The 288,358-nt window shown below is 39.9% G+C and overlaps 17 protein-coding genes, 1 long non-coding RNA gene and 1 other non-coding gene across 41 annotated transcripts in view; 11 read left to right on the plus strand and 8 right to left on the minus strand.

Moving 5' to 3' along the window:
* The window catches only part of LOC139821694 (uncharacterized), a 22,899-nt gene extending 11,792 nt beyond the window's left edge, over positions 1 to 11,107 (plus strand). Inside the window, exons 2-6 of the mRNA XM_071792937.1 lie at positions 1,026 to 1,155; positions 4,056 to 4,198; positions 5,410 to 5,542; positions 7,376 to 7,490; positions 8,145 to 11,107. Coding sequence (XP_071649038.1) covers positions 1,026 to 1,155; positions 4,056 to 4,198; positions 5,410 to 5,542; positions 7,376 to 7,490; positions 8,145 to 8,249 — 626 coding nt within the window. The 3' untranslated portion in view covers positions 8,250 to 11,107. The remainder of the gene's footprint in view (positions 1 to 1,025; positions 1,156 to 4,055; positions 4,199 to 5,409; positions 5,543 to 7,375; positions 7,491 to 8,144) is intronic.
* Positions 11,108 to 54,177: 43,070 nt separating this feature from the next.
* Positions 54,178 to 106,688, minus strand: Wge (winged eye). 5 transcript variants are annotated; one of them, XM_071794356.1, is made up of 21 exons: positions 105,660 to 106,688; positions 83,537 to 83,761; positions 81,694 to 81,816; positions 78,882 to 79,166; positions 77,256 to 77,678; positions 76,410 to 76,640; positions 74,337 to 74,504; positions 72,783 to 73,037; positions 71,576 to 71,686; positions 71,265 to 71,486; positions 70,763 to 70,926; positions 69,546 to 70,196; positions 67,413 to 69,439; positions 66,869 to 67,178; positions 66,485 to 66,694; positions 66,065 to 66,394; positions 65,334 to 65,720; positions 64,393 to 64,621; positions 63,845 to 64,286; positions 62,576 to 63,560; positions 54,178 to 62,057 (listed from the first exon to the last, which is right to left on the minus strand). In XM_071794356.1, the coding sequence occupies exons 2-21, from the start codon at positions 83,739 to 83,741 to the stop codon at positions 61,836 to 61,838; spliced, it is 7,980 nt and encodes a 2,659-aa protein (XP_071650457.1). In that variant the 5' UTR covers positions 83,742 to 83,761; positions 105,660 to 106,688; the 3' UTR covers positions 54,178 to 61,835. The 5 variants fall into 5 exon arrangements, with proteins under 5 accessions (XP_071650457.1, XP_071650456.1, XP_071650458.1 ...); XM_071794355.1 differs by having other exon boundaries at positions 62,576 to 63,581; XM_071794357.1 differs by lacking the exon at positions 105,660 to 106,688 and having other exon boundaries at positions 62,576 to 63,581; positions 81,694 to 81,736; positions 81,783 to 81,816; positions 83,537 to 83,759.
* A 3,138-nt stretch (positions 106,689 to 109,826) lies between these two features.
* On the minus strand, positions 109,827 to 109,899 carry Trnaf-gaa (transfer RNA phenylalanine (anticodon GAA)). The gene has a single exon. It is a non-coding gene; the product is annotated as a tRNA-Phe (tRNA).
* A 39-nt stretch (positions 109,900 to 109,938) lies between these two features.
* On the plus strand, positions 109,939 to 111,886 carry Sturkopf (lipid droplet associated hydrolase sturkopf). Its single transcript, XM_071792978.1, has 3 exons — positions 109,939 to 110,418; positions 110,499 to 110,690; positions 110,923 to 111,886. Exons 1-3 carry the CDS (start codon positions 110,110 to 110,112, stop codon positions 111,358 to 111,360), a joined length of 939 nt encoding a protein of 312 aa, XP_071649079.1. The 5' UTR covers positions 109,939 to 110,109; the 3' UTR covers positions 111,361 to 111,886.
* A 551-nt stretch (positions 111,887 to 112,437) lies between these two features.
* On the plus strand, positions 112,438 to 118,880 carry LOC139821716 (uncharacterized). Of its 2 annotated transcripts, none has more exons than XM_071792982.1 (5): positions 112,438 to 112,701; positions 115,947 to 116,106; positions 116,344 to 116,471; positions 117,953 to 118,054; positions 118,285 to 118,880. In XM_071792982.1, the coding sequence occupies exons 1-5, from the start codon at positions 112,644 to 112,646 to the stop codon at positions 118,362 to 118,364; spliced, it is 528 nt and encodes a 175-aa protein (XP_071649083.1). In that variant the 5' UTR covers positions 112,438 to 112,643; the 3' UTR covers positions 118,365 to 118,880. The 2 variants fall into 2 exon arrangements, with proteins under 2 accessions (XP_071649083.1, XP_071649082.1); XM_071792981.1 differs by having other exon boundaries at positions 112,439 to 112,701; positions 117,950 to 118,054.
* An 810-nt stretch (positions 118,881 to 119,690) lies between these two features.
* Positions 119,691 to 149,384, minus strand: Axn (protein axin). 6 transcript variants are annotated; one of them, XM_071792960.1, is made up of 9 exons: positions 148,966 to 149,378; positions 148,632 to 148,824; positions 124,991 to 125,146; positions 123,869 to 124,685; positions 123,316 to 123,480; positions 122,498 to 123,153; positions 122,098 to 122,411; positions 121,736 to 122,025; positions 119,691 to 121,653 (listed from the first exon to the last, which is right to left on the minus strand). In XM_071792960.1, exons 3-9 carry the CDS (start codon positions 125,076 to 125,078, stop codon positions 121,527 to 121,529), a joined length of 2,457 nt encoding a protein of 818 aa, XP_071649061.1. In that variant the 5' UTR covers positions 125,079 to 125,146; positions 148,632 to 148,824; positions 148,966 to 149,378; the 3' UTR covers positions 119,691 to 121,526. The 6 variants fall into 6 exon arrangements, with proteins under 6 accessions (XP_071649061.1, XP_071649058.1, XP_071649062.1 ...); XM_071792957.1 differs by having other exon boundaries at positions 121,736 to 122,411; positions 148,966 to 149,384; XM_071792961.1 differs by lacking the exon at positions 123,316 to 123,480.
* A 519-nt stretch (positions 149,385 to 149,903) lies between these two features.
* On the plus strand, positions 149,904 to 160,402 carry LOC139821707 (fatty-acid amide hydrolase 2-like). 5 transcript variants are annotated; one of them, XM_071792967.1, is made up of 10 exons: positions 149,904 to 149,999; positions 155,760 to 155,930; positions 156,349 to 156,568; positions 157,009 to 157,226; positions 157,931 to 158,042; positions 158,350 to 158,648; positions 158,724 to 158,822; positions 159,538 to 159,705; positions 159,809 to 159,988; positions 160,117 to 160,402. In XM_071792967.1, the coding sequence occupies exons 2-10, from the start codon at positions 155,763 to 155,765 to the stop codon at positions 160,219 to 160,221; spliced, it is 1,569 nt and encodes a 522-aa protein (XP_071649068.1). In that variant the 5' UTR covers positions 149,904 to 149,999; positions 155,760 to 155,762; the 3' UTR covers positions 160,222 to 160,402. The 5 variants fall into 5 exon arrangements, with proteins under 5 accessions (XP_071649068.1, XP_071649066.1, XP_071649067.1 ...); XM_071792965.1 differs by lacking the exon at positions 149,904 to 149,999 and adding an exon at positions 152,314 to 152,456; XM_071792966.1 differs by lacking the exon at positions 149,904 to 149,999 and adding an exon at positions 152,358 to 152,667.
* On the minus strand, positions 160,391 to 178,363 carry Jar (Myosin heavy chain 95F jaguar). Of its 3 annotated transcripts, none has more exons than XM_071792953.1 (18): positions 178,203 to 178,363; positions 169,013 to 169,206; positions 168,565 to 168,638; positions 168,345 to 168,474; positions 168,090 to 168,254; positions 167,495 to 167,907; positions 166,872 to 167,131; positions 166,580 to 166,737; positions 166,323 to 166,487; positions 165,817 to 166,040; positions 164,993 to 165,184; positions 163,921 to 164,904; positions 163,538 to 163,677; positions 163,164 to 163,208; positions 162,531 to 162,651; positions 162,335 to 162,452; positions 161,853 to 162,068; positions 160,391 to 161,464 (listed from the first exon to the last, which is right to left on the minus strand). In XM_071792953.1, the coding sequence occupies exons 2-18, from the start codon at positions 169,191 to 169,193 to the stop codon at positions 161,313 to 161,315; spliced, it is 3,738 nt and encodes a 1,245-aa protein (XP_071649054.1). In that variant the 5' UTR covers positions 169,194 to 169,206; positions 178,203 to 178,363; the 3' UTR covers positions 160,391 to 161,312. The 3 variants fall into 3 exon arrangements, with proteins under 3 accessions (XP_071649054.1, XP_071649055.1, XP_071649053.1); XM_071792954.1 differs by lacking the exon at positions 178,203 to 178,363 and adding an exon at positions 176,951 to 177,031; XM_071792952.1 differs by lacking the exon at positions 178,203 to 178,363 and adding an exon at positions 169,789 to 169,886.
* Positions 178,364 to 179,548: 1,185 nt separating this feature from the next.
* LOC139821798 (uncharacterized) lies at positions 179,549 to 184,624 on the plus strand. Its single transcript, XM_071793132.1, has 6 exons — positions 179,549 to 180,017; positions 180,340 to 180,511; positions 180,750 to 182,304; positions 182,607 to 182,782; positions 182,860 to 183,252; positions 184,303 to 184,624. The coding sequence occupies exons 3-6, from the start codon at positions 182,195 to 182,197 to the stop codon at positions 184,335 to 184,337; spliced, it is 714 nt and encodes a 237-aa protein (XP_071649233.1). The 5' UTR covers positions 179,549 to 180,017; positions 180,340 to 180,511; positions 180,750 to 182,194; the 3' UTR covers positions 184,338 to 184,624.
* On the plus strand, positions 184,386 to 186,539 carry LOC139821799 (uncharacterized). Its single transcript, XM_071793133.1, has 4 exons — positions 184,386 to 184,526; positions 184,738 to 185,326; positions 185,494 to 185,850; positions 186,137 to 186,539. The coding sequence occupies exons 2-4, from the start codon at positions 185,253 to 185,255 to the stop codon at positions 186,408 to 186,410; spliced, it is 705 nt and encodes a 234-aa protein (XP_071649234.1). The 5' UTR covers positions 184,386 to 184,526; positions 184,738 to 185,252; the 3' UTR covers positions 186,411 to 186,539.
* Positions 186,540 to 196,886: 10,347 nt separating this feature from the next.
* On the plus strand, positions 196,887 to 204,000 carry LOC139821706 (uncharacterized). Its single transcript, XM_071792963.1, has 7 exons — positions 196,887 to 197,018; positions 199,180 to 199,280; positions 199,437 to 199,588; positions 199,682 to 199,930; positions 200,542 to 201,028; positions 201,700 to 202,221; positions 202,737 to 204,000. Exons 1-7 carry the CDS (start codon positions 196,934 to 196,936, stop codon positions 203,169 to 203,171), a joined length of 2,031 nt encoding a protein of 676 aa, XP_071649064.1. The 5' UTR covers positions 196,887 to 196,933; the 3' UTR covers positions 203,172 to 204,000.
* A 642-nt stretch (positions 204,001 to 204,642) lies between these two features.
* Positions 204,643 to 206,667, plus strand: LOC139821717 (uncharacterized). Its single transcript, XM_071792984.1, has 3 exons — positions 204,643 to 204,989; positions 205,966 to 206,088; positions 206,184 to 206,667. The coding sequence occupies exons 1-3, from the start codon at positions 204,793 to 204,795 to the stop codon at positions 206,359 to 206,361; spliced, it is 498 nt and encodes a 165-aa protein (XP_071649085.1). The 5' UTR covers positions 204,643 to 204,792; the 3' UTR covers positions 206,362 to 206,667.
* A 1,862-nt stretch (positions 206,668 to 208,529) lies between these two features.
* LOC139821709 (zinc transporter ZIP1) lies at positions 208,530 to 228,118 on the minus strand. Of its 3 annotated transcripts, none has more exons than XM_071792970.1 (8): positions 227,257 to 228,118; positions 221,166 to 221,413; positions 220,597 to 220,764; positions 220,056 to 220,223; positions 219,790 to 219,933; positions 218,887 to 219,094; positions 218,405 to 218,531; positions 208,530 to 209,607 (listed from the first exon to the last, which is right to left on the minus strand). In XM_071792970.1, exons 2-8 carry the CDS (start codon positions 221,384 to 221,386, stop codon positions 209,339 to 209,341), a joined length of 1,305 nt encoding a protein of 434 aa, XP_071649071.1. In that variant the 5' UTR covers positions 221,387 to 221,413; positions 227,257 to 228,118; the 3' UTR covers positions 208,530 to 209,338. The 3 variants fall into 3 exon arrangements, with proteins under 3 accessions (XP_071649071.1, XP_071649073.1, XP_071649070.1); XM_071792972.1 differs by lacking the exon at positions 227,257 to 228,118 and adding an exon at positions 223,412 to 223,430; XM_071792969.1 differs by lacking the exons at positions 218,405 to 218,531; positions 218,887 to 219,094; positions 219,790 to 219,933; ... (2 more) ...; positions 221,166 to 221,413; positions 227,257 to 228,118 and adding exons at positions 213,386 to 214,469; positions 215,268 to 216,150.
* Positions 228,119 to 231,601: 3,483 nt separating this feature from the next.
* Positions 231,602 to 236,345, plus strand: LOC139821710 (arf-GAP with dual PH domain-containing protein 1). Of its 3 annotated transcripts, XM_071792975.1 has the most exons (7): positions 231,602 to 231,652; positions 231,962 to 232,066; positions 234,232 to 234,457; positions 234,633 to 234,831; positions 234,907 to 235,266; positions 235,341 to 235,563; positions 235,638 to 236,345. In XM_071792975.1, the coding sequence occupies exons 3-7, from the start codon at positions 234,300 to 234,302 to the stop codon at positions 235,703 to 235,705; spliced, it is 1,008 nt and encodes a 335-aa protein (XP_071649076.1). In that variant the 5' UTR covers positions 231,602 to 231,652; positions 231,962 to 232,066; positions 234,232 to 234,299; the 3' UTR covers positions 235,706 to 236,345. The 3 variants fall into 3 exon arrangements, with proteins under 3 accessions (XP_071649076.1, XP_071649075.1, XP_071649074.1); XM_071792974.1 differs by lacking the exons at positions 231,602 to 231,652; positions 231,962 to 232,066 and adding an exon at positions 233,654 to 233,831 and having other exon boundaries at positions 235,641 to 236,345; XM_071792973.1 differs by lacking the exons at positions 231,602 to 231,652; positions 231,962 to 232,066 and adding an exon at positions 233,656 to 233,831.
* A 149-nt stretch (positions 236,346 to 236,494) lies between these two features.
* On the minus strand, positions 236,495 to 237,770 carry LOC139821713 (mpv17-like protein). Its single transcript, XM_071792979.1, has 5 exons — positions 237,456 to 237,770; positions 237,177 to 237,370; positions 236,977 to 237,089; positions 236,825 to 236,895; positions 236,495 to 236,762 (listed from the first exon to the last, which is right to left on the minus strand). Exons 1-5 carry the CDS (start codon positions 237,588 to 237,590, stop codon positions 236,598 to 236,600), a joined length of 678 nt encoding a protein of 225 aa, XP_071649080.1. The 5' UTR covers positions 237,591 to 237,770; the 3' UTR covers positions 236,495 to 236,597.
* Positions 237,771 to 237,953: 183 nt separating this feature from the next.
* Positions 237,954 to 240,201, minus strand: LOC139821715 (alpha/beta-tubulin-N-acetyltransferase 9-like). Its single transcript, XM_071792980.1, has 6 exons — positions 239,823 to 240,201; positions 239,623 to 239,732; positions 239,029 to 239,085; positions 238,555 to 238,695; positions 238,393 to 238,487; positions 237,954 to 238,158 (listed from the first exon to the last, which is right to left on the minus strand). Exons 1-6 carry the CDS (start codon positions 239,897 to 239,899, stop codon positions 238,054 to 238,056), a joined length of 585 nt encoding a protein of 194 aa, XP_071649081.1. The 5' UTR covers positions 239,900 to 240,201; the 3' UTR covers positions 237,954 to 238,053.
* A 173-nt stretch (positions 240,202 to 240,374) lies between these two features.
* LOC139821711 (uncharacterized) lies at positions 240,375 to 280,649 on the plus strand. 2 transcript variants are annotated; one of them, XM_071792977.1, is made up of 6 exons: positions 240,375 to 240,860; positions 241,199 to 241,286; positions 272,258 to 272,547; positions 275,109 to 275,335; positions 275,605 to 275,769; positions 276,118 to 280,649. In XM_071792977.1, exons 2-6 carry the CDS (start codon positions 241,268 to 241,270, stop codon positions 276,362 to 276,364), a joined length of 948 nt encoding a protein of 315 aa, XP_071649078.1. In that variant the 5' UTR covers positions 240,375 to 240,860; positions 241,199 to 241,267; the 3' UTR covers positions 276,365 to 280,649. The 2 variants fall into 2 exon arrangements, with proteins under 2 accessions (XP_071649078.1, XP_071649077.1); XM_071792976.1 differs by lacking the exons at positions 240,375 to 240,860; positions 241,199 to 241,286 and adding an exon at positions 260,701 to 261,495.
* Positions 254,253 to 269,649, minus strand: LOC139821718 (uncharacterized). Of its 2 annotated transcripts, XR_011734319.1 has the most exons (4): positions 269,249 to 269,634; positions 267,178 to 268,560; positions 255,264 to 255,599; positions 254,253 to 255,094 (listed from the first exon to the last, which is right to left on the minus strand). It is a non-coding gene; the product is annotated as an uncharacterized lncRNA (long non-coding RNA). The 2 variants fall into 2 exon arrangements; XR_011734318.1 differs by lacking the exons at positions 254,253 to 255,094; positions 255,264 to 255,599 and having other exon boundaries at positions 264,708 to 268,560; positions 269,249 to 269,649.
* A 2,455-nt stretch (positions 280,650 to 283,104) lies between the features above and the next one.
* LOC139822320 (uncharacterized) overlaps positions 283,105 to 288,358 on the plus strand; it is a 14,242-nt gene continuing 8,988 nt past the window's right edge. The window contains exon 1 of the mRNA XM_071793929.1: positions 283,105 to 284,143. The gene's annotated coding sequence lies outside the window, so the exon portion shown is untranslated. The remainder of the gene's footprint in view (positions 284,144 to 288,358) is intronic.

A 288,358-nucleotide genomic window follows, 5' to 3' on the forward strand; every position in this document is an offset into this window, starting at 1 on the left:
CATCATTAGCCCGGACGGCGAATGCATTTCCTGTGTTTTTTATCCCGCATCCCGAATTCGCGTGTGACCACCGATATACTCACACGCGAGCAACGCGAGCGCGTCTTATATGTATGCCCGCAGCCACCGCTGCCACCGCCGCCACCGCCGCCACCGCCACCGCCGCGCCGCCACCGCCACCGCCACCGCCGTAATTTTATTTTCAAAATTTAGACACAAAGGATTTTAGCAAGCTGGCTCGGAATCATTATAACAGATGATAGACAGGTAAAGGATAAAGAAGACAGGCGCATAGAGATCCAAGTAAACGGTTGAAAAATATGGAAATATGTGGTTTTAGCGAATTAAGCCTTAAGAAAATATGCAATATTTTTCTGCCATTTTTTCTTTTTTTAATCAAATCAAAGCGAAATTTGTTTATTGAGATTTTAATTCCTAAGTAAAGGTTCATCAAATAACAGAGTAATGGGATCGCATTTTTCAATGTGACATAATATTTTTTTTAAATCCAGTCGAAGTGAAATTTGTTGTTTCATTGAGATTTTAATTTCTCGTAATGATTCATCAAACAAGTAACAGAGTAATGGGATTACTTTTCAACGTGATGTAACGGAACTTTAAGAACAACGTCTCTCGCTGGACAGACGCGTACGATATCTCGCGATACGACAATTCCATCGGAATGAGAGAATATTGGGGATCCGTTCGAGTATGAAGTTCTAGGTGCAATCTGCATTGTTTCCACGTCAATTAAACTTGTTTGATATTTCCGCTGCAATCACACCGCAACGGCAACATCGATTCCGCGTGCTCGTCGCGCGCTTAATCGAATTCGAGAAACAGCGCTGCTCTTTGCGATTCCCTTACTAATAACGTTGTTATCGATGGGGCCGATGTATCGGGTCCCTGTTGCCTCTTATGCTTCGCGAATCGACCACGTTCCTCTCTCTCTCCCTCCCTCTCTCTTTCTCTCTCTTTCTTCCTCTCTGTTGTTAGCTAACCCGATTATCGCGTTTCTGTTTCAGTGCTCGCTAGCTGCCGAGGTGAAGAGTGCGGACACGACGAGCTGGCGAGGTGCGCTAGGCCCCTCGAGAGAATCAGCAACAGCGACCTGAGTTTCGTCACGAAAAAGGAGGATATCGACAAACTATGCCCGTGAGTTTTCTAGTTTTCTTCTCTCTACGCCAGTCTACGCCCGCACGGGCGCATGCACGGGCGATCTCTTTAAGCGGAAAACGTCCGTTGTTATTCGCCGTCTTTACATGTTCCATGAGGAGAAGACGTCGGCGCGGGTTACGCTGACGTTCCGTTTCGTGGAGAATTTCGTGACGGTCTTCCTCCACGCTTTTACCTCCTATATACCACTTTCTTCTCGCGCCACGAAGAAATTTTTCGCCACGAGAAAAATGCCCGGTCGTTTCTCTCTCTCGTCGCACTTCGTATCAATTTTAAGAACGTGCCGGAACGTCGCGGAGCTTAATCGCGCTAATTGTGACGTCGGAGAAAAAGGATAAGGAGATATAATAAAGTAATGTTTACCGCATTTGACGATTTCAAAATTTTTTTCATTTTTGTTACATTAAAATTTTCTACCTAAAGACTTTTTAATCGACTCTACTGACTGTCATCGTCATGACAATACGACCATTGGTTTTGGTCAAATTAATCGTCAAGATGGTTCGATCATGGGTTTAGGTCCTTTTAAATTGATGTAATTTTGATGCTTATATATGTATATAAGCATCCTATTTAAATAATTTAATTTATTGCGAAAAATATTACCTCAGCCAGAGTTCGAACCTAGAACCTCTCTCATTCCGTGCATGTCATAAGGTGTCGTACCAATTCGATCACTGAGACATGTGGTGAAGGTCAATCCAGACAAACTTGCATAAATGCATAAGCATATGCATAAGGAAATGGATTGGTCTATTTCCTTATGCACACGTATATGGACCAATCAATTTTCTTATGCTTATGTTTATGCGCTATGCAAGTTTGTCTAAATAGGCCCTAATATTTATCGCAATAACACGTATTAAAATTTCTGCTCCCTACTAATTGATTCCGGCTTCAGGCATACGAAATATTAATTATCGCGACGTAGCTCATCGTTAAAAAGTCGATCGGAGTAAACTCTATATAGGCATACCGAGGGGGACGATTCATCGATCTCTTGCAAAATTGGAAATCGATCCGAGAATAATATCCGACGTTCGTTCGGCCTTAGTCTATTATATCCGTCCGAATTCGCGATCGTATCGGGGGGTCTCTGCTCCGGCTTATCACAGCGGCGATGCTCGATCGCTCGGAATCTCTCTCCGCGCCGTCGAGCACTCGGCGCGGTACGTATGTAATTGAGTGGATGATTGCATGCAAGCTGCCGGATATTTCGCGCGATATTTCCAGTCCTAGTATTCGACGAAGAATCTTATTACGGTTGCAATTTAGTCGTGCCGACGATAGCGCGCCGACCCGAGAGGAAATTCGGCTCATTTCATGGAACTTTAAATTTCATTCAGGCCCAGTTTCCGTGTATGCGCCCCGTGCGCGCGCCCCGACAGGTCGTAGCCGATTGACAAATTATTAATCACGATGCTCCGCACCGTGCACACGCGCGCTTCTTCCGCCAGTCGTATACACGCATGGGAAAAAAAGAATTTGCTATTATAGCAAATCTATTCGTTAAATATGGGATAACTAACATTTTTTTGCAGCAAGAGCTATTAATTTTACAATAATAGCAAAACCTTTTGTCGCAATAGCAAAAAGTTTTGCTGAACCTTTTGCTACTTAGTATCTATAATAATTGCAAAAAGAGTTTGCTACTATTGCTAAATTATAACTTTTGCGGCAAAAAATGTTAATTATACCTATATAGTAGTAAATCTTTTTCCGTGTAAGCTATGGCACTATCAAAATTGCAATGCGCTATCAAGACGATGTTGCGCAATATCGCACTATGATACTTCTACGTTTGTTCTTTGACGCGATTGATACAAATCGCACTTTACACAAAGTGTGCAAATCAGTTTTAGATAAGATGAAGAACGCACATCATGCATGCATATATGCCTCTATTAGTTACCCGCTATATGTCGAAACAGTCGGAAAATTTCTAACACGTTACGCAAATATCGATCTGCTCTCAATGTTTCAATGCGGCTTCATATCCAAGATGTATGATATTGGTTCGTATTTATAGTCGCGTTCGTGCTGAGCAATTCAGTTGGAAACTTCTTGAGAAATGATACGATTCAATAGAATGGATCTTGAAAGTCAATTTCATATTCGTGACATCATATTAATAATCGTGATTCAATTGAAGAGGCTTTGTCTTGAGACACGAGTTCGAGTTCGAGTTCTATTTCTCGCTTGTTCCATTGATTCTTGAGAGAGGATCGTATTGTCTTTGAAACTCGTATCATTTAATTCAATTGAGGAAGACGGTATACATCGTTCAACCCGGAAGTGGTTTGAAAAGAGGTTTAAAATTAGAACATTTTGCATATTAGTCAAAGGTAAAAGAGTAACAGTAACTGTGCTCTTAAATATCTTTATCGATTATTATTTTGTCCGATAAGGAAGTAAATATATCATAAACAAATTTTAAAAACCGAAAAGCTCTGATATAATTAATATATTATCCTATCTTTTGTAAAAACTATAATAAATAAAATATAATCTTAATACATTTTCAAAGTTGACTAAGCATGTTCTTGATTAATCTTTAAATTAATAAAATTTATAAATGGTAATCGTCGAAATTTATAAATAATACAAGATGATTAATTTCTTTGGCTTCTTGGTTAAAATATAGCCGCTTTTTCTGCAATTATTTATCGGATGACAAACATTTCGTTAAGGTAGTCTAATGAGTTATTCTTCTCAGTTCAATAGTGACATTAATTTTTTGCGATTATGCATATCTTTCGGGTATTCGCGATTCTACCTACAATATATTATAGATTCTATTTATACATTGATAAATTTCCATTTTTTTTTCATCAATTTCGAATGCTTAAATAACGAGTGATTTCTTGTTTTTGTTACAGAGATCTCGAGGCAGGTATGAAATGCATCAAAAGGTACACGATTCATTGCATGCAGGAGAAGCAGCGGGAGCACTTCAACTCTCTCTACACCGGTACCAACATGGCTATCATGGAGCTTTGCCAAGACGGCCCGTACCAGGACGGTAAGTGCTCTTGCCTAAATCATCGAACCGATTAGATATGTGCGTCTTCAATATACAATAATAATTGTCAGTTGAGAATATACATATATATAAGAGAGAGAAATTATTTGCAATATTACGAAATTGATTCGCGCGATTGTATGGATAAGAGATTATAGAAAATAGGAATCTGTTTCTTTAGCTAAGCGTGTTTTTTATGCATTTAAAATAGAATATAGCATTTTGTGTGTGTGTGTGAAATTAAAATGGAAAAAGGACGAATATGAAATTAAAGATAAAGTTGAGACATCGATAAGCAGAGACACTCGTTACATCTTAAAAGTTTTATTAAAGGTATTTATTTTACAATTTGATTGTTTCGAGGACAAAGCTTGAAAATATTCCATCCTCCGTAAATCTGTATAGATCTTGCTCTCGAAGAGAGAAATAACGACGTGCAAAGTCATCCGCGCCAGTCGACAAAGCCAGAGTAGTCCGTTTGCCAATTGGGCAAGCAGCAGGCATCAATGCAATTCCAAACTGTCGGTCTCCAGTCGGAGATAGCACTAGACTCAATAATGCATCCGGCACTCTCGAGATTACGGGAATATCGCGTAGATTGTCCGTGGGTCGATCGAGCCGGCATGACTCTTCATAATGTACTCTCCTCCTTTGGAGAGAGGCACTGTAACATAATGAATCGTTCACAAGGAGAGTAATATCGATTCCTCATGCTGTGTACAAGTCGCGTAATGTACGGCTCGCCTATATCGTAAACAAGAGCCGGGAAAGCGGCCTTCATATTCAAAACTATGATCTCAAAACACGACGCGTGACTAGTGCGTCAATCAATGATACATGTATACACTCTTTGTAATTATAGGCTGCGCTCGTAAATAGCTTGAGTTGTTTTTCTAGGAATAGAATCGAGAATGAGAGAGGAGAGCCAGTTAAGTCTTAATCAATTTCAATTTTTATCTGCAAAATAATTTAATTATCTATTTTATTAATTATTATATCGTCGTACAAATTGAAATGACTATGTTTCAGAGAATTAATACGTATATATGTATATTCTTTGTTTTTACTAATATATTGTACTAATATTAAATTACATATTTTCGCAGGCTTGTCAAGTCTGTTTGATCGACCTCGAAATTTCATTATCCGATACCTATGTTCCTACGAATATGCAATTGTCCAATAACAGGAATGCAATTTTCTGTTCGCAGAATTCTTGAAGCACGCGCCGTGCATGCAAAAATCCAGAGCCGAATACGAGTTGTGTTACAAATCGTATCAGAAGACTCAATCGCTAATGGCCAACCGCTCAATGGGACAGCAAGACATCAAGTCCCTTTGCTGGTAAGTCGAAGAAAAGTTTCCTTAAGATATGCATATACGTATAAATGATTCATTTAAATAAATGTACACTGAGAAAAAAGTGTTCCAGATTTTAGTAAATATTAGTTTGCACACAACTATGACTCCATTTACTAAAATGAAGAAAATTTTCCTTTTTATTAGTATATATGTATTCACTGAGAAAAAATACACTAATAAAGAGGAAAATTTTCTTTATTTTAATAAATGGAGTCACAGTTGTATGCAAACTAATATTTAAACTAAAATCCAGAAAAAATATACTAATAAAAAGGAAAACTAATAAAAGGAACGTTTTTTTCTCAGTGTAGAATAAAAATAGTCGTCGTGATATTTACTATTAATTTCAATTATATAATCCGGAAATCATTGAGACGAGCGAAAAAATATTATAGATACGGTGGCATCACTTTTCCTCGGGACAACTGATTTTATTATATTGTAAATAGAATGATTAGTGCTGTGTTGTAAAATTCATATCGTATCAAATCTACTTATATATATACTTGACCGAAATTTCTACATCTTTGCAAATAGGATGCAACTCATGGTCCATTTGCTTATCCGACAAAGTTTGTTAGTTTGGCAACGCGGAGGTAAACTTGGAACTCAAAGCGCGAGTCAATTTGACCTAGCCACTTTTCAAAATGTAGACCCTCGACTGTTTTATCTGAATACGCCTTATTAACTTTTCCGTGTGTGAGAATAAAATGGAGCAGTATAACATTTGTTTTTTTTTTTACAAATCCAACGGATAAATATACTTTGCGTACTTATAAAAAAAATAACTGGATAATAAAATATTTTGCTATATAATTTATTTATGATAATTGTATTAAATCGTAGATTGAATCATGTTCTATTAAAAATTGCTGGATTTTATAACATAATTTTTTATTTAACGAAAATTGAGTTAAAATAAAACATAAGGAATCATCAAGTATAACATTAAATTCTCAATGCGTCGCATCCTCCTGTTTCGAGTGCATCTACCTCGCGGGTATTGATCAGCCTTTTTCCCGAGGTCGATGTTAAATCTGAGGAAAAATCGAATTAAGATTATGACATGAAGGAGACCGTCAGAGCGAAAGCAAAGTACGAAACACGGACAAATAGGTTTAAGCAATACTCGAAATTTCGGCGTTTCGCAAAGACGTAAAATCCCTCGACTGCGATAATTTAACACTTAAGAGCTCGCCGGCGAAACAACTGCATTAATAACGAAGGGCGTTGCTCAAAGGAGTTCGCGCAAAAAGAGTGTAATCAGTCCTTTAGGTCGGAAGTTTCACGCTGATGCCTGTACAGACACACAGGGGTGTAATGTCATTAGCGTATCTCTACCACGGTCTACTGCAGCTTTTGAACTTGCGCATCCCTCGCGAAAGGGGGGGACGTAAGTAGTATGATGCTGACCCGAAACTGGATAACAGGTCCGCAAAAACACATTCCTCGCGTCATCTTGTTTCTCCGCGGTGATCCAATTAAACCACCGCGGGCGCGCTCTCCTGCGAAGGGAGAAAATGTTATTCTACAAAAAAGAGGGGCAAAATCGTGAAAAATTAAATGGAGATTTATTCTGTGTGAAGTTACGAATAGTTTTTTAAAATAATATTTTAGAAAGAGACAACGGAAAAGTGATGCACCTTGAAAAATTTTATGAATTGTAACGTTATTGATTTCCGCGCGGTTGTTCTCCAATTGTAATTTGGATCTGTTGCGTTTGCCCAGTGTTTTACAACAATAAAACTCATTTCATTTCATTTGGGCGTTTTGAAGAGGGACTTTGAACAGAGGTCTGTGATATTGTTTGTGCAGCGCCTTCCAGGAGTACTTGGAATGCTCTCATCATACGGTGCGCCGTCAGTGTGGCGATGATACAGCGCGATTCACGAAGGACTTCCTCGACAGAATGTCAAACTCGCTGATAAGCGTGAGTGTATTTCATTTGACCTCATGTTTCATTGGCATCGAAAGTATGCATGTTGAAGACTCGAATTATTGCTCGTTTATAATTGATTTTAATTGCTGTCGCAACCACCGGCGTGTTCGAAAACATTTTGATTTTACATTTTGATCGTTTGATCATTTATTTTAACCATATTTGACAAATGTGGAATCGATTTTTATATTTTTTAACGAATTTGAAACTTATTTCTTTTTCTGGAATAAAATTTTAAGATAAGTTATTATATATTTCAATTTGTTAATTTTTGATATTTGAAAGAAGCGAGTTATTTCCTCATATTATTTAATAAATACACATATATTGCATATTATCGTAATTCGTAATGTTGATGATTTAATTTAATAAGTTTTACATATCTATATATTTTTCTTTGTTCGTTTCTATTGACATTATTATCGTATTTAATTCAGCTTATTAAAAAAAATTTAAAAAGTTAATTATCTGTTGAATACCTAATATTTATATCATTTCTAATATAATTTCGGAAATAAAATATGGAGCTGAATAAAATAAAAGCGAACTTAGCGAATCTTAGTAAATAATCATATTAGCATGTAATAAGGTCGATAAACCGAGCAAATTAAAAGAAGGGCGAATCGTTTGTCTTGTTTGTTACAGGCGCACTGTAACACCGAATGTAACGTGTTCAGCGGTACTTCAACGCTAAATCTCTCTGCCATTATGCCAATGACGCTTATTCTCCTTATGAGGTACTTTACGTAATTGGTCTCGTTGTCAGCCAAGATTATTTTTTATCTTCGAAAGATAGAGAACGGGGAAACGAGAGAGGGAGGGATATACAGAGAAAAGGAATCGGAGGAAGAAGAACGGAGAGATGAGGAGGAGGGCGCTCCTAGAACACGGAGAACAGGAGGCAGCCCATTGGGCTTTTATCGTGCTTTGCTTCAGAGAGAATATATTCCTTATTTTCGAAGAGTTCTCGGAGAAAGGCTGAAGAAGAGGCTGAAGCGATCAAAGGAGAAGAAAGGAGAGCGTCGAGGCAAAAGAGGATATCGAGAGGGAGAAAAAAGAGAGAGAGACACAGGGGAGGAGAAGCAGCGTTTCTTTTTCCGAAAAGAATATATTTTTCATTTGCAAGATGATGCGAGAGATCGCAATAATCACGATTACGGAAGCAAGCAACAACGAGAGATTGGTATTAAGAGCCAAGGGGGGGGGGAGGCGATGGGAGAAAGGAGGATACTTGAGAAATATGTTATGAAAAAGCGGAAGGAAGAAGAAGTGGGATCGCAGAAGGGGATTTCCAGGACGACTCTCTTCCACACACGTCACGGAGATATCGCGAATCAAACGATAAAGCTGACGCGATATACCGGAGAATCCTTTCAATCGATCGTTCAATGCGATCCGCTAGTCCGTATCGATACCGCTACGCAAGACTGATCCGATTTTTGTGCGGTTTTGTTGCGAGATAAGAATGAAATAAAAATACTCCTTATTAACCGGCGAGAGATCCTTCGCAGGCTCTCCTTTGGAATGGCCGCGCGCGTATGCTGTTCTGGCGAGTACGCGAGGTAGGATCTGATCTTCGGGAATACGTGGCGTTTAAATGAAGTCGGCGAAAAAGACGACAAAGGTAAGACATTTATAGCGAGAGGGAGGAAGGCAAACGCGTCTTCCCGGCACGTTTTCGCCTCGATTTTGAAAAAGGGCGCTCGTGCGGAACGAACGAATGAACTATCGTCGCCCTGAAATCAATTTCACCGAATAATCGCGATCTACCGATTCGCGATAGAAAGAAGGAAGCTCGGCGAGCAATGTCTACGTAGAGTAGAGAATTTCTGCTCGATCAGAGAACAGCGGCGGTGCGTTCCTTCACGCGCGCGCGCGCGCGCGCGCGAGAGTAGCGAGCGTGTTTCGTTAGAAAATGCGATTGCCGCGTCGATTTGACAAGCACGTGTCCCTTTGCTGAAAGTTAAAAAGACATCGAAATTGACACGTTATCACGACTCATCCGAAATGGAAAGTTTTTGAGAGAGGATCGGTGTAACTGTAACTCGCCCTCGGAATATACAGCGAGCCGTAACGAAGCTTCGAAGCTAGGTATGTCAAACTAATTTTCCCTCCACGGATTATACGAGCACTGCCGCGCTATATGTCAGAGGCCACGTACTTTCAATATTTGCGAAATGAGCGAGATCCGAAAGTTTGAAGAGTACTTTTTAATTCCGTCGTCATAATGTGGCTTTTAAAAAAGTTTTAAAATTCTTTCTCATCAGAATGCATAGAGAATCACGGGGGAATTTTGCGCAATTGAAAATAACCGAGAGATAATTAGACGACCGGAGATAGCCGAAAGAATCGTCCATCGATAAAAATCTTCGTTTAATATCCGTAAATGATACTCGTGCGCGTAAATATTTGCGAGATGCTGTTCATACAAATGAAACAAATATAGAACTTGAGGTGTGTTTGTGAGGCCACGTGTTGTGGGCCATTTGCGGTGCATTTGGCACGTTTTGCTCGAGGCACGACCGGTTTGTAAAAATGTCACGCGAAATCCTAGCTAGAACCGGATACGGATGGGTCTATATTTTTCTGAGATCTGATGTAGTGTTGTACGTGTTACCTAATAAGGACACACGCGCACGATCGCGATTGTACTCGCTGCACAAATGATAGTATTAGCACTTGCATTGTCGTGTCTTAATTATTAAGTAGATGGAAAGAATGACTGTGAGAGTGCCGGTGTGTGAAAGTATGTGTGGCCATATTTTCACGTCGAGTCGATTTTCGTCACTGAGGTATCACGCTGTCATTGAATTTGCATGTTGCATTATGGCGTTTAGATAAATTTTATTGAAATAAAGTTTATTTATATATACAATGTTAGAAATACTTTGAGGGGAGGTATGCTCTTTCAAATGTTTCAAACATTTCAAAAATACCGAATCGGCTGGCGAAATGTAGCGCTCTTAGTAGGTTTTAGTTTTTACCAAAGAAAAATTCATTTTTTGTAACGAGAAGATAATTCGATTAACTGAAAACTTTTATGGCATGTTTGTTACATTATTGTCCATGTCGTAAATTAATTAATTGTAACCAATTGTTTGGTTTATGAGTTATAAAATCCATATGAGAAAGTCACGGCATTTAATCAAATGTGTCCCATTCACGCAATTATCGATATTTCTCTATTATCCTGCGCGCCGTGCCATTCGGAATATAATGCAGATTAATAATCTAGAAATTAAATTCCCTTCAACAGGGAGCACGTTTATCGATAGCCTTACCCATATATGTGTGTATAATGCGTACTCGATGTCGACATCATTTGTAATTTATCATTTCCTAGAGAATTCCGCGCTTTTAACGGCGCAATGTTAAAACAAACGGTGAATTTTCCGTGAAAGAGAATACGTTTTTCTTTTTTTTTTATAGATTTTCCGAAAGTCGTGTAGCTTCCCCGTTTAATCGGGGGGGAGAGATCGTGGTATGCGTGGAACACAGAGATATTTATTTGTAATATATAGCTGATTAAGGAAGCATTGTAAATATCATCGAGCTGTCGAGCTTAAGAAAAATGTAAGATAACTTAAATACATTCACAATAAAATTCATTATATTTTTATTTAAGGAAAAAAAAACGGAGGAGAAAGCTCTGCACCTGTCCCGTTAATTCCAACATTGTCGCGACAAGCTCCTCGGAGCGCGACGTACGAGCTATGCACGGGCGCATTGTGCATAGCGTAAGTACACGTGCGCTCGTGTCAGAGTCTCGTAAAGTAATAAACTCCCTTCAACCCTTTCCCGGTGATGATGATACAGCGTTCCTCCAGGGACAATACGTCGCGATAGACGCATAAACACCAAAAGCCGTCGACCCACGCTGTGCAGCTAGTAGCGTAGGTGCATCAATAAATGACGGATTATCAAATTTACCGGATCCTTGATTTGCATAAAAGGATAATTATATTCCTGTAGGACTGATATTAGTTTTTCGGGTTTATATGCAATGTTATAAAAAGTTGCTGCGATCAGTAAATAAGCTTTCAACATATTTTTATCTCTGATTTTCAATATCTTTCGAAATATATATATATATTTTTTTTTAAATAAAATAATCCTTTTGTTTTTCATGTTGGAAAATTATAATCCTATTCGAAGTTCTAAAAGACAAGTGTACGACGAAAAAATATTTTTTTTTGTACTTAAGAAACTTATTTAGGAACAGGAATTAACAAGAAACGGGAAAGAAACAAAGAGAGAGATACACCTCGAAAAAAGGTAAGTTCGCTGCTTATCTGTTAACTTTTTATCTGTACGTAAACCGGCTTTTTTGAAATTACCGACAAATAAGATACACGCGCCATACAATATTTTAGATTAAATTTATATTATTCTACAATACTTAGTAAGAATATTAAAAATTGCGATTTTAATCAGTAAAGAAAATTAAAAATCAAATCGCGAAGAAAATAATGTCTCATTTATTAAAATAGCTGGCTTTTCTCTTTATCTAAAAAATTTGGGAAGTCAATAATAAAAATAAAAAAAAAAAAAAAAATATATATATATATATATATATATATTATTTTGCATATATGCATATCTTTTTTCTTCCCTCCTGTTGAGATGAAGTAAATTGGATGCAGTTATGTAATAAAGAACCAAGCATTATTTTCGTAATTTTGAATTCTGTATTGCAAAGTGATCACGATCACAGGACAGGAGATTTTCTAAAAACGCATGTAACACATGTAACACACATGAAATTGTATTTTAGGAAGATTTATAGTTCGGTCGTTATATTTGAGATAATAGTTGCTTTCTATTTACACTCAAGTGATCTGAGTCACTCAGTTATGTGAGTATTTTATACTCAGGTAAGATATGTAATTTTTTATTTACTTGCTTATTTTGGTGACACAGCTATCGCATAATAATACAGGCTCATAGCTCACTTTTAATGTGAGTTTATTAGATTCATTAAAGCACATATATGGTCTCGATTGTGGATAAAAACTCAGTTGAATCTCACTTGCCAGCATGCAAAAAGAACGTGCATTTAACCGAGTTATGACGTCACTTGTGAGAATTATCTGAGTTTTGATGTAAGTGGAAAGCAACTAATGTTGGTGCAGAGTGTATTTCTAATGTTTCGAACTTAATGAAATTTGCTTTAGCGGAAAAGCAAGGTTTTGGAGTTGGTTCCGCATTGCAGAACAGTATGCGTCCAATTGTATCCTTAATTACGTAACGAGGATCTAGATCTGATGCACGACAAGCGTTCGCTCATCGAAATCGGAAATGGGAAATGTGAGAGACGAAATATTCGGCGCGACGGAATAACATTTTGTAACGTTTTTTTGGGGACTCGTCGTTCGTGCCGCGAGCCGTTTGTTGTTGTTGTTACGACGCGCGACCTTGTTTACGCATTCGGGCGCGTCGCGCGATCGCGGCTCGACTGCGGGACGAGGGACTTACGCTGTGCTGTGTCGCATTGTTTCCTCGGGAGTAATTGCGGTCGGGAATGTCGGGATTAGAGTTCGGAGACCGCGGAACCGTATTATTTCCCACAATTAGCGATTAGCTGCCAGTTCGACTGACTAATCCCGCGATTCGCCATCAGTGTATTCCGAGGCAGATATTTCAGGCATACTCTCCGATATCTGTGGTTTATTCTTTTAAACTCTTCAGTTGGCGCGTGAGGTGTATTCTACATCCCACAATAGCTTGGAAAAAATGAGTGTTCTGATTATTCTGAACTCATTTCAATATAGAACCGATTATCGAAAAAAAAAACACTAAAATTAAAGTTTCAGCCTGTTATACTTTGAGATACACAGCAATATGAAATAACATTAAACAAAAAACCAAGAATATTAATACGTTTAATATTTATAGCATAAATAATGTGGGGTGTAATTTACACTCCGTGCGCCCTTTTACATTTCAAATTTACACGCGTCAACTGGAGGATTAACCCTCCGTGCGGTTGGGTCTGAGAGACCCACTAAAGTGCTTTTGAAGAAATAACTTCGTAATCGGGAACACCGGCGGCCTGAGTATTTTTAGTAGCTGCTGTTTATATGTCGTGCTCGTACCATTTTATAAGTTCACGAAAACATAAAATAAATAATACTTTCGATAAAAATTTAATGTTATTATTTACCAAGATATACTTATTTTCAAACTTTCGGGTCTGTCAGACCTGACCAGGCGTAGCGCGTTAAAAAATTCATCAAGCGCACGGAAGGTTATTCGAGACATTTTTTCGAGCGATTACGCCTCGAAGGACGCTCGGATCATTTGGGACATAGATCTTGCATTATAGACATCTCGATTGCTCAGTATGGCGATACGCGCGTCTCGAAATTCGCGCGTGCACAGCGAGCGAATTTCGATTTATACGTCCTCTCGCGTCTTGATTAGATATTATTGACGTGACTCGCGTCGCGTGCCGCGCGGTATCCAGGTGAAGTTGCCGTCGGCAGGTTTTTGGAAACGGCCGTTTCGGCCACGGGCCATTGCATTGACGAGGCGTCGCGGACAGGAGAAGGATCGATCATCGATGCCGGAGTCGGACGGCGCGGCGTCGCGACTGGTAAATACGGCCGTGATTAACTCTCGTCATTTAATATTTGTCAACGGCGTGGCATAAATTCGCGCGTATCACGGCGGTGATACGATTTTTTTGGCAAAACACACGCTTTGTGCGATTTATTCGATCGAGGAGAGCCGCGTCGCTCCCGAAAACGCTCGGCCAAAACGACGGTCATATTTTCGGGATATCGCACGCCGTGAATATTTATCTTCAATTCCGACCCGGGTATTCGTTCGCACTCGCATATTTGTTCACTTATCTCGCGATAGAACGCGAGCAGGGTATGTTCGTAATTCAAGGCGCAGCGCGCAGGTAAGAGCAACCAGATGCAATCGGCGCGGCCAGCGCGGCGTGAAGTTGGCCGCGCGTATACCGTATACCCTCTGCCTGTCCGCCATTTCGGATGCGCCTGTCGCGTTAATTTGCGAAACGTCGCGTATACGTTTTCGAGCGGATCGCAATTTGGGAAACGATTGAAATGTTTCTCGCGTGTTACTCTCTCCGTCGCAATACGTGCGTGTTGCTCGCGAGCTGGTTTCGGGAGTGCCGCCTAAAATGCCGCGCGATCGTCCCCGGTGATTAACACGCGCGCGCGCGATCGTAATTAACCTTGTTTCGGAAGTGAGCGTCGTGCGAGCGTCGTGCGAGTGCCCTGAAGGAACGACGACGAGGCGGAGGCCGAGGGGAGGAAGAGGCCTGGGAGGCGTCGGGCGACGGCGGAGCACCGTGGGGTGAGTAATTTATCCACATTTAATACTCATTTGTCTGTATTGTCTATATCATTTAATAATATACATCTATATTTGCGCGTCGTTGGAATTAATTGTTGTTCTATATGCGCGCAATAATTATCTTTTGTAATGGCAGTGCGGTAACTTGGATTTAATTGTATTTTACAGATCGACGTGTGGGGTTCGACGTGGTTCGGCTCCGCCGCTGCGCGCCGTATCGGTGAGCAAAAGAATTGATTTTATTTTGATTTGAAGCGATGGATCTATGAGAATTTTATCGGACATAAATAATGTAAAATTTATGTGTTTAAGTATATATTATCTATAAATATCTTACAGATCTGTTTAAATTATTTAAAATGAACAAGCTTAGTAATTATTTAATCCTGGAATATATCAATATGATAGTATACCATTCGACGAAATTTAGATTTTTTTAATACATATTACATATTACACATTCTTTGTATATATAGGCAAGATTTTTAATAATGAAATTGAAGAGAACATTATGAGGATGCAAAATATTAATATTATTTATGGATAAGTTTAACATACATTAAATTAAATTAAAAATTTTTGTCTTTCATGTTAGATTAATAATGAAAGATGAAGAAGGGGAAACAAAATAAAATTACAGCAAATAAAACATTGTTATTTTAAAAATATAAATCTTTCATTTAATTTTCCTCATAATGTTCGTATTTCTACAACAGAGATCAGACTTTTAGATTTAAATATTTTATATGTGTTTATATGTGAAATAAAAGTAAGCTAATAGTGATATAACATATTAAGAATTATTAATAATTAATTACGTAAGAGATTTTATTTTTTGTCATCCATCTATTTCCAGATATCTCTTTTAAAATTGAGGTATCTCTATGTTCTCTTCCAGGATTAAATATAATAGAATAAACTGGTGCAATAAAATATATGACACTCATATAGAAAATATTTTATATATCTCAAATTAATTTATTTAACGAAAATCATAACGATCATTAATTGTGTTTTTCTTATAATGCACTAACTTTATTCTAATCCTTTAAAGCTTAGTCGTTTATGTTTATTAGTCGCCTTATTTGAAATAAAAATAAAATAAATTTAATAACTATTTTATCGCGTTCGTTATAATCGTACAATTATCAACGGCATCATCAGATTTTGCGTGAATAATTATTTTATTTTTCAATTGAATACACAATTTCAGTAAATTTTAATAAAATCAATTGAAATTTGATTATGAAGCGTCTGCTTTCTCTCGAATGATACACTCTTGAAACGGGATTTATTTTGCGATTTCGAGAGAGATTACAAGTACGGTCTGTATTAAATATCGAGACAACTGTAAGAGAGCTTGAATGACCGTCAAACAAGTTTGCATCGTAGAGAGATATATTAGTAGTGATTCTGCATTCGCCAAGTTTCGAACTAGTTACGCGTGCTAGATTATAGGGATTCGCAAAGGGTACAAGTGGAAAGAGGACGACGGACTATAGCAAACTTCCGTCTGTAACGGTTGCAACACACATTAATTGTAAGTTTCAGTGGATATGTCTATAATTCTATAGAGATGTCACGGTACACGGTATCGGCACGTGTTACGAAAAGCCGTATCTATTTACAAAACGTCGGGGGGAAGCGTTACGAAAATCCAAATCCGCACCGAGAGGATTTAAAATGTATGCCGCTATAAAATTTATATATAAATCTTTTATCAAAAATCCACGATTTGAGCAAAATATTACAAAAATTTGCGTTATAATTGCGCATAGCGTTGCGCAACTATATATTCTCGACGTTCGCATATATTTGCCCTAAAAAAATATCGAATTTTTCGCCCCGAACACCTTTTCACCTTTTGTACACGTCAATCAACGGCACGTACGACAATCGCTGCGATAGTTCGGTACCGTGCAATAATTCGCAATATTGAATGGAGCAAATACAAACGAGAAGTCAGCGCGAAAGGGGTGACTGTGTGTGATGCCCCCTTCCTCCGCTACACCCGTACTCATATTCCCCGCCGTTTCCCGTAGGAGCAGTTTTTGCCGGGGAATTATTGGTTTATACGAGCCGGATAAAAATACGCGACAAAGGCAAAAGTCCCACACGAGTCGAGGCTTATGTATGCATTCTCTGACGTGTACGTGTGTATCTCCCCCTGGCCCACACATACACGCGTCATTTAGCTTCTATTTCCCCATTCCCGTGACTTCTCTGGAGTTGTCAGTGCCCGGCGGTATCGATGGGCGAATTTTGTCGATGGTTAATGGAAATTAATGGTTTGCTCTGGTGGGGAGGGGGAGAGACACAGACGCTAGGATGAGTCGCAGCTTTCGCCGCTGTGCTGGGAATCGAATGCAGCAATGGGGCAGTGATAATTCTCTGATAGGGATAATTCTCCTATTCGAATTATTACTTATTATCATTGCGCAAAATATTACGATTTGCGTTATAATTGCGCACAGCGTTGCGCAACTATTGTCGACGTTCGCGTATATTTGCCCTAAAAAAATATTACCGTGTTAAAAAAAGCATTGCACGCGCTAAGGATTAAAGTAATTTAACTTAAATCGCGCCGTTAAATATATCGCTCTCGTTGAAGATAAATCATGTCTCACACGTCTCGAGTACAGTCTTTTTAGACTCTTCCGCGGTAAATCTGAACCCGTGACCCGATCATGGACAATTTGGCACACAGATTGCAAATTTGAGATAAAATAAACAGGAAACGAGTTATTTCATTGCAGGCAAATCGACCATTGACGAGCAAAGCAATAGAACTTATTTCCATTCGTATATTTTTGAAGTATTGATTCCTAGCTTGAAAAATTCAGACATACGTTTAATTATGTGTACTTCTACGTTCTTCACATGTCTCTTTATTCACGGTTAGCGAAAGATAACATCAAAAGAAAACTTCACAATAGAAGATTATTTTTTAAACGATCTTTTTTGAACGTTATATATTACACAGAGAAAAAAGGAGTGTCAAATTAAAACTTATATACTCAAATTTACGCATCATTATTTCGTATATACGCAACAATCTATAATCTTCTTATAAAAATTTCAACTTTTTTTCTTGAACTATATAAATGACTTCATTCGAGCAAGTTTTCTTTGTTTTATTTCGAGATTTCTACATTGAAATTAAAGATATCTTCAAATCAAGAACATTCTTTTTTTCTGTGCATGTTAAACTTGCGCATATTCACACTTGGAGAAAAGGAGGGGGGGGGAATAGCGATTTCGATGAGCTGTTTAGGTGTTTATGATCGCCACCTCTATCACGTTTCCGATCTAGCTTGGAGTAATGGCCGAAAAACCATTCGCACGCCCGCGTAAACTATAAATAATCGTCGATGTCGATGCCGGGCCGATGATTTATGGTTAATTCGACTGAATTTTCCCCCAGCGCGTGAATATGTGCGCGACACGCACGCACGCACCCGCGCGTACGTAGGCATCTCGGGCCGGTTTTTACAGTGATTGTAACTGCCAGTCATACCTGATCGAATGCATTTTGCAAAGATTTATCGCCCGCGAGTTTTCACGCTATTTTTGTTATTGTGCTACGATACGATATGTAGTAAAATCTTCCGAAGAACAATCGAAACAAATTCAACGCTCATCTATATTATTTATCGGAAATTTCATTTAACCGAATTGCAAAAGCGTCGCATTGTTCTCGATAAATTTTGGATTACACACGGATTATAATTCATTTTTATCTGTGTGGAATATTGTTTTTTTTTCTTTTTTTTAAAGCAAGTGCGTGTATAAACGGAGGTCGGTAAAATTTTATCGATCAAAAACAATATCATTTAAAACGTAGTAATTTCATAATAGTAATTTCAATTTACTCTAATTGATATCGAACGAAATATTTACGCGACGTAAATGATCCAACAGTTTCGCGATCGTTCAAAATTAAAAGTCTAAAATTTGCATTCAACGAAATAAATGCAATGAATTGTAAACTTAAGCTTTTAAAATTTAATGAGTGGCGGTGGTTATTAACATTTTGCGGCCGCGCTTCTCCTGAAATTACTTTTGAACGGCCGTGCGCCGTATTGTTGAACGAAGCTTTTTTAATTAGTTTATGATGGAGCACTTATGTTGCGTGGACTCGGGTGATTTAATTAAAACGAAACACACCCGCGGCGATTTCTGTAAGCGACTGTCGATTGATACGCAGTCAGACTTGTGATTCGTCGAACGTGCCCTCCTGAGAGGCGGAATAAAAAAAGAGGCCGCGACAGAATCGTCGAACTGTCACCGGCAGTCTCTTTTCGCGATCGCTTCGTTCGCCTTTTCTCTTATTCCTGTGATCCCTCTACCTCAATTTAGACCCTCGACGCGACAAAATCCGAGCCATCACACTAGGATTGATGACGGATGATCCGTGTTAAAAGAATAATATCTCAACGATTGGTAATTGGGGGGAGGGAAGTTTACTTGTGACAATCACACAGCGAAGATGGCGACTTAGCTTGAAATGATATTTTGAGTAAAACTCCCGTCAAAAGTCTCGTTTTTAAGAAGAATAAAGTAGAGAATACTTTTAGTCGTCTTCTTACCCTTTGGGCGTTCAACTTTTCTCTATCGATTTTCGAAGAGGAAAAAGTTGGTTACGATCTAAATAAAAATGCAGACGTTTAAAAGCGAGTTACGGGCAAACGTACGCGACAGATCTAGTAAAAGAGAAAACAGTTTGCTTTCTCGAATTTTTCTTCTTTTCTTTGTGCCCCCGTATCAAGAAAACTTATGCGTCACTTGTTAAAAAAAAGAGACTGAAATATTTATTTTTGTTATCGTTTTATAACAGCATTGCAGTTTTCTTTTGTGCTAAAAATGTCAGAATCAATTTTTTGTAGAGAAATCCGTTCATTGAATGCAGGTGAAATAAAATTTTGTACGCGTAATGTGCAAAAAGCAAATTGGAATTAAACAAAAAAATTAGTTTATTTTACAAAAAAAAGGTATTGGAGAAACTAATGACCCCGTTTGCCGATTGTGTTGCCGCGATTGTTCACCGTCTCAATTGTTCTAGCGCCGCGCGCGGTGTGCAAAAAGCTCTAGCAGCTAATTACGCGATAACGCCAGTTACCATTTATGCGGTGCGTACCTTCGCCTTCGCGTTTTCGCTCGTCTTTCGGGGTTTTACAAGTTTCCGGAGGAGAGATCCGCTTTTGCCAACAAGTATAATTACTTGTACTCTAATTTTGATTCACGAGCTGTCTACGCTGCATTCTCGCGAGAAGCGCCTGATGCACAAAAATTTCGAAAACTGCTAACTCTCGCACTTCTTAATGAAGGAAAACATCGTGGCGTTAGTTTTTGGGATGCAGAGATGCATATAATCGGAGGGAAGGAAAAATTCTTTCGAAAGCAAAATCGGTCGTATTTATATAGGATGTTCCTGAAATAATGGCTTTACTTGAATCACAATCTTTGATCAATTTTTTTAAGAATAAACTCATTGAAATTATAAGAAAAATTATAAGATATTATATGAAGGTTTTTTTGTGCAAATTAAACTATTCAGGCGGATAGATAAATGACAAAAACTTAAATCGATTTAATATCGGATAGACTTTTAATAGAATTTAAAGCTGAATCTTAGTCACCGAGATAATGGAAGTATGAAATTAAAAAGTTGTGAAGAAAAATGAGATAAAGATAACGTTCGATGAGATTTTTCTTGAGGAACAATTTGATCCAGGAAAACGGTTGTTAACCGCTATTTCGGGAACATCCTGTATAAGCGATACAAACTGATTGCATTTCTGTCTATTACAGCCACCATTATTAATTAAAGTGTTTATTTGGTTTTGATAAATCTCGTTATATTAACTCGAACGTGTTGCATTTCAATAATAAAAACAGCTGAATAAGTATAACGAGATATATGAGTTGATGGCAAAACAAAGAGGGAAAAATAATAATAGAATAAAAAAGATGAAATAGGCAAATAAGATTTCGAAAAAGAGAGATTGGAGAGAGAGGGGGGGGAGGAGAAAGAGAGGGTGAGAATAGTGAGCAGAAAGTCCTATCAACATTTATTATGCATGATCTTTCCGTCTCGTCAATCAATAGATATAAAGGAGAATTCCGGAAATATTATATTGGATGTCGGCTATATTCCGGATTATCGAATATCGGTAGAATGTCCTCGGTTTTCTTTCATGTTTGCAAAGTGGATATATAAAGCGTGTAATATATCGTCAGACAAACAGATTCGCCCGTTCGATTCGATGCGCTTCAATCGCGTTTTATCATTTGTCCGAAGATGTAGTTGTGAATCGCGAGATAGAGGATTATTTTTGCCATATGTCGAAAAATGGTATTACTTATTGCGCTTACTGGAAGTAGGGATCACGAAGAGTATATTCATAAAAATACAAAACTGATATCGACAAACGCATAATATGATCGTAAAATGGTCGTACTATTATTTTGAGAGTGACGTCAACTTTGCAAAAGTGGTTAAAATAAAATTCTACCGTGTCATTACCATCAGTACCAATGTTTCGTGGTGGCAGATGGAAAAACCTAAAATCGCATATCCGACTAGAATAATCTCGTATTATACTTTTTGCAATGTATGTTTGACCATTATTGATTTATACTTTTACTCGAACTACATTTCGTTAAAATTACTATAAGAACAAAGAATATATATAGAAGTACCTGTGTGCCCTGGTAATAATAATAAATTCTCAATGCTGAATTTTCTTTTTTAATCCAGTCCGCGACCGAAAGTTGCTAAAATAAACACGTTTCTGAAATTAGTTTCTAGGACGGCAGAAAAGATTGCCAACGCCCGGGAATTACATCGAAGAACATGTACGTATACGAACGCGAATAGAATCCGGCGAACTTTCGTATATTCTATGCGCATTATCTGGTGCGTCGGTTTTAGATTAATCGATGATCCTGCTTTATCAAACACCGCTATCCGAACATGACACGAACATCCGGAGGCCGCTAGTTGCGTCATCTAACTCTCTGACCCCGTCCAACTTTCTGTATTTCCCTTCCATGGCTCTTCTCACCCAACCCTGAACATACCGCCGCCGCGCTGCACCGCACCGATACATGCACACGCAGATGCCACGTACACACATACGCGCGTTGTACGTTTTCCAGACGGCTTTCCAGCTCGCTCGTTCGCCCGCTCGCTCGTCGGTTTTGGCGATCGTCCAGGAAGTCATCGTTTCAGTCGCCATCGCGCACATGGCATGATTTACCACTCGCCCTTCGTCATTTCGCGGGTGCATCTTGCCCTTCGCCCTCGCTCGTCGTCGATTCATCACTTTAACGATCTTACGGCCACGTTCGCATTATCGCGGATTATCGCTAATGCACTGCCACGCCACTCGTGCGTAACACACGCCTAACGTAGATTTTCGCGCGCCTTGACGAGAAATATTAAGCTTGCGTCACATATATACGCGCGATGGAGATTCAATATGCGCATGTTAAACGCGAATAACGCGTAACGTTATTATGTAACGTTATTTCCGGAATGTAAAGTTTAGCCCGCGGGCTTTACGTAAAATGACATGGTTAAAATTTTGTATTGTACAAATTTATTAAGCTACAAAATATTTATGTGATTAACGAGCGCGCGCTATTGCCCCGGCATATATTTTTAATGGCTGTTAATTGGAATGACAACACTTCGATTCGATGACGTTTCTGATTTTCATTGAATAATCATGATAATTCGTGGCCGTGGGTACGTAGAAGTCAAAAAGTTTCGCGACAAACGGTGCTCGTAGCGCGTATACAACCGTGAAAAAAGATTCCGAATGAAAAATCCGGCGAATGCCAATGGGTTAGTCAGCCATATTGACGTGTCAGAGTGGACAGTCCGACCGTGAAACTTTTTTCGGTGGATTAATTTTTCCATTCCGGCACGGTGGACAACACATAAAGGTGCCGGGAGGCTATCTCTAGGTCCTAACTTTATTTCGAATTTTTTTTCCAAAGTTATATATTTTTTTGTAAGTCTGCGTTTTGTCGGGGACATTTTCTCATGCCATTCGCGACTCTTTATTATACCGTCATTGACGCAGATTGAATAGGTGCGGTATTAAAAAAAAAAAAAAAAATAGACATCGCATCGCGCGAGAGTAGAACACGATTAAGAGCTTCAGTAATTGACGTGTGCTGCCTACGTGTGCCACGTTAGATTTCTATCCTTCCACAGTGGCCGGAAGCCAGACTTGCACTTCTGGCGATTCGTTATGGGCGAACTTTGAGTTTTGCGGTTGGCCGTGGTGGGCGGGATGGTCAGTAATGTCGGTCGAGCGAAACTCTTTCGCTCCGCTTCTCGCGTTAAATTACTGGCATTTGATAAAAATATTTTACGATTTGGACAACGCGGCGCACCAACTTTCTTCAACTTTTCAGACTCGCCCTACAGTTATAGCGATATAATTTTTATATTTTCTATTTGAGGAGAAGGTAGGAATATCAGGTAGACATTTGTAATATCGAGATGTGATATACATTTGGAATATATCTACATAATTTCTGCCAGTGACGATAGCGCGTATGAAATTTTATTTGAATTATTTCGAGATCTGTTTGATGTAAAATTACACAACGGATACTTCATATATACACATATACAATTTTCTCTATTATATATGCGCCGTTTTAATAATAATTACTTTCAATTTTTTCTCCGCAATCTTATTGCTAAAAAGACTCGTATATGTCTTTTTTGGATTTGCTTGATTATTGTCGAATTGATTCCATTTATTTTGTTTGATTATTGTCCCCCGCGGCCAATCCATACCGTATTGTTTCCCCATTCGATTACATTAGAAGTGACTAATTTTCGTGGCTCGTAGTAGGGCAAGCGCCACTCTGCTCGCTGCTCGATAAACGCGCTTACGCGTCAAAACTTTCAAGATAGATAGTCGAGTTGCGGATTCATATTTAATACGACCTAGCTTGTGCACCTACGTCGGAAACAGTTCCATCACGAACCGTGATTTTTGAAAATGCACGCGGGGATATTATCCGGAAAGGCTTTTTCTCTCTTTTATAATCTGTCTAACGTGGGGAAGAACATTTCTCAAGTACGTATGCGAGACCGAGCGAAGTAATAGAACGAAGTAACCGCCGTCGAGCAAGTGGAATAGTGACTTGCCGGTAATAAAATTAACAGCGTTTGTAAAATTGTTACGAAATGACCGTTATTCGTTCAATTGTTCTTAGAAAATAGCGATCACTCCAAAGTAAGGTTGTTGACAAAAATTGGACTGTCTCACTTTCCAAAAAATGATGTCAATTACATCTCATACTTGATTCTTATGCATTTTTAAATTGACAGAAAACATTAGAGCATAAAAAAACGCGTTACAATGGAGAAAGTGTCTTACGAATTCCTATCTCACAAACATATGTCAGCTCATAAAATCCATTCAGAATTAGAAAAGCATATGGATGTTACGACAGACTCTCGGTGATTTTGAAAATATATATCACATTTCTGCTGAAGCAAATTTTTTACAAATGTTTTTTACTCGGAATACGCATGTATTCTTCCCTCTGTTTTTCTCTTCATTCATCGCGCCGCTCGAGGTATCGCTCACTGGTTAATGAGACTTTTGTGTAATTAACGAGAATGGACAATGAGAAGAACGGGAAGGAAATTATATGAAAATATATCGGAACTTGTGTGCGGTCAGAAAAATAATTGATATAGGAAATACGCGAGGAGGGGAGGGGGAGGTGGGACTTAATATGTCTAGAAATCGTAGAAGATTTCATCGAAATCTCGAGAGAGATCACACACACGAGCTTCCGAAGACGCGTATTTTGCGAGATGGTTCAAAAATTTAAAGCTTATCCAACTCGATCGACGGAAAATGACAATTTCCCGTCGTACTATTTAATATACGTAGCACTTGTCGGCGTATAGGCCGAATACGACAGAGTACGGCGATTATTGGATGCAAATCTAATTAAGGTACAACATTAATTCAGCACCTAATGGCAGTAATGAGATTTCATGCACAAAGCGCATGGAACTAATTAAAATGGAATATTGGCTGAACGCGAATGAACGCGCAATGAAACGCGGTCGTACTACTGCGCGCCATGACAATTCCAACACCGGCTTCTCTTAAAACATTCGTAAGAGAGGTGAGCAGCTGCATAGATCGGCGACTGTAGTCTTGTGTACATATATGTACGTGCGAGTGCGAGTGCGCGCGCCCGCCCGTTTGAGTCACTGGGTATATACGGTGAGACGTGACTGGACGAGAAACGCGAAGGTTAGAGCTCGACCACTGTTTGGACTGACAGTGAAGCGAGCGCGAAATATGTCAGACGTTCCAATGCGAGACGTGAGAAACCGAAAGGTTGCCGGATTCGCATTCTGAAGTAAAAGCGGTGAAAATGCTCGTAGTCTTTCTTCTTCTTCACACGCTAGGTCCTCAGTTAGTCAGCAGGTTCGGCCGTCCTGTTGTTTATTTCAGTACAACAGAGAGGAAGCTGCGAATAAAAATGTTTCGCATTAGATCCGTGGAATAATTTATCGCCTGGAGATTGTACACGTCGCGCACGTGTGTGGTCAGGAGAGGATTCCATAAGATATTACGTGTCAGGCTCTCTGGAATAGATAAAACGATTATAGTAAATGTGATAATTAATCTAATAATATGTAATAATTAAAATCGAACAATATCTTGTGTTTTATGTGTAAGAATTAAAATCAAATTACTTAAAATAATAACAGTATATTAATTTCATACATAATATATTATCGTCATTAGAAATACAAGATATATGTAATATTACAGATAGTGTGTCTTTATTTCGGAGAAATATAATTATATTAACTTAAATATAATCGTAAAAAAGAAACGAGTAATTTTTTTTAGACCATTTATTGATGGCTAAGATAAATGAAAAGAGAGAGAATAAATGAGAAGTCACAATCGACATGTTCGAACAATTATTAATGGATTATCGCACACAATAGATGACGGAACGTTTACATTCTCCTCCATTTCTATTTGCCTGAAGCTGGTAGCTCAACCGCACCTGTTTTTTGCCGATTTCAATTGTATTATTGTTTGTACAACGACGTAAATATGGTATTGTTGGTCGAACTGTATCCGCTGTAAAATCTGATTTAACGTTTCATAAAGAGTCTCTCGTTGTTTGTTCTAAACATTTTTGAGAATCTTAATAACTACACGTTTATACTTTCAAATAAATATACTTTTTGTAAAAACATATCTGGGGATGTGAGAGAATTTTTTAAGAAGTTTTACTTTGCGTTTTCACGAAATTATACACCGCGTTAATGTGACGTGAGAATTATCGCATTATTGGTTTCACAACTGTGAAAGATGGCACGAACCGCGTCGTTCACGGTGAGATCCCGGCGAGATCGATTGAAACAGCGCAGGATAGGCATGCATATATACAAGCACTTTTATCGTCCTGCATGAAATCCCTTGTCTATTCTTAGCTGATGCCGCTTTGTCGGCCTTTATATCCTTCATGATGCCTTTATGGGTTATGAATCCAATATCCGCTTTTCTCAGCATACGTCTTCTTCATTTAATCTGTTTATATCTACTGACGTATAAGCATACAATTCGTACAAGTAATATTATCGAGATAAATCGTAATCACACATTATTGTTAATTATGTTGAGAGCCCCGATTTTTTAATTACAAAATTATAATAATATTGTTAGTTAAATAATTCCTTGATGGAATGTGATTGACAGTTGTTTTTCCATATTATGTATTTCAATCAAACAAAGTTAGAAATTTTAATATGTCAAACTGCTAATTTTCAAAGAATTTAACGTAACGTTTGTATTATCTTGCCGATATGCCATTATTATTATTTTCCGTGGAGATATACATTCGATAATAACGGAAAAGAGAAACTGTGCGGAAGGCAGGAAAGAGGGGTACTAACGAGTACACGTAGAACGTACGTTTAGTATGTCGACAGCATCTGTGGTGGAGCGAGGTTTTCTAAGGCTGGCAGCAACAACCCTACAGTGGATAAACAAGTGGTAACAAGCTACGTGCCTGGCCTCGACCCTCGACCCTCTCGCATTACCTGTGACAAATCCACCCTTCGGCAAACGGAGAGCCTTCGCTCCGCGGAGGGTATCCGCTGCATCTCTCGTACAAGATTTAACCGCGATTTGTCATTTCTTCCCTGCGACTGCGGGTTAACGTTAAACGTAACGTCTGTCCGCGAAAATTGTTTGCACGAGACATACGTAGCGATGTATCATTCGTGCATTTATATGGGACGTGACATTTTGCGAAATACACGGTATCAGGAGAATATTGTTGACTCGAAGATCTTAGAGGAGAATAATAGGTATGCGCAGCGTGTCACGGCGAATCATAATTTATGTAAATTCTATTGAGAGATTCTTGGAACGTTATCCAATCGATTATTTCTAAATGCATCGGAAATCCGTCGAGATAAACAGGAGAGCTCGCCATGCAGATTTTTGACTCGGAATTCGTAATTACTTCCAACAAACCAGTTAAGTCTTAAGTACCGATCCTCTCTTCGATTAATAAATGTTAATTAAAAACATTACTGGATTTCTTTCACGCGGCGGGCGGGCGGGCGGGATGAACTGGCAGCGGCTTCTAACGGGTGGTGCTCGCGAAGAAAAACGGCGATAGATCATCGTTAAGCGCGCTCGAGTGGTTCCGCTGCCGCGCGCGCGTAGGTGGACCCCCATATATTTTAAGGCGCCTGCAACGTAGAATGCCTCAAGTTAGTTGCTTAGCGGTTGCCGGCTGGAGAAGGTGCAGCACTTTATAAATACCAATTACGAGCTTTAGCGGACCGAACAATTTAACGCGGATAATTTATATCGCTTAGCTTAAAAAAGGAGACATGGCACACGCCTTAATTGCGCTCATTTGTGCTTTTCACGGGTACTATATGTATTCTCTCCCGCTGTGTTAATAATTTTGACCGAATTATCGTTAAAAGTCGTTATGTACTAACGGACAATTACTTGCGCTGAGTCGAATCCATGCATTCCCTGATACTGAAATACGGATATTAAAAATCAGTACGCGCGATATACTGTTAAAAAAATAAACCGTTTAAAAGTATATCGCGTGGAAACAACACCCTGCTTAAAAATAAACCATTTAGAAATAAAATTCTGTAAAATAACACGAACATTTTTAAATAAAAGGTTTCAAAATAGATTGTTGGACATATTAAAAATTATAAATTACCGCGAGATAGATGAGATAGCGGTTTTTTTGAGAGACTGCAACGAAATCAGATACGAGATAGTGTCAGGTAATTGATTGAATACATAAACTTGGCGGAAGAATAAAAATAAGAAAAAAAAACAGAGAGAGAGAGAGAGAGAGAGAGAGAAAGAGTTAAAACGGGAGAGAAGAAGCGAGCACCTAATACCAGCGTCGCTGCCATTCGACCGTTCTTCGAAGTACCTACTGTTCCGTTCGCGGAAACTTTTGTGCAGCTAGTTTTCTTTAACGAAGCGCGCCGCGAAACTTAAACTTTATATTAAGTACGCATTGCTAAAATGTTTGCCTTCCATTTCTCCGTCTGTCCCACTTCAACTCACGCCCTCGCTGTCTCTCGCCCTGCCGTTCGTCCCCTTTTCGCGCGATCTCGCAGATATCGACTAAAAATATCCGCCGCGAAAAATCCGCCATTTCCATATCGCGGTCTCGTCGATGAGAGATATAATTAGAGTGACCAAGATAATCAAGATAATCCGGCTCGTTTCAAAACACGCGTCGATGAAAAGCGCAAATAATATCCCTTTATTAATTAACGTAATGATCGATTGTAACGATACAACGACGCCGTATCGAGGGTGTGAGTAGGAATCGAACTCCCCTCCCTCCCTCCTGCAAATATGTAATCACTCGCGCTTGGATATGCCTTTTTTAACCGGTAAGATTGGTTAATCCGTACACTCGCAAAGTACTCGGGCGCCGCGAAGCGAAGCGAAGCGAAGCGCAGCGCAGCGCAGCGCGCGGCCGTTACGAAATTGTGTTACTTATTCATGCTTATCCGGGGCCTTTCTGTGCTGAGTTTACCCCGACAAGTGGAAGTAAGAGCTTTTCGGAAAGAACAGTGGAAGGATGAATAATCCACGGTGCGCGGCGAGGAGCTTCTAAGATGCTTAAGGTCGCGGAATCAGTCTCTCCCCCGCTCCGCTTCGGCGGGGGAGATGGCGCAGAGCGGCGGTTTATACTGGATACCTGGAGACGGTATCCAGGTATCAGTGCGTTCAAACATTGCGAGCCGGGATGCGCCGGAAAATAACCGAGCAATTTTATTTGCGTGCTAAGAGAGATATCCTTTATTGTCTTGTAATTAATGGACATAATTATAATGCGTTGAGTTGAATCAGAGCTGAATTGAAACAACTAACGTTAACTTCTCGCTTAGTCTTGTTCGGAAACGCGACATAACTCGCGAGACTTTACCCTCGACTTTACGTACGACTTATTACTTAAGATAGTTAGTTGTTTCACTGCGTCTTATAAATCATAGGTTTTGTCCATTGCTTTTTATTTAACGGATTTGTCGTCGATCAGTAGCGAAATGCATACAGCTCAGCACACATAACGCTCGTAAATAATACGATAACTGCTAGCGGGAAGAAATTGCGTCGCGCACACGTGCTGCTCGAAAGGCACGATCCGGCTGCTGCTGCTGCTGCTGCTGCTTTGCACACGGCGTGTAACGTGCTGCAGTAGTAGCGGAAGCGGATTCTGTGTGTGCCAAGCCCGAGAGTGACATTCTCTCTCTCGCCTTTGAGGCGGAATATCACGATCGATTCGCGGCGTCGAGGAAGAGGCTATATATCGTCTCACCTTCGTCGATTTACACAGTCCTCCCGGTCCCCGTTGTCGGATAGAGAGAAGTGCCGAGAGAGAACAGGGGGCGGAATAATCTTCCGGTTGCACTACCGGGCACACACACTTTCAGTTTTGTTTATCTCTGACGAACAAAAGTTCGCGCGGAGTCCCGAACAACGGTTGCTCTGGATCCTCTGGATATTCTCTCTCCCTCTCTCTCTGCTACTCTCTCTCTCTCTCTCTCCCTTTCGCGCGCGCGCGCTCGCCCCTTGTAAGGTACCTTTATTGAGGCTACGTGGTCGGGATAGGGCATACTGTGTTAGGTCCTTGGGAAGCTAACGGCGTCATTACGCCTTTCGCTCGCGTACGGCTGACGGCGTGTGACTGTGAAAGGTAGGACGAAACTTGGAGAACATGTCCCTCGTACCACGGGGTTGAAAACCCCTATACGCGCAAGCGACTGAGGAAGTACTTCCTCAGATGTGACGAGACGTTAAACCCTTTTGGAACATAGTGTCCAACACTGCAACACGGTCACGTCTTTTTTTTTTTTAGTTTTGACACGAGAATGTTTTAGAATCCGTCGATACGATTTGTAACTTGATATAAACTATAGAACTATACAAATACTTACGAGCGGACAATGTGCATGAAATTGCAGTAGTATGCAAATGTTTCGCTCGAATAATGCGAGGAAAGAAAATACATTGTGCAACGACAAGAAATGCATGTATCGCAATTCTATCTCTAATTCGAAGGGAGAGCAATCAGATTTGGAGAACCCGACACGTTCACGTCGTTTCGCCGGATCCATTCTTCCAGTCTCCAGAAAATCGCTCGCCGTCGCTTCTTCTTCATATATCGTTGTCTGCCTCCCAAGACGCATGCATCGCATCATTACAAAATTGCTGACTATTCCCGCAGCCAGCCGGCGCGGCGTGGAGCCCTTTCTACCCCGTTCGTCTCGATCGCCTGGAGCGAGGAATCGAAAATGGCAGTGAGCGATCGCGGCTCCGCATCAAGACAGAGGAGCGCGGACGAAGACGAAGAAGAAGAAGAGGGCCGCTTATCGGTGGAATAAGAAGACCTCTTTCGGGGTCGGAGATGGAACGTGCGGGAGAAGGAGATCGGGGAGAGACGCGGAGGGGGTGGCGTAAAAATAAAGCGATACTTTCCGGCACGCGAGTCACGTGATGCATATATCATATGCATAAGCGGAATCGCTCGGGTGGAACGAAAGTGGGCTGCGAGATTAATGGCGATTTGAATCATCTCCCTCCTCTCATATCGATCTCGTTTTGGATACTAAAATATCGAGGAGAATTTTTAATCCCGTGATCTACGCGCACGCTTGTTCGCCCGATCGTGAAAAATGGCCGGATCGGTCTCCCGGTGTTTTCCACCGGGGTACGTTTTCCATGTGCCGTATTCCGTACCGACGCCCGCGTCAAAAATCCGTCACTTTAATGCCTCGTAGACACCTGCAATTACAAAATACGTAGCCTTGTGTCTCTATCCTAAATCCGTGTCTCTCTCTTCCGTCCCTATATCCCCGCGTGGACGTCCGTCGTCCATCGCGCACGATCAGACCACGACTAATTACATTTTCAGATCAAAGAATTCAGATAGCGAGTACGAGCGCGCGGCGATCGTTTCTCATCCGCTATCTTTTTAATCCCGCGCCGATCCCTAACTAAAATTGCGGAAAATCCCGCGGAATAGAGATGGATTTTGTCCGACAAGCACAAAGCTCACTGTCACTCAGCCGCGCCTCGCGGGAAATATTCGGATACTTCTGACGCGAAGAAACAATGAAAGAATGATGATGTCGCGCACGTCATTCAGCCTCGGAGCTATAAAGAGACAACAAGAATGCAGGTGCGCGCACTTTATTTTATTTTCCCAATAATACGTAACTATATATACGGCATAAAAGTTCGGAGCTTGCATATGGTGACAGGGGAGAGGGAGATACTTGAAAACTGCAATACAGCTGCTGATCGTTGCATATTCGCGACGTGTGCAGTAAAGGTGAATGCGGCGTTACGTCGATGTGATAGCCAATTCACTGCCTAAGTAGTCGATAGATATTTATTTATACGGAAATTAAATTTTAAATAAACATAGGGTAGAAATCGTATCTCGGCACAACCTAATAAAGTCCCTGCCTTTCTTTGCTAGATTGTTATAGCTAGTGATGAGCTAACCAAATGACAAAGGCACGAGGTGATTCTGTTACAGAAATAACTTGCAGAAATAACCTATAGTAAAACGATCCTGCTCCGTGATAGTGTCCTGAGCTCAGGTCAGGCTTTTTTAATGGAAGTGGAACTATTCTTACCATCTTATTCTGGGATTTTGCAATAATAATCCTTTTTCGTCGGTTTAATATTTTGTATTGATATTTTTTTCAGAGAAGTGGAAGAATATCACTACTCTAATATTTACTACAATAGTATCGTTTGCATTTACCCCGTGTTCGTAGTTACCCCACTTTCTCGTACTGTTTCCCTTGTAATTTTAATTTTAACAACCAAAGGCATGGTACAGTACTATCTCAGCATTATTAGCCTTTTATTTGATTGTTAAAAATCACCTTCTGACTAGAGAGATTAAACTCATATAATCGATTCTTGGGATCGAGCCGGAACAAATACCTAGCAGCAAGGTACTTTAGCGATGTTGTACCGAGCTAGTGAAGGCGGTGTGAGTCATGCTAGGTACAAGCTAGCGAAACATCGCCACCACAAGAGTCGCTCTTGCGAGATAATGCAATACTGGGCACTGGCTCGCCGCAACTCGGTATCTCAATATTAATTTGACGAAGCAAAACCAAGCTAGTGCCAGTCTACTCTTATATCGTATTTTCGGATATTGGCAATACTAGCCAGCAACAATGTTTAATCTCGCATTGCCAAGACTGATTTCTATTGGTACTGGGTACTGCCATATCTTTTTAAAATGGATTTTGAAAGTATTTTTCTTATAATAGGGATCTACTGCTATATGCTATTGCATATTGATGTATTATTTATGATATTAGGATAAATGCATAGGTATATGAATATTAAAGAGATTAAATTAAGATGGCAATTTGCGTTAATTCTGCAAACGCGACACGTTGCAAACGCATAAACATTTCCTAAATCACAAGATGGAATCGTAATTGTCGACACGCTATTACTATAACGATTTTCTACGACGTGTTGTACGGCTTCCTCGAAGGGACATTAATGCAACGTACGCATTATGTTGCGGCTGCACGCATATAACGGGGCACGCATTATATTCAGCTTCTATATTATTTCTATTTATTTTCAGGCAAATGTATATTTTATGTTAGACGAGAGCTTTCCAGCGATTTTGCCGGTTTTAAAATGTCGGACTGATTGAAAGAGGAAAAAAAAAATTAAATAACGCGACATTAAAATATCTCAAAAGCACGGAAATGTCGGGAAATATTTTTTCGCGTGAATTTTGATGTTAATTTAACATCTCTTATCGAAGCGCCGAGCAACAACCGGCCGCAACACACCGGCCGGAATCGCGAGCGCGCAATGCGAGAGCGCGTGTAAAACGTGAAGGAGCTATCAGGCGTGAAGTGTAAAACACGAAGGGGATGTGCATCGGCAATGGTGGCGGACGGCTGGTGGCGGTGGTCGAGGCGGAAGCGAAAAGGAGTACGACGTATAATGGAGGGTGCGTGGTGAGCTGTGAAGCTACACTGATTCCATTGTGATCCTGGATATAATGGGGCACCTACACGGAAGTGTAGCTCTCGCGAAAAATAATGGCACGCTATTGGGGCCGGTGCGGTGCGGTGCGGCGGTGGTCAGGAGCGACGGGCAGAACGGGAAGAGCCTTTTCGCTGACTGGATTTTGAGTGTACGGCTGATGAGGCACGAAAGCTTCGGCGCGAATTTTTACAAGAGCCCGTTTACCGGCGCGCAAACGGTCGTTTAATTGAGATATTTTAATTATATTGTTGCATGCTGCGAATGGCCGTGTATACGTATGTACGTAATAGAATTGCCGCGAACAGCGAAATCGAGACAATCCGAGATCCGTATTTCTCACGGGCGTTCGAATACTTTGAATAAACATTGAATATTGTTCTAATTTATTTACAATATGTGTCAGTATTATGCAAGATAAATTCCATAACAATCGTCGCACAATATTTTAATAGCGTATTCTGGAAATTAATTGGAATCGAAAATATTTTAATATGAAAATGTCAATGTCAATATAACTCCGAGTCTATTATAAATAGGAAATATTGATCGCGTTATATATATATGTTACATTATTTAATTTTTTTGTCAAATGAAAATTTGGATGACTGATTAATTATTTTATTTGGAAAGAATTATTAAATTTAAATATTCACTAGTGTGTCTAGATTTGAAGAATAACGTTTATCTTGATTGTATATAATTGGAAAATGAAAAAATAATTTATTATTTTTGTATGCGACAAAAAAGTTAATTTTATTTTCTTGATTTACTAAAATCAGATAAAACTCGATTTATTAAAATTGCACAATTTTATTTCTTTTAGAATCTAAACAAATAATAATGAGAAATCTATATTAATTAAAGCAAATGGTAAAAGCTTTTTCAATATATTATAATTATTCGATAATAATGACAAATTAATAGGGGCAATGATAAAATACGTAATTAATTAACGCTCGAAAATGCAAATTTTTAATTCCAGATTTTATCTAGTAATTATTCAAATAAATCCTCCATGAGGTGATTAAGACGAACATCTGTGCCTGAAAAACATAGGATGCGGAGTGACTGAATTGAGAAATCAGTCACTCCGCATATTTTTCGCCCCAATATTTTTCTTCGTTATATACTTTACTTGAGGATTTTATGTAGGAAATAATTAGATAAAAATCTCTCGGATTAGAGATCTCGTTTATAGAGAATAAGAAAATTTATTTCTGGTTGTCCCGAAAGTAAATCTGAAATGTCTATGATAAATTCATAATTTCAGATTGGTGTCAGGAAAACGATTTAATTAATTTTATACCTCTATTTGCGTTTAAGTATGGTAGGTATTATTATTAAAATCTATATTAATTTAAATCAATACTTTCGATTAAAATAAAAGTGAATTTTATTCTTCAAATTAAACGACGAGTTTAATTGAAAACCTATTCATCGAAATTGATTTGAAATACAAAAGGCACAACGTATAATAGCGTAAAAGCATTTTGTAAAACTTCAGGTATTTCGGTACAACAAGTAGATCGGCGCGTGGCTTTGTTTTTGGGGGGCATACAGCTCGTTTTAAAACCCAAGACCGTCGCGCGTAAGCGAGACCACAATGTTATTCGCATAGCAATACTCGAGCAGGCAGGTAGTAATACGAGTCGCTTCGTGTCTCCTCGCATTATTACCATTCAAAACGCGATCGTTCCCTATGATTACTACACAATTGTCATTTATATATTATATATAATTAATTTCCGCGAATAATAATACGCGCTCATCGAGACGATAATTATTTAAGCAGGTTATTTCAAGAGATTTATTTATTTCAAATAGAAGCAATAAGAAATAATTATTTGCTATTTCATTGTGATACTTATAAATAATTATTCTTTGATTTGAATATTTAATTTGCATAGCATTTTGAACTTTTCATTGATTTATACCCAGGTAGCAGTAGTGATGTCAAATGATGTATTAATTACGTCTAAAGATGTCTAAATGACATTAAGACGTCTTTAGACGTCATTCTGCTACCTGATGGGTATTATATTAATTTATACCTATGCTTTTCAGATTAAAACCGCAGAGCAATACTCAAGTCCAGTAGTTCAAATAACTGACCGCTTATTAACACACACACAATTTGTGACGTAAACGAAATATTTGGCGCGAATACACCGGGCTAAGTAAGAACCAGCGCGGTAAATGATGCGCGAAAGTTTTATTTAAATTCTTATTTTACATATTTTCCAACCTTTGACTGCGTGCCGACTAGATTTGCCAGACTTGAAACACAGCTCCGGTTGGAGTATTTAGATGCATATAGCATCAAAAATTAAATCGAATCGATTTAATTAGGTGTAGGGGGGGGGGATTTTATTACTCCAACTGGAGCCGTGTGTGTTTCAAGTCTGACAAATCTGGTCGACACGGAGTCAAAAGTTGGAAAATATGTAAAATAAAAATTTAAATAAAACTTTTGCGCATCATTTACCGCGCTGGTTTTTACTTAGCCCGGTGTATTTCGCACAAATTTTCCATTGGAACCTATACTTCAATTTTTAAAAATATTTGGCGTTTATTCTAAAATGCGTCAAACATTTTGTAGTTGATGGCTAACATATATCAATCTCATAAAGAAGGAGCATTTACTTCCTCCCCAAGAATATATATCTATAATCTATCTATCCACTCGGACATAATCAACCGCACAAATCTCCGACGTGGAATCGTTAATGTTTCACCTCGTACGTCTGAAGAAACTTGACGCGACGTGCCATTGTATGCATTGTTCGTCGTGAACACATATACGGTGTATAGTGTGTATACTCACGAGTATAGATACGTCTTATATCAAAAGAATATCGAGTATTATCGACATACGGCCGAATAACGGATCAGTAATGAAGATCCGGACGTCTATTTGAAGAAAAAAGATACGCGTCTGTCATGGCACCGGATAGTCCTGACGTCGGATGTAAAGCCTGTCTTCACTAGCGATATTTGTCCGGATGGCGATACGCCGGGTGGCCTGCGCTTCGGGGCTTATCGGATCACCTGACGTGACCGAGATCGGATAATTGTTCCGAGAACGAGTCGCGATAGGGTGCTGTTCCACCCCGTGCGAGACAATTGCGTGGGTAATGTTATTAATACGCTAAATGTAAGGTATACGAGCGAGATAAAGTGCAGAAGCGGATGCGAAAGAAACTTCCACTTTATCGCTAGTCTTTACTTTAGCAGAGAAGCTGTTTTAGTTTCCGGGATACCGCTATCTGATACGTTATAGGCTCTATATTACTACACATCACGATATGTGTATAATGGTTTATCAGTGATGGCGAATTGGCATACAGCGCTCGTTTCTTAAAGTGTATTGCATCACTTTTCTCTAGCAATAGCCTCTCGAACACTGTAAAAGTGTGCAAAATTGCATGAACAACAAATGTAATTAACATACTTTTTTATAGTGTGGGTACGCCTACAACAAGGTGGGAGGGCTCAGTATCTGGAGGGAGCTTATCCCAAAGGAGAAACTAAGTACTCAAAACCTTGCCACAAGTTGATATTAATATAATTAATTAAATAATTCTTATATATGTTAAGCCCAATCCAGACAAAGCAAGCGAGCGCGAACAAACACGAATGAACAACTTGCTTCAATGATTACGAATGGTAACGTCAATGCTCGTCGCGTTTTTCGCATTCATTGAAACAAGTTGTTCAATCAATGTGTTTTTACGTTCGTTTGGTTAATCTGGATCCGGTTTCAAATATTGCGTCCGATAAATAATCATACGTGTCGCGGAATGTAATATTTTAGTAATTAGTATACGCGCGATTGTAATTAATTTACGATTGAGATCCGCGAATAAATTCCGCGAATGAGTTTTTGCGAATGATTCCGCAAGTGAATTCTGTAAGTGAGTTTTACGCGAATTTCCACTAGCAAATGCAACCTGAGAGGAGGAAAAGTTCTGGAAGGCAAACAGACAATGGTGGAACAACCATGGAGTGATTTATTATTTATGTACAATTAATTGCGTGTATTCTCGTTTATTTTGATTGTTTATTCGAACAGTTAAAATTTAAAAGAAACAAAACATTTATTTCTATAGAATTTTATAAAATGTTATATTAATATCCGTTTCTACCAATGCAGATTAACTTTGATCTTGGTTTAACTTACCTTTTATCTTTCTCTAATTTTAAGAACTAGAAAAAGATGAAAAGTAAGATAAATCGCGATTAAAGTTAATCTACATTGGTGGAAATAGATATAAGAAGAGGGGAAAAAAGAGAGAAACGTCTTGTCTAAAAAGTTATACAACTGTTTTATTAAATATCTGTTCAAAGAGAAGAATAAAAAATTTGACGCGCAATAATTATTTAAATTATTTTAGGCGCTGTAATAACTTGAACATATCTGTGTTTTACAGAAATTCAATGTAGTTTACGATGCAGTCTATAACTCCTCTGTTACGCATCGTATTGATGAGTGACAAATTAATTTTTATTTTAAACTGATTGTGAGATAAATAGATCTATGAAAATTTTATTAGATATATACTGTGTAGATTCAATAAAATAATGATACTGTGTAGATGTATGTACCAAGTTAAAAACATATACAGGGTGTTAAAAAAATTATTCAATATTTATATGGTAGATAGTACACACCATACTGTGTGAGTAAAAAAACCTATAAACATTTTTGTATATATTACTACCATGACTGACTTACAAGAGAACAAGCCGAACTCAAACTCTTCTATTTGGATGAACTTTTGTCGAGTGACTCAATACATGAATAGCCCTTTAAAGGTATGATTTTCAATCTAAAAGTCAAAAGGGCCCTTTTATTTTTTAGCGCACCGATAACTCTTAAATTACAAAAGTTAGGGCCAATTTTATCACGTCGGTTAACTGTAACCTTCGGTTAAACTCACTCTTTGTCTCTTTACTAAGGTGGCAGTTAGAAAGAGATGAAGAGTTTAACCGAAGGTTACAGTTAACCGACATTGATGAAATTGGCCCTTAGAGATAAATGTTTGAAATAAAAGTTCAATGGTAAAGTTAAAGGTCTACAAAGTAATATGAACATTTTTGTTTATACCGCAAAATCTTCTTTTTTTTATTTTCTTTCAAATTATTTTATAAAGGTCTGCATTTGGTCTTTACCTGCATATTTTTTCTTTCTTCCAGAATTAAATATTATATAAATGATGTAAAGAAATAATACTCAGAGAGTTTTTAACATGCTATAAAAAATAAAAGAAAGACAAAATTAGTGATTTGAATTAATTTTTTTAAATAAAAGCAACGACGATTATTTATAATAATTACTCCACATTTAGTTTTCAAATGATCGTTTTTATCAATTTTAATTCTTTCATAGCCCATTGATATATTTATCGCGGATTACTATTATTAATAACTGGCTTTTGCATTTGTTTCTAAGGAAACCAAAGTAATTTTGTCATTTTTCCAAAATATGCTTATGATATAAATATAATTTTATAAGATTGCCAATCACAATATTTAGAGGTAATACAATATATTAAGCTATATATTATCACAAAACTTTATACGCAATGAAGGAAAGATGAAATATAATTGATACAAAATTAAAATAAAAAGGGAAAACCTATTGTATGTGCAAATTAATAAGTTAATAATTAACAACTATTATTGCTCGGTCATTGGTCCTTTTTATTTTAATTTTTTATACATATTAATTTTTTATACGAGCGTGTTTATTTTTCAATTTATAATTGATATATTATACAATACAAGTGAATTGAAGTGACATTATAGAAATAATAACATTACGTTAATACTATTTCTAATTGAAGAAAAACGCGAAAAACGCTATATTAAGTAATCATAAATTCTCAAGTATAATAAGAGTAATACATTTTTATACGTTAATATAAATTTTATAGTTAATGAGTACTAATTTATTTACGGACTATATATAATACTTGTTATATCGATTTATTAAATATTGCAAACATTTCTTATATGATGCAGTAAGAATTATTTTAGTATCGAATACGTAACACATCCGCGATATAAAACACATTTACGAATTGTTTAAGTATAACAAGATTGAATAACCAAATAAAGTTTACCGTTGGGAGGGTGTAAGTGAACATCTAACGTCTAAGATGGGATCTGCGAACTTCGAAAATTTTATTCTCGTCGCGAATATCCGAGTAACGATTTGCGAAGAATGGCGTGAAGAAGATGTACGGTGAAAATTTGATGTCACACAGTAATGCGAAAGAGAGAAACGGAACGCGTACGCCATGGATCTCTTTACTTCGCGTCTTACTTGCGCTAGGGGGAAAAGTCAAAATTTTAGATGCAAGTGCGAAGGAGGAAAAGAAAACGAGAAGACGAACTCATGGAATTTGTAGAACTTCAAAGGCAAAGAATAACGAAGCGAATCGGGAGTACAGGTCGCCGGTCGGCGAGCACAAAGATGTAATTTACAAGGCGGAGGGGCATATCGTTCGACAAAGCAATTATCGTTGCAAAGAGCACAGACGAAAGAGAGAAACGGAACGAGTGTATTATACGAACATAAAAGGAGTTTCGCGTCGCGCTGGTTTCTACTACTTGCGTCGTGCCGCACAAATACTCGGCTTTCTCCACTATTTACTACAAGTGATGGTGGTAGTGGTAGTTCGTAACATACAGATCTTATTCTGCGAAACGACTTCACTTGTCTTCTAATTTATCGCTCCGCGGTTATGGCTTCCCGATAAGCAAAGAACATTTGCATTCCGTCGAATGCTGCAGCCGACGACTTTTTTGGCAGTAACAATGACATGAAAGCTTGCGTCGCCAAAAATTATGCCTTTATTTCTCGAGCTATAAAACCTAGCTATATATAGATATATAATAGATTATATTTTTGAAAAATGCGGATTTATACACGAAGAGAATTTTTTTCTTATAATTTACCCTCTGAAATCATATGGTATAATAGTTGTGGGACAACATATGTTACTCACGAAGAATTTTATGCGAGCTATTCTGATTAATATCTACCACAATGAAAAATATTAATATCTATTACATTAAAATGTAAAATATGTTTGATTAATTTTACTAAAATATATCTAGGAAACAACAACATAAAGGTAAACGGCCAATAACGAGCATGAAAGTTGTTAAATTCAAAGATTTATTGTTACAAACAATTAGTTAATTATAGGAACGCTTCAACAACACAGTGTCGAAATTATGCATTAATTTATTAAAAACCAACGGTTATCCTTTGGATTTGATTTTTAAAAGAATCAACTTAAGATGAAACACATTATTCAATGGTAAACTTAAAACAGAACAGTATTGAGGATATTGTCGAGAATGATTCTCAGATGACAAAAGAAGGAAATTTATCGTTATTCCGTTTATTAGCAATATTTCTGAAAAAACAGCTTACCTATTTGATAAAAAAGGACATATAATAGGTTATAGAGTTTTCAACAAATTGGATAAATTTATTAAAACACAAAAAGACGTTAATTCTTTGTGCTCAAATAATAATGTAATTTATAAGATCACTTGTAATGATTGCGACGCCTCTTATGTCGGGCAAACAACGACAATTGAAAACAAGAATTAATGAGCACAAAAACAATTATAAATTGGATCCATCAAAACATTCAGTTATCACAGAGCATATGTTAAATTTGAATCACACCTTTAATTGGAATAACCCGGAGATTTTGGATTTCGAAACTAATTACCACAAACGACTTATCTCAGAGATGATACGCATCAAAGAACAGAAAAATGGTATTAATTCCAATAATGATACTGAATTATTGGATGGATCTTACTTTAATATTCTTAACAAACTTACAATTAGTAATAATTCCTAGGGAGTTATTTATATGTTTATACGACCTTTATTGTCAATTAACACTTGTAATAAACAGTATCGCTCAGTCACGCACAATTAAGATTTGACACGGTACGGTCCCTCCGCAACGATCCAAAGCTTGATCTCTTATTATGTGCTCAGTATGTATATTCGTATCAAATTTATTTACATTTCCTCGTTCTTACAAGTCTCTTTAATTTACAGTATATACACTTTTAATTTTATTTATCTGACTCTTGCTTGTGACGAGCTTACATCGATGATTGATTCGATTTATTCTCACTTTCGACTGAAGAATCAATCATGAATTTTATTATTCGACTACATTTTCGAATTAATTAAGGACCTCACAAATATACAGTGATTCCGATTTTTTCTGTTTAGTATTTTTTTTATGTTTATACTATTATTACTTGAATGTGGAGACGTGTAACTCATGACAAATGTGATATTGAATTGCGATAGTTATTATAATTTATTAATTTAGGCTGAAGAAGACACTGTGTTGTCGAAACGTTCCTAATTAACTAATTGTTTGTAACTTTGTAACAATAGATCTTTGAATTTAACAACTTTCATGCTCGTTATTGGCCATTATATTGTTACCTTCGGTATATGTTATAACCTTCATTGTTGATACATACGAGCTTGATATAATTTAATTTTATTTTTATATCTAGGAAATTTCAATAATTTTTCAAAAATTACCAATCTGCTTGGTAATTTTTATCATATTGTTTGTAAAATGTCTTTTGTGTATTTCAAAAATATCTTGGCTGCCAAGTTGTTCCAAGCTTGTAGTGTAATTTAACGGTAAAATATAACAAAAAATTCTCTCCGTGTACTATGAATGAATATTACAAACTTTTGATAATTATAAAAGTCATAATAAATTATCGAAATTTAATTTAATCTTGCTTAATTTAATTTAAATATCGTTTCTCACGCGCTATTTTAGGCGATCACTTTTCAAGCAAGGCATCGATATCTCTTGAGAGATGAAACTTTATTGAATATCTGAAGAATAAGTGCACAAACAATGTAGGAGATATTTTTACTCTTAGCGAGGAACTTAAATTATTCAGCCGTATATCTTACGCAATTTGCAAAGTGCACTTATCCTATAATTTGTCATTTTATTTTGGTCCTGTCTTACCCCTTTCCCTACGGAAGTGCAAACGTAGGTGATAAAAACAAGGCGTGGAGGTGTGCGAAGTTTTAAACTCGCCAAGTGAAACTCGGGTCAGGGACTAATCATCAATTAAGAACACGCTTAGTATTTCCATTTATCATGCGCTTTACCGGGCGCGCCGACCGAAATTCGCGTAAGCGAATTGTGTCGTATCACGCACCGGACATTATTTCTTACTAATTGCATTAAAAACTACAAGCACGACCTCGTGGCCTGGTCTCGTGCGCGAACATGGAACATGCCTACGCAGCACGTGCATACACACGTGTGCATTCGTATTACGGCGCGCGGCGTCGCGTTGCAAGAAATTTCTGAATTCCGGGAGTTACACACGCGCGCACCGCGCGCGGGCGTATGCCCGCGCCGCTCTTTATGCACATATCATAATTACGTCGAGTGCACTTGTATGGGTCGCAGGATGTCGTTATATTAATAACGTCTCTTCCGTTTTAAAGCGGATATTAGTTTTTACACGTCTGCAAACGGCCGCGATGAACTTTGCCGGACGACGACGACCGGTACAAACGTCATTTTCAAGCGTTTATCCTGCCGCTCACTGCGTCGTAAATTAAAATCGCAAAATAGGATCTCACCCGGAATAATTTAAGCTATACTGTAAGCGCGGGGATACGTTTTTATATAAATGACATAAAAAAGAGATTGGTTTATTAATAAATGATGATGTCTCTTTGCGAAGATAACTCTTTACGTGATCAAAATTCCGAGCTCTTGCTATAATTCTGAGACCAACGTATTTTGCACTTTGATAGATTAATTTAGAGAGCTAAATTTACCAGTTATTTCCGGAAGCACTTTCTCATGTTTTCTTTTTTTAATGTTTAGTCGTTGAAGAAGAATTTACAAAGGCACTCTATATTAGCAGTTCATTCTATTATTAATCTATCGTAGCAATTATAACGTTGTCAATAATAGTTCTATCTTGAAATTAGGACAGCGTTGTTTATTATACGTCCGGAAAAGAATATTATACATATTTAACATTCTTTCTTCTTTCCTTAAATAGAATAGAAAGAATTGGGTAACATTATTTTCCTTAGTTCGAATGTATTGATTCCATCATTATCTCGTATCCGGCAGCGAGATTATTTTTGATCATATCGTTTTCGGGGAAATGAGGGTACAATCGTCAAAATCGCGTTTTCTCGAGGAAACTATTAATTTCTGCTTGCCTGTGTGAGTGGTTTTGAAACGGCTAAATACGATTTCTGATATACGATGAAGCGTGCAATGTAACGTCGCAATTTTAGATATTATCATGGTGCATCTATGTGCAAAATATATCGGTTAACGCTATACGCTAACGAAAATAGTGGTGCTACTAAGCAAAACGTATGTCGGTATTTTCTTTAAGGTCTCTGTTTCCGACAGAACGGTAAATATCTGTTATTTGCTCATTATTTGCCCGTATGCGTTACGACACACCGCGTTTAATGTTTGCGATCTCTTTCTGCCGCTTCTTCCTCGGTCGTTCGCGCGATGCAAAAAAAGATAAGCGAATTGAAAAGAATCGATAGGAATTTATTTCGCGAAATCTATTCTTATATTCGTTTTATTTCGCAACGAGAAGCAACTGGGATTTCAGAGAAATGAATTCCTCACTCGAAATCAAGGATACGCCAAAGTGAATTTCTCGCGAAGAATTTTCAAATCAATCTGTGAGATTTTGGACTATACCGTTTCATCTCTCTCGTAGAAACGAATTTCTTCCAATTTACTTTAATTTGTTTTGTGCAAGGTGTATGTGTGTACGTATTTTAGCGCCTCTTAGCGCCTCTGGAAACCTTTTAGCCTCTCGTCTTTCTAAGTATTCTTGTACCAATTTCGAATCGATTTTGCCTTAATGAGAATTTCACTTCCCCATCTGGGATGGACTTCTCGCACTAATTTTCAATTCAATATAATTTTAAAGCGCAAATCTCTGTTTGCGATTTACAAAATCCCTCTTTTATTCGCCAACATTTTCGGATCTTTATAATTTAATAATTAGATAATACAATATTAAAATAGCCGTTGAATTTTTCTTGCACAGGGATCTTCTTCAATTGACAATAATTCTGGATTGTTCTGTATAAATTAAAATGTAAATGCAGTCGTAATGCATGCATAGGGATTAATCTTTGAATGGAATATTTAACGAAGAACCGATAGCGCTTGATGTTGACATCGTTGTTTTTTTTTTTAACCTGTCCGTTGATAATTATAGTTGAAAGCAGTGACGATAATTCAAAGATATTCCGTACACCGCCTTTATGTGTTGTAAAAATTTTCCCTTGTTATAATGACATATCTATATATATATTATACGTTTATGCTGTCCAGCAACATCATAGCACACGCGAGATCGCAGAGAGGCGAGAAACAAGTAATAGACAGGAAGTCGAAGGGAAGAGAAGTAACAGAGAACGGGTTTCCTCTTACATTTTCTCAGAATTTTTCCAGACACGTCCGTGCTCTCGACGCTCTTTCGTTCTTTCGCTTTTCCACTCCGAGGAGAGGAGAAACGCGAGAGCGCGTCCGGCTAAGTTTCTCTGGAACTTGTCGCTTGGTCCCGGGCAAGTGCAAATCCGGCTTTTTGCGCGCGAGACGCGCCCGGCACACGACGTCCCGAATTATTATTCTAACGGATCGAGACCCTGCGGTGCCACAATCGTCACACGCTATCGCCGGATATCACTACGTTTAACCGCAAGCACATTTATTTTCGCGTTTTACTTATGCGCAAACCATGTAAGAGCTTGTACATGTATTTATGAGAGCGCTTAAAATGCAAAAATTCTCAGTTGCTTTATTATGATGTTTTATTTCACGTTCGTAAAAAGAAAAATGGATAAAGAGGAACATTTTTAACTTTACGTTGCGCTAAAATTATTCTGGACGTTGCGGAACCTAATAATACGTTTTGTTACTTGCAACTTGTTTCTTATTTATTCAATATAAAGATACATGTACCTTAGAGCTGAAGAATCGTATCTCCAGTTTCTGTCAAAATGGAGTTATTACTATATAATGGAGTTTTTAATATAAAACAGGAGCTTAAATTGGATAATGGTAAATTGTTTTATATATTATTATTATTAGTTCCTAAAATACAATGAAAAAGTCGTATTAAAAATTTGTATAGTGCTTAATTTTTAAACCAGGTATAATACAGCGTATTATTAGCAGTTGTATTATATTAAACATGTCAGTTAAATTACTTCATGAAAAACCTAATAAATCAACTTATTACTTTTACTTTATTTCTAAAAAATATATTATTTCCCTATTTAAAATTTTAAACCGTGTTTGCTCTGAATGTATAAAAATATACGATCCTTTACTTCTATATATAAGGTACAGATATATATACGTTTTCTGTAATTTGTATTATCAAAATTTATATGCACAAATAATAAAAAATAAGACGTTTATCGAAGAGCAGAAGTCCCTTGCTGATCATGCTTTTAGTTGAAAATCACCGCGGGAATGTCCGGAAGATATGACGCGAAGCCAGCCACCTGACATCCAGTCCGCGTTTAGGGATAGCCTTAAAATACAAATGGCAAACTCGATTGTACGCGCCGCACCCGAGTCGTACTCACCGCCAATTAAAACTTTCGAATTCGGCTGTGAGCTACTTAAACAATGTAAAGTTTTTCGTCGGTGCCGTTTAAAGCTCCCCCGGTATTTACTCGTCTTAATTAATTCACGGCCGAAGTTTCGCCCGCGGATCTCCACCCCCCCCCCTCTCTCTCTCTCTCTATCTCTCTACGGGAAGTTGCTTTCAATTCGTAAATACGATCGGGAAGTTCGCCTCGCGGCGGTCGCTAAGCCGACGATGATGTGGCAGATATAGCCGATGACGGCGTCAAATTACGCGAATCCTCGAATCCTCCTCTTGATCCTACGAGTTGCGATGGTTACGAATCGCAATCTCTCCTTTCTTTCTTCTCTTTCTCCCTCCTTTCCTCCCGTTGCCTCTAGGCCTCCAGCTAGTGTCTATCATGGTACAGTGAGATTTATATATATATATATATATATATAGGTAGACATGACCGAAGCGATAAGGGAGAGACTTATGTTAATGTTACCCCGTAGCATGACAGGCATAATGAGCGAATATATCTCCGGACATTATATTCGAGATATCAAAGGAACCTTTGGATCCGCGCGTTCCACGGGAGAATTTTAAAATATTGTACATGCGCCAAAAAGGAAATTAGGAAGATCCTCTACGAGTTCGAGGGAAGTTCGGATATCCGTCTGCACTATTCGAACAATAGCTGGCGAAAGTAAGTCCCAAAGCACTATAACATGCGTACAGAACTGTTATTGCATTAATTCAAGTTCTGCTATAAATGTGACTTAGGTCCTATACCTTTAGTCCTTCGTATAAATGCAAATTTGCCTGAATTGTTCCTCGAGAAATAAATATCTTTCCCAGGCTGCAAATTCCATCGCGCGCCAGACTCTCTTACCGGAATGTAGCAGTTTTTATTTCTGGCAGAATTGCAGTCTGCAGTCGCGTTCATTGTTTACAGGTCTCCAGATCGGAAATTTATATTTTTATATAAATGGCGCAGATATATATATTTTTTCCACTTTTGTGACGCTTGTATTTTTTCGTCGGGAAAAGGGGGACAGGCGGGCAGGGGACACTGACAGTGGTGCGCGGTTGTAATCGTAACGTCGCGTCGAATCGATAAACGGGGCGACACGGTTCGCGCGATCGGCATTGTTAAAACTTAAAATATGAACACTCGCAATTTTTGAAATTGACTAGCATAGGTAGGGTAGTAACGGTAACGGTTCACGCTCGTAGCCATAAACGAGGACTCCCGCGTTCGTTGAGGTATGACCCTCTCGGGAGGGACTCGCGCACGGAGAGAGAGCTAGGAGATATAGAAGGAGGTTCACGTATACTACTACTCGTTAATGGTCGCCGTTCTCTATCCCCGACGAGAAGCAGCATGCACGACGAGCCACCCGTTACGTATGTACGTAACCGTATATTCACTCGGGCGCGAGAGAATGTCGCGGAGGGGTAAAGATCGAAAATACCGCGAAATAGCTCGATGGCGAAATCGGGGAATCGCGCACGTCCAAAACTATGTGTGACGCTCGCCAAATATTCCTGTCTTTCCCTACTTAAATAAAGCGACGTCGAATGAAGCAACGACGCGGCTTAACCGGCCGTGCATGCACTATGCGCCAAAAACTTGCGCGACATGCGCCGTATTACAACGGTGTATCAACCGCATCCCCCGCACACCGTCGTCCCCCGTGTTACCTCCTCGTCTTCAGCTCGTGCGCTAGCACCATGATACATGGCGAGCATTACGAAGGCTTAACACAGACGCGTGTATATTCTGCACACCGTGGAACGTGCTATACGACGAAGGCAGGTTGTCAGGAGAGGGCGAGGGCGAGAGAGAAAGAGAGAGAGAGAGGGAGAGAGGATCCTGGAGTGTATGCCATCACCGCCGATATATACGGACTTTGCGGCACTTATATTACATACCCCGTCTGTGCAAGAGCGCGGCGACTCGTTAATGTATACCGTTAATGTGTCACGTGTGCATACCGATACGCGTTGTTAATTCCATCCCTTTCGATCATTTCTAACCCTTTGAGATTCGCTAACGCCTATTGCCTCTCGTATTCGCGCGGCGTACAAAGTCGGCCCCGAAAATTATCGATCAGCGATATCGCGGTCCTAAAGTGAGGGAAGATGGCACAATCCTTCCGTTAGCGAAAGTATGAATAATTGAGCTTCCGGAGTTTGGAGGAGTCAAACAACTTCCCGTCTCAATTAATTTCAAGTGAATTTTCTTTTGACAAGAAATGTAATTTCGAAAGTAATTACCAGATTCAACTCCAGAACTCGAGTTTAAAAATAACTGCTTGTTGAAAATAATGAACTTCTCACGAATCAAATTTCCAAAGCATCTAATTAACAGTGAAACTTTATTGTTCGTTCTACAAGCGAGTCTTCTTTCTTTAATTTTTAATAATCGTTTCAATATCGGAATATTAGTAAATAACGATCGACAATGATCTCTCGCGTAATTCTTCTTCCGGAGAAAGATTCGCCGGCTGTGCAAGCGCAACTGCGAGCATGGCCAATAAGCGAATGGCGATGTAGCCAGCGAAATGAATCCGACGAGACTGCGAGACGAGTGGCGAGATAAACAGCGGAATGTTCCGTCAAAATTACACCCCGTGGAAATTAGGTGGAGACTAATTCAGTGCCTCCGCGAAGACTCGGCGAAGAGGCCGAAGATAAACGTCGGACGAGAGAGAGAGAGAGAAAGAGAGAGAGAGAGAGAGAGAGAGAGAGAGCAAAGACACGCTTTCTTTAGCGTTAAGTAAATGTTCCACGTGCGGTACAAAACGGACATCGCGCGTTGCACGAATTGCGCGCGAGCGGTCCGACACACACGAGAGATTACACTCGCTTCGAACTTTATCCGCGAGACTAATTGCGTACGTATGTATTGTGCGCGCGACGTGGTCGTTTAAAATAATAATTAAAAAACGGCTGGATAAAACACAGTGGAGCACCTAGGTGGCTCTTTTTTTGCAGTCGACGCGCGGCGGCGGGTTCCGATAAATGAAGCGCAAATGATAAAAGCGACAAAAAGGATCTGATTGTTAATAAACGCGCGCGCGCGAACGCGTCGATAAACTGGCGCATTGTTGCAGAAAGATAACGCCGCTCCCGGTATATAGACGACGCATTTGTAACTCGCGCATTATTCTGTCAGAGTTGCGGTATCGGCCGCGAAAAACGTTCCTTGGGGCGCATTGCGTCATGGGAGCGATGAACCGCCGGCATTTGTCGGAACGATATCCATTGCCTGCTTAATCGAAATAATTTCGCTCTGGCATTCCCCGAGAAAACGCTACTTTAGAATTGAAGATTTCTTCTTTTCTCCCATCACTATCATCCGAACTACGTACTCTTTACATCTTCTTTTTATTAATTCCAGAATAGTAATTCCACGTAATTTTGATATAGTAAATAAGATTATAAGGAGGAATAATTTATTTTATTTTTTTTTTACGATTTTTTATAAGACTCATCAAACGTCAAGAATTATAAGCTAGATTGCAAATTAAGATAGAAAAGTGTCAGAAATGTCAAGTGCTACCAATCCTATACATTATACAGGCAAAATATCTGTTGTTCGAAATGCGAATCGATTAATTGTCCGGATTTATTATTTTTATTGCAGAAGTAATAATTTAAGAGAAGTCACTTGGTCGCAAAAAAAAGAATTTTTTATGACATCATTTTAAAGCAATTATTCATTTAAATTAATATAGCTCCGGATAAAATAAAACTTGAAATTAATGTTTGAAGAATAAAATAAACTGCTGTATATCGTATGAATAAAATTGTAAAATTATTCTGTGCAAATAATTTAGTTCTACTATGTTGACGATGTACACCTTGATATATATTTTTAATATTTAATGAACAGAAAATTAGTTGATTTTATTGGATCAATTTTTTTTTTAACTCTTTTCATTATATATGAAACACACGAATAGATTTTTGCTCGGAATATTTCGAACTCCGGTTTGCTCCGGTCGGATCCTCTTGACATTTCGTTATTTGCGATTGCACTGATATTATACAGCGTCGCATCTGATATTTCTAACACGAAGTAAGTACGAATCTCGTTACCCGTTGTTGCAGTTGCACTTTTAATCGCCAACAACATTATTCATTCACTATACTGCTGTTATCTAATTAGATCTTTCATTGTCATCGTAGAATACACGGAGCTGATCGTTCGCACATTCTTATCAGCATGTCGGCACGGATTTCGTTAGTCAAACTTTCGTAGAATTAATCAATAAGATTAGACCGTAATTGCGAAAATTATTATATCTCATAAATTGTACGTAAACATTTTATTTCAGCATTACATATTTTAAATAAATTTATTTTTATATATTTCCACTTCTGATATCGAAGGGTATCAATGCTTAATCGTGATGAAGGGTGGTATTCGTCGCATGTCCCTCAACGATTTGTCTGCCCGTATAAAATTCCGTTCTGCCCTGCCGCGCTTGTCGTGGCACCGATAATTAGGAATCGTTTACGTGATATCCGATTATTATTGCCAGGTGCATCGACCCGCCAGATTTCGCGATCGTTTGATACCGTTTGATACCGTTCCGTTTTATCGAGCGACCTTAATACTGACCGCCTCGTTCATTCGACGCGACTAATTGTTATCATAACGCAAATAAAATGTTATGAATATTTTATTCGTGATATTTTCGAGATATTATTATGTTCGAGAATAAATTAAAAAATTTAATTCGATTTCTACGAGGAAAAAAGTTCAAGTTTATTATTAATCTGCACAGAGAACATGTGCGATAATCTTTGCGTTTAATCCACTTAACGATCAGTTGGTCCATTGCAAAATTATGCCATTACAGATTATCTCGGTAATTTTGAAGTTGCCTGTATTTATAATTTATATTCGCGTGATATATAACTAATGGTGCTCAATTTTGACTGCTCGTGATTGGGGGTTTGAATGATGAAGGAAGAATTTGTAATTTAAAGCGCGATTTAAAATTATTGATTTTAAAATTGGGCAATTGGCTATAATAATAATCGAATATAGAATTTTCAATGATATAGAATAAGATAGCATATTTTTTATATTTCCGACTCTATTTTGAATGACTGCGATTTTCCAGTCGTGACTATTAAGTGCACTATGCGATATTTTTGTCGCATTTCCAATAATTATGTTTTGTGTCCTCGTTAAATATCTATTTATTTATTTCATTCTTATTTAATTCGGTTCACTTGACTTTATAATGTGTATCTTAATACACATCAGTAAAATAAGTTGCATATTTCTGGAAATCTCAAAATTTATATTATTTATTTATTTACACTATTTCCAATTTTCACGTATTTTCTCGCCATTGTGTCGAATAAGTTATATTTTTGTACGTTGAAAGACATTTACTGAGATCTCCAAGAATATTCGTTTAATACCTATACGACAGAGCGTATAGTATATACGCGGACAGGAAGGAATATTTATCATCCACCATCTATTTAATCACGCTCCGGTTGTAAACAACGCGACGATCCGCTCTCGCGAACGCTGCCGTTCCGATCCGATCGGCGAAACAAATCGGCGCTGATTAGCCGATACATGCGTCGCGTCGCGGCGCGAACGAATGTCGGATGTAAGTGGATGTAGCCGGTGGTCGAGCGGGCAAATTAATCGATTGTCGGCGCTCCATCCGTGTCATCTGTCACGGCTGCCGCACAATATACGCCGCAACAAGAAGCGTCATCCGGTTTAGTAGCCGACTAAATATAGTGGGGTGCATCATTCTTGCGTGTGATAAGCGCGTTTGTCGCGCGATCCGCAATCGAAAAGTTCAATTGAACGAAAAAATTGCGGAGTGACGCGATTACAGCGTTTATCGCGATCGCACGCGAAATATTATAAGGATGAATAAAAACCGAATTTGAATAAAATAAGTCTGAAAGTACGAGAGAATAAATTGATTTTTCATCCTAGCTCAGATCTTATATTTGTTAATTGATATATCGCGCGCTCACGCGTTGTTATGACACTTATTAAATTAAACGAGGGGTTCGTGATCGCGCGCGTTACATCTCGCTCCTCCGGGTCAGAGGACAATTGTCAACGCGCTTTTTAACGTTAAGTACGAAACGAAACAACGGCCGACACGGGGCGGACGTCAAAGCAGTGGGCACCGCGCCGTGGCCTGCAAAGAACAATCGGTTTTCCATTCGAACTCCATTTAAGCTCTCGATTATCTGGCGGCGGTCCAATCCGCGCCACGTGTGCGCGCGAACATGTTTGTAACCGAGTTAAATTAAAATCCAATTTGTTGCAATAGCTTTCTATATCAGTCGCCGCCGGGGAAGGTCGGCGCTGATGAGAAATAGGGGGTCACACGCGCGGCGATCGCTTCATTGGCGGCGAGATATACGCGCGATAGTATCCTCGCATAACGTATTCGTGTTTTCGCATGAAATCGAACTCCATTACCGGGACGAAAAACCGAAGAGTACTTTTAATTTGATCGCGGATGTAATTCCGTGTTTTCACGACGGTATAAAACAAAACTCCGCGAAAACAGGATATCATATTTCTGCGCATGATGACTGCCCGAGTTCAGTGGACTAATCTCGCGGGAGATAATTATCGTGGATTGGCGTACGTGCCGCGTTTTGACAGACTTAATTACACGCAACAATAATACGCAGATGAACAAAAGTGCAGGCGTTTCTGAATTTTTAATTGCCATTCTCCCTCTTGTCCCGGAAGTTGCGGGTCGCTTCGTTTCGTTCGCATGGGAGCGAGTGGTTCAAGGATAGAACGCATCGCGTTACAATGCGACCGGCTTGTTTTACATTTGTACGAAAACTGGGGTAAACCAAATATACAGTTAGCGAGCACCGCACAGTTATTGGTCGTTTGGATTCATGAGCTTCTAATTAGGACAATCTTTGTCTCTACGTTAATTTTCTGTTTCTATATAGATTTTCTATTCTGAAAACGACGACAAATTCGCCAGCTCTTTACAGATAATTAGAGTAATATATTTTCATGATAATAATTGTATTCTTCCACTCATCTCGAGTGCAAATTTCAGTTTCAGTGAGTTATATAAATTTCGTCTGCATGCACTTTATAATTCAAGAAACTCGCGAAACAGAGAATGATTAGAAACCGTTATCCGTATCCATTAATTATATTTAACAAAGTATTCGATTACAATTTCGAGAGCAAATATTTCTTATGTATAACATTATTTTCGGTTAATATAATCGTTACCAATTTGTTTTCAATTAATTTTATTCATTATTTTCATTAATGAGTCAAATAGGATTTTGGTTAAAGTATAAACTTCGCATAAACGCGGTTGTCTTTTTTACCGTGTTTCCGCGGCAGCGTATACGTAACTTTTTATTATGGCAGTAACATTTACAGTACAAAAGGTCCAGAAGGTGCGAGAAAGTAGGACAAGCTCGATTAGAGCGCTATGGTCGTTTCCATCCTGGACATATTGGAAGCACTGCTTGAAAATGGCTCTCGTTATGGGTCGTTCTTTTTCTTTATCACGCAGTAGAGAAAGGAGGGTTGTAATTTCTCTTCCGCTACTTATTCCAATAACTCTCTCGCGCTAACTGCCGTTCGTCTTGCTTATCCATCGCCCGATTAATTAATTTTCAATAGCAACGATTTCAGGATTATTAAGAAAGATTTTTTTGCATTTGCGTGACAAATAATATTCGAATAATTAGAAAAACAATACCAGCTGGGGCAGAAATAAAGTCGCGAAAAATAACTCGCATTTAACCTTAATAAGATTCTTGTCTGTGATAAAAAAAAAAAACGTTTCCGCTGCCGCGCTGGAGATCATTTATTAATACATTTAATAGTTTTTATCACTCTTTTATTACTAATGAAATTATTATTGCTCTATTAAAATTAATCTGACTTCTTCGTGTTCTAATATGCGCATAAGAAAGTTCAAAGCCATCAGTTTACTTAAATCAAAGCGATATGAATAAACGCTCTAGGAACAGGCATATAGGGTTGCGAAATTGACAGATATCAATTACTTATTCACTCGTCTAATATGCACTTTATTATCGACCAGATATCGGTATGACAAAAATAAAGAAGAATGTGTTTGCGCGTGACATTAGCGCGCTCGCTCGTAACCAAGTTCTCCGGTCGAAATTCACTTAATCTCTCTAAAATCTCATAATTAATCATATAGGTGTATGTACAGATCTGTTTATGCATGTGTATGCGTATATTTTTTGTATATCTCATGTGCGTTCGCGTGTGTGTCAGTTCACGACACGGATCATATATAGATTCGGAATAGCGAGTGGATTAATGGAGCGACGAACGAATTGATCGGTCATTAATATTAAAGACAATCGGCACACAATGACTACGTGTCTCTCGTCTCTAAGAAGCACACAAATAGAAGAGAATCTCGCGTCCTAAATTCTTATCTCGCGACACACGTCGTCCTCAGTGAGTATCAAACCGCCCACATACAGGCACGTTTTCTGAAAGTACAAGATAGAAGGAGAAACGATGCGCTCTTCTTCTTTCGCTTTATCTTCCCTCTTTATCTATCGTCGCGTCTCTTCCTACGAAATTTTTGCACGTGCTCGAAATACTTTTCCTCGGATATCAAACGCGAATTGCTTTTAAAAATATAATCAATCTCGATTCTTTTTATACAGATCTAAAATGCCGCTTCTTTTTCTTCTCGCACGCGCGCGCGTGCGCGCGAGAGATAGAGCCACTTCGAATCGATTCGCCGTTTTGCTCCTTTTATGCGCGGCATGTTATTAAAATTCATTCGCCCTTTCCGTTCTACCGTAAAATGCGTGTTTGTACAAGGTGCTGCGCGTCTGCTCTGCTGCTGTTACTGCTACTGCTGCCGCCGCGCCGTTGCCGCCGTATACGTTGCTCGACGACTAGCCACAGTGATGGGAATTCAATTAGTCGCGTATTTATCGGGAGGATATGAAATTGTGAGAAAATAATGTCGGAATACTTACCGCCTATTGCTATCTATTGATTGGTAGAACATGAACGAAAAGACTTAATCTCGAAGTTCGTTTACGGGGCGAGACGTGGGCAAACTTCGGCCCCGCTACGTGCCAGATAAATCAGACTTGCTCGGGAACGGATGCACTGCTTGTTCCTAGCAACCTTGGCCAGAAAGTTTCGAGCGATAATTGAGTCGTATGAATAAAAGGGAGCGAAAATTCTTTTGCTCTTATTTACTGAAGGAAATACTCCGGTGAATGTGAACAAAATGCACGTTCATCAAACGAAAATAAGTACTAAAAAGATATATATATTATAATATATATATAGAAGTATTATATATATGGAGCATTCCATGCCAAATCTCAAGAGGATTTTCCTTGACCATTTTTGATTTGGCTGAAATTTTTTTGTTTTCATACTTTTTCTTCATTTTTTTCGAAAATAATTGTTTTTAAATAAGATAGACTCTACACCAATGGCTATAAAAAAATTTGATAAATTTATAGACAGCAATCCTGAAATTTCGATCTATAGATAAAGAGAAAATTTGAATATTTTCTATTTTTTGATTGCATTTTTACTTATTTTTATTATTGAATTACTTTTTTTTAATGAAATATTATAAATTTTGATTTATTTTGTTTATTTTTAATTTTTATTTTTTTTATTTACTTCATTTTTAAATAAATCTGATTGCTATTTTCACAGATAATATACGTGTTTTTTTTTCATTAACTATGTGATTTAATTGTTACATGCTATCCGTTAAAGTTTCCCAATTTATAATATTACATTAAAAGAAAAGTAATTCAATAATAAAAATAAGTAAAAATGCAATTAAAAAATAAAAAATATTCAAATGTTCTCTTTATCTATAAATCGAAATTTCAGGATTGCTGTCTATAAATTTATCAAATTTTTTGATAGCCATCGGTAGTCTATTTTATTTAAAAACAATTATTTTCGAAAAAAATGAAGAAAAAGTCTTAAAAAATTGAAGTTATTGAAATTCCATCTTTATCAATTAAAAATTTTGAAACTAAGTCTAGAATTTGTAAGATTTTTTTGAAAAAAATCAAAACGGTCGCATTGAGAAAAAAAAACATTTTTTACTTAAATTAAAAAAAAAACAGCCATATGTTTATTCAAAATTTTTTCAATATCTTCTTCAAAAAGTACAGTAAAAAACGAAAAAAAAAAAGATTACCTCATTTTTTACAATATCTTTTTTCTTCTTAAAGTTATAGGCATTTGAAATTTTAAACTGCATTTTTTTGAAAAAATCCATAACTTAAGTATGAGTATAGAGATAAAAATATAAAAAAAATCATAGTAGCTACTTTCATTTAGTATGAAAACACAAAAAAATTTTAGCCAAATAAAAAATGGTCGAGGAAAATCCTCGGTTGATTTAGCATGGAATGTTCCATATATTCAGATATCGTTCAAAAATACAAGAATTTATTGTTTTTAAAAGTAGAAAATTGTAGAAAACTAATTAAGCAAAGTATTAATCGTATACTGTAATTCTCAAATCATACTTTTACATCATACGAATTTTACTATTCAATGACATGGGAGTGTCATCGCGAAATTGAAATATATTAACAATATCATGTATAGGATATAATTCATTGTCATCGCGAAATTGAAATATATTAATAATTCATGTGTAGGGTGATATCATGTGTGGGACATAATTCACGTCCGATTTTTAAATCCTAGATGAAAAATCTACGATAAAGATTCTTAAATCTCCGATTTTTATTAGAACGCGTATTGATTGTATTTCATTGTTGATAAAAGTTCTCGAAAACGTTTGGATTCCCATCACTGCTTGATTCCACGCAAAATCCGAGATAAGTAGACGCGGAATATCAATATTTAGAGATCTATTAATATTAATTGCTTTCCCCGTCTTCTGAAAGATGCAGGGAGAAGCGGAGGGTTTTATAGACGAATTTTAATCACGCGTCGTATAGAAAGAACGATCGAACATCGAAAACATCAATATTTCTAATTTCTCTCACACACTCTCTTTCTCTCTCTTTCGCTCTTTCCCTTTTTCTCTTTTTGTGATCTAATTACATATTTACAAAAACCTCGAAAAGCGAACGCTAATCTCGTAACGTTCGCGGATGCAGCAGCGGTCCAAAAGCGGCACGTCGGAAAGCCAGACCAGCTGATGGACAGAATTTCCATTTTCATGGCAATTTCGAATGGATCGAATGTTGACCCGTTAATTTGTGTAGGTGAATTACGCGTTCAGGATTGAATTAGTAATTGTATAGCAATTTATTATAATTACACAGTAAAAATATATAATATTCAGAATATATAACGGATGTGTGTATATAGCACTGTATAAAATATATACGTGTAAATATATATATATTTCGCACAGTGCTACGTCTCGTCTCGCGGTTAATGGTAATTAATAAAATATTAATAACCGGCGCTATAATATTACTACAAGCGTGTAGAAAGATTGCGACTCGTTGCGCGTTCTTTGCGCATAGAGAAGGTACCGTATAATTCACCACCATCATCCATGCTTAGCCCTCCCCGAGAACACCGAGCTCCTTATCGGTTATACGCTCTTACCCAAGCGGAGAAAGGCGGGCCACTTTGCACAGCTGCTGTTTCAGGATCTTTTTATTTTTATCTGACGACTATAGTTACTGCGAAGGGGTAGTTATTCCGGCGACACGTAGCCATGGTATCGACCATATGCAAATCCGCGACCTATACGCTTCTAAATATGCGTACCGCGAGCATACATTTTTAAGCATTTTTTACGAGAGACAAAAAATAATTGTACGGTTTACTCCGTAACATTTTTTTATTGACACGAAAAGTCGAGATGAAAAGCTGAAAGGTAAAAGCGCTGCTCGGCCGATCTCGGTGTTCTTAGGGCCAATGCTCTAGAGGTTTTTCGATAAGGCCTGATTACGTCCGCCCAATCGCTGTCTAGACATTCAGTAACCACTCACGGAAGCTTACTGGTGCATCGTCAACGGCACGATTAAAATCTTCCCTTTTTATTATATTTAAAAAGCCTGGCCGACTCGTCGTCGTCGTCGTCGTCGTCGTCTCGTTGCGACCCTTCATGAAAAAATACTATATATTATACACACGTATTTATATTTTTTTTACGTACTACATGATTGAATCGTGTGTTCTATACAATGGATCAAATTCGACCGTCAAAAATATCTTTAAAAGCGACACGGCGTGAAACACCGCGCAGTCTCAGCGCGCCATATGTACACAACGGAGCATTCTATTAGGTATAATATTTACACAGAAAACAAATTTACCATATTTTACGCATATAAGTACCTCTTAATCCTTTTTTTTCGGTTTCTCGATTATCCGTATCACTCGCGCGCGTATTTATTGTGTCTTCAGTTTGTACTTCACACTCCTACCAGTTTAATTTTCGAAGGGCTCTCTACGCTAGTATTATAGTATTATAGTACACGCTATAGCGATTTTCGGAAATGTTCTTTCTGTACTGTACAGGTTTTATTCGAGAAAATGCGATAAAACTTCGCCGGACCATTCTCGGAATTTCGACGAAGTCGTGTTATGATTATTCAAAAAAACTGAATCTCTTCTGGAAGTCGATTAATCCACGTCTATTATTCATTTGCCGCGTTTTTGAATCTCCTGTAAATCTTACGCAATTAAAATGTCATGCTGTCGCGATAAGAAAATTTATAATTTCGTTAACACACACACTTTGTGTATAAATTTTTACTTTTTTATTTTTTAGGAAAATTGATCGACTGCCTGAAGGATCGTTTATTATCTCTATAACACTAAACTTTTTTTCTCACATAAAATGCTCTAAAAATTATATCTATAAAAGAGTCTTCAAGAGTTTCGGTCAGCCCGAAAATCTACCTCAGCGAAATCCAAACATCCCGGCAAATGGAGAAGATGAGAAACTACGATCGAAGCGTTTCTATTATTATTATTATTATTAGGGAATTGTACTCTGCTAAAACTCGATTGTATATTCTCATACGAATAATCTCATCCATCCATTGTCAAAAGTAACTGACAAACGCTCCGAGGGCGAGTAAATATAACTGCAAACACATAAAGACCAAATGTTAAATTTTATGTTTTGAGATTTATACACCTCTCTGTTTTAGCAAACGTTATTAGTTTGTTATTTTTAATTTAGCGAATATTTTTCGTTTCGTATCTTTCTCGCAACGGAGCGAGCTTGCCTCACAAATGTTGACCGTAATTCAACTCTTTCAATAGTCTTCAGCGTAAAAAAATCTCACAACATTAGAAGAGTTAATACGTTAACGATACGATAATTATGTATCTCTAATTACTGAAAGTGCAAACGGTGTTTGCCGCATTCATTACCGAACGTAACGCATTGCGCGTGAATATACCTAAAAGTGGACGTCATAAAAGAAACTGTCCTTTAGGATTAACTAATTTTTCCGATTCGTTGTTAAAATTAAAAAACAAAAAGGAACGATATTTTTCGAATTTCTTCGATTAAATATATTCATTTTTATGAAAAAAAATTATCTTTCGACATATAGCACCTTATTTCGTATCACTACGTCTGTATATCAGAATTTCTTTCTATTAGAGGGAAAGGGAAAAACAAATACTATCAAGCTAATTGACATATTGACACTTAAGCGAAAATAGTACAAGAAGCGAGTGTGGTATTTTTATTTAACAAAGAGCACGTGACATGCGACTTCGGGGGTTCAGTTATATAACATTTATACTCTACAGTTATCGGATTATGTTAAATATAGTTGCGCGTCTGCGGGAGCAACTTCGTGGTTTATTTCTTTATAATTCAACAAGCATTCTCACTTACCTATTTAAAGTTTATCTGCTCTCTATTCGTAAACTATAAAATGAGTCAATAAGTCGCGTATCACGAGCTCTCTTTGTAAGTACATTTTTCAATCATTTAGGCCCGAGTCTTGCGAGTCAGATTTACATAAGCTCTAATACGAATCGATATCGTCGAATCACCCTAATCCCCATAAGTAAAGGTTACTTATCCCTTTACGATCGTTTCGACGGAAGCTTATCGCTATGTTATCCGATGCATACCGTAAATTTGCATTTCAATATTTTAACATCTCGTTAAGCTTCATTAAGAAAATTCGTCTGGTTCTCTCTCCTCCAGTTAATTTAGCGTTAACGTTTTTACTTCTCTATCGTTGTAGCGGGTTTCTCTATCCCTCGGGCGCTATCTCAAACTCAGCGTACAGCCTGTTATTTAAATAATTGATTTTCTTGCGAGCTTTGATGGGATTAATTCTTTATTGCTCGTTACATCCGCGATATTTCAGGTCAAAGCATCTGACTGCATCGCAAGGTATGCAAATGTCTATTCTATAAACGCGTTAGAAGATATATCGATTAGCGAAGTAAAAACACGACACATGCTCGTGTTCGTTATCGATCCACTACGACAAATCGAGTGAAATTCTCTAAAAGCTGTATATCCCTATAAAGAATGACTCGAATATCATCTTCATATATCTTCATCTCGTCTTTTAGCCAAGTTACATTATCATTATTTATCGTACGTTGTTTCCATTGATTTTTTCGTTAAAAAAATTTGACTCTCCGAACATGAAAATAGTGTGTACTTTCCCTTTTTTTTTTGTTATTCAAATATCGAAACGTTATTGTTACTCGGGTCATTAACTTACGACTTAAAACTTAAGCTGTATAAACTTGAATCTACCGCTTTTGTAACGCGATTTACATCAACGAGTGTGTGCACGCAAGTGTTAGACACACGTTCTTAAATTCATATTTACAATATGTACAGCAAATAACTTTTTATATCGATCACTTCTGCGTTTAATGCCACTTAGTGTGATTATTGCATCGATCCATCTCTTTTTCGTTCTTTCTCTCTTTCTCTCTTTCTTTCTCTCATTCTCTCATTCTCTCGATCTCTCTCTCTTTCTCTCCTGCTAGCAAAATGTAAGCGTAATTACAATTCGGAAATTCACAGAAACCGAACGGCAGTCGGATCGCATTTCAATGGGAGGAATTTTTGAACAAGGCACAAGTATTGCCTGTTATGGAGTTTTAAAAGTTGTAGGCTACGAAGCCTGCATTCGCCAATCTACACCATTTTAGGTCGCGTGCGCGTTTAAGGACAATATGCTCCTTTTAATTTTTTTAACGATCTTAAGTAGATCGATGAAATATTTAATCGATGTCATGTATACGACGAAAAGACAATTTCATATTGCATAAGAAATGCGACGGAAAAAATAGATGAAATAATGCTATTATTAATCATTGAAGAAATTAAGACCCTTCGAGTCTGGTAAAATAAATTTAACCGTCAGATGGTAAATAAGTTTTGTGTTCTGAAGAACAATCGTTTTGTTAAGTATTTTGCGAATGAAGTAATGCTTGTGCCTTGTAGACTTAATGAGCAACGCTCTCGCAATAATATATAAGGACGTGGAGAAATAATTTCATCTCTTGCGTGTAACGTATCGCCTACGTTTCTATCAGCATATTGGCTATAAGCTTCCAAGAGTTTGTCTTCCTCCGCAATAAAAGAGAGCCGTTCATTTTAAACGGTTGTCGCATCGAAAATTTCGCAGAGTTGTGTTTAGCTGACCGCGATTAAGTAATTCCGGCTAACTTAATCGTCAGCTTAAGCTGTTCTCATTCATTTAGAACAGCCGTAACGCCGGGTGCATAAGTTACCGTTGGATGCGTATAAAAGCCGGCGTAGTAGTAATAAGGATCGTTGTCCTCGTAACCCTTTTGATGTCTGTGCGACGCTTGCAATATCTTATTATAATCTTCAAGTGGTAGCACCATTACTTTGTGGGAAATCGTTTGCACGTCGTTCGAATCGCTGTGCTTCGATTCGAACAGGCCGCCCTGTGAATAAAAAAATTTACCAGTTGCTTTTATTCGAATTTACTGATATCTAAAAATAGAGGAATTATATTTCTTGCGATGCCAGACAACGCGGATGTCTCAAATCGGGACATATGACGTCTTAAAAACATCATTAAGACGTTTTCAAGACGTTTTCTCATAATATGATGTCTTATATCCCGATTTGAGACATATGTTGTGTTCACTGAGATCTTTTTAATACTCAATATATTTTTATAATTGTACACATTGAGTTAAATTTTTAGAAATACTTCTTCCACTTTCAAGGCTCATTTACTCTAACTATATTACATTATGATATCAGAAAATCATATAAATATATTTTTCTTATATGTAAAAAAATTTATTTGATATATAGCGCAAAAATAAATTTATATCTATGATTTTTCGCCTTTAATCCGATATGACAGTACAGAATGATCAAAAACTTTAGAAGAATATTTCTGAAAATTCGAACGCTAAGGGTTTCTTGCTAAAATATATAAAAGAAAAATTACCGGAGGGTTTAGGCTGCAAGGCGGTTGTAGCTCCTCGGGACGGTAGAACCATTGGGATCTGACTCTCATCTCTAATTTTTGGTTCAGCCACAACGACACAATCTTGCCGATGTAAGGCTTCTCGTGAGGTTTTCGATAGGAATAAAACAATACGCTGTCGCCTATGTTTATCGTTTCTCTGCCGCGTCGTATAGCGGTGAAATATTGATTTCCGCCAGATACACGACTACTGCTCGCCCATTTCCAGTGGCGTTTGTTAGGCAACATGCGCGCTATCGGACTGGGTGTCTCGACGGGATTCGACGGGTTGGTGGCCACAATTGTCGGGTTGGCGGCGCGATTCTTCGAGGCGCGACTCGTCGTTGTGCCAGAACTCGTCGAGGTGTTGTTTACCGTCGAAGCGTGTCTCGTCAAGGCGCGATTCGTCGTTGTGCGATTCGTCGAAGCGCGATTCACCGAAGCGCGATTCGTACCGCGAACTGCCGAAACCGTTGAAGCTTGGTTCAAAGTGCCGCGATTAGCCGCGGCACGGTTCGTCGAGGCGCGGCTCGTCGATGCCTTCGGCTGTGTCTTCAACTTCTTCGCGACTGGTTCTGTCGTCGGTTCCTCCGGCTCCTCGTCGTTTGCCTGGACCTCTTCTGAAATTTCTTCAGATTCCATCTGAGTCTCATCGCTAATTTCGGGTTTTAATGGTTCGGACTCTATCTGGGTTTGCTGAACAGGTTCTTCTTTCTCAGGTTCTGGTTGAGTCTGTTGAACGGGCTCCGACGGTTCTGATATCATCTGAACATCGTCATCTTTTTGAACTGGTTCTAATGGTTCTTCAAGCTCCACTTGAGCTTCGTTGTCTTTCTGAGTAGTTATTAATGATTCTTCAGTTTCATCATCTTCTTCGGACAACCTTGTCTCCTCGATAGCGGAGAAACTTGTATTCGGAAAATCTGTTTCTTCCTCATTCCTCTGCTCCCAGCTGTTCTCTCGATTGCTAAGAAACATTTCAACATTTCTGATAAAGATATTAGATAAGCTCAGAGCGAAAATAAGGTTAATCTATAATTTATAAGATTCACTTTAAATACGATTTCATACTCAAAATGAATCTTATAAATTATAATGTTATTATTATATTTAAATTTAAATTTTATATTCTCTTTGTACGCGCAGCACACATTGTTATAAATAAAATTTTCTTCATCTACGATAGTTTGCGATGTATTAAAGTATAAATCACATATAGATATACAACAGATTATGATAATATATATGTACCTTATGCTATTCGCGTCGCCAATGCTACCATGATGTCTGTGTTTATGCTTTCGATGTTTTCTGTGCTTATGCCTTCGATGCTCTTTACAGGACCTATGCTTTCTGTGTTTCTTCTTGCCCTCTTGAGCCTCGAGTAGCTTCCTATTCTTTTTTATTTTCTTCATGTGCTTCTTTTTGTTGTACTCCGTGCCGCTCGTACTGCTCGTGTCGACATTCGTTTCGGTCTCCGCCTCGGCGCATTCGTTGCCGTTTGTCAATTCTACGTTAGAAACGTAGGGACATGTGGCGAAGCTGTTGTTGCTAGCCGTCGCACTCCGAGACGTCGACGGAACGCTTTGACCGTTCAATGGAACGCTCTGATTGCACGTTGAACGCTTGTCTTCCGAAGTTGACGTTTGTCGTCGTCGTTTGCCCAGTGAGAGTAGAGGATTCGGATCGTACACTGCAGATAAAAATTGAAAATAAGTAAGAGATAAATTTTATCATATTTTATCGTATCCGAGTCCTGATTCGAGCGACGTAAAGATACGTATACGTGAGACACATACCTACGACAGGATAATTAGGCTGTAAAAGTCTGATGTCATCCAAGACGATTAAACCGCTGTCCCCATCGTCGAACTCCACGGTGACGAATTTCTCGTCATGTTGCGGATCAGGTATCATAGGTTTCACAGAAGTGCCCGGGTACAAGCATCTGTACTGTTGGCTCCAATACGCGCATAGCCTTGTACCGGGTGGTAGCTCTTTCGTCGAAGTCGGACATACCTCTACAATCTACGCGATAAAATATTATTATATAATCTCGAAATATTTTATTATAAACATTTCATATTTCCCCTCTATAATGAAGAATGAGTTATTTCTTTCAGACACGTATACGAACACGTAAGTAAATACCAGAAAGCTAAAAAAACGAATTATACTGTAATGTAATCAGTGAATAGTAAAATTTTGATGCCTGTCGTAAAAAATTGGTTTGATCACTTCTTAAAGAATCTTGAGCAAGAACAAGAAGAATTTTGAGTCTTCAAGAGCTATCTTAATTTTATAGAATTGTCTGTGACAATATATTTCTCTCTTATGTCATGAAAGAGGAATAAAATTTTGGTAAATATGTAGTATTAACAAATATTGTTAATATTTCGGAAACATCAAAGTGTTAATGACAGCTCATAAAGTATAAATAAGTATAATTCGTCTGTGAATATATAATACCAACCAACCTATTTTTGTGTTAGTAATATCAACATTTTTGTGCGTATTAACTCGTTGCCTTATGATCTTTTTTACGTGTTTATGCCAGAATTGACTGTTTTATGTCGGTCTATTGTAACGATTGCATAATTGGCCAGGACATTGGTGGGACACCACGAGTATCAGACTCGTGTTTGTTAAATTTGGATTCTGATCCGTGCGATTCGTTACAAGGTAACGAGTTAAATGAGTCGATATTGTTGGCAGAATTTAAATGTCAAGTCGACCATACCGCATCTTTCAGGATCTCCTCCCTGGAATGAATATGCGGTCTGTTACCGCGTTCGCCGTCCAGCGTAATAGCGTAAACGTCGGGCGCTTGCACGGCGCTCAGCCTGCCCGCGTAGAAGAGACCGCCTATTGCCATGAGAACTCGCAGCTGATCGATGGCCAGATGTGCGGACGTCAACTTGCACCGATTGACAATGCTCTCGGAAGTCTTCGCGGCGGCTGCCTTGGCGCATTGTTTACACTCCAGGGATTTACGCCGCTTAGACTCCTTCTTATCACGATTCGGCGACTGCGACGAACTAGATTTCCGTTTCTTCTTCTTCGACTTCTCATGCCATGATATTTCCAGTTCCTTCTCCGACTGTTCTGCAGATTCGATCGACGTCTCCTAATACAGTGAAATTTTCTGATTAAAAAATGTTTTGTCCCTTTTACTTGTTTTTTGCTAATTTTGTCAATTCTATCTGAAAAATGACTAGTGTGTGCATTAAGGCGTAACCCATTAAAAATCGTACATGTAACCTATGTTCGTTGAAAGTGCGATTTTATTTAATATTTGCATCAAGAACTTATAGAATAATTATTTAAATTTCTTTTAATTTATATTTTTTGATAAAAGTTTTTAGGTATTTTTAAACTAGAAATTTTATAACTTTATAAAATTCTTGCTAATTCTTTTGAAATGATTTATTTGCGAAATTGTGCGAAAAAGTGTAGGAATGACTTTATTACCTTGACAGGTTGTTGAACTACGGCTTCTTTAGGCGGAACGTTTTCGGGTTGTATCGTGTCGGTTTCGTCATCCTCCCAATTTTTCATCTTTACCTCTGCTTTCAGTTTCGGTTTTATTTTACCGCTATGCTTCTCAAGCTTCACCTCCTGACTTAGCTTTGCTTTTTCGGCGATAATCGAGCTGATCACGTTTTTGTTGTGCAGCGGAGTTTGCTTTGCTGGCTTTGCCTTCATTTTTGTAACTTTTTGCACCTTAGCTTGTGGCTTCGGGGAAGAGATTCTTGATTTGAATGGCAACGGGGTATAGCCGGTTTTATTATTTATGCATTGCTGAAAACAAGGACGGCATTGCACTTATTAAAATCAATAATATATGGCAGATATTTAGGAATTAAAAAAAAATAAATCTTAACAAATTACCTTCGTTTGTAAGTGTCTGTTCTTTGAAGATAATACGTAACCCACTAGAGAACTCTTGCTCTTAGGTTTCTTAGCCACAATTGTCTCCGTCAAGTGTCTGACGCTGCCCGAAGTGCACGTGAGTTTTCGCGGTCGTCCCACTTTCCTCTTCTTGGAAGCAGAAGTCGAGCTTGTGACAGTCGGTGCTGGTGACGACGTGTCGTATCCCAGCTAAAAGATAGAAAATAAAAATAAACGAATAGAAAATCACATTTCTAAAACTTCTATTTTGCCATATTTTTGTCGTATTAATAATAAGATTGAAATAACAATAAATAAATAAATAAACAAGAAAATTTATACGTTAGTAAATAAAAAGATCTAGAATGATGATAATCTACGTACCGTTCCTGTGCTTTTCTCATCATCCTCTGGTGTTGCTTTGCTGGAGCCAGGTAACACTGGGATCGGCGACGTCACCGGCTGTACTGGTATCGGAATACTGGGTATACTGTCTAAAAGTTTTATATGACTTCTGGGCTCGCCAAGTTTCACGAGATTCACGTTGCACCTCGGCATGGTCAGAACAGCTGAAGCTAACGGCGAGGGTGCGTTATCAGGTTCCGGTGATCTTGGTGATCTCGAGGGCGACTTTCGCGACGGAGAGGTCATAAGATCGAACGCGGGTGGCGATGATAATGGCCCGTGATCAGAACTGGAGAAATTGTTAATTTCAAATTATTCAGATTGAAATAAAATTAACATGTAAAATTCACTGTGTTCTAATTTAATCGATTTTTAGAGATGAAGCAGTTTATTTCTGTGTTTATATCTATCAAACTTGTTAAAAAGGTAATTGCTATCTTATATTTCGTGTCTCAAAATAGATTACGTGTATTAAAAATGAGTTCTCTGTATTACACAATTTTTTATTTTGATTTACACTCACCTAGTGGAAGAATGACTCTTTTTCCGCGGTCTGCCAGAGATCTTCTTGTCATCTTTCTTCGGAACCAACTTGGAAAGCTCCTTCTGTTTTTCTCTGTATTGTCTTTGAATGTCGGCCATCCTGACTCTCATGTCAAGTTCCGTGGCGTTCATGCTCGGCCAGTCGTCCTCGTTATCGCAATTTCCTTTCTTGGCTATGAACTTCTTCGCCTCTAACTTTGTTCGAGCGTTTTTGTAGTCGTGAGGGTCTCTCTCGTCGACGGATAGTTTACGCTTGTTATTTCTAATTTCACAGCTCGTTAACTGTTCAGACAGAACCTTCGATTCGAATATTTCGCCCTCCGAATCCGTCAGGTTGTCCTCTCTCGCGATCTTATCGTAAAGCGCGTCATCACTTTGTAAATTATTAGGTGTTGTATCCGAGAGAACTTGGAGATTTTTAGCGGCCTTTGTACTGAAATAATAACCTTCATCGGCTCTATTGAGAGATTGTTCTTCCGAGTCGATAGCTTTTTCATCAGTGATCTTATTAATTTTTTCCTCAGAGAAATTATCGATATTCTTAGTACTTTCTTTCGATTTCAGAGCATTCTCCTGTTTTCGTTCGTTAACTTCCGTTGTCCTTTCTTCGATATCTTTCTCGTAATAATTCAGCGATGCATTCTTAGTTTCCTCTTCGTGATTGTTGATCTTGAATCGCTTGGAACGGTCATCGTCAGTCTCAATATACTTTCTTTTGCTTTCGTCTTTCTCGAGAGAGCCGCTTCTGCCCAGATTCAGCAGTAATCTACCGGCGTGCGAGATCTCTTCCGAACTTTCGAGGTTTAATTTCCGGGGAACCTTGTCGCCCACCTCCATAATCTGTTCGGCCAGGGCGCAGAGCAAGCCGAGAGGGCTGCCGACGTTATTATTATTATTCTCACTCTGCTGACTTATCAGTTTGGTTTTAACAGGCGACTTCTCGACGTCCGTGTCTACTTGTTGATGCTCCGGCTGGCCGACTCGTTGCTCCAACTGTTCGATGCTGTTTGACAGCAATTCGAGACCACTCACATCAATGGCTGGCTTTTGCTTCTGTACCCTGGATATCGTCTCCGAAGACGCGTCTTCGATGTGATCGGATTTACGAGTCACATTGAGTTTCCCGAATGGCTGCACCTCGCACCGCCAGACAGTCTTAGGCTTAACGTAGACGGTAATATCATTCTTCTCATTTTTCGCTAGCAATTTTTTATCCTCGAACGCCTTGATGTTATTGTTGTTGCTCCTGCTGTCGTTATTGTTCTCGTTAAGCGGGCACTTGCCGGACGTGTCGCTAGTGGTCAAATGCCTGTTGTTTTGAAGCGAGTGTCGTCCCGATTGATCTCTAATATGCTGCTCCGACATCGCGGTTTGCGAGGAAGAGATCTCTGTGTCGATTGTGCTACTGTCCAGAGAGTTCTGGCATGATCTTAGAAGATGCAACTTCTTCGGTATCGTTTCGGAGTACCTCCGCGGCTTAACAATCTCTACATTCGATCTTTCCATGGACTCCTCGATTTTTTGATGGGTGTTAGGTAGCGCGGCTTCCTGCAAAGCTGCCGCATTTTTCTTCAGTTTCTCCACCACGTTCTCGATGCCCGGATGGTGAGTCTTCTCCATCGAGTGTCTCTTCGTTGCTTCCTGCGACACTTTCTCGCAACTGGATCTGGATCTCTCGCTGGTGGACGTTGGCTCGCATTGAGACGAATCGTAGCACACCTCGTAGCAGCTGTCGTCGGCCTCTTGCTTGATAGCTACTTGTTGCACTTCCTGATCGTCGCAATCGATATTAGGCATGTCGAAAGACTTAACCGTGATCTGAGGCCGGGTTTCGCCGCTCGAGGTATTTCGGTTCTTGTCGCAACTCTCGCAATTGACTCTCGGCGACTCCGTCGAATCGGCTACGTTTGACTTTGTCTCATTGACGATCGGCGGTTCTGATGTTTTGGAGCATGTTTGACGATGAATTTCAATGTTCTCCGAAGCATCGATGATCTTCGATTCGGCCTGAAAAGTAGAACAATTCTAAATATTACACCAGAAGATGTCCTGAGCGGAACGAGTTATAAAAAAATTACGGTATATAGAAAATGTTAAATAATTGAAAGCTTACCTCCTTTTCATGAGTGTTGGCTTCTTGCGCAAGAGACTTCTCCTCGTCCTTGGAATAATCATCTCGATGATCACGTTGATTTACGTCTTTTCTCCTTGCGAAGAACTCCAGGTTCTCGTGGAAGCTATCACAATTCTCCTCGGTGATCTCGATGATCCTAGTACCAAGCCTGCTGCCCCTACTGCAGACAGACGGCACTTTGTCGCCCTTGCAAGCTTCCTCGTCATCGCGAGTATCGTGCTCAATCGTCTTCGCGTGACCTTTCCCATCTTTCGCCGAGTACTTGGCGCAATCGGCCATGTTGATGATCGTGTTCTCCGCCTTGTCCACTTTGGTTACGATGCCGCATACCGTCGGGTTCACCGTAGTTGTAGTCGTCGTGATTCGAACGACGTTGCAGATCCTCTCCGTCGGCGATGGCACGATCTCGAAATTCGCGGCAGCTAGATTCGTCCCCGTAGATTGAGACACGACCTGGCAGGGACTCAGGTTCTGCTCCTGCTTCACGAGAGCCTCCTGCTTCTCCTCGGTGTCCTCGGGCGCGTCGGTTTGATTCGAGGCGTCCTGAACCCCGAATGACGATGGCTCGATCGCATGAATTGTCGCCGGTATTTCCGGGGGTGGTGTCAGACACGAGACCGGCGACGTGGCCTTTGCGAAAATTTTATTCTTATATTTTCGTAGTCTCAAAGAATCTCTTTTTCTTTTTTTATTATTATTAAAGTCCTCTCTAATTTCTCGTGCATAAAAGTACTATAAAAAAAAATAATAAAAATAAAAATAAAAATAAAAAGACGTCGAAAATTTTTTTTCATACACTCTTGTATAACAGCGTTCTCCAATTTTTTAAAGTCAAGATTTAGTTATTGTTCCGCGCAGATATATCGTTAGATTTGTTTCACACGAGGAAAACCAAAAGAGAAAGACCTTCGAGTGAGAACGGGAGAGGGGGAGTATACGGTGCAGTGCGCAGCGGTAATTACGTCAAACTCCGGGCGCGGTCCAGCCATTCGCATAATGTGGAAACGTTGTGGCACATTGTATTAATCATGGGCAAACCCGATTTGCATCGCTATCTGCATAGATATTGCGCCGGCCGGCCGGCTAGCCGGTCGGTCGCGCAATAATTCGTGTTGCGCGCTGCATACCGCGCGCGCGCGCGCCTCGGTACAGGCGCGCACGGTGTTTAAACCCTGGTGAAAGGTGATGTTACCTACCTGTGACCTACAGTGCGTGGTGGTAGGCTCGGCCTGGCTGATTTGCACCAGCGCCGGCGCTTGAGGGTAATAATGCAGCGTGGTAACCAGGGCTGCGTCCGGTACCAGAGCGCCCGTCATGGACGTCATGCTTTGCAAGGCGGTCTTCGACGATTCGGTGGACGCTGCGGAAGATTGAGGAACGTCTTAACGCGACTGTCTAACGTATGAAATATAATCGAACGATTCGCTGCACCAGTAGTATGTCCAACTACTGATCACTTGGCTCGGTTATTTTTTCCAAAAATTTGGAAGAATTAATCTTAGCTCGTATTAGTTCATTTTAGGTAGCGTGGAATTTTTTAAACTTTTCAGAATTTTAAGTGTTAAAACAAATCGTATCTTATCTTAAGTTACTTTTTTTCTAATCTTATAGCTACCATACTATATTCATGTCTCTTAAAAAAAAAAAGCTCTTTCTTTGTCCCCAACTTTCTCTGTTAAGAAAAGTGGTCTTACGTACTGATTATGGTTGTCGGACTGTTGCTGCATTCCGTCTCGATCTTTACTATCGGCAGCGCGCTTTGTTGTTTCCTTTTGTTCTCAGTCAGCACTAATCGCGCTCCGCCGATATCACCAAGAAGCTGTATCGAGGGTGGAGGCGGCGGCAATAGGAGTGGCGGCGGTGCAACGTTACTGTTGTGGTTCGAGTAATTCGGCCACACCAGAGCCTGCTGCATTTGTTCTGTCGGGGCGGGGGAAAAAAATGCAAAATTGATTTTCGCCGCTCGCGCGTTAAAAGGGATATATTTAGAAACCGTGTTTCCGCATTACCCGCTGCGTGAATAAGGAGAATGTGTCCGGTCGTTGGATCGCGGACTAACTGTAATCCACCTTGCAGCCCGGAACCCATCTGCGGAAAGCCGACCGGCTCCGTTGGCATCGCTGTAAAAGCAATATTAATTTCTCATCCTCCATGAAACCGTACATTAATTTCGATTGTTTCACACGTGTTTTTTAATTATATTCATAATTCACTATAAAAGCCTAAAGAATATCTCTGACTGAGTCATTCTTCTTTCAGACATTTTTTTGTTTAACCTTTTTGTAACCTTTTATATCGTAATTCTCGTTCGTCCAAGCTCACGAAGAGATTACTATTACCACTATTATTATTTAAATATGCAAAGAGCGTAAAATCGGTTGGCTCTGCGACTTCTATGCTTTAACGCGTAAATTTTTGTCTCGATCCGAAGGCTCATCGAGCGACGAATTAAATTAAACGGGTATGAGTGAATGATTTACACGGTGCGAAAATACGCGCGCGAGCTGCAGACCGGGCGATGTAGTTCAGCGTTATTTGGATAAATGTCACTCGGTCAGCGAGGCCGGAGCGGGGAGGTCAGCGTGAGGGGTGAATTCGATCCGAAATTGTGTAGGGTCGCTCGTTAGTGGCCCGGTTAATCCCTCGTGCTGATAGATGCGCATATATGATATATATATACACATCGCGAGATGTTAATTAATTCGGAACCTTTGTTCATTGATGCATGCGACCCGCTTATGTCGTAAAAAATGAACATTATGCGAATTTGCATTCACGTATAGGTAAATACTCCGTGATGCGTTTCTCACTGGTGCGCGCCAGTCTGTCATTAAATTTTACTTCGGTAAATAATCAAGTAAGTACGCGGAGAGTGTTGGTACAGAACAAGTATGATTTTATTAGCATTAATAAAATTTTATACAAAAACAGTTTCATCACGATCGATGAACCGAGAGACTCGTAATTATCTCGCAGTTTCGTATTTCTCGCGTAAAATCTAATTCGCGCGTTAATCCCCAATCATCTCGACTTTCGAATGTCGGCATAACTAGCTATAATCTATCCCGAGCTGAAAAGCTAACTATCCCGAGGTATGAAATTTCGTTCGATCGCAGATTTCGTTCAACTCTCGGGCTTAATTTGACGGGGTTGAGGGTGGTTTCGCATAGATCACTCTATTATTCTTATAATGACGTTCGGCCGCGGATTACCCACCTGCGGCCGCCGTAGCCGGATACTGCCACAGTGTGGGCGGCCAAGCAGCGGCGGCCGTGTCGGCCGCGGCTGCCGGTCCGCCACCGATGCTGCCCAGGGTGGAATTCAGGCTGGAATTCAGACTGGAATTCAGGCTCAGCGAGGGCGCGAGAGCCCCGGAGGGAATGGCAGCGAGGTGGGCCGCACGATCCTCCCCTCCAGGCCCTCCGCAGTGCACCAGGGTAGTGCCGCCTACCGCCATGGCCGTGCTGGAACCTACAACGGACCCAGGCTTGTTCATCGGGATTCATCCACTACTAAAGATCGGCAGAGATCGAGGGGAGTAGTCATCGGTGGCAGGGAAGCTTCTAAGCTACAGAAACGGGGCTCCCTTTCCACCAAATGACAATAAAAGCTAGCAATTAGAGAAATTAGATGTAGATTAGATGCAAATTAGAAATTAGATGAGCGTTAGTCCGAAAAGTTCGGAATTCGAACGTCTGTTGGGTATGGTCGGTCAAAATTTTAAATTTACGTTATAAAGTAGATACAAATATCGAAATCGTGAGATTTCTGCAAATTTTAAGATAATATAGCTAAGCGTAAGAACTCTCGAATAGGGTATCGAAACAAAAAGATCGTATACTGATAATTTTGTTGTATTGATAAAAGTTTCAGAGAGATTTATACCGATTAAAAGTCCATTACGTAGAATCTACGCAAAATCTCTGCATTCTCTTCTATCAATGTCGAAGGCGTCATTTTCGAAGAAGTATCGTCATAAAAATAATAGCCGCAGGCTGCAGTAATAGCGCGGATATTTTTTCGCAATAAATTACGCTCAAGATATGAGGCGATGCAGGTAAAATCGTTCGTTCCGCGACATTGATACTGAAAGCGATAAGTGTATAGAAAAGTTGGAAATTGGGAAAGTATAATGTAATATTAAAGATTTTTCAATCGCGACCAATGAATTTTCGAATATACACCAGCAAATCTAAGCGAGCTCTCTTTAATATTCGCTTTAGGGTTGCAACTTGAACGATCGCGCTACGAGAATATGCTGCGTAATTGGATAACCGTGTATATTGCATGCAACTGGGGAGTATATATGCTCATTCGAAAGGGATATCCTTTTAACTGAAACAAAAATATTGTAAAAGCGTACAAGTTTGTCCAAGTTTAACACTAATATTTGGTCATATATAATATTCCTTTTAGATACTCGACATCATACTCGATATAAAAAACGGCAATCGTACGGTTATTGGAACGTACGACCTTGCAAACAATTTTACATTGCAACGCAATTATTAGCGAAAGAATTCACATTTTTGTAAAGAAATCGTAATATTTCTTCCATTATGTGCTTTTTGCATTGCTCTTTCACGCTCGCGAGAAGCATAATTCTTACATATTCCAGCACGGGCCTTTAAGTACGGTGTATTATATTCGCATTATTAAATGTCGATTTTACGTTACGGGTAAGAATGTTCCAACGCTCGTGATTTCATTCATCGCGTTCAGGAATAGAGTTTCATAACCGCGCGATATATCTTCGTGAGAAAAACTTACCCAGGCTGTCTGGCTGGAAATGATGATAGCTTGTTGCGTGATGCGACGTGTGATGACTTAAGGACACATTGCGCATAGACGTCGAAGTCTCTTGATGCTGCAATCGCTGCCTCGCCACAGCAATGCCAACCGGTATGCCACCGGCTCCCGCGTTAGAGACGGCTATCCCTGAAACGATTAAGGAAATCGCGCGTGAATCGCAATGAGAGAAGCTGCGATGCCGCAGTCGCGTCGACTCGATCGTAGACTCGGTAGGGAACTTGAGATCGTGATGAAGCACGAATAGAAAAGGTTTCAAAGAACATTGATTCAAAATCGATCTATTATTAAATATTGATAGGCTTTTCTTTAATTCTGTGCAGTCTGAATATGATACGTGTCGCGTTTGTAAGTAGAGATTAAGGATTAACATTGAAGATCTAAGAGATCTCCAAGCAAACAAGATTTTTGAAGAAAACGATATTTTGTCGAGTTTAATTTTACGTAGACGTATAAAAACATGTCGATCACTGCGATTAGCAGACCATATTTTTGCGTATCGATATCTTGAAATAAGAATTATTTCGATTTAGACTTTCAATTTATAAGGTATATAGATAAATTGTAGATACAATCATAGATAAGGAAACGCAATTTTCGATACCGGAACTTTCCACGCGAATTTCATATCTGATTTGATATCTCAAATGCATTTGTCCGAATCACCCCCTGGATCTTCTCCGCTTCTGTACTGAAAAAAAATCTGGTTCATTTTCCACCAGATAATACTGGGTTGAACCTACCAGAATCTGATTGAATTAACAGGCATTCTGGTTGCATAACTAAAATTCTGGTTGTATTAATTGGAAGAATCTGGTTTGTTCATTTTCCACCGTCCAATTAATTCAACCAGATTTTTTTTTCAGTGTGAGTTTTTCGTTAAGCCTCGTGAAATTTTTGTCAATGTATTATAATTTTACCGAAACACCGTGGTTTACGTGCGTTTTCGTCAAGATACTCCAAAACGCATTCATTTAAATCACCGCCTCGGTCTATCCGCACTTCTTGATATTATTCTCGCGGTACTCGACCCGACGTATTTTCACCGGAACGCGGCAATTCGCTCGGAAGTGCATTCATTTAAATCACCAACTCGATCTTTCTTTTCCCCGCGCCTACCTCGCGCTCCATCGTCCTTCCTTTCGTTTCTCCTCGCACCGTCCGCCTCTTTTCTCCGCACCTTCGGCGACACGCGTTATGCTCGCATGACGTAACACGTGTGGGCATCACGCACCGGCACGAGGGCCGTGTGGTGTACCAGGGAGTGCGGATGTGTCAGGACCGGAGAGAGGGTCGAGACTCTTTCGAACCACGCCTTGTGTTTGCGTCGCCATGCGTGCCACGCACCTCCTACTTTAACGAGACTGTCTGCCTGCCGCTCTCTTTCTCTCTTTCTCTCTTTTATTTTCTCTCTTTTTCTTTCTTTCTCTCTCTTACCACCTCGCCTCGCCTCCTCTTTGCTCCTTTCCTCTCGCCATCTCGCTTGTGAACCAACCGACCGACAGACCGGTCGGTCTCTCGTCTCGCACGATCTCGTTTCGCATCAGTCTCCTCTCTCTTTCTCTCCCTCTTTTGCTTCTCTCGCTCTTCATGCTCCCATATCGCGCGGTTATGCACGTTTCTTCCCTCCCCCCCGAACTTGCGCGCCTATCAAAAAAGGCGTCCGCACCGCCTTCGTATTTAGACGAACGGCGTGACGATTCTTCATACGGTTGAAAAGTGCGATCATGTTGATTTCCGATGGTTATCTGTTATCTTGCACGAGAGCCTTGATCGCAGTTTTCGCAAACGACAGTTCTTTGTACGCTCATTAAGAGGTCCAAATATCTTAATTTTGAAAACCTTATTTATATCCTCAATAAGATTCCCTCGCATTGCGTACGCCTACGTACCCCGACGAATGGCGATTCTTTGTGTGGCTGGTGATGTAACGTAACCATGTACGTAATTTAAATGTAACTACGACGTATACAGGTCGTAGGCTAGACGTGTATTTTCTTAGAGAGACAAGACTTTTGTCGGGGATCGACTTACCATTCTCGGACTTTGGCGGAACGGGTTCGATCTTGACGGAGGTGGTGGTGGCATGAAGAGACGTGGAAACTTCTGCGACTTGACAGGGCACCGAAGCCAAAGGTTCCCTTTTCACGGTCAGGCCAGCGCCGCTATTGTTAATACCAGCGCCGCTGTCCTGCCCGTTCCAGGACGAGACGACAGGTAGCGTCCTGCTGCATCCCATATCTGAATGCACGACTTTTGTCTTCCCTGTAATCAATCAATTTCCGGTCTCGTTGTTAACGCACACAAGTTCAAAAAGAAAAGATAATCAAGAGTTACTCGATCTGTGATTCCATTACGATGTGTGCGGCAATAATTTCGAGAATTTAACAACTTAATTTTCAGTTTGTCGAATTTTCGAACTTGGAGATTGGCACTCGAACTTTGAAAATATGAATAAAAAAATATAGAAAAATTCAAAGATTATGAAAATTTGCGGAGGGAAATTCGAAGTTTCGCTGATCTGAGAAACCAAAGACGGAGCCCGAGAGACCCAAGGCCCAACACGGCTCGTCTCTGCGGTCGTCCAGAAATTCTAGAATGCAAAAGTTCGAAAATGCAAGGGACTGAAAAAAATATGTGATTCGCAGTCGTCTCGTATTCCGAACGAAGCCAATTATATTCCGGATATATACCCGGATATTACCCGCGCGCGCACTCGAGTATCGAGCAGGTATCTGGGCTATTCGGCTGTAAGCTCATTTTACCCGGTCCAAAAGTATCAGCCCTAATCTCGAAGCGTGACGCGCTCGTTCGCACGGCCCTATTCATTCGGACTTATAACATGGAAAAGTCTCCGGGGGGAGAGAACGGACGCCGTACCGTTGCTGTTCCTGCAGAGGCACGACGCCCTGGTCGATTTGTTCTCCAGCTTCACCGGTTGGCCTTGACTGGAAAGGAAAGCCTCCCGTTTCTTCGTGGCGGTGGCTTGAACGGCGATCTGGTTGCCGATCGTCTGGTTGCCACCGCCGCCGCAGCCGCCGCCGATACCGCCATGCATCATCATGCTGCTGCTCGTGCTGCTGGTGTTGGTCAGGCAGGACGAACCGTTCACGGTGACGGTACATCCTGTCGCCGCCGCAGTTGCGCCTATCGGCGGTTGATATTCCTGCAGGAGGACACCCGTCGTCGGCGCGATGCCGTTGATGGTCGAGTTGGGTGACGAGAAGCTGTTGATGGTCAGCGTGGGTGTGCTGCCGGTTACTAATGACAGCTGAGGCGAGAACGCGTTCTGATGGAGACCACCTTTCGCGAAAAGCACAGAAAATTACGTTAACATATTCTTATCGTACAATTAATTCGGGTAATTATGATACATCCGCATCCGGATGCGCGTCAACAGCCGTCAATATTTTCCATATAAATTAATATACACATCGACACTGTAGAGAAACGAGAGAGCTTTAGATACAAATCGAACGTAACGACCTGTGCTATTTTCGTGATGATTGATATTGTGCCGGTAATGTAAAATAATTTGAAATGGAAATGATTTTCGCAGAAATAATGTCGAAACGCAGCGGCGAACGTGTAATCGAGGAATATAGGAAAAACTCGCATACATGTTTTTTCGAGCTTTTTCCGATGCTTCCTCCGCGCGGGAAGTGCTACAAGTGTTCGTTCGCTGTATAGATAAAATTGCTGTTTGCGTAACGAGAAGTTACGCGAACTCGTTTGCTAGGTATATATATGAAAGAAATCAAAGCTGGTCCATTCTAATTTACCCCTCTATGTTAGTTCATTTTTTCGCTTATCAACGTTGATTAAGTTTGTCAAATTTTGGTTAACACAAGAGACATGATTGATCTAACATGATTTATAATGCTAATTGTTCTACTCTTGACGGCGCTCCTCCAAAATCGAAGATATTTATTCTGTTATTCCTGACTCTTTGACACAAATTCATTTCTTTTGTTCATACTAACTAGGGCTGATGATTCGGATCGGGTAAAGTGAGTTATCTGGGTATCCGGGTTATCATTAACCATAATAACAACGTTAAATAGATATTATCAGGATAAGGATAAGGACGATTCAATATTAGTTAGCACATTGTGTCAATAACATTATCTATAATTCTATTTCTTTTAATTTCTTATCGGTTATAACGATGTCGCGAGCGAAACTAATATAAGTTAGCTGTCAACGATTCGAAAATGTTCACGTTATTTGTTTCGAAAGTCTCGTTTCAAAGTTAAAATGATAAGTTTTACATCGCCGCAATTTGTAGTATTTATGTATGTCTATTTCTACCAATGTAAATTAACTTTAATCTTGATTTAATTAATTTTTTTCTAATTCTTAGAACTAGAAAACGATAAAAAGTAATTTAAACCGAGATTATAAAGTTAATCTATATTAATAGAAATAGACATTAGAATTTGCAATATTTTTAAATCGTGCTTGCGCGACCTTTCTCGACGTTGTTACACAAATATAGATTCTCACCGTGATGCAGATGATGAATTCCGGTGAGGTTGAGGGTGTGCTGCGTGTGCTGCGTATGCTGAGCGTGATGCAAACTACCCGCCACGTTAACGCCGACACCCTGCAGGCTCAGGGCTTGCTGGCCTGTGGCGGCTGCGGGCGCCAGGTTCGCCAAATTTTTCGCCAGCAGCTCCAGCTGTGTCACGGGCACAGGGCTGTAGGGCGATCCCGGCGGGGGCGTGGGAGCGCCCCAGGTGTAGCCACCCACCCCAACCCCGACCGCCGCGGAAAACACGCTCTCTGAAACTGGAGAACCCGCCGCCCCGATTAATCGACCCGGCCGGCCTTCCGCCGATGAACGTAAGTTTCATCCGCCGCGAGTATAGGAAATAGCCGTGTAAGTACGGTATCGCGATACGCGAATAGGCCGACTCTACTTGGCGTAACGTGCAGTTTGTTAACCCTAAGGACGTTTAACTCTTTCACGCATCGTGTCCATACGATGCTACGTAATACGCTTCTCTCTGTCTTTCCCACAGGGATGACGGAGCCGCACAGTCATTTGGGCTTAACAAACTCACGGACCCGAGCTCAATACATTGCGAATACTCACGCATATTATATAACACACTGAGAAAAAAAGTTATTAAATTGACTAAATATTTTTAACTGATTATTATTTTTTTAATTGAAATATTTAAGTATTTGAGTCAAATTACGTCGTGTTAGATTTAATATGTCGTATTTAATTTAAATACATAAATATTTCCATTAAAAAAATAATAAGTTGAAAATATTTAGTCAAGTTAACAACTTTTTTTCTCAGTACACGTATATTTTTAAACATTATACACATCCATATATACATTTTTGTAAACGATAGCGCAACAAAATATCATTTGAGAGAAAAGACAGAAGCAAGATACGGGCTCCAATTTAAGGATAATAAGAATGAGAACACAAACCGTATGTGTTAGATATAGCAAGATAGCGAAAAATAAAATTATTTTTTATTTTTTAATTAAGAAAAAATCTCTTTTTTTTATTTATAACATTTTATTGCAACAATTTTCTGTATATAATGTGTAATCAAGTGGCTCTTGTACATTCATATCCATAAATTTTCACAATTTACGTAGCGAAACGGGAATATTTTCTACTCTTTATTATTGATAAAACGTGGACGAGTAGCTCATGGGGGCTACTTTAATCCCATATTTCGCCAATAATTAAAATTCCGTATTTTACCGATAATTAAGTGATCGGATATTTTATCGATAATTAGTTTACTGTGGAGTTTTTGTAAAGAGAGACGTACACACAACAGAGAATAGAATGATTAATATTTTCGGGAGCCGTTTCGCAAGGAGAACGCACAATTCTCGGGAGAGGGAACGCGCGTCTATCAGCGCGCGCGGCAGCGCGATATATCTTCGGCGGCGCGCTGCGCCATTGCTAGGACTATTGATTTTATCTAAATGCGGATACGTATCTGCCTATGCAATTTAATGTGTGTGAAAAATATCCCGTTGATATCCCGCAACGATGTACAGAATTGGCTGTCGTTAATTGGATATATCGAGAGCGTGTCCTTCTTTCAAAGCGCATTCAGAAAAATTTGCATTTGTATATCCGCGGCTCTTTCCTTATTACGTCAAATTATTGGTTTATACTTACTTGTCCGTTCTGCAACAACGTGAAAGCATGAAAGACAACATTAAAAATTAAAAAATTACGGAGAAATGGAATTCCCCTCCCCCCTTCATTGAAAAATCGACTCGAGACTCAATTCGAAGGCTTTAATACCGTCAATTAACGAACGCTCTGTATTACCACTTTTTCGACGGTTCGAAAAGACGAAAGACGCGCCTCGAAAGAGACCTTTCACAGGTTCCGCGGGCCCCTTGTCCGATCCACAATGGAGCAATTATGCAATTAAAGCGACGAACTCTGGATAAGGACCCAGAGGAGTTGAAGAAAAACGCGCGCGTCACAAATAGAATTCCCGCGTATACACAGTCCCGCGTGTCCAGTCGTCGTGTAGACGGCTCGCCTCGCCTTCTTAGTTCCTAACAACCTCATTGTTCGAGGTGTAACCCAAAACGCGGCTGCGTGAAGTGGTAGACGGTGAGTGGATTCGAGAAAGAAGAAGAAAAAAAAAGAGAGAACGCAGGGACGCGTCGGAGGATCGAATCCTCCTCCTTCTCGGAGTCTTGTCGAAAATCGAATCTCGCCGGCGAGATTTCAATTATCCGGAGGAGAGGGGTTGCCCTATTCGCGAAGACGGCTGGAAAAATTGGCGAGGATGGCAAAGTTTAACATTAAGAACGATTTCCAGTCGGTTCCTTCGATCGCCAAGCGCTCCTCAATCCTTTGCGATCCTACGTCGCGGATATTCCAATCATGAAAATCTTATAGATAACACATAAATAAGGAAATCTACATATATTTGTTATCGCATACATATACCTATATATTCGGAACCTCTATGAAATATCTTTATCTTCAATCGCGTGTAACGCGAAAGTTATCGATCTCTGAGCTATAATTAAGAAATCGACACAAGTGTTTTGATCGTAGAATTCATCATTAATGTCAGCCTCGAAATTTCACGTTTATTCTATATGTTTTATAAAACATAAAAAAATATATATATATATATGGCACTTAACTAAGCATTAGATATGAGGAACGATCAGATTACGAAAATGCTCGCTCTTTTTGTAAAAATGTAAAACGTGCAACGCGCGTCCGCGACAAGAGATATGCAGCGAGACCTCGAGCGCGGTCTTCGAAGAAAGCGAAGTCGTAAGAAAGGAAGTCGTAAACTTACCCTTGTGCGTCGCGTGATAAGCCCGTGCTGGCATCGGTTGCTCGGGGGTGGCGGGGGTGGCGGCGAGGTAACTGCCCCCGCCACCCCCTGGGAATAACGAGTACAGTCCGTAGCGGTTCGCACCTGTAACATCGTCGTCGACATATTAAACAGGTAATAATTAATTGAAGTCACCATTCCGTCTTTCGGAAAGAGACGTTAAGCCGTTGGTCCAAATGGTTAAAGTGAGAGGAGAAGGATAGTATTGGATGAGAATTGAATAAAAGGTTGGGAACGTCCCTACAAAACGCCTTGACACCCTGAGGGGAGTCAATAAACGTATTTATTTTTATCTTAATTAATTGAAGCCTAAAGAAAGAGACGGTAACGCAACGAGATTGCGATTGACACTTAATTTTTACTGAGAATGAGACCGGCAGACGATATACTTCTGAAAAGGAATACGTTAAAACGACTAATACGTAAAGATAGACGTGGTACTGACTATTGACTACTGTACTTATCTCATTCTGAAAGAGAAGGAGGAAAACATTAGACATTCTTTTCTTGGATTACGTGGACGCGCAACTAGCTATTATAAAGTAAAGAACGGGAAAGATTCAATATTTCCTCGTATCCTTCTCTCTTTCTTTAATATCTAGCCCAACATATGCAATATGAAAGCATATTTCATGCCGGTCTATCTCTTATATCTATAGTTAAATCGTTTTGTCTTGCATGGATTAAATCACAAATGCAGTTGTAACAATATTTGCTGCGTATATCTTTTATCATTGAATCTAAAAGTCAGAATTTCTATAACGTTCTTAATTTCTGCACGACGTTTCAAACACCACACATGTACGACATATAATTTATCATAGAATTATTAAATGCAATGCGTCACGATAACTCATATCCGCATTTCGTATCGCAATTCGTAATGTCTCGAAACTGAACTTTATACAAAATAAACGGCTCGTGTTTACAGCTAGTTCTGTAAGAGGATAAATAATTGTAATATATCGTCCAGGCTTGTCCAGTTTTTCAACGGATAGTTATCTGTCGACAAGGTAAATACAATAACGATCGACCGCGAAACACACAGTCCATTATGCTAAACCGTGCCGAAACAGACGCAAACTTGATAAGGAAAAAAGTAAATACTTGTTCCATCTCGAAATTGATAAAAGTCCATGAAATCCACAATCTCACGATTTGGTTGCCTCTAAAAGTATTGTTTCGTAAGATAGAAGACGAAAGAGTTTGCGCCGGGATACTCGGGATTGAACCGGAGACATTTAGATCCTCAGTCTAATGCTCTCCCAACTGAGCTATTTCGACGCACGAGGAGCCTTGCATTCAGCCTGAATTCGAGATATCGGATTGATAAAGCGTGATAAGCGTATTACACGTCAAGCGTGAACGACCTCTGATCAATAACGAATATTACATAACGTATACTGGATTGGAAACGCAGTGATATTCTTCGCCGAATTGGAGGACAATTTTTCCTCAGCGAAAACTTAATTGAAAGAATATCTTTTTGCATTTTGGCGAATGTTCGATTCGGACTAAAATCAAGATGAAGTTATCTATCAACGCAATACATTTTTTACATGAAATACCTTTGTGATCATAGCTCTCGAGTTGTATTTTAGCGAGAAGAAACAATCGTTTGAGAATTCGATCGACAATCCCGCGATACTGCGTAGTAAGAAACATATATGTAACTTTTCGCAATATATAGGGAGGAAATACTCGATATCGGGGCTCTCGAATCCTTTCGGGGCAGTTTAATCCCCGGATCGTTACGCCGCCGCGAGATAATAACGATGATTGATACGTATAATGTAATGCGAACCTTGATTGTGAGCGGGCGCAGGCGTAGCGGCCAGAGGTGGTATGCCCTGGGACTGTTGATTGGGAACCTGATTGGGCTGCGCAGGTGCTAAAGGCCATAGGGTCGTCGTAGCGGCAGCGGGGCCGGTTGTCTGCTGAGCCCGTGCCACCGTGTCCCCCACGGGACGATCCCCGGTCCCACTTTGGGCCACGGGAGGGACCAACATCGAACCACCCCCTCCCGAGGCTGCAATCAGAGTATCGAAAAAGCACACGGCATTAATCTCAATTTTAAACAAACGCGCACGCGAGAGACGTTCGATCGAGGGCCGAGGGGGGCGATCTTAATTTCAATTGTAAAGACTCCTCTGAAGAATGAAAATTACAAGTAAAATTTTCCCAAAATTTTTAAAATCATCGTTATTGTTCGTCGTACACATTTTTACTGTATTGTAAATATCCTATCAATTAAAGAGAGTTCAGAACATAGCGAGAACGTAATCGAAAAGTAAGTAAATTAATGAGGATCGTTGATGAACAGAAGATCGTCGTCACTTCCACATTTCAATTAAAAAGAGAGAAAAAATGGATTTTACATTGCTGAAAGCATCCATTCTTAATACTACGGTTTGCTAATTTCTGGGCACCCCAGCTACCCCGTAGATAGACCCGCGGTAGACGTGTCTATGCCCATAAATCTTCGTTTAGAATTCGCGTTATAGTATCGATGCGATGTATAGACGAGAAATTACTTATACTTGTAAATCAGTCGACTCGAAAATACCGATCCCACAGTACATCGAGATATCGATACCGCGTTATTAGTATCGTAGCATCATTAGCGTCTCGTGTAGAAAGCGGCTTTGAGAGAAAGAAAAGTGTTCAACGAGCTTAAAAAGGATAGGGGAAAGACGATGAGCGCAGAAGAGAGGAGATACGGAGAAGGGGTGGAGAAGATGGAGATCGGCGAGATTGACGAGGCAGTCGAAAGGGAGAAACGATGAGAGGAGAAGGTAGTAAAACGGAGAGGAGGCCGAAACGAAGGATATAGAGCGGCTCCGATAAGCTGAACGAGAAGGCGCGCGAGGAGCACACGAGGAGGATAGGGGAGAGGAGGGGTGCCGTTTCGTAGCGGCGGGTGGATTAGATTGGAAGGAACAGTAGAAGGGTGCGAGGTAGAGGAAAGGGTAGCAACAGGTCGGCAAGCATAATGTAGTCTCTTAGATATACAGGGTGACGCGCCTAAGGGTGTGCGCCACGGCGATCGCCATGAGTCGATATATCCAGTCTTAAGACTGTCGGCTCAACGCAATTTTTCAGCATTACAATTTATCGACGAAAGAACGTTCATTTATTAACGTCTTCGAATTACCGTCGCGTAAATTTTAGATCGTTTCACTTTCTCGCGATAGTTTCTGCAGGTACATATACGTGAGTCAAGCGAAGTAGCAGGATCGAATTAATTAAGACATAAATAATGAAAGGAGCCTTATGCTCAAAGTGTCAGGAGTGTAAACGGTTGGTTTTAAAGAATTCTACGAGAAGAAGATCTGGTAAAGCGAGATCTAGATCGACCGTCTGGGTCACGTCGTTCACATCGAGCGTCTCATTAAGAACAAGATACGTTTAATTATAGTTAATTAATTTGTATCCACGGAGGCGCGGGGTTTTTTTAGGGACAGGAGTGCACTAACATGTACGAATGAAAAAATGAACCTACATTAATATATTGATATATAACTGGATTTATTTGCATCGACAAAGTAAAAAGTTCGTCGTTTCTCCAGTTTGGCTAAGATTAATTTCCGGTTACGCCCATTGCGCCCGTACGTGTATGACACACATTGACGCGCGTTAGTGAGAGTGCACGCTGTTTCCATAAGGAAAATAGCTACGGCATTACAGCTCCGAGTTGCAAGTAACAAAGTTAATTCGCGATCCTTGACGCGCCCTCGCGTGCGCTCGGTCATGCGTGCACGCGCGCTTACGCACAGGCGCTTACGCATACTCGGAATCGGAGCACATTCGCCCTCGTTACCGCGTGCACGCGTGCAGTAACGACCCAACCGCCAATAACCTGTCAATCCGCCAGGTATACACCGTGTCGGAGGAATACACGTGGCGCGGCGTACGCCGCAATAGTCGCGCGAGTGCGAATTATTATGATCGGCCGCCCCTCTTTCACGGGCCCTCTCTCGTCTCGTACGATAGAATTTCAGCGCATTTCGAATTAAAGCCCTCAGACGCAGACTACTCGGTATATACGCGGTGTCCGAAACGCATAGGATAGAATTCGGATGATTCAGTATTGTCGTCTATCTTCTGGCTTCTGGATGCACGCGCAAATAAGTCATTAAATGAAAGTGTCGGCGACTCGATGACGTAGAGTATAATTGGCGGCAATCATCTCTCTGAGCGGAAGATACCTTTGTTTAGGTGGAAATCGCTTTTCTATGAGTAATTTGTTTGTCTATCCGATATGGAATTGATTTTTCCCTTGATGGAGGACTATGGAAAAATCCGTAGTTCTCAAATTTTAAACGATTGAAACTGAAGGGTTATTCGGGGCTAGGCTGTGAAACGTGTTATACGAATCGCGATTTAGGGTATATTATACATTTGTGAGAAACAAATGAATTAGACCAAAGAAAGTTCCCTGGAACCCTTTGACAAAGCACCTTCTGACGTAAGCCCCTTAGGAACTTTCTTCGCATACCCGGCCACACTCGGTGTGGAAATCCGGCCGCGTGTTTTACAAACACCCCGTACGTACGTGTCGGCGTGCGATAAATAAATGGCGGTGACGAAAAAGTCGGCGCGCGCGAGGCACGGTGGTGGAGACGTGGGGGGGGGGGGGAAGACGGAGGTTCCGAAGGAGGCGAGGTCCCGACAACGGCCTAATTTTTCATTTCCATCGCTCCCGCCGCCAGCAGCGGAGTGGAGCCGGGGGCCGCGGAAGGGGAACGGGGAGGTCGAGAGGGTGGTGGAAGAGAGAGAAGAGAGAACAGGTTTCCAGGTCGATAGGGTACCCCTACGCGGGGCCCTACGAGTCCCGCGTATCTACCTGACGACGCGAGCCCTCTACGCGCGGAGGGAAAAATAGTGAACAGGTGCTCGTAAAAATCTGACACCTCCGACTTTTCTCGCTCCCTCTTTCCCCTTATACTCGTTCTTCTTCCCCGAATCGGTTTGAGGCGAATTATGGGGTCGAGAACTATCGCGAGAGCTTCCTACTCGGTGACTCCGATTACGCCATAATCAGCCGGGAATCTTGCTTTTTAACTTCCGCTTTGTTTGACAACCGCGTATAGCTCGAGCAATATCGCTATCCGCGCCGCGGGCAGACGCAGGGAAACTTCACTCTGTTATCGTTAATTGATGTCGACGATGAAACTGCGTTGAAACTATTCCAACGGAATAGGAAAGAATAAGATCGTTTGTCGTAGGATACTTTATTAAAAAAAGAGAGAAGCAGATTTTCTGATTTTTCCTTCTTCCTCGCTTTCTGTAATGAAAGTTTGCGACTAAAAATTCGAGGACGCGAAGAACCAGGATTTTAAAGGATCATCTCTCTTTCACCATTTCTTTGCTTAATTCCGAGATGGAGATTATTCTTTCTCCTCTTACATCTAATATCCTTCTGTTATCCGAAAAAATAAGCATATTCGTGTTCTTCTCTCTTTTCCAGAACTTTCACAGCTTTTCCGATTATTATCAGTTACGTTGAATCTCAACCATATTTATCAGTGATATGCACTCGGAATGATCGATAAGTGATCGCCAACAACAACGGCCAAGCCGACGCCTACTTCGATATCATCGTCGGTCCGTCAAATTTTACCCCGCGACAACGCGGATGAGGGTTAAGGAGTCCTCGTTCTCTCTCTCTCTCTCTCTCTCTCTCTCTCTCTTTCTCCCCCCTTTCTCTCTTCCTCATGTGTGCGGGAGTCAGGGGTCGTGCACACTCCGCTTCGCCATCGGGTGGGTCGATATATGCAGCCTAGGCGACGGGGAAGAGGGTGGCCGGGATTCCCGCGCGCACCACCCTCTTCCCCCACGCGACATGATGGGGGCGACCGAGCCGAGCCGGCTGTCATTTCCACACAGCCCCACGCTATTTCGAGGGCCGAAATTTCCGATCTCTAACAACGCACCGCGTGGAAGATGCTGTTTTCCTTCAGCGAGACCAACAGGGTATCTTATACAAGCTTTTTTTATAAATTGCTAAATCCAAAGAAAACTAGACTCTCTTAGAAAATAGAGTTCGGTACAACACACAGTTTAATCTATTTTCTTGACAATTTGAAAAGGTTTTTGCATCACGCGTATGAATTTCCGACGCTTTCGCTGCTGCGCAAAACTCCTAGTTCGCGTCTAGAAATTATTCCGATGCGATTAGAAGCGTGCGTTTAAGGCGGTCGACAACGTCCGTCGTGTTCGTAGCTATAAACCAAGGTCCGAGGGGCCGAATCTTGAAGGCCTTCTTTAAGCCTCTTCAGAGAAGGCCCCCGAGAGGAGAAGGCTCAGTTCGAGAGGACAGGTTCTCCATCCTTCTTCAGTGCCTCTCTCGTCGGGTTTCACCTACACGCTCCTTCGTCGGTTCTTCTCTCGACCCACGGATCTCGCGTTCGCTGATAGTGCTCGCTCACTGCCAGAACACCTGGCCGGCCGAACAAGCCGAATCGAACAAAATCCCTCGAAACACGGTATCGAGGAATTTTTTTCAGCGCCGTACATTTCCTCAGCGTGTTGTATCTTGTTACGAGATAACGAGGCTTGTCGCGGACTGTTAAGTAGATTCAAATTATCTATCCAAAAGTTCTGGTTTCCGCTTAACAAAACTCAAGGACGAGACTCGAGTTACAACGAGTTACAAAATCATTACAAATTTGACAAAAATGTAAATCGGAAAATCCTTCTGGTCGTAAACAAAATGAGAACCTCGAGCTGAAGGAATGAGAAAGGGAGAAAAAGGCCGAGGAAAGAGAGAAGCACCGATCTCCGAAGAAGACAGAAAACGCATCGTCAAAGAAAGACAGGAAGCTAAGAAAAGAGACCGTGATAGCAGAGAGGAAAGGGTGACTAGAGGGAGGGGAGGCGGGAGGGAGGGCCGAAGGACGAAGAGACGAAGGAGGAAGAAGCAACGTAGCGAGAGCCGGCGAAGGAGTATGGAGGGGAGGGACGACGAAAGACGAAAAGAGACGAAAGAGACTCCAACTTAGAAGATAGGCAGAGAGAGATAGAGGGAGGAACTCTCTTCGAGCGAGAAGACCGAAGCGGTGAAGTGAGGAGGAGAGGAGCGGCCGAGGAGAGATCGAGAGATCAGCGTGGAGAACGTGAATACACGAGTAGTAGGAGGACAAGGACAGGTATACGAGGGGTTTTAAGCTAGGCACAGCATTCCAGGACCCGTCCGTGCGTCCGTCCGTCCGTCCGTTCCTTCATCCCTTTCCTAGAATCAGGGTCAGCACCGGTAACAGAGAGCGTCATGAGTAATGCATTTTGTGTTGCATTCGAGTTACCGGGATTGTACTCTCGCCGCCGTCGTGTTTGTCATCGTGCGTAAAGACACTCGGAGGTATCTTCATTGAGTCACGGAATACGTGGCTCTGAAAGGAATCGATTGTGTTTTCAGGCAGCGCAGCGCGCTTACGTGCCTCCTTCTGTAAGCCCCCGAAGTTCCACGCGACTCCACCTTCGCGTACCACGCGTGTTATTACTCCGGTTTCTTGTTACACGCCGTTTGAGCAGCAACAGCGATTCGATAGGGAGACCACCCGTTAACGTTTTAGCCGCCACGGGCGATCGAGTGTACTTGATACGAGTTGCGCTTGCATTTCCTCAGAAACTGTAGCGTATACGTATATGTTATGGGACTTTTCTCTGTTAAAAAGATATTGAAAGATCTCGTTTATCTTTTTTTTTTCTTACGTCGTACGCTAGCGACGAACGCGGAAACGAAGCGGAAAATGTAGTCGTCACATCTGAGCGAGTGCCATAACTCTCGCGGATGTATAGACGTCATCTATATATACGTACGACGCGGCAATCAAGCTGTCAATATAGGACGAAATTGCGCGTCTAAGGGCTGATTGTATACGCGAGCTATTCCGGAAGAGAACGAAAAAACTGCACCAGTATCTCGCACGCGTCATTTGCATTCGAAGGCTGGCTTTTGAAGGGACGAGAGAGCCGAGAGAGTCCGCTCCGGAATTTTGCACGCTTTTCCATTTATTCTCTCTTTCTCTCTCTCTCTCTCTCTCTCTCTCTCTCTCTCTCTCTCTCTCTCTCTCTCTCGAGCTGCCGAGATCAAGGATCAAGGATCCATCCGCGCGATTTTCCAGGTAAAACTTTCACCCGAGAGCGAGAGAGGATGGAGAGGCGCGCTCTCGAACTATTATCGATCGCCATGTGATTATCCGTAGTATTTCGCTCAATATTTTATTTTTAAATATCCGGTGACGCTAAATTCGTCGAAATTAATGACAGGCTCTTAAATCAATCAAAATTCTCTTCTAAATATAAAAGTTTATTGCGATTGTCTGTTTAATTAAAGTAAATAAATAGCTGATTATTATACAGCTTTAGCTCTATGAACTCTTTATTTCTTTTTTACAGAATTGAGTAACAGTACAAAATGGCACAGTTCTAGATCAATATCGCATCTTTCTCTCTCTGTCCCTCGTTAAGAATTTAAGCATGATTCTCGGGTTTGAGCCGAATCTCGGGGCATCCATCATGCGTATCCCGCACTATTCTTATGTCCCTTCTTAGTCGTTATCTACGCCGAGATCCGCGATCGCCGGCTACGCTGTCGTATACGTACAGGCACGTAAAAGCTTTGTGTTTTCGGGGCTACGGCAAACAAAGTGCGCCCGAGGAGGACTACAGGGCTTCCCGGGGTAGGTCGCTAGGCAACTGGCGCCCCACTATCGCCCGCGGTGCGATGCCGCGTTTACGGGGTGTACCCGAATTAAATGACTCTGCACCGCGCGGCGGCGGCGTTGGCGTTGGCGTTGGCGTTGGCGTTTTCCCCTTTTCTCCCCATTTCTCCTGTCTTTCTCTCGTCGAACCTCACCGGAGATCTCGTGTCCACTGAACACGTAATCGTTGTGCTCGCGAGCAACTCCGTGGAACCTCTTACAACGGCCGTATGGAACGATACATCTTCCGCACGTCGCCGAATCAAGAGGAAATAAAGAAGAAAGGGGGAGAGACGTGGAACGACATTAATATTGCATAAGCGAAGTCAACGAATGTTGCAGCAATGATCATTACTCGTGCGGCGTGCTGTCACCCGGAGTACTCTGCGACTGGATTTCTTCCGTCTTTGTCTTCACATTCTAACGAAAGGATTCCCGTTTCGTTGCGTGTATTCTAGTTAATCTTGCGTACGTTGACCATGAAATAATTATAACAATGTACAGCTATTGTAACGTATATAGCTATATTGTCAGTTGCGTAGTATTGCGCATATTTCTGTACACCTCGTGAAAAATTGATCTCCCCGAAGCTCCACTTCCTTCAATGTCTTAGATTTATAGCTATTTGTCGAGTGGCTCGCGTCGTGCCAACTTAATTTCGTTGCTCGCGATAGAGTCAGTTCCAGGCCGCGCTCGGTTAAGACCAATCGAACAAGTCGGTTCTATGTTTCACGTCGGTCCGACGTAGCCTTGGCACCAAGCACGCAGGAGAGATCGCGGTGTCAAGTTTCGGCGGGGTTCCGCCAGTACAATCACACGTTAATGGTTAATTCTGGCATACCCCCATAAAGCCCCGCGGGTTCTTAGGAGCGCTTTTAAACCATCGGGCCCCGTACGTCGAGGAAATTAAAGTCCCTCGGGGCCGCTCTCTTTCTCTCTCTCTCTTCCCTCTCGCCCTCCCTCCTTCCCTACCGTCCCGCTCCTGTCCACCGCGCGACTGCCCGCCGTTCGTAAATTGGAGTAAACTAGACCTAACTTAACCCGAAGCCGAGCGCCAGACCTAACCCAGAACCATGGCCGCGATACATATGACAAATAAACGTACGGCTCCGACTTCACGTTTCTAACGCGCGGCCAAGACCGACGCCTTTGAGATTCTCTAACAACGACGGGAGGTCCTCTTCCTCCCCCTTTCTCTATCTGTGTATACGGTGCCCTGAAAATCGCTTGATTCCAAAAGCGGATTCACGTGAAATTCCGAATTCCATTTCGTTAGAAAAGATAGCGTTTGTAGATCTTTTGATACTCAACGTCTAAGTTTATTTATCATTATATAGTCTCTAATTAATACTCTGAGAATAGAATTTTGCTTGAATTCAAATTAACAATAAGGTTTCGCTGTTTCGTTGAATCTCATTTTCAACCAATTCTAGGCTCAAATGCTAATTGCACTTCCTTACGATCTGGGAAAGATCGGCTCTAAATCGTCCGAGCGACCTGCCATCAAAATTCAGTCTTAAGGATCGCGGGCCCTCGTCGCGGACTCTCGAAGCCCACAGTCGGACGTCGAGCGTGACGGGAAAGAGGGAGAGGAAGAAAGAAGGAAAGAGCGTCGAAAAACCGATCGATCGGTCGGTCACGATTTCACGGATCACCCCGTATATATGCTCGCGCGGCTAGAGAGATGGGTGGAACTCTCGTATCTGCGCGCCCGCGCGTTCAGATATATAGGAAGTGGACGAGAGAGAGAGAGAGAGAGAGAGAGAGAGAGAGAGAGAGAGAGAGAGAGAGAGAGAGAGAGCGAGAGAGAGAGAATGTTGGAGAAAGAGAGAGATAAAGATAAAGAGACTTCTTTCTTTCTCTTTCTATCGCTCGCATAAAGGGGATATACGCTCGGCTCGGTGGCGAGCAAGGCCGACAGGCCTGTAGTAGCGCTCTATCGGCTTTAACAACGAGTTTCAGAGCGCTTTCTGCTTCCCTCGCCCCCGTCCGCCTCGCCGAGCCTCCCTCCCGGTCTCCTCTACCGTCCCCGTTTCTCTCCCCGATCCCTCCTTCGCCTTCGCCGCCTCCTTTTCTTGCTCGGTGTCTTTCTGAATTTTTCAGCCTCCTCTCCTCTATGCCCCTTCTCCCAAACGAGACTCCTCGTCCGCTGCTTCTTCTTCCACTCGAGGTGAAGCTACGCTTCTTTTCCTCTCTGGCTCTCTCTCGCTCTCTCTTTCTCTTTCCTTCGTGTCTCTCGCTCACTCCTTCTCGCGCTCGTCTCTTCATTTTTTTCCCTTTCTCTCCTCCCTCTTTATCTCACGTTTCTCTCCCCATCGCTTCCTCCCGCGGACAAGTGCCGATTTATTATTTGTCGTTGCCGTGTAGCACGATGCGTTTCGTTTTCACTCGTTTTTATGATTTTTCACCGCTCGTCTCTCGTAATCTCGGCGTTATTGGCGAAAAACGAGCGATCAGAGGAAAAAAGACCTACAAATTGCGTTGCGTGCGATATATTCGGCGAAATATACGCATTTGGCGTGACGGAAATTACCGTAGGAAGTTTCAGGGAAGGGGGAGGGTTTCGCGAAAACTTCCTACTCCGCGAGACGCAACTTCGGTTCGCTCTGTTCCACAAGAACGGAATTTACTCCGAGTTACTATTTTGGCTATTTATGTAACCTCTGATGGAGCGTTTCTTACTCATTTTCTCGACGGAATTTAACAGCGTGTGAAAATTGGGTTACACGCGTGAATAAGGGGACACGCGGCGAACGTTTTTAGCTATGACGGACAGCTAGAGAAAAAGAGACAAAGTCAACTCCTCTCGGCCGCGCGAGTGTCTCTATCTTTTTGCTCGCCCGGGGGACACTGTCGTGTGGGTCTCCGGCCGGCAGACGCGTGGTTCAATCTTCCCATATGATTCCCCCATATGTTCCGTCTTGGCTCATGTGCTCGTCGACCGAGAGTCTCGTTCGGAAGCGATTTGGCATTTGGTCGGAATTACGAGCAAAAACTCTCGTTACTGCACCGTTGCTCCTTCGCGCGGCAGTCACGCGCGCCGTATGCGCTTCGAAGTTCTTCGAGAGAGAATCTCGATTTTGCCACCGGATCCTAACGGAAAGTCATTTTTTTTTCTCAGGCAAGATTTGAAAATGCCGTTTTCTCAGCGAAAGTTCAGCAATGCGGAAAGTTACGGACGCATCAGCCGGGCGTTCTCGAACGGCGAACGCCGCCGGCGATGTCGCTCGCACGACGTCGACACGAAAAACGGAAAAGCGCCTTTAGCGTCGGCACGAAAAGCGCATCCGACTACGGGCATTACCACCCTATCTACCCTGCTTGCTGCTACGGGGTGATTAGACTTTATCAGATCAACGTAGTTGCGAGTGGCGTCCGTTATTCACAGGTGCGATCGTATAGGATGGACGTAGCGAGGGAACGCGGTGTTCGACCGCGTCCGAGAACTCCTGTTGAATTAAATCATATCAATATATCGTGGTAAGGGACATTTCAACGTGTCATTTTTTTCTACCACTTTATTTCATTGAGAAACTTGGCGTCATCAAAAATGCAAAATTCTATTTTTCGGAATTATTTATCTCGATCGATTTATTTGAAGTCCGACCGGAATATGAAATTATTTCCTTGTCAATTTTACCACAGCACTCAAATTCTCAAAATCGATATCTATAATATTAATAATTTGCTTGGCAAGAAATTTGTCCGGTTTATTCGGGAAGATAATAATATTGGAAGGAACGGAAAGAGAGATGTCCCGTCGAGAAGCATCGTCGCGGAATAAGAGCGAGCGAACGGGGTTAAAACGATCCACGATCGCGGGAACGGTCGCCCGGTCGGTCGCAGGGAGAAAAAAGATGGCGCCAACGAGATACACGCGTTTCGCACGCTACGCCGCCGATGCGAGATAAGGCACACAACTAGGTTACTCCACGCAGTTGCGCCATTCCACTTAATTGCTCGACTTGGAGCAAGGTAGAACTCTCCTGGCGGCGGCAGTGGCCGATTAAAAAAAAAAGCATAAGCATAATTAACAAAAACGGCACGCTGGACTACGACTAATGATGAATAGCGCGCCGCTGGAGTTCTCTTCTTGATGCCGATGCGGGTAATACGAGGTTTATCAAGTCGGAATGTTTGGCTCTCCACGTGCGCGATTTTCCAGAAAACTGAGGTCGTAAGCGTATATAACCGGAGTGGCGCCGAGAATCATTAAAGATGTAGGAGTAAAAGTAGACAGTTAAAATACAACAGTATACTTACTCTCCTGATGACAATTCGGCGTCGTTCTAGATAGCGCAGCGTTTACAGTGATTTGCATACAGAAAAGCTATAACTTTTTAGGAGACTTGGTGAAATTCTATACTAGGAAGTATCAGAGTACGATTCATAGAAAATATTTCGCGAGATTCTCTTTCTCTCGTTTTATCAGGTCCGTATATAGCAAATCAGAAATAATAAAAAATACCGATGCAAATTCAGAAGACAGAGACATTAAGTCAGATTGCTAATTAAGAAGCCGTTCTTTGACATATCGCGTATCGTATTTGATCTTCTAAATCTTTAAAATCCCCGGAGAATCCTCCGAGTTTCTCGCGTCCTCTAAAGTAACTCTTTTGAACATCTCGAATCCTCGGAACTTTGTGTATTTTCCAAAATTTTCCAAGTTTTCTGATACGATTTGAAAAATTGCAGAGAGCCTGTGCGAGAACCCTCGGTATATACATCGCAACGATTACAGGCCCCTTCTTCGCCAGTTCTGCCCCTCCGACTAGAGCCTGGCCCCGCTCTTCACAGTCCGCATTCGCTCCCTTTCCCTCTCTCTCTCTCTCTCTTTCTCTCTCTGGCACACGTAGCAAAGCGCGCTCGAGCGATATCACGCTGCGATATCTACTTTTGTTGCATGCCTGCGCTATCTCCATCCTGCCCCTTTCCGTCTCTCCTGCCCGCACCCCTCTTTCTCTCTCCCTCGTTCTTTCTTTCATATTCTCCCGCTCGGTTACGCGCAGGTCGATTGTTGCTGGCTCTCCCCCTTCTCCCTCGAGTCGATAGAGCAAATTTTTAGCGCAACCACCTAGCCAACTGGGCGCACTTGTTATTTCGGATGAAGCAAATACGGTCAGTGGAATAGGGGGGAAATTAATCCCGGATGGGTGTGAGGTTTTATCTCGTTGATGCGCGCGAAATAAGATTACACAGTTAGTTATGATGTATCGCTCTATATGTCATTGTATGCAGATACTCTCTCTATGGTAGTGTGTTTCGGAATCCGCGAATATAGGACGAACATCGAACTAAGAAAACGGATGGATATTTTAACGAGCGCGAATCACATTACTCGATATAGGTTACTCTCGATATTGAGAATTAACGAGTTCCAAATTAAGCTTTAGGTGGAGAAATACAAATAGATAACAGATCAATTCTTGGCGTTCCGTTTATTTTAACCGAACTTCATTTTGCTCATCCCACCATCACTTCTATAAAGCGGAGACGTTTCTCGAAATTGAATCGATTGTTGGCAAATTCTTTTACAAGTTTCCTTTCAATGCCAAAGAAAGTTTCGAATAGTAGAGATCATGGCAATCACTATCGTTTCTACGAGTTGGAGATATCTCTCAAAACTGGTCAAACTATTATTAAGCTTGTCTGCAGATTGACGCTTCAGCCGATAAGAGCATTCGGAATTATCGGAATATCGCTTTGCAATTTTCGTTGTTGCTGCACCCGAATAATTTTACCGGTTTCTGCGAGGGTATTTCGTACTTCCATATCTCGGGAGGCCACCGGTAATTATCATTGTAATAATGCAAGTTGCATTGCTCTACCCACAAAATAACGTTCCGAGACCAGTTGGGCGGGCGGTATAAAATTAACTAATCCTATGTTATAAATTCGCTCTACTCTCTTCTGTAATTTACCGCTATGTAAAATGTAGACGAAGAAGCCGAATTGAGTTGACCAGAACTAACATTAAAAGCTTATTACCGATGAAAGCCGACGTCTCGAAAATAAACTAGGCGTAATAATCGATGTGTCGAGAATCTCATATTTTCTTCCATAGTTAACGGAGCTTTTCGCTCAAAAGGCAAATCGCTGTTAAGTATTTTATAATATAAACTAACGAAGTTATACTTTCTTCCGTGCATACGCCGATTTCTTCGTCTTCTCTTTATTTCCTTAGTTTCCGCGCATTTTTCTCGAAACCTTAATAATCATTATAAAGGTTGTAGTTCGCAAAGGTCAGAAAGAGAAAAAGTTTGTCAGTCGGGGAAAACTGTCCGAGAACTTTCGAGTTTCCGTGTAGCAACTCCGCTTTACGCTTTCTCTCTTTCTTACCATCTTCCATTCTTCTTTTCTCCTTTTCTCTTTACAACTCACTTGAGCGCGAGTTTGAGAGGCATGTACGAGGCGAAACTTCCGAAAAAAGTGAAAAGATCGACGCTCGGAGGCGCTATCAACGTCGTTGCCTGGAAATACGATAATTGGCTGATATTTTCGGTTTTACGAGGAGGAGCGGAGCAGCTGCCGCTGGCAAAGCGTTAGTAGTTAATCGCCGTTCGGAAGCGACAACGAAATGCGGCAAGTCGGCAAGGCGAAATCGAGAAGGCGAGAGCGTATATACCTATCTGCGAGAATGGCGCAGCGGCGGCCAAGCTAACTGACATTTCGAGTAGGCCAGGGGAGGGGAGGAACAATATTATAGGGTAGGATCAAAGGAGTGACGGGAAACGATGAGGCCAGAGGAGGCAGAATAGTGTCCCTTAAATGATTGACGGTCGGCTCAGGCCCAAGAGAGCAGCCGAAGGACGAGCGGACCGAATGCTTTCCAAATGTTCTTGTCTAGCGGCTTGTACTTGCCGTCGACCCCCGGCGAGCAGCCAGATCATTAGGCGGTTCCATTTTCGCCGGAGAAAACTCCGTATTCGTTAGGATCCATTTGCACCCCCTGCTGCGACGGATATGAAATAATTGTTCGGCGCGCTCGCGAATGTACGCGTCCAGCTTTAACCTGGGTTTTCAGACATTGCAGGATTTGTCATTCCGTAATACATTTGTTATTAATGTCTCAATTAAAGTAAATTTAATCTCGAATTAATAGTAGAGGGGGTTATATACTTTTAACTTTATCTTAAAAACTTTTGATAATTGTCAAATTTTATGAAGAAAAACCTTAGGTATTAGTGGACTTTCTTCTTCTTCTTCTTCTACTTCTTCTTCGTCTTTGAAATTTATTTATCGTCTCGCAGGAACGAAGTTGTACAAGCAACAAAAAAGATAACATAAAAATGTGTATCTAGTTTTATGTATCGAGCTATATATCGTCGTTATGTATCGAGGTTTTCCTATAGCCTCTCGGTTAAGGAGATTAAAATCCCGAACCACATCACGTCGTGGAAGATTGAGCTCCCGAAGGTGACAGGCGTTCGCGGCCGGCGCAAGTTTATATTGCAAAATACGTCGAAAACATTGCAAAAAACGAGAGGCCAGGAGGCGAGCGGTGGTCGTGCCGGTGTCAAGCCGACCCGGGCAAACAGGAAGCGAGACTTACGTCATGGTCCCCGACACAACTCGGTTGACTGCGCGTTGAACCGGTGACTCTAAAATCAAGATCAAGACGGGGCCGAATGGCTTCCATAAATTTTGTAAATTGCTCGCGATCGAACGCGATCTACGAACGATAGTGAGCGTACTATGGACGATTCAAACGCGGAAACCGAGAAGTCCAAAAGAACTCGTCCGATGAATTCTTCGCTGATACCGTATTCCTCCCAGTTGGAAATTCAGTTTAAAAAACGGATGGATCTTCGAGGATCTGAGATACTTTTCAAGAACTGTGATATATTGGTTGTCTATGACAAATTACGCGCCGCGATAACTATATAATCACGATCGTTCTTTTCGGTGACATTATGTAATCTATATTTTTCTATAATGCTCCCGACGTACGCGATTAAAATTGACATGTATTTCTTGGTGATATCATCGTTTAAAGTATCGAGGAACAAGGATACCGGCAGCTGAAAGAATTGATTAATACATCGTGAAAAATTGACGAATTAAAATGAATTGAAAAGAATTATTTTCCGTAATGAACGAAATGTCCGACCTTTCGCATGAAGGATCGGTCTGAAATATTTGATTTGCTGCACCTTCTCGTACTCTTTAAACTTCCTTTTAATTTGAAGTAAAAATGTAATTTGACAGGAGCGAGACATCACGCTGCAAATCAAACATCGCCGTTCGACTCTGAAATAAAATGACACGATTTGTTTACGACGACATTTGTCTGAACTTTAAGTTCACGTGTCGCTTCTTCGAGATGCCGGTACCTTCAAAGAATCCAAATGAGAAAAACTCATGCACGAAGTGTCTATTCCGATGATTTGCTACCTTGAATATAATTATAATCTTAATATATTATCTAATATATAATTAATACATGCAAATTACAATATTCTCCGTCGTGACACGAGCAAAAAAAAATTGCGTTTGCCACCTATGAACCGCAGAGAAACGTGGATTATTTCGCGAACCTGTTTCGCGAAGCTGATAGGACGAAATTTCGCAATACGGCGCTAAGACGGCAAGGCGACCGGTTCAAGGCACAAAGAAGAGAAGGCCTCGCCTCGTGTCCCTCTCTCTATCCTTCTCTTTCTCCCTCTCTCCCTCTCTCTCTCTCTCTCTCTCTCTCTTTATCTCTCCCTTTCTCGCTCATGCCCTATCTTCCCCCTCACGGCACTCTCCAGCGGTCACATCATTCAAAAGGGACGAGAGGAGTACATGAAACGCACTCGCGACGCGCTGGTCCTACACGCAACGTGATGCGCGTAGGTAAGAGCGTAGTGTGGTCCCGCTTCTTCTTCTTCTTCCTCCTCCTTCTCCCCTCCGCTCCTCCTCGCGCCTCCGCTTCTAGCTCGCGTGTGAGTTTAAACACGTGCGCGACCGCCCGCTCACTCGCTCGCTCGCTCGCTCGCTCGAAGGTGGGCGTACACTCGCGCGCGAGTCCTCTTACTCGTCGTAATTCGGATCGTCTCAAATACGCGCTATTGTTCGACGAGAGCGGAACGCCGTGGAAAAAGGTGAAATTAAAATTCATACTTTGATAAACGTTGTTTTTCCAAGCGAGCTACGTTTTGCGAAGCGTCGAATAAGTGCTCCGGAAATTCGTCCGTATTTTTCAGGATTTTTGGAATAAGGGTATTTTGGTCTCAAAACACAGTTCACTTTTTTTTACATCAATCAATGACGTGTTTTTTCTCTATTTGTGTTAAAAATTTTCCGTGTTAGATATTATGGTTCAATCGAGTATGTTTTATATATCAAAATTAAACATATATAGGAATTAAGTTTAAGCATCTATTAACACGAAATTGTTAGACTGCACGACTGCTAAAAAAATCTGTGCTTAAATTTTCCTAAATCAGAAGAAAAATTGAACCGAGCGTAGCATTGTAACAATTTATAATTATAATAATTAAATTAATAATTACGATGATTTCTCAGCAAAACTTTATACTGGCATTATAGCACTGAAAGGATCGAATTACTTTTCTTTACGTTTTACGTCTATGAAAGCGTGCGCCGGAATTCTCCCCTCGTGTCCGGCTCGCGTTCCGCGGCTCGTTAGGCATTCGTCATTAATCGACGACGAGGACGATCGTCGTCGTGAACGACTTCTGTTCTCGTATTCCGCGAAAGTGCACTTCCCGATCGCATTAAGGAGCCAGGCAGGCAGGCAGGCAAATGTACGTGATTCGCGAGGCGACTATGCGAGCCACTCACTCACTCACTCATTCGCTTGCCTCGCCTCGCCTCGCTCGCTCGCTCGCTCGCATCGTGTCGTGCGAGACCTCCGAACATTCTCCTCCGGCAAAGTAGGCGGAACATTGCTTGCACGCACCTCGACGGCGGTCCTCCTCGGTAACGAACGCTCGAAATGATAGTCGTCGAAGCCAAATAAACGCCACTTTACCCCGACACGGGACAGGCAGCGAACGATTGATATGGTGGCGAGGCGAGGATCTTAGGCCGGGTCGAAGCTTTTTCGGGAAGGGGTTGCGCATCAACGGCGGCCAAAATCTTTAAAAAGCTCGCACCAAGTATATTTTCGGTAACGGCGAATTTAATTTTAAGCAGCAGACCGTGAGATATGATGAAAAATAAAAAGTCATACGGAGAATGGTACGATGATCGAGATTATTCACTTGCATTGCATACATCTTTCAATTTCAACGATTCTTTTAAACGACGTCGTACAGATTCACGATTTCACGGTATTAAGAACTTAATCATGTTTGTGACACTTGACGGGGAGTAAATTCCAAATAAAGTTTTCTAATATTTGTTTTATTTTCTTTATTATCTAAATATTATATGAAATTGCAACAATTAAAGTGGTCTAAAATTAATCCTGGTAAAGTTATATATACATTTTGTACCTTTTTTTAAATATATAAACATTACAACTATTCGCAACTCATAAAATATGCAATCATAAAACTTCTCCGTTGATTTTCTGAAAATGTATCTTTCGCGATAGTCTGCTTAAAAAAAAATGTTTTCTCAAACTTTTCGTTTTCTTCAGGAAATTTTTTACGCACAAAAACTCCAGTTTTTCAGGGAACCCTGAAGCAGCGTGGGAAAAAAACAATTTATTTCGCCGCACAGTTATTTCGCCAAAAGTACCTGTGGGGGTCTAAGAACTTTGTCAGACTCACTACCGCATAATGCTGTCTTAAAGCGACAAACCAGTTTCCCACATTTTCCCCGCTTCTTTCGTAACCTTCGTGTCTATGTGTTATAGAAAAAAGTACTATGGAGCGATTTAAAGCGACCTTTGTAGGTAAACGGAAGTCCTGTTTTACAGCGTTATTGATAAATGTATACAGGAGTATCGACGCTTAATTAGGGTTCGTTAAAATATAAATATAATATTCTCGGCCGGGCTATAAATTGATAACAACACCTGAGATAAGATTTTGTTGCTTATTTACGTTTTATTGAACTTCGCCCATGTGTATTCGCATCTTTGAAATACTAGAGCTGCACTTTTCTGATAAATTTAATGGAGGAAAATCTCGTTACACACGGTGCCCATACATCGGTTATCTGTTAAACGGAACGTTGTCCAAACGAAGTTGGGATAGATAATGCAATGATCTAATCACGGCTGTATACTTATCGATAACGTACGTGTGCGATAAATGCATAACAATATATCCACGGCTGTGCGTGAATTTTCACGTCACGTAAGAAAAGGTACTCTTTTATTGGACCTAATTTTTTTTTATTGCTTTCACAGTTTTCCCCTATGGGTTTGTATAGATTTTTCCAATTCTTATCGTTTCCCTCTTTATCATATATCCGAATTTTATACATTTTTATTGTTTAAGCGACTGATGTACATTTACTGATGTACGACTGAAATACATTTTCGCGCAAATCGCGTGGCATTATTATGCAAGAGCGCGTTGAATGATATTCGTCCGCGACTGATAAAATGTTTCAGCTACAATCAAAGTCGTCAGAGAATGATTGACGGGATTTAAATCCCTGTAACATCTTTACTTGGCCGAATTCATGCGGCTTTCTGTTTCTTTCCAGTTGTAACTATACTAATGCTTGCATAATCGCTCATTATGAAGTGTAAAAATATATAGATCTTCTTGTATCCGCCCCCCCCCCCAGTGCTTTATTAATATTTATTTATGAGATATCCAGTCTGAGGTTCGCGACTTGACTGCATCACTAATGTCACCACTCAGCATGAAAAACAAACGCTAAATGCGACCGACCACAGTTCAGAAATTTTATCGGTTCGACATTAAAATCACATCAAATGTAATCATGCAAATATGGAGGAGCTGATACACGAGTTGAGTAAAAATTTCTTAGTCTGTGCCAACGCTATCTGTGATTAATAAATTATTGATACTCTACGCAAGTAGTAGTTGAGATTATGCCGGAAATGATCGAGTGGATGAGCGTCGATGGTTTAAAACGAAACGTTATTTCAGCACAAGCTCGTCAATAAATTGTGTTTTGCATTTATAACTAAAAAAAGAGAGATCGAATCTCATCGTCAAAATATCTTCGGAGGAAAAGAAAGCAGCTCGTTTATCTCTCGTATCTATATTATATTTACTAGCGATAATTCCATAAAACGGAGATATACAGCAGATATCGATATTTTCCGGATATTTATAATTATTGACAATAATTAATTGTTCTATGTAAAGATATTTTATATGAAAGCTATCATGAAAATTACGCAATCAATGTTGTTGTTGTTGTGAGATCTAAGTGAGAACGTGACGATAAAAAGAAAAAATAAGAGATAATTAAGAAGAATAAATATTTTCTTATACAATATTTTTATATTTTGCACAAAGATATTGTAACATTTTTCAGTGTTATTTATATACCTATATATCAATGGAGAGATATTTTATACACATTACGTCGTAAGGCACTATTGTCCTCTGGTTAAGATTCATGCTTCCATCAGGACAATTGTGCGAGACAAGTATTCCTTTTTTAAAGAAAGCCGCTCCCTCGAAGTTGCAACTTGCGGAAGTTCGCCTCGCGGTTTGCCGACGGTAAACGCATGCGTTTTTGCAAAACACGATATATCACGTGAACTATATCATCGAGCGTTGTAATAATTTCATTAATCGGCAATCGATTTTTATTTTGTCTCGTAATGTAAACACAGAAAGTTGCTCTTCCACCATAGTGCTAATGCATTAAGAATGGGTACTTTGTCTGATGAGGAGAAGTAGAAACTCGGATATCGATTGGATTTCTAAAAAGACACGGTACAAGGCTGGAATTAGGTTCAGGTCAAAGTATAGCCTACTGAAGCGATCTTTTAGACGTAGAAAAAAGGTGGTCTTCGGTGTGTCCCGCGAAATTGCAGCGCCAGATGGACGAAAATGACGGTGTCCCACATTACCCGCCTCTGTCCAACATTCCTCGCCCTTATCCTCGCTCTATACCCGTTGCTTCGAAGAAACCAGCCCGTATTCCCCAGCCCCGCAGATTTACGTAGTCTGATAAAGAGAGAGGTATTCGCAAATAAATTCACGTCGGAAGAATAGTAACGCGTTTGTAAAGATGAAGGAGAACGGTTGCGCTGCGACTGAGCGACGTCTTCTCCGTTTGTTTCACTCCGTTTGTTTGTGACTCACACAGTCACGTGCAACTGTTTTCGCTTACCCTCCCAGCTTGAACTTTTACCGATTCGTTCTCGTGTCACAAAATTTTCACATCTCCCTCCTTCTCTATCCGCCCGATTTTCTTTGTACAACACGTAAACATCCTCGTTTGTAGCTTTGTTTAATTTCGATTCTTTGTCGCTCGTCGGTCCGTAATAGTTTCACAGGAATTCGTACATGCCAAATTACAACAAAATTTCGTCGCGTCGACTCGTCTTTTATAATATGCTCATTTTAATCTCGTTATAACTTTCCGTTATTGGATAAAATCGATTGAATATTATAATGACGAATGTAGATTAGGTTGAGTGAATGTCCTACTTAATTTAAAAAAAAAAAAAAAAAAATCAGTCCAAATACTTATTCACGAAGTACAAATTTTTCAATTAGATTATATACTCAACGAGATAAAGACGAATGACACCGGAAGATTAGCATAACTGATTGTTAGCGCAACTGCATTGTTTACAACTATAGTGTCGTGCAACAACATTCCCCGCAAATATTCTCCCTCGCCTATACATGATACTGTTATCGGTACCGCATCGTCGATCTCATTCAAACGTCGACTTGTTTCCCACTTACGTAATCCACTCTTGAATCTTCGTAGTAGCTCGGATTATTTTATCAACTTCGCCCCCGAGAAACTTAACGCATTGTCTCGGGCGTTAAATTTCTTGACTCTCGCTTCTGAAAATCTTTCGCAGGCGCGTTAACTCGCGATATATATTACTGTGTCTAACTCTTTGACCGTCCTCGAGGGACTTAGGCTCCCAGACTGGATAAATCTATCTCATCTATTTATCTCTCTCTCTTTCGCTCCAACCTTGTCCTTTACTATTCTTACGCGCCATCTTGCTCCATTGTTTCACGATATTTAAAATCTACCGTAAAAAGAAACTGTCCAAACCAACCTTTTCATCGAGACAATCGTCCGTTCCCGTAGAGTTTGTTTTCTAAGGGCTCGAGATTCACAAAAGATTCATTCAGAAATAGTTAGGTATCTGTATCTTATCGGCACTCGAAACGGTCCATTGTAAAATCTAAGCGAGGAACGACCGAGAGAGACTTGGCTGACTCCGCTTCTTTGCGACATCACCGCTCACTAGGCCGGGTCTAAATAAATTGTTTCGCGCAGCTGTTGGACGGAGCTCGTTTCGCTGATACTTGCAGGCCAGCGGAACTTTGACGAGCCGCGAATTGTCGACGTCCACCAAGTAGATGTAAAATCACATTACATTTATCACGAGTGAAATTCGAAGACGAACCCAGCGAATCGGGTTAATCTTTGCGAATTTATTTTTGAAACGGCACTAGTTTCGAAGTATTACAAATCTCGAAAGAATCGGAATGTTTTAATAAATAGTAAAACGGTGTGAATTTCCAAAGTTGCGTGTCGCCACTTTCAAGACGAAGGGGCTAATGAGCGAGGCAATATCAACTATAAGTGTGAAGTAGTAGTCGCTATCGATCGTCGCCGACGACGGAGAAAGTACATTTACGGCTGTCTTCGTATATCCTAAGAGGAGCATAATCTTTTTTAATCATCCTAGCTGTATACGGGAGGGAAACCCGAAAATGAAGATAATTGTGGCGAAACGCATATAATTACGCGCGTATCAGATCCGGCAAAATAATCCTAACCGCAGATTTTCCTTTGTACGTAACAATTCGCTCGACAATTTCCCAAGCTATTTTCCCCTGAAAAGTTTCGCGATAATAATAGCACGTCCCGCAAGGTGTAAGGAATATTCTTCAGAAAAGCCTAGAGATGAAGACTGATGAAAGCTATCCGCAGTTATCGCGTTCAGTGCACGCCATTGTTCACTGACGATCAACTAATTATTATTAACAGCCTACGTACATTCTACAGTTCGTGCATTATTTTGACAAATCCTAAACTAGAGGACCTATCTCAAAACTCAAACTGGGATTCAGATCAGAGCACGATTGTCACGCGGAAACCCGGGCAAACGCGACCCGTCGGAAATCTCACTCTTACCTGCGATTAAGCAGAACTCCACTGTGACGACTAGTCGAACGCGTCCGGCAGTAGGCAGCAGCGTTTCGTCATCCTGACGCGACGGGTAGAGGAGTCCTTTTTCCAAGTATCCAATTCACAGGCACATCGCGGAAGCGTCGTCGCGCGGACGTTTCTTCCCCCGACGTTTCTGTTCCAGCGCCGGATTAGAACCTTCACGCGAACCTCGGGGGGGTTTTTATCACTCCGGGCTTCACCACACTCGACGAACGGAAGCGCGAGCGCGCGTAGAGAGAGAGACCAGCGTACGCGGGGGTTGGGAGGGGGGTTGAATCTCCTCGATACACGGAGAAGAGAATCAACGAACCGACAGCCGTCTTCCCTTCGCGGAAGCACGGAAGGTGTTTCGCAAAGCTACATTTCGCACCACAGCCACCCGTCCGCCCCAAGAGTCCGCCTGTCGCGCGCGACGATCTACATGGATTCGCCCCAGCGACTTCGCATCTCGTCACCGGACGACGACGTTGGAGTATCACTCCGACATAGGTCGACCAGGGCGCTCCGAAAAACGGGCTGCGATTCCACACGGAGCGCGGCCTGTCAGTCGTTTGCCGTCGCTGCTTCGGGCATATCTCCCTTTAATACAGGCGCCGCTCGCCGGCCGGGCGTAGCTTAAAGTCGCTCGCTTCACCCGAGCGGATCTTTCGAGAAAAACGTTCCGAAGGAGCGACGCCGCGAACAGTACTGCACTGTCGTAACAACAGGTTTCACGCCTCCCGCTCCGAAATTACCGGAGCAATCGAACGATAATTCCCCTTTAGCGGCCGCGCGCGGTTCGAGCGTTCAGGATTGGATTTCGAACGATCACCAAGCACCGCGAACCCGATCGCGTATACCGAACGAGTACCCGGGAAAACGGGACGGGACAGGCGTTCGAATGTTCGACCGGAGGTGCCGAATCGCACTTCCGGCAATCTCGCGAAATTTATAGCCGCGACACAAAAGCGGTGTAACGTCCGCACCGCTGAACGACCGAATTGTGACTGCGGACTATGGGCCTGGCAGGCCGTAGCCCCGCCGCGGGTTTGCCCAGAATGGGGCAAACGCGCCCCGCCCCGTCCGCGAAGCCACGCCCATTAGCCGCGCGAGTCCACGCCTCCATCCCCGAAGGTCGGCGCCTCCTCCTTCCGCGGACTCGCCTGCCGTCTTCGATTGCGACCTACGGCGATGTCAGATTGAAATTTCATTGGCGTAATTAATTATACGAAAATTTCTCGCCGATAACGAGAGGGGGGAAACGGAATCAGCGAATCCGCTGATAATTGCAATGTTTTTGTGGAAGCTTTTAATTTCCACGATCAATTGGGAAATAATTGCATTCTTCTCGAACGGACTATCTTTACGATTGATAGATAATTGATTCCTATGATAATACTAACAGCTAGCAGCTATTAACAGTGTAATAACGAAATTACACCTAGCCAATCAGATGCGTACTCCTCTAACGTGAAGTATACGTCATTAAAGAAAGTACCAATATCTTATTTAAAAAGAAGCTCCTTCGATTCTACAAATACGATTACGCATCCAAAATATGACATATATCCAAGATGATTCATACTATAGACCCTACAATAAGAGACTGGCTATAAGGCCAGTTTTGTTAAAAGTCTGCGAGAGAGAAGGATATTTATATTGCTTTCTCTTTCTCTCTTATATCTCTTTCTCTTTCTGTTTCTCTTGCTTTTGACAAAACTGGCGGACTAATCAAAACTGGCTGTCTTATATAGCCAGTCTCTTATTATATATGTAGGGTATTTAATTCATACCATTACTAGTTATCGCCTTACATTGATACATATTTTATTTGACTCATAATTATTCATTAATCGAATTTCTTATTCATATCTTTCACCCACGCACCTACAGATTTACAAAACGAGCTCGTAGAAGCACACTTTGTTAAAATACTGCCGTATGTGTCAGCTTGACAAATTTTACATTCCAATCTTTGTTAGGCTATTATTGCTATCTATGACGCAATAATAGAGTGTCAGGAGTGAAAGGAAATATCAAATATTTTGATTTTTGTGATTTTATGAATAAACAAAATTTATAAAAAAATGTCTAATTAATCTGCCGGAAGTAATTACGGTTAAATATTCTTTGTATTTTATAATATAAGTCGGTTTTCCGTGTTTCTATTTTAAGGAAACAAAATCTCTGTACCAGAGCCAACATATAATGAATACATTTAAATCAAGAGATACTATTAAACCCCATTAAATTAGTAAAATTGTAAACTAAATTAAAATATCTAACAATTTAAAATATTTAAAATATTAAAAAAATTTAATAATTTGTCGAAAATTTAGTACAGATTAATTTTTATTGTATACATAAGATATCTTTGTTCTATCATGTAACATTTTCTATAGATTGTACAGAACAGTACGTTTTGTACAAACTTTGATTTTGCGTTTTTTACATTGCGACTTTACATTTACAGCCATCATGCGAGAATCTCGCACGGTATAAGCAAGGTATCACGAAGCATTTCTTCGAATCATTCACAACGCATTAATAACAATCCTCGAATCGTCCATAAATTCGTCAGTAACAATGTAGCAAACGACGGCGGTCGTTTTACAAATTTGTATCCGGGCGGCAATACGGCCCGACCTAATCTAACCTGACCCGACGCGGATCTGGTTCTACGACTCATTTCATCCGTCAATTCTTATCCCTAACGAGACAACGTTTCTGGCAACGGTCGGGCCTAACGTTGCCCGTTGTCGCAACGAGACCCCCAAGGGCTCATGGGGTTACCGCGCGTAAAGAACGACGCGAAAGAACGATCATCCGATTACGCGCGGATGTCGCGTGCGCGTCAGCATGGCGCCTCTACCCGCGAACGGGGCGGCTGAGGCGGCTCGCCCGTCGTCGGGTTATTCCCCCCTCCCCCTCCTCTCGACCCCCCACCGCCCCCACCTTTTCGCGCGCGCCACGCCTCGATATCGAGGCCGATCCGCGGGCTTTTTGCGTGCACGTCCACATGCACACCGACGTGCCGAATGCCCCGCCCCGCGAGCGCGCGATTAAACGCCATGACGCGTGCGCCTCCACTCGCGGGACTGTATGACGCGCGTTCGAATTACCGCCGCCATACTTTTCCAATGGAAAGCACGGCTTCTCCGGGACGCGGTCGCGGCGGCTAGCCGCGCCACGGCGTCGGCTATTCTCTCGTTTCTATTCCTCGCCCGCCGTTTTCCATGCAGCCGGACGAAAGATCGGCGATGCCGGTCACGATATCCATGCACGTCGAATCTGGGAAGCGATCGGTAATGCTCGTTGTAATGCGAATATATCCGACGAACATTCTTGACCGCATTGTCTCTTTTAGATATTCTCTCTGCGATGTCTCAACTTAATCGAACAATACTTGAGGTTTATTCGATATTTCTAATATGTATGTTTAAGGAAATTAAGATTAAAAAATGTTGAGATCTCTATTTATTAAGAATTTCGAATTGTCAGATCGTTGAACACTTTTTTGTGTATGCAATTTCACAAATTTGGGAATTCTCAGATATTTTAATCTTATATAGGTGTTCTGATATTGCTCGGGCTGTAAGAATAATTCTTCACCTTAAATTTCAATATATTTCATTGAATCGATAATATTAATATTAATATACAAGCAATATACTTTTTTGTGTCATAATTTAATATAACTGTAACTTTATTTCAAGTAGAGTTTAAAAAATTAGCTCTTATTCACAGGGTAATTTCAAGAGCGTCACTAGCAGAGTCCTCTGTCGCTTTATTCGAAAATTTCATGGAAAAAATTATCGATGTAAGAAAACCATGCTTGGGAAGGTATTAAACATTTGTCCTAAGAATAATAAGTATTGAATTATTATCGAAACTAATTCTATAAATTGAATGCGCAATTATATAAGATATATAAATAAAAATATCGCGATAGAACACATGATCTCGACAAAAGATGTATGTAATATATCATGCTCATATTCACTCGTAACAATAAAAACACGACGATGGACGGTATATTTTTAGGACCTAATAAATTACAAAGAAAATAAAAATTATATAATAAAAATATATCGGTTTTATTTCTTGATTCGGCAATTTATAACATGGTATTAAGAATACAAAAAATAAATATGCCGAAACCCGGGATTGAACCGGGGACATTTAGATCTTCAGTCTAACGCTCTCCCAACTGAGCTATTTCGGCTCACACGGATGATCGTTTCGTTCCACTTTAGTTGGGACGTCGCATGCCAACACGTATACAATCATGCACCGTTCGGGTGAATCGTGATTGATCTTTGTTCAGTCTCGTCTCTATACCTGGACACGTCGCAAATACCGTGACCAGCTAGCAGCTGTTGACGCGAACAAACATCCATACGAACATTTGGTGTCGTGCAGTTCGAGATAAAGGATGCATCGAGCTATAATTAATTGTAATCAGGTGCAGACCGAGGTGATATCGGAAGGCCGTTGGATAGAGGAGGATCCGCTACCGCATTCCAGCAAGCAGGTAGTCCTCGTCATTCCCGGGAATCCGGGTATTCCACGATTCTACGAGGGCTTCGTCAAGGAGCTCAACTCGAAATTAACGTCGGACACCCCTGTTTGGGCCATCGGACACGCTGGACATGTTCAACCACCGGAGAACCTGGACATCGCTATGCCCGGCGACGAGAAGTGGGCAGACTGCTACGGTCTGACGGCGCAGATTCAGCACAAGGTATTCGAGGTCTTCAAACACTTCTTATTGATCTCCTGATCTCTCAATAATATGGCACGGCTATAATTCTATGTTGGCAGGCTGAATTCATAAGACGATACATTCCAGAGGATGCGCATTTGTATCTCGTTGGACATTCCATAGGTGCTTGGTTGGTACTCAATTTGCTCAAGAACGATGACATTGAAAGAAGGATACGCAGATGCTATCTGTTGTTTCCCACGATAGAGTATATGGCAGAGACCCGTAATGGAAGATTTTTCAACAATTTTGTACGTTTCGGCATGTTTATCGTGATATATTTGTCGTATCTATGAAACATTATGGCTGGATTCGGGGAGCGCGCTATTAGCGCTATTTGCTTGTTCTATCCTTGTTTTACACCTGATGAGCGATAAAGACAGAATAATGCAATAGCGCGCTAATAGCGCGCTCCTCGAATGCAGCCTATGAGTATCGTAATTATTTCCCACATGGTTTTAATAATTATATTTTTCTTTTCAGATATCACGCGCAGCACCAATTTGGATTTGCCTGTCTTGGATCTTCACAACAATATTTCCAGTAGCTCTACAAACATTTATGATACGTATTTTCGGTATGATGTTTTGTGGTATTCCACCAAAATCCATCAGAGCGGTTCGAGAAATGCTGAATCCAAGAGTTTTGCGTAGAATAATCAATCTTGCCAATGAAGAGATGAAATATGTGAAAGAAGCTGATCACGAGACTATATCGAAACATGCTGATAAACTTTGGCTTTATTACGGTGCAAAGGACGGTTGGGCTCCGGTGAAATATTACAGAAATATTGTATCAAAGCATCCTGATCTGAATGCTCAAGTATGTCAGCGTGGCTTTCGTCATTCGTTTGTGTTGAATGATGACGTGGACATGGGACGTATCATCGCCGATCTCATTAACGAAGATTCGAAACACTGAATTTTAGTATAATTTAATTATATATTTGCATTATTTCTCACATTTCTAACTAAAATTTTTTTTATACTTTTGTATATGGGTTTATATTGTTTTATTACTGCATTTTATATTATATATTTATTATTGTTGTTATACTGAGTTTGGTTTCTGGATTGGAGCCGCGTGAATTGACTATTTGATTCTCGACTAGAGATTCTCAAGTAAGGGTCTCTAATTCCGACGTTTTGTGAACATTTCAGTTCACTTCATCAGAGAGAAGCAGCCATGCGTATTCGTTCGGAATCAAACAGACAAGTCATATGCGATTCCAATCCGGAAACCAAACTCAATATTATTATATTATTAGTTAGTATTTTATTAGTTATTTTCTTATATTATATGTATTATTGTTATATGTATATTATGGTATTATACATATATTATGGTATTATTTTTTATATATTATTAATTTTACAGAAATGCCATCGATCATTTCTCTATGATCAAGTGGATCAAGTGTAACATGTGAATAAAAATGATACAATGAGGACAATTTTTATATATTGAAATTAAAATGTAATTTTATGCCTAATTGTTACAAAGATTTAATTACCATCGAGTTAAAATTTAATTAGATTTAAAACAGCGGCGACGGTATTTTCGTTCATTTCGTATTCGCGAGCTCGGTTCTATTTTCATTTTTGGCGCCACTTAACATCAGCGATATAACTAGACGAACTTACATCTGGGACATTCAGCCATCAAGTTTGCCTCCCTAGAATTTATAAGATGCTTTATATGTATACATATAATCAACATTTTTATTCTTCGTGTAATGCGTAAATTATATTTGTCATTCAGTTTATAACTCAACTTTTAATTATCTAAAAATATTGTTCAAAAAGAACAACACATACGGTCTTTTAAAAATTCGCGAAATGACGCAACCACTGTTCGACCAATCAGATATTACTTGCGAATAACGCAACTTCTGGATCTACCTATCAGATTCCTTTCTCGATCTTCGCGATTTTCGAGTACAGCCAATGCGGCGTGTTCGTGCCCTCCTCCCCCCTTACGTTCTCGGACGCGTCGAATGGGTTAAAGCCACTTCTAGAGTTCTCACGTCCATTTCGCATCAGACGATATCGCAACGGGACGCATCGTGCAAGCAACCCAGCAGCGTGCAATCGGCAGGTAGTTGCCCGAGACCCGGCCCGAAATTCGTCGTTAGACTGGTACCGTTGTCGTGACCAACCACCGAGCGTCGTCTGCAGATTCGTCGAGTGAAACGCAGCATCAAAATGTCACGTCTCACGGTAGCGTTGCTGCTGATTTCCCTTCACGCGGCGTCCGTTTACGGTAAGGAAAAAACGAGATCATCCGGCGGAACAATCACAATCGAGTGCGCGATTTTGTTAGGGGGAGTGGCGCGCGCGTACGTGTGTGTGTGCGTGTATGTACACACAGCTAGGGTCGTTAACGCCGCGATTTTAGACGCTTATCGCGGTCATATATGGGAGGGATGATTAATAACACCCCGCATATAATCGAAGATTCGCTCTTGGTTGCGCAACGCAACTAACGTTTTCTTTATAAAATGGGTGCTCGAATAATCGATAATTGTTGGTCTTATCTGATTCTCCGGACATTAAGCGACATTAAGAGATGCGATATCACGGTGTGTTTACCAATTTCCTGAGAGTGTTTCTCGTTTCTTTTTTGTTCTCGTTTCTATCACAGTGGTAATAGCTTGTTTCCATTGAAACTGAAGCGGAAAATTTATTTTACGCAGCGCGATCGAACAAGAGATTTGGCGCTTTTTCTTGACTGACTAACTGATGTATCGCAACTTCGACCAAACTGCGGTTGGTCGACTTAATCGGCAATTAATTCAGTCGGCAGAACCGCATAATTAGTCATTCATTAGTCACTGTTCTAATCTTTTTTCCATGTATTAAATAAAAAGTTAATTTTACCCAAAATACAGATATTGCTTAATTAATTAAGTTAAGCATTGATTCGTTAAACTTCATTTAGCACCTCGAACCCAGCATCTTAGAGTCGAGGAAGAATTCCACGTCGAAATTGCAAGGCTTTGTTCCATTCATAATTTTATAGTGTGTTAAATCAGACGAATTGTATTCTTATATACTTAATATAATTCGCTAATTGATACATGACGCCCTGCCCAAAATAGAGCACATATTAGGAATAAGAACAAATATTAACCCTATTAGCTCCGCCACAGTTCGATTCAGCGGACCGCTGAACGTTTTTCGATTTTCTAGTTTTCACATAATAACATAATTTTCTACTTTCCTTATAATAAGTTCAGTTTAAATTCAAATGATTTTCTTGGCCTGATATTATCATAAACGTTTTTTTCAGAGTCTGTATTACCAATTTCTACATCGGTACAAGCTTAAAAATATTAATTAGAATGAAAATGACAATTACTACGTTTACGCGAGCGTTATTACTTTTGTAGTAACCTACGACAATTCACTCGTTTACGCGGAGTAAATTATCGCAAGTTACTACAAAATCCTGTTTACGCGAAGGAAAATTCCGTTTACGTTAACATCATTACGTGCTTTGCGCAGCTTTTCCATGGTATATTATATCTGCGCAAGGCACGTAACGATATCGTTAATGTTTACAGAATAGGCCCCTTAAAAACACCTATTATAGACCGGGACATAAGGACTCGAAAATAAGTGTGGCTAGCTAGAATTAAATATTAGGATATATAAATATAGGAATATTCTTGTAATAAATATTAAATATTAGGATATGTAAATGTAGGAATATTCCTATATTTATATCTTATATCTTATTCTTTTCTATTGTGCGTTACGTTTAATTGTTATTTCTAATTCCGGTTCCTATAATATTTATTCTTCAATATTTATTTTTATTCCTAATATGTGCTTTATTGTGCGCAGAGCCTTAAAGTAAAATATACTATAAATATGCTACGAATGCTATGAAGATTAGCTTACGAAAGTACAAAGTTATCATTAATCTGAGACAAGGTTGCGTCCGTATCTTATTCGTTTTCACGAGTCTAGCGAAATCGGATATCTCGCAAATGCTACGCGTTAATAGTTCTTCAAATTGATAAAACAACGAATTCTCTTGGTCATTCATCAATTTGGCAAATGGAATCAAAATTTGTTAGGATCTCTGTGGATAAACGAAACACGATTGTCAATTACGCGTAGTTTTGTTTTCCTTCTTTTTACTAAATCTACTTTACTACGTGTTTTTTTTTTTAGATAATTTATATATCTTATTTTTGAAGCGATCTCGTTATTTTTCTTTGTGTTTCAAAAATATGTACATAGTATTATCTTATATGTAATGTCGCTATGCTGAAGATAGAAATAATCTCTCTATTTATTAGGAGGATTCCAGGAAAGTAGAGATAAAATAGGTCCAAGTTGACTCATGTAAGCGACAAACGTTTCCTGTAGGCAGATTTCTGATAGCGCGTCGCGATAGGAAACGCTGCTTCTTAATTTAGCGCAGTCTGATTTTTACATTAGTTATCTCGGCTTCTTGCCGATCTATTGCCTGGCAATTGACTATATTTACAGCGCCGATCGGAACGTTACGTCGTGTGCAGATTATCAATTTGAAGTAATGTCGATCGATTAGCGTGTCATAGCCCGATCGGTCTTTTGTTTTTTCCCTCGTGATAAGAGCTATCAAGTATCAACTGTCGACTGTAACATGGACAGTAATAGCAGTAATTAATTAGACTAAATGCATTGGTTGAACCAGTGTTGGTTTAGGTTTAGACAGATGATTTCCTTGGTCCTTTTTCACGCTCTCATATTTTCTACGTGCTTGTGTGTACGTATATATGTACAGCATAGCGATCGATTACGTTTGGATACGCGGAATCCAATAATGCTATCACGAGTTAACTCCTCTTCATTAAAAATATTCGTATGAAAATATAGAAAATAGAGAATAATAAAAACTACATCGGCGACATTAGGTTTTTTAAATATATTCTTTATGCATACTTTATCTATTTTTATTTATAATTTGGATTTTATTAATTTCTACCGTCTTTTGTTTCGTATCACTGATAGATAGACGAAGAAGCTAATTGTCAAATGCAGAAAAATGTTGAAATCTACGAGGCAGTAAAAAATTGAGTCCCCCCTGGCAAAATAACTTCTTGAATCGCCGGCTTGAGCTTCCCTTTTTTCTAGGAATGAAATGACGTCATGGTAGACGTGCATCTAATCTCTCTCATTATATTACAGTTTACACATACTGCAATGGTAATATGAACCGTAAATCGTGGCTGTACGTTCCTAAGCTATTGCGTCGGCGAGTTTAAGAGTTATATAGGAGTGCTTTGAACTATAATTCTCGCAGCTAAATATTCCTACAATTAAGCATCAAATAAATAGAACATAATTATTTGTTATCGTCAAGATAAGATTAAGATGGTGTTGCATTGAAATCTGGAATTGTTTGGGAAATATTTCACCGGCTAGCAATTCAGTTCGCTTTTATTTTTTTAACAGCTAGTATTTAAGATGTTTTTAGTGCGCCGAATATTTTAGAGCTTGCTTAATTTTTAGGAATGGAATGTACCTTTGAAAGCAACAAGAATTTCTTGGAGAAGATTTTGACTACCTGTCCAAGACCATTGATAGATCCATCCGAGAATTCCTACTGCTGCTTCGACCTGTCTACCGAGAAGCCCTATTGTTGCAATGCCGCGGAGTTTGCGAGGACTGGGTAAAATATCATAATCGCTCGTAGCATACGCACAGTGTTCAAAATAAATTGTATTTAATATGTTAATTCTAAATGGCGCACGATCTTTTATTTATTTTATATATATTATTCACGGGTGTCAAAATAACATGGCAAATAATAAAATTATTTGAGAAAATGATTTGCATAACAGAAGATAATACATTGCACACGATATTTTTCTATCATTTTCTTTATGTATATATTATTACTTTACAGGCTCGGTATCATCTTGCCGGTGGTGATCGCAGCAGCTATAGTTATCGGGCTAATAGTGTGCTGTATATCCTGCCTCTGCTGCACCAGCTGCCCGTGGTATCGCCGTCGTCAAGGGACTGTCTACGGAAGTATGTCTTCTCTCTCTTAAATTTCGTGCATTAATATTGAATTACCATACACAATTTTCCCAATATTAAATTCATCATATTTTAAACATCTCCATTATACATGAAACAAATATACATTGATGAATATCAATAAATATTCTGTGTCAGAGACAGCGGCAAAATTATCTTTGCAGAAGCATTCTTCTAAAATATTTATAATTACAAACGCTTTTGCACGATAAAAACAATTACAAACATCAGTTAAATTATTTAATAAAATTAAGTATAGGTATCGATGAATTCTGAATTGGCTAGTAACAGAGTCGTCATTCTTTCTAGGACCAGGCGTGGCATAATACCATTCTGAAAGACCATTCCTCCTACGAAGAGTATTTGTATGTCAATGTTTAAAACATTTTTAACGATTATTGGGGTATCCTGCTTCCTATATGTAATCTGAAATTAAGTTAATTCCCATAAGGAACATGTACTTATATATTTTACTATATATACCAAAAGTGCATTTTCTCCTTATAAGAATATCTGCATTACATCGATATTTTTTTCTTTTCAGTATTATATTGACGACATTATTATATTGAGAGCATTTTTATAAAAGGTCTAAGTTTAAGTACCCGAATTGCTATATTCTTATAAGGAGAATCTAGTCTCTTAGATATAAGATAACTTTGCACAGTGGAAACCGAGTTTGAGATACACGTACAATAATACGCATATAAACAGCGTTACATATCAAATATTTTATATAAATTGCATTTTGATATTTTTGTTACAGCCATGCTTCGTATAGCGTTAAGCGTATCTAAGATGTATACATATGAAATGTTCCACTTCATATGTGATAAAAATATGATATATAATATTTATTTTATTTATTATAGATTGTTATTTTTTTTATATTGAGAGCAATGTCCATGAGAAGGATATGATATTAATAATGATATCATCACTAAGCATATAAATTTAGATGGAACATTTTGTGTGTAATTGTCTTCGGCCTTTTTTCAATTGATGCATTTACATCTTCCAAATACACTACATGAAATGTGTTCAAATAAACATTCCTTCCACTTGTGCATATATAACTAACATTAAACTTAGCAACATTAGATTCGCCTAATACGTACAAAATCGCTAATCAAATATAGCCAGCATGCAGGTCATGTATCTCATTTATAAGACGCTTAAAAAATATATAAATTTTTTTCATAAAATGTTAGACATTATTTGACATATAACCCGATTTATAATAAGATATATATAAGGACACATCTCTTTAAAGACAATTTCGATTAATTAAATTCTGTCTTTTTGTTACTTAAGGTCTGCTTAAGAAACTCTATTGAGTTATTACATCTCATTTTTGTTCTGATTTCGTTAATTTTATTCTTGATGCTAATTTGCTCGCTGTCTCTGAGACAAATTTAAGATATACACTTGGGATCCTTTTGTACCTGTTACACGAGTATTTGTTACAGAAGTTCAGGCACCTGTTGTGCAAGTAATTCAGCCCCAGGCAACTATTCCACCCAGCTACAGCCAACCTGCTCAAAACTATGTTCCATACCCAATGGGCTCGACAGGTACTTGATCAAAATTTCTTGGGTTCACATTCAATCACTGAACGTCTGACGCGCAGTCATCATGAATATATACATAAAAGAATATTTTAATTTCTCAGAAATTTTAGTTGATTCTTCTTAGAAGTCTTTTGTTGAGTTTTAATGTTATTTAACGTCAAAGACACGAAAGAGAAGTGCACGATAAGCCCTTTATTCTTGTTTGGATCATTTCTTTTTCTTATTATTTTTAGGGATGCCGCAACCCCCACCGTACAACGAGGCGTATGCTAAACAGGCTCCGTACAATCCTGCTTATCCACCGCAGCAGTGATCTTCCCAGTTATTATAGTTGCCATAATTAATAGTTATCGATGAACGGTTTACGAGGTTCTTTTCTACCGTACGAGCGATCCTCGAATTTCAACAAAAGTCAATACAGCAAAGAATACGTTGTGTTCATGTAATATCGCACCACGATTGTGATTTATGCTTGTACGTATATGCGTGGGCGATTTACCACCAGGCCATAGACACTCTCGCGCAAATTTTTACTGTTTACAGGTTACAGTTACGTTTTTCTTACTCAATAGATTGTCCGACAAAAGTGCTTGATACTTTTATTATACTTTTACATGTTTGTTAGAAATATATTCTCAAAAAATAGTTTATAAATCCATTTTACGAAAACGGATAGAACAAGTTTCATGAAATACTCTCGATAAAATATAAATTTAACAAGGAAAAGAAGAAATATATTATTAAGCTATTAAACTTTGTATAGCACTAAAATACTCTAGACCCTAGAGGAAAGATCTAATATTGTAAATAAAAATGATGTCCCACACGAGCTTCAGCAGATTAAGAATCCTGTATATTTATCACAATGATATATTGAATTATGAAATATTTTTCGTTTGAAAGGTATAAGAAGGAAAATTTCTGTACGATATAATACTAATCGTATATCGTCAAACGCGGATGGTGACACATGACAAAATGTATTTTGATACGTAATATAAAAAAAAAGTTTCAAGATTCCCGTTTCAGATCTTAATTAAATACTACGATGAGAGAAGAGGAATCTTAGAATCTGGAGGAAGAAAATTCTTTTCTATCTCATATTGACATGTCTCTCTAGAGATAAAAATGCTTATCTTACAATTAGTCATAAAAAATTACATCATCTGTGTTTGTTAGTCAATATATAATCGAAGATTGTGATGTAGGATTATAGGGAGATTTTGAACAACGTGGTACAACAGCGTGACTCATTTGATTCTCAGTGAAAATCGCGTTATTATTCTCAATATTTTTGATATACAATAATAATCGTTATTAATTAATTAGGTACAGGAACACTTTAACGTTCGTGATATTAATCGATAATGATCAATAACGTACAATTGAAAAATTGTCATCGATCGCACACGTCGTCTTCAGTATTGATTTGCGGAGACACGATCAAATTTTCAAATAAACGGTACGCATATTATTCCGATTTTTCTTTTTTATCGATTTTCCCACGGGGATCACGCGTAGGAAGCGAGTTCCGGCACAAATTATAAAGTCGAATCATCGATCGAAGGCCATCCGGCATTTTTCGCAATTCATCGATCGAGGGCCATCCGGCATTTTTCGCAATTCATTGTACAATGTAATAATTGTGTGTTCTAATTTAATCCCTTCAGTTTCGAGCTTTATTCTTTTTTTCCATTGATAAAAGAGCTCTCATTTTTATACATCTTTTTCTTCCAAATCGAAAGACGAAATAGATTAGGTACATTCTTACACTACTGCGATCTTTATACAATCGAACATTTTAACGTGAGACGTTAAAGTCCTCACAATTTCACACGTGAAACACAGATAAAATTTGAATAATTCAGACTTCTACAACTGAAAGAGTTAAATAAAATACGACAATCGGTTTCGATGAACGAGTTTAAAAAAACTAAACTCGCCGATAAATCGACATAGATACAATTTTGGGATTCAATATCGGACACAAGTTTTTCCTATCAGGATTGGGCCCCTGTACACTTTGCAATTTATAAATATCTCTTAACCATCTCTCTTAGACTTATTTCGACCTTACTGCGCTAAAAAGGCACATATTTCCGCACCTGATACAAACGTTATTACAATCTAAACGCTAATGATCTTCCTTTCTTCTTTTCTCCACCGATGTTTGCCGTCCCGATGCCAACTGCGCGTTGACACGTACTACGAATATCGCCCCGTGTATTAGGCTACGCTCGGTGAACTTCATTTCACAATATCGAATGGATGACGGTAATGCAACGGTGACGGTAGTGGCACAACGGGAAAAAAAACATGATTCGCAATTTCTTTTCAATGTATCGCGCGTACGTAAAGACACATTACATATATTATATACGAGGCGACGTCTCGTATTTACATGAAATATATGTAATATATTTCATACGCGATATATTAGATGCTAGTTTGTAATAATTATCCTTTCCTATGTAAGTCTAGTGCCTACGCGGACCTTGCTAAGGCGATCAACTACGCGGATCCTTTGTACAGTCGTGTGGGGAACTATGGGAAGTCTTCGAGAGGAAGAAATTGTTTAGTCGGTCACAATGTATTCGGTATATCGACGTGTGTTGCCGTTCTCGTCCAAACTACCCCGTGAAAGTGTGGTATCGCGCCAGGCGAAATTATAAACAATAATCTCATCTGGCAAAACCCGTACCGACAAAACGCATAGCATTGTCATCAAAATCGTTACATAGTAATTATGTACAATAGAGCGCTGTGTCGCGCGATCTGTCCGTCGCACAAAATTCGTTGACAAAGTAATTTTATCACCAAAAAAAAACGAACATCTTTTCCTTCTCTCTTTCTCTATTCTGAATAAATGTGAAAGTATAAATATGATGAGAAATGAAAAGAGTACGGCTCTAATCCCACTCTGGTCTGATCTCCGCTCAAATGGTTTTTTAATTCAAGTTATTGTCTACCTTATCAGTGAGGCTAGAAAACAGTGCGTTACGATCCGATAAAATCTTCTAAGAATCATCATTGGAGTGAAACTCGCATTCGAAACTTCAGCCGATAAAGTAACACCTTAACAAAGTCTTATTAAAAAATATTTGAGCGGAAAGGAACCCACAATGAAATAGTTACTGTACTTGTGATGTCAACAAAGTCTACGAGATACTTTCGAGGACATTCGACCGGCAGAATTTAATGTGAGGCCTTTCTTTTCTTAATTTTTCCGCAACGTTCACGCACGAAACGATATTGCTCGACTCCGATATTTTATCTTTTTCATCGATTAAAACTACTTTCTTAGGCAATTATGAGAAAGAGGCCGCGTGACAAGCGTTAATATGTATATATGTATAAACACCGAGCGCGCGTCGGCTGCCGGCTTAGTGGCGGGTCTCTTAAATAACATTTATTGCGGCACTTGGTCAGAATACGCGCATTTCGCGCTCGGTTTCGTTTCCTTTTATTCAGTCTATTATTCAAGCGCCTTAACCTGCGCCATCACTTTGCCCTCCCACAGTGGCAGAACCTCGGCATCGTCCGTTATCTCCTCTTGTATGACTTTCATATCTAAGTCTTCGCATTCCGTTTTGAAAAAGTACCTGCAATTAAAGAAAAAAAAAGTAATTAAAATGCACGAAATTATTAATTTGAGTTGTCTCTCGTTAAGCAACGTTGCATTACCGATAACTCCCTTTCTTCGGAAGATACTCCTTGAACTGCTTCAACGTGACGTTGTGACCAGGAATTTTGGTCCTGTAAGGGAATTGCTCGTCACAGAAACTGAACACAACAGTGGTGAAATCGTCCTGCTTCGGTTTCCTCAAAGTGGACTGATTGGATTGGACGTACGGTTGACTCTGCGACGCGAACTCGTACGCCTGTTTCGAAACGTTGATGTGTCGTTGCTTGCAACTAGTGCGCGCCTTGTTCTCCTCCATTAGCCTTCTACAAGTCTCCTCCAGTTGTATAACCTGTGACATAGTTATCCGTGACGCATACATCTCATTGCCAAATAAAGAAGGGAAAGAACAGCTCATATTCACCGTGTGAGGTGGTGTCAGAGGTGGCATTCCCGGATCAGCAACGAACGGTTGAGCAGGTACCCCCATACTCCAGGTTTCTCTGTTTGGCCTTTCCAAGGACCCACTACGCGAGCCGTACCTCTTGCCGTGACGACTACTGTGCTTCAAATCAACCTTCTTGTCTTCTTTAAACCGAGGCATCAGACGAACGTCCTTATTTATGGAAGGCTGCACGTCGCTGACTACGCTTACCCCGCTATCTGTTAGCTCTGTCATTGACTTTTTCGTGGCTGATCGTCTCGTCATGTCCGACCTTCGGAATCTTTGGTCGTGGCCTGCGCAAAAAAAAAAAATTTTATTTTAATAACGATCACAATTCGCGTACACAATGCACGCGCAGGCCGCCATTCATTATATCTACCTTGAATATGCAAGTCCTGCTTGTGGAGGAAATCGGAGTAATCTGATGGCACAGATTTAGATTTGGGCAAATGTGAGCCTAGTGAACTCATGGAACCGGCACCGACAAGATCGCTACCCTCGGGGAAGTCGTGAATATTACCGCTATCCACTGAGAACGTGGAGTCCATATCTTTCTCTTTCCTCTGCTTGTAAGGCCGTGGATGATTGTGAGCGGGACGCCTTCTCTCGGGCGAGAGCCTGGGTGACCTTGAGGGTGTCTGATCTGACCAGACGCGAGATACATGCTCGTCAAGAATCGCCTGATCACTGTCCTCCTCTACAGACAGCTTTTCTTTCAGCGCATCACCGAGAGTCTTGGGAGCTCCACCAGTTTCGACCAACGTATCGTTACCATTTGACACGTCGTTCTCTTGATACAGATATTTCTCCAGTTTCTCGTGGGCCTTCTGCTCTCGTACCAGGATCTCCAATTTCTGCGTGAGCATTTCCGCGAATTGCTCCGCCGTCATCTGCTTCGGGGACGCCATACGCTGGGTTCGTGGGACAACATGATGTGCCATGGACTCGCGATTTATATTCGCGGATTCTTTAATTGCCCTACTAGATTGCTTGCTGTATTGCTTCTTGCTCCTCTGTCTATTGCTCGTCCCATCCCTGCGGGTGACAAATTACAAATACATACGGATTAGTAATGCACTACACAATGCAACAAGTGCAAAATAAATGAAGTTCAAAATTGGAGAAATCCTCCACTCTTTATCTCGGGTGCAAAATCAAAGAACGCTGTGTAAAATTAAAATGAGAAATAGAACTTACATGGATCCGCTGTTGAGGGAGACATTGTCCACCTCGGTACGTGCATCACTGCTCAAACTCTGAAGCTCGGAATCCTGTCTGGATACTGGGTTGTAGGAGGAATATTGTGCGTGCAATCTGGATACGTGCATGTGATACGGACTAGCCCCATGTTGCAAGTAAATGCTATAAGTGCCACGCAAAATAGCAAAACAATAACAACTAAATAAAAGACAAATAAAAATATCATGGTTATCCGTCAAACAAAAAAAAAATAAATAAAATGAAATTTTGCATATCCTGCATATGGACAAACTATCAAAAAACGTTATTGAGGGATAGAACAGCGAATCTATTTTCTGGCAACGTCAATCGCTTTGGAAATCGCTAACGATAAAATGTAAACTTAAAATATAATTCAGATTATGCAAGTTTCATCACATCAAGCTTCAAAAGAAAGGAAGACAAAAACGACAGCATTGTTAAGGCATTCGCAGGACTGATCTGAAGCGTACTATACAGATAACGAATGGTATTTTAATAAGACTCGATAATTTCATGAAAAGCGCATTACCCGGCGTACGCTTCTGGCCTCGGTCGTAGATCCATCGCTCTACTCTGTTGGGTAGCCATTAGCACATCTTTGGTCAATCTCAATTCCCCGGGCGTCCCGCCGGTCGAGTGCGAATTGTGCATGTGTACACAACCGGTGCCGATGTACTCGCTGTCTTCGTGCACGGTGGGCAGCAGACTCGGTCCGCAGGAGATGGACATCTCGCGGCTGCCCGAGCTCGAGCTCGGGCAACCGCCGGAATCGGGATTCTGGCAGGACTGAACGTATTGCACGTACACGTCAGATTGAAGAAAGTTGGGATATGTCGTCTCGTTGATCAGCCGCTCGACCTCCAACTGCACGATGTCGAACACCTTGTGATCGGCGCGGCCTTCCTTGACCCGTCGATCCGCCTCCTTCATCACATCCTCCGGTATGCTTAGCTGCGACTTGAGAAAAAACCTCCGATAGATGAGCTTCACCAACTGCGAGATCTTCTCCATGTCCTTCTGCTCTTTGAGGCCCTCGCAGGCGAACCAGAAGTTGAGCGGATCCAAATGCCCTTCCTGACTAAGGTACCTCTTGAACAGCTCTAAACCCACCGGATCCTCTAACAGGGAGTGCAGATTTCTCGCCCACCGTGCGTAAGCAGGGGGCGAATTGCCCTCCATGGTAGTGGTTCCGCAACAACCCTCCGGCTCAAATCCCAATGGCGCGGAAACATCGCAACCACCGCCGGAGGCTTGCGGTGTTGCGAAAGAAGAGCGTCTTGGCGTCAGAGCGGGGCTCTGTGGACGGATCCGGCTGACATAGCTTCCATAGCTTCCAGTTTCTTCTCCTAAAGCATACAAAGTACTTGCTGCAATGCAATTTCAACATATCAACATAGTCTTTTTGTAATATAACATATTACAAAAGCAATTGTAGCTTTAAAAAATATTTATCTTGAAGATATTTGAACAAATTCTTGATTATTTTATTTAAAAAATCTCGTTTTTAAAGAACATAGGTTTTTAATTAGAGCTACAATCGCATTTCTTAAACAAATGTAAACAAACAGCTTCACATTCTTTTGATTTTCTTTTATACGTGCATTAATATGTAATTTCTTCTACTTTTTTGTTTAAGTATATTTTGTCTTACCTGGCACTGGCGGCCTGGGAGAGTTTTCACTGAAGCAACGCGCTTCGCTTTGCCGAGATGCGCTCATTCTATCTATTACGGCCTTCATGTGCTATTTTGTTATCTACGCTTAATTTTTGCCCGCGATGCCTCTTAGTGGACATGGTTAGTCCCAACCTAAAACAGTAAATAAATAAATTTTAGAATATAAATCTTACATTTATAACATAAATCTTACATTTTGCATTTTTATGACAAAGATACAAATTGTATTTAAGTAGAAATAACGGCTGTCAAGATATATATCTCACTTATAATGACATATGAAGAGTGTACTCTTCAATATGTGGAATTCAAATAAAAATAAGAATCATCTATGGCAGTCACGTTCCCTAAATATTACTGACTTTAATGCAGTCATATTTCTGTGAAAGAGTGGAGCTGGTACACGCTAACAAAGGAGGGAAATCTGGGATGCTGGATCGATCGAGCCCTGTAGTGAGTCATATCTCTCAATTAAGCAGCTAAGGGAGGTTTTTTCTGTTGCCAGGAACCTTAAGGGTGGAGCATAGTGGGAGAAACTATAGACCATCTCCTGGCAAGCTGCGCAGAGGGATGCATTTTTGCGTGTACATGTATATATGCACAACCCCTATTGGTCTGTTGCGCAGACCATTTGTATTGATCGACAAAACCTATAACGCAAGCTATTGAATGTACTTGCCAGTCCTAAAAATCCATATTGCGAGTTTAATATCCTCTATTAACTGAAATTGAGCTCTAACACAGTGGAAAAATATTAATAGGTTTATGAGGTAAGGCAATCAGGGGAAAAAAAGGCCTATTATGCCTGTAGGGCCCGTTTCCTTTGTTATGACAGGGCATTGAAATATGGTTCATATGGGCCATACTTCAGCCCGAACGGCAAATGTGCAACTATCCACTTGAGCAAGAGATATTACCCCTTGTATACATAATTAATTCACAAGAACTGCTTTCACTGCACTATACAACACATATCGCTGTACAAATCACACTAAAAAACTTGAAATTTTCACGTTACATACACAGTCTTGATTACAGATCCACAAGGAGTATTCTATATGTATTCACAAAAGTACACAAAGCATAATTGACTTGTATCACCAGCTCGGAACAATTTATGACGAAATAATTTCGACATAATGCTATCAATATCATAGGGCTATTCGAAAGAGAGAGAGAGAGAGAAGCTATAGCCCTCGAATGAGTATGGAAACTTGATCCTGATCCATACAAAGGCAGAAATATGAAATGAAAACCTGTCATAGTCAATCATCTCGCTCCACCGCACATTTACCTGAATCAAAAGAGAAGAATATCAGAGTACATACCATCTTGGTGGTGAGTCTAACACAGACAGCCTTCAAATTTGCCAAGTATACAAAGATCTATTATGATTCTGACAAAAGTGAATCTATCCGATACCACAAACACTGCTAAATCTTTGTTATATCATAAAGAATGAGCCTAGGATGCTTTCGATGGCTTCGATAGCACTGCTGCAGGCACACTGAACCAAGGCTGCGCGTCCTGACCAGGACTGAAGCTACGCTGATATGGCGATAGGCAGGGTAGGGATAGCGTCTAGACTCCTTGTGACCTATGTCGACTCCGACAGCAAAACGCCTCGCTAAAATCCTTTCTCGCATTGCTCATTGAAGATGAATCGAGACTCTCTAGTCTGCCTACCTATGTCTGGCACCAAATATTTTTACAGAATTAATTATAAACACCTATCTCACTACTGTTAAACTACAAAATACAACCTAGAGAAATAATCATGGAATATCTCAATTAATTTTAAGGACATGTCTCTGTATCCTAATGCCTACAACACAACAAAGAATCTATTGGCGTTAGAAAACCTATATAAATTCTCCTCATAATTTTTCTGTGTACACAAATAACTTTATCTTGCTGTTAATATATTTGTTTTCTTTTTCTTTATATTGATGAATAAAGAAAACAAAAAATATATTTAAACCATCAACGAATCGTCGGTAATAGAGGTCGAATGATTGAGCGCACCCACGCTTTCAAACGGTCAGTGGACGTATAATAATAATCAGCAAATTCCTGTTTGTTTGCAGGTGTACCTCTTCCGAGCGAGTCGAAGGTGGACTGGTTGAACGCGATATCCCCCGATGAAAGGGAAAGAAAACGTTTCGTCAGCAACGACGACCAGGTATTAACTTAAGAGGCTTTTCCAGCCGTATCAGTTCTACCGCAGGCATCTCCTCATTGTTCAAGAATCTCTCCAGGTTCATCCTCCAACGGGTGGACGGACGCCTTCGATTTATTCGGCGAAATATCCTCCTCGTGGTGGCGAGAGAAGCCTCGCGACGACACAATCGCTGCCGAGGACGCGCATCGCCGAATCGCATTTCTTTTCTTGTACTCTCCGCCCCCTCCGCCTGCCGAAGAAACGAGGGAACCCGCATTTCGATTCGTCGAAAAGCGTCGATATTAGTATCGATCGTGGAGATCTCTTTCGAAATCGTAACGTATAGCTCGAAATATTCGAGTTCCGTTCGCGCATCAAGCCGGTGTCGCCACCTATCGCGACGGTGACACCAATTTGAAATCCAAAGGTGAATCTGTATTGCCGATCGTTTGCGAGCACGACGGATACAGAAGTGCTCGTTCATCTTTCGATCGTTTCCAAAAAAAAATTTGTAACTTCACAATTTTTGTATCTGTAATGTCGGTAGTTACCGACATTGCCGACAGAGCATAAGAATCAATATCAAAAAGCGTGCAAATGTAAATTTTGTAATTTTTTTTTTAATTCAATAAAGCTAAAATTAGATACAAATTGACAAAACACTTGTCTTATAAATAATTATAACCGTCTAAACCCACACGCTCCATTAACCAAGATATTAAAAATCACAATTCCTAGAATTTTAAGTTTGAAAGTTTAAATGCGAAAATCTAAACTCACGAAAATTGAAAAAGTATCAGGAGATCATAATCTGCAAGGAGGTTGCACTATCTAAAATTCCAAGAATTTTACAAGATTTCCGAGAATTCCTAGAATCTCAATTTCCGAGACTCCAAACCCTCCAAAAATTGAAAAAGTACCAGAAGAACATAATCGGCATATGATTCGAAGAATTTTCCTAATTAAGAATTTTCTAAATTTCTACGAGGTACAATTTAAAAAAATTAAAATTTCAAATATAATACTAAAAATTGACACATTAATATTAGAGCGTTATAGAAAACTGTATTGTTATATTTCAAATAGATAACAATGCAAAATGTTTTTAATTCGAAAAGTTAAATGTAACATTCCTTGAAGACGATCAATGTCATTTAACGCTAATTGCAAATAAATATTAATTCTCAATTGTCGACAAAAAACGTTATGCATGCCTGCTCTCTTACTTATTTACGTAGGGAAGGGAGTATGCAAATCAGGAATGATTAGAATTAAGATTTAACGAAGCTCATCTTCGCGGAGGAGATTTATGTCGTCGTGGTCTCGTCCCGATAATTCGCGCGTTCGCTTTCTTTTAATTATATGTTAGCGCGACCGCGGCGCTCCATCGAATAATTACAACGACGAACGTCATTAGGCAGGCATAAAATGAGGAGGGGAAAGGAGGTTGGGGTGTGCGCAAGGTGCAAATTAAAATTATTATATTTCGCGCCGCGCCCGGTAGTTAGACTTCGCGCGCGCTAACAAATTACGAAACAGTTATCTGTATGCTCCGTCAGCCATCACCTCCACCTCCACCACCCACCACTTGTCGCCGTCCCATTTTATCATTAATGACCTTAACCCTCGCGATCTCAGAACTGGAAATGTATTAAAGCTTTTCCGGCTCGGCGACGCTCCAGGGGTTACACGCGTAAGATTTTTATCTGAGAGAAATTGTTTTCCTTCCTTTTGCATTTCATTCATCAGTTTGCGTTTTCCTTAAAGCCGAGAATGTAAAATCTATGATATGATAATTGTAATTTTCTCAAATTTTTTAGTTTCGCTTTGTTTCCATTTTTTGTTGCAGGAAAAAAGACGATTTTCAGTATTTAAATGCTAAATAAATAAAACATTCGCTTTGCAACAAAAATATATTTACATGGAGTGCGCTATGTTTTATATTCTCGATAAATATTTCACATATGGTGTTACCGAAAAGGTTTAAAATACTCGGTTCGCTTGCAGATTCCACAATAAAATCGCGATTCGTCCAGCGTGAAATCACGTTTTGCGCGGTCGATGTGACATCGTGGTCGATCTCGCGATTCCCGAGGAAGCGAAATACCGCGGAGGTATAAAAAGGGACATGCGTTCGACGAGATATTAAGATTTGCCGAAGCGTGCTACATATGGTTTCCTCCGTATGGATTCCGCGAGGAATCCACGTGAGGAATTCTCACGCGAGAGGTGCTTCTTCCTCGTCCCTACGCGAATGATATTAAAATTCACGCCCCCGTGACTTCCGATTCTATAGGCACAAAGAAATCGCGCGGTTTCCGGTCACCGCCAATATCCGGGCCTGTAACGTGTCGCCGAATATCTGACCCTCGGATTTTTGTATCTCTGTGCAGATTTGTTTCGTAAAAACGACGCTTGAAAAAATCGCAAGTTCTTCGTCGTGCCTCGGTGTTGTCATTTATAGTTTAATTAGATTTGGCCGAATGACATTTGGATAAAGAATTAACGTAAGAATTTCATGTTTAATTTTGCATAAAATTTTGCGTGAAACTCGATGCTGTAAAAATTTTAGCACGTATATATACCCACAATCAATATTGATTGGGATTCATTTGCACCTCGAGCTCTAAAAATGAGCGTGGATAACGAAGGTCACGAGACGCGATGCAGTTGATAATCACGAGATCATCCGTCATCGAGAGCCTCGCGGTGTCGTTCACTGTCATTGGCGTACAATTCGAGAAACGGTTGTCGTCCCGATATGTCCCAGAGCCGATAAAGGGCCATCGTCTACCGAATCGCGATATTACCGACGAAAGTGCAATGGAAGTGCAGATGGAATTAACTGTACCAATATCTCACGAATATGTATTACACGACGACCAGAAATGCAAACGAAGAAAGGAAAGAGCAAAGTAAAGCCTCATAAAGTCGTAGTCTTAGCGTTTTAAACTGATTGTGAATACTATCAGTATTACAAAAGTTGTAACTTTTGAAATAAGATCCGATATGGTAAAAGATCTACATATTACGCTAATTAAAACTGTCATTTAATTTTATTTTACGACACATTTTTGGAATTTTATCTGTAACATTTACTTTTAGAAGATTTCTTTTGTAATTACTCCTAAAAATAATTTATTAAAATTAATTTTTTAAATAAATTTATTTAAAAGGTCCTAAAAATTATTTGTTAAAAAATTGTTTTTAAAGTTTTAAACAGAGAAAAATATATTCGACAAAAATACAGAGATAAACATCTTCCTATAAACATCCGGAAATTCTAAACTTTACATTGAGATATAAAATGTCTCGTGCAATACTTCAATAATTCAATATGCATTGCAGAATATCACATTTAATAACAAAACGGCATTTCCACCTCAAAAGATAAACGCATATCGCGTTCAATTGGTTGGTTCGCGGGGAAAAAAGCATTCTCGAGAGAAGTGGTGGAGGAAACGAGGAGAGACGAGAATTGTCGAAGCCCCTTTGGGGCCTTTTTTACCGTGTGAGATGTCGCACAGCGACGGGATTGCCTGGAATGTGCTTTGAAACCGTCGTCTCGCCGAGGATCATCGAAATGATTTGCTCATTCGAAGCCACTCGATGTGTGACGATTCGTGGCAAATCTGCTTCTCCGTGAATTTTCCCTATATTCGAACAATCGGTTTTCCACTTCTCATTATTGCGTGAAGAGCGATATTCTTTCATTTATCTCACTTAAACGATGTCGCTATAACTATAATTAAAACTACTTGAAGTCTATAATTAAAACTATTATTACAAAATCCTTAGATTGATTACTGATTATTAAAATAACAAATATTCAGTAAAGATCTTAGAATAATAAAATTATGGAGAAAATTAATATAATAAAATTATGTAGAACTCTGTATTGAATTCTAATTGAAATTAGAGCTAAAAGAATCAGGAACGACGGTGGTGGCTGGAAAGAATTAGAAGCGAGAATGGCTACGGCCAGTCGCCGCGCCGCGCCGGTCGGTCGTTCCCGATTCTCGCGAGGTCCGTTTATCGGCGCGAGCGATTAAGATTCTTTCAAAAAACGAGAGACGCGGACAAGGGTGGGAGGGAAGGAGGGAGGGAGGCAAGGAGCGAGCGAGAGAGCGAAGAAGAAAGGCATCAGCGGACGAAGAGGAATCTTAAAGGCCATCCGGCGATACACCTCTCTATGCAGCCGCTGACACGCCGGCTTTTTGTGCGTCGCGATCGAACGAATCCCTCAGGAAACCGCGACTTTCTGTTCTCGTCTCCTCTACCAATACGCTCCTCCAGCTCACATCGGTAATTGTTCGCCAAAGGATTAATAAGATTGCAGTATTAATTTGTATAGTATTATTTAAAAAAGGGTCGGTGCATCAATTGACATTCATCATTATTCAATTTTCGATCTTTGAACGATATGATCCACTAATATAGATTGCTAATTAAACTTAATTAGAATAAAAGTTCCTAAAGAATTTCCATAATTTTTAATTAGGAATATTATCGCGATAGTCGTCAGATGGTGAAGAATATCAAATCTTTTGCGTAACTAGAGCTTGAAATACCGTTCAAATTGAACCGGGAAGGTTCAGAACGACGGGTAGCAATAGCAAGCAGAAGAAGAGAAACGGAATGACACGGCGAGAGAAAGCATGAGCGAAAAGAGAGAAGCGGAGTAGAGAGGCGTATAGGTAAGTTGGGCCCTCGACGCAGGTACGGCGGTACTTTTGGAAGAAAAGAAGAGAAGTGGAGAAAAAGAGATCGAAGAGAGAAGCAAGGCCGTACCACGCGCGATTCCTTCGTATCTCCCCAGATATTGTCAGTTGCATTCATCATGCTTGTTATTAAAACCTCGATTAAAACTCGCGAACCAGAAATTAAAAATGAGCTTTTAGCTCGTGTATAGGTATATAATTCCAAAAGAATAAGAAATATAATTATAATATATGATAGATAATACATATGTATAGTATAAAAACAAAAGCAATTTGTTTTAAAACAACGCATATAATTATTCCTGATATTATAACTTCGTCTAAAATAAAAAATTTAAAGAATTATTAATTGCTGTCACCAACTGCTTACATACAATCAAGCAGTTTACGATTTAAAATTATTTAAGAGTAAAAAAAATAATTATTTTCCTTTAATAAATTGCTATATACAGGTATATAGCTTGGCATATAGCCACTTTGTACAGATAATGTTTAAAGCAGTACTCCGATCTATAGTAGAGTTCCTATAACAAGTGTTGCGACATAGTGTGATGACTTCTGATTGGTTGAGCTGTTACTCATAGACAACTATATTTTTTTGTCAGATATTGTTAATTAACTAATCTATGGAATAACCCAAAGCCCACCGCAGTCTGAAAGGCTTATTCTTTCCCTGTACGTATATTGCATGTGGAATAAAACCCGGGATCGGACCTAAGTTTTTCTAGTTCTAATCATTCGCGCTCACATGAAACTACGCGTCATCCCTATATTTATACTTACACTTATGATAACAGTTGTCAATTTAACTTGACAATTGTCAGAGGGTTACATTGAAAGAAAATGCAGCGGATCCAATTTATATTTAAAAAAATTAGCGTTGGTACATTGCTCCGCCTATAAATGGTAGCGGTTTGTCGCAGCTCTTATATTATAGGAACTCTATAGGAGTACGGCCCTGGGGGGAGGAGGGGGGCAAAGATGGTGAAGAAGCGCGAGAGCGAGGTAAGAGAAAGGCGGAGAAAAGAAACGGATATAAAAAGAGAGACGGAAGACGTAGGCCTCGGCCGGCGGCTGGCGACTGGCGGCGGCACCGCTTGATGTACGCCGGGTCCGTAATTACAGGTTTTCGGAACGCCTCACTCGCTCGCTCGCTCGCTCACTCGCTCGGCAAGCCGCGCCGTGCCGCGCCGCGCCGCTTGAGAGTCTCCGGGGCCCTTCCCTCGTCGCGCCGCGCGGTCTAACGGGTGTCCCGAGCGCGTAACCGGGGGTCCGATGCCGCGCGGTTCGACACGCAGCAGACGGTTCGTCACCGCGGACGACGACGACGACGACGATGATGTCGACGATTCGAAACGAGCGCCGCTGATGAAAGCACGTCGCCTTCCTCCTTTTTCCTTTCCTTGTTCCTCGAGGCATTTGAAATTCTAATTATAGAGCGGCGCTTTTACAGCGCGAGATGAAAAAACGTAAAGTTCGAATTTTTTCCCGCCGGAGAAGGTATCGCTTGATAACCGTAATATGTAATAACGCGATATACGTCCCGGGGGTTGAGAGCAGTAATCTCGGCAAATCTGATTTTCAATGCTTTACATTTATAAGGATGTTTACCGCGTCGGAATTAGGGCCTATCGAGATTATATCTGACGAGAGCTTTTTTCGAGAGAGAGAGAGAGTTCCCGTAACGGCAGGAAAACTTCTGCGAGAGATCAGAAGCGGCATCCCGGGACGAGGATGTTTCTAGGAAGAACCGTTCGTGCGGGCAGGTAAACGTCCTCTTCGCCTCCGGATCGAGATACCGATCCAATGAACCGAAAATTCAACTCATCGTTGGTACCGCATCCCCGTTTCGACAACGAAGCAGCATTTGCTTTCGTGTGTACACTCGCTTATATTATTCAATTTAATAAAGCTGAAAGTAACAACTGATTTTTATAGGCAAACTTTTCCTTCCTTGTTCACTTATACACCTAACTCACATACGCTAATTTTCTCGACGCGTGACGGACCACCCTGTATTAGAGATGCCGTCGAACCCTCCGCCATCGATTCGAATCCGTACGAATACCGGCGAGAAAACCGATCGACCGCTTACCATTAGCCTATATATGGCCGTATGGAGCCAAATGTCGAACACGTCGCGGTGGAAAACCGTTGTCGTGACGCGACGCACTTAACGGGTGTTAAATAATTATGCGGGCGGTTTATCGCGGGGCGCGTTAGGACAGTGGCGCGGCGTGATTCCCTTACGGCCCTGGGCGATACGAAGCTTCTCAAACGAGGAAAGCATACACACGGCTCCCATTCAGCTAACCCTTTCAGCTAACCCTCTCTGGCTTCTCCGTCCCTCTCTGCGCGCGCCCCGCACAATCCTCCTCCCCCCTTTCTTCCTTTCTTCTCTCCTCGTTCTCTATCCCGCCGTTGCCGCTCCTCTCTGTCCGCGAGAATCCCTTCGGCCTCTCGTCTGCGGAGAGCAACGTCGGCGAAATCTCTTTTACGCGCCCAAGAGACCGGGGACATGTCCGAGGACCCCCTTACTTTTCTCCTCCTTTCTTACGGTTCCCTTTTCAGAGCACGCACACATAGACTCCCTATTTATTTTAAAATAAAGATTCAAATTTTTCGGAATTAATTTTCCCGCGAGAACCGCGAGATTTTTTTTCTAATTTTTCGCAGCTTTTGAGACCTTGACCATCGATAAATGAAAGACGATATTATTGCTATTCTAACATCAATACTCTTCTATTTTCTTGTCACGCTTATTACAATCGTATAAATCACAAGTTATCATTAGTCAATTTGAAATTTAATTATATCGCTTAATAGACCGCGATTTGTCTCAGTCACTCTATATAATGGCAACGCAACTAATTATCAATTAATTACATCATTCATCCACACCATGATATTCGGTATAAATATTATACCTATTATTAATATATCCACAGGCATTACTTCATATAGCAAGAGTTCAAAGACGGAGTTTTAAACTCGAAGCAGACGAAATGGACCAGTGACACTTCGCGGGACATTCGAGTTTTCTCTTCTCACGTATGAAGTCGGCGGGCTCTTGTCGATACTTGTGAGAGAACACGGCCGTTCAAGATAACCGATATGACCGGCAAGGGGGAAGTTATGACGGCGCGGTGGAAGACAAGGCGGAAGCGATCAAAGGCGTGTCACCGTTATCGTCAGATGACTTCACGCACATCACCTCACGGTGAGGTATACTACTCGAGCTGCAAATCTTTCAAAGGAACTTCTGAAGGGCCGCTCGCCCCAGGTGGCGGCGTCGGGAAGGACGACGTTCAGCGCGGTATTAACCAAAGCCGGTTCCCCCCTTCTCCTCCCAACAAACAACTACCTGACCTATCTCGAGTTTTCCAAATATCTATGCCGTCCGTTTTAGGCAATGTCATTGTCGCTGCAGAGCATTTAAAAGATGACAAAGAGATTAAGTGAGTTATGACAAACTACGTAGTAGTTAAAGGTAGTTAAAGAGACGTGTGCATCCCTCTTCTTTTCGGCGTGATATTTGTATACAAAGAAGTTATCGCTAAGAAGTTGTTGCTAATACGAGTACTTTGACCCGGAAATGTTAGGATAATTACGATATTCACTATATTCTTTGTTAATAAACGTAAAAATGGATAAACAATGGTAGAATAATTTCATGTCGTACTCCATAAATGAGCAATTTTTCAACGCTTTGACTCAAAATTTCAAACACGTGGATCCACGTGCCGCTTTAACCCTCCATTGTATTTCAATCCAATCTTAATCCCGTAGTGTGATACGGGCTTAAGATTGTGTTGATCTGGGCACGTATCATGGAACTTTTTGACATGGATTCCGATGGGAATTGTTCAGTTTAAATTTCTATTGTGTTTTTTTCTTTTTTAGGGAAAACGGAATAATTCTGATTGGAATCCTTGCCGAAAAGTTCCATAATACGTGCCCTGAAAAAACAACGCCGCACTAATACAGTATACAGGGCGCGGCAAAGTTCGTTTGTCGAACGAGGGTAATGGAGGGTTAACACGAAACCTCTAGTAAAGGAGAAAGATGGCAGATGGTTTTTTTGAAGTTGCGAACATTCAATTAGGCTTGCCGTACGTTCTTCACAGCACAGATCCCATGGATATTATATATCGCGCGATAATAATGAGAATTCGCAGAACGGAAGTGAGCCCTCCTCCCCCCCCTTTGATAGGTGTCGCGATTAACGATCCGTTTGGCGCGCCGTAATTAATAGTCTCCTGTAATTCACCACAGTTAATACCTTAACTCCGCGCCGGTTCATGGGGACTCAGCGACGCGACTCGTTCATCATTATCGTCGTCGGGTCGTGCGTGGCCGATGACTATCGGTCGTGACGTCTCGTCTACCTGCCTTTTTTGAAGTACCGCCGGGAACAATTGTGCGATAATATCGGTACCATTCTCAACGAACTCGCGGCTATGCACAAAGTTATCACAAAAACAAATTGTTTCTCTCACAAAATTATCACGATTCACAGAAAAGACTTTTCCTTAAAACTCAAACTCTCTCCCTCTCTCTTCCACTTTTTGCTCTTGCCTTTTAAATTCGAATTCTATCGATACACAAACATCTCGAATTCCTTCAAATTATTCAGAAGTTCGGTTGTGGTTCAAATTCGAATTTTTCTTCGGATGCAATTCCACAAAATTATTTTTATCCTTGGATCACCGTGAAGTTTTGCTTCTTTTCCGCTCTTTTTAATGAAGAAAATCGTGCTGCACGTGCTCGGCGTAACGATCGTGATTCTATCGATGAATATCATGCGAACGGCATGCGAATATCGTGCCTGAATGACTACAGCATCACAGCTCGCGCCGAGATTTTCCAGACGGAGGCATCGAAGTCTCCCGTTGTCAGATGTACATTCTCTCTCTTCTCTTCATCACGAATCAACCGATCATCGAGCCGATTTTACTTCCGCGTTAAAATTACGATCATTTTTCACCATTGGAAATCATTTCCTGACAACTGTGCGCCAAGATAATCGCCTAAATCTCGTCAGATAAATCGAAATTTCTTTTTTGCAACAGTTTACCTGGATCATCAGCTTATCTCAATGTTATTTTGTAGTAAGAGCGACAGTGGCAGAGAACACGATAAATATTTCAAACATGAAACAGAACATCACTCGGAACATCGAAACATCACGTTTCTCGTGAAGGGATACGTTTCGGCATGAAGGACGAAGGATACGAGGGACGACTCGTAATAATAATCCAGAGAGAAGAATCGAAGACTTTGGCGGCCAACGGAGAAGATGACGAAGGACCGGACTGTAGGACCTGTGTCCTACGCAACGTACACGGTGAGACTGAAACCACAGTGACCGTAGGAGCTAAGGAAAAGAGCGAGCATTATCTCCGTCTCTCCCTCTCGCTCTGTCCCTTGCAGCATGCTTCTCTTTTTCTTCTCCTCTATCGTGCTGCATCCCCCCACTTATTCTTCTTCTCCACCTTCCTTCGCAAGCAGACCGATCTTCTCTCATGCCCTCCTCTCTTTCTCCTTCTATCAGGAGAAGGAGAAAGGGAGAGGAAAGAGGGATCTTGGTGGACGAAGCCGCTGAACAAAAAAGTGATAGGGTCCAGGTACAAGGGCAAATTCTTAAGAAGATCTTTAAACGGAAACTCAGATTTTTCGGTGGTATTTATTAACCGCCTTTACGATCAAGACGAATAACGATTTTTATCACATCGGTCACCATTATCACTCCCCACTATCGCCAAAACATATCCATATCTAAGGCCCTGCGCACGATAGAGCACATGTTAGGAATAAGAAAAATTTTAAATATTAAGATATATAAGTATAAGAATATTTCTGTAATAAATATTAAATGTTAGGATATATAAATGTAGGAATATTCCTATATTAATATCTTATACAAGATGTCCCAAAAATCTCGGAACGATCAAATATCTCAAAAAATATGAAAAATATGGAAAAACGTTTTAGACAAAAATTACAGGGTTTAAAAAGATCTATTTACTGACCTTATCAGTTTGACCATAAGGAATCGATTGTTGTAAAAAAAATTTATTTTAAAAGATTTTAAAAAGATGTGATGCATTTTGTAGATCCAATCAATTTCACAATTTCACAAAATTGCAAATGTAATTAACATTATTATTCGATTCCTTTCATTACTCTACGTATAAAATTATCATGGTTAAGTCATTGAAAAGTGAATACTTTACGAGATATTTCATATTTTATATTAAAAATGTCGTGACAAAATTTAAAATATCTCAAGTCATTTTTACCAAAAAAGAGCTTTACTATAGTGTTTTGAAAACATCTCGACTTGGGCAAGAATACGCAATAAAACATAGGGAGTTTAATTTATAAAATTCAAAGTGACCCTGACTTGATCTTAATGACACCATAAGATCAAAGTGATAAGGTCAATAAATAGATTTTTTTAAACCTTACAACTTTTGTTTAAAACATTTTTCTATATCTTCCATATTTTTCGAGATATTTGACGTTCCGAGATTTTTGGGACATCCTGTATTTTATTCTTTCCCATTGTACGTTACGTTTAATTATTATATCTAATTCCGATTCCTAATATTAAATATTTATTCTTATTCCTAACTGTGCTCTATTGTGTGCAGAAGCTAATAATTTTAAAAAATAAATAGCAGTCGTTGGTTAGATTATTTTAATAAAAATTTTATTTTTTATCCATTAATATTAAATGCCCTAGAAAAGATTCGGGCGTGATTATTGCATAATTTCGGTATTTCCTTTTACTAGAAAATCGAAGCATATATTTGTTTGCAAAAATAAAACTATAAAGCAAGATTCAGAGATATACCGACGTGATAATAAAGCGACAAATTCGCGTGACAGTCGGGGAAGAAGACAAAGAAAACATACGAAAGCCGAAAGAAGGCGAGGGGCTAGGAGAGAGGGGAGAGCGGAAAAGTGAGGAAACGTAAGGGGAAGAAAGTCGGCGACTTGAAAGGTGTCAGCGGTTTGACCGGGCCGACGTTGGATCGTCAACGAAAGAAGCCGGATGACACTCGATCTCGAAAGATAATGATATATATATATACACACGAGGTGTTCTGACAAAGAAAAAGAGAAAAAGAGAGAAATTTATGTCGGCATGCTCTAAATTTCTCTTTGCGATGAAAAGTTAAGCTTTACTCGATTCTTTTCCTTCGGATCTCCTTTCGTTTTTACCAATTTATTGATTTCAATATTGATACATCTAATATACATTTATTTTCAGAATGCCTCTTTTCGGAATATCAAATAGTTTTAAAATACGTATCTTACGTTATTCGCTAAAAAAATTAGATTTTTTTATAATGATCTGTTCGGCTTGAGAAAAGACACTCTTATATAATCTTAATTTCAAGAAGATTATCGATTCATATTGAATTAGTCGCCATCGGACAAGCTTAAATCAACGCATCAAGTGCATCTGAAATGCGATTTGGCATTTCCCAGTTGAGCGATTCAACCACAGCGGCAGCTGGCATCCCGACAATCTTATCGACTTCGGTAAATACCGATTTAAAGAGATTGTCAGGTACACGACCCCGTTACGAAATTCTCTTAAAACGGAACTCACGATGCGGCTAATCACCTGTTCCAGACTAAATCTGTCTTTTGCATGTTTGGAACATAATTTTAACTTTACTCTTTTTATAACGTTATATATTTAATCTTTTATTGCATATTTTATTAATTTAACTCTTTGTCCTAGGGACACTTATTTCTTCGCAGTTTTCCTATGTTTTTAGGTATTTCATAATTGATTTGTCTAACATATTTGGTACCATTACGTTCCTAAGACTTGTATGTGTATATAAATAACAAAAATTTGTAATTACTTTTCCGTTTTTTGGTCTTACCACTGATAATTTCTAAATTTATCTATCGCTTTTAAAATAAAATTTCATTACAATTGTAATTTGACGCTTTACAAGATTTTCTTGTAAGAATTTTGAAAAATTACTTCTATTTAACTTATATTTAACGGTATATTTATATTTGAAATTCCTGAGGATTATACGAAGAGCAAAACATTTTTTATTAAAAAATAGCAAAAATTTCTTCAATATTGGATTCGCCATTTTCAAATTTTCACTACAGATTTTAAATCAGAAAAACTCTTACATATAAAATTTCATACGCAAATAAGTCATGGTTAATTTTTTTCAATTTGGTTGTCATATTGAATCCGTCATTTTAATTTATTAAATTTCGATTTACAATTTACAATTAGCAACTCCAGAAACCCTAATACTAAAATTCAGCAAAATATATTTAACAAAGAAATTTGTACAACAAAGGGTTAATAATAATTCCAATATTTCTATGTTATATTCATTCAAATTCGTGGACTCTGCACGCTAATTGGATAATAAATAGATATATATGTATACAAGAATAAAAGATTCGAATCGTTCGATATTTTAGAAGAATGTAATTCTATAAAAATAAATTGTCGGGGAATTGATAGGAAATTTTACACAGAAAATATTGCTACGTGAAAAATATAAAACTGTTCTATTGTAAGTAACATATTTTATAAAATATTTTTAAAAAATTGTATTAGATTTTATTCAGAGCTCTCTAGTTCGAAAACCATTAACGCTCTCGAAGTCGGGTCGTTTCCAAAATTCAGCGATTCGCTCGCGCGGGCAAATTCTTCAGGTAAAATATCAGTTTTAAAAGGGGTTAGCGTTTTAATCTTGCAGACTCCATGGGAAACCCGCGCGCCCGGCAATTAATGGAAATTAAACTATCGGCGATAATAATGGAATCGCGCCTGCGACGGCGGCCTGCAGCTCCTCCTTGTCGGGCAAGAGGAGAGGGCAGAAGGCAAAGGACGAGGACCAACGAGAGAGAACCGGTGCCGGTTCGACGTTGTCGTCGAGGAGGAAAGAGAGATGGAGAAAGAAAGAGAGAAAGAGAGAGCGCTGCGCTCGCGCGAGCAAAAGTGAGAAACTGGTAGCGTGTTTGCCAGAGCTCGGGCGCGACCGAGAAGGGAAAAGGAGAAGCCGCGACGAGACGAGGACGACGATGATGATGAAGAGAAAAAGAAAGAAAGAGAGGAGAGATTCGAGCAGATGGAAGGAGAGAGAAAGTCAGCGCGGAACGGAGAGAGAGAGAGAGAGAGAGAAAGAGACGGAGCGTGTTCGTTTGATCTCGCCGCCGCACGCGATCCCACACACGCGCGCTCCTCTGGTCCCCCTTCGCGCCCCCCCTTAGCCCCCTCCGCGCAAGATGTGGATTCGCATGAATGCACTAACACATCACGCGATTTAAAACCTCTACGTCTCCTCCTCCCCCCGCGTCAGCCCCATCACGATCCGACGTTCTCTCCTTCGCCACCGCCAATCGACTCCGGACGCCGCGCCGGTGCGGCGCTCCTGCTCCTCTCTTTCCTTCTCTTTTGCTTCGTCTTTATCCTTTTCTCTTTCTCTTTTTCTCGTCCTGGACCCGCTTGCTCTCGCGCCGCGCGATGCGGCGGACACGCGTAATAAACACCGTGCAAAGCAACCCGGCGCTGAGTCGCCTATAATTTCTCACGGAAAATTATATGTTAATGCGCCCTTAATGGCGTCGTTCGTTAACGGGATCGCCGTCGTGGCCGAGGGAGCCCGGGGGACGACAGAATACCGCGAGACTCGCCCGAGCAACCAGGCTCCTCTCTTGAGCCGAGAGAGAGAGCAAGAGAGAGAGAGAGAGAGATACGCGGGATAAATCCGCGTTCCGAACTCGGATCGAAAGTACATGAGCGATTCACGATTCTTCTCTTTTTAACAATTCCACGGTTAAACTCCGAAAACCATAACGTTTACGTTGCACAGCGGGATTAAGAGAGAGGAATCGTAAGGGATCGTTACAAAACTGTGGTTTAAGATCTCGCTGTGTGCCGAGAAACGTAGAACGGCATTGCGGATTACACGCGCAGAATCTCGCTGGGTTTTACGAGCGTTTTCTTTTACGTCGGATAAAAAATGCATAGCTCTTTCCGAGTTTCGTCGTTTGATCGACTTCGACCGGTTGTTCGAGAGGGAAAGAAACAGAGGGAGAAAGAGAGAGGTCGAGAGACAGCAGATTCACCGGCGAAACCCACCGAAACTTTTACACGGGATTAAGCGGGACGAGATTTGCCTCTTACCGACGTTAAAAGATTCAGTCAGCCGGATAAGGAGGCAATAGTCTCCGTCGACCGTCGCTTCCGGTATCGCGGCTGAAAAATTTACGTGCCGCGCGCTTCGCGTTTCCATCGTCGAGGACGCATTTATACGCTATAAGTACCAGCACGAATTCGCTGTATAATGCAATCGAACCAACGTAGCGTAAAATAAAATGCTAACTGTTGACCCTCGAGGATTTTTTAATTTAATTATAATTCCGTGATATTCCACGAATTCGCGAGTAGGAGTAACTTTAGCGCGCGAGGGAAGAGAATTTGCAGATTAACGGTAGACAGGTACATAAGTCAGTCAGCGGAAGCATGCAGAAGGATGCGATGCGATACAGCTGCTACAAAGGCAAATTCGATCATAATATCCGCTAATAATAGCATTAGACTGTATACAGCGACATATTATTCAATTATCGGCAACGCTTGGGACAAATTTAATTCCCGTACGCTCCTCGAGCGGTACGTCACATCTTCTACGTTTCCAAACGTACAAAGTCGCAAATTACGTTGTGATTATCATGCGTGATTTCTTGAAGCTTATGAATAACATGAAAGTGAGCGATTTCTAGGGAACATTTTTCCGCTCGGATGAACATAAAGACTTCCCGGAGACGGGCGACTTGTTTTTCTCCAAAAATCGGCACAGGATTGGCAAAGCTCGACAAAAGAACTAGGTATTTCTGTCCAGAACGAATTAGTCGGGTAGCCGACGTCGAGGTATCCTTTCAAAGCTGCGGGACACCCTGTGTTTCATTGTGCCTTTATCGGTGTCCCCCTTCGTCGACACGGCACTTTCGAAAGAAGGAGCACCGCGCGGCGCGGCGCGGCGGCGCTCGTTCGTCCGAGAGCGAGGGTACTCGAGCGAGAGCGCACTTCGAATTCACCGGGCGATTAGCGTCGCCCGGCGGTTAGCTTTGCGATAGATACGCGAATCAAAGCGGCCGGAACAGCGGGCGGCGATGAAGCGACGCACACATACACACACCGGAGGAGGCTGAAGTGGCGAGAGAAAGCCGGAGGGGGGGAGGGTACCGAGGAGAAACGGACAAACGGCAGAGAACAACAGAGAGAACCGGCCGGCGATATACAGTGGCAATTATTGCACGCAGACGAGACAGATGAGAAATGACATTACGTCATGCCGTTTCCCTCTCGCAGAAAGGCACCCGATACTTCCGGTTTACATTAGCGGCAGCGCGTCCTGCGATAATCGTTACGTGCCGTTTTGACGGTTGACGTCATATGTCAAAACGATAAAATGATTTCTCTTAAGAACATGTATCTATACCGTAGAGATAAAGAATCGTATCTCCAGTTTTTGTCAGAATGGAATTCATAGACGTATATAATAGATTGAGCATATATTTTCATTGAAGATCTTCCGGCAAGATCTGAAGGACAGAAGATATGCTTGCAATTACGATTTCCTTTTATACCATTTAAGTTAGGATACAATTAGAAAAGGAAATCGTCATTGCAAGCATATCTTCTGTCCTTCAGATCTTGCCGGAAGATCTCCAATGGGAATGCTCAGTCTATTATTTACGTCCATGATGAAATTAATACTTTTATCAATAGCAGAAGTTCAAAGTGCAATGTATGATGGTAAAGGGTCTTATGTCCATTATCACTAGTTCCTAAGATACAGAAAAAGTCGTATTGAAAACTTTTATAGTGCCTTAATTTTGGTACAGCGTGTTATTGGCAGTTGTACTATTAAATGCCAGTTAAATTATTAAAAACTCAATAAATCAAGTTGCTTATTTTATATCTAAAAAATATACACCCTTTCCCTGTTAAAAACTTGAAATTTTTGAATTACACGAAATCCCTGCGACATATACATGTAGAAGTTTTAAACATTTGTCGGGAGAAAAATAGATTTCGAAATCGTCGATCGAGAAGCGACGTCTTTATCGCCCGTGGCCAAAAAGAAACGTTACGTACACGCACACACATATCCACAAATCTCGCGCACGTGAGTGGATTAAAGGAAAAGGCGGTATCTCACGTGGTCGAGGAGCCGCGACACTTTAAAGGGGGCTCCCCTTTCACCCGCGCGGCGTGATCTCGGTGAGAAAATATTGCCTATAGACGACGACGACGACGACGTTGACAGCACCAAGTGTATATACGACGTAAGTCACTTTCTTTGGCGTGCCGGGGCGGCGTTTGCGGCAAACAAGAAACGGACTCGAGAAAAGTGGAAGAGAAAGAGCGAGTGGGCGACACCGCGGGCAAAGAGAAAGGTTAAGAGGGGGATGGAGGGAACACCGAAGCTTTGTGATGTCAAAGAGCATCGTTTTAGCGGGTTCTCGCTGGAGAGTCTTTGATATCGAAATAGGGAGGAATTTCCCCCTCCCCCCGTGCTTTGCCGATGTCGGCCGCTTTTTATCCCGACGAGAAGCACGTGGTATCAAACGCGATGGCACGACCGCGAAGGTGGAGTAGGAAGATGAGGAGAACCCTAGCAGCTACTTTGTCGACGCTTCAGCGGTGTCGTGCTCCGGGGGATTCCCAAACCGTACCCCGCCATGCGTGCCGCTCGTCTCTTTCTCTCTCGCCCCCTCTCGGCCGCCCCGGCGCCTTCACGGAGGGTGGCCACGCGTCTCCTTTCCGTTTGCGTGATCCGCACCACGGCAGATTTCCCCGTGTTATCTATTACCGGCCGGCCATTCCGCCGCGAGAGTAAATAAAAAGATAGGAAAGGCGAGTCCCCGAGGAGAACGGCTCGGCTAAATAGTAATCGTCGCGGCGCGCGGCGTTTCACAAAGCCGGATAGCTTGCGCGCCGAGAATTCTCGGAGGTCTTCGATTTTGAATGAACCCTGATCCGCGCAGTTCCTTGCTTGCGAATGCCGCGCTCGAGCCGGTCGTCGATTTTAACCCTTACAAACATAGGTAATTCGTGTCCGATCGATTTCTATCCATGGGAGTTTTTTTGAAACTTTAAAGAGTCTTCAATTATATTACATTTTATTTTTTTCCAAAATGAAGTACAGACATTTGTTCTAGAAACTTGAAAGTATGTTTATAATTTTTTCAGAGATTTGATAATTTTTTTTGGAACCACTTTAAATAGGTGAACCCGTTGATACCCATGTTAAGGATAAGGTTTTTCACATAAGAATTATACGAGTTTATACTACAAAGGCTATCATACAATACAAAGATACAGACAATAAGGAACAGGAAATAAGCCAGGCAACAAAAATAACATTTTAACTTACTGTGTGTCAACGCAATGGATTATAAAATAGGCAACATAAACAGAATTTCAACACGTTAGATTTCTATTCTCTATTGCCTGTATCAGACAAATTCCAGTTTTTCAGTTTTATTATAAGTTGAAATGGGGTTATTTTTGTTGCCCGTCTTATTCCTTGTTCCTATTGTCTGGACCTTTGTATTGTGTGATAGGCTTAAAAGTCGTAGGTGCCCACAAGGGAGGGGCAAGAGGAGGGGATTTGCCTCCCTTGGAATCAGCAAAGAGTTAAACCTTGCCGATCTCTGCTCTAATCTATAGAAAAATATATTTTTCTCGGATTTCAACAGAATTTTAGTTTTTCAACAGCCTGCCTTGCTTGAATTCATTTCACCTGCTTTTTAAAAATCAAATAAGATCTCAATTCAATAAATAGAGCGAATGAAAAAAATATAGAGAAGTTGCTGAAATTAAATGCGTCCCTTCCTTCTCTACGACTTAGGTCGATGTTTTATTGTCCGATAGTCTTCTCAAAAAATAACAAAAATTAAAAATTAAAAAAATTGAAAAACCAAAAATTTTTTAAATACACAAAAAATATAAATAAATAAACGCGAAGAAAACATTTCTCGACATACACCTGTCTTGTCGCGGTGAGAAAGCTTTTACAAAAGGTGTATAAATTTCAAATTATAAAGTATTGGAAGTAACATTTTGAATCATGCTTCCCCCCTGGAAAAAAATCTTGTCGACGTCCTTGGTAAGGGTTAATATATTTATCCATAATTTCAACAGGTAAATTTTCTCAAGTCGTAACTCCCCTCTCGTAAATCCCCCACGAAACATTATCGCTCGAATTTATCTGAAAATCCGCGGTCATTTCGACAAACGACCGCGTCATCGCGAGGGTCACGTTGTCGTCATCGTTGTCGTCATCGTTGTCGTCGTTTGTCGTCGCGAGATTCGCATCTCTGGACCGATGGCCGTGCCAGTTGCGTGTCCCGTTTCAGATGTTAATAGGTGTTAATAGATAGACACAGCTACACACGAGCGGCGCGCGGCTCCGTCGAGGGTGCCGCCGCTCGCATACGTGGACTACGTGGTTCGGTGAAGCGGACAGAAGCGTCGGTGGTGGTAGTGATAGCCGGAGGAGACGGCGACGACGACGGCAGTGGCGGCGGCGGCGACGGCGGCTGCGACAAGTGGGGCAGGGCAAAGTGGAGCTCGGAAGCGGCTCGCTTTGATGTAGACACGCTCCGCGACTCCTTCACGCCAATAAACTAACGGTTAGGTTAAGCCGTCTCTTTAAGCCGTAATATCATTATCCTTGCCTTGTGCCCTCGGCGCAGCACGACGTCGACGTCAACGTCAACGCCGACGACGCGACGTCGCTTTTGTCGCGTAACCGCGCCGCGCCGTGCGCTTTCTTTCGCGCAAACGTCAGCGCGTGTCTCTCACATGCTTCCGGAAATACGAGCGTACTCTCCGCCAAGAGAAGAGAAAGAACAACGGCATGAGGTACGGCTCGAGGATCTGTATGGGAAGTAGACGAGGAACGAATCGATAGAGAGTCGGTGTAGATCAAAAGTTCCAAAAGGAAACGGTCGGTATCTCAGAAAGTCATTGGGACATAAAAATATCCGATTCTTTCGTTACGTTGCTCTCTCTCTCTCTCTCTCTCTCGAGTTACGCCAACAACAGCGAACGATCAGACAATCCCCGAAGAATTCCTCTCTCTTAAGCCCCCGACAATCTTGACCGAGGGAACACCCGGTATACGAGCCACGAGTAGGAGGCCATCGACAGCCGCGCGGCGCGGCACGGCTCGGCGAGCGAGGAGCGAGGAGCCGAAGAAAAAGCACCGCGACCAGTCGAAACGAAAGCACCGACCCGACCGCAGAAAACCACCGCGGCTCGAGAAAACGCATGGCTGCGTCCACCGATACGCGGGCCCGCTCGCGCGCATGTATTTTGCGCTGGCGAACTTGGCAGCCCACTTTTAATGAACCAAGTTTTCAAAAGAAAACGTCCGCAGCGTTCGTTGGCGGAGACAATAACAGTGTATAATTCTAGAGATTTGAAGAAATTCTGCTGGTATTCGGAATTCGGTAGTGATGCTCCTGTATATGCATAATTTTTAGAACTAGAACCCCTCTTACTAAGGGGGTTAAAATGATTTGTTTGACATTTTTTTAAAAAATAATTATTTATTTTTTAAACGTTAAAACTTCTGAAATTTTCTGACTTTTATTAAAATATACAGATAATTAATTTTACAAATTTGTTTTCTCTTTTTTTCCCCCATTTTAACCCCTTCGGTGGAGTAGGTCGTGTTAAACGATGCAGCTGCGCCTACTCTTCTGGCGGCTACTTTTACCGTCGAAATACCGTATTTTTTTTCGAACTACAAACGAGGTGCCAGCGTGTCCTTGATTGACAGTTTAATTGATCGAAAGCAGAGTCGCGTGACGAAGAGCGGTAAAATGTTTTAAACACGATCGATTACTTCAACATAGACTTACCGTAAGAAAGTAATCAAAGGGTTTCAAAACCCTTCTTTATGTCCCTAACATACTCGATACTCATTCATAACGAATTGATCCATATCATATTTAAAAAAGTTTTCAATATATCAGACAAATTTTTTAAACGTATAGCTGTAACTTTTACAGTTTTTCACGCGAGGAAAATATGAAATCGCGCGAAAGCAAAACGGCGCGCGGCGATGTTAAAGGAGAGATGACCGTAGAAAGGGTAAAAGACACGAGAGGGAAAGAAGGCCAATGCGGTGTCCAGATGCTTTAACGTAGCGAGAAATTTGCACCACAATGAATCCCAGAATGGAAGATCCAGGTAATAACAATCCTACGGGATTCTCAAAGAAGCGTGCACAAATAAGCTTAATAGACGCCGCGCGGTCGGAACGGTTACGAAGCGCAAAGCGCAAGTTGACACTTGACCCCCAAAATCCCCGGAACTTAAAAATTCGTCGGATCCGCGCGCGGAACAGGCGGCAATAAATTTTAATATGCGGAACGGGCGGGCACCTTTGCGGAAGGATGATCTGTGCTTTTCGGACTTTCTCGGTTGTTAACGCGGCCGAGGGTCAGGGTCAGGGTATAATCGCTGGCACCGAGAAGAAATTGCGAGCGGCGCGGCGGGCTCGAATCCCAGAGAGACGTGAGGAGGAGGAGGAAAGGGCGACAACACAAGGGAGGCGGCGAGGAGCCGAGAAAGAGGGACACACAGAACAGAAGTCCGCCGCGCGGCCACGATCGCGGCGGACAGACGAAAAGCAAAAGAGCAATGACTCACTCTGTATATCCGTCTCGGTGGCTCGGTGTTTACTGACGACGCCGGGACGACGACGGTGTAGCGGCTTCTCGGCGGCGACGACGACTCGGGGACGACGACTGGCGGCGGTGTAGCCGCGGACCCATGCTCCGCGCGGAAGTGTCAACTCTCGTACTCGCGCGGCACAGCGGCGGCGGCGGCGGCTCGCCGTGAGCTGCAACGCGGGACATATCTCGGTTTCTTTTCCATCCTCTTTCTCCTGCCTCTTTCTCTCGCGCAAGTCGCGCACATGCACGCGTTCTTTCTCTCTCTCTCTCTTTTTCGCTCTCTTTCGTACGCATTCTCGTATATTTACCTATATACGCATATCTCTCTCCCCCTCGCTCGGTACAGACGGATGATCCACCGTGATCTGGTCGGCACTTCTTCGACACGGCGCACACCACACCACCGCACCGCCAGGCACACCGACGAGCACACGCATTCACGCGCGACGATTCGCGGCACGCACTCGACGACGCGATCTGTCGTCGTCGTCGTCGTCGTCGTCGTCGTCGTCGTCGTCGTCGTCGTCGCCGTCGTCGTCGTCGTTGTCGTGCGTCTCGCGGGGACGGAAAACGCGCGGAAAAGCGACGGGGGCCCGCGCGGGAGGGGGACGCACGACGCGGATCTAAGGACGGCACGGCGGCACCACGTAACTTCGCAGGCACATCTCGGCGGTCGTCGCCATCGGTCGCTGGCACTCGCACGAGTGCCGAGTTGCGGCACGCGAGCGCGACCTCGCGGCCCCCCGCCGAACCCGGTCGATCGACCTCGGCCAATCAACGGCGCGGCTCCCACGCGATAATCACCACCGTGATTATCCCGCGCGGCGCCTCGTCTTGCGTCTTGCCTCGTCTAGCGGTACTTATAATATTTAGGTAAACGACTAAACGCCCCAGGGTCCCAGTGGCCAGTAGTCCCAGACTCCCAGTACAGGCCGGACACGTCCCAGTGTCCGACCACATTGGAGAAAAATACTTATTACTATTAATTTGAACAATTAAATGTGAAAATAAAAAATTTTTGTATTTAAAAAAATTGATTAAATAAGCACGTGTTTGTTGTTTGTCAAAATGATGGTCAATCGCGGCGTTAACAGTGTCGTTAAGCGTAAGCATGTAGTTAATAGTATGAAAATTGAAATGTAAATAAATAATCAATTATCTAACTTTAAAAATTAGTTAGAAATTCGTTTTGACGAAATTTATCCTAAAAATAACAATTAAAACGATATTTTTAAGTGTCCGGATAACTGGTTCGGCCGAACGCATGTGCGAACGCAACTTGCCAAAAAATGAGAGTTTAGTGTCATGCAGTGTCGCCTGTTGTAATCAATAGATTTGTGCGGTAAGTGTAATAATTACATGTTTTTAAAGGAATTTAATTGCATGTGAGACCTTTTAAAACTATACTCTGTAAATCTGAATCAGCGAAAAGTCACTGAAATAACATACTTTACACTGATATCAGTTAATATATAGTCATTGAACGGATCAGTGATGAATTATTAATTCGTAATAGCTATTGTTACCATAATTAAAGTCAAAATTTATTTTTTATTACCTCATTGAGCTTAACTAGATTTTTTATGTCAGTGAAAGAGACTTTCCGGTGACGGAGGAACAATTAAACTTTAACTAATTATATTATTATATTATTTTGCTTAATTATTCAGTTTTTTATCTGCCTGTTCACTGTATAGTTAAGAACTTTATTTAACTTGTAAGTTAAATGCTGCCCTATATTATGCAATTGACAAGAATAAAATATCATTAAATATATAAACATCAATTTAGAACTGTTTTTTGTCATTAATTATCTATTTATAACAATATTTTTCATCAACATGCTAATTTTCTAATTGGTCGGACAATGTCTAATTTTTCCCTGTTTAAGAGAATCTTAAAAGTTTTCGAATGAATACAAATTAAAATTCGAAGTATATAGGTTCCAATGGAAATCCGCACAAATATAGAAAACGGGCTAACTAACAATAGGAGAACCAGGCGCGGTAGATAATGCGCGAAAGTTTTATTTTCATTTCTATTTTACATATCTTCCAACCTTGACTGCGTGCCGACTAAATGCGTCAGACTTGAAACACAACTCCGGTTGGACTAGTAAAGTCCCCTCCCCACACCTAATTAAATCGATTGGATTTAATTTTTGATTCCATATACGCGTCTAAATAACTGTAAAGAAATCATTGCGAAAAATATTACCTCAGCCAATATTACCGCGCCAGGTTCTTAGTTAGCCCGTTTTCTATATTCGTGCGGATTTCCATTGGAACCTATACTTACTTCGAATTTTAAATCACGCTGGCTGAAAGTACGCGTAATATTACAACTAATAATAGGCTATTGCGATGAATATTACCACATGGCTCAGTCGTCGAATTGGTACGACCTCGGATGAAGGAAGTTCCAGGTTCGAACCCGGGCTGCGGTCAAGGTTGGAAGATATGTAAAATAGGAATAGAAATAAAACTTTCGCGCATTATTTACCGCGCCTGTTCAAAGATCGAAAGATCTTTCTAATATTATAAATTGTATTATTCGTGACGAATTATGCTTAAACATCCGGCCACTGGGACATTTATCTTAATTAATGAATTTAAAAGCAGCAAGCGCGCGGCTAGACGAGAGCGATAAAGAGTACCGCGAAACGCCATTTGAGCGCAGATGTTATTAACATCTCTCTAATTTGAATTGAAGATCAGAGATTTATAGCTCGATATTGCAGCTAGAAATATGGATTGAGATTATACAATTTTTGAAACAATGTTGCGCAAATTTCTCACAGAAATAAATTAAAAAAATTAGAATTTTGTGCCTTTGTTCGCTAATTTTGTATATATGTATAAGTTTCTTATCACGATGTGTATAAGAATTCGCAGTTATGGGGGAAAGGAAGAGTTGTCAGTTTTGCACTATAAATTTAAAAATTGCAACCTTTTACTTCAAAGCACCTGATTGTAGCTTAGCGACTTGTTCAGTGATGTATGAAATCGCCAAAAAGTTACAACGGATTTTGATTAAATTTTATTAAAGTGTTAAATAGCACACATATTAATATTCAAGTTAGAAGTTTTTTGACATTAATCAAAATTAAAACTTACTTGCGATACAAATTCGATTATTAATTAAAATTTAACATTTTAGTTCGAGATAAGAATATAATTTTACTCTTTCTTTTATTGAAAAATTCATACCTAAATAAATAAAATATCATTTATGACTTAAATTTAAATTAAAAGTAGGCAATTTTATTATAAAAAAAAATGAATATTTCTAACAAATCGCGTTTCTTTTCAAATTAAAATATATTTCAAAAATATAACTCGATTATAACAAATATATTTCATCTAATATCCTGCAAAACTATATTAAAACCCGGAGAACTTTTTTTTTAATCGAAACCGCGATCGACGAGGAAATATCGGAGGCATTTAGAAAATGCGCCGATTGTGCAACTATCGTCGGACATGCCGGTGGTCGGCTTGCAATTCTAAATACGTGTATCGTGTATCACGCAGATTCGTTTTTCTAAAGGCCATCCATCGTTGGTCGTCCTCCACACACGCGGCCATTGAGCGCAATTCCGAGTTTATGAGGCACCCTGGATGGAGGTCCGTGTCGGATTCCCCCACCGACTTTTGTTAAAATCCCAAGCCGCGTGGCATCGTTACATTCAGTCCGCTCAGTCCGCTGTGCCGCGCGTCAATGATACATACTCTCGGGGTGCGACTGGAAACTGGTTGCCCGCGCGCGTTTATGCAAATCGTCCGGACCGTTTGGAGCGGTACGTTTTCGCAGATTCGCCGATCTGCGGTGTTTTACCTTTAAACGACGAGAGACCGTCACGCCAAATAAAGAAAACTACTAGAAAATAAGTATTCGGTACTTTTTATCCGCGGCGCCTTTGACACTCTCTCGAGTAATTCTTCGGTTCAGGCCGAAAAGAAAAGTCCGAACGGAATTCGGCTTGCTGAATATCGAAACGTTGTTTGGCGGTACGTGTGCAATAAAACGATTTGTCTTTTGGTATAATAGTAATCGTCTCGACAACCGGGACAACAGTGATCCTTTCAGTGCGACAAAACGAGAATTTTTCTCGCAAGCGGAACGGAATTTAAGTAATAAAAAAATGTCAAAGCAGACATTCATAAAAATTGCAGTCATGCATAAATTAAGCATATGTAAACAAATTTTTTTAACATTCTAGTTTTTGTTTCATCTTAAGAGACTCTGAGTTACAAAAATTTCCATACTTGCCGTCGTAAATAAAACACGTAAGAAAGAAAAAATTTGAAAAGATACCATTTCTCGTTTTATCTTAAGATTTTAGATTGTATTTCGCCCTACATAATGCACGTTATCGTATGGGCGCGTGATAACGACGGACAAACGTGGTAACCATTTAACGTGAGAAAAATTTGTCATTGACAGTGATATTGAAAATAACAGGATGGAAAGATACAGCAGCTAATAATTGCTCGATCTATTACGTATGGTTTCGTTTTTTTTAAGTACTTTCTTATAATGCGCATTATGCAAGAAGAATGATTCGAACAAAAACAACTACGTTTGAATATCGCGTTCTTGATTAGTAAGGCGTACGTGTTGCCTATCATTAAGAAGCACTAATTATATTTGCTTCTACATAAAGTAGGCACTGGATATCCGGAGCCAAATGTCACGAAACCCGATAAGATAAACATTTGTATAGATATTTCGAATAATGTGTGAATCTTAATTAATATATCGACTCTGATGTATTATCATTTGCTCAATTATCGATATTTTCTCGACCTATTACGTATGATTTCGTTTTTTTTTTTTAGTTCTTTTTTATAATGCGCATTATGCAAAAAGAATGGTTAGAACAAAAACAACTACGTTTGAATATCGCGTTCTTGATTAGTAAGGCGTACGTGTCGTCTATCATTAAGAAGCACCTTAAGAAGTATATTCGCTTCTACATGACGATACTGAATAAAGTAAGCACTTGATATCCAGAGCCAAACGTCTCGAAACCCGATAAGATAAATATTTATATAGATACTTCGAATAATGTGTGAATCTTAATTAATGAATACATCGACTTTGATGTATTATCATTTGCTCAATTATTAATTGATATTTTCTCAGCATATTTTCTTCGTCGGGTTATAATTAATGATGTCTGAATTGTTGTAACAAATATATTGTTATCAGCAACGTTTTTATTGGAACAAACACTTCTCTCAGTATTTCGCACTTGCGTAATATATTTTAATTGACATTTATCGGAGCCAACTCTGGTGTATCAGTTTTTCCTGCGCAACGCGGAAAGTCACGACCGATTAAAAGATGATTTCCGATATCGCAAGAAATTATGCATTCGAAATATAATATAAAATATAGTTGACAACTTTAATGACTTAATTATGCAGAAGGGAGTATTTTTTTTCACACGTTCCGCGCGAGCCCTCGCGCAATTTAGTGAAAACACGAGAAAACCGACGATTGTCACGATCTTGAGATTGTCGAATCTAATCTTCCGTAATAATTTTCGTGCTGGAGAAGGCGTTTTCGATGAGACCGATGAGGCCGATTTTGTCGTGGATGTCGAAACCGTCCGCGCGAAGATCGCGCTGAATATTGTCGAGAGCGAAAGCTTTCTTTCGTCTACGTTCGCGGCCGATGATGAGGAAATCGCCTTACATGGCACCCCGCGCGGGAAGAATTGAATTATTCAGGATACACACGTAGCTCCATGTATCCGGGTCTAGATATTTTGTACACGTCGCGCAAGTGTCCGTATGGGAGTGTACTTGACCAAAGAGCAGTCCCCGGGTCGCGTCGCGTCGGTCAATTTACACGAGCGTTTAGTCATTCCTTTTTCCGCAGAAAACAGCGAAAAAACAGACGAGAGTTTATTACCATGTTGAAATACCGAGCTCTTCGTTGACGCAGACGTAAAAAAACACTTGCGGATTATCGAATACGATGTACACATATTACATATATAATATATATTTGTATTATAAAGATAAAAAAAATATAATTTTTAGAATAGAATTAAAAAGCGAAGTATAGGTTCCAATAGAAATTCGCACATATAGAAACCGGGCTAACTAAGAACCAGCGCGGTAAATAATGCGCGAAAGTTTTATTTATATTTTTTTTTACATATTTTCCAACCTTTGACTGCGTGCCGACTAGATAAGTCAGACTTGAAACACAGCTCCGGTTGGAGTAGTAAAATCCTCTCCTTTCTTTACAGTTATATTTATAGATGCATATATCATCAAAAATTAAATCGAATCGATTTAATTAGGTGTAGGGGGAGGATTTTACTACTTCAACCGGAGCTGTGTTTCAAGTCTGACAAATCTAGTCGGCACGCAGTCAAAGGTTGGAAATATGTAAAATAAAAATAAAAATAAAACTTTCGCGCATCATTTACCGCGCTGGTTCTTAGTTAGCCCGGTTTCTATATTCATAAGAATTAAAAAGAAATATATATAATTTTTTTATCCTTATAATAAACGAGATTAAATTATAAAATTTCATGGGGAGGAGAGGGGGAGGAAGAAAGTGTGGCGCGAGGCCTTGGAAAAACGCGTTCCGATTTACCTGCGCCGCAGATGCGAAACGTGATGTACGATTATTGGTCCCGAAATATCTAGTCGCGGCCGATTGCGAAAGAAGCCATGGCATTGTTATTCAATGATCTACGTGCGCGCCAGGCACGCGATAGACTTATGGTTACGATTATCCGGAGCTCCGCGAACCGTGACGCGAAATTCAATAAGACCACCTAGCCAGCATCGCAAAGCTATATGTATGTATGGTTGTTGATAATGCGGTGTGTGAGGTGTGTCCATGATTTTAAAACTTTGTTGCGCAATTGCGTAATACTAATCTCGGCCGTTCTATGTTTCGCTGATAAGCACATCGGTTCTTCAAATATAGGTATCGACGTACGTCAAAACCGGCGGGTATTTAAACATTTTTTTGGCTTAAAAGTCAAATCGTCTGAGTTTAACTGTTTATGTCAATTAGCGTAAATAATTTATGTATTAATTTATACATTAAATAAAAAGTGTTTACCTTACAGGCAATGTTGTTGACAATACGTTATGTGTTCTGCGTCATAAATGCCATATATGAAATATTTCGTCGGATCTTGTTATTTATTTACAAGAAACCGCCAAGTATACCACCGATTACTCACTCCATATATATGTTAAGTGCCACGACACTCGCTAAGAAGATCAGACAGAGAGAGGTGAGTTATTCGCTATATTTTTAGCGATAGTTATTCCTTTGCTTTGTGCCAGTTGCATATAATTATTACGATAAATTTTTATTTTTACAATTCGCTATACTTTGTAACACGTAGGGGAACGGGGAGTAGTACCGGACAGTAGGTAGCCCCGGACATTATTGAAATTTAAGTATACCGCGTTCTATGGCCATTGTTTAAACATTCTGCACATGTCGAGATACGCAGAAGGGCATATTAGAATGTTTAAACAATGGCCATAGATACGCGGTATACTTGAATTTCAATAATGTCCGGGGCTACCCGCATTCTGTCCGGGGCTACCCCCCGTTCCCCTATAGATACAAAGTATGTCCTTAGGAAGTTTCTATAAATAGAAATTATCTTAAACATATTTAAATGTATTTAAAAAAAAAAACAGATTACGAGCTACGAAGTGGTGCAAGCATATGTAACGCGCATCAAGGAAGTAGATCCTTTTTTAAACGCTGTCGTCGACAATCGATTTCTCGACGCGATAATCGAGGCGAAAACCTGCGACCAACAATTGAAAGAGGGCAAATTCGATGTCGAGACTTTAGAAAAGGAAAAGCCGCTCTATGGCGTTCCAATTACCATCAAAGAAAGTTGTGCTTTAAAAGGTATGAATTCCTCGATGTTAATACTTTATTCATTGTATCTCTTTACATTTAAAAAAATCACATACATATATATACATATAAAAATGTACAGAAATAGAAAACGCAAGCTTAAATTATATTTAATATATTAATTAAGTACATTAAAGCGAGTATTTGTGGGCAATTTTATTTAACAGTTATATACATAGAAAAAAAGAAGTGTTAAATCAAGGACGTATATTCTTGTACATAAGTAAGAATCTATAATCCTCTTACAAGAATTTCAACTTTTTTTCTTGATTAAACTATATAAATACCTTTAATCAAACAAGTTTTCTTCGTTTAACGCAATTTATATCTCATTTCAAGATTATAGATTCTTGCTTATATACAAGAATATAAGTATTGATTTAACACTTCTTTTTTTTCTGTATAAATAAATGTTTACTATACGATTGCAGGTTGCAGCCACACAGGTTGCACTTTGCCTCTCAAAGGGGTGAAGGCGGACCGCGATGCTATGGTCGTCGAGATGCTCCGAAATGCCGGCGCGATACCGCTGTGCGTCACGAACACGCCGGAGATGTGCGGCGGGTTCGACAGCACGAATCTGCTTTTCGGCCGCACTTGTAATCCTTACGATACTAGATATTCCGCCGGTGGTTCGTCCGGTGGAGAAGTAATTCAGCTCTCTAATCATTAAATATTTGAGAAATCATTGTCTGTGCACAGAAATGTCTCAGTATATACACAATTTATAATCTTGACATGAGACATATATTGCGTTAGACGAAAACTTGCTAACTTGCTTGGATGAAGTCACTTATATTCGACTAAAAAGAAAGTTGAAATAAAAAATAGAAATTTTTATATAAGAAGAATCATAGATTGTTCCATAGAATACGAGTATATTTTGATTTGACACTTCTTTTCTTCTGTGTATAAAATAGACAAGGTAGATCGAAAGAATAACGTAAAGTGTGTTACAAGAAAAGAAACCTTTTCCTCCAGTTTATAAAAAAAACCGACCAGCAAAGTTATTGACGTTGCTTCATCGGTTACGAACGCAGATTATCCGCGAGAATTCATTTTCCAGGTGATAACTTCGAAACATCGAAATTCCAACAATCTTACGCGAGCGAGAGATACGTTGTCATTTATTACTCATAAAACTACTTTCACTCAGAGCACTTTCCTTTCTCGGGAAACATAAACGCAACACCACGCAATATCCTTACTTTGTTATCTAAATATCATCCAACTAAGATATGTATATCGACTAAATTACTAAATAAATTGTATTTATAACTCCTGTTTAAAATGAAACAATTTGATACGCTCTAAATAAAAAGAAAATAACGTTTAAATAAATTCTTGTTTAAGGGTGCGCTGCTCGGGGCAGGTGCTTCTGTGATCGGACTTGGTTCGGACATGGCTGGCTCTATAAGAGTACCGTCTTTCTTGAATGGCGTTTTTGGACACAAACCCACACCTGGTAAATCGATATTCTTTAATATGTTTGTATTAATATGTTTCTACATTCTTTTTCTTTAGATTATTTTTTTGGTAACATTGATTATATATGTTAAAAAGCCTATTATTGAAAAAAAGAGATATTTTAGAAATTCATTATAATGTTCGAGATAAAATAAAAAATTAAAAGAGACGGCTGTGTAATATTAATTTTGCATTCTCTTCTTGTCTTGCAGGACTTATTCCGTGAGTGATGGACACTTCCCATAAAGTTAAAAATTAAAAAGTCCGCTATATAATATTAATTGCATTCTCTCATTGTCTTGCAGGACTTATTCCGATCGATGGACACTTCCCATACACCGATGACGAATATTTTCAAAAGTTCACGACCTTCGGCCCGATGACTAGATACGCCGAGGATCTCGGCCTGCTTATGAGAGTAATGACATTGAAATGCAATCGCGACCTGCGTCTAGATGTGCCGGTGGACTTGAGGCAAATAAAGATTTACTATCGACAAAGTTTGGACAGGTCCCTCGGCGTTTTGCCGATGACGCCGGAAATTGAGAAGTGCGTTCTGAGAGCCGCTAATCATTTCGCGCGGTATGACGTCTGCGCGGAGAAGGTAACAGTGTTTCGCAGCGGGGTACCGGTGTGTATACGCAAGAAATTTAACGCATACGTTAATTTGACGTTACAGTTACCAATAGAGTGGCCAGTGACAATCATCGAAATTGTGCTAGCGGGGTTCATGAATATGAAGCCCCCTCAAATGCTGATAGACACGAACAATCTCAAGGTATACAAGACGAGCGGTTTATTTTTCCGCTGTAAAATATACACGAGGATCGTTATATTAAATAATTTAAGACTTTTAACGCCTCGCTGACTGTTGCTAAAATGTAGTCTTACGTAGAGATGGAGGAGGAAAATTTATAATTATAACCAGCTTATTTTCCGTACGTGAAAGTCACGTCACGTTCGTGCCCTTTCCATATCGCGGTGAAAAAAACGCGGACGTATTTCACTGCGAAGCATTACGGTATTGCAGCCGCGTATAGCGTAGTATTGCCACAACGTTTATTTCAGAAGTGGAATGCGTCATTTTATCATTGTTACGATACATAAATATCATTATCATTTAGAATATCACAGGAATCGAGACAAATAAAACGGAAGATTAATATAATATTAATAATTAATTTAATTATAAGATTAATATATAATCTTCCATTTTATAAATATATATTGTGTTTGTATTTATATATATTGTTACATTAAACGTATATTTACACGTAGTATATCTACATGTAAAAGATATATGCTTATAAGTTTCCCCTTATGGAAAAACTACTATAGTTGCGAAAAAAAGCACATAAGACTATAGTAATTGCGTAATATTTACCATTATAGTTTCATGTATAGTTTTTTCACAGTTACAGTAGCCTTTCTGTAGTATTTTCCCGTAAGGGTTGTGCTATTGATCTTGATATTAATTTTCTTGTTTTTCACAGCACCAGAAAAACGTATCGGTCGAGTTGCTGAAAGCTCTGTTCGGCCTGTCGCAACACACGAAGCAGATGATTTTCTTCAATCTACTGATTGAGACGCATTTCCCATTCACGGATTCAGAAATATCGCATTACACGAAGCAGGGAGAGGAGATTCGACAGAACCTGCTGGTTAGTGTCCTGGAAGTCTGACACAATTATCATGTCTATACGAGTCAATTTGTTACCAGTGCCGTTATACATGTGCCGCTTTCTCTCTTTGTCCCTACCGCAGAACCTGTTGGGGGACAACGGAGTATTTATTTACCCCACCTTCCGAAACCCGGTTCTTCCACAATTTATATTATGCGAAATACTGTCCACTTCGAGCTGCGGTTTCTTCAATATTGTCGGCTTTCCCGCGGCGCACGTGCCGATGGGACTTAATCACGAGGGGATGCCCATAGGCGTTCAGGTAAATTCCACTGGTCAAAAGATCAAGGTTCTTCTACTTCTTGCAATTAAAAAAATTTAAAATACGTGTACGACATTAAGCAGAGTAGAATAATCGCTTCGATGCGTAATGCATATAAAAACTTGTAGGTCATAGCCGCGCCTTATCAAGACCGTCTCTGCCTGGCGGTTGCGAAAGAGCTGGAGATGGCCTTCGGTGGGTGGGTACCACCATCAGTATCGATAAGTGATTAATGAATGTTCGAAGGCTTTTAATTTATTTTGTAAATAAGTTCAATTAAGTTGAGGGTTGTATCTTTGCTGCAAGCTGCAAATAAGATAACGATCTGCTGCGGTCATTTCTCTTACAATATTTCCAAACAAATCTGAAAATATAATGTTTCTAAATAAAAAATACATGCTCTCTGTTGCTAAATATTTATTAATATATATTATATATACTATATGTATAAATATTTATTAATATCGTGTAACTATTCATATGCGCAACCACGTGGATTCTAATAGATCACCCGAATGAGATCACTACCGCTTCATAACTATTATTCATCGCGCAAAATCTTTGCGAAATTTAACTCGATATATCACCGCGTTCGCAATCATTCGACTTGCGCAATACAAGTAACAGTAATAAATCGCTCATGTACGTTTTCTCTTTACTACCATCTTTCTTCCGAATGACTTACATATCTACTAAATATCGTCATTAAACTAATGTAAACGAATCTTGCAAATTCCAAAATTATATTTTTATAGTTTACAAATGTATGCTAACAATGCATAAGCTTAACGTAAGGAACCTCCCGCTATATCTTCTTATCTTGATCTGATAGTTTATAATGACTGTTTTAAATTGCAAAACTTGACGGCGAAAAAGCAAACTGTGATAACTTTCACGTTTTTTAGAGTTATACGATGTCGCCAATTTTTTTAAATATATTTTTTTTATGAAACGCGTTATGGAATACTGAATCAGGTCGACACAATTTCTAGAACAGCTAATTAATTCTAAAAAAAATAGGACTTTTAATATTCGATAATATCGAATATTGACAAAAAAATTCTTCGACTTACGTAACTGTGACGTAATTTACAATACATGTAATTTACAATACAAATGTATCGTCCGTGCCATAATGCACAAGGCACATCTCGCAAGGCACAGAATCGCCAATGTATTCATCGGGCGAGAAACTACGTAGGAAAGATATCATCGCAAATTACCGCGTTGATTTATGCAGCGTTTTTTTCTTTCTTTTTTTTCACGACGTAATGACGCAAAAATATATCATTCTCCCACACACGTGACTCCCGTCACGAATTCCTCACTTTTTGCGATCGCACGGCGCCACGTATGGTTTACCGCCGTACTTTTCCCATTCGCGGTTGAATTCGTGTTCCAGAACTTCGGCACCGCGTTTCCTCGTTAATCCGGTCTCGTCCAGGCTCAACTCGCACATCTGCATATCGTCAATACCTGGCGAAGAGAAGAACAATTTCTTTGAAATGAAAATTGTATTATAACAGGGTGACTCAACGTGCAAAGTATAAATACAAATTAAAAGCATTTCTGTTCGGAGACTTCTGCGAAGTCATAAATACTCCTTAGTACCTAATGAATAAATATAAGTAATCATTCTAGTTTCTGCAGTTCTCTATAATTTTATATTTTATTTCCTTTATCGCTGTTAGCTACGTTTAATCATCGTCTCACAAGACTGATTGCTTTGACCTGACCTAATCGTTATTCATTAGTTTCGGAATTTACTGCCGCGATTCGTTATTTGCAATGCAGAGCGTTCGTATTAGCATGAGCAATAAATACATAGAAAGACATAAATGCGACGTATGACCGGGGACTTCACCTGCCACGAGGAGTATCGGCGGTTTATCGGGATGAAGCTCCATTTGCCGCGCCACGTATTGCCCGTCAAAGTGCGCGTACCACCAGCCCCGCTTGCCGCCGCCGTGCGGGTTCTCCTGCTGCCCGGCCGCGGAGGAACGGACGAAGGGGATTCGGAAGTATCTCTGGGACGACTCGACTATCTGTTGCTTCAACGGTGTCCTCGGTGTTTTCGCAGCTGGAAAATGCAACACCTTTCGCTTGAAATATCGCTTGCAAGGCCGGTCGCATGATATTTTATCAGTCACCAACCGCTATCAATCTTCCAGTAAACATCAAGCATCAGTTTTACATCTATGTTACATTATCTATGTTATTTTTTTTTATTTACATTATTTAGTGTAATGTTCGGTGTTCACTGGACTATTGCTAATTAATGTACCAATCTAATTGCAATTAACACTATTTCATTATTATTCATTTGCAGTGATCATAATTATTTACCCTCTTCCATGATGGACTTCGGCGCTCTCTCGTTCTCGTCCATGATGGTTCTCCTGCGGTTTCTCGCCTTCCAGGCGTGATAAACTTTCAGTCTGCGATGAAACTCGTGACGACAGGCCTGGAATGAGCGAGTTTTTTTTTTCAAATAAAAGAAATTACGGTTATTCAACCGATATATATATATGCGTGCACGTACCTCAAGTAGCTCGATGTCGCAGGACGTATTGATTGCATCCCGCAGCTCCGAGTACTTCCACTTGGACAAGTCGTACTTCTTGTTGCTCATAGCCGCCTGCTGGTTACGCACCTGCTCCGATCTACATCGCATGACAGATGTATGTACATAAGAAAATAATACGTAATCGCGGTTTCACAATATTTCGTGACGCAACACTTTTTAAGATTAGGACACGCCGAGACACGCTAAGACACGTGGCGAGTTAATCTATGGGAAAGTTAGTGCGAAATAAAAATGATTTGAAATTATATAATTGAAATGATATTGGCTCATGCGATTCAGAGTGAGTAAAGAGAAATCTACGCAAAAAGCTGAAATTTTAAAATAAATCTCTGCGATTAGTATAGCATGCCTGGAAATGTATGAAAAGAGAATCATCATCTATTTTCCATGACAGATTCTTCGAGGAATGACGCGTTTTCTTTCGACTGGATTTATTTGTGAAATAAGGTTCATCGAAGAATGGCTAATGAAAAATGAGCATAAGTCACGACAAGGATTAATTCATTTGAAGAAAGGGGGGGAGTGAAGAATCGTTAGTCGTTAGTCATTAGTCTTTCATGCAAGAAACCCGAGTAATTTATACGATACCTTATTAGCCTGTTGTTGTTCATAGGTGCTCGTACGTCGGAGCCACTGTGTCAATTTAAACAACAAAATAATCTTATTTCTGTTTCAACAACTTTCTATATGATTCTTCTCGCGACGTCAGAATCGTATTTGAACGGATGAGTTGAATACAGTATATATATTATCGATTAGATACCGATGAAATTACAGTTAGATAAAATTTTAACTGATATCGATACACTTAATCAATATATAATTAGTTTAATCAGTAATAAACCGCATAGTTGGCTTAAATCATATTAATTAATGTAATTATCGAGATACTATCCAAGGCCGATTTCTTTAATACATCTGTCTAATATTTAATTTTAATAATAATAAACTAAAGGTTTTACCTTCGTATAGGCGGCGGAGAATCCTCGACTTGTCCATTCGATTCTTGAGCAAGCCTAACCGCCAATTCGTGGTCTCTTCTTTCTTGCTCCAGTAATTCTCGATACCGACTTTCTTCCATGGCTTCCTTCTCCAATTGGGCCTTAATAAGAGCATAATGTATATTAATAATCACTTACGAAAAATTGTCTGATTATTTGTCAGACATTCTTTGGCAAACAGAAATATTATTTTCTTGTCGAATATTAATTATTTTTCGAATTTAAAAGTAAGCTAAACAATTTGTAACTGTAAAGCAATTTGCAACTATAAAGATAATATTTTAATTTTTATATTGAAATTACTTGTTTATAAATTAGTGCGGTCATATAGAAATTCGACGAACCTGGAGAGCAGCCGCGGTCTTCTGATCCTCCTCCTCCTGTTTCCTCCTTTGCTCTTCCTCGATCTTTCTCCTGGCTTCCATATCCAACTTTTTCCGCCTGTTCACCTCCTCCTCTCTCTTCCTACGTTCCTCTTCCTCCTTTCGTTTCTTCTCCAGCTCGAGCTCTTGCTGAATCTTCCTCAATCTCGCCTGTTCCTCGGCGACTTTTTGCTGCTTCACCATATCTTGAAGAGAGGCCATTTGCTTGTTCACCTGATTCACTAAAGACGTGTAGAGACCGTCGATCTCCGTCGGCGCGATCCTCGGATTGTTTTTGATCTTGCGTATAGCCGCCTCTAGATCGTCGTCGAGCCTCTTCATGTCCTGCGTCGATCGCTCTCGATTCTTCAATTGACTCGCGGTCTCCTCCATTCGCGTTAGCTGCTTCCGCAGATTTTTAATCTTCATGATACCGCGGATACGCGGCCGATGCTGCTTCTTCGCGATGTACATTCTCGCCGTTTTTTGCAAGACGATCAAATGCTGCCGGCGATAGATGATCTTGTTCTTCAGTTTGATCACCGACAACGCGCAGAACTGCAGCTTGTTCCAGCGCGACTTCAGCAACCACTTCTTCACGTTGGCGACCAGCTTGCGCAGATTTTCCGGATCGGACCTCATAATCCGGTCAAACTCCGCAAACTTGCCCGGCTTGAAGAAGACTCGGGTGATGCCGAATTTGAAGTCCTTCTGGTTCAGCTTTAAGCTGTGCAGCAGCGCCTCGCAGAAGAATCTTGGATCGAGCTTAGCGAGCTCCGGTGGCAGGTACGACTTGTACATGTTGTAAAGCTCGTGGAACGGCACCCGACTCGGATATCCGTGCTCCATCAATTCCAGAACCGACGTCATTCCCGAGCAGCGTAACTGATTCATAATGCTGTTGCCGTCGAACTGATGCGCCACCATATCGCTATTCGGCTTGATGCATCTTATGAAATTTGTTCCCTAAAAAAAAATTCAGATAAGAATTGTAAATAAAAAAGTTGAAGCATTCAGTAAAAATTCTGTAAGTTTAAAAAATCTTTATCCTTACATTGCTTTTTAACTTGTCCATAAGTTCGCCGAGCTGCGTCTTGAACTTACTGCCGACGCTGATGAAGGTGAGCTTCCCCTTTTGCAACGAATGATTGGCGAACTGCGTCCTGAGGAATTTATTACCGCTTTCCTGAATGAGCCCTTCCAGAGAGGCGTGCAACGCATCGTTGTTCTTTTCAATGAACTGATTCTGCGGGAATAAAATATAAACTCACAGTTTTATATAGGTATATATACATATATTTGTTACATGCTTTACCTTAGAGGTAAAGAATATCATATCTACATTATGAATTCAGAGAAAACAAGGTTTAAAGTTTTAAATAGGGAAATAATATATCTTTTTAGATATAAAAAATAGCAACTTGATTTATTAAATAACAATCAGAGAAATAGGACTGTTACGATATATAATTAAATTAGAATAAAAAACCATACGATCCAAGCTTGGATCGTATGGCTTTTGATTCCAATTTGATTTAATAGTATAACTGTCAATAACACATTGCATCTGATTTAAAAATTAAGCACTATAAAAATTTTCAATACGACTTTTTTCTAAACATTGTATCTTAGGAACTAGTAATAGACACTTTACCATTATACAATTTAAGCTGCTGTTGTATTAAAAAATGTATTAACTCCATTTTGGTAAAAACTGGAGATATGATTCTTTACTTGTGTAAGATACAGATATATAGATTTTTTTCCGAACGCTAAGATGCAAATGCTAAAGGAAATCAGGAAGTGCTTATTAAACAAATATGACTTCGATTTATGACGTTTTTTATACACTATTTTGTGGGCAACACATTGCTTTACCGTTTGATAGCAAACACCACCGGCGTAATGGCGAATCACGAAGCCCTCGTCGTCTCGTAATTCTCGATGAGCCTTCAATCGTGACGTTCGCGGTAAAGTGATGCGGAAATGACCGCTCCATGCGCGATGAACCTCGTTGGTGAAATGCGCAAAACTGTGAGTCGGCAGTTTCGATTCCTCGTCCAGCAGGCTGAAGATACCCGTATTCTTCGATTCGATTAAATCTGAAAGTTAGCGTGACACGCGATTTATCTTTAAAATCTATAAGCGGAAGTACTATATTTAACTATTTATCATTTTTATCCGTGAAATCTTAAGTAAAACTTTGAAAGAATTTATTCGGATAAAACGACACCGCCTCTAAATTAGCTTTATATTAAAAATAAAAAGATAATCTGCATAATTCATTATTTGATAATTACATGATTTGTGCTTTTTTTATTTTGAGGAACAAGTGTTCGAATTTGTGATTTTGCACTCTATCACGCAATTTCAATTTCACGCACCGATGCAATCCTGATTGTCGACGTAGGAGATTTTCGGGACGTTCAAGGACTCTCGGGCGTAAAGCTCCTGCTCGTACTTCAAGATCCGCTCGTTGAAAAACTGCTGAAGCTTCTCGTTGCAGTAGTTTATGCAGAACTGCTCGAAACTGTTGACCTTAAAGTATTCTGCAAACACGTGCGAGAAAGAAAAATCATCATTACGATTCGTTTTTATACAATCCGGAAGAAAGTTCGCTGATCGAGAATAATTTTCTCACCGAATCCTGCGATATCTAACACACCGATGTAGTAACTCGAGGCCTTGAAAGGTATGCTCTTGTTGATCCGCGCGACAATGTGATCAAACAGTTTGCTATAAATAGCCTTGCTCAAGGCGTCCCTAGCGTTATTGGCTTCGTAAACCTTCAAGGGCACCCTGTCACGATTAGACAAATCAGTAAAAGAACACTCGAAGAAGGTTGCATTATAAAAGAAAATTTAAGAAATATTTAAATCCGTAAAAAAAAACAATAAAAACAGGTATATTATTTGAAATTTTTGTGCACTCACATAATGACCGTTCCTTTAATGCCACCCCGACTGGTTTGCATCACTTTCGAGACCAGAGCTTGTCGCAGCTCCTCGGGATCCACCCCCAGTAACTTTGCGGATATCGTCACCGCTTTTCCGGAGTCGGCGGTTATTCTGCAGCCGCCCTTCGTGTCCTCCGGATTGTCCTCGAACGTGATGTTGCCGAGATGAAGCACCGCGGCCACCATCGTGTAAATCTCCATGCGTTCGGCATCCGTTAAACCGAGTCGGGTAAACGCCTGTGATATAAGAAAGATAATAAAGAATTTAGAAACGTGGAAAATGATTAAAATAATAGCGCAAAGAATAAGAAAGCTTAGAAAAATTTATCAGCAAGATGAGAAATAATTATCGAAGATTTTTCGAGTTTTTAGGTTGTTTGAAGATCATGTGATTTATGTCGCAGTGGAAGAAGTTTCATCAGAGATAATAAAGAATTTAGAAACGTGGAAAGTTATTAAAATAATAGTGCAAATGATAAGAAAGCTTAGACATTTATCAATAAAATGAGAATAAATAATCATCGGAAATTTTTCAAGTTTTCAATTTGTTCGATCATGTGATTTATGTCGCACATTAGAAGAAATTTCGCCAGCGTATACCTGATCGATAGCGTTGAATCCTTCAACATCGTCCAAAATGGGATCGTGGAGGCTGCCCTTCTGTATCTGCTCGCGACTCTTTTGCGCCTCGTTCAATCGTTTCTCCGATCTCGCGTTGCAGAAATATTGGGTGCAGCCATTCCTTAGATAATAAAAGTCGTCCGGCTTGGTGATCCCCAATTTCGCGCGCAGATCGGCCGGCGCGCCAGCGCACATCATGTAGAACACGTGGTAGTTCCGCTCGTCCGGGCTCTGCAGGCACACCCTGGACTTCTCCAGCAAGTAGTGGGAGATGTACCCGCCGACCACCTGGCACTTGGCGTCGAAGTGCACCTCCATGAACTTGCCGAAACGCGAACTGTTATTGTTGCGCTTTGTCTTCGCGTTGCCGAACGCTTCCAACACCGGAGTCGCTGCGGATTAATTGTAGCAAAAAAAAAACGTCATAATTTGAATTTTAACTTGTTGAACCGCGACGAAAATATTTTCTTAGGACACATCTTGCGCAATTTTTTGCACACGTCTTCACACGGTGTTAATTGATTTGAATTACACTTTGCTGATTTCATCAAGTTCTTATAATTCTTTTGTTTACCATCGAGAATCCTTTGTTCGATCGGGCCGGCCGTCGAGCCCCAGAGATCGCAGAGGTACCGCAGGAGATACTTGGTCGACTCGGTCTTACCCGCTCCCGATTCGCCGGATACGATAATGCTCTGAGATTGTTTCAGCACTTTCATGTCTCTGAATGCTTTGTCGCCTGCGAAGATAAAGGAAAATTGCTCTGTATTCTCGTCAGGAGCGTATCAAATGGGGAAAGGGGGTGCCAGAGGGATCATTATACGCGTACCGATGGCGAAGACGTGCGGTGGCGTTTCACCCAAGGACTTTCCCTGATAAGACTTGATGGTCCTCGGCGAGTAGAGATCCTTTACCTCGTAATACGGGTTCACGGCTATCAGAATGTTGGCGACGTAAGTCTGAAATTTAATAGCGGAACCGAGAGATTAAAAAATAGAAACGCAGGGAGAGCGACTCGACCTCTCAGCGTCGCCGCCGTAATTACTCACGTATATCCTGTCCTTGAAGTAGCGAGTGCGAATATTATTCAGCAGCGTGGCCTCGTTCAGGTACATCAGGGCACCTGGGGGAAGACAATTTAGAGAAAAAGGAGATGAGGAGGAGAAAAAAATCAGTGAAAGTGCCTTTGCAAAAGAGCGAAAGTCCCGCGTGAGAAGCGAGCGTGACCGCGCGATCTTAATCTTCTGATATATGTATAAAATGGACGAAACGCACAGGCACACACGTCACGGTGTATAACAATCGGAGGGAGCAATCGCGAGTAAACAGGCGCTATAACGCTATATCTTTTCGCTCTGTTCTCTCTTCCTTCATAACATCCGCGGCGTAAAATCAGCCTCGTTGCCTTTACGAGGTCGAACCGTTTCTCGGAATTTTTCCTTTCTCTCTTTTTCGTAAAATCACGAGATAACGCGCATGTGCCGCGAGAATATTTACAATTGTCCTCGACATCTTTGGTATATTCGCCGGCAGGATGTACTTCGTCCAGCGGACAGGTGCGTTGCGGATATTTCGGGTCGAGGGGCACGATCAGGGCGTCCCCGTCCACCATGTCCGTGAATTTCCCGATTATGAAACCCTCCTGGGGGTCACGGACCCACACCTGTTGGTTCTCCATCCCGAGCTTCACTCTGGAACATACGATTATACGATCGAGATGATACACTCCGCTCTATCCTCCATCGTCGTTACTTTAGTCTTCGTTTTAGATAGAGAAGAGAGAAAGTGCATTAGCTGGAACGTTTCGTATAATAGATATAAATTTATAATTCTAACGCGAGAAATATAATTAAATTATTTATGAGAAATGTCATTTAGTATGTAGGCTATCTTGAGATCATCCGACGTTTTTCTAGCTATTTCACAATTAATTCCTCAGCTGATTTAAAATTAATATTCTTTCAACAAAGCATGGAGATTGTCGTTGATAACTTTCGGGGAATTAATTGTTTAAATCAAAAAATCCTTTTCAAATTAAGCCTTGGACAACATTAATTAAACAATTTTAAGTATTCTTCACCAAGATTTTAATTTAATTTCGATTTGATTCTTTCTTATAAAAATACATAATATTAGAAAATTGCGGTAAACGACGACCTTCCTCGATTTCTTCGCTGAGAGAAAATCGACTTCAAATTGAACGAGGCATATCTATAGTTAAACGGATATCCGGTAGTTTCGCGGAATTATCCCGTACGAAAGCGCAGACTCACGTTGAAATTCGCAACGAGAGCGATCGATGCGAGCGAGCTAGTGCTGTAAAGACAAAATGATGAATCCGTGATCCGTGTGTCATTCTCGCGCGCTTATGCGGAACGCAAATCGCCGACGACAGCTTCTGCTGGCGCGGACATACTTTTTAGCACCGTGTCTTTCGGAGAAGTTTCCGGCGAATGAATCGTGTCCGTCCGTCCTGACTTCCGCTCTACCACGTATGCTGAATGGAGATTCTTAGCAGTCCCAGCGATTCTCGGTCTTATTTTAAGCCGCGCATTATTGACGGAAGAAGCAACAAAAGTGCCATGACGGTCGATAAGGATTGAGGATTGGTCGTAGTCCAAACAGTGGTCCGTGAGGATCTCTCAAGTTAAAGCTTCAGATAAACAATTCTGATAAATGGCTATCGAGCGTTATCAGAATGTATATTCGGAAACAAAATACGAATCTCATTGTATTTGATGGTCAAAAAGTTATAAACTTCTATGAAATCGTTCCTTCAATCTCTTAAATTGGAATCGATATTAAAAATATTTTTAATTTTACTTTTGAATAAAATAAAATAGTTATTTAATTAATTCTACATTCCGCTAAAAAATGTTTCTTCGATCTTATTCGAATTATAATTAAGTATTCTCAAGGTGTCTAAAATACTGTCTGCTGGTAGAATTAAGATCGACGGTTTCAGGACACCCCGTATATGCGCAATTATTATCTCGTGCCGTGCAGGACAATTTTGCAGTAATGACGGAAGCAGAAGCTTATCGGTTCGAAAATTGACAGATGGAACTAGGTTTGCACTTTTAACGTTAATACCCTGCGTATTTCGACGACTCCGTCCTCGCCTCCGGTGCGACTGAACGCGAAAATCGAAATTCTCGGTTTCAATTTATCGCTTATCGCGACGCGTTATCGAGATAAGCGACGACGACGGGAGGTACGACAACTCCAAAATAATCGCCGTTCCTCTTCGGCGAAACATGGTGCAGCTGCTCCACATGTATTCCTTCCATATCTTTTTTCTTAAAACAACAGACATTGTCGGATTATGTTCCACTTGTTGAATTATATCTCTTTCGGCATTAATGTCCCGCCAAAGAAATTCCATATATATAAAATATAAAATGGTAACACAGTTCTTTTTTAAAGCTGTCGCTTTTACTTTTGAAAAACCGCTTTTAAAATTAATATATTTATATATAGTGTATCACACATAAGTCACGACCCATCTCTGGAGAATGAATCAACGAAGCCAAAATAAGTCGAAAATAAAGAATGACTCAATTACGTTTGAGCCTTCTTTAAAGAATTTCAATCAAATAACTTTTAAAGTATATATTTCCTTCTAATCTATAGTACTTCTTTAGTATAACTTCTAAAAAATTCTTAAGTTCTTATTGTTATCAAAACAATCACAAACTTTTAATTCAAATAAAAATAATAATCCAAATAAATTTTTCAATTATTTGACTCTTTAAAGAAGGCTCAAACGTAATTTCGTCATTCTTTATTTTCGACTTATTTTGTCTTCGTCAACTCATTCTCCAGAGATGGGGCGCGACTTATGATACATGTGCATATATTAAAATATTGACTACCAAATGAGAATCTTTAGATGAAACAAAAATGTGGGCAACTCTCGACACACCTTGTAGAAATTGGAGATCTGTTTTTTTTTTGTTTTTTTTTTTTTCAAATGGTATTATTATTCACAAATTCCTCAATTTTTCATCCACCTGTCTGCTATCGCGCAAAGATAATTCTGCGATTGCGTAACGCAGTCCTTCCGACGATTTTCGAGTTCAGCTTGCGCGGCGGACACGTTCCGGGGTTGTGCAGGTGGTCGTGCACGGCATACGATAAAATCGTAGACACAGAAAGGCACAAAACGACGGGTCGTTTTGTCATTTCCTCCGTCGTTCTGGCGACACGGCCGCGCCACGCCACGCCGTTCCGTATGTATTTTCCGGCGTCACCAGATTCGACAATCCGACAGGCAAGCAAGCGCGATCAAAGGTCGTCACGAGCGGCTGCATCTCGCGTTTTTACACGCGCCGCCGGCGCGCCGTGACAGAATTTCGAAAAAGCCCCCCGTCGTTTCCGTCCCCTTGTCGTCGGTTGCGACACGGTGCACTAAACCTGTCACATTTGCATGCGAGCGCATCCGATATGAACAACGTTTTTACTTAAAAAAAAGCGAGCTGCGCAGGAATCTAGATATATTCATCTTTACTCTTATTTATATTATCGTATAATACTTTCTTTTTGTCTTCGGTTTGTTACTCCTTTGAATGCCCCAATTTTATGCTTTGTTCTAAATTAAAATAAAATATCTGAAACCAGCTTGTGACAAAACGGCGAAACTTGGTATACAGTTCGGTAGAGTATTTGAATAAAAATCTAGATATAAGTATTCATTTGCACTTTTATTTATTGTATTTTTTTGTCTTCGGCTTGTTACGCCTTCGAATGCCCCAATTTTGTTTCGTTCTAAATTAAAATAAAATAGTCTGAGACGAGCTTTCGTGACAAAACGCGAAACTCCGTATACAGGGTGTTCCAGGTCAGATCAATAAAACTTCAGGGTCTTATAACACATTAAATTTGGAACAAAAAATCTCGCATAAACATAAGTCCGGAAACGCTTCGTTAAAAAGTTATAGCTAATAAAAATTAAAAAAATCACGTTCTTTGGTGACTTTTAAAAATAACTATGCTACTAATTGTTACATTAAAGCGCGAATGCTACGAATATAGTGTTTATACAAAGATCATCGAATAATGGTTTTTTCAAGTTTCTGCTTTTTTAATTGTTTTGAGCTTATTTTCTTTTCAAGGCCTTATCATAATTAAATGAAATTGGTGTAATTTAGTTTGTTATTTAATTACCTATATAAGATTCATTTTATAACTTTTTTCAAATAAATAAAGAGTTTCAAAGAGTTATATTTTTAAAAATAATAAAAAAACCGTAATTTTTTTAAAGTTTATTAGCTATAACTTTTCAACGAAGCGTTTCCTATATTTATAGGAACTTTTTTGTTCCAAATTCAATTTCCTACAATACCCTGAAATTTTACCTGGAACACCGTGTATAAAAATCTAGGTATAATCAATTAATCATCTTTACTTTTATTTATCTTTACTTTCTTTTGTCTTCAGTTTGTTACGCCTTTGAATGCCCTAATTTTATGTTTCGTTCTAAACTAAAATAAAATATCTGAGACGAGCTCGTGACAAAACGCAAAACTCGGTACAGTTCGGTGGAGTAGCTAAATAAAGACACTCTGAATGCCCGCAATTGTTACTTGATATATTACACCGCGATTACCGTGTCGAGTAGCAGTCGCAACTGCTGGGAACGCGCGGTCGATCTGGAAAGCGCGAGAAATTGCCTTGTTCCTTCTGTCGTACTCTCCGCATCCCGTTAGAGATATCGTAACGGTAAAAGCCAGCGGTAAATCCTTGCATCGATCCGCAGGACATCGCGGCTACGGGACGGCGGCGACGCGACGCGGCGGTGCATGCGTTTTGAATCGCGCTAATCCACAAGAACGAATCTCCGCGTGATGAACAACGGCGACGACGTATATCGAAACGGTTCCTTAAATCGATCCCTATACCGAAGCGATACGGCCGAACGATGAGGCGAACAATGTTGCAACACGTCGCGGCGTCTAAGCATGCTAAGAAGCAATTTTCTGCGTTCCGAGAGATGCGAGGTGCATTGCAAAGAGAAAAAGAGAGAGAGAGAGAGAGAGAGAGAGAGAAGAGGAAAAAGAGAGAGGCGAGGAATCGTTCGCCTTCGGTTCGTTCACCTTCTTCTACTATATAGCAGAAGAAACCGTAACGTCCAGATGTTGCGTCGTTTTCCTCCTTTCCCCTTCCCGTCGTCTCGTTAACCCTTTCCTTTTTTTCTTTTCCCTTTTTTTTCTTAATTCGCGGCACAGCAAGGCGCGGTGGTATCGATCCCCCCGGGTCGCCTCGCACGGGCACGGCGTCTTTGCTCTTCTTCCGCCCGACCTGTCAGAGATCGCTTTCCCGGTATTGTTCTCCGAGCGAGAGGCGCGGTGCCTCTCGCGTTCTCCGCGCCTTCGTTCGCGCGACCTCACGCTCTCGCGGAGACAATCGCGCGCTAATGCGCACCTCGGGATCGGATCCGAATGTACTTTGCGTGCGGAGGTGCCTCGCGCTGACGCGTACCGCGCGACAGGCCCCCAATCCATTGAAAGGGCCCGGTCGGGAGGGAATGAAAGGGACGCGAGAGGAAGCAGGAAACGGCAGGTGGGACCGGCATACCGAAACAGGGAGACACGCGTGAGCGCTCACCGAATTTACCGCACCAAAACCCACGGCCAAAATAAAAGAAAAACATTTTTTTTAATATAATGCTTTCTCGAGAAAATAGATCCATATATCTGTGACATTTTTATCTATTATTTTATTAGCGGCGTATCTAAAATTTAAAAAACGTGGGATATAATCCTCGTGTAATATTGAAACTTATTAGTCCGACATTAATCGCATTACTAAACATTCTTTGCGGAAATTATTCCGAATCGCAATATCGAAAATAAAGTCAGCGAGTAATAATATGTTAATACAGTTCGAGATGCGTTTATTAAAATACAGTAATTTATTCCCCCAGAGTGTTAATTAATAAACTTCAGTAAACGCGAGATCTAATTATAATAAATTCGCCGCGCGATGATGAGTTTCTTGTTTCAATCACGGCCGCGGCGATGTATATTTCATCATTTTACGTCGTTTAACATTAATTGGAACAACCTTCGCACCATCGCCGTCATCAAAAGCACTTGGTGATTAGATCGAGTGCAGTGTGGGTCGAGCTTTCGGTCCCGCGATCTCCCATTTGCATCCAGTTCCGCTCAGCATTTTGCGCCGATTAATGGAGCGGCACATTTGGCAAAATAGTTCAACCGTATCTCTCGATGCACCGAAATATTAGTGGACAGATTCGCCATTAATTTGCGCAATATGCGGATATTACCGCTAATTTAACTGCTTATTATTCCGCTTGTCACCATTAAATGGCATTGGTCACACGAAAAAAAGAAGTGTTAAATCAACATTGGGATATTAGTATATGTACGCAACAATAGATATATAATCTTTTTATAAGAATTTCAACGTTTTATTTCAACTTTTTTTCGTGGTTGAATTATGTAAAACTTCGTTTAATAACTAACTATATAAATTAGGGCTGTTACTCTTCGATAGCTTCGAACCTTCGAAGTTTAAGGTCATTTAAGGTGTCTTCGAAAAATATATTTGCGACATAAACGACATAATAGCAACATTAAAAATTGTATTCGGATTTTGTCGTATAATTTAATAAATGTGTGCCTATTTGCAGTACTATTACTATTATGTTAAATTAACAATTGTATAATTTTGATTCTTCGAAACTTCGATCTTCGAAGATTTTTATGTCAAAGCTTCGAATATCGAAACCTTTGAAGCAAATCACTAGTTCTATAATATGAATGATTTTATTCAGACAAGTTTTCTTCGTTTAACATAATATAATCTCATTTCAAGATTTTTTATTGGTGTATATATGTCAACTTTTTTCGATCAATGATGTAACGTGACTCCTTGCAAAATGCATCGCAAATGTCATCGGTTTAACAATGTGTGTAATATTTATCCCTCCAAAACGGCCGGAAATTGATCTTGGCGAGTGCTCGCCGTAGCCGAGGCTCGGTATGCAAATTGACGGACGATTTATTCTCCGTGAAAGAGAGAACCGATCGATACTGGCCTCGGGAACGGCGCGATCGGAAGTGGCGACGATCCGCCGTTTAAGTGCACCCGCCGATCGAGACCGTGGATGAGTCATGGGCGTCCTCGATGTCTCTCACGGCACACAGCACACAGCACACGGCACTCGCCCACCTACATATACATATATAGGATCGTGCAACTCTTTTTCCGCGGTTGCGTAACGCGACTTCGCGCCGCGTCATAATACATCCGTACACGACACGTTCGTCGAAAGGATCCGCTAAAATGACAGCGAAGCTCTTTTCGCGACGGGGGTAATCTCGATTCTGTCGACTCACTTTCGCCGCGGCACTTTCGCTAAAAAAGACAACGGGGGGTGAACGCTCGTCGCTATCTCCGATTATTTCGATGAGTTTCGTAGATATCATTAGACTGTGGCTGTGTGAAAATATACCGAAGATATATTAACACGTGAGAGCGTATCGCACGTGGTCCCTTGTAGAGTCGCTGAGGTCGGGTTAATCTCGATAGCTCGCGGAAAAAAATGTATTCAAAAATATATGTGTAAAGTACTTAATCTCTCTCAGACGAAAGATTTCGATCGAGTTTGAAGATACTCGAGAGCAAACTGGTCGCTCTCTATGAATTTAAAGCTAATCATGATTACTGGACTCGTTGATGATGATGCTTCTTTCGAGCAACAACGATTAATGGGGAAGAATTCCGAGGAATCGTGAAATTGGTTTAACTGTCCCTATTAAGGTTCGTGATTAATATGACGCGCGGCATGAATGATTAAACTGCAGAAGAACGGCGTAACACCGAGCGTACCGTAATTACACGACGCGTTCGATAAGAAATCCGAGATAAGGTGTAATTATACATAGGAATTTCGCGGTAATTAAGACAATCTCGAATCTTAACGAAGAACGCGACTCGCGACATGTAATACACATATACTTATAGAAAATTAAGTGTAAATACGAACGCTTTAAACAGCGACCGCTCGCAATTCGCTCTGATTCATTGTATATCGGACTTATCTGAGAAAAATTCTTTCACACGTCGTTATCACTTGTATATCGTTATCGGGATCTGGCTCAGGTCTAAGATCATTGTTTTCGTAATTCCCTCCCCCTCTCTCTCTTTCTCCTAAAAAAAAAAAAGAAAAAACGACGCTGTTGCGAAAACACGCGGAAAAACGGCGCAACCGGCAACGGTGATTACGGTTTTGCAAAGGTACTCATCCACCCGCCTATATATTTCGCAATCGAAACGCCGAGCGTTTCGCGAGCGAGGTGCCGCGTATCATCGTACATTACGCGCAAGAGAGCGCGGGCAATTTTTCTCTTTCTCCTCCCCCCCCTTCCGTTTTCGTCCTCCAGCCCCCGGCCACCGGGATTGTTTTACCGAGGTGCACGTAGGCGCTTACGCAGGTTCACACACTAATTCACACGGGCCAGGCCGCGCCGCGCGCTTTTGCATTCGCGCATTGCTGCAGGTGCACTGCCGCGCCCGCCCCCCCTCCCCCGTTCCACTCTCCTAATCACGGACTAGATAAACCGGCGAGCGTGCATGCACATAAAGGAAAAAGACTTCCCAACGGCGATTTTTCATTCCCGCTCCGCCGCGCCGCCGTAAAAGGGATACGGTGATACATTACGTAAAGCTTATGCGCGTCCGAGCGCCTGAATCATTTGCCCCGCTTATTTATTGTTGACCAAATTGGTAACAACGAATGTGTTGATTTTAACGTTTCCCTTTAGAATAGATAGTAATAAATATAAAGATTGTAGGTTGTATAAATAGTATGAGTGTGTGTTAAGGAAAAATTGTAAACCAAGTCCACTTCTTGGCGATGCAAGAGCTGAAGTTAATACCCAGACAACACAATGTCTCAAATTGGGGCATAAGACGTCTTAATTTTAAGAGTTTAATTTTAAAAAATGTTCTGTTTTGCAAAAGATAATTTACTAAAGGACAACGTTAATAATATATAATTTATCCAAATAACACACTCAAGACGTTATATCATAAGACGTCTTATATCCCGATTTTGAACATCGTGTTATCTCGGTAAATTATCATTAACGTTTTCCTTTAATTTGTTATTCCTTTAAATTGTTATCTTTTGCAAAACAGGACATCTTTTAAAATAGATGAAGAATCGATACATCATGGCTTTCCCTTCAGCGCGAATTTACTTTCGCGTCTTCGAAACTGGAAATATCGGAGTTTCTATTCAGAAATTAATTGCAAAATATTGGGGAAAAAAAGAGAATAATATTCCGTATTGTATCAACTGTTTATATTTCTGGAGTTACCGGTTCTCCAAACTTGTCTTTGAATCGCGTCGCTAGCACAAGTTGATCTCTGATTCGTTCGACGCTCGCACCGGTCTTGTTCTTATACATTCGCAAAGTTTATCCCCGGCGGATCGAAATATCGAGCACGTACTCGCGACGTATTACACGAAGACAATATCGCCAGTTACACCTGTCGAAAATATAACGATTCAATCGCGCGCTCGAGCGAAGGTGATCGAAGATCGGCTCTTATATCGCTCTACGCGGCGGAGCGCGCGATCGCGGCTCCGGCGAGTTTCGCGAGTCGCAAAAACCGATTTTCGCGAACGGACGGTTTACAGGGCAGATTTACTCACCGTCTCGCCGTGCGAGGACAGTCAGCCGGCCGGGGCGATACTATACGAACGGCACAAAATCCGACATGCAACTGTCGGCAGTGTCGGCGCGACTCCGGAGCGACGAGCCCGCTCGCTCGCTCGGCGATCCACGGCCGTTTCCGCCGATGCCACGCGGCAAACAGCGATCGTACCAGCACGTAGATCGCGCGTACCGCCGCCGCCGTCGCTGTCGCTCACAATCAGTGGTACCCCCCCAGTACCCCCGTTCGGAGATGATCTTAGAACTCTCGGAATGTTGTAAGGACCGAGGGGTGCACGATGGAGCGTGCAAATAAAGTGAATTTGCAAATGCGGAGGTTAAACTGTTCGCCACTTGAAATATGAATCTCAAATTGTAAATTTGGGCCATTCTCGCGATGATATTGTTGTTGCTGGTACTAGCAATGTACTCGATCTTGAGATCAGTGGAAGAACGCGGAACGTTAAGATGAAATGCAAATTAAATCCGTAATCAGTAATTGCAATAAATAATGTAATAGAAAATAATTTTTGTAGTTTACATGTGTTTTTTTTTATTTAGATATGTATTTTAATGTGATTGCGGAGGTAATATAATAATTTATCTGTATTATTCAATATAAAATAATGATTTATATCATAAGCGTAATATATATAATTATCTAATTTATTCACTTATTAGATTACTATTGATATATATCTATTATATAATAAATTGTATATAATATTATATATTTCTAACATAGATCGCAGTTTTATAACACAATAGAAATGATTATTATATTATTATTAATATACAGTTTACTTTGCCAATTTTTGAATTTAAATTCTGTCGATCAACTGACGTTGATAGTTACCGACAGCGTGTGAATTTATCAAATGTTGGTATTTTGTTAAATACAAATTAATTATAACATTAGGTAAATTATCGACGCACTATAAATATAATAGATTTCATATAGATACATATATTTTATATATTTAGTCCGGCGGACTCAAACCTAGGGGCAAAAGTCTGTCAGTAATCAAATCACGGAAATTCTGGTCTCAAGTTTATCCGGGCCTATATTAATTTGTGATCCAGGCACATAAAAAAAGTCTTGTGTCCACGATGCTAGAAATCGCTCCGAGATCTCGGATGGAGAAAGAATTAACCAATTGCATTGGTCAATTGCCGAACTGTTTAAATATGATTGGTCAATTTTTTCTCCGTTTTAATTATAAGGGCCTCATCATCTCCGATTAGTTTAATCAGCCGATTATTCCATTGGAACTGACCAATTGCATTTGACCAATCCTGGTTGGCATCGGAGATGGTGAAACCGGCCTTAAGTTCACTTTACCAAAAAGTGTACTAGGCTGCGTTCGAAAATTTTACTCGGGTGCACACCGCGTCGTTCTATCTTTGTTATTTACTAAAAATTGAACAAGAATAGAACGACGTTGGTGTTATAAGAGTAGCGCAAAAGTCGGAAAATTTTCATCTTGCGAAAATGCCGACAACCGCGTGTTCCTATTGGTTTCCCTCCCTTTTCCACCCATCGTTCTCTTTCTCGACACAACAAAGACGGCATAACCTGTTTGATGTGGTCTGATGTCTACTTGTGTAACTAAAAGGATATGAAAAAAGCGTTAACGCTAATTTTGTAGTAAATGCCGCAGTGTTGTGCAGACGGCTGCTTTTCGCGGCAAGTAAAAGGAAAAGTTTTCCATCTTTTACCGTCTGGAAAGTCTGATTCTGTTCGTAGAGCTGAATGGATTCGCAGAATCGGACGAGAATGCTGGACGCCGAACAGAAACACCAGACTCTGTGAGGTATTACAGTGAAATTTTATAATATTTTATAATATATTATAAAATAATTGTATAATATATTATAGTATTTTATATTATATTATAATATATTATAGGATATTCGCTGTACCATGTAGAAAATAGATAGTATATGTATTATAATAATGCTTAATAATATAAATATTTCTATATTTATACATTTTATATGTAGCTTACGAATTAGTCACGTAATAAATAATTAGATAATGAGAGCATCGTAATCATAATGCAGACAGAAATACAAATTTATTATTAAAGAATGCACAATAAATTACACAAATAGTGACGTTACTGCATTTTCCAGGATCATTTCACTCCTGATCAGTATGAGCAACATAGAATAGACGGAAAACGAAAACTGAAGTGCAATGCTGTTCCATCTATATTCATGCGTTACATAGATGTAAAGAGCCACCAGCTAACAGCTAACAGAAACTCGCTAATTGATAACATGGGAAGTGATACACTATGCATGGGTAAATGTTTATATTTTAATGCATATATTTATACTTATAAATGAATGTACCCCGATAGTAAAAGATGTATAACATTATATGACAAAATTTGTATAAAATTGTGAATGCTGCAATTATTATACAATATTTGCCCAATTTTCTTATCTGGGTACATAATATATTTAAAGATAATATTGCATGAAAGTACAATATTAATGCTGTATATATATAGATGTATCATGCACTGTAAATTTTCCAGGTGATGGGCCATCTTCAACTAATAACGATCCTTTTCCTGAAGAATCATACATTATACCCGATGCACCATCTTCAACTAATAATGTCCTTCTATAGAATCGCACATTATACTCGATGCACCATGTTCTGTAGATTTCTCAAGAACAAGTAAAATAATTAATTTTTAATCAACTCTCAGTATCTCAATATTGTAATTAATTTTTAATTGCTTTAAATATTATTATATAATCGCCACGTCCAATACCAGAATATTCGTTTGACATTGAGAAACAGGAATTACTTTGAAAAATACAATTACGACTACATAAGAAAATAGAAAATTTCAAGACTACTGTTTTTATTTCACTATCCTGAATATCATACAGAGTGCATTAAAAATATAATAATTATACTGCGTTTTATTATTCACTGCAAATAGATATATACCACAAAACAAATTTATAATGCATTTATATATGTTACGTATACTATAAATGTTCTGTATTGGCAGTGAGTAATGGAAAGCGGTTTACATGTCTCGTTCATATTTCGCGTCCTGTTGGGTAAAAAATGTCCGACTTTTCCGCTACTCTTGTAAATCTAGAGCTCTACGTTGGTGTGCACCCGAATGAAGTTTCCGAACGCAGCCCTAATAATTGGTCGCGTTCAGCAGACCAAGCCGCTCAGTAGCAGTCGAACGTGATTGGCTCTTACTTTTAGAACGAACCAATCAAGGCAGATTGTTGATAAGACGAACTCAACAGTTGTGCAACAATTCGGTTTTAACATTTTTTTTTTATTAAGCGGTATCCATAATTAATGTAGAGAATCTAAGCCAATTTTTAGTACTTTTTAAATTAAAAAAAAAAAACCCTAAATTTGAGAAAGTTATAGCTTGCTAAAGTTTCTTTGATGACGGTAACTTCAAAAGATTTCGCATATAAGGTATGACGTCACAGCACATTTTTGTGTACTATATTTTCTTCAATTTTGAAAATATTGCAAAAATTCAAAAAGTTTACAAAGAAAGTATGCCATGATCTATCTCAGACCGCTTAATAAAAAAAATTTATCTTAAAACCGAATTGTGTCTGCTGAACGCGCCCATTGTCACTCGCGCATGACCGAATCGCACAACCAACAACATGGCGGCTGTAAACAATAAACATATGTAGTAGCTGCAACATCTATCCATAACACGATTCATAACCTCTATCAGTCACATTGTACAAGTTAAAAAGGATTTTATAAAGTAGAAGAAAACATAGATCATCACTAAACTACGCTATATAGCCCAAAGGAAGGGTTGAAGGCGTCAATAATTCCAACCGGAATTAACAACCACCAAAAAAAAATCTTAATCCGTCATTTAAATCCGTTGAGTATAGTCAATATTGTGTTCAATTATTGTGTGCTATTATTCTGTTAAAATCCAGTTAGTATATATATATATATATAAGTGAAAGTATGACTGAAAGAGGTGGATATCGTTGTGCCTTCAAAGGCTGCCGAAGTGCAAGTAATGACAAACGAGGGATAAAAGAAACTTTGTTTCGATTCCCAAAAGATGCAGAAAGGTCAGTTTATTATGTTACTTGCTTTCCACTTACTATAGGCTTTTAAGGCCGATTGCATGAAGTGTTGAAATATTAGACAGTGTTCAAATATTAGACCAATTTTAAAATTATCTTTGCATTTAAAGTTGAGTTTGATTTTATTTTTAAACCATGTTCTATAATCAGTTATTAAACAATTAATGAAAGTAATATTTGCCTATGTTTCTATTTAATACGACCAAAAGTATGATAAATTTAATTGTTATTGATTATATAACAAAAATTTGAAAAAACAAAAACATAAGAAAGGCTATTGCTTAAAGGTCAAAGTTATGGGTATCAGCCTGTGGTCGAGAGGAATTGACTTCAAAGACAGCCATACAACTTTATAAAGATTATAGAGTATGCAAACTCCATTTTGCAAATTATATGTTTTTAAATTATGAGAAAACGAGATTGCAGCCACATGCCGTTCCAAGTTATATTGTGAAAAATAATGGTAAGTTATTTTCAAATAATACAATAACCAATAACATTAGAATAATATTATACATAATATATAATATTATTTCACAGATAAAAAAGCAAGTTCAAGTAGCTCAAATGTAGAAACACGCTGTATAAACACTTCAAAAATTAAAAATACGCAAGAAGAAAATACTGCATTGGATTTGACTGTATCTAATAATATGGACCTGGATGTACTTATAGACAGAACAATAGCAAATGTATCAGATGTACCAGGAACACAAACGCCTTTGTCATTATCTTCTATATCTGTACGAAAAGTACATCAACAGATAACAGAATATAAAAAAAGGATAAGCAATTTGGAGTTAGAATTACATCAAGCAAAAAAAGCCAAAAATGAAGATATTAATGCATTAGATATGTTACTAGACAAATATTTTCCAAAACAGACATCCGATTTTCTAAAAATGCAAGCACGTCTCTTTCAAAATGCAAAAGGTAGAAAATACGATAGCGCTTCATTCAAATAATATTGTTTATCCATATATTTTTCAAGTCCCAAAGTATATAATAACTTAGCAAATAAATTATTTTACCTAGCTGTAACTCTAAAAAGATTTACACAAAACTGTCATATATGTCCCGGATTACAAGACAACGTATTTCAAATATTAAAAATTAAGACTGACGGTTTGCCAAAAATTAATAGATACTGCATATTTTGTATAAACGTGTCTTTAAAAGCACACTTATTTTACAATATAACAACATACCAAGTTATAAGTTTTGAAGACACAGAATTGTTCACAGTTGCCTGTATGTAATGTAGCAGTGATTATGGTTAAGGGCATCTGTCAATCATAAAAACAACCATTAAGTTATTTATTTTTAAACTCTACAATTAAACTCTACAATTGTTGGTCCTACTTCAGATATGGGCTTCAACTTTTATCAATTAATCCGATCACTGGACTGATAACAGAAAAAACCATATTTTACAATAGACGAAGAAACAATATATTACTTTTATTATGTATTAAAAGCAACTGTGTATCAAGTGCAGTATTTATTAATTATATCACAGAATTGCATACGAAATTTTTCGAAAATATTAATATTATTACTCAAACAAATGCAAAAGTTCATGCAAAATCCACTATTCAGTTCTCTCATCCTTGTTATATTGTTTATATGTTCTTGTCATGTGTAATATTTTATACGTTATAAGTCGTTTCCATAATAAATACCTATATATCTTCAAATAAATTTAATAACAAAACTTACTAACAATAAAAACTTACACGAGAAAGTAATCCCTGGTGTAACCTCTGCTAAAATTCCTGGTGAACATTTTCTCACAATTTATGAAAATAATTCACAGAATTTCTAAATTCTTTACGAACTTTTTAAATTATAATTATTTGTTACTAAACTTTTTTTATCCGGGACATGCATTTGTTAAAAATGTCTTTGTTTCGCATTTAGTTTTGTATAATTTATTATTTATTTGTTATGCTAATTAATTAATATTTCTAAATATTTTTTCAGGGTACAATAAGAGTGCATCAGTAAACTCAAATTAAAGAGAAAAGAAGAATTGGACATGATATTTAAGTTTATGACTGATCGAAGACGGATACACACATTTGTATTTTGTATATACAATTTTACATCTATCAGATTATATTTTTCTAATCTGTTGCAATTTTAAACACACTTCGATTTAATTCACTTATTTAAGAACTAAAATAAGTGAAGGTGTTCAGACATAGGTACGTGTCCACTAACTGTCCAGGCATTTATACATTTACCTTACAGTAATTTCAACAAAATTGTATTTCAATTAAAAGTAAATAATTAATAAAATCTTTTTATAGTATTTATATATATATATATATATATATATATATATATATATATATATATAGGATTGTTATTAGATTTATATCTTTTTTCTATTGTATCGATTGCCTTTCAAATTAGAGCCCGCGCATAACCAGCGCAAAATATGGCGAAATCTATGGCCTAGGGAAGAAGTTCGAGGTCTGTCATTCGGAGTTGGTCCTTTTGGGTCCTTCTTGATCTGTCACGATCAATCACGATCTGTCACTAATTTATAAACAGAAACGACAAGCTGAGAACTTTGACAATTCGAATGAGAAATTTTATTAGAGAGAAGATATTTGACGCATATATATGAAAGATATTTTTGCCAATACTTTTTGCCATTCTATCGCGAAATGAATGCATTATTTTGATTTTTTGGGGTTAGGTTACTCCAACTGACTACAGAGTAAAAAAGCGCCTTTAACTCTGTTCTTGGATTATTTGACAGAAAAGACTCTTGAACCATGTATACTCCTAAGTCAAAGTGATTACATTGTTTACATTGTTCTAGATTGTATCAATTTACTCTAGAACACTAGAATTTGATATTTGAAGTATTAAAGTTTTTTCTTCACCATTTTATTGACAATTAATACTCTTTTTGACATACAATGACACGTGTATGCATCTGCTGCAAATATCGTGCGAGCAAAGACGAATCACTGTTGGATGTGTCGCTTTTCGGGTAAGTGTACTTACAATATTAGCATTCAATAAAGGTGGTCAGTCAGGTCGAATTAAACAACAATTTTATTAGTTATTACTGGCGAAGCGAAGGATTATTTTCTGTCTACTTACAGTTTCTTTACAATGAATATCGTATCTCGTTATTTACTTCGCAATTCATTTAAGCTTCCCAAAGTCGGACGAATTGCTGAAGAAATGGTCGCTCGTGATCGGCACGGACAAGAAGATTACCGGATCGTCGCAAATATGCTCACGTCACTTTAAGGAAGAGGACTTTAGGTACAGTCTAGTCGGAGGCAAACGTTATTTGAAGAAGGAGGCGATACCGTCCCTCCATCTAAACAAGGAGACCAAGGATGAGACAGTTTGGACAGTTTCGAACAATCAAGGCACAATAATTAAAGAAAACCAGTCAACAAACACTGCTGTAATTGAATATAGCGAGAGAGCCCCTGAGAACAAAGTTTCAAAAATTGTAGAATTACATATAAAAGCTGTAAGAGACGACAAACTGTCCGAAAGGTGAGAAATATTTAATATGTAATGATGCTCGGGTATTTATAAAAGTAAACAAAAAATACTAAATACAAAATAATTTATAATAAGTAAAACACGACCGTTATGATATACAATCAATTAGAGAGAAGAATGCCATTTACGGTCCCGACTAGATCTTAGTAGTCTAATAATATTGTGTGAAAGTATATAAAATTCACACAATATTATTAGACTACCAAGATGTGCAGTCCAAACAAAATCCGTAAATGGCATTTTTTCTCTCTAATAAAATAATTAATTTTTGGTGTAGACTATCGCTCGCTCCAGCAGGCCCAAGTGAGCCGGAGAAGAACCGCAAGAAATATCTGTATGACGTTCGATGGGAAGAAATCTCCACATCGTCAGTGCAAGCTAAAATTTACTGGGAAGTGGTGATAAAAAAAATCATGCGGCAAAAGCTGGCCGTAAGACTTTTGCGACGGCAAATCAGGAGACTAGAAAGTCAGATACTGAACTTACAGACTTTAGTAAAAAAAAAGCGATTACACACACGGATATCTAATAAGTGTTCAGAAATGCTGTAAATAATTAAATGCTGTAAATAAGTTTTGCGATGGACGAAAATTGTCATGTACAGTGACAATGTGATTATATTTAATATAAATGAATTTTGATCGACATATTGTATGTTAAATAAACCGAATTTAAACGATTGGTGTTCCGAGACTCATCGAAAAAAGACTCAACCTGTTTATGCTGCCAAACATTCAGAACTAAAATCACTAAATTCCTAGAGATACACAAGTATTTTTACGTAATATTTTCTTTAAATTCTTTAAACATTTTCTTTAGATATAATTATATAATTATATCTAATTAATTTCTAATTAATGGCAAAAAAATATATATATATAGGATCCGAATTACGTCCCATGATAAACATGGACAATCATCATGAATCTTGATATTTAGTTATCGTCATCTCCTACCAGGTGGCTCAGTAGATACATAGTCTGCCGTTTTCTTATATAGTAACATGCGAAGCAAAAAGCACTCGCGAGAAAGTACTTATCATTTTCTAAACATAAAATAATGTTAAGTAAATGTATAACAATAACTTTTTCGGGAATGATAAAAAGGAATTGCGTGTGTCATTTTGCTCAAAATTACAAAATACGATATTTTTGTTATATAATAAATATATATATGTTTATATATTTTATATAAACTTTCTAATAATGATTTGACATTTTATATACATATAACTTTATATTATACAATACTTAATTATCTATTAAATAATTGTTGTATAATATATCGATCTGTACCTTAGAGGTAATGAATCGTATTTCCATTATTATGAATTTAAAGAAAACAAAGTTTAAAGTTTTAAATAAGAAAATAATATATTTTTTTAGATATAAAATAAAAGTAGCAACTTGATTTATTGAGTTTTTAATAAAGTAATTTAACTATTACTTTTTCTAAGCATTATACCTTAGAAACTAGTATAATAATAGACATAAGACGTTTTACCATTATACAATTTAAACTCTCGTTATATTGAAAAATTAACTCCATTTTAGCAAAAACTGGAGATACGAAAAACTGGAGATTCTTTACTTCTAAAATACAGATATGTGTGTATATCTGTATTTATAATTTATATTCAATTACATTATTTATAATCAATAATGATAATCGATAATTGATTATAAATAAATAAGCCAGTTAATGTTATATATAAACAAATAAAGAAAGCACGTTAGTTATCACGTTTTACATTTTAGCCTTTTTATAGTTTTTAGTTTTGGACTTATTTATAGTCGGGTTATTTTATATCAAATTTTTAAAGCAAAAAAGAAACGATCGATATATTTCGCTATTCCTATATTCTGTTTCTATCTATCTATCTATGTATTCTATCTGCCTCCGATTCAAATCTGAACTGCTGTAAGCTCGAAAATGTTTGTCGACGATCTATCGATGACAAAGTGCGTAGGACAAGCTTTGAAATAGACTGTGCAAACACCGAGCGACTTGTGATTAATGTTTTTGCAGACGGCCGTTGTCGAGGACGAGCCCATAGGGAGCTCTCACTGTTTTGTAGCCGACCATTTGCCACTCACCCTCTGAACATTCGTTACGAGTTGTTGGGCGTTTCGATTGCTGGCATCTTCCAACTATTTGGAGACCGTGTTTCTCTCGATTCAATGCGAAATTTTTCAAAATAAAAAATTTACTGAGAAACGTTGTCTTTAAATTCTTCGATTTAATATAAAGTTATTATAAAATATAAATAGTCAAGTTCAAGCTATAAGACTTTAAAAGTTAAAGATCTCTTTTCGTGCTTTATGGTTTAACAATCGAGATATTTAATATCGAACATTTGAGAGAGAGAAAGAGAAGGATTTGGAGAATTTATAAGATATTGGAATATTATAAAACAGTTACAAATAATTCCGTTTTTTACTTTAAGACGATCTTGTGTGAAGGAAAATTGACCTCGACCTCGTCGAAGAATCTGTTATTAAGATTAGGGTCTAGGAGACACCTTGGTATCGCTGTTGCGACAATAGGGAAATCGGAAACTTTCGCTCGCACCCTCGAATTCGAGATGCTAATTGGTGGGTGGTTAGCCCGTAGCCACCGGCAAGTTTTCCGAGATTTATGAGTGCGCGGGCATTGCGGCTAAAGGCGTGAATAAGCTCGAGTCATGGCCAGGGAAGGGTAACACAAGATTTTGAATTAAATGTCAACCGCACGATGAGACACGAAACTAACGTCTCGCCGCAATGTCTGGCAATAACGACGCTTCTACAACTTCGCGCATTATTTCCACCTGGTAATAAGTTAACGACGAATGTTTCGCGATCTTGAACGACAAGTCAGTCGGTTATAGACGAGATCCATATATCTGGCCAGCTCTAGGGCCATATATCCGTCGCGAATGACGATTTATGGGTCAATGGACTCGGAATTGTAGAAATCTAGGTACTATGAGGAGGAAATAAAGATGCAGAAACAAAATCTAGAAAAAAAATGTAGAGTAGGACTTTAAGAGTCACAAAGAAAAATTTAGAGAGAAATTCACGAACTACCTAGTATTCTAAAATCTAAGGATCAACGATTTTAAGTTACGAGGAAAAGTAGAAAAAAAAATAGAAACAAATATTTCATTTGAAATTGAATTAGAAGGCTCTGTTATTGGATATCCACAAGTATATAGAAGAGGGCTAATTAAGAGCGTAATCTTCTATATTTGTAAATTTCATTTGACTTAAAAATCTCTCGTATAGAGTAAAATATGTTTTAAATTAAAATTATGGAAGAGGTTGAGCTTGGACAGGAATTAGGATTATTAAATATCTTTTTTTTTAATAAAGATAAAAGTAGCCACGTTACACGGCTTGTACTTTTTATAGTTTCTGTGTGCCAGGTGCACGAAAATTACAAACAAAATTTCAAAACACGGTTTCGTCGTAATTATCATTTGTTCACCGGCTGGTGTCATTTATCGCTGCTCGCTCGCGCCCGAGCGAATCTCACGTTGGTTTATTCACGCACCCGTATATACGCTACGTTAAAGTATGAAAAATGACGTATCTTGCGTGGCTTAATGGTCCATCCCCTTTTTCCCACGCGCGTCGTTCGCGCACCGCGGCGAATCATTTTGGAAAATAATGATGCTATCGGTGGATACAGTCTAAAGATAAAATATCTTCGTTGCGAATCATCGAGGAGAATTGCCATAAAAAAAGCTAAGTGCCGAAAATAAAACAAAAGCCTCGAGAATCCCCCTTCTTTATGATATTATCCCCTTTCCTCGAACATCAGGTTGCCCACAATTTCTCTCCAAACTTCGTGTTCAAAAAAATTCTATAAATAAACGTAACGTGTAATAAATGTGTGATACGTGTCTCCACTTGAGTGGCTCTCGTCCCATTCCCCCCCCCCCTCTAAAAAAAGTAAGAAAGACGAAGAGGAGCTATAAATTGGGGGTGACGAAACTCGGCAAGATGCAAAGACCGTGGGGGCAAGTGCAATGAAAGTGCCATTTGGTACAGCACACACGACGCTCACCCCTACGACTGGCACGTGCCTCGAATATAATTTATTGCAGTTGGAATTTTGTGGGGTGTCTCGCGGATCCCCGGCGTGCTCTTTGTACCTAGCGACGGGTACAAGCCACTTCTGTTGTCTGCTCGATACACGGGATCCAGCTTCTGCCAATAATGACGATCACTCGACGGTGAGTATTCGGCAAAACCACCTCTCTTTCCGTAGGGTAGAAAAAGGAAAAACAGACGCAGAGAATCATATAATATATAAGATTACGAGTCGTTTTAGCAAAAGATAAAATAAAGGCGTTAATCTAAGGAAATCGTAAATAATTTTCTTAAAAAATATTGCATAGCGTTTAAATTTGTTACATTTTTTCAAAATGCGATAAGAAAAAAGAAAATAGAATGTAAATTCCTCCATCTATTCAAAGCTGATTAAAATCCTGCACAGAAGAAAAAGAAGTGTTAAATCAAGACTCACATACTTGGTATATAAGCAAGAACCTATAATCTTCTTATAAGAATTTCAACTTTATATTTATTTCAACTTTTTTTATATTAAACTATATAAATACCTTTATTTAAACAAGTTCTTTTCGTTTAACGCAATTTATATCTCATTTCAAGATTATATAGATTCTTGCTTATATACAAGTATATAATTCTTGATTTAACACTTCTTTTTTTGCGTGTCAAAAGCATCAGTTACGCTTCCTAATAATTCTTTATAATTAAGCAATTATTTATATTCTTTTGCGCAGGACATTATTAAGAAGTAAAATTTGTTTCTTTATCCGTTTAATAACACGGTTTCTCATGTATTCCTAACGAGCTTGTTTTTCCACCCCCGTCGTGACAACCCGTTTGAAAGGAAGGACACTCGTGAACGATATATCGACTTCATACGTGTCGCACTTGGAAATCGCGATGGTTTCGGTGGAGCGTCCCAATAATTCGGATCTCGTATTTTGCCGAGAGCACCGCCCGGGCGAATCCCGGCTACCCTCATCGCCAAAACAACCACCCTCGCGTACGTGAGCGGGATGAACAAGCGGGATCAGGCGGGTGAGTGGGCTCAGCGGGAGGGAAGATCCCGAAGTTTTTGAGTTCGTGAAAAGTTCGACGGTCCCTTCACACGTCTTAGATTCTTTTTCCAGCAAAATGCCTCCTCCCGTGCCGTGCAGCCGCGATCGAATCGCCCGCCGTCGACTTCGTTTGATTCGAGTTTATTTTGGACCGTTCATTATCCGACCTCGAATAGCACTAACCGAACTAGAACGGATCGACAGTAATCATATCCGAAATAAAGATAATAATAATAACCGTATTAAAATAATCGATTTAAGAATGATCCCTGGCAACGCGCGCTTTGTGAAATTACGGCAAATGAGACTTTCTGATCTTCCGATCTTTTCACATCTCTTTCCTGGTCTTTTCAATCTTCATAATCAGTCTTTGAAATCCTCGAATTTCTTTTTCAGTCCCCCTATGGCCCCTATTAATTTCCGTACATTTATTTCCATTTTCAAAAAGGCTATGGAAACTGGAAATTAGGAAATGAATCGCGTATTTAGGATCAAATTGAAGCGGAGCTCTTTCAAATTGCAGACATGAATTTTTTTTCTACACGCTGCTTGGCGAAAACGCCGAGATTTTCCTCGAATTAAATGGCACCTTTCGAGATTGCCCCTTTCACCATTTCCGTTTGTGATATTCTTAAAGCGTATTAGCTTCCGTCACGAGTCCCGCGGGAGCAATCTCCTAGAAAGTTTCATTCAAGTTTGGTTGCCGGTTATATTCGTATATCCCTCCTGTCGTCTGTCCGTTAGGGAAATCCGAGATGAGATCAGTCACGAGATTTATCAATTTATATCTCATCTAATTTGCGGGTCAACTCGCGCGAAGCTACATATATTTTATGACTCAAAATCGAAGCTGGTTAATCGATACACAGAAGAAAAAAAAGTGTCAAATTAACACTGATATGCTTGTAGGTATATATAATCTTCTTATAAGAATTTCAACTTTTTTTTCTTAATTGAACCATATAAAACTTCGTTTGACTATATAAATGACGTTATTCAAACAAGTTTTTTTCGTTTAATGCAATATAATCTCATTTCAAGATTATACATATATTCTTGCGTATGTATACAACTACATCAGTGTTGATTTGACACTTCTTTCTTTTCTCCATACGTGCCAGAAATAATAATGTAATATATCGTGTAGTATAAGAGTATAAATAATATCAAGCGCACTCGCGAGTGCGCTTGTTATTATTCTCTTATAAACAATTTTTAATTTTAATTAAACAATTTTTAGACATTTTTAAAAATCTTGTCTTTTATTTAAAGACGTTGTAAACAACGTTTGTGGGATCTAAACTGACGAATGTGTTCTGCAGAGGAGGTAAAATATATCATTGCAAGAGGTTCTCGTTAACAATATCGGAGGGCTGCGTGGATTCTGCGTGATGCATCGAGAGCATCACGGCGGGGGCGACTAGGGGGGAACGGCGCGCGGACGAGAGGGAGATGCTATAGATGTTACTACTGGACCGAAATCTGGCCTCAGTCGTGCGCGACGCGCCATATGCGGTGGACCATTTGTCAGCCCGCTCACAAAGGCCAATAATCTCGCGTGACACGTGTGCCTGCCCCGATAAAAAGCGTTACGTGTCGCGCGCTGGAAGCGTTCGTGGAAAAAGCTTTTTCCATCGCGACAGAGGGAATTCGGGTGTCGCACGGTGCGCCACGGGGCGCGTGACACCGGTAATATAACGCGACGATAACCGGATAACTCATTTCCCTATACGTCTCAGGTATATCGAATATCGATTAAATTTAGTCGCCGAAAAAAAAGTTCCTATAATTATTATTTAAGTCGCGAATCTACCGAAGTAACCGAGGTCGGATTTGAATTTCATCGATCCGCGAGAATGTTCTGGCTCTGCATCTCAATAATCTGGAGCACGTGGCAGTCGCCGATGAGGAAGGCGCAGGGAACGTCGTGAGCGACTTCGTTATATGAAATAGGTAAGTATTCATACTTATACTCATTTGCGTGCATCTTAAGGCCATTGCACGTAACAAAGATTTAGCCATAAGGCCGTAAGAAAATAAACCAATCACAGTTGATTATTCTCCTCGCGCTCGAAGAATAATCGAGTGTGATTGGTCTATTTTCTTATAGTCTTACGATTACGACTAAAACTTTGTTACGTGCAATGGCCTTTACAGATATAAGTAAATATGAATGACTCACTTAATATGATTAATAATGTATATAGGTATATTATATAATAATTCATTTATATATTCGCGGTGATCGTTACAATTACCACAAGTTACCCCTTGTACTCCCTCTCCCTCTCTTTATGCCCGCATGCAAATGCGCTTTTACTACTAATACTATTTATTTTGATTACTTTCGCTATTCACGATAATCACACGCACATAAATTCTTTATTCAACGTATCACGAGGGTAATTTCAATGACAATTAAAGTTTAAACCTTTCGATGTAGAATTAAATTGCTTAATGGATTCCACAGATTCCTCGGAGTATCTGCAATTAAAACTTGATGCAATTGCGACGCGCCACCATCAAATAATGCGAACTTTCGGGAAAATTGATCCGCTTAGCGAGAGCTTACTTATTTAATTATCGAAAGCGTGTCATAGGAAATTAAAGAGCGTCGTACGGATCACGTTGCAAAGCGCGCAAAAAAAGACAGAGAGAAAAAGAGAAAGAGAGAGAGAGGGGGGGAGAGAAAGCGACGATATACGAGACATAAACTAATTTAACGGCGTGCCGAGAAATACCGTTATAAATATACCAAGATTTAGATAATTACGGGGGGTAAGACTGATTACACGCCCAACCCGGGCGGCCTTACATTTATTAGGGGCGGACAAAGCGGCCGAGATAAGAGCGCGCTGAATCACGGCCCTGATGAGACACGAGCGTGCAAATGTGTTTTCGGTGTAGCCGCGACAGTACTTAACAATTGCCCAAAATAACACCAGAATCTCTCGTGTGTCACTCCGGTGTGGAAAATGGCTTTTGCGCCGCGCGTGCCGCTAAATTCGGACCAAATCGAGAATCGAGATGTGTTCATGTGTGCATCATGCAACGCGATGCAACGATTCGGTCGACTCGGCGCGACAGCGTGCATTCATTTGCTTACCCCGCGCTATCCGCAGACTCTTTGACCGTAGAAGTAATATTATAGTCAGAGCGCAGACTGAAATATGTATCTACGAAATATTACCCGGGAAACATATCGCATCCCGAGAAGAATACTGTCACTACTCAAAAATACACAATTTTCAGGAGAGAGGAAAAACAAATTTGATTCAATTTTTTTAAATCGTCAGATAAGTATAACGCAATTACAATTACGATATTTTGTTATAGTGAAACTTATATTGTTTTTTGAAGAAGTCTGCTGTAATTCACTTGTCAATTCACTTATGACGCTATTCATCCAGGAAACCGCAATATATAATCGGTTTATAAAAATAATAATTCCCCGTGCAGCGAATTTCGTTCACTAAAAAAAAAAAGAAAAAAAAGATTGTTTAGTTGAACTAAAATGTTTAGTTGAACGTATCGGATTAAATATTTTTTCGGAATAACAATTTTTTTTCAGTATACGTAGGACTTGTGACACTATTATAACACGTAGATAACATTTTAGGAGCATCCTTTTTATAGGCTGACAATATTCTTCTCGAGGTGCAATGTATGTGAATTGAAGAAAAAAAGAAAATTGATAATTAATGCACGCAAAGTGTACGATACTTCAGTTACGATATTTTAGCAACGTAATGAATTCTGATTTCAACTCTTTGAAATAATCCATTTACAAACAAAATTTTTCCATACCATATTGAAATGTTTATTAAATGTCACGTCATTTTATTATCTTCAAAAATAATTGCACGCGCGGAAGATAATTATAAATAATTATAACGAATACGTAAAATAATAAATGAATTACTCACCCCTGGTTATTCTCGCGCCGTTCGATGCCTCCCCGGCCTCCTCTTCACTGTTTTCTCCGGTTTTCTCCGTTGTTGCTTCTTCATGTCACAACACTCATTCGCGAAAATAGAGCCTATTAGTAATTACATGCACAATGCATTTTGCGAATCTCGCAAAATATCCGTATTATTAATAAACAGACGTATCACGACTTGACGTTACTTCAAATCCGCGGATTCGCGTGTTATTCTGCGATTTTAATCCGAGAGAACGACGGTCGAGTTACATTGAGATGCGGAATATCCAAAACGCGACGGAAAATCTATTCCATGTCAGGCGTCGTTAAAAGGATCGCTCGTATAAGCATCGTAAATGCATGAGACAGTAATTTATCGTAATAACACGTATCAATTTATAACATCGTGTTCTATACCGCTTCGATTACCATTCCGAATGTACGAGTCGCGCGTAATATCTAATTAATATCTCTATAATTACGCCTGGATAAGCTTACGCGGGTCATCGAACGCGGCAGTCGATGTTTGGTTGCTAAACGATCGCGGAAGGAATAATCGCGTTTCTTCGACACTATTTGCATCTCGAAGGATAATATTTGCAACGGCACACGGAGCGCACTCGTGCACCAATGTCTTCCCGCTCGAGCATTTTGTCGCGCAAATGACAAACGACCTCGTATACAGCACGCTGTACACCGCAGATAACTGCCGACGCGCCTACCGCGCGTTGTTGCACGAAGTGTTTTGAACGCGTATTATGCGCAAATGTGATATTCTCCGTTCCTTTTCATCTCCAACTGATTTCGACGGATGGGTTGTTATCGCGCGTCTCGCGCGCGCTCCGTTTCGCGAAACTCGTTAGCGTCGCCCAAGACAACGATCAATATCCGCTCAATCATGAATTAAAGAAAACGCGTGAAATAATTTGTAGCAGTTAAAATTTGCTATTCGTAATTAGTTTATCAAGTCGTTCGCTTATAAAAACCGAAATATTTTTTAATTGTCAGATTTTACTGTAAATTATCGCAACGTAATCAAAGTAAATAACATCTCGCTAATAAAAAAAAAATTCAAATAAAAATTATTTTGGTCGATCGAGAAGTACAATCCGAAAATCAGTCTTATTTTATTTTCCTTATTACCGCAAATGAGTTAGAGTCAGCAACTTGTTGCGCTGTCGTTTCTCATTTGCGCAATCCTTTCTTATTCTTCGATATTCCGACTTACAGCGACGAGAACCGATTACGAGCGCGCGTGATTCTTCCGCTCGGAGAAGATAGTCGGAGGACTCCGAACTTCCGCGTCTCCGGGATAAAAAGGCCTGATTATCCTTTCTTTTTTTTTCCTCACGGATAGTTCGGCCACCGCGCTACCCACCCGGGGAAGAAAAAAAGAGAGAAGGATCTCGGAAAGTTCTTAAAGACTGACGCTATTTCTTCGGGAGGGATCACTGGCCGTGACCTGTCTCTCTCTCTTTCTCGCTTTCTCTCCCCGAGATGGCTCAAACAACTTTAAGATTTTTCGTCGCGTCGTCTTCCAAAGTTACAAGGCTTACATGTATATCCTTCGTTCTTACTCGCCGCTTATCCACCATCCTTCAACTTTATCCCGCCTTTTATTTTTGCGCCGTTCGTCTCCGCCCGTAAAGAGGAGATACGTCGAGAGAATCTCAAATGAGCGGGCGAATTAAAAAGGAAGAACGATCGAATCAATTTCGCGAAAACTACGAAATCTCGAGTCTCTCTTCGGTATCAGTCTCTAACGTTCAACGCGATAGTTAAATTTGTACTTATTTTATCACTAATGTCTAATACCTAAAGATAATTAATGAGTTAATGACCGTCGAGATAAGATCGCGAGATAAGTTCCCGACGTGGACGTTTTTCATTTCGCAGATAAGCGCACCTCACGGATAAGTTCGCCGCTTTTACGAAGGGTGAGCCTCCGCGATGAGAAGAGCGGAAAATGAGTAAAACCGGAAGACGAGAAGGACGTGAAGCAGGGCAAATCGCGCCATAATACACCGCGAGCGAAGATGAGATCGGAAACTGCGTTGTACCTGCTCTCGCTGCTGATCCTGTCGCTGAATGATCCTTCGTGGGCCTCCGCGGAGATCAGAGGTTCGTCGACACCATTAAGTTTGTTCGCTAATTAGCGCTGCAAACGAGACATTGTTATCGGTTATTATCGAGTTGTAGATCAGCGTAATTGTGGCTTTCTATATTTAACAAGCAAATCTAGTTTTCTTACAATAGACGCATCACATTTCTTCTTATTAAATAATTTATTTATGATGTTATTCGCGTCGATGTGAATATGTTCGAGCAATTCGCGAATAATTTTGATTGAAGAGAAACTGCAATTCCGGTAGAGAAGCCTCGGCGGGAATGAGATTGCGCAGCTTAATGAAGTACGAGGGCCGAAGCTCCATCGGGAAAGAACCGTTGATCACCTTTGTAATGGAATAACATTCGCCTAGATCGAGGGACAACGTATTTAGCACTATCCGTTGAAATTGCTGATGAGTGCGAGCAACAGATTAAATAACGTGCGTTTCGTCGTTTAAAACAGATGAAAAAAATTGCGATTGCAACATTTCGGAATTAAGCGTGGCAGTATCTCTCTATGAGGTGGTAATGATACAATTAAAATACCCGTCTCAAGATGCCTGACGTGTTTTCCCTGTATTCAACGCGTTAGAGGAGCCGCTAGTTGATGACTATTCATGTCCCTTGTAACGAGAAAATCGTTACGTAGAGAAGCGTATACCGCCCGAGGATACTTGATGTAATTAATCGTATGCATTGTCACGCGTTTACGCGATACGGATGGCCCGCAGCGATCGTGCACCACTATCAATGGGAGGTACTAAATATATACTTGTTCGTAAGAAATAAAAGGGTACGGTATGTTTTTTCAAATCACATAAGGAACAAGGAGAATAAAAAGTAAAATATATGTAAAAATTAACTACATGTAAACAAAATGTAATACATATTTTATCTTGTTCATTACACGGATCTAAAAATATAGGCTAGATAAATCTGAAAATAATTTTGTTGCGCCATCAAAATAATTATGTAATAAGAACACTCAAGCTAATTGCTAAAATGTCAAAATTTTTTACAGCATTATTATAATACTTCAGCGACTTACTATAATTATTTTGATGGTGCAACAAAATTATTTTCAGATCTGTATCTAGCTACATTTTTATAGATGGTTCAGCAAAGTTCTTTCCGTGTAATGCTTATGTTCGTTTGCCGTAAAATAATACGTTTGCAATAATTAAGATTAAATTCCAGCAACGTTATTGAGGTTTAATCAAATATTCGGTATAATTTCTAAAAGATATTTACGAAAATATTGCTAAACGGTGTTAATTAATTAGTCGAACAGTCGCATCGCACGAACACAGACGTGTTTCTCCCGCGTGTACACGCATGCATGCACGCACGCATGATATAATTAAGATGACAAATATAGCTGAGTCGGGAAGCAGAAGTACACGGGACGAAACACGATATCGGCAAACCAGCAGCAGCGCCTCAGTTCAGCGAGATTGCTTACATCAATGGCAATTAATTAGCCGGTAAACTCTGAGTAATTTCATTAGTCCGGTGAAGGGTTGGAGGGTCGTTATATAAATAAGATCGCGTTTTCGTCGACGAATACCGGCGGCATTTCGATAACCGTTTCTCGTCCTTTCCTGCGAGATAATTTATCTGACGAAAGATCTCGAGGAAATTTTGCGGAAGGAATATTGTAAAAAAAGAACCAGCGATATGCAAAATATTATTCGAGATAGCTGAACGCGTAATACTTGTCCAAAATATTACTCGAACATTTTCTATTATATATTATATATAATATGATTTATTATATAAATATATATAATATGATTTATATGTATGTGCGCATATCTTTGATAAAATAATAGAAAGTGAGAAATATATATAATTATTTAATCGGTGCATTCTGCGTTTTGGAATACGCATCATAGTGGACCTATTCTTAACTCTTAACGACAGTTTCGTTATCGTTATATTGTCAATGCACAGCTTTTTTACCATATATAATATCTGCGCAGTGCAAATATAACGATAACGAAACTGTCGTTAAGAGCTAGTGAGCTACAGAATAGACCCACAGGTCTTTTCAGGCAAGATTTTCACATTTTTTTTTATTACGTATACCTGCGCTTGTTTTGCTATAAACGCAAGGTATCTGTACACGTTATTTTTTTTCATTTGAATGATACATTTTTCGCGTTTACAATAGGATGCAATCGTACTATCAGAAATTCAGTTGGCTGGATTCGCTGGACGGGACGAATGGGTCGATGCATCGTGCGAATCAGAGCACCGCTCAAGGATCCGCAGGTTATTCGCAATTATATTTGCAATAATTATCTTCAACGAATTACAACTTATACTTAATAAAAAAATAAGTGCAATTATATAATCAAATAAAAGTCGAAGAGAGAAATGGATAATTCTTCTTCTTCTCTAAATTCACGATACGTGGGCTTATTGTAGGTGATCGAAGTGAAAGTGAGGAGGTTGCAGGTGGGCTTTCTGAAGGAGGCCCGTTGCGAAGGGGCGTATTTTCAATTCTCAGACAGCGCCGACGATCCCGACGACGAAACAACAGGTCGATATTGCGGCCACGTGACCGGAAACGCCACGAGGTACTCCATTCCCCTTTCGCGGACCGGGGTAGATCCCGTCGATTTCCGGTGGGTGGGTTATCTAAATCCTCCCGTTCGTTTGCGATTCCGCAGGCTGTTTTTACGACGCGGTCCCAATCTGACGATCACCCTGTCGTCGGACGAGCAGTTCGCCTCGGCGCATCCGGTCATCTTTTCCGCTCAATTCTCCATCCTGCCAATCCGCCTGGCGGTCGAGCGTCATCGCGGCTACTCCGCCTCCACGTCGCCGACGTGCCCCGTGGAGTGCACCGTGCGCAACGAGCACAGATCCTGCAGGCTGACCTCGCCGGGCTATCCTAGCGTCTACCCACGTGGGATTAGGTGCGCACGTTCGACTACTTTGAGTTAAGCTCGAGTTCGCCGAAATTTCGGAACAAACGGTTCGCCAAGATAACAAACCTTTCCTCCGCGTCAGCAAACCAGTTGCAAATTCTGCTTTCTTACACGTCATCGCGAATTATTTGTCAAATAATATCGAACAGTCGAGTCGTTCGAACGTTCTGGTGAAAGAAGAATGATCACTAAGGGCGTTTTCTGGCCCCCACAGAATTGCGAGAAACAATTTTTTTGTATTGTATGATTACTAGGAATGTCAAAAATAACCATTAGATGAGAAAAAACTCGATCCATAAAGCCAAAATTAATTATTAATTAGTGAAGGTATATTATGGTACCTGAACCTTTTTCATGACTAATGAAATATTTTTGCTCATACAAAAAAAAATTGTTTTTTGAAAATCCTGTGGGGGCCAAAAATTATTTTATTGACCCTCCTTCTTTATCGAGCTAATTTGGGAACATGTTTTTCGAGAATAAGCGTCGAGAGAGATGAGATTCTCACTATTTCAGAGTTCTAAAATTACCTGCAACATTACGCGATCGCGCGGTGAATATATTGAACGCCGAATTCGGTCGATTCGTATAATTCTCAGATGCAGGGTATCCTTGGAGTCGCACGCCGGTCGGTTCAGGATAGGCGGTCAGCCGGAGGACCTTTTCGACTTGATGAACTACACCGATCAGGAGAGCTGTCAGATGGAGGATTGCGAGGACTCCTTCGAGTCCGGGGAAAAGGGCGGATCGTCAATCGCGTGGGGTCGGGAACACGTCGAGGCGGATGAATCTATTATCGGGTACGATCGATCGAGAAATGAACACAGGAGCCGGATTCCCGCGATGAGACGCACCGCGGAGACGAGTGGACAATTAACAAGGCTCAGGCATTACGAGAAAAAGGCGACGCAACGTTACAGCATGGGGAGGCAGTATCGTCACAAAGAGATGCCGCCTAGGTTCGACACAAGCGAGCCGAAGCTTCGCATAAAATCAATGCGTCCGAAGATAACGAGGAAGAACCATCGAGGGGTCGTCTTCAATGGCGATTCCGAAAGGCCGAGCGAGATGATCAGTAGCGCAACAGTATGTAGTTTAAGACCAAGGAAAGGCGCATTAGCGAACAATCAATGAACGTTTTTTTGCTAATTGGCTAATAATTGCTCTGTAGAAAAAAATACATATGCGTTTCTTCATACTTTATTATTCAATTAATAGTATTTTAAAGTGTTATTTCAATTGTTACACAGAAAAAACGGTTTTGTTGAAGTATCTAAAAATTTAGCTAGATACAGATCTAAAAATAATTTTGTTGTATCATCAAAATAATTATAGTAAGTCGCTGAAGTATGATATTAATGCTGTAAAAAATTTTGACATTTTTAGCAATCAGTTTGAGTGTTCTACATAATTATTTTGATGGCGTAACAAAATTATTTTCAGCTCTGTATCTAGCTAAATTTTTAGATACTTCAGCAAAACCGTTTTTTCCGTGTAGATATATTGTTATTTAAAATAATAATCTATATATAGCAATGTTAAAATTCGATTTTTTCATCGTTATTTTCGAATAATACATTTCTCGCGTAGAACTGACAGTATATATTTTATCGCATTAAAATATCGAGATTTAGAAGATGACTGCGCGAGGAGAATCACATTCTCGCTTAACGAGAATATTTAATCAAGGAATGTATTTCCGAATCCGAATCTACTTGTTCACCTAAATCGATGTACGCCCCGTATAATCCATCAAGGCAGCGGAATCCAAATACCTCAGGGAGAATCGATCGACGGGAATCGCGTGCGGCAACGGCGACTATCTCGCGCTTCTGGAAAACGTGAACGGCAGAATTCTGGAGATCTCCAGGTTCTGCGGCAGCGGCCGGGTGCCGCGCATCTACTCGCGCGGGAAAAACGTGATCCTGGAGTTCGTTGCGCGCGAGGACGGCACCGTGATCCACGACGGGTTCCAGGTGACCCTGCACGAGGAGCGCGTCTCGCGGGAGGTGATGAGACGCGCGAGATGCGAATTCGCGTACAGGAGCACCGGGCGGCCGCGGAACGGCGGCAGGGAGAACATCCGATCCCCGCGCAGTTGGTATCCCCCCGACACCGTGTGCATTTACAAGTTCCTCGGTAGAGCCTCGGAGAAGGTTTCGATCCACATAAAGATCTTCCGAAACGAGCCCGAGCACGAGAAGCCGGAGATGGGGAAGCAAAATTTCACCCTGAGCTCTTGTCCGGGCAACGAAATCACCGTTTATAATGGAGCACAGGTAAGCGCGAGCTCCGTCGCACTTGAAAAAAAAAGAATATTCTTGATTTAAAAATATCTTTAGTTTCAATGTGGAAATCTTAAAATAAAACTATATTTTGTAGTAATTAAAATTAATTTATCCATCACGCAAACGCGCTTTTATTTAACCGTGCAAACAAACATGGAGACAAAGAAATGTTAAACAAAGAAAACTCGCTTAAATAATATCATCTTATATAGTTCAACGAAGAAAAAATGTTTTTAATTACAAATTGTAATTTTAATTAAATGAAACTTAAATTATTAAAAATACGAAAATGGATGAGAGGGGAACGGGAAATTCGAGAATCTTTGCATATTCAACTTCGAAGATTGAAAACCTAAAGATCGATGAAAAGTTACGGGCATCTTTGCAAAATAAATCCTTTTTTTTTCTTTTTCTTTGTAATTCATCTTTTATTCGCGAGGTCGTCGCGTTCGCTTGTGAAACGTATACTGAGCTGTGTTCTAAGAAATCGACACAACAATTTCTAGGTAAACGACAGCTTCCTGATGTGGTCCTACTGCGACGCGTCTCACTGGGACATCAACAACATCCAAGTACCTTTGACGTCTAGCGGAAACGAATTATTGATCCAGTACTACAGCGCCAAAGGGTCCCACGATGGGCAGGGATTCACTTATGCCATATCCTACCGATTCGTCAGGAAGGAGCGGAACTCGACTGTCGCGAGACGCAAATACAAATCGATCTCCCTGAGGCCGGTCAACCTGTCGGCTCTCAATCTCAACGACACCGACGATTACGATTGCGACACCAGGATCGGCACGTTCAAGAACTGGTTCGCGGTGCTGGCGGTCTTCGGGATCGTTTCCTTCGTCGGGGCCGTCGTCACGATAGTCGTTCTGACAGTCAAATGCCTGAGGATCGGATCCTCCGAGAAGAAGCTCCTGCAAACCGCGAAATAATGAGGTCTCGCGCGCGCAAGGATCTCGCCAGGGTTTCCCTTCGAGCGACAACGATCGAAGATATCGAGATTCTGTTTTGTAGCAAAAACAGAGACGAGACGAGCTCGCGCAGAAATCATCGGGGAAAAAGAGGTCTCGTCGAAGCTTGAATTCAGGGGGTTCGATTGGTGTACCTTGAAACGAGAGGTGAAAATTACAGAAAGGGAACAGATCTACTAAATTTCGACATAATAAAATCGTAAATACTGTAGTAAATTTCCTCACTTTTGTAATTTTTACCTCGTTTCGAGATACATAATCGACTCCCAGGATCGCTGGATTCGGAGTGCCGGAGGAGGCCGCGGGATCTCGGTCGAACATTTCCACGAGTCGTCGGACGACACGTGTAAATATTTGCGAGGAAAAGGAGGAGACACACGCGGAGAAGTCGCTGGCGCAGAATACCTGCAAAAGTTGACTTAAATTTTGACATAGCGCCAACGTCTCTTCGATATCGCGCGGCGCTGACGGGATTTTCCCGTTTCCCGACACCCGGAGAACGATGTATGTACTACCAGTACAACTACCATATTGTATACCGACCTGAATTTTTATACGTAATGTACGGAACAGTAGTGATTGTAGTGAACCGCAATAAAACACGTGTAAGCAGAAAAGAAATTGGCGGATTCATTGCCGGATGGTGCAGAACTTCGCGATCAAACTCCAACCAACATAATCATTCATTGTCGTCTCTTAAAGTAATTTTTTTCTTGTTCTAAGAATTAGAAAGATAAAATTAAACCGAGATTAAAGTTAATCTACATTGATAGAAGTGGCCATAAATCAATCGGAGTTGATCGCAATTACGTTCGCGTCAGTTCGCGCTAGTCGCTATGCAGAAACAGGTTATACTCACTTTTTTAAGGAAACGATCCCGCGATGTTCCTAAATCCAAATGCCGTCAACGTCAAGTTTCATCGCACATATGGCACATATATTTAATCACCGGTCACTTTAACGTTCGCACCAGTTCGCACGTATTAATTCTTTCGATATCGAGCGAAATCGCGAGACGCGGAACGTCTCCCAACATCCGGAAGGGACACGATCAGACTATCAGACACGATTTGAATGCCGAAGACGCGGTAAATTTCACGTAAACTAACGTAAACTGTAGACACCGTGGCGCCGACAATCGTCGCGAGTCGACAAACCTCTGCACCTGGAACACAAGTACCTTCCGTACCGACAAAGGTTCACCAGGTGTTCGCATCCGTCGCTCTTCTCCGCCATATGCGCACCATCTGTTGATACAGCTGCGCCTGGAGCGGTCGCGGGGCGGGGGCCGCCGTCCGCCATGTATAGTCTCGCGCACGCGCGCCTCGCGGTGACGTCACGCGGCCGTGTGCCGTGTGCCGTGTGCGTATGCGCCCGCGCGGCGGCGGCGCGCGTGCGTGTTGGTGCGTGTGTGGTGTGGGTGCGAGCGTAAAGGTTACCGACCAAAGTCTCGCCGTCTCGCGGTCGAGACGACGACACTTGGCGTGCGAGCGGCAACTGCCCTGCGGAGAGAAATTTTCCGGTGACTCGCGGCCACGAGGAAACGCGCGAAACGCGTCGCGACACAACGACGAAGGGAGAGATGGCCGGAGGAAACGGTGGTGGCGATGCCGCTGGCAGCAGCGGCAGCGGCGACGGTGTCTGCTCCACGGTCGTGAAGAAGCTCGGCCTGCGACCGGTCACGCGGTGCAACCTCGCCAAGTTCTACGCGCCGGCATTCGGCGCCGTCTCGTACACCGCGATGTCCGTCAACGTCATGAACCCTAGCCTCGTCGTCAAGTAAGTTCTCGTGGTTCGATTTTATGCGATGCAAGAGTGCGACGCGACGAGTCTTCCTTCCTCTCGTTCCTTCTCTTTCTCTGTGTGTCTCTCTCTCTCTCTCTCTTTTCTTACGTAACTCCATGCAATTTATGGATGTCGCGGCAAATAAATGTATCGTAGATTTTTAAGTCGGAGAATGTATGGCTGATATTCAGTCAGATTTTATATATAAGATCGTCTTAAGTTCATCTTTAGATACATCGTAGCCAATGAAACGAGTCGTACAGCATTTGAAGTCATACAGAATCTTGAGAATCTTAAATATAAGATCTGACTTGGATGATATTCATATTCAGATTTTATATATAAAATCGTCTTAAGTTTTATCTTCAGTTTATCAAGTTTATCTACTCCGTAACCAATAATATGAGTCGTATAGCTTCTGAAGATAAACTTGAGACGATCTTAAATATAAGATCTGACTACGGATGATATTCATATTCAGATCTTGTAAGATTATCTCAAGTTCATCTTCAGATACTTTATACAGCGTCTGAAGATAAACTTGAGACAGTCTTAAATCTAAGATCTGACTACTGATGATATTCATATTCAGATCTTATAAGATTATCTCAAGTTCATCTTCAGATACTTTATACAGCGTCTGAAGATAAACTTGAGACAATCCCAAATATAAGATCTGACTACGGATGATATTCATATTCAGATCCTATAAAATTATCTCAAGTTCATCTTTAGATACTCCATACAGCGTCTGAAGATAAACTTGAAACAATCTTAAATATAAGATCTGACTGTAGTCGGTATTCATATAGTCAGATATGTATAAAATCGTTTTAAGTTTATCTCCAGATACTCTGTAGCCAATAGAATGAGTCGTACAGAATCTTGAGACGATCTTAAATGTAAGATCTGACTTATGAGTAGCACCCTTAAGAGAGACATTGTAAATAACGTTGCCTTGGTTTTTCAGAGTATTCCCAAAGAGGGATATTACGAATTTCTTGTTGGCTGGCACTTTGGTTGGCACCGGATCGTACATCTATACACGTGAACACATGAAATCCGCGCCACAGTCTGTAAGGATTCTATACAGGTGAGGTTTCATGTTGATGATACACTTATACGTGTAAGTCCCTTTCGAATAGAACTGAATTATTTCCTACTTTTATGTCCCCATCTACTTTTCAGCGCTACCGGAGCGGTGTTATTGAGTCTGGGATCGGTCTTGCTGTGGGCAGTGATACGTTCCATAGTTCCGCCAAGCCCGGTCTGCTGTACGATAGCTGGAATCGGCACTGGAGTGGCGTTTCTGAAAGTCGGCTCGAGTTATCTCGAATTTGTGGACGGGCAAATAGCAAAAAAGTAGGCTGCTCCCATACGCTTTCTATCCTTTTCTATCCTACTTTGGATTTGTATCTCGAATTTGTTACCGAATGAAATTGTATACTACGTCGAAACACGGCACCATTTGTCTGTTGCATTTTGAGCGCGGCTCTCTCGAATCTCGTGGAATTTTTGTTTCATGTGGCGAGAGATTGTGGAGAGCGATTCGACGCTTGATCGGTCGGATTCCTGAAACGTTTTTCGGTTACAAACTACGAGTATATGTAAGTAATTGTGTTTTTTCCACCACGAGTTTTATATACGCGCGTTTCCTTTCGAAAACCAAAAATACAACAAAGAGAGATACGAGTGGATACTGCGACACTCGTATCGATTCCGAAAGTGTGAATTGTCGTATTGCACAAAAAAAAATGTGACATCGGCGATTCTATAGTGTTGAAGATGGTTTTACGTGAGTAGCGAACGCGTTAAATGAACAGTCGTACGCTTTTCTCTTCGCTCATCATTCACCGCAAAGCCGGCATTGTTGAACGGCATTTGATAAATTGTTCGTTACGGTATATCGATAATGTGCACGCACTTTAGGAAACTTAAACCGTGACCCTCGTAATTCCGGCGCGTTTAGGAAGTCGGGAAGTATGAGCGTCGTGTGTTTATTGACAAACGTGTTTTATAATAATAAGCTGCATAAGGATGCATCGTCATGTGTAGATAACTTGTCACCATAAATATATAAATATACGAATTGTGACACGAATGAAACACGAATTTCCTCACCTGCCTGAATTCCATCGTCCATTTTGCATTTCTAATTCTTATTGTAAAGACGAAGGACAAGTAATATTATCTACGTTAATCGGAGAGTGTTTAAAATTCATCACGCAAATTATTCTAGAAAATATCCAAAACGCGACATGGCTTTTGGTAGATATAAACTCGATCGCGCGCGTTTAACAGTTGAAATAACTCGAAGGTGCACGTAAGAGTTCAAAACTTGGAATGTCAGAAATGCGCGAAGCTTCTCGCGAAGAGGCGGCGCAAACGGATAGCTTACGCTGTCCCCTTCTTATTGTCTGAAACGCGTCTGTTTCTTCAAAACCTTTATCGTTTATTTACGCGTGCTATTGCACCCTCGTGCGATTATGGCGAGGATCGAGCCAGATAAGGGGGGAGCCTCAAAGCGATACAAACGAACATATTCGCCGCGATACTTTGTCGAGTTCCTCGTAGTCTACCGTTTGATTCTCAATGCTCGTTGTTCGTCACACGAGAAGATCCCCAATTAAGTTTATTTAATTAAGCTTATTTGTAACAATAAATAAATGACGAAACCTGTGTAAGAATCGATACTTTTAAGATCGCGTATCGCAACGTGGAAAGTTCGTGATATGAATCTTGGGATTGCTTTCCGATCATGAAGGACGAGATTAAACGCGATCGATTGACGAAGATTCGAATCTTGATGTCTTACTCTGCGCGTTGTGTTCGATACGTTCCCATAACTGCAGAAATCCGATAATTTATCTTGTTAAGACAGCACTCCGTACGTCGAGAGCCGCAGACGTACGAGGGCTTTTTATGGAGGGCCTATATACAGGGTGTCCAAGAGACTTTCTTTCACTTACGCCGGTACTCTTCGCCAATTTAGAAGAAATTTGTCCTTGGCAAAAGAATCAAGTGTGTCGCTGTTTTTTTTTGCAAACGACGAATGACTCCGGGAATCAGGCTCAACAGATGAAATTGTATCATTCTCTTGACCTTAGGAAACAGGGACACCCTGTATAACCGCAAACGTTGGTCGATCGCTGCATGGCGCAGCGTGCCTCTTCGTGCCTCGACGCTGCCGCTATTGTTTCGACGCACCGCAAATAATGACACGGCATGCTTTCCAACAATAACCGCTCACAACGCGACACCCGGATGACGTTTACGAAAGCGTTTTTGCCCCAGAGAGAATTTCCAAAGCTGCGTTTTTCAAATAAGCGTGAATAATTTTTACTATAATCAATTCAAAAATATAAGACTCTAGCTAGTCTTGGAACAATGAGATAAAAATAATAAAAATTCTACTAATTAACTTTCTATAAAAATATGAAGGAAGATGAATATTTAGGAAATCACGAGGTCTGAAAAATCTGCCGGATTCTCATTTCGTTCTATCGCTATATCGGTATAAAGAATGCGACGGTCTTAATAAAAAATATCTGTGATAATTTATTAAAATTCCTTATTATAAATACGCATAGCCTGTACGGATTCGTTGAGTAATTAGGAAATCGATGGACCGCGGCTCTCGCGATAAAAGCTCGGCTCCATTTCTTTTTATATTGCTATCATAGAGAACGCCTTCGTACATTACTACCAATAAATATTTTCGATACCGTGGAGTATCTTGGTCTCGAAGGCACTTATTATAAATAATCATGCAACTACAGATTAACTTACTCACTATTACGTATCTAAAAAAAAAATAAACAAACTCGCCTCGTACACAAATACAACATATCGGCGCGCGAGCGTCTTTTGCCGATCGCGACTTTGAGCGAGAAATTCTTCTGACCTATCGCGATAGTCTAGCGAAAGCGTCAGAAGTCCGTAAAGTTTCTTCTCCGACGCGCAGTTTCCAGTCGGAGTTTCCAGTCGATGAAAGACGTACATCTTATCGTAATGCAACGTTGCGCAGCGGTGCGCGACACGAGTTTCCCGCCGTTTGCGCCACGTCTGTGAGGAAAACGTGTGGTCTCGGATTCGTCGATCCGATTTTCCCCGGCGCACAAAAATCCACACGGTAAAAAGTCAGCTCGACCCTGATCTACCTCTCGTCTCAATATCTCATTTTCTTATTTCGCTAAGTGATAAAAAAATGCGCGTGAGAAGAGTCCCCTGAGTAAAGGCATCTCGAGATCCTCGAGCTTCCCGAGAGATCTTGGTTGCGCTGAATCTCTGAAGAGGATTCAGCCGTGGAGCTTGGTACTTGCGGGAACCCGAAGATCGGACCCCTAACTGCGCTGAGGATTTAACGGGCTGATCTCGCTCGCGTCGTTCGACTGTCCCGTAGACGGCGAGGACGTGAAGGCGTTGGAGAGGGCCTCGGCGATGCTGTCGGTCACCTTGTCGATCGCCCCCGTGACGACGTTGTGCTTGTGACCGCGGTCGTGATCGTGATCGTCATCATGATCGTGGTCATGATCGTGATCGTATTGCTCCTCCATCGTATGCGTGTGGTTGTGGCCATCGTGCGAATGTCCGTGCGAGTGGGAATGGGCGGCTGTAGACAGAAAGCGTGGATGTTTGAGATTTTCAGGCGATTTTTTTAAGCGCGGAGGGAACCAGTCGCGCGAGATCTGTGAAAGAAACTGGCGCGGCAATTCATTTTGCGAAGTTATACCTCCCCAATTGCGGAAATGAGGAATTAGAGTGATTGAACTGTTTTGCGCGTTTCCGTGTGTCTTAATTTCCGTTTTTCTAAATTAAGAAATAGGTTCTTCCGTCTCTCTCTCTCTCTCTCTCTTTCTCTCTCTCTCTCTCTCTCTTTCTATTCCACATTTGTTATATCGTTAGATGAAGGAACAATTGAATTCTAAAGTCTCACTCTTTTATTTTTTAAATAAGTTAACTTTTGCGGGTAGCTTTTAATTGGCCCACCTGGCTACATTTATTATATTAATAGTTGCTTTCCATTTACATCAAAACTCAGATAATTCTCACTTGTGATGTGATTCTGTCTTTATTATTCATTAATTGCTAAAAAGGATAGAACAAGTGAGAATTATCTGAGTTTTGATGTAAATGGAAAGCACCTAATATCATGACGTTTCGACGATGGATTTTTGTTCTTATCAAGTGTGTGATATAGTAGATTCACAAAAAATTTTAATCAAGAGTCTTAATCTATTATATTACACACTTGTGAAACGTCGTGATATTAAATTAATAAATGTCGCCAGTTGGGTCGATTAAGAGCTATCTACATTAATTATTTAATTACTTACTGATGAAGCATAGTCATTGTTTTTGTTATTCAACTTCGTTATTTAACTTTGTGGAAATACATGTTTGTGAATTTATTTTAATTAAAGAATTATTTACTGGTGAAGCAAGTCATTGTTTTTGTTATTTTTGGTATTTGCGAAAATACGTGTTTGTGAATTTATTTTAATTTAGTTTAATTTATTATTATTTTAAATCCTCATATGCTTTTACGGAATAATTCGGTAAGAGCAAGAGATTAGTTTTTATTAGTTATCATCGCGAAAGAGAAAGGTCGGCCCGTCGCGAAGCACGGTAATACTTAACGTTACATTATTGGACTCAACTAGCATCGGAAAGTATCTAATCAACGATAATGAAGCGACTCTTCTGACGATAAAGCGAGCGGCTTGGTCGAGCCGAATATAAGAAAGCTCTCCAATAAGTAATAATCGACGATTTCAGTAATCATCCTGGAATCATCTCGGTACCGTTATTAGTTATCTGAGCTAATAATACGTTAGTAATACAATGAATTATAAAAGTTTCCTTGAAATATTATATTTCGCGATAAAGTTATAACTCCTATATAAACTTAAACGCGTGCTAGTCGCGCGTCTGATCATGCACCGTCCGTTTCCACTGCATCGATCGTGCCGTTCATCGCGAAGCGCTCCGTAATTAACTTCCGCGCGTGTATACATATACATGCAAACTTCTCCAAACGGTACTCAGACACTCGACGGCAATTTCGTCATCGCAAAATGCCGTCAAACGGTCGAGAAAGCCGTCGAAAGTCGGTCGGATCGTCCATCGACCTACCCGTCCCGGGTCATTGCCATGGGTGGAGAGAAAGCCTTGGGACTATAAGCAGATCCCTTATGAGATCGAGATTCGTCTGCTTGTCGTCAGCATGACAATGTTCCCTCCCGTAACGCACGATCATTCCAGCGTGCCGCCACGTGAAACCCGTGTCTGTCTTGGAAGAAGTGGGTTGTTTCCGTATGCAATTTGCCAATCATATGGCAGCCGACGCGAGTTGTGTAAAAGTTCACGTTTCGTACAGTCACGAGTAGGAGTAACGAGCTCGTATTTTATGCAGAGTAAATGCTCCAATAAACCGTTTAACGGATATGGTATAGAGAGCATGTAGCCCAATTTCCTTCGTATTATAATATTTTTGCTTTATACACATATATCCGCGAATATAAATACGCGTAACGCTATTTTACATATTATATCAGAAATTATGATATTAAATATGTCTTAGGTATTTTTTTAACTTGTGCTCTTATGACATTGTGATTTTATAAGATAATATTCTGTTTTACACACGTATATCCGAACACGCGTAATGCTATTTTTACACATATGTGTATTATATTAGAAATTATGATATTAATATGCCTGTGTGTATTTCTTTTAACTTGTACTCTATATTGTGATTTCATAAGATCAAGATTTGTTAATGCGTGTAGCATATTGCGTCATTTTGAGTGGAAACGGAACATTGCAGCTATACGATCTCTCGCGATTTCGCGAATTTTTCGCATTCTCGTGAGAAGGTCAGGATGCATTTAAGATTGCGTAACGGATGACATCCGCAGAGGTGTATAACCGTTATTACGATCCATCTCTGCCACCTGTTGTTACTTTCTCGGCGAAATGACACGCGTGCAATCTGTTATTGGGTACAAAGTAATATATGCGGCATGCGTGCTATCGAATATCGCGTCAGCGATATTATAATTAAGTCTTCAACCTTGTCGAAAATATTCGGAATTAATGGAACGAGCTACCGAGCCGTAAACTTTTTTTTATGTAGTCAGAAATGAAATCCTTTTAGGTGTTATTTCCAATTACATCATGTATTTGGTAATGTTAATGTTGCATGTTTTTACATGCTGAAAAAATTAAAGAAGAGAAAAAGGCCTCACTCTATAGAGACGAAATATCGGATCGTAAAAATAAAGGCGAATATCCTTGACTGTGAAAAAAGGAACGGGAATATAATTTCAAAGTACGAATTTGAATCAGATTTTACGATTAATTATACGAATAGCTTGTCGCTTCTGCTAGAATCCATAATCCGCGTCATTTTATCAGTCATTAACCGCATTCGACTGGAATAACAATCACAACAAAGTAGCTTAAATTATCAAAAGCGAACAGAGTTTATCGGCTGGCGTTTCGAGATCAACGAATAATTTAGTTCTGCGTACAGGCGTACTCGTACATACATATATGTATGCGTATGTCCCCTATACAAGTGTCTGCTGGATTCGTATGTAATTTTTAACGGAATAACTTCTCGATAAGATCTATTTTCGCGGCAAGTTTCGAACGAACGAGCGTTGCACGCTACGAGAATTTCTGCCACGAGAGATCCTTCCGTTTCTCCCACTTCTCCAATTTGTCCTGACCCTGACTTTTCAGGTCGTACCTCGGCGGTTTAGGGCAAATCGATAGATTAGACAACTACGTGATGAACCAACACGTGAAGTGTATCAAGGGCGTACCTGTAACAGGTTTGCACCGAGTCGGGGGCGATTCTGAAAATTTTTAATCGCGAGGATATCGAACGGCGCCCAATCGACATTTCCGCCTAGAGAAAGTGCACATCGAATCGACAATCGACGCACACATGTAAAATGTTACATAATACCTTAAAGCATCCTGTGGAAAAATGTCTGAATTATTCAGGATAAAACTGGCCTCTATATGAATAATAAATGCATGCTCGTACGTCATGCAAATTCGAATCGAGGAAGTCGAGGAAGAGATGGCTTCCGGTGAATCCTAATGGTGCCCCGGGATGGACTTTCACCCTACGGCAATAAATTCGCGCGCCGCGCGATTTCCCGGTTTCGACACGCGGAAATTCACCGGTCACGCGAGAAGCAAGAGGAAAACGGAAACGCGCAGTATGCGCGGGCCACGCTGAAGGACGACGGTTCGGAGCGCGATGACGATAATGTATTTATCCGGCGCATCGGCGGTGTGTCGCGCCGCGATACGCTCCGATGCGCCTCTAGAGACGCGCGGGATTCCCCTCGTCTTCCGGGAAACGAACTCACTGGCGATCTGCAGGCCCAGCATCAGCGCGAAGCCGATAATGATTGCGACCAGCTGCAGCAAGCCGCTCTTCTCGTTCGCCCTCTCCCGCGCCAGCACCTCGAAGAACACCACGTAGAGCAGGGTGCCGGCCGCCATGCCCTGGAGTATGGTGGGCGTGGGCCCCAGGTTCTCGCTATCGTTCTTGAAATGATCGAGGACGAGTCCCACGGCGATCCCGATCGGCGTGACCATGGAGAAGATCGACAGGTAGCCGAGGGTGGTCTTGGTCGACGCGCCGGCCACGTAGAGCTCCATTCCCACGCAGAAGGAGATTACCAGTTTGTGAGTCGCGATAGCGGCCGCCAGATACACGACCGAACTGATGGACGGTTCCAGGCCCACCGCCAGACCCTCGAATATCGCGTGAAAGGACAACGCGAGCACGGTCAGCAGTCCTTGCACCGAGGTATTCTGCATCATCGCGCCGTGCTGATGATGGTCGTGGGAATGATGATGATGATGATGATTGACCGAGTAGCCCAGTTCCGGCATCGCTAGCTCTAAATCGGAATGCTTCTGGACAACCCGATGTCCCTCGTCCGCTAACGCGACCGGCAGGACGAATATAGCCGGCAGCACCTTGTCGTCCTTGCCCGCCTGATCGCGAGAATCGTCGAGCTGGAGTTTTGACCGGTCTACGTTCACCCGATGCCGGTTATCCTCGGTATCGTCGGTGTCTTTCCACACGGTGGACTTGGTCGTCGTGGACACGGTGGTGATCGAGCCGTTCGACATCATCGACGAACCCGACGGACCCGTCTGATTGTTGTTGCATCTTCGCACCGACACCGTCCGGTAGAGCAACGCCTCCGAAGACTCGGGTTTGCCGGTGAGGACGGCATGCACGGCTTCCTCGACCAGATAGACGAGGAAGAAGCCGCTGCAGAAGAGCAGCTCCGCCAGACCGAGGGTACCCAAATCGGGCAGCTGTCCGTTCGACTGGTGATTCTCAACGCTGGCGCGCACTTCCGGCGCCAGATGTACGAACGTCGTAAACAGGAGCACGCCGCCGCCGAAGCAGAGCAAGAGCGACGTCAAGAGACCCTGAGGACGATGCCGCGATGCTTTGGGATCCGTTTTTTAGGATTTATATTTGTTAGATAGGGCGCTCGGGTTATTAATTTCTACAGACTCTTTGACGGCTTTGGAGTCACTTGTTAAATTTACGAAAAAGTTGCAATTGATCGTTTAAAATTTTACTTGCTTCCGTTGCTATAATTAAATTCATGTACACGGTGTTTACAGCTAAAAGAATCAAGACTCAATTGACTCCAAATAGTCCACAAATGCCAATTGTAAAATACCGAGCACCCTGTAATCAGCAGCTACTCCGGACAACAAGATCGAGCGTCAATCATTAAGCGAGTTATGGAAGTAAACATCTTTTGCAAACACGACCTTCCTATTCCCTTCCTTCCAATCAAATGTTATCAAATATTATCCGTCTCGACTTTGTGCCGTTTTAGGTGTGTTTGCGATTGCGCGTATATTGATACATTAGACATTAGATAGTATTTAAAAGACACGTAAAGACTCAGTGACGGTAGAACTTAGAACTGATTGATATTCAGGAATTTAAAACACCGTAGAATTAAAAAGAAACGGTCTACATACAGCGCAAATACATTTAATAGATATGCTAGGATATCGGTGTCAAGGATATTCCACCGGTATCCTTGGTTATATCCGTTATTTTTCCACGAATATGACTTTAACTCAAAACATCAGCGGCAAGTCGAATTCGATTTACGACCGGCACAAAGACGAGCCTTCCGGAGAGCTGCGGAAGTGGACCAGATATTGCTAACTATCGAGGATTTCTGGACCGTTTCTCAGACGTACTTGCTTGTTCGTCGCGGAGGCCGAGTCGACGATCGGCGTGGACGCGTTGGACGTCGAGGTCGACGTGAAGGTGCTGGAATGATTGGAAGAGATCGCTTGGCGACGTTTCTCACGAAGTCGCCTCTTGATCCTGTAACGTCCCACCATCAACGGCAACGTTCCCAGGGCGAGGGAACCGAAGCCAAGACCGACCATCGCGCCGATCTTCGACATCAGAAGAATATTGGACGTCTTGTCCACCTCCATTTCGTTCGACCGATATCGATATATAACGAAGATATGAAGAAAGGAACTTTGCTCCCTCGTCTTCTTTTTCGAGGATTTCACAATATCGAGGCAGCAATCACCACGTATATCTCGGCAAACATACGCGAATGAAGTGTCAAGAGTAAAATCCGCCTGCAAGAGAGTTTACTTCGTCACCACTTCACCACCTCTCTCATTCGCGCGTTCCTGTCGACGAGATTCATCTCACGAACCCCGCACTTTCTATCGAGGACGTCCCGTTCTCCGATTCTCGAGGACTCTCTCGCGCGAGGACAATCGAGAGGACGTTCGCGGCAATCCGCGTCGGAAACTGGAACCTGAGGTTCCTCGATTGGCTGTACCCTCTGCGATCTTGCGCGAAATGAACGATCGCGAACGACGGTAAGCTCCACGCGGCGCGACGGCCGATCGGACACTACTCCGGACTCCGGTCTCGAGGGGAACTCGGCTCGATCGGACCCCTCGGCCGCCGCCTCGTCGTCTTACATAGTGCGAACCGAACCGTTTCCTGCCCACTCCCGCGACCGCTACGCTCGTCCTTGTCCAACGTTCACTTGCCAGCGTGCATACTCTTTCTGGCACCTGCACCACGACTGATCGTCCCTCATTAAGTGGCGTATAAGACCGACGGCCCTCGTCGAGATGCACGCGAAATCGAAGGAGGGGAGAAAAAAGAGAACGGGAACGCGCACGGGGAACGGAAGTAGAATGGAAAGGAGGAGGAAAAAACGGAAAAGAAGAAAAGGAAGGACGCGAGAGATGATAAAAATATAGAGAAAAAGTGCGGCACAAAGAACTTGACTGAATTAAATGAAGCGAGGAAAGGACAAGCAAAGGAGATCGAGGAGAAGGAGGGAAGGAGGGAAAAGGTAAGAGAATGCTGAATTTCCATTTTGTTTTCAAGCAATTGTTGGGCACGCTAAACATCGATTACGCCGCTGTAACTGGTCCGTGTCCGACGAGGAGCGACGCGTGATGCGTTTTCCCTCCTTCGAACAGACGGCGGAGGGAACGCGTTCGTGCGTAGGCGCGTGTACAACACACGTGCACACGCGTGAATGGCGAGAGGTCCGTCGACGACACTCGGAGACGTCGTCGTGTATACGTGCAAGGGGCACGCGTGCAGACGCGGTCTATTACACGTTCGCGCCCACAGTGTCGTAAATAACGTTCGCGCCGCGAATTAGACCGCAAAAGAAATGAATCTTCTTGAGCGTAGCGGCGACATAACGAGGACGACTGACAAGAGGCTGACAAGTAAGTAAAGGAACGGAGAGATAAGAAGAGTCTGAAAATTCCCAAGAAATCAACCCCCCTGGAGCTTTCTTCCCGAGAGGATTCAGCGGCGCAATTTCGTAGAAATTAATTTCTCTTAGTTGAGAGAGATTTATTCAATTTCTATTGCGTTGTGATACGGATGAGAAAATGTAAAAGTAAAGACGTTGGCACTGCACTCGAAGTCACTTTCGAAGCAAAAGCGAATGAATTTAGCGATGTGGGCCAACGAGACGATCACGCCTCCGTGATTATTTGCCGGCTCTATGGATACTTTCACCCTTTTCGCGCGAAAAGCGAAAGGATATACCATTATCACGTTGGATACTCCATTGAACGTCCTCGAAGTCATTAAAGCTCAAGTCGAAATCGACGACGGCGTAATTAATGTTACGTTTTACGTTAATTACGCCGATAACGAAATAATCGCGATTTTAATTGTGCTATATATTTTTGTGATAATTTCTATTTTTCCCTTTACTTCTTACGATCGCTGAGTGATAAGTCGCGCCAGCGAATGTGAAGGACGCCGCGCGCGAATCAAGAAAAGAAACAATTTGAGTGACTCATAAATAAACCGAGCGAACGGAACGCTTTTTCGTGTCGACAATTTTTCTGATTATCGTCGAACGACAATCGAGTGACTGCAAGCGGGAGAATTTTTCACGACGAGCAAAATCAAACGTTACGGGAAACCGTGCCGCATGAATCATCAGGCAGGATGTCCTTTGCGTTTTGTGCTACATTCTCTTTCTCCCCCCTCTCTCTTTTCGCTCTTCCCTTCGCTATATCATATCCTGCAGTATGTACAATTTGTACGTCATTTCGAATGTTAGCTTCGACAAAAGCGCATTGCCTGTTCGCTCTTTTAAAACTAACGAACGCGCGTACGCACACTTATGCGTCGCGATAAGCTGACTGTTGACTAGCGACAATAATTACTCGCTGAGAATCGATAAGTGTCGGCCGCGTCGATGATCTTTGACCTCGGATACGTACACTCGACCATCATCCTCGTTCGGTACATCTCGAAATTTCATTCACACAATGCTGTCGCGTTCTTTCCCACTTGATTTGTGTGCTTTCATCTAATTAAAACGTATCTTTTCGTTCTTACGTTATATTAATGTGGATTTTGTTTGGAGATAAAAGAATCGTATCTGTTAATGGAGAAAAACTCACATCGGTCGAAAATTATCCCAGCTAGGAACTTGAAAAATAAACTGATCATTAATTACGCGTAATCTAGATTCTCTTATCGCGTAATGCTATTCTTACAAACTATTCTCGTTTATAAATATCATTTTTTTTTATCGTGTTAGTTCTTATTTTTCCACGTAATTGATACGAGGAAAGATTGCGCACTTCCAGAAGACGGACGAGCCGATAAGTAAGTGCAAGACGTATCAATACAGTATTCTTATCTATTAAAATTCCCAGTTCTACTTGTTAGATATGAGAAACGCGTTTAACGGAGCGCAAAGATCGGGTATTTACTTACAGCGCTAAATACCCCGATTCTTATACGCCTGATATCACCGAGGGATGTAAAAACGATGTCGCTTAGCGCGAAATAAAATCGTTTATATACTTACTCAACATCTGCAGCCCGAACATCACGAGGAAGCCGATGAGGATCGAGAGGTACTGCCTCAGCCCGGTGCGATGCTCCTGCAAGATCTCGAAGAACACCACGTAGAGGAGGGTTCCCGACGCCAATCCCTGCGACGAGAAGAGAAAGCGATAAAGGTATTTTTCACGCGTTTTTAAGGTAAAAATCAAAGATAAAAATATCTTTTATTTTAATTCGCGCGTTATACTTATTTAAAAATTAAAATTAAAAACTAAAATGATAAAGGTCCAGACGTAGGTCTTAAGTGTCCCGGCATCGGTACATTTACCTTACATACCGCGCGATTGCTGCTCAATCAGTCATAGATTACACAGTATCCCGAGTGTTATTTGAAAATGAAGATTTTCCTCTGACACGCGTATTATGAATGTGTCATCGGTCGTGTTATTGAAATGTTTTATCTCGTCGAATTGGTATTTCCCCACAAAAGATTGAGAAACTTGCCTGCAATATTACCGCCATCGGTCCGCTGCCGGACGCGCTTCCGCCGCCGACGAGTGCCATCCCGATGCCGATCCCTATCGGCGACACCACGGCGAACGTGCACGTGTAAATCACGGACAGGTACGTCCTGGTTCTGCACGCGATCAGTTCAACGCCGATGCAGAAGGCAATTACGAATTTATGCGACGCCACCGCGAGGAACATGTACCTACGGGCGAATCAGATAGATTTCGTATTGTTTGTCATATCGCCGCTCTCGATCTTTTCACGAGAGCGACTTAAATTCGACGGTACGTGAAAATATGTGGCGCGATTACTAATTGTAAGGTGGACTTTATTAAGCATCAGCTAATTTACGAGCTTACACTGCAAATCCAAGTGTGTTTTTTAGCTGAAGCTCTTCTTACACATTTCTTGCCGTTTTTAAATAACACCATTTAACACGATTGAACGTATTAACTTTTAATTTAGTATGATTAACGTGTTAAATACGTGATAAACGTGTTAAATAACGTAATTTAACACATGAAGAAACATGTAAAAAGAGCTATAGTCAAATATGTGTCATTTTCAGACGTCTATGCGTATAAAAATGACACACTTGAATTTGTAGTGTAATCTCAGCGCTTATTAATCCAAGTTTAACAACGTGATGTTTTAAAAAAATTTATATTAATTTTAGTTCTTGAATCCAAATTTTACCAATAAAATTGGTATAATTCAAAATTATTGAAACGTTTTTTTCATTACAATTACAAACGCAGAGCAGTTTGTGAAAATAATGCTACATTCAATAGCATGAGGGAGTTTGTCGGTCCCTGCTTTAACGGTTTAATTTAGAGCACGAGCGCAGATGAGCGCGGCTCGAATTAGGAATTGAAGAGACATTCACGATGCAATTACCAGACGTGACCGGCTGAACTCTCTAAACCGATCGCCAGTCCCTCGAACAGCTCGTGCACGGATAAGCCGAGCACTATTAATAATCCTCTCAGCGAAGTTATCACGAAGTCGTCGTCCATTATCGCCGGTAAATGGCTGTGGCCCCTATAAATTAATAAGAGAGGATGAAGTTTTTCTCGCGGTTTCTTCGCGCCGCCGAAGTGTCATCGGCACGACAATGATATATAAAACGATTGATAAAGTCGGGAGCGCGCAAACAGGCTTACGTGTGTGCGTGACCGTTGCAATCGCCCGGCGGCGGCATTTGGCCGCCGTTCTCCACCAATTCGTTCGTGCTGAGATTCACGTCCTTCTTGACGGTATCCTGCTTATCCGTTTGCCGCCTCCTGAGATACGTGTGCACAGACTCCTCCACGAGATACATGATGAAAAACCTGCGGTGGAAATTCGCGGTAAATTAATTGTCTTAATCCCCAAGTGTGTGCTATTTCAGCGACATTTGTAGATTTAACATTATTAAAAAATATAATAAGATTAACATGTCATCGCGTAAAATTGCGTTGAATTAATTGTACAAGTAATTTATCTTCATCGCGATTAGATAAATAATTTTAAATTTAATAATTTTTATACGATCAGATAAATAATTTCATTTCAAATTGAATAACAAATAATATATTGCTTCTGATTGAGACGAAGATATCTTACTGGAGAGATACATATTTCACGTCCGCGGAGGTTGAGGAATTTTTACTTTATTTTGCATCTATATTTTGCATCTAATGACGTCAAAGGATTCTGACTCACCCGGCGCATGCAAGCATGTCTGCCAGTGAAAAGTTGAGCCGTGCCATCTGGCCAGACTCAACGAGGTGGTCTACGCCTTCCGCGACTTCTGGTATCAAGTGGAGGAACGTCGTGCTGAAGAGAACGCCTCCGCCGAAGCCAAGTAGAATACTCACCATCCTCGTTGATCTATGCGCGATAAAGCGATATACTTAGCGATTTAACTCGTCAACTTACATCATCGGTCTTAAAACGATATCGGCGAGACACACGCAAATATATGTTATTTTATACTTATGTCATTTGAATTGTTCTTCGATTTTACTCGTTTTTCGCGTACTTTACCGTACGAATATCCGCGAAATATAAATAAATTAATTTCAATTTTTATATTTATCTCGTGGAGTTTTTCTACGGATAAGTAAAAGTATCAGAAAATATTATCAAGATTATTGTCATATAACTTACGAAAGTGTAAATAGTTGAACAGTTAAACAATACGATTAAGTAACTCTCTTGAGAACTATTGCGATAATTCTTATCGTGATCTATACGGTTAGACTGTTCCTCGCTTAAGATGACATTTTTACCTGGGATTTTGACCGCTCATGTCCCATTTCAACCACTTGGCCAGAAACATCGGTATGATGCCCATGATCGTGCTGACAGTGCACAAAACCACCATGGTGACGGCCTTAGCGACCAATACGTCATGTTCCGAGTCCTTGGGGTGATGATGGTCTCCATCGCCGTGATAAGACGACGTGTCGTTAATGCCCACCGCCGCGAGCAACGCATCTATTAGCGACATGGTGATGAATCTTCCGATTCCTCCTCACTGCAAACGCAACAAGTTTTAATAATGTGATCAATCTTACAAGATATCGCATTACAGATTCGCGTGAGCAAAAAGATTAATTTCCGTTCTGTTAAATATTTAATTATCGGATAATTATTCGTACAAGATTTGGGTAAAGTTAAAAGATAAGTTAAGATTTAATTGTCGAATCTAAATCTTAATCAATATCTTGAAAATACGTGGATGGGAATTGATAAAAAAATATTAAATTATCTAATAATAATATTGGATTGATCCACCGCTTAATGTTTTTCGCTTTCGCGTACTGCAGTTTCGGTCGTAATGAAGCTACATACTGCTCGATCTCTTCAAAATTCGTTACGAAGATACGTGCCTAATCTTTTTTTACGACCGAGCTTTATCTGGACATTTCTCGTGGATATTTATTACAGTCAGTAGTTAAAGACGCCGACTCGTGCATCTTTAATATATTTTATCTCTTTTCACGACTTCAGAGAGTATTTCGTTACCGTATAAATTCTGTGTCGGTGCAGTATATTAGCTTACTAAAGAAATAGTATCGTCTCAAGTCTCCGAGAGCAATTTCCGCGTAGTCAAGCTTTTCACTGTTACATATATTTGTTTCAAGAGAAATATTTATCTTCATCTCTTCCTCACTCCCCCCCCCCCATTTATTGTTTAGATTTATCTTACCCAAAGCAATCTAATCTTTTTTGCGAATCAAGGATTGAAAGTCAAGTTTCTATACGATGTTATTGATGATAGTAAATCCTCACTTCCTGGATCTTATTACAGATAATATTAGAAATAATAATCGCGCGATATCTGTCTGCAGCATCTGACAAGAAGAGATATTTTTTTCATGTGTTATGACCCGGGGGGGCATATTGTCAATTTATCGCGTTAGTTAATTAAAGATTCGCTTAGAGGAAATCATGTCGAATGAAAAGTATTGTAATTACAATTTTTAGACAAAGGTGTTTTGCAAGAACTTTTCGTACGTCTAAGGGCCGGTTTTACCATCTCCGATTAACTGTAACCTTCGATTAAACTCACTCTTCGTCTTTTTCTAAGAGGGACAGTTAGAAAAAGATGAAGAGTGAGTTTATTCGAAGGTTACAAATCGACGTTGGTGAAACTGGCTCTAAAAGAAGTGTATTTCCCTTTGTTATCTCCTCTTTATTATTTTCTTAAAACAAATATATAAAGTTTTGTATATTAACCCGAGTATAATTAAACTCTCATAGTTTCACTTTTGGAATGATAAAAAGGTACGGGTAAGAATTTTTTTGAAAAATTACTGTCTTCTAATTCTTCCAGTACTTTTTTATTGTTATTGATACGAGATATAGGTATCTTATATCTTAAAAGGAACCAATTATCTCGTTAAACTTTGATAATGTACGATAATATGCAATTTTACTATCGCGCTGAAAATTTTGATAGCTTTATTATCTCGATTTGTATCCTAAATAGAGTTACATAATTTTATTATTCGATTCGACGCGAATATATTCGGAACGCTGAAAATTTGTCTCATTTAAAACACGGGTTATAATTATCGAAAAATTAGATTGCATCAGCGGCAATGTGAAATCGCAGCAAAAAGCAATACAATCCGGTGTCGAAAACTTCAGTCAGTGGACGATACGGTTTCATGGAACTTGACAATAAAATTGTCGAATTATTCTCTGAAACACTATAAAATCTCATTGCGCCGAAATTATATTTTATTGTTGTACTATAATTGTTAAATTTTGCAATATATTATGCAAGTAACTAATTTCATTATTATATGTGAACTTTATTGGAGAAGCTAACATTGAGTAATCTTATATTACTCCGGACTTGTCACACGCAAAGACAATTTTTTTCGAAATGAAAAATATTGTGTAAACCATTCGTCAAGATATATCGTGGCAGAAATATCGCGCCGGTAACAAAAAAAATTACACAATCAATTACGAACAGATCGCACAAAATCGGATAAATCAGCGATTGTTTCGTCGCTTCTACCTCTTTTAACGTCTTCTATCGGTTTTTCCTCTCACAATAGCACACTAACGCGTCCTTTCCCAACGCGTCCAGCGAGCACACGTTTGCGACACCGTGTATAATCGCGAGAGTCGACGCACTTAATAATCGCGCTGCCTTTTCCATCCGACGTATATATACGGTGTGTCATTCGGTATCATCTTCCGATCTCTTCACGTTACGATCGTCACGTCGTTGTCGCGAGTGTCGCGCGATAACGCGCCTGAGGATGGAAACGGACCTCCCCAGTTGCCGGCGCGGCAACAGACATTTCCACATACGCGTATACACATACACGTCCACAATGTGTATGTGCACGTATGTGGGATACCTGGGTCTTTGTGTGGGGGGGAAAAAAACCGATAATGATCACCCGCGGTTGAAGGATAAGGAATCGTTGCGCCGCGAAGGACAGCATCTTACCCTGCGACGATTACGATGAGAATTACAGCTAAAAAAAAAGAAAAGAAAAAGATTCATGCAGCTGCATGTTTTTTTCCATCGATTTTAATTCATTGGTTTGTAATTAGAAATGTGATTAGAGATGCGATTTACAAAATTGTGCATCGCAATTGCGATCTTCTTTAAGAATCGCAGTGAATGTGATATATATCGCATCGCGATTTTTATCTTATATTTTGAATTGTGCGTAATTTTATAATTTATATTATGAACGCAGTTTTGAATCACGTGGCATTTTATATCGCAAAACGCCATTTCAAATTTAAATATTAAACTATTTATAAACATATACAAATGTTTATATTCGCAGTATGAAAAAATGGCATATATTTCTTCCATATCTTGCCGTAAATAAAAACTTGTGCAGGTCCATAATAATTTTAAGTTTATTTTCTTAGTTCTACGTCTATTAAGGCCCAGTTACACCAACGTCGCTTAATATTTAACCTTACTTTAATTCACTCTTCGTCTCTTTCTAAGGAGACAGTTAGAAAGAGATGAAGAGTAAGTTAAGCTAAGGGGTTAAATATTATACGACGTTGGTGCAACACACCGGGCCTAAATACCACATTCTATAATACGAGATTTTTACGAATTAATAAAGGGGAACAAATTTCAAATAGATTAGTTAAACCGTGCTAATAATAAGTATTCAATAATCGGAACCAAACGTGCATTCATAACATTTAAATCATTTTGTTTTACCATTTTCCTATATAAATATTTAATGAATATATATGTATATAGGATATATATAGGATAATAAATACTTTATTAGTGCGATTTTACATCGTGCAATTTTACGATTAAAAATTTAATTGCATATCGCGATTTAAGAAAAAAAATCGCAGTATATCGCAAAATTACACATCTCTATTCGTAATACCGAAACCGTTATCTTAATCTATCCGATCCTTTCGGTTCTCATGTGTTCCCTCACGAATGGAGCAAGTCGCCAGGCGTGCGCGCGATGATGCCGATCCATCGATCGGTATATATATTTTTTTCCCTTCGAAGTGAGGCGAAAGGAAATTATTGCGAAAAGCTCGCGCGGAACGTGGGAATCGGCGATCGTACCGCGCCGATCTTTTCCGCTCGTGCCGATTCAGTGGCGCGATTTAACGGTGCTCGTTCGTTAGTCGACTCGGCTCGGTGCAATCGACGCGAACAGCTTAACGAGAACGCCGCGGAAAGAAGTAACGGCCTTTTGAAATGTGCGGCAGTGCTAGGCACCGAGGAATCGACTGCAGTGAAAGTGTAGTACAGGCGTGACCCTCCGGCAGGGGGAAAAACAAGTCAAAAGTCATCGGGACGGGAGAGGGAGAAGAGATTTCTGTGTCGTTCAAGGTAAACGTTCGAGGAGATTGATCGCGCGAGCGATCGATCGTTTATCCTGGAAAGAATAAGGAATTCGTCGGTCTGTCTATTTACCATAACTTTTACCATAACGTCCGCGAATTTTTGCGATTAAGTCGAACGTTAAACGCCGGAAAAATTCCTCGTCGGAAATTGAATTTGTGGGAACGGAATTATCGCGAAAAACGATTTTCTCCACACTGTTTACTCGTGAAATTAAATCGCTTTTTAATTATCTATGAGTACGTTTCCATCGCCTTGAGGAGATTCATCAGGTACTTTTTCCCCCCTGCCTTTTCCTCTGGTCTCTCTCTCTCTCTCTGGCTTGTTAATCCATTTAAACAGCTGATATCGCCACCTCGATATTTCTATGATTACACAATTGCGTAACAGACTCTTTATATGTAAATACGTATGTCGGTCGATTACGCATCGCTCGCACGTAGGAGCGATTATGAGAACGTACTTTATACTGTCAATCATGTCTTGTTGATTAATTGGTACCCGAATCGCGAATCGGCATCTCTCGCCGAATTTTAACTACGCGAACCAGAAACAGAGTCGCGCTTAATATAGATACGAGATTGAAGATAACAGAAAATATCGCTACCAAGATTATTTATATTTTTAGTTTTTATTTGTTTATTAGTTTAATTACTAACAATTACGTTCGATATCATCAATTTTATCAATATTAACATATCGCGAATTATTAATAACCACATTAACTTAATAATTATTAATAATTAAGTTATTAATTATTTTCAGTCTATCTTAGTGTAGGCAACACGTTCCAACTCCTCTCGCAGTTGAGTTATTGTTAAACTGTTGGAAATACCGCGTACATACACGAATCTGGTAAAAACCTGACAACTTTAAATGCTATCGCGGCGGTCCGGCCGATTGTACGGTTTCAAACGGCAATTAGGAGTCATCGCACGTACCTTTGTATTAGCATTTTACCGGGTGAGCCCCTCGAGCACCGGGGAATCCCCTCGCACGAGGAAAAATAGAGAAAAACCCGTTAAAAATGAAAATCCTGTTCTTTGTTACCGGATATACAATTGTTCGTATTCGTTCTTTAGTATTTATTTTTAATACTAGAGAATAATTTTAATTTTTACTGTACCCGATATATCGACAAAAAGATTTCGCGCGATTTTCGAAAAACGCTCGGCGTCTGCTTTCGCCTTGGAAAGAGAGCGATATACGGGATTTTATTTTACATTTCGCCGCCCCGGTCGGTTCCGGGAGAATTTCGGGGAATACCCTCGTGCGTGTAATGAGGTTCGCGTAAACTTGTGAACGCTCGTGAGTCGCGTTCCGTATAAGTAGCACGCGCGTATTACTCAATATGCGATACGAGATGCACGTCAGTTTTGTTTAGCACCACATACGCGTACACACGCGGTTCAGACGCAGCGTCAGCATAATTCATGGACCGCGTTCGGATGCGTTTGACTTATCGTCGATTATCGTGTCAGTAGCAGTAGAATATGCTAATAATGTAGTATGCTAATGACGGGGATTTAATCGCCACTTTAATGCACCTTATCTTCAGTCCGAGTCAAGAATTCATTCCATTGCTACTACTTGATTCCGATTCAGTTCTTAACGAGACTGTTATTCTTTGAAATATCCCAAAGAAAAAGAATTTAAAGCTCATTAAACCGAAGACTATAAAAATTTCTAACTTCACGAGACAATTTTTTTTCCAATCTGATTGTTTATATATAAATACAGCACGATGCATAAATAATCCGGGACATACGATGAGGGACAACATTCCGAGAGGTCTTTTCATTTTTGTATCCCTTACAAAAACATATTACTGTAAGTGATTATTTGGCTACTGATTAATTATTTATTTTGAATATTAAAAGCACTGTTAACATTGCTGTTAATACTCAAAATAAGTAATTAATCACTAGTCAAATAATCACTTACAGTATTACATTTCTGTGAGGGTATTTAGGCGCGTATCGTTAAGTATTTATTTCTTTTCTTACCCGAATCTTGCAGAATTTAATCACAGATTTCTCAACGAGAAAGACGAACGTCCCGTCGTTTTCAGCGACGAGTATCCCACTGGTCTGACAGCCAATCAATCCGAGGAATGCGCCGGCGGAAACTGAACACTGATCACGAAACGTCTGATCGAACCTCGTGATCACGTCAACGAGGAACGAATGTCATTGCAAAACGTTACGATATAATCGAGATAATTGGTCAAATCAAGGGCCATAAATGATGTCTGATGGACGAGACACGTTGTCTAATGAAATGACAGAACGTCAACAGAGACAACGCAACGCGTCGTCGTCGCCAAGATTCACCGTGAATCAACACACACTCGCGAGAAGCACCTTGCAATCCGCGATAACGATCGCCGGGCGTGGTGTATTAGATAATTTTCAGAATGTTTACAGTTCTCGCGCGCGATGGATAGAGGAGGATAGACCACGCGCCGGGCGTATAGTCGAGGCACGGATGGACCACACCGGGTTGGATCTCTGAACCTGCGACGCCGAACGATGCCGGAGGCGGAGTAGTGACGCCGAAGACGCGCCGGTGACTTTAAAGAGGTACCCGGCAGAAGGGATTCTCACGACGAAGCACCGAGCTGGGTGGAATGCACGCACGAGCGAGGCATGAGGCATCAGAGGATTCCGTCGGAGGCCATTCAGGATTACCTTCGTGGTGGGGAAGAGCACTGAGCAGCGGAGGACGTTTCGACCCAACTTCGATTAACTTTAATCGATGTTTAAAGCAATCTTGCTGTTAGCAATTCTACGAATTCTGAGTTAACATCGATTAATATTAATCGGGTTTCGTCAAAATGACCTCCTCCGCGAGCAAACCTACGTTTTCATCCCGATTACGTGCGTGATGCAATACGAAATGAAGAGAGAGAGAGAGAGAGAGAGAGAGAGAGAGAGAGAGAGAGAGGGCATCCGAGTCCGGAATGCAGTTAACGACGATCGAATAATCGGTCAGAATGCCGGATGACGTCGTCGTATCTCTCGCATATGATTATCTTCCTTCGCGCGCGGTTCCCCATGTTATCGTCTATTATTCTCCCGCGAGAATTCCCCGGTGAGGGGAAGCCCCTGTCATCACGCTTTCTGACAGATCTTCGCGCGTGCGAGAGAAAAGAGATCTTATTGCGGGTTTCGTAGATCGGAGATAACGTTTCTGTAACAAGAGGCGTGCGGTGTTTAATTAAGATTACTCTCTTATCAATGCGTTATGATTATACATGTACAACGTATAGAAGATAACCGAATGATGATTATTTTTACAGTTCCATCGTATCATTTTTGCAGCATCCGTACATTCAGAAATTACGAAGAAATTAGTGTAGATATTTAAATATTATGCACGGCACACGTACATACAGAAAAGTGCATGCCACCTGCGAGCAAATATTATTTGTTCTAAGTTTTTAATAAGTATTTAATAAGTTTTAAGTATTTAATAAGTTTATTCGTAACAAAATTTGTAACAAATTTGTTACGATATTGTTATGATTCCTTTAATTCTCAAGTGGAGCACAGGGCCTCTTAGGAGGTTCTCGTGCGGAGGAGTACAGTTTAGAACATTAAAATTTCCGTGATCAGGTCGACTCGAACCCGGTCCTTCGGTTACGAGTCTAACTTTACCAGACCATACTAGACACTAGACACTAGATCATACTCTCTAATTATATTCTTAGTGCTGCAGTATTTAGTTTTCAGAAGAAAATTATTAATTCATTAATTTCAGGTCGTTCATATATTTTTACTTAAAGAATTATAACAAACTAGCCTATGAAAATAAAAGAAATTACTTGTTCTGAGATAACATATTGTTTCTAAAATAAATATAGCGTTTCTCTTCTCCCGCATTTTCCGGCTGCTCTACGTCACCCTCAGCCTCATCTCCTGCAATCTCTCGTCCTTCTCTCAACTTTCCCCTCACATTCCTTCAACCCTGCACCTCCATCTCTCTCTTCGTCCTTTTACCACTCCTCAACTTATCCACCCGCCAAGGGCTACGGGGGAACTCTCTAAAATAAATATATTTATTTGAATTTTGAGAATGGATTTACTTAAAGCAAGAAGATTCATAATATATACAATAATATTATAATATTATAATATAATACATAATATATACAAGAATAACTTTCTTTCTTCCAAACTATATTCATTTTCTTCGATAAAGTTTTATAATATTCTTAAAAGAAGAATAAATTCTTCTTTTGAGCACAAAATATTGAGCTTTTCTAAGACTTGTATATCTTAAGCCAAGTATATCTTAAAACTATTATTAAAAAAATATTCTTTGTTGAATAAAACTATTACTTAAATTAAAACAAATAAAATAAAATAATTGCTTTCCTTGACTACGATATTTTTCTGTGTGTATTCATATTATTAATTAAAAGTAAATTTAAATTAACGTGACACTAATATGCATGAGTTGATAGACATACAGTAAACAGAGTTAAGTGATAAGTAAGTAGTAATACAAAACATTTTATTTGAGTTTTTCTTCTATTTCGTCACCTTTTTCTATTCTTAGAAGCATATTCTTAGAAGCACCGGGGAACATTAAAAGTTACCGAAACAGAAAATATATTAAAGTTGGTGAGTTATCGTAATTGTAAATCATTTCGTTCTTACCAGAATCGCAAATGTTTTCAGTTTAACCGATATAAATATTTCCTTATTTTTGCTGTTCGCTTCGTTGCTTCTCCTTTTAATTCACTTATCGTTTAATATGTTCTCTTTTACGGCCTTGCAAAATTCCATAACGTCAATGTATTACTCATTTTTTTTGCTGATGTCAGATGTTTCCGCGAAAAAAAGAATGAATTGAAATATGTTGAGGAAGAGTTAAATATACATTTTTGCAAATTAAGAATTAGCTTTAACAATCTTGGCTCTTTTATAAATCGTTTGATTGAAATGAAAACAAGTAAGAATATATCGAAAGAAATTCAGGAAGCCTTCAGGAAGGATTTTAAAGGTAAGGAATTTCTAACTTCACAAAACGGGTTTCCGTTGACCGACCCTTTTTTCAAGTCACTCGTTTCGTGCACAGATTCATCAGAGTTGTGGGATCCTTTGTCAGCGTCTGCGATACTCCCACACGTTTATTTCACGTAGTTTTTTTTCTTTCCATTCCTTGACGAACGTAATTACGTCGAATTTGAATATCTGACGTAATGGCATCGGGAAAGCAACACTTGCCGATGATATTCGTGCTGCACGAATCGTGCATCGCAAAACAAGCGCATTATCGTCGTATCTGATGCGCACGCGTATTGTTTGTTACGAAATAAATTAAGCGTTAAAATATAATTGGTTTACATCATCTTTTGCGAGTCATTCGCAAAGGATCTCGATCGCAGGCGACCGAACGGCGCAATTCGTCTTCGGCGCTGTCCATAAACGTTCACGACGGAAATAAAGGACTCCGTAAAATCGACGCCGCATACATTTCGCTTGTTACTTGTTACTCGGATATTTACATTTACGATATAACGTGAATTACAACTGACGGGGTGACTAAGAAGATGTCACGGACCACGTTTGGAATTCGTAAAGAAAGAACTCGCTTTTATGACGCGCGTTTTGTTACATTTTCTGTTCACAAAATTAAGTAGAATATGAGTCACTCTTCTTATCTTTTGTTTAATCAAATTAATTTTTTATTCTTAAAAGTAAACATTTATTTATGATAAAATTGTGAAGTAGAATATGAGTGATGTCACTTCTGTTGTCTTTTGTTTATTTTAAACAAATCAATTTTTTGTTTTAAAGTTAACAAGTATTTATGTAGACTGTTTTATTACAGTTTATAAAAAGAGGAGATACAGATATTTTATCTAAAATAAAAATAAAAATCTTTTTAAAAAACTTACATTGGAATTATATATATATTATAGTTCCGTTTTACGATACGTACAGTGGGCCGAAAACATTTAATAAATTGTATATGAGATGTAAATTTAAATGGAATTGTTTATGAATTGTTGACGGCTATGTTTTTCTTATGAAATTTTTAAATGGCGTTTAATAACATCGTCTCAAACGTTTCCATTATAGTTTTCTAAGTATTTATATAAAATGTTTTGTCAGCAGAGGGTTAACCAAGTGTTTGCAACGTGCTTCCAAACAATGTAAATATCAATAAAACTCTTCATAAATAGTGTAACCATTGATAAGACTCTTCATAAACAAATATTAAGCCCTAAAGCTTACATTCAATAATATAATTATAAAATACACATATACATATTCTGTATATGAGAGTTACACAATTTTAATTGCGATTTACATTTATTAGTACCTATACTGAATGAGAACAAGAACACCATGGAAGAACTTATGTTGATGCAAAATATTATCTCAAGAAGTAAGGAAAACAAAAATATATTACGAAATAAATTTGGAAATAAATGCAAAAATGGGGATTTTTGTCCGGCTCTTGACTTACTGTGCTATGTTTAAAAACTCTACTTGTCCAGAAATGGGAGAGCGTTATGTGTTCAAGTTTTGTATTATCTTTAATCGGATTGATTCTTGTGATATATTTTTCTATAGGGAATAAAGCATTTGTTAAACGATAAGAATGTGAAGTGTGATGTATCGATAAAAAATGTTCTCGCTACTTTCAAGGACCTCCACTACACTGAACTATGACGAACACGAAATTCTGTTTCAGGTACTTCAGTCAGCTTTCACCGAGAAACCGTCGAGAAAACGAAGTTGCGCGAGACCGCGAACGCGTTGCCCGTTCGACGATTGCGATTGTGAAAATCGCAAAATTGTAAGAGTTCAATGCCAGAGTGAACTATTCTATTTGTTATACTTTATCGCGTTACTTCGATCTCGTATTATCACGTAGAGCCGATGATTTCGATCGTTTGTCAAATAATACGCTTGTTTGTCCGTATATATCATTAATATTGTGTACTAACTCTTTTTGTGCCATCTGCGACCATGGTGGGCAAGAGATAAGGTGATGTGTGTTTCTCGTTAAATATTAATCGCTCGTAAAATGAAAAACAAAGATTACAACTCGTCAGTCCTGTTTTCCTTGTCTAACGTCTTCTTGTCCTCGATATCGGAATTATCTCGAAAAAAATAGCATTCTTGTCTTGTTTTAGCTAATGCATAGTTAGATTTGTAATCGCAGCGATTAGATCTTTCTGGTTACCCAGAAGTGCTCGATGTTAGAATAACTTGAAATCTAATTGCGTAAAATCACAATTAGCTTCCTTCTTAAAATTAGACTTCTTTCCCTATCTGTCCATGAGAGCCTATGAAAGAATTTATGGAAACTGTTCGATCAAACTGTTATTTACATTTAAATTGTAAAGAGAAGATTAAATTGAAAACGCAGGAAAATAAAACTATCTTGTTTGACGAAAATAAACCGCCAGCGGGATTATCGCTGGGTAACATCATCAAACTCGTGCATACCAGATCGTACAAAGTATGCATTTGCAGAATCGAGGTAATGATAAACAACGCTCATTCTTTCGCATTCAAACGTGCACATTTCGGAGTACCTAAATAAAATATTAAGATCTCAAAATTCACGAGTACTCGCAACTCGTGCGTTCGCGTAAAAGAGTTACAGTCAAGAATTTAAGGCATAACGTAAGCGGTAGCAAACTGTTCCAAACTGTTGATTTTCTTACTACTAACGTTTTACTGCTTAAGTTTTTTTTGTGTGCCATGATGGCTCTAAGAAGAAGAGGAGAGCGTATAAAGACGTACTACTCGGTCCTGCTCGATTGCCGGTGACGGTATTTACTTGCGTCTCCATGCTTATATTACCAAAGATTACACATTTACACCTTTCTTAATTATTATTATTTATAATATCTTTGAACTACTAGATTTTTTAATCACATCTCTTTCTGATCCGATTTTCTTTATTAACGAAGATATTGATTACAGAGACTTTAAAGTCTCTCTAATATCATATCCGGTAAAAACGTAACAGCCTGTATAATCCGAGAATTCAGTGAATATCAGCGTGGTACGTAGAATTGAGAATTGAGAATTGGGAATTGAGAATTGAGAATTGGGAATTGAGAATTGAGAATTAGGAATTGAGAATTGAAAATTGAGAATTGAGAATTGAGAATTGAGAATTGGGAATTGGGAATTGAGAATTGAGAATTGGGAATTGAGAATTGGGAATTGAGAATTGAGAATTGAGAATTGAGAATTGAGAATTGGGAATTGAGAATTGAGAATTGTCTGTCCTTCTCTCCTCGCTCGAAGCTTGCCGAGCGCCGGGCCGGCCGGCTGGCTAGTTCGGACACGAACCATTAGCACGGACGCAAACCATGTGCGGTTACCGAGCGAAACGACGTAGTTGAGTTGCACTTTCTCAGGCGGCGCGTCGGAAAATGCAACACACGAAAAAGGCCGGGATGGGCGGATGGCCTCTCTCAGGTTTCTCATGAACGTCACCCACGTTCGCCAATGTTTTAAGATGGCTGATGCGAATGAGAAGTTGCTGGCGGAACTCCTGAAAAAGCCTGGGAACAACGTGTGTGCAGACTGCGGGGCCAAGAGTGAGTGTGTTCCGTAAAAGAGCTCCCATTTACCTGAGCCGTCGCGGCCGAGCGAGACACATTCAGCCGCGACGTGCGTCCTTAACCTCCCGGCGTTTGTCCCGCGACGTCGGAATGTTTGTTTTTATCGCGATATTAAATATTACGATTACATAATGTAGCGTCGCGCGAGAACGGTCACGGCTCGTGACGCCTGATATTTTATTTGTGCGGCGTCACGAATTCCAACGACGACCGGACTCGATGATATCGTTAGCGATAGCACGCTTGAAACGAAACGATGAAAGTTGTATTCTTGATTACTGGGAATACACACACAATATCTCTTCTTCCTTTCTTTCTTTCTTTCTTCTTATACAACGTCACTATCGTCACTGACTGGGCTGTCATTACGTTTCAGATCCAGAATGGGCATCTTACAATATAGGTATATTTGTTTGCACGAGGTGCGCCGGTGTACACAGGTCTATGGGAGCACATATTTCGAAAGTGAAGCACTTAAAGTTAGACAGATGGGAAGATTCTCAAGTGAATAGGATACGCGAAGTGGGTAATGCCGCGGCGAGATTGCACTACGAGGAACGTGTACCCTCTTGTTACCGTAGACCAAGCCCAGATGCCCCACAGTGAGTTATCGAGTCATCTGTGGTTTTCCTGTTTTAGTTATCGCCTTATGATATGGTTATCAGCTGGCAGTTGTATTATATTTTAATTAGTATTTTAAATAGTATTTTTATTTGAATTAATATTATATAAAGTGATTGAATTACCTTAGAAAGTAATTTACAAAACTTATTATAGAGTTTTAGTTGAACAGTGGATAAGGGCAAAGTACGAGAGGGAGGAATTTTGTCACCCCGAAAGACAAAATCACTATGTGTCAGGATTCATGGAAGGATTTTTAATGAAACGTGGAAAGGAAGATTCGCGTTACCATACTCGTAAATTTGTACTCTGCGAGGCGGAGGACACACTCAAGTATCACGTTAAGGAAAATAAGGTAACCTGAGTAAGATAGTGATGAATTTAATAAGTTCACGAGAGTGCAAATACATAATCTTACGTTTACTTCAAGGAACCCAAAGCTGTTCTAAGGATATCTGAACTAAATGTGGCGTTCGCGCCACCGAAAACTGGCAATCAGAACAGTCTTCAATTGTCCTTTATGAAGGATGGTACGACGAGACATATCTACGTGTATCACGAGGATCCGGAAGTAATCACGAATTGGTACCTCGCCATCAGGTGTGCGAAACTGCACCGTTTACAAGTGGCGTATCCGGGTGCGAGTGAGAACGAGTTACTGTCGCAACTCACGAGGGATTTTCCGCGCGAAGGCTTCCTATGGAAAACTGGTCCGAGACATACAGACGCTTACAAAAAAAGATGGTTTACGTTAGACGGTAGAAAACTCATGTATCATGACGATCCTATGGTACGTTCTAATTTTTACTTGTATTGAATCGCTTGTTACTTAAACGATCTACATCTTTCTCTCTACTTTTTAAGGACGCCCATCCAAAAGGTGAAATCTTCCTGGGACATGGTTCCGAAGGTTTTGCGGTAAAGACCGGCGTACCGCCAGGTGCTAGGGATCAAGGATTTTCGTTTACTCTCGAGACACCTGATAGAACTTACCTGCTCTCTGCGCAAAGCGATGAAGACAGATCGCAATGGATCAACGTGATCCAAAAAGTAATAGATAAACCGCTAACGCCACAGGACGCGACCGGTAAGCCGGTACCCGGAACGTATAAAAATTTAACCCAAAGAAATACGAATGTGTACGTTGGTTTTCATTTACAGTAGCGGCGAGACTCGTAAGAAAGCGCACAGCAAGCGGAACAATGAATATATTTTCGTCCACGAGATAGGGCTGGATTCCTCTTAGACGTCTTTCTTAATTATTCACCGGTATTCGTTCGAATCGAATTGCCGAAATAAATACATGACTCAGCATGCAGGCGTAATGGCGCATATAGCTTCGGTTTACTTACTCATCTTGTTGCTGTTGAGTCATGTATTTAACTTGCGCACGGTTAATGTAGTATAGAAACATACGCATAAGACTGCTCGAAGATGTTGATCAACGTGGATAAACTGCAAGCACCAACCGCTCCTCGGTAACGCTCTTGCGTCGAAATAAATACTTGTGTCGCTTACGATCGAACCGAGTAGGCAGGCAGTATGTCGTAACAACATTACAAGGAATTTTTACTTAGCAATAATATGCGTGATGCTTGTCTCTTGACAGTATAACGTTCGGAACACCAAAAGAAATTCTCTTCCAGAAGTTTGATCTAATCTCTTATGAACAATCTATTGAACGGTAAACCTAGCTTTAGGATAGACATTATTTTAAAGATTCACGGATTCGCAGTATTTTCTTTTCTCCTTTTTTTTATTTTCTTAGCTGGTTTATTTAGACCACCATTTATAAGGCCACAAAGTGATAACGATACACAATCTGTACATACAAAATAAATTCTGAGGGCCTATCACTCATTTTCATTATTTCCTCTAAAGAATTATTTGATCCTAAGCTATTTCCATAAATGAAATAATATTTGGAAGTAAATATTAAACGATGAATTGTCTATACATGTGCTAATTGTGCATTCAATATTTTGACATTTCTGAAAATGTTTTATTGACAGTAGAAACGGAATGATATTATCACGTAAAAAATCGAGAAATCGGACTCGTTAACGAATTAGTAATTAATTATTCAGGTACGCACATGGATATGCATGCATATGAAAAATCTCAGTATTCTACTTTCTGCTCGTGTTCGGAAACGGGTAAATTTTTCAAGTAACATAGAATGTTGACCCAGCAGAAAGCAGCAACACTGACATATATCACTCGAAAAGACGGCGGAATTAATAGAAAATTCACAAATTGCACCGGCAACCAATAACCGCACGAAGTCTGAAAAACAAAGATTATATATCATTTCCGTAATGTATTAATTTTTGAATTCGGAAACGAACCTGAAAAGTGTGCACGAACTTAATTTTGCACTCTCGAAGGAGATCCGACTTAGCTTCCATTAAACTCATACCTGTAAGATTTGTGAGGCAGATTAAGCTGTGAAAAAGATTTACTTAAGTAACGTTCACGTGAAGCGTTCAAAGATACGAACTGATAAAGAACAAGATAAGTAATGGTGGGGTCAAGATAAATTGGTCCGCGAAGAGTTTTTTTAACACGATCTTCGTGGTTTTCCCACTGTAGAACGTATCGAGCCATTTGTACCTGTCGTTAATATCTAAAATTAATTCGTAAGTTCATTACGAAATTGTACAAGTACTTTGCAGCTTAATGAAAAAATTGCCGAAATACCATCCGTGTAGCATCGGTCCGGCCAAGAGGCAACCGAAGATCGCGTATCTCTTCAATTGCGGCCAGTTGTAGGTCGTCGAATCAGCACTTTTATCTACCAGATCTAACGTCTCGCAAAGTTTTTGTACTTGAATTAATATTGGTCCTTTGACATTAGGAGAAATTTCGGACTCCGCGGCAATCGGCTGTATCGGCTACAAGATTACAATCCGCTCATCAGCATGAATAATGTAGAAAGAATTTTACTCGTAAAAGAATTCCGAAATTCGGGAATTTCACCTTGGACATCTTACTGAAGCTCTGTCGGATAAACTCGGCGCTCGTGTAGAAGAAACCGTACACCATCGAATTAAACAACAACGGCCTTCTTTGCATAACACTACTCACAATTCGAAAAGCCTTTGTCAACGACATACTTTATTTTTACTTTAATACAGTCTTACTTTTTACTACAGCCGCGACTTCTATCACTTGTTTCACGTTTTTTACGCTTATCACGCTTATTTGATACGCGTTATCAAATAAGATGGATACTCTGTCGTAGTGTTTTACTAGTGTTGAATAAGAAATTGGATATTGCCGCTTCGAAGAGTGACGCTGATACTGGCGTATGAAAGCCGCACTAAGCATTTAGACTCAATCACGTTCAATCATGACTCAACCATGTCAATTGTATCGCATCAGCATTCTCTCCTCTCCCTCTTTTTCCCAAATCCCTATTACAATGTACATTGCAGGAAGGAGAAACGTACGGGTTGAATTTTTATATTTTAAAAATTTCTTATATTTTGAATATTTTTTTCTATCCATTTTTCTATAAAGTCGTACAATTATAAATATATCAATTATTATAAATTTGCTGTAATAACAGTAATAGTTAATTAGGCATAATGGCTTGTAGTTCGGAATGCAACCAACTTATCCAATCAGAAGACGCTTCCTTCTCCAGGGTAACTTCTTGAAACACTTCACTTCTTTCTACCTAAATTATAATTTTGTCTGTATAGTCATTATTTATAGTTAGTTATTTCCGTTAAAAAATGGCTAGTTTTCTGCGCGTGACTTAGACAACTTGTAGTCTATTTTATTTTTTAATTTAAACAAAAATGTTAAATCGTAAATATAACTACATTGAACTATTAAGATCTCGAAGAAATTGGACTTAATGGACATTTAATGCTAAATGCGCGACGGAAAGTCACGCCGTTTAACCCACCTCTCGGAAACCAAGTTTCTCAAACATTCTTATGCTCACTGCATTGTCTAATTTGATTTTGGCGCAAAATTTATTAATATTCAACGTTTCGGCGCCTGTTACGAAAATAAATATAAATCATAAAGAGGAGTGTTGAGTCCAATAATCGTACGGCCAAATTACCATAGAGTAACATTAGAATAACAGATTCCCAACCCCTCCTTTTGCCCCGATTTGCCTCGTCGGCTATCATAATTTCTATTTCGGCGATACATAATTCTTGCGAGTTGTGGAGAAACAGATTGGTGTCCCCCGCCATGGCATCTGAAACGAATCGGTCGAAAGAGGGATTGATTGATATGACACGAAGGCTGCACCTTCTCTCAACATTCCTCTTCTCTTTTCTTTCAATGAAGAAAGAAGGAGAAGAAAAACGCTCCAAAGCATGCGATCCATTAGACGCTTCAAACAACAAGGGCTGCATTCCGATATTCACTGTCAGCAACTTTCAGTACTGAAAATCTATAGTATACGTGACGTAAAATATAGATTTGCAGTACTGACAGTAAATATCGGAATGCAGCCAAGGATGAAATGTTTCCAAGAGCGTCTGGAGCAGTCCGGAGCGCCAAGTAGATCGCACCCAAAGATACATACCTACTTCACTTCCGGTTTGCAGATAGCCATGTTTATCAAGAATAATGAAAGTGCATTCTACAACATAAAAACACAAGCACAAAATTGTATGAAAATCACCTAAACGTGAGTAACTATTATATAGCGAGTTATTAAAAGTACTTCTAAAGTATTAGAGTTTTGCCTAGAGCTTTCAAAAATTTGTAATTCTCGGCATGACATACATTAGTAATTCATACCTATTGTCTTCTTTTTTCATAACCCCTTAGCATTCATTTCTTTTTGGCATTGTGTATTAAAACACATGTTTTTTATATATTTGGATTTTTAGATCTATATTTTATCATCTATATTAGATGATATATTGTGTAAAATATTTTTAATATATAAATATAAGTACAAAACGTAGAAATAATATTATGGCTTTGATTGCATATACTTGTGAATGTAAAAAAATGCGCAGGACTTTCTATCCACATATATTTGAAATAGTATGAGAAGAAGAAACAATGGGTGTAAAATGTTACACACACTTCAAGTCAATGCCCAGAATTACATATCTTCTCTTGTATTAGTGTAAAAGCCTCTGTTAGTCTAGGTCTAGATGATAATTACTGTCCTCATCCTCCAACCACCTTTTCTGCATCTTGAATTCTTCATCCAATGTCAACGGCTCGGAGCTCGTCAAATACTGCAATGTAGGATTTTTCATCCACTCGTGATACCTGAACATGATTTTCGAGACGGCGTATCAGTCGTAAGGGCACATCCGATTAAATGTTAAAAAGAGATAGTTTACATGCAACAATACAAACTTTATAACGTGCTTTTCTTGATACGGTACTAAAATTACGTTCGTTCCGCTAATACGAGTGTCCGTGTTCCTCCTCATGATTGAATGTGAATTTAATTAAAAAATTTACACTCCTTACAATATTTTACTTTTTTTTTTAATGTTTGTAATAAGACTAGTCTAGTCTTATCACCTTATCTCCAATCGACTCTAGTTTTTTAACACAAATCTGACTCCTTTTTTTGACCTTTATACAATATTCCGCTTTTTTTTTTTTTAATTAATTTGAGATAGGCACATTCCTATCATCGTGTCTCCAACTAGGCTCCAGTTTTTTGACACAAATCTTCTCGACAATATTTTGCAATTAAAAAATATATTATGTTTTCAGAGGTTAGAATCACGGTTAAACATCCACTGCGTTCAGAAACTGTCAGAAACGTCACCCGGGACCCGGGTACATACACACGGGTATACTCCTTTCTCCTTCTAACTCGCTGAGATAGAAAGAGAAGGGAGTATACTCGTGTGCACTCGGGTGACGGGTGACGTTTTCGAACGCTCGCCATCGCACACAAAATTGCATAGGCTGCATAAGCATAGCATAAGATCGCTGGACCAATGAGTATCTTATGTAAATCAATATGGCGACTTTATGCTGGATGCTTATTGGTTTAGCGATCTTATGCTACGCTTATGCTAAGCTATGAACAAAGTCTAAACTCATCTCCCGCGAGTTCGACCATTTATAAAAGTGTATCGATGACTCTACAGGTGGCGCCACACGCGATAGCTACGAACTTTGACAGCTGTGTGAGTTCTGACATTCTTTCAACTATATACGCCGAGCGCGCCGTCACCGCTAAGCGTCGCCGCGTTTCGAGGTTTCGATGCACGCACACGCTCGTCGCTGTCGCTGTGTTTAGAGCTGTCAACCGATCTGTCAGTGGCAATAGCGGTAGCATCGTACACCAACGAAGAGACGAGGCATGAGCAATTGGCACTGCAGCATCGGGACGAAATCGAGAGAAGAAGCGTGAACACGATATCTCACGTTCCGGTAAGTGTTGGCTCGTAATTTCTTTATTTAGTTGTACGCCACGCGACGACGCGGCGGCGGCGTCTTTACCGCGAAGCAAAAGCCGCGAGCGCGGGAGAAGCGCGCGCATCACGCCGTGTACACCAAGCTTCACGTAAGATGGATCTCGCGAGAGACGTTTCGGCGACACGTGCGTTTCGGCGTTTCGCGTTTAACGCGGTGCCTCCTGAAGGTGGAAGCGTGCGCTCGTCGTCCGTGATATTTCAACGTTAATTCGTGCCGTCGACGACGACGGCGGCGGCGCGCGACCGCGTCCCGACATTCGTTGACTTTTGACCGCATCATTTTCTGTTTGACAGCTTTTCACTCCGTCGAGCGATCGTAAAACGACCAACCGTAGGACTTTGATCCAGCCCGCCAGCCTCAGGATGAAACATCATCGTGTCGGTGAGTACGATTTTTCCTTCGCTCGGCAGACGCCGTTTTACAAACGTGATCCTGTGTGATAAAAGCATGTTGCCGCTGGCAACCCGCGCGCCGAAAAAATCAGCCAGCCATCTTTTGCCGTTATGGATACCGCCACCGCGCGCCGTGCCGCGACGCCGCGCGCCGCGTGGGTGACATTACGTTCGCACGTGGTTTCGTATACACGGTTACGTTCGCACGAATTTATACACAATTTCCCAGATCGATGCTACAAATCAAGATCAGTGAAGCCTTTTCCTCCCTGTCACGAGTTGCTGCCTAACGATTCCGATAATATGCTTCTCTCTTTTGTCGATTTTCTAACAAAAAATAGAAAAGCGTTCTCTTCGAGCTTTCCGCATAGCAACAACATTGAAGTCGTATTCCTCCGGTCATTTAATCTTTCACCACCTATACGAGCATGTAAATTGGAAATTTTCTTGACCACGCGAATGAACCACGGCGAATTACCAACCTCTGTAAACCTAGCATCCCCATCATTAAAAAAAAATTCGAGTTTATGGCATAATTAAGTGCTAATTTTGTGCTAATTGATTGCTCTAGTCCCGAATTTTGTACCACGTTGCAGGTTGCAGGAGATAAATAGCAAAAGTGGAGGTGCTGGCTTCACGTTAAGCTAGTACCCCCACTCCTGAGAAACAAGTATCGCAAACAAAAAAATTGATATACCAGATTTTTATACTAATTTTGTGCTTTCAAAGTATTCCAATCTGCGCGAATTTGGTGCTCATTGTTTAACATATAGGCTACGGTCAACGTGACGCTACAAATGCTTCGAAGCATTCCTCTTCTCTTTTCTTTCAATGAAGAAAGAAAGAGAAGAAGAACGCTCCAAAGCATTTGTAGCGTCACGTTGACCGTAGCCATAGCCCAGTCAATAGACACAAAAAGACGTTATTTTACGTTAAATCCAGTTTTAAAATTTTGCGAGGTTATGTAATTGGAGGTCTAAATAATTTTCGGAGTTTTCGACCTTAGCGACCCGCTGCTCTAGTCGCCATATTGGAAAAATAGAGGCAAAAAAATTTGTTTCTTTTGCAATATCGTTTTCAATTGGCCCTACAACAAAAATAGTTATTATCAATATTAAAGGGGAGGAAATTCTCTACAACTTTTGTCCAAAACATTTATTTTTCTAATATTTTTTTAAATATTCAAGAAAAATTTGCTGAATATTGAAAAATTTCCTTCAATATCTTAAAAAATATTAAGAAAATGAGAAAATGTTCCAGACAAAAGTAGACAGACAAATAGAGAATTTCTTCCTCTTTAATATTGATAATAACTATTTTTGTCATAGGATCAACCGGCAACAAGATGCAAAATTGTTGGGTCAAATTTGATCTTTTAAAATAACACTAAAATTATATGCTTTTAAAATATGCAAATCTAGAATTTGGTGCTTGTTGTTTAAACTAAATGACGCTAGCACCGTCACATTCTTTATAGATTTTATTAAGTTAAACAACAAGTACCAAATTCTAGATTTGTATATTTTGAAAGCATATAATTTTAGCAATATTTTAGTAACAAAGTCGACCCAGTAACCAATTGCTTTAATGTACTTTACTCTTGTTGTGACCTACTTCTTATGCATTTTATTAAGTTAAACAATGAGCAACATATTCCAGTTTTACATATTTTAAAAGCACATAATTGTAGTGTTATTTTAAAACCAAATTTGACCCAGCAACTAATTGCTTTAATGAACTTTATTCTTGTCGTGACCACACTCTTGAGATGCTAGTTTAACATGAAGTCAGCACTTCTACTCTTGCTATTTATTTCCCGCAAATTGATAGGAGCACAAAATTTGGGAAACAATAAATTAGCACAATTTCTAGAACAATAAATTAGCACAAAATTAGCACTTAATTATGCCATAGATCCAAACTTTTTTTTATTGGTGAAAGTGCTAGGTTTACAAAAGTCATACTATTTTATGTTTATAATTATATTTCTCTACTTTAAAAACAAGTTGACTTTGAATAGAAACAATGCTAACAATCTCTAATTATGAGGAAGCAATGTGCAAGTTTCTAACTTGTACACTTTTTTATTGTGATAAGTTTTACTATAGATAAGCTGTAACTAAAAATAGCAATGTGCATGTGCTATTTTTATTATATTAGCAATTTTTTTTCTAATTTTATTACATTCTTCAGTCTTTCCTATACTTATTTCATACATAATTCTTTAAGATTTACTTGATTAGTTATTGAGTTATACACTTCTCAGAAATATTAACTACGAAATTTAAATTTCGTTTATTTTTAACAAAGTTAAAGCTGCTTGAATTTTGCCTGTTTTTAAAGAAAAATTTAGTGTTTCTTTAATTTTTGTGAGAAGTGTATATAAGTGAAAAAAATAATGAGGAAGCAATGCACATATGCTATTTTTATTATACTAGTAATTTTTTTCTAGTTTTATTATATTCTCCAGTCTTTTCTGCCTCTGATTCATATAGAACTAGAAAATGCACATGTGTTTTTTTTATTATACTAGTAATTTTTTTCTAATTTTATTATATTCTCCAGTCTTTTCTGCCTCTGATTCATATAGAACTAGAAAATGCACATGTGTTTTTTTTATTATACTAGTAATTTTTTTCTAATTTTATTATATTCTCTAGTTTTTTCTACCTCTGATTCATATAGAATTCTTTAAGATTTGTTTGATTAATTTTTGAGATTCAGACGTTTGAAATTTCAGAGATTCTGTACATACATAGAAGCTTATAAAGCTGGGTCTAATCAACCAAGTCTTGAAGAATTATATATGAAATAGGGATAGAAGAGACTGAAAAATATACTAGAATTAGAAAGGTTGCCAATAATTAATATTAAATTGTCAAAACACATCAATTTTTGAAAAGTCTCAATTGATTGAGGTGTACCTTTTAATAAGGGTAAAAATATTATAATATTGGCTATTTTTCTAATTCTATTATATTCTTTAGTCTTTTCTACACCTATTTTATATATAATTTTTAAGATTTAGTTGATTATATTAGTTCTTGAGTTATAGAAATTTTTGGTAAAATCCGTACATACATACATACACGCACACGCGTATACAAGCACGCACGCATGCGTGCACGCACACACATACGGACGTTTTTTTCAATGTAATTTTTCAACTTTTCTGCTTGAATGAACTTATATAGTTGAACCAAGAAAAAAATGTTGAAATAAAATGTTGAAATTCTTATAAAAGATTATATAGTAATCTTGCGTATATACGAAATAATCTACATCTTATAAGAATTTCAACTTTTTATTTTAACTTCTTTTTTCTTGGTTGAATTATATAATGACTTCATTCAAGTAATTTTCTTCATTTAACGCAATATAATCTCATTTCAAGATTTCCAACTTTTTGAACGTTGAAACTAAAGATATTTTCAAATCAAGAATATTCCTTTTTTTTACACGGTCAAATCTAGAATTACATCAAAGATATATAGAGATTTCTCGCGCCTTCGCGGATGATGTATTCGCAGTAAAATCGGAAGCACGACAGGAGAGACAACTTAATTTGCGCGGGATTCAATTTTCAGAACGATAATATTATCACAGAGGAAGGGAGGGAAAGGCAGAAAGAGGGAGAGAAGGAGGACCATAACTCGGAGGAATCTAGTCCGAGTTATAGTCCAAGATTAGCGAGTCTGCAAAGTGGGGCGCACACGTTATCTAGCTCTGGTCATTGGCGGCCAGTAGCGCGTACGCGCCGAGAGAGGAGGGTGGCGAGAGAATTGCGTAACGCGTGCAATAATAATCGCTATTGAAAGAGAGATAGGAGAAAAGACCGGCTCTCTCCGTCTGCATTCGTGCATCCACACGTCGGTTCGTTGCGCTTGTTCGACGCGCTGGTCGCGGCCACGTGCCTCCACTCGCCACTCTCGCGCGCGCGCTACTCGCTTGTTCGCTACCACGTTTTGTGCGCCAGCACCTGCGTCAACCGCTTCTTGATTTGTAGACATCTCTTTTCCCATGGATTCGCGATTATCCCCAGTCGTGGTCAACCTTGAGATCGCGGTCGTCATATTCTTCGCTGGCGTCGCGCGACGAAACGCGACGCAATGAGGCGACGTGATAAGACGCACGGTCGGCTGTCAGACGCGCGGGATGCACGAAGTGGCGCTATCGGTGTTATGTAATGCTTTACGATGAGGTCGCAACTTCTTAGGAGCTCTTCGTTTCGTATCTCTCGTTCCCCTTCCCGAGAGAATAAGAGCCTACCGCCGCGAACAGCGGCGCGATTAAGCGATCGCGAAGAAAGTACGACGAGAAAACACGTCACCTTGGCGTTTTTTACCCCAAGGGGGTTTTTTGCTCCCAAAAATTGTTTCTGAATTATAGGCATTTGAAAATTCTTCACAAGTAACCGTTCGTACTTTTTAGCCACAAATTGTCTTTACCGATCAAGCGCGACTTTTTCTAAAAACTTATTTTATTGGCTTTACAGATTTAAAAATCTATTTCTAGAGTTAGAGACAGAACACAATACAAAGGTACAGGCAATAAGAACAGGGAATAAACAAAAATTTGTTGATTACAACCTAAAAAATTTTGAATGCTATGATTGGTTGGTATGCACTAATGCACCTCATAGCGAACGATATATTTTTGTATACTCTTTTGTACGGGCATCGTACGCACACACTCACTATAATTGTTTTTTACACTAATCTTATATACATGTATTAGGAATCTAAGCCTGATTCTGAGGACTGTCTCATTTTGTGACAACAAACTGCAGAATTTTTATATAAAGCAAATGTTGTCATGAGTTGACAGCTCTAGGCGCCCTATTACTCAGAGTAGGTAAAGAAGATCTGAATTTCTGAGGTACATTAGTGCATCATACACTTTAATTCTGAAAAAGGATTTTTAAATGAGTATATTAAAAAGTGACCGATTTTTACCTCCAAGTCGGCACGTAAAATTTGCATAATTTCTTCATAGTTTTTGGGCCGTAGAATAACGTGGATAATATCCGTTTACTGTCAAAATCAAAGTGTGGAGAAAATAGGTAAAATCCCAAAGTTAAAACATTTATGACCCTTATTTTTCTCTCCAAATACAGCATGACTCATCACAAAAATAAATACTAAATACGAAATACAGCATAACTCGTCACAAAAATAAATACTAAATATGAAATACAGCATGACTCGTCACAAAAATGGTATTCATTGGATTTCGAAAAATTCACTATCATTTTTCTTGAATGGAGAAAGATTTACGAGGAATAAATATGCGGAGGAACAATTTCCACTCTTTTTGATAGTCGTCAAATTTGAAAAGTTTGTTTTCCCGTATGTCTTCGTTTTATGGTTGTTTGTTTATTGTCGAGGGAAAAGATTAGTCCCCGGTCAATTTTAGAAGTGTTCTGAAACGATCTATAGTGATTTTTTATTGAAATGTCTTTTCATTTGGGAATACCACGCGACAAACCTGACAAAATAGGGTGGAAATATTACAGTTTAAATGAAATTTTGACTTTTGGAAATTGTGAGAATAAATATTTCCTCGCAATATAAGTCGGAAATGGGTAGTCCTACGCAAAAAATTGTTAAAATCAAATAGAAAGGTTATTAAATTTTCATTATTTTGTTTTTCGACCGATTTGCGTACGACTAATAGTATTTTTGACATCCGTAAAAGTGACGGTTTTTAGGTACACTTCTCAAAATGGCGGATTTTCTAGTTATTTTTTTTTAAATACACACGTTTCTCCAAGTTTATTAAATTATCTTTAAAATGATTTTTTATTTCACCTTCCGCGACGAATACTTCCACAGATATAGCCTTTTAAATATTTTTTCACGTTAAAAATTTTTTAATAATTTATAGTTTTTTTACAAAACGTGACATAAAATTACTTTAGAAAAAATAATATCGACATTTTTTCAAAAGTTTATATGCATATGTATATGATCCTGCAGTGGAATCGGTTTTGAAATGAAAGTTTTTATAAAATTGTCATTTCAATTATGCCTTTCTTAAGAGTTTTCGTAAAAAAATGGGGCTTGCCACACTTTTTTGTAATTTTCTCAGTTTCTATGAGAGATACGTACAAAATGCTTCAGACCAAATTTGAAGCTTATAAAATTTCCTGAAAAACAGTATATTCGGCATTGATATGCGTGTGACCAAAACAATTGTACCAACGACTGCAGACGCTAGAATAACGTTGCTCTTTTTTCCTCGGTTTACCGTAATTTTTTTTAATTTAAATATCGTCGAAAAAATTTCTTTGGAAATTTTTGCGGTCGGCGTAAGTTTCAAATCTCATTGTACACGATGTAAGCTTTCCGTTGGTCTTTGGGTTAAATTTTTAAGACAGGTAGTATTCGAGATATAGGGCGTCAAAAGTGGCCGCAACAAATTTCTGTTTTATATGCAGAGGCGAGCACACAGTGCAAGTAAGGGATGCATATTTATTGTTGATATACTAATAAATTAAACCAATAAAAACATAAAAAACATTTTTCGATAGCAAGAAATTCAATAAGGCCGCGGTGACTACCCAGGAGCCTTAAAGACGTAGGGAAGAAGATATTTAGGTAAGGACATTAAAATGACTCATGTATGCTATTATACACACACCTGTATAATAGCTTTTAAGTGAGAAATGTTTAACCAATCGAATTGCTCTCAGTTCACGCGCTCAAACATAACACGTGGCATAGCATTACGGACAAATGCCTGACTGCAGGAATAAATTTGAAGATACGATCGAAAATACGAATTTTCTCAAATCCGTGCAAGTAGAATTTTTGCAATCTGCTTCAGGTTAGTCCCGCTCTAATATATTAACATATTAGATCTTATCGTATCGATCGCTAGTGAGCAATTTCTTAATGAATGACAGTGAAACGTCAACAGTGACAGCTCTTGTCATCGAATCGTTAGAAATCAACATCGCTTGTGCAATGACGCACGAATCGAAAATAGATGGTCGATAGATATTACATAAAAAATAAATCAAGTTTGTTTTATTATAAGAGTTTTATTTACGACTTTTTAGCTACAGAGATGATACGCAGAATGTTAAATTGGCTATATTGCAAAAACAAGCATTGGCTTCATTTTAATTAAATCATTAAAACATTTCACGTAAGTATCCATTAACGATAATAAAAAAAAACAGCTTAATATTACCGATTGTTCCTTCAGCGTACATGACGTTACACGGTTAATTTGTCTAACGTAATTAATATTTATTTAACTAACACTTTGCGTACTCGCTGCTCCAGAGCTATATTTAGACAGCGAGGTCTCGTTAAGGGACTTGATATACGATAACATGCCTCGTGCGGTTTTGCATCGTGGGTCGGCCGTAACCTTCGCCCGGGTTCTTTCGCGACTGCCCTCCTCCGACAAGACGCTTCTACTCCGATGTGCGTAGAATATATGAATGTGTGTCAGAAATATGTATATCTGGCAGGGAGCGACGCGCGACGGGGGAAACGATATCAACGTCGAGCAAGCGGCACGAAACGCCGCATTTACGTAACGAGAAACGTAACTTTCTTCTTTCGCGTCGCCTTCTTTTTCTCCTCGCATGTTATTTTCCCCCATTTATGCACCGGATATGTTAAAAAGGCGAACCACCCAAAGCGATCTATGGCCCGATGACCCTCGAAAGCTTACATTTCACATTTCGACTTTATAATGACTGTACGATCAATGGATACGTGTGTTTCGAGAAGACATCGCAGATAATTGATAGCTTCTCGATAGCGATTAGGATCCGAACGCCGTCGGCATTTCTAAAGCTATTGGCAGGCGAATGTAGCACATTATTAGCATTGTTAATGAAATGATTTTTAGTTTTTCAACACGTATTTATTGCCTACTCATTATGATTTTAGACTAACTGAATTAAAGTACGTATTTTCCAGTTTATTTACGATCGGAAAAAAAAGTCAAAATACAATAATATTCTCGAGAGTTATATACAATGAAAAAAGTAGCAGAGGTTTTCCAGTTCTCAAATTACACACTTGGATTTGCGGTGTATCTATAGGTCTGTGAAATTAACAATACCTAGCACCCCGAAATCCAAATTTGTTTGTCCACGATTTGTCTCGCAGAGCTATGGTATTTCACAGAACTATAGACATCACTTTGGGTGGCAGAAGAATTGAGTGAGAGGAAAATTAAGAAAATCTGGGAAATCTCTATTCAATCTCAATTCTATTGTGCGTCTTTGGCTGCATTCCGAAATTTACTGTCAGCAACTTTCAGTACTGAAAATCTATAGTATACGTGAAGTAAAATATAGATTTGCAGTACTAACAGTGAATATCGGAATGCAGCCTTTAATGTGCGTTGAAGGCCGGCTGTGTCGGTCACTTTTATGAAAAGTTGGTAGTAACAAGCGAAGACCTCGGACAACCTCAGATATTAATTCATAAAGAGAGTGCTGAATGAGTCATCGGTTTGCGCGGACATTTTTAACGACTTACTATAATCGTAATCGCTTGTAGCACATTACGGTACATTAGTTTCGGTAAAATTGACGTTTCAATTGTTTTAAGTGCGAAATAATTAACGACACGCGACTGATTTTTCGTGAGACTTGCTCGTGATGAAACGCACTTTCCCGAAGTGCGTGCGATCTCGGTCGCACGTAAAACCTCGCTTATCAGACGTAAGATTCTCGTAACTTTTGTTAACACAGCGATAAAATGAGCGCGGCGACCGACGGCTCCGCGATGACTATAAATCTTGCTAGATGCTTATCCATTAACCATTATCGTTGACGATCGGCGGTCCGGCATGTTATCCTCCCTCTCCTGTACATCGCCACTACTGTCCTCGCTACTTGTAGACGTTGGCTAGATAAGAGATAGCTCCGACTCTATCGGCTGTTATCATTTTTTCGTTTATCTAAATATAAATAGATTTATTAAAAGCTTGGAGGAAGAAATTGCATCGAGAATCGTCGAATTGTTATCATAGCTTTGTAATGTTAAGTGTCTTCGTAATTTCTATGAATTTCACATTTAATACCAGTTAAGAGTCTCCTTCTATCCGATAACAAGTTCTCAACGCGTTTTAGATAAAGAAAATATTTTCGATTCTATTCGTATAATTTATTAACTTGCCTTTCTTCCGCATATATCATTCCGTATAATAATATCGGAAATATGATAAGTTATTTGGTTATCTTTTTATTGGAATAGGAAGTTGATGGAATGTTTGAAAAAGAATTTTTTTTTAGAGCTTTTATTCGACTTTGAACTTTGTGTAAGAAATGTACGTATCGGCCTGTATATATAGATAGGTAAACGTTGTACACATCATAAACTCATATGTAAGTGACTTTAGACAGGTGCAAATATTTGAATTTATCCTAAATTAGGAGAAGAGAAATGCGGTCTGTTACGAGACACCTATCTCCCTTAGACGAGTCATTTGAAAACTAAGCAATAGTGTAAGCAGTAACAAAGGGCTTTGGAGAAAAAAGGTGTCGTAGGTTTGTGGGACAATTAGAGGTTTCATGAAACCTTGAATTCCGTTCCTGAATTCAGGAATTGTGTTCTTATTTTAAAACGTTAACGTTATAAAGTCGGCATTTATCCGAGCAATGATTGCATATGGTGCTCCGCTCCGATACGGTTGAGGCGTAACATTGTGCATTATGCGCACATGGTTCTTCGCGGCTATTTCCTCATTTTCTGAACAGACTTTCGCCATCATCTCTCTCTCTCTCTCTCTCTCTCTCTCTCTCTCTCTCTCTCTCTCTCTCTCTCTCTCTCTCTCTCTCTCTCTCTCTCTCTCTCTCTGTCTCTGTCTCTGTCTCTGTCTCTGTCTCTGTCTCTGTCTCTGTCTCTGTCTCTGTCTCAGTCTCAGTCTCAGTCTCAGTCTCAGTCTCATCTGTTACACACCCGCTTTAATCATCCAGACACGTTTATATCTAACAATGGTCATACATTCAGAGATTCAAGCAAATCAGAAGCAGAAAAGTAAAGATAATTATCGAGAGATATTACGTATTCCGGTATTCCTGTTTTTTAATCGCATTTATATACGAGAATTCCAAGACGTGGAGTTACAGGTCTCGGCAACCGGTCTAAAACTGTTAAAATAGATTTCGCTTCCGCATAACCAGTCGATTAACAAGATTTTATCAACGATGCGCTTGCCTGTGCCTTCGCTGTCTCCCAACGTATCGAATCGATAAATGAATTAAATCCATGTAGAAAAAATATTATTTATTGTCAAAGCTGGATTGTAATAGCCTAATAATATTTCTGTGTATTTAGTACACATATTTTCTACCTATTAAACTGCGCGCCAATTATTTGTCAGACTTGGCGTTTCTTCTAAATTGATTTGCATATCATGAATTAAATGCATTTCGAGTCGCGTTTATCCCCGAACGCTCCAGCTTTGGCGGATGGACGCGAGTCCGAATGTCTTAAAGGTCGCTGCTAAAATCGTTCTGCTCGCTGACCTACGTGGAATGTCCTGACGTGAAACGGAAGTCTCTCGAAGGCGTCGGTGGCCTCGTGCAGTGAGCACGACGCGGGATCTTTCCCCTTTTCTTTCATTGTGAAAAAAAGAAAAAAAAGGATCGAAACGGAAGAAGTACGCCGTGAAATATCGGGACGCATGTCCCCTCGCCTTAGTATAACTGACACCTGACGTTTCCCGCGTCTTTAGCGTCGGAGACGCCGGCGACGACGACGACGACGACGACGACTGATGTCCTATTCGCTGAGCTAAACATAGGAACGATATTAAAAATACCGGCACTCAGTCGCGCGACGCGACACTAGGCGTCTTTCCGGCTTCGTCATGTGGAGCACTTATTACGAGACAGAACGCGTATTCTAGTCCGGCGCACATCTCGCGCTTGCGCCTCGAGTTCTCCGCTTTTCTTTCTTCCCTTCTATTTCTCTTTCTACGTGTGTATATATGTGTGTGCGTGTATTTGTCCGTACGTCATTAAATTTAGATCCCGGAATTTATCAAGAGATATTCGCGATTCCTGGTTCTTTATTCTTCCTCTGTACACCGCTTTCGCGTTCAATGCTATCACGCCACGATAAATTTTATTCTTGAAAAAAAAAAAAGGTAAAAACAAGTATTTACTTTTTACCTACGCGTAATAAATAGTGCACAGGTATCCACGATATTTGATGAATCAATTAAGTAATATCGGGCTGCTCATTCATCGGGAAAAGAAGATACGTGTTTCCTGAGAAGCCGAGAAACACGTTGCTTACGTCCTTTGCTTACGAAACTCTCTTATGAAGTCCGTTCTCGGTGTCTCTTGACGCTAAGAGGGTCGCACGGGTTATCTAGTTGCTCGACGTTGTATATTTATTTTCGTTTCTTATCGTCCTACCTACGACATCTTTGTCGTCAAAGCTCTTAGATCTTTAACAAAAAGTGTGAATGTGCATCACCGAATCGAACCGAATCCTAGCGAGAGTTGTGAAATATTTTGTCATTTATTAATCGATAATTAAATAGACTAGGTTTTTCAAAATACTTTTTAATGTAAAAGTACTTAATATACTCTTGTTATTATCAAAGTTTACTTAACTTTAGTTATGAATTTTTCAAAAAGCAGATTTATATAGAATTTGCGAACTTTTCTTAAATTTTCAAGTGTTTACCGAGACAGTGTAGGTCGTTTCCGCGCGAAATTACTTATCTTAACGTTATCTGCGTGAGCATCGTTGTAACGATGCCCTTATCTTGCTCCTACAATGCTAACTAGTGTACGCGATAAATTTCGGCGCCCGGAGATATAGGCGAAGCTTTCGCCTGGCGAAGCTTCTGCTATTTGTTTTACAGTTCGACAAGGAGTAAATTGCAAAATTTAATTGTCGACGGCGCGTAACATTGTTCGACCGATGACAATCGGCGCTTGCCAAGTAACGTTCTACGAAGATGTGTTTGCCCGTACGACATTTATAAATAGAGCCGGGCGTCGAAAATCGGTTTCTGGCAGTTTGACAGATGGCGAGATCTCCTCGGGACGAGGCCCGAGGAGACAACCGCGAGATCTCCGTACGTTCTCGAAAATCCGGCACCGGGTTGGAAAAAGATGAGGCATGAATCCGTGAATCATTGCAGACTCGACCGTCTCTGCGGCGTCTCGTGCCCCCCGCCTTCTCCCCTTCAGTACGATTTATTTTTTAACTGGTTGGTTACTTTTACGAGCGTGCATACAACGGCTACCGGATAGTTTCCTTGACATGTTTCGGTCATTGGACTGGCACGAGAGATCTCTGTCATCGCCGCGTTAAGCGAATCGCGTGGCACTATTATGCTGACAAAAACTTACCGTTCATATTTTTCCGCCCAGATGCCGCGACTTCGACGCAATTATGCGCGCAACTTTCTATAAATCGCCGCCGACTATCACTTATCTCTCAACAAGTTGAATTGAATTTAGGTGTGGCACCAGATTAATTCCGTAGCACAAAAAGTTCTGAGTTTCTCGATCGTTTGTGGTCCCGGTCATCAACGTGCACTTGTCGGGTTGTTTGTTGCGTGTCCGTTAATGAACATTATTTATATGTATAAAGTGTTTTATATATATATATATATATATATATATATATATATATATATATATATATATTCAGCAATTCCACTTAAATATTAGATTCCAAGACTGATAATAGACTTTATACTTTATAATTAAATACTGTGTTTTCTTGATGCACAGCTGTTTAACATTATGATTTTTAATATAATTAGTATTAATATATTTGTCATAGAAATTCTTCGTAGAAAAAAAATTTATTAGACAGATTAATAAACTTTTATTTGATGCATTCAGGAAGGAATAGAATAGGAATTAAATAAAGACAGAGAAAAAGAAGATAGATTTATGTGATAAAATTCATCAAAATCTTTGACAAAGCTTTGAGAGTGCAGTCTCTCCAGATTCTTGTTAAAATGATATTTTACGTGTAGGACGTCTACGACGACGTCTAGTTAGGATTGCGATTAATATCCGTAGGATAGGATAGGCACGTCGCGATCAGGACGGCTGGTCGGGGGGGGGGGGGGGGAACATTCGTAAACGCGCGATTCGTGATGGCGAAAATGCGAGTGTCCTTTTTGCGTTAGCGCCGACGAGCTAACGAGGAGCGCGAATCTTCTCGCCCGCTGTCCACGATTTGCACAAATCGTTAAAGTGGCCCGTGGATTTACGCAAGGCGTTTAGAAGGCAGGCGCTAATAGCGACTCACGCGAGCGAGATATTTAGTGGTCTAGTTTATACCGCCGTATAAATATACGCCTGTACGCGTTTCGTTATACGTTCTCCCTGAGGTGATACGGTACGTTTTCTTCGTACAGTGGATATCGGGGAGATAAAATCGGCTTCCACACGCACAACGTGCACATCCCATTAATTTCTGTCTTACATAAAATAGCAATGTATACTTGAAGAGAGAGATGGTCTTTTTTTATTAGGGGAGAGCGGGGCAAGACGGGGTAATTAAGATTTGACATGGAATAAAAACCAGATTTCTAGAGATAGATAAATATTTTAAGGGGAGGTTCTGGTTCAGAGGCCCAAAAAATTCATGAATTTCAGGAATTGTTTTTTTATATAAAATAAATGGATTTGAAAAAAATTTTTAAGGGGTTTTATTCTTGTACTGTTACGTAAAAAATTTTGATTTTTTAAAATTTAAAATAGCGGCTCTCGCTTCCACGCCATGAAGCCACAAACGACGTGAGTTTATGCGCGCGGGGCGCTCCACAGCCTTGCCAGCTGATCTGAAACAAAAAACCCCAAAAATTTATTAAACCTAACCAAATTTGGGGGGCCTTATCGTTTTCCGATTTTTAAAAAACCCCCGGAAAACAAAATGGCAGCCATTTGAAAAAAACCAATTTTTTTCGTTAAATTCACTGTTATACAGGGTGACCCATTTTGAATGCCTACCTCAAATATCTCTTGAACAATACATTTTAAAGAAAAATCAAAGAGAGTGTGGAACGGGCTAACAATAAGTAAAGCTCGTGTTCCTTGTTCCTCGAGAGTTCTCTCATTCCTGATGACATCACGCATTTTGGTAGAAGATCTTTCCATCATTCACGAATTGTTCCTTTACCAGGTCAAATCTTTTCTTTTTCAGGGCGTGCGTGTGTTTTTGCAGTTCGTAGGTTTGTTAGGTCCAAAGGATCATGTAGTACCAGCCCCCAACTCCAACCCCTTTTCCCCAGGGATGGTATTGGTTGGAAACAGGCAGTTTTGTGAGAAAGGCGGTAAAGGCTCATTCTGTAGGATAGAAAAAACACTCTTGTGCGCTAACCATGAAACGAGAGAGAATGAAGGAGTCTTTTCTACCTCCCTCTTTTCTCAAAAAAGACAGTGCTCGGTCTAGTGCTGGACTACTAGATCATTGTTAGGGCTAATTTTCCTTTTTTGTACATAATTTTGACTTTATTTCAAAACTTATACATGAACTAAAGGTTAACAAAAAATTCTGCTTATTTTTCATTTTTTCGTGATTTTGGCATTTTTTAACAGGGTAGCTGTAGGGTTGCTACCCTTAGGTTTAGCAATTTTTGTATATTTAAAAGCTATCTTTTTCTTTAAAATAAGACCTTAATGAAATCGATGTATTGATTTTTATGAAAGATATGATTTTTAAAAGTAGGTGGGACACATATGTGCCCCACTGGCTGTTAAAGGGTTAAAGTTAGATTTGCAGATTTGCTGCAAAATTGCCAGGAGCACCAGAATTCAGAATAATTGTTAGGTTTGGTGGGGTCTGCTTGCTTCAAACTGTGAGAAGTTCTACTGTGAAGTTTTGCTTGAAACATTGCACATAAACTGTGTATAAATTGTTTTAAAAAATAAATTTGTTAGTTATAATTATTACCTAATTAATAATAAAATAAAACTGTAAATAAATTAATTTATAGAGATAATGAATAAGTGGAAAAGTAGCAACATTGCTATATCAAATTGCTCCTTAATAGATTTAAGGAGAAAAGAGAAGACAATCGCATATAGAAGAACGTTAAGCGTTAATGATATAAATACTATTCCGAGAACATTTACTTCGCAACATCATTGCGTAAAAATTGCTGTAAAAACCGACCTAATTAAGAGTTGATTTTATCAACGTCGAATGGTAGTAGATTAATCAAATCTTCCGTTATCTCACACTATTGATTATAAACATTTTTCTGTCCACATCTTGTGTTGAAACTTTCAGAGACATAATAATGAAAATATTTAATTTATTTAAGAAATTGGACAGTTAAGGGCTGCGCACAATAAAAGGAAATAATAGGGAAATGTGCGCAGCCTCTTGATGCTATAATTATAGCATGGAATGCTATGATCGTAGCATTAAATGCTATGGACATAGTAATTTTACTATAAGACTATAGCATTTAAACTTGTGCGTCTTGATGGTCCGCAGCTAGTGCGACACCATAGTAATATTTACTATAAAATTTTCTCCGTGTATTACAGACAGCTTTAGGATCACCTTAAGAGCCAATCGCTGTTGACGGTGTAAAGACGTTGAAAGATGCTGAAGATGATCCGAATAGGGACCGAAACTACGATTAAATTCAAACAAAAAGAAAGAATAAACGTCTTTGCACCGTCAACAGCGATTGGCTCTTAATTATCCCGTTTCCTTTCACGTGTTTATTTCATAATTTTTTTCCTTAAAAACTCTTTAGCTAAAAAGCAGGTAATATAAATAATAAATTATTAGAAAAGAATATTATTGTAGGATGAAGATTATAAATCTCTATATTTATCTGCTATTTGTAATCAATTTTATATAATTCAACGTTATATTGCAAGAGAGACGAAAAAACATAAATTTTTATATAGAATCTTGAATATTGAATAGCTCAAATCGACCCTCATATATCTTAATCTCGATTAAGGCTGAGCCCATATTTTTGCAGCTCACTCGTGTTTACACTACAAGATATAAAACGCGAGCAGCTTAGGAGACCTTGACAACATCAAAGCGCAATTGAAAAGTCAATCGCGATTTATTGTGATTTCGATGCGCGTATACGAGTTTCGCAAGCGCGCGATCATCCGGCGACGAAATCGTCGAAATGACAAGGAGAAATCACGTAATCGTCGCATAAGTCATCGGGGCAATGCGAGCGCGAGTCTAAAATGTCGCGATCAAGTTATCTGTTGGATGTCGGAGATAAGAGACGTATCGTTCGTTCAACCGGCACATTTATTTTGTAATATTAAGCATTTTTTACATTTCCGTCAGGTTCAATTACGATTCACTCGTGTACGTTTGTTCCTAGCGCTTGTCCTTGAAAATTACGCAGGAGTAACCAAAAGTTCCAGGAATTATTTTTCGAAAAATATTTGAAGAGTGTATAATACCCTACTGCAACTGGATAGAAAAAAACGTTTCGCTTTATTCCATTGTCAAGACACATGGTTGTTTATTGTGCCAAGTATTTGCACCGTGAAGATACTACCTGAGAAATCGTTTTCGCTCGAATCCTTTTTCTCTTCCCCTCCTTTTCTTCCCCTCCTTTTCTTCCCCTCCTTTTCTTCCCCTCCTTTTCTTCTCCTTTTCTTCCTCTCCTTTTTTTACTTTAGACTACTACAGCATCATCGACGCTCTCTCGTTCCTCTTTAAGGTAGTTCGATGATGAACAACTTTTGCCAAAAGTGATAGGTTTTATTTTTTATATCGAAAGAAGGAACTCTCCTGAATCGTTTAAGCCTGCAGAAAAAAGATAATTTACCGTCCCGTTCTCAAGATATTTAATTTCAAAATTAAATGTCTTTTTACGTCGTTATACGAAGCTTTGCGATGCGTTATCCTATTTTTTTTTATAATCATATAAATAAAAAAATCATAAACATTGTTTTGACTTCGGCCCTTCATCATCAAACTACCTTAACCAAGAACATTTGTTTCGTCGTGTCGCGGTACCTACCCTTTGTCAAACGTCAACCATCGATTCACGCAAATGTGAGATGTACTTGACGTATTTTTTCTTCCCGTCACATCGCGGCGAGAACGACAAGCTGATTGAGTTAAAAATATTGTAACACTTGAAGAATATCTTATCTAAAGAACTAAGAAAGTTTTAAAAAGCACGCGTTGTCATATGTACTTACCCCATAAAAACTATAATACTAACAGGAACTAAAGAAAACTTGGGCAAAACGTCAGATATAACACTTTTAATAATTCCACGGTATTTACAACAGCGCTCCTAGCCGTAGCTTTGTTAAACATAACGAGTGGCATATTCCCCACACTGGCATATTCCCCCGAGTTATCCTAATAATTACATAATTAGCGCATAAAGCTGGATGCATAATACAAAGGTTTCCGATAGATTGAAAATCTATTATCTGTGTTATACCTTGTTCCTGTTTCCTGTACCCCCACTTGGATCTAAGAGACTCAGCAAAATTTTTGAGACTTAGATGAAGATGGCTCTGCGGCATAAAAAAACCTTTGGTCCTTTGCCGCTAAACATTTCCTCAGTTGTCGTTCAGTAGTTGCAGAACAGTGCGAACGTAAAGATAGTATCGGGTTTCAGAGATTCAAGTGTGCTCGGTTGAAATTCAAAAGTAAGTGTCTCGTTTTTTGCTAATTTGGTATTAAATAAGTAGTATTGAATAAATATTAACGTTTTTGTGTTATAATCTTTCGATATTAACAATTATTTATTGGTTTATAAGTATGACTTTAATATTAATGCTTTATATAGAATGTGTATACACAGTGCTAGATAAGTCATGTTTAGTCATGGTAGTCATGTTTTTTTTATTGTTTCTAGTTTAATTTTTTAAGAAATCACGCGAATACATCTACTTTTACGAAAAAAGAGACCTCGAAAATCGGCCTACTTGACCCCTGGAGATTTCGTTGATAACGATAAAAAATTACATCGCTCTATATTTTTCCTTAAGAATTGACATCTGCTCTTTCAGAATTTGCAAGAAAAATTGTTCTACCGGATAGTTTCAAAGTTGTGAATTTTCAAAAAAAAAATGTGCAAAGTTCGCGTTTTTCCTCCTCAGCGAAAAATTTGTATACACTTAAAACGGCTTTTATGGGAAACATACGAACCGCACAGAAATTTCGCTTTCACAGACGTATTCTTAACAGTCTCCCCTTCAGTTAAAAAAAATGCAAATATACGTAGTTTTGCGGAAACTACAACACTCGAAAGTTGGCCGTGTATGACTAATGCCCGTTTTCATGTCGTTTAATTTTAACCTTAGTTTTCAATTCTAACAGCAGAATCTTCTCAATCTAAGGGCTAAAGCACATAACATGGCGTAGCGATTAATGACGGCCGTAATCCCCGATCGTGACAGATCAGGATGGATATACGCCAAAGCTTGTGCGTTACTTACGTCCACGACTACGACTGTCATATGTGCTTTGGTCCTGATGTTCAGGATTTGCATATTTGCATAAAGGCTATAAATGCTTCTACAATGCTATCAATTGAAAATGAAATAGTTAAAGATTGTAATTTTGATTTTTTAACCAATAGTTGGATCGAATAAAGTTTTTGATTTATTATAGAATTATAAAATTATATTATAGAGTTCTATTTATGGATTAACTTTTATCTATTCTATTTATATTTTATCAAATTGTGTTTGTTTTGTACAATTTAGTCATATTCTATTTTTCTTTTTTAAAAACGCTTATAAATAAACAATTTTAATTATACTGTTCTATCAGAGAAAATCGATTTTTATCCCAATTCTAACAAACTTTAGAACAAGATATATAAATGGAATCCCGATTGGAAACGCGGAACTAATCGAAATCTTATGATTCCGATCGGATTCCGAAAAGTTCCATAATACGTATTTTTTTGTAACAATTATTTATATTAATATATAAATAAGCTGACTATACCTGGCGATAATTAGATTATATATATATATATATATATATATATATATATATATATATATATATGTATGTATGTACGTATGTATGTATATATAAATAATAGTTTAAATGTTTGCTACTTGTTGTTCCCTGTTCTCTCTTCTGCCAAGATTGTCAAAGCGCGAAACTACAAAAGTATAAAAGATAGGTACCTTGACACGCTGAGGATTTAAAAGTAAAACGGCTAAACTTGTCGATGACAAAAATAGGCCTGTGTCAAATTTGTTATCTGTTATCGTAAGCTTTAGGGCTTTTGGTCGCGTGGCTCGCGAAGACCCTCCGTCTTCGAAGTGAGGTTTGCTCAACTAGAAGAGAAGGTGTCTTTTTAAAGACATATCGCTGAGTCTATAGCGATGCGGCTTCAAGTCCGGTCTTTCCCGCTTCGCCGCGATCGCGACAGCTAGTCGGCACGGTGGGGTAAAAGCACCCGCGGTTTCGTTAGCCGGCAGACTTAGCAGTCACGCGCGTATCGCCGACTAGTGCGGAGTGTCGTTGCTGCCGTGTGACTCGCGAAAAAAATCGCGGAATTTGCAGCTCGATAAAGCGTACTGTCGATATCGCGCAGGTGGTGCTTGATCGTCTCCCAACTGGTGTTGAATCGTTTCCGGTTACCGGTGCGCGATCAGGAGAGTTTGGTACCCACGTTACCCCACATTTGCGATCGTTACATCAGTGGAAATAAGAAAGACACGAACTGGATGTGGCAATCGCGTCCAGACCGGGCGGGGACGAACAGTTTTCGACGACACACGTCGCGCCGCGCCGCGACGGGAAGCGCGTCTCAAATGCGGCCACGCCGGGGAAATCGATCGGCGATCACGTCGCCGTCGACGCCGTTCTCGCGCTTCCGTCCCGTCGTCAATGACGGCCGCCCGCACGTGATCGTGCGAATCGGACGCATGGACTTTTACCAAACCGGTTCTCGCGCCTCCGGCTTGCGAGAGGCCGCGCGCGAACGGCACGCTCGCTGTCGTGACTTTTGAGGGAGATTCGTCCACGACACGTAAGAAACTATCGTGGCAAATTCGCTTTCTTTCTTCTTTTTTTTTTTAATATGGATTGCCGACCCTTGGTCTACTGCTAAAGACAGTTCCTCAGATCTTTAAGATCTTAAGCCCGCAAATGTCGCTGTTTGTTGGATATCTCGAAGATTTGATGTCGAAGGGCCCAGAAGAGTGCTATCTACGAATGCCAGCATGCAGTTAGGACAGAGGATGGGCAATGACAGGCCAGGTATAGAACTGGCAGAGTTACAACAATGTCTATAAGAAATATCTTGAATAAGAATATTTTATAAGGGATCACCAAATATCACTGCTTTCACATTTCTTCTTTTTGTTCTTTATTGAATATCCGACCCTAGTTGGGACGCAGAATGCTTTCCTAATTCTACATTGAAACGACGGTGAGATCCATTTTTTAAAGGTGACAGCGGTAATCGCAGAGATATTTCTGCGATTGTATAGAATAGTTGTTCATATAATACAAGTCACGGTTGCACTGAACTGCCATGTTAATGAATTTAGCGAAAGCGGGCCTTGCTGTCGACGGTTAGATTAGATCTCCTTTCACTATCACGTGCATTCGTTGATCATTAATGAACTCTTAGAAAAATGTCAGGTTTATAGAATTGGAGAATGATAAATATCGAAAAATTATTATTCCAACCATCTATTAATTTTTATTTAATTCTCAAAAAGTAAAATATATTTTATTCCGCAATGTATCTTTAACTATTTTTTAAATATGTATACAGTGAGTAAAATAAGTCATATGTTCTCATTTGAGACTTTAAAGTTGATTTCCCAGTTTCTACTACTTCCGGTCAATTCCGGAAAACAGAACATTCGATTCTTCTAAGAGGCAAGCAAGAACTAGAAAATGAGGTTTTAGTTTTGAATAGCTTGCAAAGTGCTTATAAGCAAAATTTTATGAGTGCATCCCTCGTCTTCTAATAAAAAATTAACAAAGTTATTCAAAACTAGTCGCATACTATATTAAATCATTTTATGATCACTATCAGTCATTCATCGTGGTTGTGGTAGTAAAATAAAGTCCACCTTAACTTTTGATTCTACGCGTTTCCAGTTTAAAACATATTTTTTTTTTATAAAATATTGAATTTTTTTCGCAAGATGATAGATAAATTTGTTGAAAATTAAATTACAGAGGTTGGAATTTTTATATCTTATTTATTAATAAGTCACTCTCTATTATATAAGATATAAATTTTTCACAATATCGGACATGCGATTTATAAATAAAAGCAACTCAATAACAATATATTATGATACTAGGGGAAACTAGGAACATCGAAATAAACAGAATTTTTTACACGCACATTTCGATATTGTGAAAAAGTTTTCATCTTATAATAGAGAGCTTTTTTTATTAATAAATCAGATGTAAAAGATTTTAATCATTGTAATTAAATTTTCAACCAATTTGCCTTAAAAAAAAATTTCAATATTGTGTGAAAAAAAAAGGTTCATCGGCAGTTGGGTTCGAACTGCCTGTTTGTGAGACGCGTGTTACGATGTCTGTAAAGGTTACACTCTACTACCGCGGCCACGATCAGCATGAGAGTTTACCACGCTAAAACTTGACAAACTGATTCTGAATATACCTTCATTAATTTTTTATTAGAAAACAAGGGACCATGCATTCATCAAGTTCTCATTAATAAATATCCTTCAAGCTACTTGCAGAAATTTCTTAAATTAAAAATTGATTTCCTAATTCTTGCCTGCTCCTTGTTAAACATTATATTTTATGCCATACTCTAGCAGTTTAATAGCAGGCTTATAGAACCCTGACAGAAGTAAAAATTAGGATAAATTTTGGGAGTTATAAAAAGTTATAAATTTTTAAAAGTATTAATTTTTATTATGTTGATTCTTTTTTGCAGAACAGAATTGAAATGAACACAATGATGTTAATATTCACCATAAAATCTAATTTTTTTATTACCAACGTATTGTTATTTTAATAGACATACATAACAAAAAAAATTCATACTCCTATTAATTTACAACTTTTCCTCCTGTCAAGGTCTTGTAATCTCTTAATAATCAACGCTGGTACCTATCCACTTTAACTTAGAATTCGTCCAAAAGTAAAAAATTCTCACTTATAAGCTGGGATTAGGAAATATCTTCTTGAAGCAATATGGTGGAAATATAGAGGAAACTCATCAGAGAGTATACGGCAATGAATAAACATTCCTGTTCATAAAAAATTTTGAAAGAGCATTTTTACATCTCATAGTGTCGAATAATTCGATGCAACGTAGTCAATTTCGTCTAAGCTTGTCAATATTAATCCATTTCCCATCGAGAATGTCACACGTGACGAAATGTCGTCTCGTTCTCGTTCGGATTCGCTTTCGTCAATCGTCGTCGGTATAACGCGCGCTTTTTCTCCCGACTGCTGCCAACCTTCGGTTGTTCAGGAATTACGTCGGCATCAGTGCTAGCGTAGGCGTCCTCGCGACTCGCGTACAAGAGCACGTGGTCGCGCGCATGATCCACTATATTCAGAAGTAGAAGGAGAAGCAGGCTTTCCGTGCAAACGCTCATGTGAACCCCGTCTCGCGAGCGTCACGGCAACACGTGCTCGCCGGGTTTGACGAGACAGCCCGCGCGAACGAGCGCGATGGAAAAGCCGCGATACGATATCCCATGTCGAAACGTTTGTCGTTTTAACGTCACGGTCCGCGTACTTATAATTTCAGGAATTTTATAAATAAAATTCGGATAGGATTTATACGTACTTTCTTGGCGAATTGTTCAAAATTGCCGAGAGTCAAATTGTAATTTCGGACCACAGATATTTTTAGACAAAAGTAGCGTCAAATATGTCAGATAAATATATACAAGTATAAATGCACCTTTTAAAACTTTACGTTCAGATGCACATTGTGCCGGAGTATCGTAGCGTTCATGTTCACCTCCGTGACATCTGCTTGTGACACGCGCTGTCAGCACACTTTGCATTGAATACGACGATTATATACCAGCCTGACCGAATCCATATGCAATGCACTCCGTTGATCGTAGGTCAATCTCGATCGTGATGGCTTCGATCGCGTGTTTCAGATTTTCATGATAACGTATTCCGCAGATTTTTTTCTGGCTTGTAAATAATAGCATCATAAAGTCATAAATGTTACAGGAGATTCGGAAAGATTTTCTAGGAAATTTTTTTAATGCTTCTTTCAAATGTTTCTTATACTGACTAATAACTTTTCAAACGGTATAGTTAAAGCGAAAGTTTTATGGATTTATATTGATGCCTTTGAAAGAGAACTAACGTGAAACTTGATCTTTTCTTTTTTTCGTGCTACCTGTACATTAAATTTGAAGTTAATAAAAAATTGGAATAAATGTAACAACTAAGGGTAAAAAGGAGAGGAAAAGGGGAAAGGAAAAGAAAAAGAGGAGAGATAGAGGGAGAAAGTTTTTATTGGTTTATTGGTCACCGTCTTCAAATATGACGGATTTTTTTTACGAGAGAATAAATCACATCGTACAATGACGACGACGACGACGACTGTTACCTAGACGTACACGAAGGCAAGAAGAGCTATCCTAATTTTACGCCGTCGGGTTACTGGACCTTACGTAACTGCAAAACTCGAGCGCTAAGTTTAGGGCTCTCTCTCTCTTAGCGTACACTCTCTAGCGGCGGATTCCATTTCCGGAGGCGCCGCCGTCTTGCGAAATGCACATGCACTCCTCGAGGAAAGATTCCTGTCGCCTATTCACGAGATATCAGGACTTTGGATTAGGATATTGATCGAAGAGTTCGATCGCATTCAAATGCGCAATTATATCGCTTTTACAAAACATATAATGTACAATATTTGAAACAAGTCTCGTATTTCTACGAGAGTCTCTTAAGCTTTTCTTCTATATAGAGATGGTAGATTGAGAACCGACTGACGGAATGCCCCTCTGCTTACGCACACAAAGACGCTATGTCTGAGATGTAAGTATGCTGGAGGGGACACTGTCACACCACGTCTGTAGACGGAAAACGATCCAGAGGCAGGTAGATAAGTTGGGATTTCTGTCTTTTTTGTATTGTACTAGACGCATGCGCATATTACTGAGAGAAAGATTTGTGTTTGTCATTACAAATTGTATAAGGCAGCAGCCTGCTTTGATGTTTATCTCTCTCTCTCTCTCTCTCTCTCTCTCTCTCTCTCTCTCTCTCTCTCTCTCGGTCGCGCTACCCGAGCTAGTACCCTCTCCAGTACACTTACATCTCAGTGTTTCTCATCACAAATTCGTGACAACTGTTGTAACACAATAGACAATAGAAATTTTATATCGATCGTCATTATCTATTATCGACTTTTCGTTGTTGTTTAAATATATGATTTATTCAAAAGAGAAATTGTAATCTATTGCGTTTATCTTGCGACTATCTTTCGGCTGATAAAGACGACTATCTGCCGATTACGTTAGTTATGTTTCTCTCGTAACGTTTACCACATTGAAATTTACGTTCAAAATATTTTAATAACTTTAATATCTGGAATATCTATTTTAATTATATTATGTCATTCTGATGGGATAATTTCAAGCCAGTTTCATCCTTTTTCTACCTTCGCTTTTCTTTCCTTATCTCTCTTTGCCTTTTCGCGTTCCCTCTAACTTCGGTCTCTGTTTGACCCGAACGCGAATCAGTCCGATACTCGCGCTAAATATGGAACCAGCGGAACACTTTTGGATTATTTTGAGAACGAGTCTTCCTAGCATTACTTAGTAGGTGTGACTGCCTATTACATCGCGCCGCTAGATAAGGGACGACAATTCTGTTGAAATACGCCTCTAATTGGTCTATACAATTTATGAAAAAGTTTTTTAAATTCTTTTTTTTATGATATATGTTAAAAAGTACGATTAAAAAGCTCGATTCGATCCTAGCCAAAACGTCACATTATATTTTGACCGTGAATCTGAACCAGTGAACGTTCGATCATAAATTTCATGGATAAAAGCGTATAAACTCGGATCGATAACCTCTTCTTAGCTGCCGTTTTTTTTTTAACATCGCGCTTCGTAGCGACGGTCAACTCTACGAGGGCCCCGCTAAATTTACTGTGACACGAAATGCCAGCCTCTAAACTCACCACCAAGCACATACCAGGGTGTAATGACACTTGGCACTTGGCAGGGTCGCAATGCTGTTGGCAACGTCATTGCAATGATTGGTCGAGAAAGGGGCAGGTCGTACATTTTTTTATGATTCCACTGTTAATTTAGGGTGGCTTTGAACGAGACACCCAAATTAACAGCTTAATGAGACATCTGTTTCAACCAGGGATGTATTATGATAAAAGACATCCCCGGAAACTTTTATTCTTAAATTATCTTAGCATAATTATTAGAGTCCGAAAATTCGGTTTCGAGTTTGGTTGAAATTGAAAGAGTTCTGTCGACGTAATCGAAACTATTTATTTTCCACAGCTTTTCCAAAGACTTATAAAAAGATTGTTTCGGTCGGATTGTTTCGGTTACTCTAGTAATTATGTCTTACGTTATTGTCTCATGCCATCAAATGGCGTTCAATTCTCGACGCCGCAATTGGTCAGAAACTTTCTAATTTTTTGTACAAAAGCACCAATCGCTGTCAATAGGTGTGGCCAACGTGAAAAAAATGGGACGTTTCCTCTCATGTTTTATGTTATTACAAGATTTGATTATTTATTAAAAAGTATAATTTTTTTCGAGATTAAATGACATTTATTCTTGATTATTAAATCTCTAAAAAGTTTTTAAGAATAAAATATACGTTTTTTTTCCTCACAAAAATTCTTTGTTTTATTTTAAAATTGCCAAGACTAAAATAAATATTTTTTTACTTTTATGTTTTATCGCTCTTGAATTAAGGAAATAGAGGAAATACCGTAATTTTTGATGTGCCGATATATCTACTGATCCGCCCCTCTTCATTGACCTTTCTGCTTAATTTCTTGAACGATCGAGAGTGAGTTCCAAGTTGTTGTAAATTCAATGTGGGGGGCACGATTTTATCGCGCTGTTTGCTGTGTATCGGCCTCGACGTAACGGCTCGCCGTCCGTCTTCGCCGCTCGTCCGTTTTCTCTATACATTCGACGTTTTACGTCGCTTTCGTTCAACCTCTGCTTCGCATAAGTTTTACATAATCGAATAACAAGTACGACCACCGCTCCGGAGACCGCCTCGTGGAAAGGGAAATCGACCTTAGAGTTTTATTTCCATACGATTTACGGATATGCGCATAGACGCAGTGACATCTTTCGAAAGGTATATTCACACGGTGCGCAACATTCGCATACTCGTTCACGCATTTGACTCTTTTCGCACGCACGCACGCACACCTGCCCCTTTTCCTTTTTTCCTTTGATCTTTGCCGAACATATGCGACTCTTTTGATTTCTTTTGTGCACCTGCCACCTAAACCATTCATCTAAAAATGTACAATTTTTTCTTTTCTCATTTCTAAAAACAGCATGCACGAATGTCTTCGGTTATAGGTTTAGAATTGCTCCGTGTACTTAGTATGGATATGATTAAAGTCGTAGCTCTTTATCTCAAATCGTTCGTAATGTTACGCGACCTATCACGCGCTTTTTCTGACTTTTCGTAGATATCGCTGATTTATGCAACGTTCTGGATGTTATTTACCGCGCGCTCGCGACCTGTTAACTCGACGTAAACGTTAAGCAGCTATAATAAAATCCTGATACGAGACGGCTCTTGCGACGCCGCGATATTATATATAACATTGTATTGTACATAACATCGTTCGTATATAATTATCATACTGGTTGCCTTTATTGGCGAGGACATCCAGCTTCTTCGTCTCGTTTGTTCTGTCAAAAGCTATTGAGCTATTATAACCATTTAGATTATTTACGACTAACCGAGAACGTTCTGTCACGGTGGATGGTATTGTCTTTTCCATTTTTCAGAAGACTTCCGTGTTTGATTAATGGAACTTATACTTTTTTTTTATCTAAAATATATATAGCAAAAGAAGTTCTTACACACAATTTGTCTCGGCACATAGTATATATTGTTATATTAAATCTTTTGAAGATCGTTAGAAAGTCAATTTTTGCTCATTGTTATATATTTATCATTGCCGAAAGCTTACTGGGTTTTTCCTTTGCGGCATTGTAGTATACACTAAGGAAACGACCCTAAATAACTTTTCGATTTAGATTTTAGATGAAATTCCTTCATCCTTTAAACCGGCCTTTTTACCTCAACGGCCGGGAGGAGTCCTAGTAATGGAAGATTTCCCTGCGTTAAAAAAAAGGTTCCTTAATCCTTATGTGTTTTGTGAGTATGTAGAGTGACTCACAATCAATATATGAATTATGGTATGCTTTCTTTGTGTTTTGTCACGCCTTAAAGGTAACTTTCAACCTAAAAGTCAAAAGGTCGCCTTCACTTTTTAACGTGTAAATCTTAAAAAACAAGGGATAGAAAAAAATATTTAGAATAAATGTTTAATGGTAAGTTAAGTTTTATAAAGTAGAATAAACAAAAATTATAAAACAAATTTTATATTGCAAAAAAAATTTACAAATTTTTTTTTTACATTTTTGTTTACATTACTTTATAGACTTCAACTTACCATTGAACTTTTATCTTAAACACTTTTCTCTATGTCTTGTATTGTAAAAGTTAAGGTGCGATTTCATTGACGCTAGAAACCAGCGGCAGTGTCAAGAAAATGTAGTGGGGGAAGAAGTTCCGTTGAATTTTGCGGTACGCTAAAAAGTTGAGACGATCTGAACTTCTTTCCCCACTATATTTTCTTGACTCTGCCGCTGGTTTCTAGCGTCAATGAAATCGCATCTTTACACGTTAAAAAGTGAAAGCGCTCTTTTGACTTTTAGATTGAAAATCATATCTTTAAAGGGCGATAGAGTACAAATAATGAACATTACCGTTATTCATGTATTGAGTCACTCTACATACTTACAAAAATTCAACCAAATCGAAGATTTCGGGTTCGGGATGTTCCTTTGTAAGACACATTGTTGAAATTAGTTGCACCTGCATTCATCACGAATGTCAGCCGATCGCAAGGCGAGGCGCTTCAACTGCCTGACTATTGAATTAAATTGCTTCGCGCTCCGGCCGCTTTCCACACACTGCAATCACTTGCCTGAGACCTCACGTTTATTTGCGAGTTCCCCGCGTAACCCTGAATTGCATAACCCAGACCCCCGATACGCGTGCGCCACGGCGCCGGTTTCAATGAAAGGGAGTCTCGAGCCAATCTCAGGTCGCGCGCCACGCAACGTGTGCGATATGTGTGGTTTGATTGCGCTCTGGTAGGCTCTCTGATTCTTTCTCTGATCCCATTTAGTCGTTTCCTTCTAATCCCGTTCTGGTCATTTCGTCCGATAGTATTTATCGAAGCCTGTACCTGTATTCCTTAGAATACAGTCTGGCAAACTATAGGCTAAAGCCCTTCAAAATGGCCATGTTCAAAATGGTGTGTAGTAAGGATTAGTGTATAAGTGTATACCATGTACTACTGTGTTAGTTTACAGTCGCGCTCATTAAATGCCTAGACACCGAAAATTAAATGCATTTTGGTGTCAATGTGATGTGTGTATATCAATGTCTTTGTGTGTCTATATATATTCTCTTTATACTGTGATTGGTCACACTATTTTGAAGGGCTGCGAACCAATAGACTCTCGAACCAATAAAAATAAGTCGAATGGTCAGACTCTGTATTCTTCTAGGGGCTCAAACTCCACCCAGCGCCCCTAAAGGTCAATTCAGAACTAACTTGCATAGCGCATAAACATAAGCATAAGAAAATTAATTGGTCTATATGCATGTGCATAAGGAAATAGATCAATCCGTTTCTTTATGCATATGGTTATGCACCTATATAAGTTTGTCTGGATAGACCTTTACTACGCTGGACCCCCGTCCTGAGCGATGATAGTTTCTCGCCTTTTTTTAATAAAAATGAAAAATTCTAACAGCATAGAAAAATTTTTTGTGCGTATGTATGTACATTAGGGTGTGTCATTTTGAAGCAATTTTTTTTTTCATTTCACGAATAGCATATATACTTGCAGGAAGGTAAAATAAGATACCTGTTAAAATTTTAGCCCTTAATATTAATATTAACAGGTCGCTCATCGCGATTTTTTATTTTTCATTTAGTAAGATAGAAAAAATTTTATAACTATCTAACAAACAGTAATACAGCATTGCGCCACATAGATTTTCTGTAGTAAATTTACCGCTCTACAAAAAAGATCTATCATTTTTTCATAAATTTAACTGTTCAAAAGATATTCAAAGTTAAAGTTTGATAAATTTTATAAAACTTGTTTTTGCTTCTTATGAATGTTGTATCATATCGACTATCAAAAATTATGAACTAATCAATACATATTTTTGTAGAAAATTTAACGATCTACAAAAAAGGTCTTATATTTTTTTCATAAATATAACCATTTAGACAACATTAAGGTTTATACTTAGTATCGTCTAAATGGTTATATTTATGAAAAAAATATAAGAGACCTTTTTTGTAGATCGTTAAATTTTCTACAAAAATATGTATTGATTATTTCATAATTTTTGATAGTCGATATGATACAACATTCATAAGAAGCTAAAACAAGTTTTATAAAATTTATCAAACTTTAACTTTGAATATCTTTTGAACGGTTGAATTTATGAAAAAATGATAAGAGATCTTTTTTGTAGAGCGGTAAATTTACTACAGAAAATCTATGTGGCGCAATAATGCTGTATTACTGTTTGTTAGATAGTTATAAAATTTTTTCTATCTTACTAAATGAAAAATAAAAAATCACGATGAGCAACATGTTAATATTAATATTAAGGGCTAAAATTTTAACAGGTATCTTATTTTACCTTCCTGCAAGTATATATGCTATTCGTGAAATGAAAAAAAAAAGTTGCTCCAAAATGACACACCCTAATGTACATACGTGTGTACATGCATACATGTACACAGAAAAATATCAATTCTATTGCTTAAAACTTCTCTGTCTTGCGTCTAATTAAAGGTGCCAGTTCATGGCTACGTCATGAGACGCTGAAAATGAGCATCAACAAGGTGAACGTAATGGTTTCGCTTAGCGTCAAAGACATAAAGTTGAATTTGTTTAATATTCAGCATCGTCGCTGAATCGTCGTTAATCGTCCCAGTATTACAATCAAACATAAACTTCGAAATACGTAAAATATTAATTATTTTCAAGTAATATCTTTAAGTACTAATATTTTATGGATACATATATAAATAAAAGATATTATTTCTGAAGATTTTTGCTTGCTGAAAATGAACGTTGAACGTCAATGTGAAAAGGCACTTTTAGTTTCTATATAGTATAGGGTATTCTATTCTATAGTATATTCTATTCTATAGTATAATTATGTATAGGGGTGCGTTCGCGGAGCATGCTATAGAAAATGCGGAAAAATACGTTTTAGAAATGTTAGGGAAAACCGGTTACAGCAATTGTTACTACATATGTCACGAAACTTCACTCTGCGAATGGAATGCACATTTCAAAGTGGCTGTCGGGTTTTACGGAAACTTTAGCAAGCGTCACAAGTCGACCCAAACGTTCTATCTTTCTTTTTTGTGGCAATGAGTAACAAAGACAAAATGGCACTTGCGTCGACTTATGTCGCTTGTTGGAAAACTCCCACCAACAACAGCTAATTCGATACGTCACGCATTCCACCATTTTCTGTAGTGTCGCCATTTGGATAGAACTCTGTCGTCCTTTATGCGTGTAAGTCGAGAGGGAAAACGGTGGAGAAAGAAAACTTTTCTAATTTCCAATCCTATCCCATCGATTTACCTACAATAACTGCAGTCACTACAGATTTATACTTCGAAGAGTACGTTTCGTCGCGTCTATGTCCTGATTTTATTTTTAAAAATTTTACGACATATATTACACGGTTGTGTTTTTTGCAGTGCCCTGTTACAATCGACGCCGCGCCGCGAGAAGATCGCCTTCCGATGACGAGGTAGGAAATATTTCGTCAGAAGCAGAAAATACATCACCGCGAGCTTCACCGTACGCGAATCGCGCCAATCGACGTGTTTCCGTTCGAAATGCATCAGGGCGAAAAACTCGAGGTAACCTGCCGAGGGAAGCCGTGACGATTTTAAAAGAGTGGCTTCGAGAGCATAAATTCAACGCCTATCCGAGCGAAGCCGAGAAGGAAGCACTATGCACGCAGACGGGCCTGTCACTCCTTCAAGTAAGTGCTCTTTTTACATCCCCTTGCCTCGCTAATAAATTGTTAATAAAGATACATTGACACATTGACATATGATCAATTTATCGAGATCACGTGTACTTCTCAATTGCATTTGCAATTAATAATTTTTAATACTTCGTGGCATGAAACGTGTATCAATTCTGAATATCTTATGGCCTCGTGGCGTGACAAGCATCATCAATTTTTAGTACATCATGGCGGGGTACACAGTATACATGCCAAACTTTTCATTCGAGCCATTCAATATTTCTGATATACGCTTTGGGGAACGAGTGTAGTTGTCGATCGTGGATGACAGAGAAAAGTGTATGGTTAAATGAGTGGAGTATCAGTTCCCAAAAATACCATGCGACTCTCTGCGGGTCGCGATGGTATGTGACTCTTACTTCTCCTTTTTTCCCACTCATGCAATGAAAAGGAAGAAGCGGCTGGAGAAGGTTTAGGAAAAATTGCCTGATTTACGTAGGAAACTTTTAATGGACTCAAATGGTCGAACATCGGCCGGGTTACTTTTTCTCTCGCATGTGTTACAAAACAAATTTTTACATAAAAATGTTATTTACTTGTTACTTTTTTTTCCTACGCTATAAGTCTAAAAGATACTTCGTGTTATATATATATATCGAAGTAAAGTTAAAAAAAACAAAGTTTTAATTTTACTTCGATATGACACACAAAGTATCTTACATAATCATACATAACACTTTCTTACTAATAGTAAGAAGACAAATTTATAAAAAAGTATACTGAATAAATTTATATCTGATATGTAAAGAATATTAAAACTATTGTTTGAAACAATTTCATTACATGATTCTTTTATAATAGTAAAAATGGAACATATTTTCGTCGATTAAAAGTTACCTGCGTTAATTATTTACTAGTGAAGCAGTCATTTTTTTTTATCATGCCTGATTTAGACAATTCTTGATTAATCTATATTGATTTATATTTATATGTTAACTATGAAAAAAGTTAGTTTCAGTTTACCATTTTTTATTTTACAGATTTACTTGTTATAATAATAATGATACTTATACGTATACAAGGTGTTTCCTAAGTAAGTACAAAAAATTGAAGGGGATATTCCGTGACTTATTTTAAGAAGTAAAGATTCTATAAACATACGCCCTAAATTGCTCCGTTTTCTTAACACCTCTGACATGGATTACTTCTTGTGGGGACATATCAATAAGAACCGCGTTTACGAGACACCGATATGCGACACGTAATGAACGATCCGATGGAGTCGACTTGGAGCGCTGAGCGGTCCCGAGAGCGCTCCAAACCGCCGAGCGAGAACGCGGCGTCGGGGTACCCGTTTCCGACTAAACCACACCGATCCACCCCAGCGCTCGCGACCACCATCTACCCCCGCCGCAACCGAACGTCACCCCGCGCGGGATGTATTATATATATATAATATAATTCCGCGAATTTCACCGTAAAACAGATTCTGTCGTGAGCCAGCATCCGATCCGTCCGATCAGTCTGCTGCTCTCGCACGCCGAAATCCCCGAGTCGAATCATCAGGTAGAGAGACGGCTCTCTGGTCTCCGTCGAATGACGGATCTCGAAAACCGACTCGATCCCGACCTGTCGTCTTTCTCGCCGTATCGCCGCGAATCCGTGCAGAGCTTCGCTCTCTACGCTCGGCGAAGGTCTCGGGCCACCCGGTACCTGCCACTTCCTTCTCGCCCGACTTTCGCGAACCAGGATAGAGCTTTGCTCTCTACGCTCACGAGGTAGAGAGACGCTCTCTGGATCCGTCGAATGACGTATTACGAAAACCGACTCGATCCCGACCTGCTATCTTTTTTGCCGCCAGTGTAGAGCTTCATTCTCTACGCTCGCTGAAGGTCTCAGCCGTCTGATACCGCTTCCGTCTCGTCGTACCGCCGTGAATCAGGGTAGAGCTTCATTCTCTACGCTTGCTGAAGGTCTCAGTCACCGATACCGCGTTTTTACCAGGCCATACGCCGATTACGCTGCGCAATTCAAACGGTGATTGCAAACCGCGCACATCCCGCGCCGGTCGTCGCCGTATCGCAGCACAGCATTGTAGGAGCCCGCGCTTCCACAATTAGCGTCGCTCATCGCGCCCGCGCTTCGCTCGACGACTTACGCGTTTACGCACGCGACACTGTATTATACCACCGCAAAATCAATGTATGTCTCCCCGTGACGCAATAAATCGTTAACTATTGTTATTCAGAAAACCGAGTCTTGCATCTTCCTCCGCACTTACTCCGAACCCTGACCTGCCGCGAGCTAGAATCCGCGCTTCGGAAACTAGATTGTTTCAAATGTGTTATTAATGGTTCCCCGAGAACGTTAAGGCGTCTTATGAGATGCCTGGAAAATGTCTTAAAATTTCTCAGACGTTTTATAAAGGTGTCAGAAGAACGTGAAAGAAGGTGTCTTTAAAACATCTTTTAAACATGCCTACTGTCTGGATTCAAACTGACTTTCCAGAGAACAACAACATCATCGTCCAGTCTGCATCAGTTTGTTAACATTACTGATATTGAATTTTGCAGGTGTGTAACTGGTTCATAAACGCCAGGCGACGCATTCTACCTCGTATGCTAGAAGATGCCGGTGAAAATCCTAATCTATATACAATATCGCGTCGTACTCGTCGCAGCTCCGGCAGTCACATTCGGCATGGTCGCCGAACACCTCTCGAACCCCTCAAGGATGACACATCTCCGCATGGATCGGCGAAATATAACATATCTCGCATGTTGGGCGAATCTGAATATCGGTAAATATTTCTTTCTACATGTATTTTGTCTATTTCGTTATTCTCGCGAGAATTAAGAACGAAAAGTACCACTGACTCAACGATGCCGACTGATTTATACAAAAACTCGAAAGAAAATGTTGCTTAGCCGCTTATCACCTAATTCGCTATTATGCTAACAATGGCAAAGTTTTTTTTATTTTTATTTTTTTTTTATTAAAAAAATAAGCGGGAGGGTAGATTAAGTGCGTGAAAATACTAGATGTATCATTCAAGATTTGCGTACGCAGAAGTGAGGACAGTCCGAACGATTACGAGAGCAGTCTGAACGACTACCACAGCGAGGAGGAACATCCTTCGATACGGTGGCCGAACGTAATCGTTCGTCCTTATGCCGAGGCTCAAGTCGAGCAATTAGACGGCGACGCTATTACCCATCCGTATGATCGGCGAAGGCAAGTTGCAATTGTTGCAAAACCATCTGCTAACCGCCTTCTAACGATCTTAAACTTTCGACACACTGACACACTCTTATCACGCTGTCACAATCGTCAGTTTTTCTCCGACGTAAAATAAATAAATAATTAAAGTAGCAGGCAATCTCAAAAGGAAAATAAGGAGAGAGAATCATGTATACGAAAGTCGAGCGTTTCGAGTACATATGCGTTCTTTTGGTGGCACTGAGAATTCTCGTTGATTCTCACGGCGCACCCAACACCGCATCCTGACGCTGTGGAAAAAGACACAGACGTCAGATTTTAAGGATAATGGATTAAAGACGATGTTTTTTTTTTTATGTATAGGCACAGCTCTGCAGAACCTGCTGCGTACTGGAGCGCTCCCCGTGAACATCTGTCGCAAATTGAGCAGATAATCGCGTATCGCGGTCTATCCCAGCAGAGCTTAAAAAATGCTTACGCTCATCAGTGTAACGGTGATACATTTAAGATGTTAGTCGAACTTGCTGTGGATATGCCGTATGCGACCTCGTCATCTTCGTCACGTCCGTCTTCTATTACGTCGGTATCTTCAAGCCTGGGAGATCTTTAAATTAAGAAGATCTTTATCGGTATTTATTGTTATCGTTGATAATCGGAATGCAACGATGATGATATATCAGACTAATAAAAAAAAAAACAAAGATTTCTCTCAAAAAACTAGAAATTACTACACTTTTTAGAAGCATTCATGTAAATCGCTAAACAATCGCCATTTTCATTGTCATCTTATTTTGCTGTTAAAACTAACAAATTATTATACTTTTTAGAAACTGTCACATTCGTACAAATTGCTAAACAATTATCGTTATCATATACATATATCACTGCTGCTATTAACATCACAGAATAACACCGATTATAGAACGATTAAGAATTTATCTGAGTAAATATAATAATTTCTAATTTTTTTAAGAGAAAATGTTTGTCTTACTATTTTCTTCTTTTTTTTAGCAAAAAGAAATAAAAAAAAAATACTTTAAGACTCCTCTTTACTCCTGGGTACTCGCCGCGGTCATGTTATAGCGAATCCGCTATTAGTTCGTCAGAGGTGAGAAATGACACGCTGAGAATTCTTGCATGCCATTTCCAAATAAAAAAGATATTAGATAAAAAAACAAATTGCTTTAACACACTTATAAAATGTTCCGGAAACTATCTTTTTCCTTGTTGACAGTTAATAAACAGCCGTAAAATGAATGTAATATGAAGCCGAGTCATGCACCCGCGCATAAGTCTGCATGACTTGGCTGTATCACATTTTACAGCTGTTTATTAACTGTCAAGGGAAAAGAATAGTTTTCGGAACATTTTATAATTATATTAAAGCGATCTGAAGTGTTTTTTTTAATCCAATTATCTTTTTATTTGAAAATGACATGCAAGAATTCTCAGTGTGTCATTTCTCGTCTCTGACGGCACGATGTAACATGACCGATGTAACATGACCGCAAATACTCAGTACGCACCTATTCTGTAATTCTTAACGACAGTGTCGTTAATGTGATCGTTGCGTAGGTGTACTATATGGAAAAAAAGCTGTCGTTAGAATTACTGAATAGGACTACAGGGCCACGATTCTGTAACTCGTTATGCTGTCGTTATGTGCTCATAACGACAATTGCGCAGGTATGCTATATGATAAAAGAGCTGCGCAATTGTCGTTATGAGCACATAACGACGCATAACGAATTACAGAATCGCATTGCAGGAGTCTTAAGCCCGTATCAGACTACCGATTGCAAAGGTCGACTCGACTGCCTAATACGAGTCGTACTTCGTATAGCGCAGTCGTCACACAAATAGATAGAGGGTCGTTGTGTGCGTAAGTGGAGAGGGAAAAACGCGGCTTAAATCTACCATTTCTGGGTACGACTACCGACTCTTATTGTTAGTAAATCAAACACAATGAAGTACCGACTGATTGAATAGGCAGCCTTTACAGTCGGTAGTCTGATACAGGTTGGGGATTCTTCAGCCGTCTGTATTATAAAATTATCATTTTCGTACCTCTAGTCTTTTATCGCATTAATTTAACAGAATTGAGAATATTTCTTTAAGATACATTTATCAATGATCCCCGGAAACTCCGATTTCATATGGAAAACATATAAACTGTGCAGCTTTTATATGAAGTACATGTTATGATGAGTTGACAGAGCGCGTCTACAACTTAAGATACCATACTGAGATAAAAGTACAAGTAAGAAAATCTATAATTCCGCAACTATTTCTCGTTTTCCATATGAAATCGGAGTTTTCTGAGATTATTTATGTATGTAATCGTAGAGAAGCATTTTCAATTCTGTCAAACTAATGCGACGAAAGACTAGAAGTACGAAAATGATAATTTTATCGATAATACAGACGGCTGAGGAGTGCCCATCTCGTTACACTCGAGTATCGTCGCTTAATTTCCACACGGAGAAGAATTTTTGTAAGAGAAGAATTTCGACTTTTGAAATTCTCGTAAAGTATAATGTTCGCAGCAATTTTCTGTAACGAAACAGTAACGAGCAAGAATGCTTATAAATGTCGATGAGGCGCGATTGTACCATTATTTTACATAATTTTGGTATTCGCATGACATTTTACAGTTTTAGTTCAGATTATCTTGTCCTATTTTGTTCACGTCGTTCTTGAATTCATTATGTTTCAGAAATGTTTAAATGTAGCATTGAGAATGTTTTTCTATTGCCCTCGCGAATCGCATTTATTTTTAATAAACGCGTTCGAAAGACATGTATCAGGATAATGCATTTTCGTACAAATTACGCTCTCGAGATCACTGAAACTTCTCGTCTCATTATTTTAAGCACATCAAGAAAAGAAAAGCAATTAAATTGAAATTACAGGAAATAACTTTACATAGTGTAAATAATGAAATAGAAATAATGTAGATGTTTGCAAACGATACGCATTCTCTTCGAAATGGAAGAAAAGCGTACGAACCAAAGACTATTGTTATTATTTTTTTAGTACTAATTACTAATAATTAAATTGTGTTACTCGATAGACAATTCTTAAACAGTATAACGTAGCAATTTTTGTTTGTAAATGTTGTGAGAGGGAGAGAGAGAGAGAAAGAGAGAGAGAGAGGGAGAGAGAAAGACGATTATGCGATGAATCCGCTTAAAGAAACAACGTATATTATACGTGAGTCGTTACAAATGTGTAATGTGCGTACACGTGTGTATTTGTGCGCAAATTACTATGTCAATTGCGATATTCCGCTGCATTACGAGAGTCACATTATGATCGTGAAGTGATCACAGTGTGGCGGATAACGAGCACGTGTTCATGGACAAAGTTGTTAAATGTACAACTGAAGTTTATTTTAATACGACATAATCTTGTTATCATAGTGAGGAATAAAATATTTCATATCTGTCTCGATCCTCCTACACATTAATCAATTTCGTCGCGTCGATTTTAATTCGGAATAAATCACGAATTAAAATTCTGCCGAGCTCTACTTGACATTAAACTGATAATTGTATTGTTGGCCTATTACATATTCTCGATGATTAGTCCCCGAAAAACCCTTGAAATCGATCTTGGAATGAATAACAATGCAATATTTATTCATACGTCTTCCTGAAGATTAAGTCCAAAATCGACTTTGATCTTACAATCTTGATATCTGTAACAAATTCCCCAATTAGGGGTTGGAGATTTTCTCTTGGCGAAAATATTGTATCACGATTTCCAAGAATCGATTCACATCTTGATGCATGTAACTCTAACAAAATCGAAGATTTTCTCTTAATATCACGAACGGTTCGGTTATATTTGTCATTTTAATTCCAAGTAGAGACTTCAAAGTACCACTGCCATTTGTATCACGAGTAAAGTGTCTTAAACTTTTCAGCTTTTTAAAACGCTGTTGTTGACTATCTTATATCGGGATGTCAGATAATAATACCCGCAGTGGGTAGGTAGAGCGGATTAAACTGAAAAGTCCTGTACCGTTTTGCTATTATAACAATAAATTAATGTTATTAATAAATAAAATCATGCTTAAGAAGATTCTGCGAGGCAAAATTCGTATTCACAAGTAAAATATTGTACCATTTGGCGATTATATTGAAATGGTATGTCTCGTTTCGAGTTTGGCGCCTTCCACGAATATCTTAATGCTGTACATCTTATTTTGGATTGTCTTTAAAAAAGTTGGTAATGCATTTGTAACTGCATCAATAGAACTCGAGGTCTTTGTATTTCGGGACAAGAAACGTTTCAATGGTCCATATCTTTGCTCTTGATGTGATAAGATTTCGCATGGAGTTTTGAAAATACTTAGATGAAGTAGCATCCATCTTGAGCAAAAACCTGTAGAAAGAGATAAGGATAGAGTAGGATATAAACCGACTATACAGCCGAAGTTTATGTCCTTCTTGAAAAGGTTCTGCGAGGAAAGATACGTATTCATAAGTAAAAAAAAACTTATTGTCATAATTGCAAAAAGGCACTTGCCTATTCAGTTTAACCCACTCTACTTAGCCTCTGTTAGAATTATTATCAGACACCTTGTATATTGAACGTTTGCACAGGATTTATTTGTAGGAGAGATCTGACGAGCGCATTCTACTCTGACTGCGTTCCAAAATTTACTGCCAGTGCTCAAAATCTATAGCGTATGTAAGTTATGTGTAACATTCATTGCCATACGCTGGCAATGAATTTTGAAACACATTCTCTATTATACAAAACTTATTTGTACAAAACTAAAAACGTGCCTTTTACTCGAGACGTCCTAAATCAAGAGGGACGTCTTTTAGTTTATAGTTGAGCGGAATGTTTGCTGTAAGCGACGATAAAGCAAATTGAGTTATAAATATGTGTTTTTTTTTCACGTATCTTCGATAGTTGGATGGGAAAAACGTGCACTCGCGATATCATACTTACTTGGGGGGGGGGGGGGAGGGGGGAGACAATTTCATGTTCTTGCGATAATCTTCCGGAATTTTCGCAGATCGGAATTGCGCGCCGAAGTCTTCGCACACTTGAAGGATACTTGTATTTGTCCTAGACATGGCATTCACATGTGAGTGCAGAAAATGCGCGATCGCGCTGTCGCGAAACTCTTCGGTCGACGTGAACTCGAGGAGTTCGCTTCACCGTTCCGCCCGCTTCCGACAATCGATTGGGATTAATGTGCTCGCAGGAAGGTAAAAAATACCTCTTTCGCGTTTGATTATTAATCTACGATACGAGTCACGGAAGTTACATGAGCGCTCGTGGAGAGTTGAGTTGTGAATGCGCACGTTTTTTCACGTATGTTCGATGATGTGTGAGTTGGATGAGAAAAATCGCGATCGCGATATTTAAGGCTGAGACTATTTTTTTAATTAATTGAAGATTCAGAAAAAAATACTCGACTCGCTCTCCTCGAGGATCGGTATCGTGTTTACAAGAGATGAAGAAATTTTTTTTCACATTCCCGATGATTTTCTGGAGATTTTGCGGATCGGGGTCGCGCGCCGAACTCTTCGCACAAGGAATACCTTGTATTCCTCTTGCCATTCTGCATGACGAAAGGATTCCTGATTGAAAGGGATCGCGCCGTATATCTTATCGTGCATCTCGGCAAGATTTAGCAATATGGGACTGGGGCTGGACTTGCAGTTTTGAGGCCACACGAGAGAGAAATCAGCAAAGTATATATAATCGACCTCAGTACAAAAAAAAATCGCTGTTAGTCCAGAATCCTTTTGTCGTGCGGACATATTGCGATACATATCTTTGCCACGAGCGTTTGATTAGCGGCGTATGTTACTCTATTGTACAAAACTTATTGATCTAAAAACGTGCCTACGCGAACCTGTTGGGGTGACACGAACGCGAAACGGTGTTTTCTAAAGATTTAGAAGTTAACTTGGAGATTTCGCTCTCCGCGCCAATAAGCATATCGCTATACTTTTGGACAATAACTAAACACGTACACGTCGAACTATCATAGCCGATTTGTGAGAGAGTAGATCGATTTTAAGTTTGGTTTATACGTACATGCACACGTGCATGCATTACATATGAAGAATGAAATATACAAGTGCCATAAAATGCTTGTTATAATTTAAACCCTAGTATGTATGGAATATTGTTTGGGGTTGGAGTTGTGGTGGAGTGTGATGTAAGGTTGCATGGTTGTTGAATGCGTTCTTCCTCCAAAAATATCATTCGCGACTCTCTGTGAGATAGAGACTCTCATCTTGACTCTTGGTGGGAGCGTCGATCGGCATTTGCCGTAGGAGTTTAGGGTTTAAATGAGTATTTTTGTGCGAAATTGTTTATAAATTTTATGTTAGTCGGCGCCGCCAGATGCTCGCGAGAGAGCGCGTTTGCCCGTGCGCGGCTGATTTTGGTCTTGATAGGGGTACACGTGGCTACTACAATTGATTTATAGTTAATCGCGTATTTAACGTCATCATACTCTTCACAAATCTTTAAGTATTAGACTGCCAAGTCGTAAGTCGTTTGACCAAAGCCGATTCCTAAATCTCTTCTCGTCCAACGTTGGCGTGGGAAGGAGGACCTGGACACCACTGGACACTGATGGAAGACCTCGAGTCAAGGATGTATTAATTACAGTCGATATTTGAGGGGTGATCCCGACGGCGAGGAGGTAGCGCTTTCGTCATTGTTAACGGTAATCTTTATTATAAAATCTTATCATAAGATCTAACCGTAACTACCTTTCCCTCTTTAACCCCCTTTTTTCTCCTTTTTACAGCGACGCTTATATACCGCTATCTTCGTGGATGCCCCCTCGATTTTCCCCTTTTTCATTCTCCGGCCGGCTGGTTCTTTCATTTTACGTAACGCCTGTCTTCCTTTTCCGCTTGTGTCTCTTCGTTCTCGTGCTCCCAATATCACTTCGTGATTTAGATTCAGCGACAGCTCGGTTCGCGAATAGCCACGACACGCCGCTACTCCGGACAATACCTTTGTATTACCTTTAATCCGAACCCTCCTTACCCAATGCGATTTATTTAAGATTCAATTATTAATTATTATTTATTTAAGATTTCTCTCCATTCTGATTCCGCGTTGACGTTTCATCGACTTAATTGTATTTTCTTTTGTAGGCTTATTCGGAGGAATCGCGCGACTCGCGTCGTTTCCCCTCGACCGGAGAATTGGAGATAATTGGACGAGGAGGTGTGTGTATTCTTGAATGACGAAGCCGGCGAGGAGGGTAATCCACGGCGCGTAACTCGAGGAGGGAGACGCGTGGTCTCGTGCCGGAGACGACGTGCGGGAGCGCGGTCAGTCTGAAAGTCGGAGCGAGCACGAGCCACGAGCCGCTAGTTACTGTCGGCTGACTCGGCGAGCGGGCGAGATCACGGGACCGAATCCGGCGCGGCCGTTTGACGTATCGCGGACAAAAACGTGGCGGTAGCGACCGTGATCAATGAGGAATCGTCTCCGGACCAGCGACACGGCGATCGACATGGGACGCCGATTATTTTAAATTCTACGAAGCGCGAATTCGTCGAACGGTGCCCCAAAGAGCTCGAGACAGCGCTCCGAGAGCTTCCTTCAAGATTAAAGAGACGCGGGTAGATCCGTTCGCAAGGAACGGCACAGGGGGTCATCCGGGGGGGAAGGGGGATGAAATAATCAGACTCACTTGCCGATTCAATTGGTTTGAAAAAAATCGCCTAATGTAACGCTCATCCACGTCGAAGTTTCGCGAAACTTGGATTCGCGGTGACGAATCCGATCGACCCTCCAGGTGCAAGGGCACAGGGGACCACCGCACCCAGTTCGCCGGTGAACTGGGATGAAGAATAACCGCGGATAAGGATCGACGCGCGGGCGCGATTTGCGATGATAAATCGCGAGCCGCGGTCGGGAGGAGCGTGTACGCCAATATCCGCTCGTCGGCCGTTCTCCGGATAGCGCGATAGGAACGGGAAACGGGTGTTCGTTTAACGACGCGCGCGCGGAGAACTGGATCGCCCGCCTCCTCCTCGCGCCGTTCCATTTTTCACGGCCGACAATGCGCGCCGGGTAAGGTGGTCCCGTGCGCCGCGCGTACGCGCGTGTGCCACCGCGTGTCTTCCTTTTTTTTTCTTCCTTCTCACCGGGAACCTCCGGACCGAGGGATCGAGGGAGGTATGCCCGTGTAAATTGGGGGGCTATCCGGCTATCCGGCATCGGAGCGAGGAATACGCCGCGCCGGCAGAGCGATCGCGGCAGAGTGCGCCGCGCCGCGCGGCTTTGTTAATCAACTCTGTTAATCAGTGTGTGTCAAGATTACCCTACATATCGTCCCGCCGGCGACTTCGTATCGCCGTAAAGAAACGCGCCTGCGGCTGAACAAAAGGTGAGATAACACCGGCGCGATTCAAGCTTAAATCGCGATTATTTCGATGTAACTCCCCCTTCCCGCTTTCCTCTCTTCTTTTTTCACTTCCGTTTTCTGGATTTGCGCGAGAGTACGATACTCCTCGCAAGTTAAATTTTTATCTCCGTATACATACCGGGGGCAACGCATTTTCCCTTCTTTATAATTTTAACAATCTCATCCGTCTGTCAAATATATCACCCCGAGAAGCAGACTGTCACAACTCAAAAATTCACAATTTTCAGGAGAGCAAAACAAATTTAATTTTTTAAATTGTTTTTTAATTAACTCTAACGCAATTACAATTACGATATTAAATGTTATAATGAAACTTATACTGTTTCTTGAAGAGATCTGCTATGGATTTACTTGTCAATTCACTCATATGGCACTATTCATCCAAGAAACCGCAACATAAGAATGTAAAAGAATAACGACACTTCTGCCCCGTGCAGTTGCATATAGACTTGTGACACTATTACGTAGAGAGGTAACGTTTTAAGCTATTTAAGTTATTTTTTATAGGCTTAATTAAAAATTGTTTGAGTTGTGTATTCTTCTCGGGTTGTAATATGTGAATTGCATTCCCTCCGATGCTATGCCCAGTAAGTAAAATGTTAGCAGCATGCGCACAGAAATCCAGAAAATTTGACCAGATCCAAAACCAAAGCGCGTGGCATCCTTCCTTCATTCTTTTTCTTTCCCTCCGGATAGCCAGATAGGATCGAGGGAGTTAATACCTGCGTAAACTCGTGTTCTGTTGACAGAGCCCGCTGACAATGGTTGCGTTCGCTTTGGGCGCTTTCGTGCTGAGTCTATCTTTATTGCTCATTACAGTCCATCCTTATTGCTAATTACATATTGAAAAAAGATGGAGCGATGCTTTCAGCACGAAAATGTCCAAAGCGAACGCAGCCAATGTGAGCAGATTAGTAACAGAAATCACGCAGACAAAGCCAGCTGACAGGCGATGTAAACAGGCAGCAGGGTTTCTGCTCTGCCAATCTGCTCATCCTACCTGTTATTCTGGTTTGACAACAGTTTGACACCATCTGATACAGCAGCTTCCCTGTGAAATTTGTTGCCTTTTTTGGCACCAAAAATTTACTGCAAGATCTGCTCAGAATCTGTCTGTGCAGGTTTGGCTATTTAAGTAAATTCACTTTTGACGGAAAATGTAGAAGAGCACATTGTTCCGCATCGAGAAGTATTATTATTTATATGTTTTGTTTCTATTCTCACTGAATGAACGTTTACCACAGTGAAATTCTTTTTACATCGGCAACAAGCGGCCGCAGAACGGCCTTTCTTCTCTTCCTCGGTGATGTCAGGCTTAATCGAGCGTCAAACCTCTTTTCTTTCATCGTCGCCTGCCGTCTTGGGACTTCTTCCCCGCTTCGGGTTTCTTTTTCCCTCCGCGTCGCCATTCGAAAAAGCGTTTGATGACGGACAGGTGTGGATCGCGGGACGAGAGCCATCGCCGGTTTGCTGAAGTGAGCGAACGGGTTAATCTCCCGTGGTTAAGCGCGTGTAGTGAATACGCCGAGGCTTATGATTACTGATCGACCAGTCCACATGGTTACGCGTGGATGTGGCATAACGGTCGCTTGTGCACATTTTCACACAGTGCGCGGTGCATATTTTCTGAAACCGAGGCAAGGCCGAAGGCTTTTGCATCTCGCGCCTGCACGTTTCGTCCGCGCACGTGGAGGACGATGATTGTGCACGTGGCAGAGTGACCTCTCTTTATTTTCCTAGCGAGGACACGAGTGAAAATTCCATTACGGCGAGATTGAGATTAATTGAGATCGCGCTGCGAGAGAGCTTCATTAAAATCCTCTCAAACTCTTTTTATGAATTCTCTAAGGGCCAATTTCACCAACGTCGGTTAACTGTAACCTTCCGCGGTTAAACTCACTCTTCGTCTCTGTCTAACTGCCCCCTTGGAAAGAGACGAGGAATGAGTTTAACCGAAGCTTACAGTTAACCGACGTTGGCATAAGTGAAGTGGACGAAAAATTGTCAATGATCGCGAGGGAAATGAACGTAAGACTGCCGTTTCGCTTAGGCAATCATCACTGTTAAATATTAAAGGACGAAGTTTAAACCAATACTTTGAGTTAAATAACATTTTGTTATTTTTAACTACACGTGTGTCGAAATTTATTATTTTGATACAAAATACAGTATTATTTTAACTCCATTGGTTCAGTTAAATTAACAGTGTTTTAATTAAATTAATGACATATTGAGTAGGAGCAGTGGCGACCTACAGGAATGATTAAAAATGGCTCCAATGGAGTATAATTTGACACTATGAATGTAACAATGAACGTATCGATAAAATGCCAGAAGGTCTTGCACGTAGATCTATTCGATTTATCGCACGTGATTAAGCTGTTAACTGTCTAGACCTCCTCGGCACGAGTACGTTATCCCACTTTCCTCTCGTACGAACGGTATTCGCGTCAATATATCAGAGCTTCGTATTATAAAGCGACGTGTCAGTATCGCGTCCCGTAACATTTCGCGGTTCCCTGAAAATCCGGATTTTCCGTACTCGCCCGACTGGGGCCCATCTGACTGGTTTCAAGTCTGGAGTGACCCGGTTTCAGCCAGTGGTATTCGGGCCTCACAAGGGAGGTCTACCTGAGTGTAAATTTGTTTTTCAATTTCGTTTATCTTACCTAATAGAACACCTTTCAAAGTATAACACGCTAAGATCATAGACCAATGTAACGCTTGATAATCGAGAAATAGACCCATGACACTTTCAACAAAAAATTACTTCTTTTCGAGCACAAGAACGAAATTATAGCTTTGAAAATTTATTATGGTAATCTTATTATCGATTGATTTGCAGACTATAAATGGTAGCAGATTTTACTAGTATTTTTTTCGTGAAAATCACACTGTTTATTTTCAATCTTGAGATGTTTGTTTCAATGCTCGTCGGACAGTGTCAGATTATTTAACTTATCTATTACCGCTTCGTTGAAAATGGTTCAAAGTAGAGCCGAAAAGCACGATATATGTTATAACTTTATATTAAATGTAAACTTAATTAAATGTAAACTTAATTAAATGTTACATAACGTTAACTCACGCACAACTAACCGAAATTCTAGAAATAAAAAGAATTCGGGGAAATATCAAGGTTCAATCTTTCCGAGAAATCAGCGTTTTTTGAAGTTTATAGTCATTCGTGGAAATAGGGATAAATCTAGAAATTGGACATTTACTTATCGAGTCTCTTCGCTGTTGTGCATTTTCAAATTTTTTTGAATCTTCCATCGTTATAATCGTGACCAAACCATGAGAGCGTTCATGGGCGTTTGATGTGCTCCACCCGCATCATCTTGCCTGCCTAACCGAGTGCGTTACCCCCCTGAGAGGCCTGCTACCCTGATGTGACATCGACATTACCTGGATGGCGATGTACTCGTCATCCCCTGAATACCGCAGAGAGTTTCGGTGAAGGAGCTATCGCACATGTTGCCGCCAGCTCTGAAATTAAAGACAATTCATATTAATTAGAAATCCTGTTATGCCGATCAACTTTGGGATATTCAACATTGTAACGTGACAGAGCAATTTGGCAAACGGGATCGTATTTAGCGTTCAAAAGACTACCAAAAACGATTAGTTTCGTTCTTGTGCTCGAAAAAAAGTAATTTTTTGTTGAAAGTAATCATTAGCCTATTTCTCGATAACCGTTACATTGGACTTAGCGTGTTATACTTTGAAAGGTGCTCTCTCTGTTAGGTAAGATCAACGAAATTGAAAAATAAATTTACATTCAGATGGACTTTCTTTGCCAGTCCAACGTTCGTCCTTGCATTATCATTATGGAGATGCAGAATTTGACTCTCGACCACGACTGATTCTTCTCGATTACTTTCCCGCGATATTTAGTTAGTTTCCCTCAGTTAAAACGTTCAGAATCCATTGTTATTTTCTCTCAACATTCGATTGATCGATGATTCTGTTTGATCAATCCTTATTATACCGACAAGATAAAGTGCTTAAATTTGCATCCATATGATTCTGTCTGGATCGTTGTAATAGCACGTGGCTATAATCGCATCGAGATATCTGCAAATCGCCACGTTCACTTTCGTACGAATGCACGATAAACACAGGGAAATCCGCGGATCGTGAAATCGCGATCCCACGCTGTTAAACATTAAAGGA

This window comes from Temnothorax longispinosus, chromosome 11 (assembly GCF_030848805.1).
Source record: "Temnothorax longispinosus isolate EJ_2023e chromosome 11, Tlon_JGU_v1, whole genome shotgun sequence".
In the NCBI taxonomy this organism is placed as follows: domain Eukaryota; kingdom Metazoa; phylum Arthropoda; class Insecta; order Hymenoptera; family Formicidae; genus Temnothorax; species Temnothorax longispinosus.

What these genes read in the sequence shown, in the direction of transcription:
- Jar (XM_071792952.1), bottom strand. Translation starts at nt 169,871, where the DNA reads ATGACACACGGATCACGGATTCATCATTTTGTCTTTACAGCACTAGCT. An exon ending in ACTTCAAGGACAGGATATAC is followed by an intron (nt 168,475 to 168,564) that starts GTGAGTAATTAC and finishes ATTAAATTTCAG; the next exon opens with ACTTACGTCGCCAACATTCT. An exon ending in GCGACATCGAGCTACTTGAG is followed by an intron (nt 162,453 to 162,530) that starts GTACGTGCACGC and finishes CGCTCATTCCAG; the next exon opens with GCCTGTCGTCACGAGTTTCA.
- LOC139821715 (XM_071792980.1), bottom strand. Translation starts at nt 239,899, where the DNA reads ATGAGGAGGAACACGGACACTCGTATTAGCGGAACGAACGTAATTTTA. An exon ending in GCAAACCGGAAGTGAAGTAG is followed by an intron (nt 238,696 to 239,028) that starts GTATGTATCTTT and finishes GATTCGTTTCAG; the next exon opens with ATGCCATGGCGGGGGACACC. An exon ending in TATTCTAATGTTACTCTATG is followed by an intron (nt 238,488 to 238,554) that starts GTAATTTGGCCG and finishes TTTTCGTAACAG; the next exon opens with GCGCCGAAACGTTGAATATT.
- LOC139821706 (XM_071792963.1), top strand. Translation starts at nt 196,934, where the DNA reads ATGAGATCGGAAACTGCGTTGTACCTGCTCTCGCTGCTGATCCTGTCG. An exon ending in GGCCTCCGCGGAGATCAGAG is followed by an intron (nt 197,019 to 199,179) that starts GTTCGTCGACAC and finishes CGTTTACAATAG; the next exon opens with GATGCAATCGTACTATCAGA. An exon ending in GTCTACCCACGTGGGATTAG is followed by an intron (nt 199,931 to 200,541) that starts GTGCGCACGTTC and finishes TATAATTCTCAG; the next exon opens with ATGCAGGGTATCCTTGGAGT.
- LOC139821711 (XM_071792976.1), top strand. Translation starts at nt 261,459, where the DNA reads ATGCAGTTAGGACAGAGGATGGGCAATGACAGGCCAG. An exon ending in CGGGCCTGTCACTCCTTCAA is followed by an intron (nt 272,548 to 275,108) that starts GTAAGTGCTCTT and finishes TGAATTTTGCAG; the next exon opens with GTGTGTAACTGGTTCATAAA. An exon ending in CATCCGTATGATCGGCGAAG is followed by an intron (nt 275,770 to 276,117) that starts GCAAGTTGCAAT and finishes TTTTATGTATAG; the next exon opens with GCACAGCTCTGCAGAACCTG.
- LOC139821710 (XM_071792973.1), top strand. Translation starts at nt 233,696, where the DNA reads ATGGCCTCTCTCAGGTTTCTCATGAACGTCACCCACGTTCGCCAATGT. An exon ending in ATCACGTTAAGGAAAATAAG is followed by an intron (nt 234,832 to 234,906) that starts GTAACCTGAGTA and finishes GTTTACTTCAAG; the next exon opens with GAACCCAAAGCTGTTCTAAG. An exon ending in TGTATCATGACGATCCTATG is followed by an intron (nt 235,267 to 235,340) that starts GTACGTTCTAAT and finishes CTACTTTTTAAG; the next exon opens with GACGCCCATCCAAAAGGTGA.
- LOC139821717 (XM_071792984.1), top strand. Translation starts at nt 204,793, where the DNA reads ATGGCCGGAGGAAACGGTGGTGGCGATGCCGCTGGCAGCAGCGGCAGC. An exon ending in AACCCTAGCCTCGTCGTCAA is followed by an intron (nt 204,990 to 205,965) that starts GTAAGTTCTCGT and finishes TTGGTTTTTCAG; the next exon opens with AGTATTCCCAAAGAGGGATA. An exon ending in TCTGTAAGGATTCTATACAG is followed by an intron (nt 206,089 to 206,183) that starts GTGAGGTTTCAT and finishes TCTACTTTTCAG; the next exon opens with CGCTACCGGAGCGGTGTTAT.
- LOC139821709 (XM_071792969.1), bottom strand. Translation starts at nt 215,513, where the DNA reads ATGGAGGTGGACAAGACGTCCAATATTCTTCTGATGTCGAAGATCGGC. An exon ending in CCTCCGCGACGAACAAGCAA is followed by an intron (nt 214,470 to 215,267) that starts GTACGTCTGAGA and finishes CATCGTCCTCAG; the next exon opens with GGTCTCTTGACGTCGCTCTT. An exon ending in GCTGGGCCTGCAGATCGCCA is followed by an intron (nt 209,608 to 213,385) that starts GTGAGTTCGTTT and finishes TTCTGTCTACAG; the next exon opens with CCGCCCATTCCCACTCGCAC.
- LOC139821716 (XM_071792981.1), top strand. Translation starts at nt 112,644, where the DNA reads ATGTCACGTCTCACGGTAGCGTTGCTGCTGATTTCCCTTCACGCGGCG. An exon ending in TCACGCGGCGTCCGTTTACG is followed by an intron (nt 112,702 to 115,946) that starts GTAAGGAAAAAA and finishes CTTAATTTTTAG; the next exon opens with GAATGGAATGTACCTTTGAA. An exon ending in TCAAGGGACTGTCTACGGAA is followed by an intron (nt 116,472 to 117,949) that starts GTATGTCTTCTC and finishes TATTTGTTACAG; the next exon opens with AAGTTCAGGCACCTGTTGTG.
- LOC139821713 (XM_071792979.1), bottom strand. Translation starts at nt 237,590, where the DNA reads ATGTCGTTGACAAAGGCTTTTCGAATTGTGAGTAGTGTTATGCAAAGA. An exon ending in GCTTCAGTAAGATGTCCAAG is followed by an intron (nt 237,371 to 237,455) that starts GTGAAATTCCCG and finishes GTAATCTTGTAG; the next exon opens with CCGATACAGCCGATTGCCGC. An exon ending in ACTTATCTTGTTCTTTATCA is followed by an intron (nt 236,896 to 236,976) that starts GTTCGTATCTTT and finishes CAAATCTTACAG; the next exon opens with GTATGAGTTTAATGGAAGCT.
- LOC139821799 (XM_071793133.1), top strand. Translation starts at nt 185,253, where the DNA reads ATGACACGTGTATGCATCTGCTGCAAATATCGTGCGAGCAAAGACGAA. An exon ending in TTGGATGTGTCGCTTTTCGG is followed by an intron (nt 185,327 to 185,493) that starts GTAAGTGTACTT and finishes AATTCATTTAAG; the next exon opens with CTTCCCAAAGTCGGACGAAT. An exon ending in GACGACAAACTGTCCGAAAG is followed by an intron (nt 185,851 to 186,136) that starts GTGAGAAATATT and finishes TTTTTGGTGTAG; the next exon opens with ACTATCGCTCGCTCCAGCAG.
- Wge (XM_071794355.1), bottom strand. Translation starts at nt 83,741, where the DNA reads ATGTTGGTCCCTCCCGTGGCCCAAAGTGGGACCGGGGATCGTCCCGTG. An exon ending in TCCGCCAAAGTCCGAGAATG is followed by an intron (nt 74,505 to 76,409) that starts GTAAGTCGATCC and finishes TAATCGTTTCAG; the next exon opens with GGATAGCCGTCTCTAACGCG. An exon ending in GGCGACGCGAATAGCATAAG is followed by an intron (nt 63,582 to 63,844) that starts GTACATATATAT and finishes TATCTTTATCAG; the next exon opens with AAATGTTGAAATGTTTCTTA.
- LOC139821707 (XM_071792964.1), top strand. An exon ending in AGAAGATCAGACAGAGAGAG is followed by an intron (nt 155,931 to 156,348) that starts GTGAGTTATTCG and finishes AAAAAAAAACAG; the next exon opens with ATTACGAGCTACGAAGTGGT. An exon ending in AGATTCGACAGAACCTGCTG is followed by an intron (nt 159,706 to 159,808) that starts GTTAGTGTCCTG and finishes TCCCTACCGCAG; the next exon opens with AACCTGTTGGGGGACAACGG.
- Axn (XM_071792957.1), bottom strand. Translation starts at nt 125,078, where the DNA reads ATGAAGGCCGTAATAGATAGAATGAGCGCATCTCGGCAAAGCGAAGCG. An exon ending in TCCCAGGCCGCCAGTGCCAG is followed by an intron (nt 124,686 to 124,990) that starts GTAAGACAAAAT and finishes TGTATGCTTTAG; the next exon opens with GAGAAGAAACTGGAAGCTAT. An exon ending in CCGAAGAAAGGGAGTTATCG is followed by an intron (nt 121,654 to 121,735) that starts GTAATGCAACGT and finishes CTTTAATTGCAG; the next exon opens with GTACTTTTTCAAAACGGAAT.
- LOC139821798 (XM_071793132.1), top strand. Translation starts at nt 182,195, where the DNA reads ATGACTGAAAGAGGTGGATATCGTTGTGCCTTCAAAGGCTGCCGAAGT. An exon ending in TTCCCAAAAGATGCAGAAAG is followed by an intron (nt 182,305 to 182,606) that starts GTCAGTTTATTA and finishes TATTGCTTAAAG; the next exon opens with GTCAAAGTTATGGGTATCAG. An exon ending in TTATATTGTGAAAAATAATG is followed by an intron (nt 182,783 to 182,859) that starts GTAAGTTATTTT and finishes ATTATTTCACAG; the next exon opens with ATAAAAAAGCAAGTTCAAGT.
- Sturkopf (XM_071792978.1), top strand. Translation starts at nt 110,110, where the DNA reads ATGCATCGAGCTATAATTAATTGTAATCAGGTGCAGACCGAGGTGATA. An exon ending in CGGCGCAGATTCAGCACAAG is followed by an intron (nt 110,419 to 110,498) that starts GTATTCGAGGTC and finishes CTATGTTGGCAG; the next exon opens with GCTGAATTCATAAGACGATA. An exon ending in GAAGATTTTTCAACAATTTT is followed by an intron (nt 110,691 to 110,922) that starts GTACGTTTCGGC and finishes TTTTCTTTTCAG; the next exon opens with ATATCACGCGCAGCACCAAT.